General features: G+C 40.4%; 29 protein-coding genes, 2 long non-coding RNA genes, 1 other non-coding gene and 5 pseudogenes across 38 annotated transcripts; 11 read left to right on the forward strand and 26 right to left on the reverse strand.

Annotated features, from left to right (window-relative positions):
- The first annotated feature begins 5,121 nt into the window (after positions 1-5,121).
- LOC116207364 lies at positions 5,122-10,216 on the forward strand. The gene is made up of 3 exons (XM_031540273.1): positions 5,122-5,856; positions 7,993-8,160; positions 8,319-10,216. Exons 1-3 carry the CDS (start codon positions 5,320-5,322, stop codon positions 10,023-10,025), a joined length of 2,412 nt encoding a protein of 803 aa, XP_031396133.1. The 5' UTR covers positions 5,122-5,319; the 3' UTR covers positions 10,026-10,216.
- On the reverse strand, positions 7,659-8,473 carry LOC116207366. Its single transcript, XR_004156910.1, has 2 exons — positions 8,277-8,473; positions 7,659-8,136 (listed from the first exon to the last, which is right to left on the reverse strand). It is a non-coding gene; the product is annotated as an uncharacterized LOC116207366 (long non-coding RNA).
- On the reverse strand, positions 9,503-10,522 carry LOC116207367. Its single transcript, XR_004156911.1, has 3 exons — positions 10,232-10,522; positions 9,745-9,997; positions 9,503-9,641 (listed from the first exon to the last, which is right to left on the reverse strand). It is a non-coding gene; the product is annotated as an uncharacterized LOC116207367 (long non-coding RNA).
- Positions 10,498-10,569, reverse strand: TRNAH-GUG. Its single transcript has one exon. It is a non-coding gene; the product is annotated as a tRNA-His (tRNA).
- Positions 10,570-11,879: 1,310 nt separating this feature from the next.
- Positions 11,880-14,758, reverse strand: LOC116207365. Its single transcript, XM_031540274.1, has 2 exons — positions 14,355-14,758; positions 11,880-14,012 (listed from the first exon to the last, which is right to left on the reverse strand). Exon 2 carries the CDS (start codon positions 13,805-13,807, stop codon positions 12,284-12,286), a length of 1,524 nt encoding a protein of 507 aa, XP_031396134.1. The 5' UTR covers positions 13,808-14,012; positions 14,355-14,758; the 3' UTR covers positions 11,880-12,283.
- A 4,865-nt stretch (positions 14,759-19,623) lies between these two features.
- On the forward strand, positions 19,624-21,495 carry LOC116209692 (dof zinc finger protein DOF2.4-like). Its single transcript, XM_031543426.1, has 2 exons — positions 19,624-19,944; positions 20,149-21,495. Exons 1-2 carry the CDS (start codon positions 19,891-19,893, stop codon positions 21,115-21,117), a joined length of 1,023 nt encoding a protein of 340 aa, XP_031399286.1. The 5' UTR covers positions 19,624-19,890; the 3' UTR covers positions 21,118-21,495.
- Positions 21,496-26,990: 5,495 nt separating this feature from the next.
- Positions 26,991-30,177, forward strand: LOC116207428 (putative E3 ubiquitin-protein ligase XBAT31). Its single transcript, XM_031540355.1, has 8 exons — positions 26,991-27,273; positions 27,623-27,688; positions 27,778-27,849; positions 27,955-28,076; positions 28,156-28,296; positions 28,393-28,500; positions 28,841-29,105; positions 29,417-30,177. The coding sequence occupies exons 1-8, from the start codon at positions 27,094-27,096 to the stop codon at positions 29,813-29,815; spliced, it is 1,353 nt and encodes a 450-aa protein (XP_031396215.1). The 5' UTR covers positions 26,991-27,093; the 3' UTR covers positions 29,816-30,177.
- On the reverse strand, positions 29,971-31,909 carry LOC116207429. Of its 2 annotated transcripts, none has more exons than XM_031540358.1 (5): positions 31,152-31,909; positions 31,006-31,063; positions 30,813-30,930; positions 30,603-30,720; positions 29,971-30,425 (listed from the first exon to the last, which is right to left on the reverse strand). In XM_031540358.1, the coding sequence occupies exons 1-5, from the start codon at positions 31,710-31,712 to the stop codon at positions 30,378-30,380; spliced, it is 903 nt and encodes a 300-aa protein (XP_031396218.1). In that variant the 5' UTR covers positions 31,713-31,909; the 3' UTR covers positions 29,971-30,377. The 2 variants fall into 2 exon arrangements, with proteins under 2 accessions (XP_031396218.1, XP_031396216.1); XM_031540356.1 differs by having other exon boundaries at positions 30,518-30,720; positions 31,152-31,742.
- A 207-nt stretch (positions 31,910-32,116) lies between these two features.
- On the forward strand, positions 32,117-35,611 carry LOC116207427 (dol-P-Glc:Glc(2)Man(9)GlcNAc(2)-PP-Dol alpha-1,2-glucosyltransferase). Its single transcript, XM_031540354.1, has 8 exons — positions 32,117-32,389; positions 32,486-32,574; positions 33,006-33,339; positions 33,692-33,962; positions 34,170-34,307; positions 34,385-34,589; positions 34,865-35,007; positions 35,090-35,611. The coding sequence occupies exons 1-8, from the start codon at positions 32,300-32,302 to the stop codon at positions 35,347-35,349; spliced, it is 1,530 nt and encodes a 509-aa protein (XP_031396214.1). The 5' UTR covers positions 32,117-32,299; the 3' UTR covers positions 35,350-35,611.
- A 1,212-nt stretch (positions 35,612-36,823) lies between these two features.
- On the forward strand, positions 36,824-40,420 carry LOC116208338 (pectin acetylesterase 5-like). The gene is made up of 12 exons (XM_031541717.1): positions 36,824-37,112; positions 37,237-37,319; positions 37,572-37,701; positions 37,970-38,049; positions 38,223-38,309; positions 38,622-38,746; positions 39,080-39,140; positions 39,269-39,322; positions 39,439-39,516; positions 39,599-39,704; positions 39,792-39,937; positions 40,052-40,420. The coding sequence occupies exons 1-12, from the start codon at positions 36,902-36,904 to the stop codon at positions 40,157-40,159; spliced, it is 1,269 nt and encodes a 422-aa protein (XP_031397577.1). The 5' UTR covers positions 36,824-36,901; the 3' UTR covers positions 40,160-40,420.
- A 2,192-nt stretch (positions 40,421-42,612) lies between these two features.
- Positions 42,613-45,203, reverse strand: LOC116208337 (probable protein phosphatase 2C 23). Its single transcript, XM_031541716.1, has 4 exons — positions 43,740-45,203; positions 43,474-43,587; positions 43,048-43,312; positions 42,613-42,947 (listed from the first exon to the last, which is right to left on the reverse strand). Exons 1-4 carry the CDS (start codon positions 44,988-44,990, stop codon positions 42,832-42,834), a joined length of 1,746 nt encoding a protein of 581 aa, XP_031397576.1. The 5' UTR covers positions 44,991-45,203; the 3' UTR covers positions 42,613-42,831.
- A 3,917-nt stretch (positions 45,204-49,120) lies between these two features.
- On the forward strand, positions 49,121-52,881 carry LOC116207810. Its single transcript, XM_031540905.1, has 3 exons — positions 49,121-50,185; positions 50,354-50,442; positions 50,560-52,881. The coding sequence occupies exons 1-3, from the start codon at positions 50,026-50,028 to the stop codon at positions 52,732-52,734; spliced, it is 2,424 nt and encodes an 807-aa protein (XP_031396765.1). The 5' UTR covers positions 49,121-50,025; the 3' UTR covers positions 52,735-52,881.
- Positions 52,882-52,930: 49 nt separating this feature from the next.
- LOC116207807 (transcription factor AS1) lies at positions 52,931-56,772 on the reverse strand. 2 transcript variants are annotated; one of them, XM_031540902.1, is made up of 3 exons: positions 56,356-56,772; positions 53,818-54,948; positions 52,931-53,320 (listed from the first exon to the last, which is right to left on the reverse strand). In XM_031540902.1, exon 2 carries the CDS (start codon positions 54,886-54,888, stop codon positions 53,824-53,826), a length of 1,065 nt encoding a protein of 354 aa, XP_031396762.1. In that variant the 5' UTR covers positions 54,889-54,948; positions 56,356-56,772; the 3' UTR covers positions 52,931-53,320; positions 53,818-53,823. The 2 variants fall into 2 exon arrangements, with proteins under 2 accessions (XP_031396762.1, XP_031396760.1); XM_031540900.1 differs by having other exon boundaries at positions 53,818-54,944; positions 56,356-56,764.
- Positions 56,773-67,174: 10,402 nt separating this feature from the next.
- Positions 67,175-69,758, forward strand: LOC116207683 (probable serine/threonine-protein kinase PBL11). Its single transcript, XM_031540748.1, has 6 exons — positions 67,175-67,609; positions 67,839-68,155; positions 68,256-68,391; positions 68,481-68,623; positions 68,715-68,838; positions 69,152-69,758. Exons 1-6 carry the CDS (start codon positions 67,558-67,560, stop codon positions 69,601-69,603), a joined length of 1,224 nt encoding a protein of 407 aa, XP_031396608.1. The 5' UTR covers positions 67,175-67,557; the 3' UTR covers positions 69,604-69,758.
- Positions 69,759-69,867: 109 nt separating this feature from the next.
- On the reverse strand, positions 69,868-72,129 carry LOC116207682 (RHOMBOID-like protein 2). 4 transcript variants are annotated; one of them, XM_031540747.1, is made up of 6 exons: positions 71,600-72,129; positions 71,351-71,514; positions 71,084-71,247; positions 70,730-70,989; positions 70,483-70,609; positions 69,868-70,200 (listed from the first exon to the last, which is right to left on the reverse strand). In XM_031540747.1, the coding sequence occupies exons 1-6, from the start codon at positions 71,950-71,952 to the stop codon at positions 70,078-70,080; spliced, it is 1,191 nt and encodes a 396-aa protein (XP_031396607.1). In that variant the 5' UTR covers positions 71,953-72,129; the 3' UTR covers positions 69,868-70,077. The 4 variants fall into 4 exon arrangements, with proteins under 4 accessions (XP_031396607.1, XP_031396605.1, XP_031396604.1 ...); XM_031540745.1 differs by having other exon boundaries at positions 71,066-71,247; XM_031540744.1 differs by having other exon boundaries at positions 70,483-70,989.
- A 1,561-nt stretch (positions 72,130-73,690) lies between these two features.
- LOC116207684 (uncharacterized protein At5g02240-like) lies at positions 73,691-78,032 on the reverse strand. The gene is made up of 7 exons (XM_031540749.1): positions 77,605-78,032; positions 77,095-77,366; positions 76,973-77,009; positions 76,727-76,886; positions 76,454-76,577; positions 76,144-76,358; positions 73,691-74,107 (listed from the first exon to the last, which is right to left on the reverse strand). Exons 1-6 carry the CDS (start codon positions 77,822-77,824, stop codon positions 76,239-76,241), a joined length of 933 nt encoding a protein of 310 aa, XP_031396609.1. The 5' UTR covers positions 77,825-78,032; the 3' UTR covers positions 73,691-74,107; positions 76,144-76,238.
- On the forward strand, positions 73,795-76,098 carry LOC116207812 (scarecrow-like protein 9). The gene has a single exon (XM_031540907.1). The coding sequence runs from the start codon at positions 73,795-73,797 to the stop codon at positions 75,949-75,951; it is 2,157 nt and encodes a 718-aa protein (XP_031396767.1). The 3' UTR covers positions 75,952-76,098.
- Positions 78,033-79,028: 996 nt separating the features above from the next.
- On the reverse strand, positions 79,029-82,417 carry LOC116206587. The gene is made up of 9 exons (XM_031539351.1): positions 82,278-82,417; positions 81,076-81,132; positions 80,914-80,979; positions 80,721-80,818; positions 80,559-80,596; positions 80,358-80,445; positions 79,811-80,158; positions 79,648-79,713; positions 79,029-79,554 (listed from the first exon to the last, which is right to left on the reverse strand). The coding sequence occupies exons 2-9, from the start codon at positions 81,116-81,118 to the stop codon at positions 79,399-79,401; spliced, it is 903 nt and encodes a 300-aa protein (XP_031395211.1). The 5' UTR covers positions 81,119-81,132; positions 82,278-82,417; the 3' UTR covers positions 79,029-79,398.
- A 2,161-nt stretch (positions 82,418-84,578) lies between these two features.
- LOC116207102 (probable WRKY transcription factor 49) lies at positions 84,579-86,698 on the reverse strand. The gene is made up of 3 exons (XM_031539959.1): positions 86,184-86,698; positions 85,879-86,028; positions 84,579-85,364 (listed from the first exon to the last, which is right to left on the reverse strand). Exons 1-3 carry the CDS (start codon positions 86,429-86,431, stop codon positions 84,833-84,835), a joined length of 930 nt encoding a protein of 309 aa, XP_031395819.1. The 5' UTR covers positions 86,432-86,698; the 3' UTR covers positions 84,579-84,832.
- Positions 86,699-89,701: 3,003 nt separating this feature from the next.
- LOC116209339 lies at positions 89,702-90,946 on the forward strand. Its single transcript, XM_031542949.1, has one exon. It carries the CDS (start codon positions 89,969-89,971, stop codon positions 90,404-90,406), a length of 438 nt encoding a protein of 145 aa, XP_031398809.1. The 5' UTR covers positions 89,702-89,968; the 3' UTR covers positions 90,407-90,946.
- Positions 90,947-91,032: 86 nt separating this feature from the next.
- LOC116209338 (protein FAR-RED ELONGATED HYPOCOTYL 1) lies at positions 91,033-93,756 on the reverse strand. Of its 2 annotated transcripts, none has more exons than XM_031542948.1 (3): positions 93,523-93,756; positions 91,450-92,087; positions 91,033-91,294 (listed from the first exon to the last, which is right to left on the reverse strand). In XM_031542948.1, the coding sequence occupies exons 1-3, from the start codon at positions 93,558-93,560 to the stop codon at positions 91,221-91,223; spliced, it is 750 nt and encodes a 249-aa protein (XP_031398808.1). In that variant the 5' UTR covers positions 93,561-93,756; the 3' UTR covers positions 91,033-91,220. The 2 variants fall into 2 exon arrangements, with proteins under 2 accessions (XP_031398808.1, XP_031398807.1); XM_031542947.1 differs by having other exon boundaries at positions 91,408-92,087; positions 93,523-93,751.
- Positions 93,757-94,867: 1,111 nt separating this feature from the next.
- On the reverse strand, positions 94,868-97,672 carry LOC116206933 (laccase-17-like). The gene is made up of 6 exons (XM_031539770.1): positions 97,447-97,672; positions 97,034-97,185; positions 96,709-96,953; positions 96,383-96,511; positions 95,337-96,305; positions 94,868-95,245 (listed from the first exon to the last, which is right to left on the reverse strand). Exons 1-6 carry the CDS (start codon positions 97,582-97,584, stop codon positions 95,115-95,117), a joined length of 1,764 nt encoding a protein of 587 aa, XP_031395630.1. The 5' UTR covers positions 97,585-97,672; the 3' UTR covers positions 94,868-95,114.
- A 2,310-nt stretch (positions 97,673-99,982) lies between these two features.
- On the reverse strand, positions 99,983-101,760 carry LOC116208724 (aspartic proteinase PCS1). Its single transcript, XM_031542275.1, has one exon. The coding sequence runs from the start codon at positions 101,488-101,490 to the stop codon at positions 100,138-100,140; it is 1,353 nt and encodes a 450-aa protein (XP_031398135.1). The 5' UTR covers positions 101,491-101,760; the 3' UTR covers positions 99,983-100,137.
- A 330-nt stretch (positions 101,761-102,090) lies between these two features.
- On the reverse strand, positions 102,091-107,060 carry LOC116208723 (amino acid transporter AVT1D). Its single transcript, XM_031542274.1, has 12 exons — positions 106,385-107,060; positions 105,242-106,297; positions 104,598-104,893; positions 104,158-104,372; positions 104,049-104,072; positions 103,776-103,956; positions 103,467-103,686; positions 103,160-103,295; positions 102,901-103,066; positions 102,776-102,819; positions 102,626-102,688; positions 102,091-102,493 (listed from the first exon to the last, which is right to left on the reverse strand). Exons 2-12 carry the CDS (start codon positions 105,433-105,435, stop codon positions 102,398-102,400), a joined length of 1,635 nt encoding a protein of 544 aa, XP_031398134.1. The 5' UTR covers positions 105,436-106,297; positions 106,385-107,060; the 3' UTR covers positions 102,091-102,397.
- A 239-nt stretch (positions 107,061-107,299) lies between these two features.
- On the reverse strand, positions 107,300-108,291 carry LOC116208726. The gene is made up of 2 exons (XM_031542277.1): positions 107,936-108,291; positions 107,300-107,581 (listed from the first exon to the last, which is right to left on the reverse strand). The coding sequence occupies exons 1-2, from the start codon at positions 108,205-108,207 to the stop codon at positions 107,443-107,445; spliced, it is 411 nt and encodes a 136-aa protein (XP_031398137.1). The 5' UTR covers positions 108,208-108,291; the 3' UTR covers positions 107,300-107,442.
- Positions 108,292-108,867: 576 nt separating this feature from the next.
- On the reverse strand, positions 108,868-110,211 carry LOC116208725 (thaumatin-like protein). Its single transcript, XM_031542276.1, has 2 exons — positions 109,980-110,211; positions 108,868-109,878 (listed from the first exon to the last, which is right to left on the reverse strand). Exons 1-2 carry the CDS (start codon positions 110,053-110,055, stop codon positions 109,205-109,207), a joined length of 750 nt encoding a protein of 249 aa, XP_031398136.1. The 5' UTR covers positions 110,056-110,211; the 3' UTR covers positions 108,868-109,204.
- A 1,571-nt stretch (positions 110,212-111,782) lies between these two features.
- Positions 111,783-114,650, forward strand: LOC116208628. Its single transcript, XM_031542158.1, has 12 exons — positions 111,783-112,034; positions 112,136-112,262; positions 112,367-112,440; positions 112,542-112,588; positions 112,685-112,832; positions 112,917-112,961; positions 113,102-113,303; positions 113,566-113,627; positions 113,732-113,832; positions 113,968-114,022; positions 114,123-114,170; positions 114,245-114,650. Exons 1-12 carry the CDS (start codon positions 111,824-111,826, stop codon positions 114,421-114,423), a joined length of 1,299 nt encoding a protein of 432 aa, XP_031398018.1. The 5' UTR covers positions 111,783-111,823; the 3' UTR covers positions 114,424-114,650.
- On the reverse strand, positions 114,641-115,482 carry LOC116208629 (light-harvesting complex-like protein OHP1, chloroplastic). The gene is made up of 3 exons (XM_031542159.1): positions 115,258-115,482; positions 115,006-115,128; positions 114,641-114,877 (listed from the first exon to the last, which is right to left on the reverse strand). Exons 1-3 carry the CDS (start codon positions 115,426-115,428, stop codon positions 114,809-114,811), a joined length of 363 nt encoding a protein of 120 aa, XP_031398019.1. The 5' UTR covers positions 115,429-115,482; the 3' UTR covers positions 114,641-114,808.
- A 19-nt stretch (positions 115,483-115,501) lies between these two features.
- On the forward strand, positions 115,502-118,251 carry LOC116208627 (annotated as a pseudogene).
- A 1,064-nt stretch (positions 118,252-119,315) lies between these two features.
- On the reverse strand, positions 119,316-121,632 carry LOC116209633 (L-type lectin-domain containing receptor kinase IV.1-like). The gene has a single exon (XM_031543333.1). It carries the CDS (start codon positions 121,499-121,501, stop codon positions 119,474-119,476), a length of 2,028 nt encoding a protein of 675 aa, XP_031399193.1. The 5' UTR covers positions 121,502-121,632; the 3' UTR covers positions 119,316-119,473.
- Positions 121,633-124,452: 2,820 nt separating this feature from the next.
- Positions 124,453-127,197, reverse strand: LOC116206893 (L-type lectin-domain containing receptor kinase IV.1-like). The gene has a single exon (XM_031539727.1). The coding sequence runs from the start codon at positions 126,927-126,929 to the stop codon at positions 124,911-124,913; it is 2,019 nt and encodes a 672-aa protein (XP_031395587.1). The 5' UTR covers positions 126,930-127,197; the 3' UTR covers positions 124,453-124,910.
- Positions 127,198-132,009: 4,812 nt separating this feature from the next.
- LOC116207813 lies at positions 132,010-151,667 on the reverse strand (annotated as a pseudogene).
- Positions 151,668-157,224: 5,557 nt separating this feature from the next.
- Positions 157,225-159,688, reverse strand: LOC116209527 (L-type lectin-domain containing receptor kinase IV.1-like). Its single transcript, XM_031543183.1, has 2 exons — positions 158,754-159,688; positions 157,225-158,582 (listed from the first exon to the last, which is right to left on the reverse strand). Exons 1-2 carry the CDS (start codon positions 159,511-159,513, stop codon positions 157,465-157,467), a joined length of 1,878 nt encoding a protein of 625 aa, XP_031399043.1. The 5' UTR covers positions 159,514-159,688; the 3' UTR covers positions 157,225-157,464.
- A 12,719-nt stretch (positions 159,689-172,407) lies between these two features.
- LOC116207390 lies at positions 172,408-183,670 on the reverse strand (annotated as a pseudogene).
- A 5,300-nt stretch (positions 183,671-188,970) lies between these two features.
- On the reverse strand, positions 188,971-191,641 carry LOC116206752 (L-type lectin-domain containing receptor kinase IV.1-like). The gene has a single exon (XM_031539559.1). The coding sequence runs from the start codon at positions 191,257-191,259 to the stop codon at positions 189,211-189,213; it is 2,049 nt and encodes a 682-aa protein (XP_031395419.1). The 5' UTR covers positions 191,260-191,641; the 3' UTR covers positions 188,971-189,210.
- A 9,827-nt stretch (positions 191,642-201,468) lies between these two features.
- LOC116208706 lies at positions 201,469-205,421 on the reverse strand (annotated as a pseudogene).
- Positions 205,422-211,932: 6,511 nt separating this feature from the next.
- On the reverse strand, positions 211,933-214,424 carry LOC116209255 (annotated as a pseudogene).
- Positions 214,425-228,304: the final 13,880 nt, after the last annotated feature.

The following is a 228,304-nucleotide window of genomic DNA, read 5'->3' on the forward strand; positions in this document are numbered from 1 at the left end:
GACAATGGAGTTGCACTCAAATTTCTTATCACCCCATTGATGTGCCGATTTTTGTGATTGAAATCTGACTCAGGTTCCATCTGATCTTTTCTACTTTCCCCCTAAGGATAAACCGGCCCCTAATTGTATCTTATTTCCGCTTTGTCCCATGAAAAGAAAAATAATAATTCATGGCCTAATTAATCCTTGTAGCCAGGTCGCTCTCATGGAAACAAAACATGCAATACGATAGCATCCACTTCGTTCAACATCTACTCCCTTACGCCTTATTTCCCACTTCTCCCATATACTTTCTAATCCAATCATTGGTTGTCGAAAATTAGGTCAATCGTCGTATATATATTTTTTTCAAGGGTACGAGGGCCCCTCGGGCTTAACTCGCCGTACTCTGATATACAATTAATTAACATACGTTCGATCTAACAGACTTTGTATATATGTACTTGTTACATATACTAAGTAATGTCAAACGCATTAGTAGCTAGCTAGCTAGTCGTTCTTTTTATATTAGACAAAAAGTTGGCATTTCAATAGAGGAAAGAATTCATATCGTGTCAGGTCCGAGTCTATTTTACATACACCATATGTCATCTTGCGCGTACTCTTTTAAGTGGTGGGGCCCCCCCAGACCATATGTGCATGCGTGGTCGCAGGAAAAGATCCCAAATCACTTCCCATGCCAGAATATAAAAACACATAAACACCCAGACAATGCTATTGTATAGATACGTGAGATCACTGTGTGCAAGATGTTTCGTTATCTGAACGTCATTTAGGCTGTTTGGCTTTAGGTGGAGCATTCTTAAAGTTTAATTTGTGTGATGGTACGTAACACCATAAATAGAACACCTCTTTTCCACCACAAAATGGGACCAACATTTGAATAGCAATTCCATGCCGTCGCCGTGACACGCGTTGTATATCGGTGCTGTGCTAATCACTACCCTAGAAACCCTAGAAGAGTGAGAAGTAATCGGAAGAGAAAATGGACAAGGGTTAATGATGTGAAGATATAGTTGGAAAACAAGATATGTACCACCACCTCACCAAGAATTCTGTCACGTCAATAGAGCACGACGTTATGATTGTTATTATAATTATCGGTCTTTCTTCAGTGAAGAGCAACTTGGATATATAAGGGTCTGGATCACTAATTCTTGTCTACAGAATGATGTCCTATGTAATCTGCACCATGACTTCCATGTTGGGACCCAATCCTAAAATCCTAATATAGAACGAATTTCCGGTCCTACAAATTCCAAAATGATCGAGAAGGAGGGGTGTTCATGTTAACCCGGCCAGGGTCCAGGGGGACATGGCTCCGAGTCCGTGTTGACTTAGATACCACTGATGATATGATTTGTATGTGTGCAATGCTTTCTGGAATATATATATCTTCTCAAAGGAAGACCATACATGCATATTTCACTCTCAATCCTCGAGTAGTTCCACTGGCCAAGAAAACATCTTACGCGACACGAATACGATCCATTATTACATGTTGCATTCAGTTTGTCGAAGATGTATATCATCAATTCAGTTTTGAGCGAGCTAGCTAGCCCCTGGCCTTTCTTTCATTTTCTAGAAAATGTGTGCATGAGCTAGTATCTACTGATCATTCAAACAATTAATGTGCGAAGGGTAGAGCATCCATTAATTATTCAATTAGGAATGAAGGCAATAAAACTCGAAGTGTCGTGTCTAGGCGGTGGCCAGTGGTGGTCAGAAATTTTTAGGGTTTCTCTCTCAGGTGGGCATTAATATGTTTGTCCTCTTCGAATTCCCCCTACCCTAGGGCAAAGGCATGAATCTTCCACCATGATTTTGGTTCTGATCGAGCTGCCCAATCGGATAATTAAATAAATACCAAATAATAAGATCGACCGACCAGTGATCCATGCTTATCGTTTATATCAACTTTGCCACATCTGAAATATCACACCATATAGTCCTCCAATGGCCAGCCATCGGCAGCTAGCAAGCTCGGATATGTAGCTCTATGTCCAGAAAGAAAAAAGAAAAAGAAGTAGCTAGAATCCTTGCAGGTTTCTTCCTGCTTATCACTATAAGCTTAGATAAGCCAAAGTAATTAAATATGAAAAGCTGTTTTTTTTTTGGGGGGGGTGGGATAAAAAGCTAGTCAAAGTAATGATTTGTTAATCTATTAAACATTAATAGTATCCAGTATTTGCGAAGATATTAATTAATTATAATAATAAATAATTATGAGATATATTAAAGGAGGTCAACTTTATGATATTAGTTAATTTGTATCTTTTTCAACCATATGAATACCTAAAGAAGTATCTATCTATCTATTTATATCTATTTATAATATATAAAAAGCTGATGCGCGAAACATAAAAACTCCATTTGTTAACTCTTAGCTTGTGGTTGAGTGTAGCGCGAGTCAAAGGAGCTCCAATTGCTAACTCGTAGCTCATGTTTAAGTATCTTCTCGATTACTCAAATAATTAATCTTTTCGAAAAGAGATTCATCTATTTGAATATTTCAATTTTAATACAATCATAACAATTAATTTTATATTAAAAATTGTACATAAGTATTAAAAGTTTTCTATAAAACTATTTTTTATTTTCTAATAAATATTAAAAGTTCTTTTAATATAACTCGATCTCTAGAAAATAAATAATATCTCCATATATATATATATATATTACATATATCAAATAATTATATTTTATTAATTTCTCTAATGTTGCGTGGGACTATACCTAATAAATATATAATAATATCAGCGCTCAAATTGTCTCTTCCTCGCGCGTGGTTCTACACTCTAATAATTTACCTATTAAAATCCAACACTCACCTTATTTTCTCAGATATAATTGAGCTATTTTACAAATAAACAAATGCGATAAATATATATATATATATACATATATTATATAACCTCATATTAATTAGTCGGGATGCACAAGCATATACTGGCATGACATGCTAGAAATTGAATGGCTGCAGCAACTATCAGGGATATAAAAATATTCTGGAAAACTCAGGAGAATATATATAAGATCAAATAGTAAAAGAATTTCTTGACTTTTATTATATAAATTAATTAATTAAACAATGATAAATTGACATAAAACTAAAAACAGCACATGCTTAAAAGCAAATACCATTTGCACTGGGGGTTCCTCGTCAGGTCACTGTGCCTACCAGAGGAGACACTCCACGTATATGGAGAGAGAGCTTAAGTCCTGCATTCAGTAGCATCAGAATCTTACTTGAATTATGATTGCAGGACTTAAGTGGCATCAGAATTCAAGTAAAATTCTGAATGGGAATGTGATAAGACTTCAAATTTTATCTTGCTGATTTCAGTCCGATAATTTGTATATATAAGATAGTGGGAATATTACATGATATAAGATTTCAAATTACGTACTTTCAGATGTTAATGTTCTTCTAAACCAAGTTACCACTTTCTACCATTTTTTTTCTTTTTCTAATGAGGGGTATCCGAAGTTTACCTGATTAATCCCCTCAGTTCATGAACACCCCACAAATTCACGAAAAGAATAAACCAGCGGGAGGTCATGCAAATATACGCAAAGAGAATTTGAACTTGAATGGGAATGTAATAGACTATTCACATAATCCCTAAGCCAAACTCTCTGGGTTTTTTTGTCAGAACTTATCAATGAATCAATACCGACATTAATGATAAGAACGCGTACTTGCTTGATCGGAATGCATATATATAATAAAGAAATCAAGTGGTTAGCATATTCAGGGTGCTCCGGTTCACTAATAATTCTAGAAAAAAATCATCTTCAATGATCCACGTACATTGCAAGTGCACCCATTTGAGATCCAAATAATTAAATTAAAATAAATTAATATTGTGAGAAGTTTGGATGGGAAGGGAACTTATTCTCCCTCACACGTATAAGTGCTATCTCCAACTAACTCTCATTATTTGGGGATGGCCCCAACCCCCTCCATCGACAAATTCTCCATTCATTATAATTCAGTCCTATCGCTTAGCTGTACGTATGTGCAAATGCCAATTTCATGATTTATAAGCACATCGATATTTGTACACGTTCTTAAATGTCTCTTTTCGCATTTCGCTTCTCTGCTAGCTATATATATCATGTGAACTTTCCTAGGTGTCGGGTTTTGTCGAATGTAATTGATTTTTCATCACCCTAAAGGGCATAAAAAGTGCTATTATTCCAATTAACATGACACCATTTTTTGGCTATTATTAGTCCAAAACAAATCACAGTCGTATTGTCTTATGCCCATGCTGTAGTTTATATACGCAAATTTAATTGATTTTATTCGATCGAGACATATCTCATAGCACACATTCTTCAAATGTGGGAGTTAGAGGAAAACAAAGACCAAGATCAGATCAGAAAGATGCAAAGTCGAATATGATATGAAATTCTGAGACAATATTTAACCATTTCATTCTATTCACTTAGTAAAACTTGTCATTCTTTGATCGGAATTAGTATTTAGTTTGTTAGAAGTTCAGTAAACTTTTTTTTTTCGATTACAATAATTTCAGTAAACCTTAACCATAATGACCGGCCCCCTTTTAGTGGTAATAATAATATTAGTATTTATGCTCTCCCTAATTGGTCATATGAAAAATGTTCCAACTTTCTATTATCTTTTGGGCATTAATCATGTATTATTCATTGAAAAAAATCTCAATCTTTGTGCAATATCCTAAACACTAAAAAACTATGATATACGATTTTTCTTATATAATGCGTGTTTTATTATAAAATTTTGATCTAGTAATTTATATAAATATTAGGTTAATTGAATTTTCAGATAATATGGTGCATATAAAAATATATAGATCGGAAAAATCTCAAAAAAAAAATTATTCCCAATGTCGGCTCAATATCCACTTTTGGTGGGAGAATTTGAGTCAGGGACCTCTTTAAGTAATTACATCCCCACTAAAGGGGCTCATTTCTTTAGTAATCTAATTATCATATATGTATTTATTTATGCATTTTCTAGCAATAAAATATAATAATATAATGATAGGGACCCTTATATATATACATGTATATTTTGGAAATAACTTACTTATTTGTACTCTGTCTCTCTCTGTCTCTCTCTCTCTCTCCACTCACTTTATGTATACTTTTTGGACGAACTTCCTCTTTTATAGTGAGACGAATTGAGCCCTCTTCTCAAGTCTTCATTATAAATATGAGAAATTACATATATATAGCTTCGCATTCCATTTTTCTCCCTACATATATATACCAACACTTACACAGCCCAAAACTCTCTGTTTCTACCGTACAGCTCCTATATATAAAATGCAAACACTGAAGGAGCAAAACCGAATTGTGTGGCGGTCGCGCTTGAAAGCTGCGCTACGAACAGTCGTGGCTTGCTCAATCGTGGGCATAACAACCCTGTGCAGCCCGGGGCCTGTCCGGCATCTCCTAGCATACCCTGCATTCTCATACGTGACGACCATCCTGATCGTGTCGGAAGCGACACTGGGGGACACGTTCCAGGGTTTTTGGCATGTCTTGTATGCGACCGTCCAGGTCATGCTCTCCACGGTGCTGAGTCTCTGGCTGGTCGGTCCTGCCAGGTTCACCCCAGGCCTGGCGGCGGTCGCAGTCGCAATCACCTCATTCGTGGTGGCAATACCGGAGTCCACCCACCTCCTGTCAAAGAGGATCGCGTTCGGGCAGATTGTGATCGTGTATGTGGGCACGACCATACAAGGAGCCAGAACACCCATCGTCATGCACCCGCTTCATGTGGCTCTGAGCACTGGTCTTGGAGCCATTGCGTCCATCCTGGCCTTGTTGCTTCCCTACCCCCGCCTTGCTTGCTCTGAGGTAATTACACACATGACACGTGCACCTTGATATCTTTTTTTTTTTTTACATACCGAGGACGTTATTTCTCTCTCTCTCTCTCTCTCTCTACATATATATATAGCAATTCAGAAAACAGGAAAAAAAAATTCCATTCTTTGAAAAGTTTTCTATCAATGAGAATGCAATTTTTACTTCTATCACCTTCTTTTTTCCCTCAAAACTATAAAAAGAAAGTAATTGTAATTAAAGATGCCTTGAGGAAAACATTCTTACTTAATCAAGAGAGAGTATAAGATCAGTGACACACCTCTCGTCCGATAACCATAAGGTCCATTGTTCGATACTCAATGAGACTATTCGTATCTCTTTATTAAATATTTAAGATTTATATTCCAATGTACTAGACCTATGAACCTCCCTTGTATTCGGAAAAAAAAAATTCTTAGTTAATTTACCCAAAAAAATTCTTAATTACTAATAACCAACAATGATCGATCCAAGCGGTTTAACGCTTGTTCCCCATAAGTAAGGTATCGAGTTCTGAGTCTTGTGAATGTAGAAAATATTTAATTGGGAGAGTTTTATCTTTTAGTGAGCAGACCCGCTCGAATTGGATTAGTTGAAATCTACTGAGTTTCCGGATATCAAAGTGCACACAAAAAAAAAATTCTTACTATTTTCCTTTTCCAAAAAGAGAAAGGAAAATGAAACACCAACAAGCAATAAGAGGGTTTCATGTTCACGTAAAATATGTAGTTTCATTCACGCAAAATAGGCAATTTCATATTAGATTGTTCAGGGTCTAGCTGATGATCAACGTGCGTGCTAAATAATTGTACATTGTACAATAAATTAATTTCTGAACTTGAAGTTCGATTAGTCTACCTTAATTTGGAAAATTTTCAACCAAAGGAAAAGTGAAAGGGCACTATAAGAGGAGCTTGGAAATAATTCATGGATTCGAGTATTAGTCGCTTTGTCTTGATAAGCTGATTTTTTCTAATTTATTTATGTGTTTACAAGAAAGGGTTTTCCTCTTCAGTATCTTCTAGCTCACTGATTCGGTTCCCAGACCAGAACAAATACAAAAATAAATAAAAATCGATGGGAAAAAATACAAAAATAAAATAAAAAGTGGTAATCTTTTTATCCATTTGGCATAGAACCGTGTGTCAAGTATCTATTCATCAACTAATTTCAATTAATTAAGCTTATTATTCTCAATTTGTTCTCTAATCTCTTCTAATAGAGCGTACAACCGAACGGACATCATTTTTCCGTCCAATTTCCCAAATCCTACCTCAAGCTCACATATATATATAATACTGATTAAGTCTCTCACTGTCGTATATTATCATTTCTATGTTACGATTGATTTACACCGTCCAAGCTAAAAGGTAAATGACGAACTATGTATAATAGAAAAAAGAAATCACGTATATCACATCACATATATATTAACCAATTCTAGTGCGTCATAGTCCTCAAAAATCGATTTATTGAACCAATGAGGGTTAAGCCACTTTCCGTACTTTTTGGCCAACAAAGTTTGGCACAACAGTAGAGAGCAACCGCGTATGATTTGTACTTGTTCAAGGATTGGGATTCTTTCTACAATTTAAGCACTATTCTTTTTTTTTTTTAACCACGGTATTATTAGTCTATTAAATGAGGTTAATTCTCCATTTGCAATACAATTTAAACGTATTTAAAAATAAAGAATAAGAAGAAAATATTTGTAGCGGTTGATGGGCTTTGATTTTCGATCCATCATCGACAGTATTATGTTTATGTCAATATGGAAGAGTGACCCAGACAGCTTTGGGCAATTTGCATTAAGATAATGCTCGACAAGAATGATTCATGTCGAAAGATTTGGATAAAAGAACAATATAATTCTGCCTATAAACATCTCTCCACATTATTGGGAACATTCTTCGGAACAAAAGCGATAGTTGATGAGTTGTTCCGAACCTCATAAAATGTATCGGTTCTTTTTGCTTACGTGGTCCCCTGTCGCATGAAATCCAGGGGAGTCTGTCCTGATGCGATAAACGATATGCTTAGATTGTGATGCATTGTTTTGTTTGTTCGAGAATTTCTGGCTTTTTGCCAGTTACGACAGGATCGCTAATACCACTTTTGTGGTCACAGGTTCGGAAGAACTGCGGGATGTATGTTGAGAATGCTACGGAGAGGCTGGATTTCTACTTGGATGCCTTCTCTTCAGGAGATAGCGCAGCTGCATCGGATTTGATTGCCAAGGCCAAATTCTCTTCCAGAACAGGAGACAGACTTCTGCACAGCATGAAAGACAATGAGGTTACTGACTAAACTGAACTTCACACATCTGCAAGTAAAAATATCGAAACTCCAGCATCAACCTACATAGTAATTCCAGTGTTTCCTGAACCAAAACAGTACTGATTGTTTCTTACTTGGTTCGGTACGGCTAAAATGGGCTACTCCGTGTTGAACAGGAAGGAATGTTGTGGGAGAGACCAGACATCCGGTTCCTTCGACCTAATTACATGCATTTGGCGGAAAGATTCCAAGAAATGGAGCTCCCCCTGAGAGGCATGGAACTCGCCCTAAACTCATGCTCTTCTTTTCCGATTCCTGCGATCGACCGGGAGCTGAGAAGCTTTTTGCCTCATCAAAAGCTGGTCATCGGGCAAAAGCTCGAGCAAGCAAAGTCTTTCGCTCCTTGTGCTGCAATGACCACTCCAGATACCAAAGATGACTCCATCAAGAAGTCCTTGCGTGCCATAAGGACCGTGCCGGGGTCCCTTGAGGACCTGTCGGCTCTCTTCTTCTTGTTCTGCATGGAACTCCTCCAGTGTGACCTGCCCATGACCCTCACCAGAACTCTTTTGCCTGCAATGGATGAGAAGCAGAAATTCGACATAAAGCACGGGATAGTGAAATTAAAGCCGAGCAGCAAAAATCTGGTCTTCGCATTCAAGTGCTCGATCTCTCTTGGCCTCGCCGTGCTACTGGGCCTGATGTACAGCAGGGAGAACGGGTACTGGTCTGGCCTCACCATCGCAATCAGCTTCGTCACGGAGAGGCAGCCCACCTTTACAGTTGCAAATGCGCGCGGCCAAGGCACGGCAATGGGGTCTGTGTACGGGATCCTCTGTTTCTTCATTTTCGAGAGGTTCATGGACCTGAGGCTCTTGCCCCTCCTTCCTTGGATCGTGTTTGCAAGCTTCCTTCGGCATAGTAGGATGTACGGGCAGGCCGGAGGAATCTCAGCTGTGATCGGTGCGTTACTGATACTTGGCAGGAAGAACTACGGGGCCCCACCTGATTTCGCGATCACCCGTATTACGGAGGCCACCATTGGGCTGATCTGCTTCATCCTGGTTGAGATTTTGTTCGAGCCTGCAAGGGCGGCAACTCTAGCAAGGATCGAACTCTCCCGGAGCTTCGGAGAAGCAAGAGAATGCATCAAGTGCATAGTTCCGTGTCATAAAGAGAAGGACCTGCCAGGTTCGGCCTTCCAGGAATTTAGAGAAAGACTGATCCACCTGAAAGCCCGTGTCTCCAGGTATGAGACATATACCAGAGAAGCCGAAATCGAACCCAACTTCTGGTTCTGCCCTTTTCCTGCGTCGTGTTACCTCACACTGTTGGAGTCGTTCTCGAGAGCCACTGATCTCCTGCAATTCCTCGCTATCCAGATGGATACTCTCAAGCATCTATGCTGGAGCATCGGTTTCCCGTGGAAGGACATCGCAGACCTGTTAAAGGATGGCGTCGAGCCCTTCACAGAAAGAGTCGGATCCACTTTGGAGTGCCTTGAAAAGGTAACTTCTATCAAGAACCTTATTGAGATCGACAAGGAGTTGCAGAAGAAGACCAAAACCAAACTACATGACATCGAGATGGGGGCTCTATCACCTCCTTATTGTATAGCGAAGGAAGACGTCGATAAGATCTCCAATTCTTTTCTCCGCCAATTGAACGGAGCGATCCAATGTATCTATGCTGATGAAGGTGAGGAGGAGGTCAAGAGCCAGACGGCTCTGAGCCTCGGTGGCCTCGGGTTCTGCATCGACAGTTTGATGAAGGAGACAATTGTGATGAAGGACACAGTGAAAGAGCTCATCACGAGACAGAATCCATCGTGCCATGTGAATTTGTGCGAAATTTCCTGTAAGGTCGATGCTCTGAGAAGCTAAAACCGGGTAACCTTGAGATGACAAAACTCCAGATGTACCAATAAAAGGCCACATAGCATACCCGACCGACTGACAGGAGAACCACCATGAGACGTGGTCTAGCAAATTTTGTATATAAATACACCTTGATGCCTATTGTAAATCGGCAAGCTAAAGTATAACAGAGAATATGAAATTTATTTTGAGAATCAGAAATGAGACCTCACCGCTGATGGAAAACGAATGACCTCCTTAAGCCGGGTCTGCCGTCACAACCAAACCCAAGTTAATGCCAGGCCTTCTTGAACTGGAGACTGTGAGTCTGAGTTTCAAACCATGAGCCTCACTAACCTCGCTAATACGAGAAGTTGAAACTGAATAAGAAAAGGCGAAAAGTTTCCCCTGGCAAACAAGTTAGGAGGTTAAGAGTACCGAAAATCGGCCGGGTCGCACCCCCCCGGAACACTGCAAGAAGAAAAACCAAAAAATAATGTGTGGCTGCTGGGATTCGAGCCCAGGTCTCCACGGCCACAACGTGGAATTCTTACCACTAAACTACAGCCACTTAGTTGTCCTCATCCTGCAATAATTTTTTATCTACGAGTTGCACTGAAATGACACGTCTGTCCACGAGGAGAGCTCGATTCATCCATCAGTCGTGACTCGTAAACGATTTCCGGTTCTCAATTCTATAAATTGCTCGTATCCGAAACTAACAATTTTCGTCGAAGTTGACATTGAAAGTTATTGGAATCACGACGGAGATCCCACAGCTTATAGGTAGAACTTGGAAGGCAAACATGTTGTTTTCCCAGGATTGAATTGGTATTACGTTTTCCTGAAATTGTGTATACAGTAAGCTGTCTGGCTGACGGAGGGAAGGTGACCAAGTCAAAGGAGGAGAAGAATAAATGATAATATGGGATTGGAGGGAGGAATGAGTCGTTTTCTGAGTTTTCACAAGCCTCCACTCCCCACTCACACTAAAGAAAAAAGATGAAAACCCGAGCTGAGAAACCGATGATGACGATAATGATGTTGATGATGATGGGCCTCTCAACACAATCCACATGTCGAGTGGCCGTCGCAACCAACAAAATCTCCCAAGAAAAAGTCGATCGCCATTACCAATCACCGCAAGAAGTAGCCCGTCCCCATTTCAGCCCTGCGTTCCAATCGGGAAAAGGATAGTGCCCTTATTTCTCCTCCCCTTCCTCTTCGAACGCTACCCGAGACGCGTCCCTTGCACCTCGCCGTCACTTTAGACAAATATCTGATATCGACCGACAACCATATCTCTAAAGTTCAATGTTCTTATATTCGTATTAGTCTCCCGACCGGTAAGTACGCGTGTTTCCCGGAACAGAGAAGAATCGATGAATTCTTGAAACCGAGTTTAATATATGTCGTTGTTCCCTATCAATGAGCTGAAACATTGTTCATCCCGCTTATTGTTTATGTTTAAGTTTCTTCTTTTCCCTATAAGAACTTCATCTTATCCTACCCAATCTCATAGTATATGATCCTAAGAATCTGTGGTGGAATAGAGCCGCTGGCTAGCAAAGAGCGGTGGAAATGGATGCATTCTAAAGACGACAAACGGGACGAAGATTCTCATCTCAACTGTCATCATCTTCTTCCAACCTATGTGAGAAATTCAACGTTTTCCATGTCCTCCAGACATTTATTTTCTTTTGCATGTTCCATTTCACATGGCAAAGGATACGAATGGAGCAAGTACGATGGTTTGGCTTGAAACAACCACCCCCCCCCCCAATATCATCATCATCATCATCATCATCTCCCCCAAATTTCTTAGGGAGAGATGGTAAAAAACAGATAATGGTGATAAGCATTCAGAGGAGAATGGAGATGAATTAAAATGAAAAACCACTTGTGAATTATCATACAATAATAATTGTAATGTACATTTATGGGCCACCAACTATGACATGTTCCAGCAGAACTCCAACAACAGTATATGCTTGGGAATCAAATGAACTTCATTGTCAGAAAAATCACTACAATTCACAAGCTAACCTTGACATCAATTTGGCTTTAGAGAAACATCGCTAGCCCATAAATCCAAGATACTGAAGAAAGCAGGCCAGGATAACCATATATTCGAGACAAGCATCTCTTTCCCGTGAATAACACTGTTATACAATGTCAGCGGACCAAAAACCAAAAAAACTCGAAGGAGGAAAAAATGAGGCACCCACCATTAGCAATGGCTCTATCATCCATGCCCCCTATGGGTTGTGGCAGCTCCTCGGGACTCAAGTCAGCATGAGATCATTGACTCCAAGGTGAGGACGAAGGCAGACTCGGACCTCGTGCTCCTCAGGCCCCACATGGAGCTTGGGCACCATTATCTCGAGCACGGATCCGGGTCCATCGTAGTAGGCCTCGATGTTGGCATCCTCGGGGATCCGGGTCGACAGCGGGATTTCCCTCACAAACTCCCCCGGGGGGCAGTGCTCAGAGGACGGGTCTGTAAGCTTGAATGTCCGATCACGCCTCTTAATAAATGGCGCGCCCGACGTGCTCATGCAAGACACCTTGATGATCCCGTGTGTGATAGTATTCCTCCATGAGACCTTCACCCTCTGAAGGTCCACGAACGGCAGGCTAATGATAATCAAGAAGCCATCCTTATCCTCGTATATTGTTTTCGCGGCCGTGACCGGTCCACACATGTTCTTGATCATCACCCCACTAAAGTCATTCGCCCACTGGGGCTCGACATGCTGGCGGATCTCCACGTCATTGATCCGATCCGATGGCGGAGGATTTATGGGCAAATAACAATCCTCCTCGTTGCCGTGAGAGAAGAAATCTTTTCTCCTCTTGCTGCTGACAGGCGATAAGTCCATGCTATCCCCATTGCTGTGGGCAGGCGGATGAGTCGATAAGTTAAGGCCCGACCCATTAAGCTGCTTCTTGGATTGCAAGCTTGGGATGTTCTTTATTGGCGGGGGGAGCCTCTCAAGCTCGAAATCAGTGCTCGGTAAAGTCCGCCATGAGCTGAAATCGCTTGCTTCAGATGGAATCGAGAAATTCAAGTCACGGCCAGTGAGCTCCATCCACCGCTTATGGTCTTCCTCGTCAAGGCCCATGAGGTTTGGGGAAGGGACAAGTTCGACCCCATGTATGCACTGTGGATTTGAGAGTCCACGATAGTGCTTCCTTTGCATCCGGTGGGACCTGGTGAAGCCCTTATCCACGCTAAATGGGAAGGGCCGCTCACCCTGTCGGGAGTGCCCATTCATATAGCTCCGAAGCTGCATCTTCCCCAGAGCGTTCTCGGGCCTCTCCTTGAAGACCCACATGTACATGTTCTCCATGTCATGCTGGACCATGAAGACGTCAAGCTTTAGGTCGGACTTGTCAAAGCCCGAAAGACCAGTGCTGTCCCTCACTATCTTGGCCTTGGACTTCTCACTCAGGGCAGGCCTGAAGTAGAAGCTAAAGAAGAACCATGCGCCCCACACAGTATCGACTCGCTTGGCACATTTCCTCCCTGCACCGCTGCTGCCACTGCCCTTGGGGAGGCTGAGGGAACTCTCGGCCGTCGGCTTGTAGATTTGTGGACCAAGGCCCACATCAAGGATGTCTGCATCGGGATTCCAGGACTGCGGCTGCTGGAGCGGAGGAGGTGGGCTCCGCTCAGCAGACAAGGGCAGGTTGATGTCTGGTGGGCCCGAGAGGTTAACCTGGCGGCTCATCTCCAGGTCAAGGTCATCATGCGAGGAGGCGCTCGAGTCCATCGACAAGAGTGTGGAAGGGTGGTGATTCTCCATTCGATGTGGTAACGATTCTTGAAGAGGAGAGCTAAGGAAAAATTTCTCCTTTGTTTCAGATTAATTCAATCGTGAGTTTTCTTGATTTAGGGAAGATTTCCATGGCCACACAGAACAAATGAAGTAATCAACTAATTGAATAGAACCCCAAAAGTCTCCCCTGCGCAGAAATCAGTCCCCACAATAGTTCCCTTCCATTGAAGCCCTAGATTTCAACAAGCCAGAAATGAATCCTCAATCAGATCAAACAAATCCCAACCACAAGCACAAAATCAAATCAAAGCATCCTAGCATAGCACAGCAGATTCAAAACCAACAACATCCACCTAACAATTTGCCGGAACACGAAGAACTTATCCATCCCCTAGCCATAGAATCCCCAGAAACTCAGGCAACCCAGTGAGGGAAACCAATATCCACCAAGAAAAGATCCAATCTTTTTGGACTTTACAAAACACCCTCAAAGGGAAAGGCCCCGCTCTGAGACTGGCAAGGGTTGCAAAACCTAGACAGGCCGGTTACTGAGCTGAAATGAGGAGTAGCGTACCTTTTGGGATAAGCGTCGTGGAATCGAGAGACTGAGGAGAGACCAGCGAAGACCGTGAAGATTCTTATCTCCTCCATATCATCCTCAACCATAAGCATCAATCTTCAGTCACTTGTGCTGCGGCTGCTAGCTATGTTCATCTCATCTCCTTACAATAATTTCGGCTGAACAGCTAAAGGGAGCTGCTCCCCATCTCTGTTCTGTTCAGGAGAAACAGAAATAGAGAGGAAGAGGGGTAAAGGGTCGGTGGAAATTGTGTGAAGGAAAGAGGGAAGACGTGTTGCACCGTCTTGTTCTTGTCGTCTGAAGGGAAGGGGAGATTTTGTTGCGGTCGGACAGACAGAGCAGAAGGGAAGGAAGTGAAGAGAAGAACGAGGAAGAGGCCTTCACTAGATAAAGCCGCCGGGGTTGAAAAGGAGAAGGGTGGTGGAGAAGAACAGAGGAACGCCGTGCCGTCTGCTTAACGGCGAGAGGTGACGGTGACGGTGACGGTGCGCGTGTGAACGGGAACGCTGGACGGGATGGGTGAGGCGTCAACAGCTTAGCCTGGCGACTGAAAGAAAATTCAACGCCGAATTTTTTTTTTCTAAATTTATTATTCTTTTTGTATTATTTTAAAATAAATTTATGGGATAGGGAATGGCAGCTATTGTATAAGTCACCTCATCTTATCTCTTTGTGTTCCTTTTTCCTATCTCTGTTTTTCTTTCTCCTCTTTCTTTTTCTCAGTTCTTATAAACTCGAAATTCCATGTTTTATAAATATAAATATTACCTCCTCTCAAACTCAATATATATATATATATTTATATATACATATGCACAGGTCCGTGCAAGTGGTTCACATCTTTTTCTTAAAAACTTTTCGAAGCTACAACATGGAGTTTTATAAAGAAATATTTAGTTATCATATCTCACCGCTTAACGTAAAATGGAACTAGTTATAATACAGTAAATTCATAAATAGACCGTGAACTATTATTAATTGAATTATTCTATTAGTTCTTTTTCACAATATCATTTTTAAGTATGATTATTAAGAATTTCTCGAGTTTTATATTTTAATGGACTAATTTAATTCAAACTTGAATTAGTTATTTGAGATTTATAAATTTTTAAATATCAAGTGATATTGACAAGAAAAAAAAAGTAAACATAAATATGTGATTCAAGTATTTTTCTTTTTTCTTTATATAGTAAATTACGGAGGTGTATTTTTTTTTCTTCTACTTAACTCAAAAATAGATGGAGTAGATCTATATGCTTTTTTTTTTTTTTTGCTGAACAGATCTATATGTTTGTGTGAGATAGATGTGGTCGCTGCTACATGTGGCTCAGGTGTTTCTTTCTTTTCTTTGTTTTTGGTTTATAAGTAAGTAAATTAGAATAACTTCAGGTGTAATTTTTTTCAAGTTGTCTCCGACTAATCCGGTCAAATCAAATTGGCTCAATAAATGATTAAACTCTCCCAAACGTGAATTTTTTTCACTCACAAAATCCGAATTCAAAATTTTATTTAAAGAGAGCAAATATAACTTGAATCAACGTCTAATTTCTTTTACTTATTTTATTTTTTTATCTTTCTTGGAATTTGCTTTTTAAAAAAGAAAAAATATCAAGGCGTGGGGTTTCTTTGTGTTTGGGAAATAGCCGAGGAAGTCGAGGAGGAGACTCCACGTGTCCCTCTTAATTTGGTGCGGGAATGAGAGCCAATTTAGCTTAGCTCATGCATGAGCTTTGAACAGTAGATTTTGATTTGTGGCGCTCCAATTACTAATCATTTGCATTTGCATAGCTAATCAGGAAATTAGATAGAAGCATCCTCATATCACCGAAAATTTTCTCCATCAAAAGCAAAGTGCATGCATTTATTTTCACTCACCTCCCATCGGACGCGGATTTCACGGAGAATGGTGCTAGAATTAACTTATTATAAATATAACCAATCGATCAGCTTGTCCAATTTTATGATATTTACGGATGTGCAAAATCATGAGAAGTTAATATATGAATCACTCAATAAGATTAAATAAGGAACATGGTGAAGGTGTTGGATCTTATTATAATTGATCTTTGCTAATACATAATTGAGGGTAAACTTTTTATGGGAACTTACTTAATTAGAAGAGGGGTGGTGGTGTATCTGATGACAAGACACCCTTTGCTTTTGAAATAAAAACCAAAGCTCCATCTAATAATTGCATGCCCACATACACTAACCAATAGGTCCAACACAATACAAAGATCTCGACAGAGATTGCGATTATTGGTGGGTGGGTGCCATTATCATTGGGATCCGACTCGTACAATAATAATACATGAAAACAATAATATAAATCTAACAAAAAAAAAATCAACAAAAGGAGCAAAAAGTACATTGCATTTTTCATGTGGGAAGGCAAGCGACTTAATTAATACTGCCCGAGATTAATTTTATATAATTAATCAGATGTTGGAGCATATTTCTTATTTTTCTCCTAAGATGACAACAATAATGTTAGTAATCTAAACGGATGGACTGTATAGGTCAATCAAACGTCAATTAGTTACAAAAATCATAGTGGATTAGCCAAATCAATCATGTAATGATCAGCGTACCGTCGACACGTTTTGGTTCGTTGAAACTTCTGAGTGGTAGATTAGGTACTCGAGAAATTATTAAATTTGAATCCAACATTGCTAGGCTGCATAGCAAATTGCCTAGTACTTCAATTAGGTTAGCAAATTGCCTAGTACTTTCATGCATGGACAGACATGCATGCAGGGCGTAGACACCCTTATGCAGACCGTACAGGACAATACTACAGCCAAAGCGGGTCGTTTTGCCGCTTGCTGTTAGCCAACGGCGTCGTATACCCAGCGTTTTCCTATCAAATCTGCTGGTACACGTCCGTATTATCCACGTTTACATTTCTCCTACACTACATAATATATATATTCATAGCAATTACCAAAGTCTTTCATATATTTGAGCTTAATCAAATTATAATCTGCATGAAGTTGCGATATGTAGTGAATCCTCAAAATATTAAGCATTAAGCTCGATCAGAAGGTCGTGTAGATTACTATGGACGATCATCGTCCGGGAATAGATCTCAGCCCCCTCTTCATGGCGTTGCTTGGGATCTTGGCCGGGATGGTGGTGGTGGCAACCTATCAGTGCATCGCCTCCAACTGCTTCCAACGGGGTCAGGCTCCACTGCAAGACCCCGAACGTGGGCTTCAGAGCACAGCCCGCCTACATACTCGGTCCGGCCTAGCGGGAGAGATCTCCATGCCTGCAAATGGAATCACAAGCGAGCAATCAGCCAGTGGGTCATCGATCTTCAAGTACAAGAACAAGTTCGGGGAAGGCACCTGTGCTGTGTGCCTCTGCGAGTTCAGCGAAGATGAGGACATCCGGGTTCTACCGGAGTGTGCACATACTTTTCATGCGGGGTGCATCGACATGTGGTTGTTCTCACACTCTAATTGTCCCTTATGCCGTGCGGAAACGAGTATTTCAGGTAATGCCCTTTCTGCACCGCATTCAAGTGGCGCTGAGCTACATGGGGTGGCTGATTAAGACGGTTGATGTATAATAGCCCTCACCCATCGTCCCCTTACTGTTCAAATCAAATGGTGTGTGTAAAATCCTCATCCTAGATTTGAATTTCAGTTGGGATAAGATTGGTCTCAATGAGATCTAGCCTTTCAAAGAACTATCCATTACATCGCCTTGTTGGGCTCATGATGGGCCCAAAAATCTGGGTGGGCCTCCATGAGTTGTGATTGAAGTGATGGGCTTAGTCAATGTCATGAGCCCAGCCCAGGAGAACGCAATCAACGGCGGATTAGTCTTTTCTTTTTTCTTTTTTTTAGTGAAATGGAGGAATCATATTTAATTAATATAATTACATTTTCTTAATTTGTTTGACCCAAATAAAAGTTTTTTTACTATATATATATATATATATATATATGAATAACAATAATCTTAAAATTGGTATAAAACATAAAAATAAGTAATGGCGGTTTCAAAAACAAAAGTTACAAAAAATGTTGTTCTCAAAATAAAAGTAAAAGTTTTATCCGGAAAAGTGTAATATATTATTTCTTGATAAGGAAATCACTTAGGAACTGAATTCAATTAATCAATTTTTTAAAAACTAATGTTAATCAAATTTCAAAAACCATTCATTAATAAATATATTCGGTTAATAATGATATTAGCTTGGGACTAAAACAAATTCATATAGAATAATTTTGCTAATCACTTATATAATATAACAAGATCACTGTTTATACTTATCCTAACTAATAGATGATATTATGAAGTGTATCAAGTTGAAGGAGCGATTATTTGGCATAATTTTGTCAGGTTAACCAATACTTTGGTGTATGGAGAATAAGAAAATCCTACAAATTAAACCATATCAAGAATGAATACTTATTATATATATGCATGGTCCTAATAAATGTGAAGTTGAGAGCAATTAGTTTTAGCAGAATGAGAAAATCCATGTTATCGTGATTATTGATGTACACAATCACTACCATTATTTTTCCATTAGTTTATTATAATATATGTGATTTGATGCATATATTCTTAATTTTCAATTATTAGCGGGCGTCTTTAACTTTCATATGATATTAATTAATAATGCGTCAATGATTCATCAACATTTCTTATTCCATGCATGAAAATATGCATGTAACCATTAAAAAATTTCAATAAAAATGTGCGCTGTGATCCATTCCCAAAGTTCTCCACTAATTTTGTAGCTAGCTCGATCTGTCTTGATCTTTGGATATTGGTTGGTTTCTTAACTGAGTTGCTCTCAATGCTAGCTCTTTACTGATATATATATATATATGCGCATTAAAAACCAATTTGAATTGGTTGAGATATATTGTTCGACAATTATTTCCCTTAAACAAGTTATCCAATTCTACTTTTGTGAATAGAGAAAATTCATATTAAAAGAGTTTAAATCTTAATATACCGAATTAACTCTACCTGAATTAATCACGACTTATTAAAATTTCAGATACTGGAAAGTGCATGCCAAAAGATACAGGCATTAACATATTACTGCACTTGTCACTCTACTCAGCTTTTCTCATGCAAGCTGATGAGAGTCTTCTTTTTCTTTCTAAAGCACTAACACCACACGGAAAGAAAGCTTCTAGGTGAAGGAATATATATACATAATATATCTATGTATGTATATATGACCCCTCCCTTCTCAAAACCCTAGAAAAGCAAAGCAACAAAGAGAAAAATAAAGCAGCAGAACAAGAAGGACCAAACCCTTAAAATCATGTATATAATTTTTCCATGACGCATATACTCATATTCAAATAAAAGGAGAGACCCTCCTTTATCTTTAGTCCTCATTTGCCCGCACACTCTCGCGTCCCCGTCCTTCTCTCTCTCTCTCTCTCTGCAAGTCTCTCTCGTTATTTCGTCTTCACCATTCCCTGCTTGTATCCTTCTCCATATACAAAATCTTCGAGATCGTGAGAGCTAGGGTTTGCTTAAGATCACAACGAACATGGTGTTTTCTTCTATTCCAGCTTATAATCTCGATCCATCCAACTGGCAGCAGGTTAGGGTTCTGAAATCATTTTTATTTATTCCATTTGTTTTTGTCACGAAAGCGTAATTCCTTAGTAAAACAAATATATATCTATAGAAAAAACATGTTGTCAAGCATCATCAGCTTTTGCTAAATTAAATCTTCGTTGAATATACCCCGCGGGCATCTCATTTATTGGTTATCTCTTCTGTGATTTTGTTTCTCCTCTTGCAGCTACCAAACCACCAACTTGTGAACACCGGGTTGAACAACAATAGCCCCTCGCTTCCACCTCCAGCTCCACCGGCGGCCCTCCAGGCATATGGGTCAGGCGGCTCCATCAGGCCAGGCTCAATGACCGAGCGTGCCCGCCTCGCCAACATCCAGTTGCCTGAGGCAGCTCTCAAGTGCCCCCGGTGCGAATCGACCAACACCAAGTTCTGCTACTTCAACAACTACAGCCTCACACAGCCCCGCCACTTCTGCAAGACGTGCCGGAGGTACTGGACCCGGGGTGGGGCCCTGAGGAACGTCCCTGTAGGTGGAGGCTGCAGGAGGAACAACAAGAAGAGTAACAAGTCTAATAACAACAGATCGAAGTCCCCGGCAACTTGCGACCACCAGAGCGGCGGCGTAGGCTCCACAAACACCTGTACTGCCCCGTCAAGTGGTGGCTGCAGCGGCGGCTCAGCTGATGCACTGCTAGGCCTTTCAGGGCAGATGTCTGCACCACTCAGGTTTATGGCTCCAAATCTACTACACCATCTTGGTGATAATTTTGGTTTTGGCGGCGGAGAAATCAATGGCTTGAATAACTATGGAGAGGTTATTTCCCTGATGGGAGGAGCCGAAGACTCGAACTTTCACATGACTGGCCATTTGGGAAGTGGCTCTGGGATCTTTGGTGGCTCATCAGACCCTCATTCCATTGGCTTTTATCAATTCGGAGGAGGTTCCAGTAACGAGTCACTGGGTCTCAGTGGTGGAGCTAGTCGGGTCGGAGAAAAGATGTTTGGTCCTGGGGCGCTCTTGCACCTTGCTTCAGTGAAGTTGGAAGATAGCCAAGAGCTGAACTTGTCAAGGCGATTCTTGGGAATGCCGGGAAGCGGACAACACATGAATGGCGCCCTCGCCGGTAGTGCATGGACCAACAGAAGTGCAGGATTTAGCTCTTCTTCTACGACCAGCAACAATGCAATGTAGAGAGACCACGATTTGATTTTGGTCTACGAAAAGATCGTGGGTCTAGACGTATGGGAATTTCTTCGGTGTGTTTCCTGCAGCTAGTTAATCATCATGTGTAGGCGTTCCGGTTTCATAGCACGCTTCTATGGAGGAAGGATTTAGTATATTAACTAACAGACCAAAAGGGAATTGATAAGCACGAATTAATGAGAATTAGGGCTAAAAATGAGAGAGAGCTGCGCAATAATTGAGATGCCAGCTGCTCATGTACGTTCTTCTCGCTGTTTCAGCTTTGTAAGATATTTTGGTTAATCTCCATGTAGCTTGGGTGTTTGAATAGGAGTTTAATCGGGTGTTTTCATCAACTGAAATGATTTAATTTCCATGAGCTTATTTTGTGCTCGGCCCTGAAAATTTTTCCATATATAAGTTTACAATCCGCATTTTCCAGCTCTCCTTTTTTTCTTTCCTTTTAAGATAAAGATTTATTATAATGTATTGATCAACAACTATAATATAGTCTAGAGTTGTCATACGAAAGCTTGGTAACAAGTAAGACATCTTAAAGTACGTACGTACATCTAGAAAGACAATTGGCAAATGCGCCCACATAGTTTTGTAGATCTCATCATCTTAATTTTCTGTTGCACTTTTATCTATCTCAAAAATTTCCTCTTGCTATTGTTCCTCAATACTTACGTCTAAAAGACCAAACATAGTGTTCACAATTAATGCCGTACACATAGTTCAGAAGATAATATTAAAGGATCAATTAATCCTGTATCAACTTCTGTTTTTGCTTTCTCTTCTGCTTCCCTTCAAGCTTTGGCTGCGATTTGTACACCAGAAAAAAAAAAAGGATCAAATTAATCCCGGCACATATCTATGAGTGTCTTTACTTTTTTATACGAGATTTGGAGGAATTTTATGCTGATATACGAATGCATTTTGCAGAAATTGAGGCGTTAGTAGCTATGTTGAAGAAATGTAATGTTGGTTTTAATTTGTTTATGTAAAAATACATTTCGCAATAATGTAATCTATGCTATAGTTTTATCCCATGGACTTGCGTGATGTTCAAATGGATCGTGTAATTTGAGCCAAACTCAAAATCCCTCATTATAATATACATACATATATAAATGCGCGTATACATACATATATAAATGCGCGCGCGCGCGCGTGTGAGTTCATCTTATGAATTATCGAGACTTAATTAAGTGTAGAGCTGGCGAAGTCTTTCCGTAATAATCAAGATTTTCCCGCCAAACAAAAAATGAAGAGGAGACTTATTCATGGAAAGAAAAAAAATTGATAAAGAGGGAATTGCTACGTGATTTTGGCCTTTCCACAACTTCAGTTAATATATTTTTTTTCGGTGCAAACTTCTTCAGTTAATATTGATTAATGTGTATTTAGCTAACCTCACTTTGGCCAGGATATTCATGTGAATCCTAGCACTGGCTCACTCTAGTGAGTTATTCTCAAACTGCGACAGATTCGAGCCAAACATATGTATATATATGTATATATAATTGCTACATACAGATACGATCCCCACCTTGTAACTCAAATATAATATAGGTCAACAATTAAAATCAGCCATTCCATCATTCTAAGGTAAAAATTGAGGGAGACATCTTAATTAATCCATCGATGTTATGCATGGATTCTCATTGCTCATGGTATATATGGGATTATATAGAATATATGCCGGCGATTTGACGAGAGAGGGATATATATATATATATAGAGAGAGAGAGAGAGAGAGAGAGAGAGAGGATTCCATGACCGGCATAATTTCTTCTGATCAGTGAGTGAATCTCTTGCTACGACCACCGACTATATATCTCGAACTTTGATGTAGATATAACAATAAAACTGTTAACTGTCTTATTTATACCTAAATAGTCAAAGAAGATTACTGTCAGGTCTCCAGGGAGAGGGAATGTCTGTCTTTTAGAACTTTGACGCAATTTGGGTTTGCGTTCCTTCACGCTTCACAATGGCTTGACCTGACTGGCGTTAGGTCTTTTCATCAACTGGGACCTTCCGAAAATCCAATTAATCATTTCTTGTCGGTCTTAATTAAAGAAGGAAATTGAGAATACATATACATATATATATATATGTATTATATACAAATGATATATAGCCCTTGTTAATTTTTGGCTGGATTTATCATGATCTTCGAGGACGTGAGGAGAAGTTGTAGAGACTTATTATATATATATATATGGATAAAACTTATTATTCGCGATTCTTTCTTCTGTGCCGAAAATTTGTTTAGATGGAAGACTTTAGTTCGAGAATCTAAGATTCTCTTCCCAAGATTACGGTGTGATTCTCTCTCATTTGAAATTAAACTTTTTTAATTTCCAAGATGGTTGGTCGAATGTTCTCGAGGCAAGGACCCGATCAAATAATTTATTATACATTCCGAGAAAAATGGATATAGTGCAGTAATGCACGCTTTCGCCTAGCAATATAAAAATTACCGATTCAATTCTTGTGATAAAACTATGTGTTCTTTTTTACTATATGTTCTATTACCTTGCATTATGGGCCCTCTTCTGTAACCAGAATCACTGTTATTATTATTTTTTTTGTTACGAAAGAGGCACAAAACTTATTATAATGAAAGAGAAATCTTAACATAGCATTTAGTAATGAAGTTAAATTTAATTTAATTTGATTTAGTTTGATTTGAGGAAAGAAAAACATAAGTAGTTAACAAAAGTATATGAGAGAATTTGAAAAAGAAGATAAAAAAAAAAGCAATGATTAATTGTGTTATTAAATTGAGAAAAAATGTTGTATAGTTGAGAGAATTTAGTATTAAAGATTAATTGTAAAAATAAATAAGAAAAAATATGAGAGAAAATTTTAAAAAAGATAAAAAAATGTAATGATTATGTTGTTGAATTGATGGAAACAATTAAGTAAAATTAAACTTTGTTATCAAATAGGTGTCGAGCAAGCGATCTCTAAGTCAACGGGTGAGAATTTGCATTACATCCACTTTTAATAGACAGAATCACTATTATACCTTTTCATAATACATGAGTATCTTGTAATTGCTTAAATAATACAAAAGACATAATTTCTTTCTTGTTTCCGGATCATCGATCACGTAATAATAATTCCTTTTGTCTATACCTCTATATAGATATATTTATAAAGCTAGGTGACCCAAACTATAGCTAGGGTTTATATTCATACGTGAGGTGGGGTAAAAAAGAAAGTAAAGCAAGAGGGGAGACCAGGATTCCAAAGCTCTTTCGCGAGTCTTCACGTTTTCCCATGCATTCATGTTCCCAATCATAAATTTTGTGTCCACCAGTCCCATATTTAATCATACGGTAATGTTTCTCCTCTTATTTACATATATATATATATATATATATATATATGTATGTATGCATGCTATCAAACTTTTCTTTATAATTATCTATCGCAAGTCACATGGATCAAGATCCCAAAGAAAGAGCATAATATATGCTTTGGCTGCAGACTCCATTCGTGTATTACTAGAGGTGGCGTCCACATGATTCAATGTAGGTTAGGGCAAGTCGGGATAAGGAGGGCCCATTTCATGCATTATCTGATGCTGCCACTGTGTCCTGAGCCACAGTCCTTGGTAGGCCAGGCCAGGAGTCACAAGTGATTAGAATAGTTTATGTAATAGAGATTGTCGGTAAATGAAAGTCACGTCACATGTCTACGTATCTTCTAATAGCAAGCATATTTGATATAATTGCACATATGCTAGCTCGAAAGACGATCAGATAATGGAGGAGATAAGAACGCTAAGGCGGCATACATACACTGAATTGAAAGCGATTTAAATTGGGAAGGGGGGGCATTGTGCTGGCCTTGTCAAAATGAGCCCCATTCTTTGCAAAAGACAAGCGGGAAGGAGGGGGGAGGAGGTCCTCGGCATCTTTGTTACAATCTCTCTCTCTGCCTTTTGCTTTTTATGGACAACTCTGTAATCGATGTGAACCCTATCAAATCATCATTTTCCCTCTGCGACCTTTTCGAATTTCAGCAGAATCCAAAGGTGAAGATATTCATTTTTTTTTTAAAAAAGTGTAGTATAGTACAGTATATTTTTCCTCAGTAATAAAAATAAAAATTCAATTCGATACTCGTTATATGATTATTTAATGCTTTTTTATAAATATGACATTTCTTTGTAACTAAAAATAAGAGAGACGACTATTCATTATCATCCACACAACACTTCTATGATATGATCGAATTAAGTATTATAATCGCCACCCTGATTTCTAATCATGGAAGTGATTCGTTCCAAACAATGATACGATTTGGAAGAGTTAATCACATGATTACGTTGAACTGAGAAATCTCCATGTTGCTGAGCGATATGATATTAACTGTCGAGGTTGATACAGTTGACCCGGAATCTCTTCTAAACTGGAATAATGGATCGGTCCGTGGCCTGACTATATTTTCGGCCCGGAACAATTGGGTCCTTTGAGCCGCTAGCCCAGCCCAAGTAATACACGTGCTGAACCAGCGTTGGAAGTCTTGTTCTACTTCTTGGGCCAAAACGGAGGCCCATTGTAACTATAAAAAATGGGCTTACTATTCTTTTCCCATGATTACTATTTAGATTCTTTCTTAATATTATATTTATAGTTTTATTATCAAATATAATTTTTTCGATGAAAAGAGAGATCCAAAAATCTAATGTAATGAAATAGAAATCCAAATAGTTAATGAAGGGGTGTAAGTCTAACTACAAGCCCTTGATTGACATGTGAGGAGGCATGATACAGGGCTACACCCTCTCGACTTATCAAATTAAGTTTAATAGTCAAAACATTACGGAATCATAAGAAAACAACAATATCCTTGACCGAAACTCGTTTCCGCGTGAGATTGTGACACATTATAATCCATAGCAAGCATCGACAATAAATTAGGTATTTTTTCGAATTGATATGTCAACCCCTTCTCTCTCTCTCTCTCTCTCTCTCTCTCTTTTATGTATATTAATATAATAAGCTATGTACCTACTTAGTGCTTTGATATCTCCCTAATTTTAATCACAAAAGCCTTGAGAGGTGGACATTGTTGACAGTTCGATATTGCAAGCAAACAACAATGGAGGAAAAGGAGTGTCAAAAAGTCAAAAAGAGGATAACTTTTTAGCCCATAAAGTGCACTACATTACAATATTGCATGGAAAATAACAAAAATTCTATGAAATAAGAGCTACCCAAATATTGCACTGCCGTTCCTGTTCTGTAGGTATGGGAATCCCTATCTTCTCTGATCTCAAACTATCTCTTGCCCCCACCACAATATTCACATTTTATCATATCATTACCCGATTACCCGTTATCCACATGCTCGTTAAATTAGTTCGTCGGCATAAGAACCGCATATGCCAATAGATTTCTATAAGTATAGCACAATGACTTGGACAGGGTGTTATATGATATCGTGTTAAATTTTAGACAATATATATATTTTTTTTGTTATTTCCAATGTGGCACAACTTTGTTGACTGATTTCAGCCTAACATGAAAGTCAAAGGACGACAACCTTTTAGACAAAAAGAAGCCTACAACCGGGAAAGAAGACCCATTAACCATTACTATTACGCTCTATATTTTTTAATTAATGGAAATTAAAAAAGAAAAAAGAATTACTATAGAAGAAATGATTTCATCCGGATTGCGCGTAAGGTGAAAATATTGAAAAATTATGGGGGAAAAAAAAAAGGTTATCCGACAGCTCTGCCCGAACTCTGACCCAACCAGTACGGTACCACCAGTGTCACGTAATTGACACTGTCGGGCTGCCCGGAATCTGGGCGGGCAGGTCCGGACTCCGATTTCCCACTTCCCAAATATTACTACTGTGTCCACTTCTCTTCCCTCTCAGCTGCGACTTCCCCTCCTCTTGCCCACCACCGGGAGGATCACTGCCGCGAAAGGCAGCCACCCGCGGAGTGTGGCCATGGGGCAGGGCCTGAGCTGCGGAGAGAGGCGGGAGGGGCACCTGTTTAGAGCCGTCAAGAATGGGGACCTGGACACGGTGGAGTCCATGGTGAGGGACAACCCAGCAGTGCTGGAACAGGCCTGCGGAAGCGCCCGGTGGTCCGCCCTGCACGTCGCCGCCGCCGCTGGCCAGATCGAAGTGAGTTTGGCTCCAGTTCCCGCTTTGATTTGTTTGATCACTCGGAGGAAGCTCAGCTGCTGCTCTGTACATCGGGACCATGAACTACGAGCATTTAGAAGTGATTTCACTCGGATGATGAACATAAGCATGAAATGGAATACTCTGATCATCTGATGAGATAGAACTGATCTACATGATATGGCTTATTTAGTTGATCCCCATTTCTCTGTTCTTGTTCCGTTGTTTCTGAGGTTGATGTCAGTTGCTAGGATGTGTCGGATTACGTCTGAACTGTTTGATGAAAACTGAAAACTGAAATCTTTGATTTGATTGCTAGGAGTGAATCATGTGGTTAACATTGATGCAGGTCCTATCAATGCTATTGGATAGATTCAATAACCTTAACCCAGACATGTTGAATCGCCATAAGCGGGTACAGGTTCCGGTTCGTTTTATCTTGTTTTTGGTCGTTTCTGAAGCTTTTCAAGGCACTGTTTTGACACTTTGGTTTGTGATCCGAAGACTCCGCTGATGCTGGCCGCAATGCATGGCGAGATCTCTTGCGTGGAAAGGCTCATTGAAGCTGGGGCAAACGTAGGACGACGATGCCTTGTTTTTGTCTCTTTTCTTTCTCTTGTTTACTCTGAGAATTTAGCAGGGAAGAAACCTGATGGTTATGTTTTGAAACTTTTTGGTCAGATTCTGATGTTTGATTCAGCTCATGGTAGAACATGTTTACACCATGCTGCATTCTATGGCCATTCGAATTGCCTGCAAGCTATTCTTTCCGCTGCACATTCTTCACCAGTCGCAGATTCCTGGTCTTTGTCTCTCCCCTTTCTCTCTCTCAGAAAAGGATTCGATGAATTGTTTCTAGGAGCTAAGTTTTTATTATTGCAGGGGATTTGCAAGATTTGTAAATATAAGAGATGGAAATGGTGCGACCCCATTGCACTTAGCGGCCCGCCAAGGAAGGTCCGAGTGTGTTCATGTTCTCTTAGACAGGGGTGCTTTAGTTTGCGCTTCAACTGGTGGATATGGGTAAATGAAATTTATTTGACTTCAACGTCAAATGGACTATTGTGATTTGAGAAAGCCATTTTCTCTATGAGACTGACGATTGAGTGGTCCATGCAGCTACCCTGGGAGCACACCACTACATTTAGCTGCTCGTGGGGGTTCATTAGATTGTGTCCGAGAGTTGCTTGCTTGGGGAGCAGATAGACTTCAAAGAGATTCGTCAGGGTAAGCCCCATTGAGCAGTTCATTTCTGATTGCACCATGTCCTTTTGCTTCCCTTTTATCTAGGAAGACAGTAAGTTACACCTAGGTCGGCACCCCTGCTACATGTCTGGTTACGAGGTATCATTCTTATGTCTTCTGTGGGGTCAGCTAAAATTCCTCAACTCTTTTGAAAATCCATATATTTCACAAAACCAAGATTGGAAAATGGAAAAGGGTAGGTTCACAATTTAAACTGGTCTTATTTAATATGATTATTTCTATCGACCTTGTTTCAATTCTTCATATGAGATTTAAAACTAGAGCTTGGCCAGCTAAATTGGCTGCGATGTTTGCTCTGCAGAAGAATACCTTACATGGTTGCTCTGAAATACAAGCACGAATCTTGTGCTGCCTTATTAAACCCTTCAGCAGCGGAGCCGCTCGTGTGGCCATCGCCATTGAAATTTATCAGTGAGCTTAACCCGGAGGCCAAAGCACTCCTGGAGAATGCTTTAATCGAAGCTAACAAGGAGAGAGAGAAGGCTATTCTAAAGCAGACTACCAGCGATGATCCACCTTCGTCTCCCTTGCATTCTGATTCTGAAACAGATGACAATGCTTCAGAGGTACTGTTTCTATGGTTTAATTCTGCTTCTGAGACTGATGATATCGACATGATTGGGCACTATTTAAAGATAAATTAGTAATTTAAGACATTAATGAGAATATTGTCGGATTTCACATCATAAACATGAAAATGACATGGTAACACAAACTATCCCGCCTGGGTTAGGACAACCATAGTATCTGGGATTTGGAACGTAACTATAGCAGAAGATACTAGTGTGCATGCGTATAAATCGTGTACTTTCTTTGTTTTTATTGTCTTTTCGGTAGTATACCCCTTATTTTTGTTTGCTGAGATTTTCCTGGACAGGACGATGATGTTGAGCTGTGCTGCATATGTTTCGACCAACCATGCACAATTGAAGTGAGGCAATGCGGCCATCAAATGTGCGCCCACTGCATGCTTGCTCTCTGCTGCCACAAGAAGCCAAATCCCGCAACATCCTCAACAGCTGCTGCCCCTGCCTGCCCCTTCTGTAGAAGCAGCATCACCCAATTAGCCGTCGCAAAGTCGAAGTTCAGCGGCCACAATGATCCGGAAGTCGAAGTCAGCCCCTCAAGACCACGGAGATCTAGAAAGTCCTTTAACCTCAGCGAAGGAAGCAGCAGCTTCAAAGGGTTAACAGCTATAGGGTCATTTGGTAAAATAGGTGGGCGAAACTCGGGGAGGATCGCGGCTGAGTGCAGTGAAGAAGACGACAAGCCATAAATAGTGCTTCTTCGTATCTGCTCACATTTGAGAAATCTGGTTTCTATTTGAGTTGAATGCTCGGTAATTCTTTCAGAGTCATGGAAGTAAACTAAGTAGTCTGCTTCCGCTTCTCCTGGAAGAGAAGTCGGAGCGAATGCTGCAAGGAGTTTAAAAGCATGGAAGTTTCTTATTTGCATTGCAATATAAACTCTCTTACAGCAATTCTTGGTTTAAGGGTCGACTTGAATGTACTCATGAAACTAAACATATTACAATGGGGATTGAATCTGCCTAGAAACTGAGAGATTCAATTTCAGAGTCGTCCTGTGAAGAACTGACTGTAGGAACAAGAATGGAGGATCTCCATTTTACTCAAACAATCTAGAGAATGAACACGTTCTCCTTTCGTACACTTTAACCACACAAGTGAAGATGTGAAGATCTGATGCCCTTCATTTTGTTCATTATGTTACACAATATACTGTCTTCTGATGAACACTTGGGAGAAAGATTTGAAACTCCCTGTGGGGCTAAATAGAGATATTTTGTCGCCGACAACTGGGAGTTGGGACGCTCGTCATTATGAATGGCTTGCACCGGGGCGGTACTCTCCGATTCCGAGCAAGTCCTGCATATGGTTGACATTTCACTCTTGTTTTCAGCACCCAGCAGGGGAAAAGCAAAACTCTGATCACATTGAAAACTTCTTATGAAACTTACCTACTTACTAGTGGTGCAAAGACTTCTCATTGAGATGCATGAGACTGAAATATGTAACTGCTGATTTAGATATCAACACAAGTACCTGGCATGCTTTATTTTTGGCTCGAGTTTCTGCTGTACTGGGAATATCATGATTAGGTTTCAAGAATCTCTTCTCCCGACGGTCACACGAGCCCCATCCATCAGAAAACCGACCACCCCTGCAGACACAAAACAGAAGCTCAGACAAAACAGAAGCAATTTGAAGCAACTGGTAGTGCTACTAGGGGCAAGCTGTGCAATGGGAACATACTGCATGTATGCTCGCACCACGAACTCAGCACGTTGTACATCTCGGTTCTGGTCAAATTCGATGGACTTATCTTTGATCTCGAAGGACAGATTGAAGTAACATGATATCTTCCTCCACCCTATGAAAGGAAACAAAACCTATGTCATTCAGATCATTGTTCTGTGCTTGAAATAAATCGAATGTAACTGATTACCTGACTTTTTGATGAAGGGATGCCCCGAAATCATTGTGTAGTCAGTCGTCTCCAAAATCTGTCCATTGAAATGAAAGAAGCAGTACATGCCTACGTGCAATGGAAAAAAAAAGAGCAACTGCAGTAGCAGAAAGTTAAGATCTTACCGCCATGGCAGCATTCTGGTACTCCTTGAACAGAGAAACTGAAGGAAACTTTCCGGACAAGCTATGCCTCGGGGCCTCATTCTCTTCACTTTGCACATAGCATACTGGCGACCTCTTCAGATTACCACTTGACTGACCAATCTCCGGTGAGAGGTACGTCTCAGGCGTGGATCGCGCAGGGGTGGTCGGAGTCCGATGCACGCTCCTGACCAGAGCCAGAGGGCTGGTCTCACTCGCTTCCGGACTGCAGGTCCTGGCGAACTTCTGCGGCCGACTGTATGTCCACTGCTCCTGCTGCACCACCTCTCCATCTCTGAGAAACTTCATTTCGGGTTGGGGCGAGTACTGCATCGGCCTAGGGTTGTAGGCTTGACCGGACTTTGGCAGCGGTGGAGAATAGTACGAGGCTGGAGTCGAAGTTTGGTGATTCGAGTGCTTGATTTGGAGGGGCTTGCGAGATTTGGAGGAGATGGAAGCCGCGGCGGAGTCCATCAGAGCCCATAGCGTGGCGTCGTCGAGGTCCTTGTCGTCGATGGAGTATGGGACTGCCGGCGAGGCCATGTCACGGAGATCAGTGCTGGTCGAAGCTACAGCTATAAGCTCGGGAGGAAAGGGTTTCCGGAGCAATCCCCCGCCGTCGAAGCTTCCCTGAGCTCCAGCGAACGCAAAGGGGAAGGGACGAAGCTCTGGTCTGCTCCCTCTCTACTCGTCGATTTGAATTTTCCCGGTGGAGGGCCGACGAATGGTCGGATAAGAAGCCGTAAGGGGATGGGCGGGAGATTTTTGATGGCGTCGGCGGGAGGAAAGTGGGCCGGAAAGCCTGTCCGATGTTGGGTTTTGAGAACTGGGCCTGGGCCCTTCGAAGCGGTTCAGCCAGCATGCTTTTTCATGATCCGAACCGGACCAACCCGACCAAGAGCACTCATCTTCGTCTCTCTTCTCGGCCTACGCCTACCAGTTCAATGAAACACTTCGCAGACATCAGATCAGTGAACATCTCCGAAGGTAGCTTCCTGAATTAGCAGCTTCCTCCTCGATTGAGAAGACAAAAGGTGGATGAACTTGGGTTCCGTGCTCTTCTGATTAGTATTATAAGGGTCTGAACCATTTTTGGACTGCTGAGCTGAGAGAGAGAGAGAGAGAGAGAGATGGGCAGGGCAGCGGTTGCAGCAATTGTGAGCTTGTGGATCGTTCCCGTGTCCATTCTGGTGAATAGCATCGTTCAAGAACCTTACATGGTAAATGGGGTGGACAAAATATTGAATTTTTGTCATAAAGTGCTCTGCTTTCTTCATATTATGTGTGAAAATCGCATGCTTGTTATTTTCTTGCAGGATGAGATCTTCCACATTCCGCAAGCTCAGCAGTACTGCAGAGGCAATTTCAGAAGTTGGGATCCCATGATCACCACCCCACCTGGCCTGTACCTTTTCTTTCCTTTTAGCATCGTCTGTTGACTGGCTGACTGATTGGTGTTGCATTGCAATGGAAATTGATCGTTTGTGTTTTCTACCAGGAAATCATAATATTTAATGTCATTCTTTTTCTTTTTTTTTTTTGACTGCCATGCTTCAGCTTGTAGATCATGTTAAAGTTAAGAAGATAGACATCGGACAAGAACTATGCTCTATCTGAGTGATTTCTTTTAAACCTTGATTTTTTTCCCCAATATGATATACTTTTCAGTTACATCACTGCATAATGTAATTTTATCTCTTCTGCAATCATCCTGTGCTTGTCTCTCCTTTGTGCATCTCTTCAATCCTCATTGAATTTCTACTGTATAATGGATACGTGGGAAGACAATAAAACCTTGTCATATAGGTTGACCGTGCAAAATAAATTTTCCTGCAGGTACTTTCTTTCGCTTGTCCATGCATCAATTTTCTATCCAGTCTCATTCTCGGTTGGCCAAAAATCATCATTTCCTGAGGTATGTACCACAGTTATTCTTCGGTCCACAAACTGCGTCTTGGCAGTACTATGCAGTCTTCTCTTCTATGAAATATTTGCCATGTGGAGACCAGCAATTGATGACAGGAAAGCTACACTTTACTCGGTGATCCTGGCCCTTTATCCTCTGCAATGGTTCTTTACTTTCCTCTATTATACGGATGTTGCATCGGTGGCTGCTGTGCTCGGAATGTATCTTGCTTCTTTGAAGAAGAATTACTGCCTCAGTGCTCTGGTGAGGATTCTGACAGTTTCCAAATTTATTGCTTCCGTGGCGAAGTCTCCAATTATAAAATCTAAGCTGGTTTTAAGGATATGTCACCCCTTGGGTGATAGAATATCTCATGATCATGAGATGGAATTTTTATTTTCAAAAGAAAAAAAAGAATTGTGCTGATCCCGTAGTTCCTATAGATGGGTTGGTTCCTTGACGATGGAGAAAGAGATGGCTTACTTTGCTCGAGGATGTTTGCAATTGTCAATTTTGTGAATTGATTTTTCATTCTGATCTGAGAAACTTTTCATTTACTTACCAAAAAACGATTGTATCATGAATGAAAACTCAATGTGGTGATATCATGTTGCAGGTGGGGGCCTTTGCAGTAATTATGCGGCAAACTAATATTATATGGGTGCTTTTTGTTGCATGCACGGGAGTTCTTGATATAATTTTTACTCCTCAAAGAGATAAAGCAAATGTGAATTATATAGATGCACCTTTGGCGAAAGAATCTCAAGAAACTAGCAGTTATTATGCCAGTTCTGCCTCGAATTTGAGAAAACGAATAGTGACCAAGGCAGCGGATGATGTTGAACATTCTGTGCCTGGTGCAATTTTGGCTACAACCGAGATGCAAGGTAAATTGATGCTTAGTTGCTTTGTCTGGGCTTTTGCGGATTTTCTATTTTCCATCTTGATGAGAGACTCCTAGCAGGGCCCATATTACAGGCATTAGCCCACTCATGTGACCACTGCCTTGGAGTGTTAACTAAGGAAGATTGGCATTTCCCTGTGTCAGGTCAATCGTTTATTTGTTTAGTGAACGAATTCATAATCACTCGCAGGTTCGCTTGATGAGATTAAGGTCATTTTATCAAGAGCTTGGAGTAAGAAGCTGGAGCTGTTGGTGAACTTTAGTCCCTTTGTTATGGTTTTTGCTGCTTTTCTTGCATTCGTCCGGTGGAATGGCAGCATAGTTCTCGGTATTTCCCATCTTTCTATTCAAAATTAAAATCTAATGGCGCCATTTGCTTCTTACTCTGCCTTCCTCGTATTGCAGGGGCAAAAGAGGCTCACACAGTTTCTCTGCATTTTGCTCAGATAATGTACTTCAGTCTCGTTTCTGTGCTAGCAATGGCTCCTGTGCACTTCACAATGGGTCAAGCTGCAGATCTTTTCAAGTCCTTCTGGAAGAATAAGCCTCTAAGTTTCATCATTTGTATTGCTGCTCTTGTTGCTGGCTTTATCTCCGTGCACTTTTTCAGGTCAGGTCAGTCGACAATCTGCAATTCTAAGCATATTAATTAATTTAGGGATCTTGTACTGTTTTGGCTACATCTAATCTTGAGTTTAACTTTCTAGAGAACTGAAAGCTACAAAATTTTGTGCTTAACGTTTTGTGAGATATATATATAAAAGTCAAGACTCGTGACCTCTTGGTCACGTGGGATGGCTATTCTGTTCTATTTTTTCATCCCTGACATGAAGTGAGTTCATTTCTGAGAAAGCCTCATTTGTCTCACTTGTTTTGTATTTGCAGCATAGCTCATCCTTATCTTCTAGCTGACAATCGACACTATCCCTTTTACCTCTGGCGGAAGGTAATTATGGCCCATTGGTTGATGAAGTATCTTCTGGTTCCAGTCTACGCTTATTCATGGTTCTCCATCTTCAGTATATTGGGTGTGTATCTCCAAATCGCCTTTACAGTGTTTGAAATATTTTATCAGACTGACTAGCATTTTCCTGTATCTTCCTTTGGCAGGGAGAGTTCAGAGGAGGATCTGGATCTTAGTATATTTCCTGGCCACTGTTGCAGTTCTTGTTCCTGCTCCATTGATCGAGTTCAGATACTGCACCATCCCATTCTACTTCCTAGTGCTCAATTCACGAATTACCAATGATCGGAGTTGGCTTCTGATGGGACTCATGTACGTGCTTGTGAACGTATTCACAATGGGAATGTTCTTGTTTCGGCCATTCAAGTGGAATCACGAACCGGGGATTCAGAGGTTTATCTGGTAGCGGAGGCAAATATTATCAGCAAGTTTCTTTTCCTCTTTAACTGATGCTGTAGACATAGCCCTAGCAATCAACGGGACTAGATTAGGCCGTGGAGAATGGCTAATTGTTTTACATGTTAATTTTACGATGCCGTGCCTGTCAAGTTTTCTTATTTCCTTATCAGGAAAAAGAGATTTTGAGATTTTGTTTTTGCTTTTGCTTTTATTGTGTATAACTAAAAACTTACCGCTTATTTTGTAAATCTCAAGTTGCATTACGAAAATGCCGGGCATTCTAATTTCTACCATCCTCTTGGACGGGTTCAGATACTTAATGAGAGATCGAGGATGAATTTTGAATAAAAGTAAAAGTCGAGGAGGAAAACTGAAAAACAGCTAAACGTTCAGAACCACCTCAGTTTCGTATAATCGTCTTCACTCTGGTTGCGTTTGGTACATTATCATTTGAGATTATTGGTAATTTAAATTTGCATTGAGATAAATTCTTACTTTTTTATCATTTGAGATTATAAGTAATTTGGATTTGCATTGAGGTAAATTTTCACTTTTAAAATTATCGGTAATGTTTATTATCATGTTTGGGATGAATTAATAATATTATATATTATTGGTAATCTTGCTGGCAATACATAGACACCTCTTAGTCTTTGTTTATGAATAGAATGGAGTTTAACTCCACTCCATTCTGATTATAAATAATTATATTTATTTGGAATTATAATGATTATGTTGTTGAATTATGAGAAAAAGTGGGAAAAAGTGAAAAAAAAATAATGAATAGTTGAGAGAACGCAATGATTGTGTTATTGAATTGTGAAAAAAGCAATGAATAATTAAGAGAATTTAATATTAAAAATTGAATTAAATGGTAGTTAAGATAAAAAATTTGAAGAAAAATGAAAAAAGTAATAATTGTATTGTTGAATTAAAGATAACTGAAGTTAAGAGGAGTAGAGTAAAAAAAATTACTTCATTCTCAAATAAAGCCTAAATTACTAATTGAGTGGGAAAGTGAATTATTTTAACATTTAAATTATCAGTAATATACTTCAATTAAAATGTTAATCTAGTGGGCCCGGAGAATTTAAAATTGAATTCCTGGTAATCCATGTGAATTATTGACGTTTGGTATGTGGGAATTTATGTGAAATCTTAAAAAATTGATTTAAGATTGTAATGATTATGTTGTTAAATTATGAAGAAAAAAAGTGAAAAAATAATGAATATTTGAGAAAAAATAATGATTGTGTTGTTGAATTGTAAAAATAATAATAAAATAATTGAGAGAATTTAATATTAAAAATTAAATTAAATTGTATAAAAAATTAAAAAATTATTATTATTATTATTATTATTGAATCGAAGATTATTAAAGTTAGAAAATTAAAGTTAGAAGTGAAATAGAATTAAAAAAATTTTAATGCGACAAATAAGGCCTTAATTACAGATGCTTCGCTGACTCCGACCAATAAAGCTGCTTCCTTTGCTCATCAATGGATCCTCGTTGACCCTTTTATTTCTTCTCTGCAACTTCACCAGAAAGAGAGAAGGGAATGTTGAACCCCAGGGTTCGAGCTCTGATACGGTCAAGAAAGTGGGCGAAGAAGGACTGGGCGATCGCCGCCGTCGGGTTATCCATCATCCTCGTCGCTCTCTATTCACTCACCGGTTCTCTTCGCCGAGCTCCGTTGCCCTATGATCTCACCCCTACAGCTGCTCTGGTGGAGCTGACCTTGCTACGCAATGCCAGGGACTTGGGCGCACGTACTTCTCCCCTATCGCATCTCTCCCCACCATTGACACTTCTCTTTTGCCCTACTTACAGTGATGGAGGTTTGATTGTATTGCTGAAGAATGTCTCAAGCTATCATTTTTTCTGTGTTTGCAGTTTGTCTGGACGGAAGTGCCCCCGGATACCACTTTCAGAGGGGCTACGGATCTGGCTCCAGCAATTGGGTTATCCACATTGAGGTTAATCTGTGATTCCATATTGTTGTCAGATTGATTCGGTTGGAGCAAAAGAAATGCTCTGACTTGATAGTGTCTCTCTGCGATGGTGATCAAGCCTGGATTTTTAATGAACTAGTGTTAGTCTGTTGAAGAAATGTAGTCCTCCTGAGCTTAGAGGGAAGAACAGTAGCTGGGTTTTGCTTCGGATGCTATCTTGATTACTGACATGGTTATTCATATGCTTATGCATGGGGTGCTCCGTATATGTTATAGGGCGGTGGTTGGTGCGATAGCCTTTCCTCTTGCTCTTCCAGGGCAGGAACAGCATTAGGCTCTTCAAAGTACATGGACAAGCAAGTTCCTTTTTCTGGAATTTTGAGTAATCAACCCTCTGAAAATCCCGGTGCGTATCTTCTCCTCTTCTCAAATTACATTGTCAAAGCATTTTGTCTATGTTGGTAAGAAAAAATATTTGTGGCTAAATCTACAGAAGAAGAGCAGCTGTTCAGTCCGCTACAGCTAAAACTGTTACTAAAAGAATTTGAAAAGAATTTGGACTTTTTCCATTTATTGAGATTGTTAACATTGAACTGTTTGGTCAATTGAATCGAGGGTGTTATTCGTCCCATCTCGTTTATTGCTCCAATAACATCATAACTATAATTTTTCAGATTTCTTTAACTGGAACAGAGTCAAGATACGCTATTGTGATGGTGCATCTCTTGCTGGCCATCCTGAAAGTGAGCTGAAGGTAGGAAAACCCTTTGGTTATGTATGCGCTCTTCTTGACAGTGAAGAATTCTGGAAGTTCCTTCTCACTGCAGAGGGGGGGGGGGGGGGGGGGGGGGGGGGGGGGGGGGGGAGGGGGAGAGAGAGAGAGCAAACTAACCATCTTTTCATCTCTCCTCTAATACTCTTTCACAGGGACACAGACTCTTTTTCAGAGGCCAGCTCATCTGGAAAGCAATTATGGATGAACTCTTGTCAGCAGGCATGTCTGGTGCAAAACAGGTAACTTCCCAATATATCCTTAAATGGTGTTTATATTTTCTAGGGATGTCAATCAAGTTTTAATCAGGAAACACCTAAAGTTATAAGCTGGCATATTCTTGCTTTTAATTACCAGTACTGCAAATGGTTTGGAGCACCATTGTTTGTGGTAAAATGATTGTTTTACTCATGTGCTATGCCTTTAGAGCCATATTGGAGCATGATGTCTCTTAGTTGCCTGAACTCCTTACCATATAGTATTGCAGAAAGGAGACTCATGAATACATCATACCATGAATTATTGGTCCTTATCATAAATTCAATGACCTGCAGGCTCTTCTTTCAGGATGTTCTGCTGGAGGGTTAGCCACTCTTATTCATTGTGATGACTTTAGGGAACTACTTCCAAAGGTTACAACAGTCAAGTGTCTTGCTGATGCAGGTTTTTTTCTCGATGAGTATGTCCTTGCTATGCACTTCTTTCTTCACAGTACTTTAGCTTTGTCCCGCTACTCTCGGATATATCTGACATGGCATTATATCTTGCGGCCAGTTTCTCTTTTGTGAAGTGAGCTTGTAAAAGTCAACTCTAGCATCAACTCATGCTTATCAAACAGTAACTGGTCTAAATTAATGTTGAAGCAAATGCATGCTCAGTCCTAGTGAATCAGTTGTTTTGCTTGTCTGTTGATGATTAGTTGGCTTTTGTGCCTTCAGATAGTGACGCTGTCATTGTTATTGTCAGCTAACTTCTTTTTTCTGTGTCATTTTATTTTGTTTATCTATTTCAGGAAAGATATAAGTGGAAACAGAACTATGAGGTCTTTCTATCACAACGTTGTCCAACTTCAGGTTGGCATTGATGATATACGGTCCCTTGCTATCAATATGCAAGCTGATAAGATTTCTTGGTGGGGACCACCCTTCTCCTGGTTGAGAACATCTTTTCACTGATTTCTTATTATATCTTTTGCTTTCAGGGTGTAGCAAAAAGCCTGAACCAGGATTGTGTTACAAAGACGGAACCCTCTAAGGCAGGCTAGTTCTTTCTTGGCTATGTATATTGTGTCCCTTAGTGAATGCTTTCTCCCCTCCTATTGTTATGTTTCTTCACTAATGCTGATATTTCCTTTCCAAAATGCAATGCCAGTGTATGTTTCCTGAAGAAATTGTTAAACATATAAGAACCCCAGTTTTCCTCGTCAACCCAGCCTATGATTTTTGGCAGGTGATTTCTCTGACGAGATCGCAGCTGTTTACTGAAATTTTTGCACCCAACCCTGTGTTTAATAAGTGTCATAAATTTCCAGATACAACACATCTTGGTGCCACAAACTTCAGATCCTAATAGAAACTGGCAAGCCTGCAGACTGAATATACGTGCCTGCAGTCCTAGCCTACTGGAAGTTCTACAAGGTAATTTTGGTTTTTTGGCATTTGATCTGATTTTCTTCCTTTTCTTGTTTAGTATTTTTTGAGATCTTGTATGTTGTTCACGAGCAGGGTTCCGTGGTTCCCTGTTAAAGGCACTGAGTGAGCTTCAAGAAATTAAGGAATCGGGATTGTTCATAAATTCTTGTTTTATTCACTGCCAGACATGGCTTACTGAGACATGGCACTCACAAAATTCCCCGAGAATTAATACCAAGGCAAGTGCAAAGTTTGTGTATCATTTCATATTATGAAAGTGTTAATAAAATTCTTGACTACCATGCTTAGTGATGAGGCTTTCTGTGCGTGTGCTTTGAATTGCTTCGTTGCAGACAATTGCAGAGTCAGTTGGGGATTGGTACTTTAACCGGAAAGAAGTGAAGCGAATTGACTGTCCATATCCTTGCAATCCTTCTTGCTACAATATGGTTTTCGGTTGAAGGTTCTGGAGAACTCGAAATACTTGTCTCTCGGATTTTTCGGGCCATCAATCGGAACTCATTGCCAGAGAAGTGTGGTCACAGCACGTGAAAGGTCTTGATGTAATTTGTTCTATTGTCTTTCCTCTTGAATCCTGTGTTACTAGATCATAGGGAATTGTAGTGGAATGATTGATCGAAGTTCTGTATCTTACCCACTTGAACTCCATCAATGATCTTGAAATATATATAAAGAGATCTCAAGAGTCAATCTTCGCCGAACCTTGCAGCGTTTTATTCTCAGCTGTCTTCCCTTTTGATCTATTTTGAGTAGCTCGAGCATGCTGTCTTGCCCAATGTCATTTCACGATAGCTCAGCCTATCTGTACATGAAGGATAGTTTCTAGTTTCGGTCGAAAACAGCATCTTCCAAGGAGCAATCGCGTATTTACCAAGGAAACCAGGATGCTAAAGGAACAGCTCTGCAAAACCAAACACCATCCCAAGTCGATGTTGGTTGTATTTGAACCCACTCAAACCGACATTCAATATCGTTTCCTGCATCGGCCGTTAGTTTTTCGTGTAATACAAACATGGTTCCCCAACCCGGGGATACCGCATGAGCATTCCCAACTTAAATTTGAAGGTTAAGATGGAGGAAGAGAGCATCTCAGGTTTTTTTTAATTTTAAGTCGGAGTTAAAAATAAAAATTTTATCTTTATGATAATGTTAAAAAAGAAAGAAAATTGAATAGATTCTCAATATCATGGGAGATCCGTCCGTCAGGTGGGCTGCAGCCAATGAATCTTTTCACATTTCTTCTCTCACAACCGAACCATCACTGTCACCAACCCGTAACTTCTGTTCCCTGCCCCTCATAATTAAATTAATATAGGTCACGAGATACTACGGTAAACCTAAACCACCTCCTGTGGTCCCTAACTCCGCTTAGGCCGATCCTAATCATATCGGATAAATCTCATTCAATGCCCAAGTCTAGAGGATCTGATGACACTTGTATGGTGCCACGAAATATCCTAAACTTAGATAATAGAGTTCTCAGTTATGTGCATGGCTTGAGTTTATGTACACTGAACTTTTATAGCTCGTCGAGAATCCTTTTCGTACAAACCACGGGAAGATTGGACAGCCGAAATGCTAGACTGTATCTGCAGTTGTGATCAGAGGGTTCTGAGGGAGGGAGAGATTGCTTGGAACATTAGTAGTGGTGATGCGCCACGCATCATGCATGCGTCTCACTTTGAAAACTTCAGAAGCCAACAGTTTCATTAAATAGGGCTTCGCCTACACTACCCAAAAAAAAAAAGAAAAAAAAAAAAAAGGAAGATAGGGCCTGCCTAACCTTTTTTGTTTCTTTGCTGCCAATTTCCATAAAAGAAAGTAAAACCTTCTCCTTTCAGGAATAGAATTCCAATCTAATCCAAAACCTCAAACCCAACTCTACTTTTTTGTCGTCTTCCTCTCGTCATGATCCTTTCTTTTGGCGTGACCACTCAGTTTATTGGATAAGGTTAATTTTTACAAAGATATTAACTTAACTTGAATATTCTGAATTCCAACGCCACATATAAAATCTATTTGCATGAGTGTTTTTTTTTTTAAACTGCATTAAATCTCGAAGTTTATCAGTTTCTGCTTTTATTAATTTTTATATATTTTTATCTATATATTAAATTGGCAGAAGTAAAAAGAGATGACATTGCAGATCTTGTCAAGGACCCATCTGGAAATTTAGAATATCATTTGGGGGGCAAAGTCAGAAGGCTGACCCTTTTTTTTCTTTTTTTAATTCCTCTAAGTCCATAAAGCCTGTTTGAGATCTTATTAATAAAAAAAAAAAAAAAGGCTTTGGGAGGTCAAATAAAGCTATGGCCAGGATAAGAAGGTAAACCGAATTATAACCAAAAAACGCGTGCAAATGATGTTTTTGTTTGACTATCCCCATCACCCCATAATTATATTGATAATAATGCCTTTAGAGTCTTGTCGCACTGAGCGGCCGAAATTATCATGTCATTAGAATTTTAATCACCATCAATTTATATGTGACAGACACGATCAATGAGAATATGATAAATTAAGTTCTCGATACGACAGGTTTTGCTAGATATTACACTCACTGAAATCACGAGGAAATCATACATGTACATCTGTCCCGAGTATCTCTCCCGTAAGAACCATGCATATAGGCAAGAGGAGGAATCAAATTCGAATTGATAGGGGTAGAGCGTGGACTGTCCCTATTATACCGGATTTGGTAAGGTTCCTATACGAGACTGTGGGCGCAATGGTCCTCCTAGATGAAAAACATTGGAACATTTTGACTTTTATCTCATAGCAAGCCAATTTCAACACCAAATTGTGGAAAGATTCCTAATCTCATTTTCATCAGCTTAGTTGCATTCTGATGTTGATGGCCCTGTGTGTTTGCAAAGATCAAAATTCTGATTCCTAAAGGAATTTCCTAGAGAGGAATATGAGCATTTGACATTATGCGCTAAGATATCCGATACAAAAATCAATACCTGAAAATTACCGGAATAACCCGTGAAATCCTAACAGATACTTAAGCAAAATTGAATTTGAAGAGTTAAAAAAAGGGCATACTTTTTTTTTCCTTTTTTTTTTTGTGCCTTGTATTTACTTTCCACAATCAACCACATTTACACAATCACACCGAAGATCGCCATATTCGCCCCTCGAATGAAATTATGATGACTGATACATCGTCGTGGTACCTTCTCCGGTCGCCTTGAGGGATATCGAGCAGCTCGTGGAAGTCTATACCTGCATGACAAGAACAATATGAGCATTATTATATGTATGACTCGTTATTCATCTACATCATACTTATTCTGATTGCTTCACAATAGAAATATGTTCTTACCAGCCTTCTTCGCTGCTCGGAAGAGAACTGCCTCGATGAGATGCTGTGCCGGATCGCCCTCTGGAAATGAGTCTAGGAACGACTCAACTGCTGAGACGGCTTCCTGGTTGGTGAAGTATTGGTTTAGTCCATCTGACGAAAGGATCAAGAACTTGTCAGCAGGGCTGAGCCGACGGTGGCACAGGGACGGGAAGCAGGTGATGTACGGCGAGGTCCCTATGTAATTGATCCGGAACATCTCTAGAAGTGCATCATTCCATTTTGGCTGCATAATAACAATATGCAAATCAATCAGAAAAGTATCCTATTTGTTACCATAAAGTTTGGCATTTCAGAAAAGCACACTGAAACGATTGCCAACACGAGGAACACGAAGCTGATTGATCAGCAGATTAAGATTTCCAGTAATCTGATATTCGCAGCTACCTGTTTTAGAAAGCCGGCGCCGAAAGCACGAGTGACCTTCAAGTAACCCTTCACCCGATCATTGACTACCGCTGAAGCATCGTTTGGGTGTGCCTTCCTAATCCTCTGAACCTCCTGAGGACATTATTCACCGACAAATTGTATTAGTGTAAACATCAAATCATGGCGTGGAAGAACTTCCCCAGAGTTTTTCAGTTATCATCTCTTCTGGCATAACATGAAACCTGGAACCGGAACCATTAATTTGGGCGACCGCAGCGTTGTACCTCTCTGATATATGTGCTGTGATCTCTGGTGAGTTGGAGGGAAGTTAGAGTCGGCAACACATCGAAGTCGTCTTCATCACCATAAATCGGGCCAGTGTCAGGCTCAGGCTCGGGTTTCCGGGCTAAGATTGCTCGACTGTCCCCAACGTTCATCAGGTAAACATCTTCACCCTTCATCAGCATCACCAGGACACAAGATCCCATCAGAGCCAATTCGGGATTCTTCGTCACCATCTGATCGGCCGCCTCTAGGAAGGCCTCCTCGGTCTTCCTAAGGGCCATCGAAAGCGCCTTGAGAACACCCAAATGATCGACCCCGCGATCACCATCACGTCCTCCTTCCATGGGTTGATTGTTCCCCAGTAGCCCCTTGAGCTCCTCGTGGACAGTTGAATAGAGGTTAGAGATCAAGAAATCTGGAGCATCGGGCCCGTTGAACCCGTCATAGATCCCCACGAAGACCCAACTGCTGTCCTCCGAGATCACGACGTGCATCCTGTCCTCCCCTGCTCTCCCCTGCGCCCATTGGAGGCCATCAGCAACCTGAACAGAACCCACCGGAAATTCCCCGCTTTCGAAGCCTCCATCCCGGGATTCACTCTTCTTGCCAGGGCCTGGTTCTCTACTCCCACCACGGGCTAAAGTCCTCCGGATCGCCCTCCGGAAGAACCTGGCGAGGTTCCGCCTCTTCCGCCTCTGTGGGGTCATGACCTCATAGACTCCATGGGAGAGGCTCCTGTCGAGCATTACCTGATCGGGCACAGGCCTGTCAATAGAACCCGAGTAGATAACCCGCTCAATCGGTCCTGAGATGAACCCACGCTCGCCAGGGCTCGAGCTGGAGCCGGAATTGCGGGGTACAGGTTCAAGAGGGACGGAGAAGAACATGCTGGAGCTCTCGAAAGCAGAGGGGGCCTTATCGAAGGCGGCACTATAGGAGCTGTAGGAGTCGGTGAGGGAGGTGGAGAGGGGAGTGGAGGTGTTGGCGCTGATGGAGGCGCCGGAGATGGAGCTGAACGTCGTGGTGGACATCTGAGCAGAGGAAGACAAGGAGGAGGAGGAGGAGGGCTCCACAAGCCGGGGCTGATGGTCGGAGCGGATATAGCAGAAGGAATGGCCGTGGCCGAGGCCGAGGCCAAAACCGTTGGGGGGCGGGATCAAGATGACATCAGGGTGGCGGCGGGAGATCTCCCCGACGGCCTTGGAGCAGCAGTTGGCCAGGCCCAGATGCTTTGTTATGCCGTTTCCCATAATACCAAGTTTTCTTTTTTTTGTTTCTGGGAGCTTTCTCTCTCTCTCTCTCGAAGTCCTTATGAACTGGGAATTCTCATGTCTGAATTGATGCGATGAGTGGACTGGGAGAAGAAGAAGAAGAGGAAGAGGAAGAGGAAGAGAGAGAGAGAGAGAGAGAGAGAGAGGAGTTGACTTTTGTAAGTGGGATTTTGTTGTTTTATTTTTTATTTTAAATTTTTTTTGGGGTGGGTGTTGTAAAGGAAGGAAAGGTGGGGGAATATATGCGGGAGTTGACTCTGAGATGTTGTGTGGGGCAAAAATAAGAAAATATACAAAAGCATTTTTTTTTTGGCATAACTTATTGGTTAAATTGTGCCAAGATAAGCCATAGAATCGAAAGGTCAAAAGGTTCGAGATCCTTTTTCTCTACAAATTACACGAATATGTAATTCCACAAGTATACCACGGTGCTTTCATTGAGTGAATTTTATAATAATGTAAAAATGAGAAGCTAATTGGAAGTACCTTATAATTATGATCCAGGTTAAGATGATATTTACCAAATGATTTAAACATCTTGTGATTCCCCTATCCACCCTCGATAGGCATAGAGGAGTTCAAGTTCATCCATTTTCTTGAAGCCGTAAATTCGGATTTTAGATGCTATGAGAACGATATATGCGTGGTTACACTGCATAGAGTTGAAATATAAACACGAAAAACATCGAAAGCACATTTATGTCATGAGCAATCACATCTTTCATATGCCAAAACAAACGAGTATGGCTCAGCCATGAGATATATGCACGTGTTTTTTGGAGACGAATCTCAAATATTATTATAAATGTTAATATCAAATTTTCATTGGGCTTATAAGGATTTGAATTCATTTCTACTTAAAAACTCAAGCTGATAAGTGATGATACCAAAGTCATATATTAATCCATGTATTTTCCTTTGAGATTAATCCAATTTTACTCCTCAACACTCGCACTCACGTGCAACATTTAGTTTATTTTTGCCTACACGTTGTCACGTGTCCTTAAATACCCGTCCTCAATAATTGACCTTGAACCGGGCTCATCTTTCGTGCTGGGGTGAAGGATGGACTAATATGAGGCGCTCTTATGGTTGCTCTCAAACATACTGAGCTTGACGTGGTGTTGGTGTGCATGTGCGCGTGATCACGCATACGCATAACCTAGACTCTGATATCATATTAATTTTTCATTCGGCTCATACGGACTTTGGCTTATTTTTACTTAGAAACTCAAGCTGATAAGTGATGATATTCAAGTCATACATTAACTAATGGATTTTTGTTGAGGATCCTAGATCCCCCGTGAAAAATATGAAGGAGTACCCATAGGTTCATATAAAGCTTGGGTACCATCACTTATCAGCTTGAACTTTTAAGTAGAAATATGCCAGAGCCCGTATGAGCCCACAAAAATTCAATAGTTAAAGTCAAATTGAAGAATCTCTGACTATATATCATATGCAGATTTTGCTAACATGACTTCGTGTCATCATGATACGTTTAATACTTTCAGTTCGAGCGTTTAGTACTTAAATTCAAGTGTTTAGTATTTTTAGTAGTCGTGATTAGCATAAGTATTTTTTTACTTTTACTTACAATTTAAGTGTTTAGTATTAGGATTCAAGTGTTTAGTATTTTGTATAATCTATCACAAATAGCAAAAGTATTAAATAATTTAACTAAAATACTAAATATTTAAATTAAAGTACTAAACGTATCACGATAATACGGAATTATATTAAAATTTCGAATCAGATGCCCGTATACTGAGCTATCGAGGAAGTACATATCACTCCTACATGCACGACAGAAGCATCTTATATTTGTTGCCTTTGGCATCTTTCTCTTTTTTATGCCTTTACCGGGAATCGGTTGTTTCCGGAACAAATATAACATTTGTGTAGAGCGAGGGGACCAAATTAAATCAAGAGACTTCATCTCACATATATGTGTATATACATATATGTAGTTTTCTCATTTGACGATTGTGCAAGTCCACTTTGCTCCACCCTCCATTCCAATATGATGCGATATGCTCCCTTGGGAAATTTCCCACCGTACACTTAACTCTGCTTTTCTCTAGTTAATCTTATGCACGGACGGATTACACGCTGTCTACATGTGTTGACACATCTGATGAAACGCCCATATCTAAACAAATTTTATCTGTCGGACTAGTGATTCTGACGGCGCTTATAAATAATAGGAAAATAATATGAATAATTGCGCTCTATAACTTAACATTTGAAGGAATTTTTAATTCTAGTTTAAACTTTATTTTTTACATGAAATATTTCAATGTTGACGTGTTGATTTTATATCTATCTCGACGCTAATTTCTCGTTCAAAATTGACGGAATTGCACACTTGGCGCGTTAATTTTGCAACGTTGCTTACATATATTACAAAATTAACGTGTCACGTGTGCAATTCTGTCAATTTTGGACGGGAAATTAGCGTCGAGATAGATGTAAAAACAACATGTCAATGTTGGGATATCTCAGATAAAAAATTAAGTTTGGGTTAGAACTAAGAATTTATTCAAATGTTAGGTTATATGGTACAATTAATCCTAAATAATAAAAAGCTGAGGAAAAGATACATCCCATTTTAAAATTACACTCCTCAAGCGTATCATAATAAGTATTGCACATCTTCGTTTGATAATTAAGAGATTTTAAGTTTGATTTTCGTGATGAGACGATCCGTAATTATTTATTAATTATTAAAATATAATTTTTATTTTATTATGTTATATTCATTGGCATCACTTATAACTGATAAAATTTAAAAAAAAACACACACGCGCGCACATTTGTTTACATTCTATGATGAAGCATATAACATTATTCTTCCCAACTTGTTGAATGGAATTGCCAAGCCAAAATGGTTTCCTTTTCAGTAAAAGTCTAGTAAGGCGTACCATAGCCTGAGTTAACAAATCATATATAACTACTGCACAACAGAGTGGGGTTTGGGGTAAATTTACGAACTGCTTAAAATGCTTATGCTTATCGAGTTACTGGGCCAATGAGACCTATACCCTCGTTTTGAACCTGGCAAGGGTGGTCCTTATTCTTCGTCGCGATCCCCATTTTGTTATCTCCTCGTCACGTATTTTTCGGAGAACTCCTTTTGAGCTGAGTTCTTTGGATCTGCTATACAGTAATACTCATATTTTTCCTTCATTGCTACTGCTAATTGGGCTTTTCCCCCTCATTTTTCCACCAAGAAAAGGAGACCAGATTGAACCGACACATGTACGACCAATTACTTCCGTCATAAGAAGTGACAATTGAGTATGATCTTAATATGCGTTTAATAACATAAATTAACTGTTGAATTTAAATTTTCAGTACTTAATCTGATTCGGCCTGTTTGTTTGATAAAAAAATGACTTAATGCTCTAAATCAAAAAGGTACTTGATTATTTATTTTTTGCTAAATCAGCATGGTCTTAGGTGAAGTCGTCGGTGACCCCACAGGCTGCAACTGACCTCGCCTGAGATGGTGAGGGCTGGCCAGTGGCGACGGAGCCCTACCACTCCGATTTTCGAAGAGAGAGAAGAAAATTCCGAGTAGAGATGGCCTAAGGCAGGGCCACCACCATCCCCTTCCCTTCTCATATCTCGATCTTCTTCTCTTTTTTTTTTTTTCAAAAAAAAAGAAGAGTATAATTCAATTGCGACAAAAGTTAAAAAGAATATTTTGTAACCATCAATATAACTAGAATCTCAAATATTATTTAATATTTTTCCCACCAAACAAGATTAATTTAATCGAATACGGACTTATCTCATTTAGTATTTAAAAATTTGTTTTAATTTTCAGCATTGGTTAAGTTCAGACACACGCAAGCTAATTATCATATTTTGCTACATGCATGTGACGGCGTGACGGCGTGACATGTGGAGAGAGCGGAGGATTGGCGATTGCAAGGGAAGAGAGCGCCAAAGGGCAACGGGGATGGAACGAATCGAAATATATATATAAATGGAAACCGTTCAAGTTTGGAATACTTAATAATTTCCCAAGTCCGACAGCGACGAGGTCGAGCACTCCTATGTAATCACATAATCACATAAATTATAATGGTTATTGCCCATTCACCCCGAAAATAATAATAATAAAAATAACAATTGTTATTGCCCCAAACAAAACAACTCCCGAATTCCCCGCTATTCTTGGAACTCTGTACTCTCCCCTCAATTTTCTCTCCTTGGCTCATATTAAAGCTTGGCAAATTTCTTCACACCGGTCGCCGATCATCAATGCATCAGCTCCTTCCACTCGAATATCCCTTCCCGAATTGTACATTGTCCTCGCTTCAACTCGAATTGCATAGCTAAGAGGTCCGCCAACGATCGTTTCTCGATTCGGTTTGCGTTTGATCCTTCGCTCTCTCTGCATCGCTTCTTCACGAGTGCAATCATTCCCACTTTTGATTTGGTTCCGGAGAAAGGAACCACGGAGATGAGAGGGATTCCCCTGTTTCTTCCTGATTTTTCCTCTGTTTTCATTTTCCTTCGCCTTGCTGAATTAAAAGCGAAAAAGAGCTTTCCTCCTGTTCCCTGCCTCTCTTCTAATATTCTGTTGATTGTTTGGAAATAGCCATGTTAGATTTACGCGTCGATGCTATCATCTTATTCTCTCCAATGTTCCATGGCTTCTCTTGATCGTGATATTCCTGCTCGATTGATTCAGATTCTATTAATTCATTCCTGGACATGGATGTCCTGTCTTAAATTTCTATGTCGAGTACTAGCAACCCCTTGTCCGTTCATTCCACTCGTCACGTCTGTTTCCCTCAGGCGTATTTCTATATCATGATGCTTTAAGTAATGTGTATTAATCTTTTCTACCGGCTTAAGATACTGCCATCCAATGCATCAGAAGCGTTTTAACAATGCAAAGATTGAAAACATAACTCGATGTGAACTTGGAACGTTGTCAGGTACATGATCTGACAGACTATTTTGATTTATCGGCTTAGGTAAGTCTTTTCTACTGCTGATGAAGAAGCATGTGCGAAATAGATGCTCAACAATTCATCTCGAGAACAATCACCCGGGATGCATGTGGGGCATTCTTCACATTCTCAAATACCATCATTGGCACCATGTCAAGAAACGGCTCCCATACAGAAGGCATGGACGTGGAAGAAACTCTGCCGGTATCCATATGCACTCTTTAAACACCTTTTGCATTCGTCGACTGATGAAACTTTTTATCGCGCAAGTACAGTGCAAGGGCTTGTTTAGCCAGTTTATGTTCATAGTATGACCAAAAAAAAAATGATAAATGAAAAGCCTGTTGATAACGTTCTTTGGAAATTCCTCAGCAGTACGAAAGCCTGGAAACAGCAATCAGGCCAGAAATTCCGATGGATCGCGGGAAGAATATGACACTGCTCAGGAAGAAAATTCCCCGGTAAGTTTGTGTTCCTCCCCGATCAGGTTTACAGAATTTCAACTGCGGGGAATTGATGACATTGACCTTTCACTTGCTATGACTGAATCGACAATCCGCACTTTTGGAACTTGGCAGGTCCGTGAGAAGAAAACGAAGTTTGTTTCCACGAACATGAATTCTGTAAAAGCTCGATTGAAGGCATTTATTGCCGAAGAGAGGTCCAGGAGGAAAGGGCAGCATCACCGGAGTTCAACTTCCCCTGCTCACTTACAGTCAGTTCCCGCGGATTCGTCTCATCAGTCCAAATCGGAGGAAAAGAAATCTCATGATCAGACACAACTAAACGATGGAATAAGTCGAAGGATTCTTCACCAGAAAAGCGGAAGCTTCAGTGCTCCCCCTTACAAACCGAGTGCAAATTACAGAGTTGAAGATCACTCGGAGAGTTCAAATCGGCAGAACTTGCAGCAGGAAGGACTCTCAATAGATGTGCCCGTTTTCGCGGCTAAGGACTTTTCAGATACTCCTGGTTTAGCCAAAATAAATGAGGAATTATTACAGAAAATCTTGCACGACAAGAGGAAATTTTTGCCCCAGAGGTTCCACAGTCAAAAGCATTTCAGTACTAAGATTGGTCTACAAAGATCCGGGACTTTCCACGCACATGATTCATCGGGAGCTTCCAGGGCCAGCAATCTCCAGAGCATAGAGGACAATGCAAAAACCAATAAGGGGCCGGGCTCAGAAGATGTCCAGGATCATGAAGAGAGAGATGGTAACTCTAATATTACGTTTACCCCGGTCCACCTTCCACAATTGGAGGACCAAAGCGAAAACCCGGTGGCGACCAAACAGTTCAGGGATATGAAACAGAAGATAAAGCACATGATAAGAACGAACCAGAAGGAGAAGCAAAGGATCGTGATGGACGGGGTCCTCGATAAGATCCCCTTCGATCAGGGGCTTTCTAAGGAGAAAAAGGAGGAACTCATTCAGAAGTGGAGGGACTGCGTGATCAACAAAGATTACCACAAGATCTCTCGAAGCAAAGAAAACTACGAGCATAGGAGGCGGCACTTCAAGAGGACATCATCCTTGGACAACTCGATGGATAAGTACAGTCGGCTGTTCGAGACGAGTTTCAACAGGGAATCAAAAAACCACATATCAGAGAGGTTGAAGGTAGGGGAGCCAGAGGAGGCAGGTTCACAAGTTGAAAGAGAGAAGAAGTTGCTCGGCAGGATTCTTTCTCTGCCTGAACTCAAATCATATTCTTTCCCAAGTGAGGATTCCTCTTCAGATGCTGCTGCCTTGGAGGCTCCGAACAGGGCCGACTTGAGCAGAACCTCCAGCAGGGGAAGTAGCTTCGACAGTAGAAACTCCGAAGATCTACAGAACCAGTTAGATGAATATTTGGAAGGTGATCAAACCCGGGAGAAGAACGCCAGGAATGCCGAATCAGCAGCTGTTGTGAATTCCAGGGAGCTGGCAGAGATCGGCCCACCAAGTATTCATTCGGAGCGTGAGGCGGACATCGATCCCACAGCAAAGTCCTCTGCAGGAGCTGTGGGGCCAAGTCCTGTCCAAAAACTCGAAGTCGATTCTCAGGAGGTCACACCCTACTCACAATTACAAGACCTGCAAAGACCAGAGCTCGACACACTAGATTCTTCACCTATCGAGCAGCAAGATGATCCCAGCATTGACGAACCACTTGAGCCTGACCTCGAAACCGACCTTGAAGACACTGAACTCCATGAAGATGAACCACTGGAAGACTTCCTACGAATCCAAGTCAATGTAAAAGACATAGAACTGTTCAACTACGTGAGGGATGTCCTGGAGCTGTCGGGATTGAACGGGCCCGAGGCACTGGAGGTGTGGCACTCTGAAGACCAGCCCCTAGATCCCTCAGTGCTTGAGGAAATTGAGGGATGCCCGCTCATGGACCTGGAATGTTCAGGGAACGAAGAGAGCGAGGACTGTGATCACCTGATGCTGTTTGATATGATCAACGAGGTCCTTGTTGATATCTACCAGCAATCGGTCAGCTATTGGCCAATGCCACTGTCCAGGCATTGTCACATTCATCGGATGCCAGTGGGTCCTCATCTTCTCAAGGAGGTGTGGACTAATATTGGCACCTACTTGGCCTACCGGCCTGAGCTCGACCTGACACTAGACCATGCCTTTAGCTGGGACCTAGAGAAGCACGGTGGTTGGATGAATCTCCAGTTCGAGAGCGAGTGCACTGGGATAGAACTCGAGGACTTGATCTTTGATGATCTTTTGGAGGAACTAATCTTGTAACTTTCAGTTTTGTATCTTCATTTTTCTCTTTTATGTAGACACATCGAAGATAAACACTACTCATAGAGAATACTTTGTGTACAGAATCATGTGCATCAACGGTGAATGTACATATGGCGCAAAAAAGAAACGAGGAATTATCAGAAATTTGTCCTGTCCAGTTATTGTGATGTTCCTGGCCGTTTACAGAAAACCATGTAGCACAATGTTGCTGATTAGCTGAGTCCATCATATTGATGATTCATATCATACAATTTTCGATACTCTTATGAAATCATAAGGGAAGGTGAATAATGATGCTGCCAAAATAACAAAATATGAATTGCGGTGCGTATATCAACGTAGAAGGAAACATGGTTCCTTGCCATAAGAGTACTGTCTGGGCAATTATACCTTCTGAGCATATAAAGAGCCGACTTCTGCGGATTTTTCAAGGGGGCCATGGAAATGCTCTCAACCTCTTCCCTCCTTGATCTCTAGGCAGAAACCTCTTTGAGTTTAATGGAGCTTTTTCTTTGTTTGGAGCGCAAGGTAATTTCTCCATTTCAGCATGATTCATGAAGTTGCCTTCCGAAGTGGTCCCGGCCTAGAATTCAAGAGGAGAAACTATGAGATTGGATAAAGCAAACACATGGAGAAAGAATGATATGGAGCCAAAAACTGAGGGGACGCCCTCGATTTCGGCCTAGTGACAACCAATGTAGGATCACAGTAATCCGTGCTTGTGATTGACCAGGTCTAAAGGAATCTTATAAACACTCGCAAGGCAATGGCATCAGCAACACGACTCTGGATCAACAGTTATTACACTTATGCTTTTGGCTAGGAAAATAAACACTCCTATTATGTCTCATTGGAAGGGTGATTGAGTCAAATTTCTAAGATATAGAAGATCAATCTCTTTGCCACTGTCGGACAAAGACCTTATTAATATAAAATCTATAATTAGAATTCCACAAAGAGAATGGACACATGATCATCAAACAGAAGAGGCCTGCAAATTAACAATCAAAGTGGCTGAACCAGATGCAGGGTACCAGAAAATTTGAGATGTGCTATAGTGTAGATAGGGAGATTGCTTACTGTCCTCTAGGTTTCTGCAGGCCCGGATCGGGCCCCCATCTGCTCCACTAACTTATAGAGCTGCTGGTGTTTCATGGCCCACTGGTCTGCAAGCTTCATCTCCTTGGTTTCTGCATCACTCCTAAGCCCTGCTAACTGTTCCCGATGCTCCTCTTCGATTCTCTCCAATGTAGCCTTCTGCTCTTCCCTGAGAGCATTGATTTTTGACTCTATCTCCTCCATTTTCTCCTTCCGACGGGTCCCCTTCTCGGACTCTAGCTGCAATTCCAATCGCTTTAACCTCCACGCGGCTTCCTTCTTGTGGGCCACCCAGGCCCGGTGCCCTTCTTCCAGCTCCCTGCAGCACTCCACAAGCTCGGATAGGACCATCGCCTCTGCAGGAGCAGGGCCTGGCCCATGAGTTGGTAAACTGCCCAGAGAGAATGAGGTAGCCTCAAGACCTCTCTCAGGCTGGAGCCACGGGACAGGTGGAGAGGTTGAAACTGTAGAGGGCGAGAGACTTAAGGTGACAGATGGGGAAGGAGGCCGCAGAGTGGCGGTCCCATTAGAAGTAGAAAGCCATGGAGGCAGCAAAGAGGGCGAAACAGTGGGTGTATCAGCATGAAGGAACCCATTGTTGGAACCAGTAATGAGAAAGGCAGGTGCAGCTCGCTCCTTCACGATCTTCTCTGCAAAGGTCTCCAGAATCTGATCATACTTGCCTTCCTCAATCGGGTGCACTGTCCTATTGTTCTCCTTCTGTTCTCTCTGTTGCTTCTCCTTGAACACCTCCCACCACTTACCCAGCCTCTTGGCCGTTCGACCAGGGATTTCGGCTGCAATCTTCTTCCATTTGTTGCCGTGCTTTGCCTGGAGCTGAATCACAAGCCTCTGCTCCTCCTCAGTAAGAGAACCTTTCTTGATCCCGGGCTTCAGGTAGTTCTTCCACCGCTCTAAGCATGACTTGGCATCCCTATTGAGAGGGGTGTTCATTCGCTGGGAAACAAGGTGCCACTCCCTTGGCCCATATTGTTTCACGTAAGCACGTAACAAAGCGTCTTCTTCAGCTCTCCAGCGTTGCCTCTCCTTCATCTCCTGGTGCTGACACCACCTTCCATTGCCTTTGAGCTCAAATTCTCATGCTGCAGCTGCCCGAAAAAACAGGAAAGACAAGCACTGGATTAGAACAGCAATTGGAAGCAAACCCATTGAGCTACTTTTTCATATCATTTCAGGACCGTAAAAAGTAATGCCTCTATAGCTTATCATTTACTCTCCGAAATATAAGCAAGAAACATTGATGTAGACCAAAAAGCTGAAGATTGTCCAGCACTGTGAAGGCTTCGGCAGGTACTTGGTTGTTTAGAGTCCCACAACCTGAAATGGCTCCTTCAGAAGGAATTGCCTGATTTATTTAGCTTCATTCTTTCTTTCTTTCTTTTTTTTTCCTGGAAACACTGAAAATGAACAAGGTCCACAATGGCAAACAACTCATGGGCCTTGATGCTAATATAAGGGCGTGACCAATTAGACCATTTGCTGGAATAGCCAGCACTGTTATTCATGTTGAGCCTCTCAACCAAAAATTTCTAGACCATATTGCCACTATGTCATCACAGAATTGCATGCACTTTGACCAATTTGGAGCACTTCTCAGCCATAAATTCCACTTAAGAGCTCGTAACCTCTGTTTGATTCTTACAATGTCAGGTTTCGCGACAGTTTCTATGATTGCGAGTCTTCTACATTTGATAGTTCACGCAGATTCTCAGACTGCAACTTCCTTGGACTAAGCTAAGTACTTCCTATGTTAGCCAAAAAGTTGAAGCAACTACTAAAAACATTTGAATTGCCAAAAATTGGGACTAATAAGGAGAATCATGGATGCGGAATGGGAGAAAACAATCTAAGTGACAGTCAACTATGCGATGCCTGACAACCATCCTATTATCACGAGAGCAATAGCTAGCATTCACAGAAATCCCACGACCGACTGGATGCAAGATTCTCAGTTGATCCCTAATGGTGAAGAATAATCACTTGGATCAGATTGGCTACACTAATAGCCCACTGGGCACATCCTAAGAGAGGAATTGCAATTCCATAATATGACAATCGGATTGTCAGTCCATTAATATTCTGTAATACCGATGGGGCCGGAAGGCCTCAGCTCAGCAGAGGGGAACAGAATCAGGCTGTAATGTGTAAAGGTCTCAGCTTTACATGGAAAATTCGTTCCTTGTTGCATCCAATACATAAGGGTTCCACTCTGCAATTTCTATGCTATAGCAAGTAGCTCGAACTGATGATCGAATCTCTCACTCTCTCTCTCTCTAAATTGAAGAGCGGTGTCAGTTGCCATAGTAAATGCATAGAGACAAGCAACAGTATGAATGAGGCGAAATTAGAGAGAACACATGAGCAGCAACTGTTGAACACAAACTGCCCATAGGTATCAACGCACAACAAACAAGAGCAGACAGACAGAGCTAACCTTTATTTAAGAAAGGAAAAGGGAAAAGCTTGAAGATCAGGGGGGAGGGAAGGGGAGGGGCTTACTGTGATTTGAGTTGCTATAGGTGGAGGCGGAGAGGGAGATTCTTCTACTGGCCGGACGCATCTCTCGAGGACGACGGAGTAGGGAGGAAGGAGAAGATGCTTCAGTCAGGTCAGGGGTGGACGGCTGGTAGAAGGGTGGGGGTGGGGGGGGCTGCCTGGGCTTGCTTCGATGAAAACAAAGAGGAGAGGGGAGGAGTATGGGAGCTGGGGGGAATGGGAGGTAATGGTAAGATCTTTTCTTGCTAGTGATGCTATCTATCTATCTATCTATCTATCTATCTAGTGCTGTGTATCTGTCTGTCTCTAACCAAGGGAAAGGTCAAGCTAGAGAGAGAGAGAGAGAGGGGAAGTGACAAGAGAGCACAATGAGAGCTTTTTCAAGATAGGACGACAGAGAGAGAGAGAGAGAGAGAGAGAGAGAGAGAGAGGGGAACAGTGATTTGGTAGAGAGAGAGAGTGAGAAGGGGAAGTGGACTGAACAAAAAAAAAAAAGGCAGGGGATGGAACTTGGAAGGGAGCTGAGCTGAGGCACGCGAGTGAGTAGAAGAGAGAAAAAAAAAAAAGAGGAATAGGGGTGATAAGAAGGGAAGGGTAGGGAAAAACCAAGAATCAGATCAGAATCAGAAGAAAGAAGAAGAGCTAAAAAGAGCTGACGTTCTCGTTAGGGGGAATTTCCTCTTATTATTATTATTATTATTATTACTGTTAAAAGTCCATTTTCTTTTTTCTTTTTCCTTGCCAAAAATCGTATCGATTAAATTTCCGTGTCATCTGCAATTTTTAATTGGTGCTTGCTTTCCCTTGTCATGTGGAAAGATACTAACAACAATTGGGGTTAGAAAAGGTCCATTAGTAAGATATATTGATTATTGGGACCGCCTAATTTTTACAGGAAGTGATAACCAACACGTGTTTCTTTCTCGGCTTCATCCCATTATCCATGCATGTAAAACAAAAATTTCCCAAGGTCGTGGCTTCCGAGAGTCAAAAGAAACAACTCATCCCAATCATGGTCTCACGTTGGTTTCTTTAAGCAATCCAATCAATCGCAAGACTAGATGATCGAAGCGGTCTCAGTGTTGATCTACTAGCTCAGATGACCTATGAAAAAGACCATGGGGTAGCAATTATTTCCGGATTTTAAACATTGTTTTCCTTTCCCATGATAAATCTCAATGGAATTAAAAGGCATGATGAATTACTTACTGTGCATGACGTGGGGCCTGCCAGTACCGATGGTAGCATATGGGAAGAGGACAATGATAAAAAGAGGGGCAGAGAGAGAGAGAGAGAGTAGGCCAGCCAAGCCAAACCAAGCCCTAGTAAGATAACAAATACAAAAGGCAAGGGAAATTGATGAGGTTGGCATGGTACAGTGTCGTATGGCTTCATTCTGAGCCCTTCAACCACTCCCTCTCACTCACCCCTCACCCTCATCAGCTTTTTTTCCCTCCTCCCTTTAATTTTCACCCCCACAACACAAGCAAAACGGACCCGATTCAATTGTCAATTATTGACACACACACACACATGATACATATGTCTGTATATATGTCTATAATATATATATATATATATATATGTAACTGGAAGTACTCGAGGGGTCTTGCTGAGCTGATAGTGATAGTGATGGTGTGGTTCTTTTAGATCTCGCAATATGCAAATGTATGCAGCCATGCATTACTATCCAGTCCATATCCAAAGCCCAGTCAGTGCCTGTTAGGAATTAGTTGTGGTCGAAAACGAAAGAGATGAGATCAGACCCTGCCTGCCTCTGGGCGAAATAAGGCATATATATATGGCCCCGCCCCCTGGTTCTTCTTCTTCTTGCACAGTTAATTATTGAAGGCTGGCTGGCCGGTTGCCATACACATCATGGCCCCATTATTGCTTTACTGTGCCCCTTGTAGGTACTTAGCTAAAGAAGCATTATCTCCATACCATTTATATATACACGTGCACGCATATCAGACACATTACCTGGACAAAATAACAACATAAAAATAAGGTCCCAGCTCCATCGGTTTGGATACACACGTACGTTGTCAATGCATATGGAAAATACATGGTTGCGGATGAACCATTCTTGCTTTGTATATGAATGCTTTCATGCCCTGGTCATGCTTTCGAAGCCGTTCGATCATGTTTCTTATGAATTTCATGCGTACTTTGACTTTGATTAACACTGGCACTGGTCAAAAATATTATATATTGGGGGTTAAAGATCATACTAGATCATCTACCTAAAAAAAAAAAAAGGATCATACTAGATCTCCTTGTTTTACGATTAGAATCTTCAGAAAATGGAAATTTGGTGGGGACTCGACTCCACTCCATGAAAAAGAGATCGGATTTGGATGGCACCAATACTTGCGTCAATGCAAATGCATGACCCTATCCATCCATCCATCTATCTATACATTCTATCGCCCATCTAACAACCATTGCAGGTACTATAAAAGGAGAGTTGCTTCTCTTCGTTTTCGGGAAAGAAAGAAAACAATTTCTACATGTAATTACAAGTCTCTCCTAATGTGATCTTAGGGCAATTAATTTGTTCTGTTAGGAGACTGCATTTTATGGGCTGCTAGTTGCTACCCCTCACTTTTGCATTAGTTAATTTCACTGCTGGCTCTGGTCTGTAGTTCGCCGATAAAACTATTATTTCGATATGCATAAGGTGATAACGGTTGCACACATGCATTGAAATACAACCCGTATGTACCCAGCATCCATTGATCGATCCAGGAATTGGAGTTCATTTAGATCAGAATATTGGATCGTAATTATGCCAAATCACTATAGATAGAAGATGCAATAAGAACCCAAAATCATTCAAGATTCCGACACGCGTCAATTTTACGTGCTCTACAATATATCTATGCAATTGGTGGTATATAATACTATATATATATATCATACATTCAATATCTCAGTAACTGTTCTTATAAAAAATATATGTATATCTGAATAATTGATTTTTTTAAAAAAAATTTACCTTCACGGTGATCTTTTTCGATGATCATAAAACTGTTATATTTTAGATTTTCACTTTTTGAAATTTCGAGATCGAATCTGAACCATTGAATACGCACTTATGTACCGTACATACATTTAAAACAAATTGAGGTATCATGCTCACCGGAAAAGAGAAGAAAAGAAAAGAAAAACAAATGTACAATAGATACCTATGAAACATTTGATGCTTTGGGGGGCATCGATGCCCCGTTAACTTACCCAAAAAAAAATGTATATATATATATATATATGTATGTATGACGCTTTAGGACGACCTAATTAATTAACTAAAAAATAGTTCATCGATTATATATATATAAGTCGTGAGGTCCGTGCATTGCACGGGATTGTTCCATTAATGTGAAAAGAAATGATAATTAAAAATTAAAAAGAAAAATTCTTTCGAGAATCAAAAGCGTAACAAAAAGCATAAAATAAATATTCAGTAGTAGACAATCTTACTTTCTGAGAGTTTGCGTATAAAGATAACAACACCCTTTTAGAAATGAAACTCACATCACTAATATTGAAAAAAATACGAGGAAAAATAAAAGATAGAGAAAAATAAAATAAAAATAATAAAAATAATCTAATCAACTCATAGGGATAGACATATATTTTGAGAGCTCGATTTAATTGTAAATATATTTTTTGATAGTTGAATAAGCCCATGTTTATGTATATGACAATTCTTATTTATAATTATCATACATAATTTAGATAAAATATAATCTGTTTTATCTTCCTTTTTCAATGAACAAAATTGATTTTTTTATGAAAAGAAAATATAATTTATATGTATCTATAAAATATTATCTAATCTATTTTTTAAAAATGAATTTCTATAATAACATATAATTCATACATACTTTTTCTTACTATATATATATACTAAAAATTGTCCACGTAACCATACATTAATATATTTGTTATTATGTATTTATATATACTTATTTTGATGTTATTATTTATGTATGAAATATTAATTATTATTTTAGAAATTCAAGATTATTAAATCTTCTAATTTATTTCAAATACATTCTATTATGTAGACTCTAAAAATTAAATAAATAAAGAAATAGGATTTTATCATGAGATTTTTTTTAAAAAAAAGTTTATTAAATATAATTCCGAAAATAAAAAAAATAAAAAACCTAAAAGATTTCATTAGAAAATTCATATTTCCTTCAATTGGAGATTACTGTAGTATAAAAAAATATATTGTTTTTTTATTTTTAAGTGGAATATTTTAATCAAAAATAATTTCAGAAGATTTTGTTACTAATTTTATAATTGAAAATAATTTTAAATTTTAAAAACTCAAAAAAATTGAGAAATTATTTTTATTATATATAATTCCGAAAATAAAAAAAAATCTTAAATAATTTCAAATTTTAAAAACTAAAAACCGATAAATTTTTTTATTAAAAATTAATCTGAAAATAAAAATATAAAAAACTAAAAAAATTACGTTTAGAAAATTCATATTGCCTTCAATTGAATATTACTGTGATATCCAAAAGATTTGATGGTATTTTTAATCTTTTTAAAATGGAATATTGTAATGGAAAAATAATTTCTCCAGGTTTTATTGCTAATTTTATAATAAAATATTATTTTAAATTTTAAAACTTAAAAAAAAATCCATTAAAATTCCATTAGCAAAGCTGCTTCATGAATGCACGCAGTGCAGCGGCACAACAACGTAAATAGGATGACAAACCAACGGAAGGGAATGGCATAATTAGTGACAAACTGAACAAGTAATGTGCAACCACACTAGAAATCTCTCCAGGTTTAACCTATAATAAGTTGCATCGAAGAAGACACGTATATATAGAAGAAGAACAGGAAGGAGAAGGAAGAACAATATAAGCCACCATCGAACATCATCGCAAAGAGATAAGAAGCCAAGAGTCTTATTAGCGATCGACTACGTCATGGGAGCTTATTCTGCGAATGCGAATAAGACCACAGATTTTGTCGTTGCTGAGCTTAGCTTCTTCGATGGACGGCTTTCCTACTGCCCTAACTGCTGAAGTCCTATTCCTCCAAGCTCTTTCTCGATCGTTTTCCGTTGGATAATTATATATATATATATATATAATGGGTTTAATTTGGACTTGAATCCATCAATCCAAAAACTTAAGTCAATAAGCTGCCGAACCTTTGTCACATATAAACTACTTACTTTTCTTTTTCTCGATCAATATAGGACATTCTTTGTCCTCTCGCACCTCCCATTTTCCCGCTGTCACGTAGTATCATGTCATGTTATACGTTTCACGTGATCTAAATCACTTAACAGGACTCGAGTCTCATATAAATTTGTATTTTTTTTTTCCTCAATTGTTCATTGTGGAGCAACATATTCAGCATTTTCGCATTCGCATGGAAAGAAAGCAAAGCTCGAGTGTGTCATGTAGGAGGAAGATTTCTATCCGATCTGAGCTGAGCTGAGCTGAGCTAGCAAGCCTTGGGCGGAAGATACGTGGCAGAGCATGATGGGTTGGGTGAGCCAGCTCAGTGATCCACGTGGTGGTCCGGGAGCACTGAATAATATTTGTTATAATTTGTCGAGTTGAATGCTAGGAGTTTGGGACGGGTGGAGGAATGGTGAGGTTGAGGGTGAGGGAGTGGGAGTCCGCGTTTCGCGGCAAAAGGAGACGGAGTGAGGGGTTGGGGCTGGGGGGGTCTGATGGGGACGGGACCTTGTCAGACACATTGTCAGATACCTGTCAGTGACAAGTTACGTCAGTCAGCCCCTTCCCTTCCCTTCCCTTCCCTTCCCCCCTCTTTTCTTTTCGTTTAACTTTGCTTTTTCCTTTTTTTTTTAAAAGGACAAAAAAAAAAAACCAAATTACTAACCATACTCTAAGTACGATAAAATAAGAATTTTAATAATTAATAGAAGGGTAAAAATAATTTTATCGCAAGAATTACATCTAAATTATCTTTGTTATCGAGTATAATTGCCCACTCAGTTCCACCATCTTCCTCGGGCTCTAACCTCCCATTTTAGTTTTCTCTCTCCCTTCCTATTGATTGACTCTGTCTTTTTCCTCTCCCACTTTTTTTCTTTAGGATCCTCTCTCACTTTTTCGGTATCATTACAAAAACTATTTCTACACGATAATTATGATTTCATTTTATAATTTCTATACTAAATTCTAGGAAATATAACAGTGCGATACATGCATATATATATATAGTACTGTGTGTGTGTGTGTCCGTGTGCGCGCCCGTGTAATTTAAGGAATAAAGGAAAAAAAATACATAGTACTGTGCAAACAATTTAAATATTGAACTTATATTGTTTGATGCCGTTTTCATTGTAAGTGACACTAATAAAACAATATGGGATCATAGTTTACACCCACTGACTTAAGGATCTTGGATCCGCCCCTGCTCCAATCATATTTACCATTTCCATCACCATACAACTACTTACCAAACAAGGGCAGATTTATCAATAGCAAGTTCGAGGTCATACCACTCGCTTCGATGCAGTTCGATTGGAGCGGACATGAAACCGGGAAAATCGAGAACTCTGCATGGCAACATCAGAGTGAACGAGTCATGCCAACGATCACGATTGATAGTCCGGTAATTGTTTACCCTTGAGTGGAGTAGAAGCAATTGATTGCTGCACGGGCGAAAGGGGATTGTGAAGCCCAATTTACATTGTAAGCAGATTCTTTTAGGTCTTGTAACAGGAGCAGCTCTTCTGGGTACGGGCCGGGCCTCTACTTTCTTGGGTAAAATCATAGGCCCATAGCAGGCCCACTTTCATGTAGTTGTGGCCCGTAAATGTTCGACGAGAACATTAAAAAAAGAAAAAAGAGAGGTTATTGGTCATCTTTGGTACTTTTGAGTAGAGTAGACCGACTGACCTTCCCATTAGTATTTGATTCAATCCTCAGTCAATTACCTCAATTAATCAAATCATTTTAGGCTCATTGAGGTTTCATTTTCCACATACCTGGTTGATATACATTTAGTGTCGTGTTAGAAAATTCCTCAATGAATATATATAATTTCAACACTTGGATGGTTAACCATGTAACATATACAAGTCATCATCAGTCACTTTTTGTAATATTTGATTTAATTCCACGTTATCCATTGACTTATAAAATGCAAAAAAGGATAATCGCACAAGTAAATTAAATTATTAATAGATGATTATCACGAGTAGATTCAAATAATTTGGCGTTTCTTTTCCCTGAACAATGTATCATGTACAGGTCTTGTAAAAATCCATATTAAAGAGAGTTTTATCTCCTTATTAGGCTAATCTGGCCCTAACTGCAATATTCGAGACTCATTATGCTTCTAAATATCAATATACATACTGAAAAAAAAAATTGCGATGATGAGTATGAAATTGATTGAATTACTTAAAATTTACTCTCTTTTTTTATTATCGACCCCATCTTGAGATGGAGGATTTTTTTTTTGAGTGAAATCTTGAGATGGAGATTGATAGAACGAAAAGAGGAAATAAGAGCAGAGGCACAGTGTTGAACGTACGATTACTCGTAACCATCATCTGACGGTCCGTGTTCGTGACTTTGAGGGTATGGATGGCAGTAGGTTTAAGTAAATGGGTATTTTACCCGTCTCAGACCCTAATGGGTCATTAAAGGGTTCTACCTGTTGGGTCGTGGTAAGGGTTTAGGATTTTTTGGTGGAAACCATGTGGGGTTTAGGAAGGGTTTAGGATTTTATGTTAAAACCCATCCCAAACCCGTTAAGCAATCAAATTACTAAAATGCCATTCATATTTATCCATATTTACAAAGAAACCTTCTCGTCAACATAGGTTTGCAATGTTTGCTCATCTCAATTGATTACTCTATATCCTTCTAGTCAAGGTCCATGTTGGATATGCCGCATTTCGTTTTTAGCTTCTATTATTGCTATGTGACTTGCTTTAAATGACAAACTGTATTATTAAAAGAATTTTATATCTCGACGATTCTATTTCATGTCTACCATTCTGAGCAGTAAACATACTTATTGATATTTTAGACTATTTTATATAAGTACAATGTTATGATAAGTTTGTACAATAATTTTTTTCTTTTATAATTTTTATTAGCGGGCGACAAACGGATATCCAATGGGAACACGTTAAAATAGCAGGAAGGGTTTGGAAATTTTCCTTCAAAATACTAACTGATTTGAGAAGAATTTAAGATTATTTTTTCTTAATGGGTATGAGTATAGGATGCACGTGATCATCCCAAATCCTTCCCAATGCCATCCGTGCTGAGGAGCTGGCACTGTGACGTCATAGGCTGTCTAATATTACACGCCATCACATGTTTTTTCTTTTTATTTTTTTTTCCATTATAATGATAAAGGAAGGTAACAAGCAATCACATGGGGCGGGGGACATATTCTCCCCTAAGATATTCCAATTTGGGATTATTTATATCTTTGTTTTGACTAATCATCGGGGATCTAGATGAAAAGCTAATATATAAATTATCCACTAAATTGTTTTGCTTAGATAAATCTTCTATCATTTTGTCAACAAGTTTCGACGATTAACAAATTTTTTAATTGTAATAATGATGGCCAAGGCAGAAACTTTACTGCTATGATCGGTTAGCAATTCCGATGGATGGATTAAACATGGTTTCTGCCGTTTATATTTTCTATGGGAAATTATTTTATGCACGTGGACGATGAAATGAATATGAATATGTGTTTTTGAACATAGACATTTAATTTCTTTTAAAATTAATAAAAAAACCAATTTTTTCGCATTTTAATGTACGAACTTTCAATCTGATAATAATTCTAACATGACGTTAAATTTTCCATTAATTTAGACGGAATCAAGGCCATTGAAGTCTCCGGCGATGCCAATTGGGGGAGAGCGCCAGCAACTCAATTGGGGTGGTGGTGGCCGGAATTGAGGCTCCCATCCTCCAGATCGGGAGAACCCTCAATTGGGAATTCTCCGGATTTCAATGGGTGGAGCTACAGCCTCGGCCATCACCTCCTCAATTGGGGTCTCTGGCATCCTATGTGGCATCAATTCCATCTAAATTAATGAAAAATGCGACGCCGTGTTAAAATTATTATCAAATAGAAAATTTATGTTAAAAAAAATTCGTACTATAATAGTTAAAATGTAAAAATTGTGTTTTTTTTGTTGTTATTAACCATTTCCCTTTTACATTAAGTTCTATAATCTTTTGTATATGAGTTTGTACTTTCTTAGTAACTTCTTAAATAGAAATTATTAGATAAAGAAAGAAAGAAAGAAACAACATGTTACGCAAGATCATCTAAATGGAGATGATTTTAGATATTTTCTTCTATATTTGGTGGAAGGCCTAGTCTCGGGGTCTGCAGTAAGGGGCTCTTAAAATTATTTTTCAGAATTATTTCAGAATTTTACTCTTTTTTTTTTCAGTGTATATCATGATATTCAAAACCAAATAAAATTTGATTAATCCATTCTGCTTCCCAATAAGTGCTTCCCGGGATTCCAATTTTGCTTTTAAATCTATGAACATATTAGTCAACGCAAAACTCATGTTTCCATCATGTCATTACTTCCACAGTTATTGCCTGCCATAGACTAATACTGACAACTCCTTCCAAAATTTGCCAATGCACGACTTTAAAGAATCCATCAAAGAATTTAGGTACAAGTGGTCAGTTTTCCAAACGAATTATATTCAGAATTTCCTGATAATGAAAGGAGGTAAAACAATACCGAATTAATCTATCAAAAAAGATAATATATTGAATCGAATTCTATTTTTGAAATCATGATAATTTTAATTTTTTTATATGTACTATGATATCTGAAAATTCAACGGATCTAACTAATTTAGTTCGGATCAAGTCAACTTACTATGAGATAAAATTTTTCTAATCAATGATTTTCTATATTTATAAGACTCGAATCCAAGATCATATTAAGAAAACAAACGTCGAAATGCTTAGACAAACTCTTGCTGGTTATGGTAATTTAAGTTTAGCGGAAATGGAAGCTAAAAGTGTTGAATTTTGTTTAAACGATGTGGCCCAACACTTGTATGTATTATGTGCTATCCTATCAATAGTCCCATATTGAGTGATCTAATAAAGTTAAAGATAATGGGCTTTCTCAATATCTCGGTAGAATATGGGATTAATGTGCAGATACCAAAATGGTAATTACTAATTTTACGATGGACGGAATCAGAATTACATAAATCTTTCGCACTAAAGTGCAATTTGAAAGGTTATGGTAATCGTGTCGTACGTAGAGCAATATACCGATGCCCCATTACTCAAAGAATCGAACAGCCCACGCTTTTAATGTACCGGCTTGGAGGATCACGAACTCGACACAACCTCACGCTATGAATTTAGGTACGCTTTCGACCGATCAATTTCTTGACAGATTCATCATGTGTAATTTTAAGGATTCAGTAATTCGCTTCCAACAAAAAAGAGTTAGGTGAGAAAAGTATGGTCTAACTCTAGATGGAAAGTCGGAAAGCAAGCTATGTTCTTGATACTTACCAAAATTAAACCAAAGACAACACATGTGGTCTTATTAATTTATTAATTCCCCCCATTTGTGAAGTAACATATATACATATATACGCACACAAACATATATATAAAGTCTTATTAATTTATTAATTCCGCCCATTTGTGAAGTAATATATCGCGCGCGTATATATATATATATATAAAGGGTGGGCAATGTGGCTGTCTTTCTTTGTCAGGACTTGGACTTGGGGGTAGTAAATGACAAAGAAGGCTCAGCGGAGCTAGTCAACCTTCCAAATGGTTGGCCATGGCCTAAGAAAAGCCGCCTACTCGCTATCACACTGTCCGACTAGACCATCTTGTCACTCCCAGGTCCCATCCTTCGCTCTTCCTTTCCTTTCCTTCCTTCCTTCCTTCCTTCCCAATCTTCACCCAACAACCTTGAATCCAATCTGAAATCCAAAAGAAACCAACCCAGGTAGAAGAAAGAAACAACAATCCCATTCCTCCCTTTTGATCCATGTGAACTTTTGGTTTTCCCATCGTGTCTGTTGTTCTTGTCTTGACCCTTTTCGGATGTACTTAGGATATAATCCAGTTAGAACACCAGGAGATCTGTCTGTTTCTGTTCTTTGATCAGCTTCTTGAAGAGTTTGCCTCACGGGTTCTGCTTCAATGGGAGCTTGCTGGAGCAACAAAATCAAGGCGGAGACTCCGTCTCAAACAGGTGAGATCAACAAACTCCTATGGATTGATTGAACAGAGCATCCTCTGTTTTCTTTGCCTTAGGCTTGTTCTCGTTTCTTATGGCCTAGCTTAAGATAACCAGAGCTACTATGGAATCCTCAGCATATTCGTGAAGTCCGATAAGGCCAGACATAAGTGTATACATAGAAATTGTTTGTTTCACTCGCCAATGTATTAGAGTTGATCCTGGAAACGTATTGAGTGCATAGGTGTGAACTCAAAGAGTGCCGGTGAAGACGACCCGAGCGGCTCGAGTGCTAGCAAGATCTCGTCGGGGCCTACTACTCCCCGAAGCGAGACCGAGATCTTGCAGTCTTCCAATCTAAAGAGCTTCAGCTTCAGCGAGCTGAAGGCCGCCACAAGGAACTTCCGCCCGGACACCGTACTTGGGGGTGGTGGCTTCGGCTCGGTGTTCAAGGGTTGGATTGACGAGCAGTCGTTCGGGCCTACTAAGCCTGGGATGGGCATGATGGTCGCAGTGAAGAAACTTAACCAGGAGGGGTTGCAAGGCCACAGGGAATGGCTGGTGAGTCCTATATATATGTAACCTCTATCTAGTCCTGGCTAGTAATAATTGATATGTAACATCTACAATACCGTTGATCAACTGTATATCGACATTTTAGGCGGAAATCAACTACCTCGGACAGCTTCACCATCCTAATCTGGTGAGGCTGATCGGATTCTGTCTTGAGGACGAGCAGCGCCTCTTGGTCTACGAGTTTATGACACGGGGAAGCGCCGAGAATCATCTATTCAGGCGTAAGTGTTTCTTTTCAGGTTGCTGAGGGGATAAGTCACTTCTTTCAATGCTCTTACGGAAAAATCCATGGGATGTTTCCATGGAACAGGTGGATCCTACTTCCAGCCCCTTTCCTGGAGTCTCCGAGTCAAAGTCGCTCTAGGGGCTGCAAGGGGACTTGCATTTCTACACGACTCTGAACCCAAAGTTATCTATCGAGACTTCAAGACTTCAAACATTTTGCTCGACTCTGTATGCTACTCTTGAATTCTGCTGGATCTTCTTGCTTCTACATGTGACATGTTGACATGGGTATTCATTACTCTTTGGTTTCCATCGGCAGAATTACAATGCAAAACTTTCCGATTTCGGTTTGGCCCGGGATGGACCAACTGGTGAGAAGAGCCATGTCTCTACTCGGGTTATGGGAACCTATGGATATGCCGCTCCGGAGTATCTTGCCACTGGTAATATTTGTTTTAGTAATATCATCAATTAAATGGTACTCTGTTTTCTACTTGTTTGCCATGGGGATCTAGCGGGGCAAATTTCAAGTTCAGTAAAACCCCATAAGCTCATGGATCCAGCTACAATCTATATGCATAGATCGACCTCGGTGGTGACATTATGTCAAAAGATCCCTAGATCGACTGCCTGGGAATTTGAATGATTTGTTTCAGTTAAAAAACGCCTTTCAATCATTTCTCTTTCCATGCACTTTCACGCCATGGAGCCGTAGAATCTGTTCTAATGACTGATAATCACACTTCTTTTTCCAAGGTCGATTAACTGCCAAGAATGACGTCTACAGCTTTGGGGTCGTCCTCCTGGAGATGCTGTCAGGCAGACGGGTGATCGATAAGAATAGGCCTCCAGGACAGCACGACCTCGTGGAGTGGGCCAAGCCCTACCTCACAAACAAAAGGAGGGTCCTCCATGTAATGGACACCCGTCTCCAAGGACAGTACTCTCTCAATCAAGCCCAGAGGGCAGCCAATCTAGCCCTCCATTGCTTAGCTCCCGAAGGCAAGCTCAGGCCTAGCATGGATGATGTAGTAAGGGAACTGGAGCAGCTAAGCACCTTCAACGACCATAACAGTCACCATCACCAACCAAATGGTCGCCAAAGCTCATGTTCAAGATCTCAGAAGGATGCTAAACCAGGGTTGCTTGCTTATCCTAGGCCTTCTGCTTCCCCACTTTTTGCCTCGTCTGGAATTACCAGAATGTAGCTGTAGACATTTTATGGATTGAGTGATCGTTGAATTTTTCCTACATCGAATTGTATAGCTCCTCGTTTGGTCAAGACCTGCTGCAATTTCAGCCCAAAGTCTTGCTCAGATGGTTTATACTTATGCTAGAAACTGCGTTTCGGTATTTTTCACGTGATCCGAGACTTGACAGTTCTATTTCATAAATTCCCAACTGTTTCAGGTTAAAAGATCTATTTAAACATCTAAACAATGAGCTTAGCTTAAAAGACATGCGAACACTCGTCCAAGAAATATCTTTCCTTTCATTCCTGGCCTTTCTCGAACTCCAAATCAACAATGAGCGAGCAAAGGTCGATGGTGGTGAATTCACCAAGAAATAGAACAATATTCTTTACAAGAGCAAGAAGCATCTTCCAATAAGTCCAAGTGAATCTCACAGGAGCAGTGGCAGCTGAAAAACTTATTGCAGACGATCAGACTGCAGGGAGACCATCAACTGCAAACCTCGGAGCACAGCCCCTCAATCTGAGAATTGGTAGCACCACGCAATGTGTATACGTGGGATTTTCCACTGTCCGAGCATGTCAAGTTGAACTGGTTTCCTGATTGGCTTGTCTGCAAAGTTTGAAGGTAATTAATACAAACGAAACGACCTCCGGCACTTGCTATCACATTCTTCTAATGCAACCAGTTACTAAATCCTGATTAACACATACTTTTCTCTTCTTTTAATGACAGCATTGATTTCTTGTAGTGTCGGCCAAAATGGTCGAGATTTTCATCCATCTAAATCTAATCATATAATTCCTCCATATTCTGTCAAGAAGCAGCCAAAGTCCCAAAATTTCGCCGGCAGATAATTTTGAGAGAAACAGAGAGAGGGGAAGTATCCATTACAATGCAGAATGAAGGGCTTGTCTTGCAGCTCCATCTCGAAGTTGGGACACAGGACAAATAGTGGCACCAGGAACAATAATTGTTTGCGTTGACGCCTCGGAGGAGCATGATCAATCCCAGAGTAAACCTATCGTGAATCAAACAAATACATGTTTCAAAGCCAAACCCATGATTAGAAGTCCTATATACACAACAATACGGTAGTTGTAAATAGAGAACAAAGGTGCAGAGTATCGGCATGAAATACCCAGTGACCAAGACAATCAGAGAAACCACCCACAGCGTGCGCTGATACATTTTAAATTTAGGCCTAGCAGTAGATGATGTAAACCCGGGAGGAGTGTATTTCTGGGTGATCCAACTATATTGTGGACGGATCAAAATGATGAAACCAAGAAAGAATCCCGAAAGAAATCCTCCGATGTGAGCAAAGTTATCAACGTGTGGGAGAATTCCCACTGCCAAGTTGATTGCGATGACCACCAGCAGGGTCACAGATGTTGCTACCTGAACATAGATGTAGGACAGCATGTGATGGTTGCTGGGAATGGAATGGACAATCATGTGAAATCTGTGTACGCACTAGAAATCGGTGGAGTACTTTGTTAGAGTAGATTGTCCAATTAGTAATGAGCTCAGAGAGCATCCCACCAAGTAAACCGAAAAGTGCCCCGGAAGCACCAACAGAGATGTTTGACTGGATGAAAAGAGCCGACATCAGGCTTCCACCGAGACCTGAGATTATGTATAGCATCCCAATCCTCACTGGAACAGAACAACAAGAAGATTCATGAAGTTGTGAGCATTCGAAAGCTTATGCCATATCAATAGTTGTTTATCTCGACGTAAAGCCATTCGAGATACATACCGAACCCGAATTCTTGCTCAAGCCCAATACCGATAATTAAGAGAGACAGCATATTTGCCAGTAAATGGAGAAGTCCTCCGTGCAACCAAATGCAAGTTATCAGGAGCCAAACCTGGCGTCTGTCAACCACCTTGCTAACATCTAGAGCGCCCATCTTCAGAAGCCTAACACGACCGGCTTACATGAGACTTACAGCGGTTCAGTAAAAGGGGATACGACGATCAAGTAAACATCAATTTAACGTCTTACGTGGAAGAGGAAGGACCGAGAAGAGGGTTCTCCTTGAAGGGCTGAAAGGAGAGCCTCCCGAGGAACTTCGCGATGCAATGGACCGAGTTCTTGGGGCAGGCGTTCACATACATGGTGATCACGAACACCGTGGTGTTTGCGGCGACAAAGCAGGGGACCAGCCAAGGAGCCCACTTCTTGAAGTGCTTGACCTCCCGGTAGACGACTGGAGTGGGGGAGGGCGTGGCGACGGCAGAGGGAGGCGGGGTGTCGATATCCACTGGGTGGATGATGTTGTTGCTGTGTATCCTCCACGAGCTCGTCCTCACCTGTTGGATTTCGCCGGACGAGGAAGAAGGAACGTCTCCAGCCATTTCAAGAGGAAGAACAGCTTTAGCTTAGCTGCTATGGAGTTGAGTTGGGATCATAATCCAACAGAGTGAAGTGTGGGAGAAGGAAGGAGCTGGAAGGGTTGAGTGGGTCAACAGTTTTGCGGGAAGCTTTTGGAGTCGTTGGTGGATGAATTGGCGGGTACACTGATGCCCGTCGCTGCCGACAATTTGCCGCTAAAAGCGGTTATATTTTATTTTATATATAATAATAAACAAGTCCTTCATTTTTGCCCCTCCGGTGGGCTGCCGTTGCCACCGGCGGTGGCCATGCAGACACGTGGAGTTTCACTCGGTCGTCTGATCCCCATGAACTTCCCGAACAAACTCATAAGAATCAATTAAATCATCAATGTCATTAATTAATAAATATATTGACAAGGACGACATTTTGCCTTTTCTCGTTTTTCTTTTTTATACTATATATGCATCAGGACAAGCACAATAATCCATTGGCAGTTAAAATCGACAGCGGTTCTTGTCCGCATACAGAGGTAAACTATAAGTGTTACGCATTCATCAGCTAATATGAAGTTATCGGCCCCATCATTCATGCGAAGTAAACGTGATGATTTATCGCAATACGACCAGTCTGGATTCGGCACTGAATAAGTTTTTGAAAGTCCATTAACTTACATCATATGGCTTCAGTTGCGCGTTACAAAACATTAATCCGACCGACCAATTAGGTTCGAGCATGTGTCTTAAGAGATGTTAAGTGCAGAGTCATGGGGTCAATGGTTTTCACGAGGAAGGCAAGAAATGCCAATATGAGAAGCGTGCTTGGTGCTTGGGGGACTGTTCTATGAAATCTCTAAGGGCTTGAGAGTTTGGCTTTTGAGTTCATAGTTGCTCCTTGTATTGCTCTCACATTGGGCTGTGTCTGTTCATGGCCTGCGTGCGTTCTTTTTTCTCATTTGACCTGTGTACCTACTCCGGCCTGTGACCCTCGTTTATTCGGCCTGTGAGCCTCATTTATTTGGCCTACGAGCTCATTCTTGTCATAGTAGCCCATGTGTAATGAACTTATAAGTATTTTGATCGAATATAAGAGCAATACTTGCGAATAAAAAACGGAAAAAAATCCGACCAACCAATCAACATGTAACCTGGTGCCATCATGATCGCGTATCTTTATTCCTCGTACCTTTTACCGAAAAGCAAACAAAACATGACCCGGATATTTTTATTTTTTATTTTTGTGACGTGTGTCCGTGTGTGATTGGGGAAACATTTTATAAGAGAGTTTATGACCGTTGCGGGTGGAGTACATGTGATCATGGAATAAACAAATGTCCTAAGTAAATGAGAAATAATTGGTGCGGGAGACCAATTTTCTATTCCATTAGTCCATAAGATGATGCTCCCCAGAACCATCTCCATCAGGGTGAGAACTGAGAAGAAGACGAGCTCAGTCAACAGCTGCAACTTCTTACTTGCCGGGTCATCCTGCACCGTCGATGTGCAGTTGGTTTTATCACGAGGTACGCTCAATGCCGGTGGATATAGTAGCTTTCACTTGTCTGTCTTTTGAGTTTGATTCTAGCCATTATGGCTTGCTGAGTACTTTCAATTGAGGCTCGATCGGTCATCCTGTCAAGGCAAGAGATCAAATGCAAAGATCTTGATTGAGTACCGAGACGTAGGAGAGAACCGATGGCATTGTTTTTGTTTGTTTGGGGGATTGAGTGATGGTGATCTGATAATTCTAAATAGAAGCAAATGAATTAAACTGCTTGTAGATTTGAGACTAGCAATCTGATTGGGTTGCATGATTATATGGATTGTCCCCAAACTGGAGCATTTCCGATAGTCGGTGACGGATCCATGTCTGTCAACATGAAGAGAATTGGCACCGGACAGAGTTTCAGTACATTCGAGGCTGATGGCAGCTGCAGAGAACTCCAACATATTCCACAGAAGCCAACCTCAGACAATTCGATGCAATGGTCAAGTCAGGTACACAAGCAACATTGTTCAGAAGACAGCGATTTCCCGGACGCTGTCCTCAGATACATTAATCAGATCCTCATGGAAGAGGACATAGATGAGGAATCACATATGCTCCAAGACTCCCTGGATCTTCAGATGGCCGAGAAATCTCTGTACGAGGTTCTGGCACAAAAACATCCTCCTGCACCTGAAAAGAGCCAAACTTTCAACATTAGTCAAAATGGAAAATATCCAGATGACAATTTCATATTGCAGCAAGATACAGGATGCGTAAGCATTAGCGTCAATAGTTTGGGTCAGAGCTCAAACAATTGCAGCGCAGTATGTGGTGTTACTGTTTTGAGCACATCTCAGTTGTCTCACAGCTCTTCCAATAGTAGTCTACTTTCTACAGTCAGTAGCATATTGGACTATCAAGGTTGTTTTCAACCAGTGCAGTTTCCCCGGCAGTACAACTGGGGGACAAATGAGGTTGGTGATGGTGACTTCATTGCGAATAACAATGATGAGCACTGTACTGATCCACAAATAACTAAGCAATTAACTCAGGGCAAAAATGGAGCAACGAGTATGGAATTCCTTGAACAAGAAAAGCAGAGCTCAGAGGAGAACCTCTGCAGTGGAGTAGGAAGAAGGAAGTCCCATGGAAGAGAAGAAGAAATGGGAGGAGAGGAAGAAGAGAGAAGTAGAAAACAAGCTGCAGTTTATGCAGACTCTGAATTACGCTCGGAAGCATTCGACGCCGTGTTGCTCAGTAGTGGTGGGGAAAATCTAGCCCGTCTCCTGAGTCTCCGTGCATCCCTGAAGGATGGAGTAAGCAAGAATTTGCATTCAGTAGAACAGCCCAAGGGATCCAATGCCCGAAGAGGCCGTCGGAAGAAACAGAAGGAACAGGAGTTGATGGATGTAAGAGCTCTTCTTATCCAATGTGCACAAGCAGTTGCCAGTAACGATATTAGAAGCACGAATTCACTGCTAGGAAAGATCAGGAAGTATGCCTCTCCTTTCGGTGATGGGACCCAGAGACTGGCTCACTTTTTTGCTGATGGGCTCGAGGCTCGTTTGGCAGGCACAGGGAGTGATATATGCAGAGGGCTTATTCGTAAAAGAAGAGTGGCTTCGGAAACGCTGAAAGCATACCAGCTTTACCTTGCAGCTAGTCCATTCCAGAGAATCTCAAACATAGTCTCCAACAAGACTATACTGAAAATAGCGGCCGATGCAAAGACGCTCCATGTCATAGATTTTGGCATTCTTTATGGTTTCCAGTGGCCCACCCTCATCCATCACCTCTCTCGGTGGCCTGGTGGGCCACCAAAACTTCGGATCACTGGGATAGACCTGCCACAGACCGGGTTCCGCCCAGCTGAGCGGGTAGAGGAGACAGGCCGTCGACTGGGAAAATATGCTGAGGGCTTTAATGTGCCATTTGAGTACAATGCTATTGCAAAGAAATGGGAGTCCATCGAAGTGGAGGAACTTAAGATAGACAAGGAAGAGGTTACTATAGTCAACTGCATGTACCGATTCAAGAACTTGTACGATGAAACAGTCATGGAGAACAGTTCGAGGGACATTGTTCTCAATCTTATCAGAAAAATCAATCCCACTTTATTCATCCATGGCATCGTTAACGGAACCCACAATGCCCCTTTCTTTGTAACCAGATTTCGAGAAGCACTGTTTCACTTCTCTGCTCTGTTTGATATGCTTGACATAATTGTTCCCCGAATAAACCAAGAGAGGATGCTAATTGAGAGGGATATGTTTGGGTGGGAAGCTTTGAATTCTGTTGCTTGTGAGGGATGGGAGAGAGTTGAGAGACCAGAGACATACAAGCAGTGGCAAGTCCGTAACTTAAGGGCAGGGTTTGAGCAGGTTCCCTTGGACAAGAAAATCGTAACATTTTTAACCGACCGGGTCATGACAAGCTACCATAAGGATTTTGTGATGGATGAAGTTAGCAAGTGGCTTCTGCAGGGATGGAAGGGTCGATTTCTGTATGCCCTTTCTACTTGGAAACCAGCTTAGGGAACTGCGAGGAAACGCTTTACTACTTTGAGTAGGCCTTTCTTTTGCAGCCTCTCACTGGAACATTATGATAACCAGGATACTTGAGGGCTAACAGTAAAATGTTTTAGATAAGCCAGTCTTTCCCAAGCTCATGATGCGGTTCAGACTAGGAAGTACTGACATGTATGAAAAGATTGATAGTTTTATTACCTTTTTCTGATTTATGCAGAAAACCCAGCTCTCTAGTTGTAGTGAGGAGTTTTACTACTCTCTACTGGTTGATCACCGATGCTTCACACTCAAATTCAAAATCGGGCTGTTACTTTGGAAAAGAGGGCTTTGAAATCCTTCGTTGGAGTACCATCACCTTCAGGTTTTGAGGCCAAATCAAGTGCCTTAAATTTTGCCTCCTCAAACAGCAGAGCCTATCCAAATGAATACATATTGAATGTCCCATCATTAGTACGACAAAATTTTTGGGAAGAATTAGAACATGCATGACAAAGGAGAAATTCATCACCTGAATACAAACTTCTGCCACATCAGCCCGGGCAATGGTTCTTGTTTGTGTTTGAAGAAGTTCATCGTCTTTTCCCACAAGCAACTCACGGATTCCCCCGACTGTATCTTGCAAGCCTCCTGCCCTGGATCAGGAATGTAGGATAATGTCAATTCACAGGTCATTGAAGGAACATATAGAAAAGAAAGAGATAGCATATGTACATGATCTTTTGCCTAGGGATAAGTCCGAAATGGAGGGCCTAAATTAGTCATTATCCTGGTCAGTTTTTACCTTATAATTGTGTAAGGAATGCCAGAATCAGACAAGTACTGCTCAGCCTTCCGCTTCCAAACCAGTATATTCCCATTGCCTATGTTGTTCAAAGGGTTTTTAATATCTGTTCCACCCATGGAGCCGACCAACACGATTTGCTTCACCCCAACAGATTTAGCTGTACATATCCTTCACATATATGAGCAAAACCAGACAAAAGAATAACACAAAGAGACACAGAACCTAAGAATAATGGAATATGACCTGCATCAATTTGATTCTTCTGCCCTATCCAGTCCACCTAAAAGCCAAAGAATACCCATCAGCAAAAGAGAACATAACTCTTAGGCCTTCTTGACAGACCAGCATCGGGAAACATATGTAACCTGCTCAGGAAAGGCTCCTTCTTCGAAGTAAAACTCGGGCCTTTCACCTTTGCTCGGATCAAACCCAGGTTTCATCTTGGGAACCGCACTAGTTAGGATTATGAGAGCATCAATGCCTTGGAATGCCAGAACAATACTGCCAGCATCCCTTATGTCTCCAACATGGAGATCGTCAGCATTCCCGATTTTCTCCTTGCTCTCTTGTGTTCTTACTAGACCTCTTGCGGTGAACTGGCCCGATCTCTCCTTTAATTTCTCGTAAACTATTTGACCTGCACAAGTTATGAGCAATAAACAAGTTTAGAAGCTCAAGTCTTCCATCTCGAAATGCCGAAATCTCCGCACTCTAAAGCAGATATTTTTACAGTAGTCAGCAGCTAATCAAGAACTGCAGAAAGTTTGTAACTTTGAAATGCAAAAGCGCTCTCCTCTCCTGGTTCGTGAAATTCAATTCCAACGAAGGAGCAGTCAACTCCAGAGGCAGTAAGCAGGATAATTAACACAGCTCACCGGTTCGGCCGCCGGCGCCGGTGACGAGGACTGTGCTCGGAGGGGAATCCGCCGCTGCAGCGGAGACGGATACCGCGAGCTTCTGGAAGCCCTTCCTCCTTTCAGATTCCCACGAAGTGAAACCAAATGAGACGGTTGAATACCCTCCGAACCTTCTAAAACTGCAAGCGGAGGACGGAGCAGAGGAGAAGACCGACGGGACACGTACTGACGACGCCATGGCAACTACAGCTCAGTAGCACGAAGCTGCTAACATCCGTCGGCCTAGCCGTCAATCGGAGGTTTTTCCGTTATGTTGGATTTTTGCCTTATCCAGTACGATGCTGTGTCACCTTATCCCCTCCGGTCTCCCGCCACTCGCCGCGAGACTGTCACGTGCCGGTGCGCTCGTCCGCGGTTGTGTTCGTGTACAATGTTCCGGTCCTCATGCGGACACTCGAGTCTCGCGTCAATTGTATTGATTGATATTAAAATTTTTTACCATGATTAGTAATTAATGATTAGGTATAAGTTGTCGTGTGGTAGATTAGAAAATCCACTTATACGCAATTATATCGAGTTGGCTCCTTTTCGCGTGATGGCATATTGTCCTAGAGTGATCGTAGGTAATGTTAGGCAATGTAATACGAATTACAACTTGTTCCGTTGATGATCAGTTTCAAATATCCACATTGCCATTGGTCTTGACATCATATATATATATATATAAAAGTATGATTTGAATTCTATATTCTCGCGACTGTGATTCGTTTCGTTATTTTTTATTATATTTTTAATAAATTCATTTTATTCATAATATATTATATTCAACTTTTGATAAATAAACGAACGAAAATAATAAGTGTGTTCACATTACTATTAACATTTATATTACTTAACGATGAAGTAAATAATATTAATATGTATGTTTATTTTTCTATAACTTTTATAACAAATTAATTTTCATGAATTTAGTTGTAAAATTGATTGGTAGCATACTCGATCAAGCGGATGATTTTTTCGCGTACTACGTACTCCATTCTACCATTTTGAGGCAAATATTTGGATCTATTATAGCATAGTCTTTTAGAATTTAGGGTATTATGGGTACATGCGGATTTTATATTAACCATACTTACATTTTTTTATATATATTTTAATTGAAAATTAATAAACTTTAATTGATTTTGTCATATTTACTTAGTTGAAAGTTAAGTAATGTATAAATTTCAAATTACTTTCTATAAATTATAAAAATGTATTGTTTTTTGCTGCTTACCAAGCACGTCTTAACTTTGACATAGTTCAAGAAGAAGGATTACTAGCTTCATTAATTGCTTCAGTTTAATTTTCACGAACTACATAACATTAATTATCCTATTAACTTAAAAACGATTAATGTCACATAATTTTTTCCCATTAACTATTCTATATTAGCTTAAATGTCGCAATAAAAAAATTTCATAATAACATTATTAATGACTGTGCGTAGCACGGGCCATCACCCTAGTGACAATATATAAGTTGAGAATGATGTAATGCCACGTTAAGGGGTTAGACCTGACTATTGCCTGAACTAGACCGGGCTTGGCCACAGTGAAGCTGGACCAGACGAACTCGAAATGGAAATGGCCCAGGGATGGGCCTGAGCTGCTTACCTGGCTGACGTTTTGATTTCATATTCTTGGAAACTTAGGACGGCAATTTACTAATCTGTATGTAAATGATATATATATATATATATACACATTTATATTATTGCTTATGGCGAGATTATACAATAGCCCGTACATAGAAAAAGTTGCAGGAAGCTGCTTAAGCCGAGACAAAGGTCTCGATGACAGCTTTGCCAGCGTAACCGGCTTTCGGTGCCTTTACTCCAGCCTCCCAGAGCTCCGGCAATGCCTCCTTAAGGTTGTGGATGCTCTCAAGCGCGTGATCGGCCCCTTTCACCCTGTGGGATGTGCCCACCTGCACGGATTCGAGAAAGCCACACAGTTAATTTCAAAATCAATCTTTTTGCTGCATTGAAATGTTACTTGGATTAAGACAGTGATGACTGACCAGAACGGTGTGAAGACCGACTCTTTTCCCGGACTGTATGTTGCGGACACTATCGTCAAAGAAAATCTGGAATGCCAATTAACTATTAGTTCAGTTGCTTGCACTTGATATAAATGCGCATGTTTTCTCTTTCCAATTAAAACACGAAAGATTGATCTATCACCGTTCTCTGAGGGTTGATGTTGGCAGCCTCCAGGGCCCTCTCAATGGCAGCCTCCGACGGCTTGCAGACAACTGGAGTCCTTGGCAGTCCCAAACTGGCCGGCCTGGGGCCGGAGAAATGGCTGACTATGTCGAAAATCCCAGGGCTGCTGCTCCTGTCAGCGGTCGTCACAGGGGTGGTTCTTGCTGATGACCCCGTGAATTTGAGATCATCATCATCATCATCGGAGACGGCGTGCTTGTGGCTGGGGTTCAGTGTCTCGAAGCAGGTGATCCCCTCAAAGCAATCTTCCAACCCGAGCCTGCTCAGTACTTTTGCAGCGTGAACCTTGTCCGCGTTTGTGAATATCTGAGAGTAAAATTTACAGTCAAGTTATGGACTGTGCCATGGAACAGAACTCCTGCATTCTACCATGTACATACTAATGGAAACGGTATGAGCCAGTTATGGATTGTAGACAACTAAAGTTGCAGCAAATTAACCGATATTTTTATGGAAAACCAGGGAGGAGAAATTATAGTTCGAAATAAACTTTTAGGTGACTCACAATCTTCCGATGCGGTAGGCTAAGCAGAAGGCTTCTCAGCACAGGATCTGGTTTCAAGTTCTCATATGGCAGTCTTCCGTGAACGAAACTGCGAAGCAGGCAATTAGAAGAAACTTCAGATTCAATTTTCATAGCTGAATGCAGGTGAGAAATGCCTCAATCAGCTTATCTATCTTTCTCAGCAAAAGATAGTTCCCGTACCTGTGGTACTCGTCGTAGTCGAAGTCGTAGCCGATTGCCTGACCATGGAAAACCAATATTATCAGGCCATATCAACTTGCCATACAGTAATATATTAATTTACAAGGGAGGGGAAGAGGACTGAGGGAGACCGACTAGCAGAAAAGAAAGCCAAGAACATACCCGTAGACCGGCCATTGTTGTCCCGTAATTCTTGTACAGCAGGTAGCACAAATCATCTAGTTTACTCCTCTCGATTCCCAGTTTTTCGATCAAATAATCTAAACAAAGAACTCTCCGTTTTAATACATCCGCAAAGTTTAAATGAGTTTTAGATGAATATGAAATACTCTTCACATGTAGGCGATGGGCATACCCTGAATGTTCTTGAGGCACTCCTTGGCAATCCCGGCACTGAGAGGGTAAAGGGTGTCATCTAAGTCTGCAAACAGATGAATTAATTAGTCGAACATCGGTAGGTTGTTTCGATGAAAGTGAAATAGTTTTTACTGTATGGAAAACGAACTAATATACGCACCAAAGAGGAGGCAGTCATACTTCGATCTACCGGAGAACTCCATTGGGATCAATGAACCTTCCACAGGAAATGCAGAGGAGTGAGCCATACTATATATATGTTCCATGAGAGCTTATGGGGAAGAAACCCAAACAAATTATAAGTTTGTTTGCGGACTCAGTTCAAAGCCCAAAAGTAGCAAGCAAAAGGTCCAAATTAATAAGCATTTTCCATGGTGGCAGTGAGTCCATGCTTCTGCTCATAAATTGTCAACTTCACAGTGCCACATGCACGTCGAAATAAAATCAGATAATTTTTCCGCATCGTGTGTACGCTATCCATCGATCCATAAAATGCAGGCACATTGTTGGTGTACAGACTGTTTTGAGACCACAAACTGTGACTGGATTTATTGTGATAGCTGGAACAATGTCCTCCATGAAACTTATCGACTCTTATTTTGTAAACAAGAATAGGCAAAAAGCTACAACTAAATATGCCAATCAATTCTACAGAAAAAAACGACAATCGATAGCGAAGTGTGTTGGTTCAAGTAATTCGGCATTTGTTCCGCTTAAGCAAGGTCTCGGGTTTAAGTCATTGTGAATACAGAAAATCAATGCTCGAAGAGCTTTATCCCTTAGTAGACCGATCCGGTTCGACTTGATTAATTGAGGCGTAATTGGGTTTCTGGATACAAGGGTTCATACTGAAAAAAAAAATGATTAGGCGGCCTTCAACTCTAATTGATAATTAGGCCCTTAATCCTCCTTCCTTTTTATTTATTGAATTTAGCTGGCAGATTAATTTATTAATTAAACAGAAAATAAACCAATTTTTTCCTTCTTAATTTACTCTCCGGCCATATTTGTAAGCTTCTAACGATAACCAGCATATAATTTGTAGTATCGAGAGGATACAGCATGGTGCTGAAAGATGTGTTAAATATGCAGCAAGACGAAATGAAGAACTTGTTCAATATCAGTCGGATTGAAAATTGCTTAATTCCTCCGGTTTATTTAACGGGTTTTTATAATTAAACTAAAATTCCAAAAAATGGTTGAATTTTGGCTTTTTTTAAGAAAGAAATCAGAATAAAAGGAGGACCAACATCGATCGGATATGATTAAACTACTAGCATTCAAAACCGATTTTGGGAATTTGCAAATCAAATGAAACCGACCAGGTACTAATTCAATTAGGAAAATATATATATAGCATACCGGACTTAACATCGATGAACAATGCTGAAATTGTTGCAAAGAACAGATAAGTGCTCAGAAGAAGAAGGAGGAGGAAAAGAGGGGGAAGGGGGGGAAGAAGACGGTGGGGTGCGAGGGTTTAAATAGGCAGCACATCCTAATACGACATGCATGCATCGTTTTCATTAGTCAATGTCGTGTGAAGTATTTATAAACTATGCATAGGATTAGTTTAAGTTGATCACGTTTGATTGATCTTTTGGAACAAGCAACAGACAAGCATGAAAACGGCCCCTTCATCCACAAAATCAAAATATTCCAAGGTTTGAACCTACTAATGGAGTCTTGGTCTCCATCTGATTGAGTTTCACAAACTATTTTGAACATTGAAGTACACACACCTAATATGCCACGGAACCGCGTAGGGAGGTTGACGCACCTAGAAACAGCGTAAAATAGCCACGACACTCTCATAACATCGGAATTGTGACAACCAGTCAAACATATGCCAATGCCATGAAATTACTAGCGTCCATATGAAAATTTTGCTGAAATTTTAAATTTAAAGCAAAGGGGGCTTCTTAAATGGCAAAATGTAAGATACCAAATGTGTGTTGTGCACTGAAATATAATAGGAAGAGTGGACACCTATGGCGACTCCTTTTCCTAGTGCAATCCAGTTTGATCCAACTAATATGTGTGTGTAGGGATGTATGTATGTATGTACGTGATGTGTTGTTTTTAAGGAATTATCATTAATCTTATCAAACTAGAAAAGTCTATTCTTTCTCCCTTTTCTCTTTTTTTGGTGAAAAGAAAAGTCTATACAGTTTACTCTGATATATATCGACATAGATGGGCTTGCTGATTTATTGTTTTTGGATTAAAGCGAATTCTAAAGAAGATGCGTGTTTATGTCGAATTTTGTACGTGGGAGTGCGAAAACAAAAGTATATGGCGATCCTTCCATACACAGGAGCTCGGAAAAGGTATATTATCCTTGTATCGAATTGATTGATTGCAAATTTGGCCCCATTGGAGTCCAGCAAAATTCAGTTCATTTCTTATGCTAATTATTGGCATTTTTTTCCACGTCATGCAAAATCAATTATTAGGGTTTCTCGGTCAAACTAATGAAATGAGACGTATGCGCTTCTACTAAATATTCTGCGGTGTAAGTACATGACCGTTTCCAAAGCTTTGATTGCATAACGACGTACACATATCCTGTAATAAAAGAATTGTACCATTAAACTATATAATACTTCCTTTTTTTTTTTGCTGGGTAATATAATACTTCCTTTTGATAATGAGATCAATAGCACCGAGGGTAATTATACAATACTTCCTTTTAATAGGTGATTTCGTGTACCTGATCGATTTACATTTCCCGGCATGCATTCAGAATATATATATATATATATATATATATATACGTGCTGGTGCTCTAATTATGAGCTAGCTAGTGAACGCCGAAAATGGTGTCTTGATCAATTGCGACAAGTCTTTGGTGTTGTGTTATCTAATGGATGCCCACCACCGGCTCCCACCATAGCTAACGTGTGACCTCCATTTTGCTTGCAGTTGCACACTTCTTGCCAAATGAAAGGGACCGACCTAGCATGAAGACCGTGAAGGAAGTCGAATGTCAAAAAGGAAAAAATGAAACATATTTTAATATTTGTTCAAATAGGGAAATAGCCCGCTGGACTCTCAAGAATTGATATTTAATTACATATAAATAGTACACGAAATTACATTATATATATGAGAAATAAAGCAAAACTGGGATGGAAGAAGTTGGCCTTCATTTTTCTTGTTTTAGTTTTCGATTAGGAAAAAAAAGACATTTCCAAATATGTTACTATAAACTATATATCTCTTAGACAAATCTTTGCCATTCACACCATGACGGTGGCTAGAGATATGTATATCTTTCACAAAAGATCAATTCATGAATATATTTATAATATTTGGAATATCTTATTTATATATTAAATGCCTATGTGCCAATTAAAAATCAGTAATAATTGTGGGTTTTATTAGATTTAGATGGCTTTAAGTTCCGTTAGGTGAGGTAGGGTTCTTCTTCTGGTCATTGGAAAGCAACAGCAACGGTGATTTTCAATAGCGAATGTGTGTGGAAAGCATCTTCAAAGTAATTTTTTTTTATTAATACCATATTTAAAGCACAAACGAGAGCGAGAAGGGATTATTAATTCAGACATAGATATATTCAAGCAATTTGCACATATATATGCAGTTTAATTATTATTTCCCTCGATTGATAACCCGTCGAAATATACGATATATATTTGGGTTTTAGACTCTGCTGTTTGTGTTCTTACTCCAACCGCATCTCATGATCTCAAGCTCATTAAGCCATAAAATATATTAATAATCAATAACATATATATTATATGGTGGGATGACACTACGCAGTATTTTATCAATATTATACAATCAATTATGACAGCTAGCTCTAGCATATATCCTACCCCATGAACACCCGTTGTCCTTACACATTTATGAGTTTATTGAAACTCTAATTCCAACTACTTAAACTAATGATGAAACTATATAATGCTTTTCTCGATTAACTCGTTTAGTGCCATATTTATACCGATGTCGTAAAACTGATCGGTCGGATAATCTGGAGACCAAGAGACGGAAGAAGGCGAAGTCGGAGGTGAAACTGAAGGCCGATGAGATGATGCAAATGTACTGTTGCTGGTCCTCCTGGGGCACCTTATCATCCAAGGCACCACGTCTTCAAGCAAGCCCATCCCTTCTTCCTGGGCCGGGCTTTCCGGTCTTTCCTCCGGCAGGGTGGGGTTCGGTCCGTCTTGGACGGGGCTGGGCGGTCCATGGGCCTCTTCCACTTGCAGATGGGCTTTGGGGGCCTGATCTGTTCCAGTTTGTGGGCTGGTCTTCTTGGGCTTCTTTACGGGAGGGTCGACTGGTTGGTTCGGGCCGAGGAGGAAAAAGGGGTAAGCGAAATGAAGGTGGAGCCCTTCGTAGGTGATGATGAGGGTGTCGGGGTCCTCGCTGCACCTCTCGACCTGTTTCTTCGCGCTACACCTTGGGTTCGTGCACTTATAGTAGCTCCTGTTTCGAATTACGGCACAGAAACTTTATGAGCTGAGTCAATTCGATTGCATCTGTATCTGATATTACTTATGACTGCAACAATTTTAAGTATATATATTAGCTCATGATAACCTTCTCCGTGTCCTCCTATATTCACTATGCAGCCCCTAACCTAGTGACGGGAGGCATGGCATATAATGCGAATTTGACAACATGAACGGACAATTATTCCATGAGAACTATAGCTTGGGAGGATGTATGGGTAACTAAATACATGTTGTAAGATAATTAAGAAGATACACTTTTTTCACCGAGATAGTGTCAATATCAGCAAATTACAGAGATAAGAATTTACTTTCGGACCCTAAATTGATGAAGTAGAAAACTGTAGATTGAGAAGCTGACTTTGCGAGCGCTCGCTATACATATAGGTACTAAATTATGTTCCGAAAGTACTGCTGTATATAAACCCTACTTATACTCCAATTGGGGTTTGAGAGCTCCATATGATTACGTATATGAGTTATAGTACCTCGGGTTAGGGCTGTTCTTAATGGATTTCTGCCCATATTTTCTCCATTTATAACCGTCGTCCGTCATCCCGTTACTGCCACAGCTCTTAATCCTCAGCGTATACTTGTTCTCAACCCTATTCATTCCCCTCTGGCCGAACCATGCACCTCTACGGAAATAGTAAACAAATACAAAAATTACATTTGGTATATACATATACTTGACATAATTATTAAGAAAAGAAAATGCAGATAACTCACAGCCAGCTCTATATAACATATAAAATTATGGAGGTGGAAAACGGAATTTGACTGACAAAATTACCTGGGCTGCTGCGAAAAGGAGTGATCTTCATTGTGATGTTTATTTTGGGAGCTGAAGAATAGAGCATTCTCTATATCCTGGATTGTCGGCCCGGAGTAGACAGTGGAAATGAGCCTCTTGATGGTCTCGTCATCGGATGGGACAGACTGGGATTGATGACCTTGCAACTCCAGGGGAGCGAAGAGCGGAGAATCATCGTGGAGGAGCTCCCTCACGAGATCGTCCTCAGAGTACTCCCCAAAGCTCATGTCTTCACTTTCCTTTAATTAGTTCTAATTATCGATCAACGACCACTGGCTGTGTATTGACCTAATTATAAATCATACCATGCACGATCAATTTATGGGAATATGCATTGAATGGTGAAGTGGGGATAGGTGGATTATAATTGGATTTGAAGCTTGGGGATAAGAAGATAGGAGGAGTGAGAGGGGAAGAGGTTTAAAGGGATGAGAAGGGGATGAGTGGGAGGATCGATCAGTGGAGCAGATATGAAGAAGAATAAGAAGAAGAGGAGGAGATCGAATAGAAGTTGTGACGTCTACGGGTTCGTTGTGTCCTATTCTATATTGACTTTTTTTTAAGAAAAATTATTTATTTATTTTTTATTTTTTAAAGGTTGGAAAAAGCATTTTGCATTTACATGAGACATGTTTTGGCTGTCGAGAGAGATAAGGTTTTGTATGTATTCCATTTTGACTTCCACGAGAATTCCAAGCCCTGTCAACTGCTGCTGTGTGTTGTTAGTGTTTGTGTCTTCATGCGTGTGTGTGGGATCAATCCATCACGTTCCTGACTTCTCCTTGCAATCAGAAGGCAGTAAAAAATTCATTGTGCCTCTCTGTTACCTCCCAAGAAAGGGCAAAAAAAAAGAGTTTGATGTAGATCAGATTGAGAAATTACCGAGAGGAGAGAAGACGATCGAACTAAAGCAATAAGACATGCCAAATTCATCTTCTTTTTTTTTTTAGAGATCATCAGAATATTACAAGTTCTACTTATTTTATTATCTTTCATCAGGCCGGGAAAAGAATTTATTTTGGTACTTTTTCTTTAAGATTTCAGAATTAATACAACTAATGTAGTATTCAAAATTTTCTTTTTTTCTTTTTTATATACTTTTGATGGGAATAGCATCAAATGTATATAAGGTGGACCAACCCTAATACATCGATTGGACCCATATTTCAACTTAAGGGAAGAGTCAACCACTAAAGTAATATTAATTTTCCAGAAAGAGGAGTTATATATTAATATATACATACAAGCATACAAGTATACATATTCACTCATGCCATCATCCTCTTGTCCTGACTACACTGAAATTTGTTCCAGAATAATCAATTAGATATACGGTTTATTAGTAGACCACCCGCATAGAAATTAATACAAAAGCTATAGAAAAGTTATGTATTGATAACTTTGGGAATAATAGAAAAACTAAATTTGTGTATGAAAATGGCAAAAGAACCCTAGCTAGATGTATCCAAAAAAGGAAAAAGAAGAAGGAATATATTAGTGTGGGAATAATATTTATTGTTACTTCAGATTATGATTCGTACCATTTATAAGTGAGGAAGGAAACCATAGTCCGGAATTTAAGATTCTAAAATTTCTTTAAGTTGTAATTAAGAGATAATGGCGGACGTGTGCTTAGCATCGTCATAGCCTAGCTAATTATATTTACTTGCCCGACACTCACTCCACGGCCGATGCATTTCCTACGCGCACCCTTGCAATGTCACATGACGATGAATCAACACGTTTACGAATATATATGTGTATATTCTGCATTTATATACATACACTTATAATTAAAGAGGAAAGAACTATTTACTTCACACATATCTAATTTGAACAGAATCAATTGTGTTACGTGATAAGATCACATGATATACAAACTAAACTCACATTAGTGTAGTACTGGCTATAATTGTTATATGTACGTTCTTCGTGTAAAAAAAAAGTGCTGAGGCATCGATGATATGAGCGAAAGATTTAGGACGACTAATATGCTAATTAGTATTAGAGGAAGTATTTCAAGATCGACAAAATGCAAAGTGGCTTGGATAAATCGAACTATCTTTTAACTCCGTACGGTTATTCCTCATGGGGAGATTAAATGCAACATAACCCAAAGTGCCAATGAACCTTAATTGCAAGCATGAAATTGAATCCATGTTTGGATAGGTAACAGCCAAGATCTAGTCATCCTTCCCCAGCTAGCTAATAATAATTAATTATGGTATTAATCTGCTCTGGCACACATTATTGTACGAGAGAGTGAAGTACAACCACTCCTCCAATTTGCACAAAAAATTTTCATCTCCATCATCAACCGAAAAGTAACCGAAGCAGTTAGCTTCGCAGCGAGGGAACCTCCTGGCATGTAGTGCCTTTGACTTTCGATAGAATCCAACCGACGTGGGGGCAAAAAAAAAAAAAAGACAGGGGGGGAAGGGGAGTTGACTGTCAGAGTGGGCTTAGGTTCAGCTACAGCGTCGTCGTTTTGCGGGGGGGGAGAGTGGGTAGTGGGCGCCGCCGTCGAGCATCCTGTGAACCTGAAACCGCTGTACGATTGTGACGAAAGTCAACCATTTATTAAACGGGGCCACCTGGCCCATGGTTGCCCGACACGTGTGTTGATTGCCCCGGCCCCACCACCCCGTGGGCCCCTCTGCGTCCTTCCGGCTGGCATGGATCACGAGGTTGAAGTGCACTGGGCGGGACTGCGCCCGACCCGAGGCCGACGGAACTGTCACCAGAGGGCCAATTCAGCTGGGCCGAATAAGATGGGCCGAATGTAGCTTCTTGAGGGCCAATATGCGTATTTTTTTCGAGGAGGGGCGCCGCTCTATGGGTTCAATACTAATCTGAACGCATCCATTCGCGAGCCCGCGGACGCAAGTTATACTCCCGAGCTAGCGGGCAATGCATGCGTGACGTCGTTGAGAGCTATGCTAGCTGATGAAATTAAATTTGTAATATGTGACCCGACGGACTTTCCTACTAGGCAACATGTGTGTACAATAGGTCGATAAAGAATTTTTGACTTCTTGCTCTTTGCTTGTTTAGTATAAATGGATAAAATGATAAAGGAATCTTACCTTGCGCGTATGTGCATATATAGTAACACACTGTTTGGTTTTGTAATCAAGATTTTAAAATTTAACTCTAACTTTAACTCTATTCACTATATAATAAAAATTAACAACACAATTATTACATTTTCATTTTTCTTCATTTTTTTAACTATTCAATTTATTTTTTAATACTAAATTCTCTCGATTATCAATTATTTTTTCTAAAATTCAACAACACAATCATTACTTTATCTCAACTGTTCATTACTTTTTAAACACTTTTTCTCATAATTCAACAATACAATCATTAAAATCCAATTAAAATCAAAATTCAACTCTAAAACCAAACACACCATAAGTATGCAGGGAGATTCATTAATTAATCCCGCTCTTACCATAAATAACAATTTCTTTGTCGATTTATTAATCCTTTCTTTGGCTTATTAATCACTTAATTTAGCATGGATCATTCATTAATTTGTGAGATTAGTGCAGTGGGGCCCACAACGGATCGATTCAATTGAGCTCGGATTCAAAAGGGCAGGTTTTCCCGCGCAAACACCGACCCCCAGCGAAGGTGATTTAATTAGCGCCGCAGATTTGAAAGGTGGGGATCAGTTATTACGCGGAGAGAACGTGGGGCCATTCCCCCCGCACGTATGACCAACCGACCATTCACTGACAGACACGTCGGCAACGGCCATGCTTGATTGGCTGTCACCTGCCTCGCACGACGGGTCGGTCCATCACCCCCCTACCTCCCACCTCCCACCTCCCCCGCGATGCAAACATCCCCCCAGACCCAATACCATGTCGTGTTTTCAAGCAAGTTTCTACTTTTCTTCCATAGAATTGGTGTATGTTCAGAGCAAACCCATCAAGCCGCTTCTGAATTCCCACTCATCGTGTCGGGGAGAGACGGAAACGATGGGAGTCGAAGAGACCGCGGCAGAGGAAGACTGTGTTACTCCGAAGCGCGGGGATTGCCGGATTCCTGAGAATTCGTGTTGTCCACCGCCTCCTCCGAGGAAGAAGCCGGTTCAAGCAATAAAGCAGGGCCCGCCGAAAAATGGGTACTTCCGGCCGGACGATCTTGACGCTTTGTTTTCTGTTAAGCCCAGCAAGGAAGGATTCTTGTAGCTGTTTGGTTCATGTTTAGCTTCCCTTCATAGGCGACTGTCCATCGTCGTAGGCTTTGTACAGAAGTTCTGTTTAGTCATCGTAGCCAGGGGAAATTCATTCATGCATGTTTTAACATTAGACAAACTCATTCGTTATATTCCGTGTGGATCTTCTCCGCATGGCGACTTCCTCCAAAACTCAATAAACAATTTTCACCATATCGCTGCTGGAACTCGTGTAGCCATCCTCGAGTCTTTGAAGATAGACGATGCTGGAAACTTCTTGAACTCTGGTCATCCTCAAGTCTTCAAAGATAGATGATGCGACAAGCGCAGGATATTTGCAGCTCAGAAGGTCAAAGACGATATAATTTCCATTTCCCGGGGCACGCTTAAGCCAGGTCTGAGAGGTCCAGATCAACTCTTAGCAGTGAAGCTAAGTCCATGGTCTTACCCAACCCCGATGGCTCCGTTTTTTCATTAAGATCCATGCAGATATCCCTTTCTTGCAATGAAGGGCTCAATGCGAAGAAAAATAGAGAAACAGCGTGCGCGAGAAGTTGGCCAAAACACCGCTCACCCTGGAACAAATCATTACATTCTGCAATAGTTATTTTGATCAGCACCGGGTCTTCTGGTGATACATGACCAGAAAATTAAAGCTTTAATGACATTTCAAAATTACATCATTTTCATATCTGAATCTCTGAAGGAAAACATCGGACATTAGGATAGTTAAAGAAGAAGTGAGCTTTCTAGTTTCCCTACACAACTAGGATCTGCCATACAATTCACACATATATACAAAGAACAATCAGCTTCACTGGGAAAAGCTACATCATAAGCGAGGAGAAGTACTCCTCGAATTCTTGATCAATGGTTGGTTTTCTAGGAGCACTCTGCGTCTCTGCACATTGAAGATAGAAATTACAAAATCGTCAAATTGTGACTAAAATTAATGGAGGGAGAAAAAGATCACAACGATGACGAGTAAAACGGCTTTTGTAGAGGGGAAGTTACCTTCATTCATGCTCAATTGCCCCGAAGAGAGAACATAATTACCTCGAATTAGCCCGAAAAATTCATCTTCCTCCTTAGCTGCACATTGCTGTGAGCAGTCATTTCCATACTCTGAGCAAGTGTATCCTAAATGACACCCGAATTCTAAGAGGTGTTCCTCGAGTGTCTCAGAGAATTGGGGTTCCTCATCAATATATTCAGATCTATGCTCTTCTATTCCAACAATCGATTTTCCTTTATCTTCACCATGATGACTAACAGTCAAACCATCCAAGTGGTTCTTATTATCCTGTGAAACAGGAAATTCCTGATTCGCAGATGACGTGGAAGGCCTATCATTGAACTTCTCATACTTAGTTTCCAAACTAGTTTCATCATGCACAGACATCTCAGAGTCGGCATCTTCAGTGAAGCTGTTGCTACCTTTTGCTGATTCAAACTGGGATTCAGGTTCTTCATAGCTGCTTCTCTTATCCCTCTTCTCGAAAAATTTGTTTCTAGGTAAGTCCACTGATTCTATTTCTGGAGTCTTATTCTCACAGGGGGCTAATACCGGGGTACTACAGCCTTGGTCCCAACACTTGTGCTTCGCTGAAGGCAAGTCCAACTGCTCAACTTCCAATTTCCTTTTCTTGTTTAAGTCACTAATGTTGCCGTAGAGGGCTTTAATGGCTTGAAAGCTGGAATTAGATGAAAAAAGTATTTTACTTTAGGCAAAGAGATATTACAGGCTGAAATTCTATTTCATGGTCGTCATTTTTAACTTTTTGACGATTCAGTTCAGGAGCAGTATAGAAGTTAAGTGTGAAGATAGAACCAATGAAATGGGTCCAAGGAAAATCTAATAGTAACGAGGCATTTTTCCTCCTAGTTTTCAACTTCAATCATGCTGACCATACCCAGCAGTTCTTTTCTTTTCTCCTCGCTAAGTAAACAAGCAGTTCTGGGAAGAGAAGTGAACTTATATTTGTCAGTGTAGAGGTTAGAGACAGATGTACTGAAAGTATGAGTAAGCAATTCTGGTGAGAACGTTTCGAACATTTCCTGCTATTAGAAGTGTTGTCAGGTTAGAAAGTACTTTGTTCATTTGGAGTAGGACTACAAACACAAATAACATCCAGTCAAATTTCTCATATGTCCAAAGTCTTATGTTATGACAACAAAACCAACATAGTTGAAGCCACCTTCAACACATTACGTAAGAATCTTGTTCCCCACCCACCAAACTGCGCTTCGCGCTTCTAATGATGAATTTTGAGATGAAAAAACATATTAGCGAGAGACAGAGAAGGATACGAGGAGTGAAGCATGAGGGTGCCTAAACCCTGAAGCTGAACCATTACGGGCAAAGCAATTTATCACCGAGGACGGAGAATAGTTAACCGTGTGATGTTGTCCTGCACACTAATCGACAATTTCTCATATTACCAGTTTAACAATTCAAAAAGGATTAACATCTAGCATTGAGTGATTTGTGATAGTATCAGATCCTGCAGTCTAAATCTCCCGCATTCAACAGCCTTACATTTATCTAATCCGAAAAAATATCAGATCATTTTATGGAGTACCACCACGCATCCGCTTCATCTATGAATTCAAGCTTTGACATTGATTAACATTAGAAATGATTTTGGCAGTGACAAAGCGATATCCCAGTGAAGTTTTCCGAGATGGGAAGCTAAAAACAGCCCAGTTCGGTTTCGTAGTCTCTCATATGTACTGGGTTAATGGCCTCTGATGTAATTACTTCTGATTAATGAAAGTTTGCCATTCATCCAAAAAAAAAAAAAAAAACAGCCCAGTTCCAAAATTTTCCCCCACTCCCAGGACATGAGAATCAAGAAAAACCTCGTCACAGAACAATTCCCCCGGAAAAGTAAAGCTGGAAACTTTGGTAAAGCGCCAGACCTACTTTTTTCCCAGCAAAAGCAAATACAACGAACTCAACTGGATCAACAGCCTCAAACTGGGACCATTCCAATCGTCGCAAGATTTAACCTTCTTTGCTCAAGAACGAGGAACAACTTACCAAGGAATCCGAAATGAAGAAAATCCTAATCAAATCAGAGAAGCTCCAACGCCTCCGAAGACTGAAACACTATTAGATAAGCTAACCTGCTCATCTCTGGTGGGCTGCTGGCATCTTCATCCATTACGAGTGGGAACAAAGCAGACCCCAGAAAACAAGAATTAGATTCACCGAGCAAAATACGAGGAAAAGACGATGAATGGATCCCTCTCTCTTTTTGCCGGTCTCCGTCTTTGTGTTGCTCTGTCTTGGCTCTGTTGCTTCGTGGGGCACGATCGAAACGATGAAGCGAGTGAAAACCACCCCCGGTTTTCCATTTCTTTTTGGGGAAAGTAACATCGACGTTTTATTTACTTATCGTAAAATTAAATGATGTTAAGAAGGATTCGTGGCATTATCTCAAGAGAATACTCAACTTATTGAGTTATACACAATAAATAAAATTACCTTATAAGGTATATAAATATCCAACATGAATTTAATTAGGTCATTATTATATACATAAAAGAAAATACTATAAGTTTGAGTGAATAATTTATATCAATCTGGAAAATAATAAACTACATGAGACCAAATCATTTCGGCATGTCTTGAATTCTAAATATTATGCACATGACCATCAATTTAACAAAAAATCAGCTCCAATTCATATTGTTAATTAATTAAAGGGTTTTATTAATGGGACGTAGAAGAAGAGAACGAGCGCGTCGTTGCATTTCCTCGAGAAACGCGTGGGCTATTGGGATATGCGTGGGTCCCGGGCTTTATCCTTATTTTATTGCATTCAATTTTGTCTCTTGTCCATTTTATTTTTCCAATGTGATCAGTCTTTTATTAATTCCTTTTCTTATTCAATATTATGGGAAAACGACAAAAACTCACTTATAATTTGGGCTCGGGACAAATCGAATCATATTTTTTTATTTGAGATAATTAATCCATGTATTTATTCCGTTAGACATAGAGGATTACGATGTTAATTTTTTTTTCTATTTTCAGTCTTCAATCTTTAACTTTTTAATCATTTTGATTCTAAATCTTTTTCTTTTATCATTCATATCCTAAACTTTACATTTTATTTCATTTTAGTTCTAAAAGAAAATCGAAAGGGAAGGAGGGGTTGCCGGTACCCACGGAGGACGCCGACGACCTCGGTGGAGGGGTCGGGGTCGCCGATTGGCAACCCAGACCCCTCTTTCCCTTTCGATTTTCTTTTAAGGATTAAAATGAAATAAAATAGAAAGTTTAGGATATGAATGATAAAAGAAACAGATTTAGAATCAAAATGATTAAAAGGCTTAAGATTGAGAATTGAAAAAAAAAAAAAATTAATGCCGTAAAAAGATTTAAAAAAATTGTCTAAAGAATAAACTACAAGGGGGTTAATTGTTTCAAACAAAAGAACATGGTGCGATTTATCTCGATTTCAAATTACAATGGAATTTTTTTTGTCTTTTTTCCTTGAATTAATTCGAGAAGAAATCCCCCTACCCAAAATAATACCTTCCCACCATGAAAATTATGTTAAGACCATGAAGGGCGGCTAACTAAACGATTCTGAACTTTAATAGTGTCTGAGCCTAATCAATTTCAATACAAAATTGTTTACACAAAAAATTCCAGAGAAAATAAAGAATCAACCAAGCACAAAAAATGAACATTTTTATGAAGCCAGTCGTCAGCACTTGGGAAGATCGGAGGGCGGGGGAGGAAGTCTTTGCTTCCGGCCCTTTCCGTCCATCACCACCCATGCCATCTTCAGTCCCCAGCTCGTGTGCACCTCCAGGTGACAGTGCATGAACCATACTCCTATCAAGATATTGAAGAAAAAGAATCGTCAAAGTAAATATCGGAAACGCTAACAAAAGTTTTTACCGTAACTGTTAGTTCTTATACTTACCGGGATTGTCTGCTAGGAAGCGGATGACAACCCAACCCCCAGAAGGCACCCCGATCGTATTCCTCTCTGCCGGGTCCACCACGTTGAACTTAGCACTATCCTTCTTCGGGTCGAAGTTCCCGATCCCCTGGGCCATTATAAAGAAATTGAACCCATGGAGGTGAAGCGGGTGGCTCTCCGCCCCGATTATGCTTGTGTCCTGCATCACCAGCTCGACGCTCGTGTTGAACGGCAGCACCACCACCTTGGTGCCACTTGTCACCATGATGTTTTGGGGGGGCGTGCCCGTGTAGTTGAATTTGATTGGCGGGTTCGATGGGAAGTCGGTAGTGTACACCCCCTTTGATTTGTTGAAGAAGTGGGCCTGAAGGAGGGCCTTGTTGGGCATGACGAAGGACACATTGTTCACTGAGGCTGCCAGCTTTGTGTTATTGGGCCCTATGCAGGTCTGCTTCCCATGGCATGGGCTTAGGCCCAGGCCCACTGAGAAGAAGAACCTCCTGTCCACTTTTTGCGGCACTTTTGCCGGGAACTTCGCATTGGCTAGGCTGCGGATTTTGCGGTTGAACTTCATTGAATATGCCGTGTCGTTGAACTTTGGGAGCTTGGGCCTGAGGAGAGGGAGCTTCGGGCTCTTGGCCTTCGGGTTGGAGGATTTTGGGTGCTCGTACTTGAGGAATCCAGTGACGGTCGTGTTGTCAAAGGCGGCTGGGCCTGTGGCGTATGGCTGGGCTGCCATCACAAAGGTGGCGTTGGGGGCGTGTGGCATGGCCTTAAGGAGGACGTTGGTGGTCTGCCCCGGGGTGATCAGCACTGTGTCGGTTTTAAAGGGCTTCACGTAGACTGCATCGGTCTCGACCACGGTGAGGGAGTGGTTTGCAATGCGGAAGAAGAGCTCGTCATTGAGAGCAGCATTGATGAGACGGAGGAGGTACCTCTTGCCGGGCTTTACCCTGAGCTTGAACACATCTGTGTAAAATGTGACACAGTTTAACTATTCACCTCAAGCATCCCGATCGAAGGAATTTAACGGTCGTATTAATTACCTTTGGCTGAGCAGTTGTGGAGGGGTCCAGGGAGGCCATTCATGGTGTAAGCATCAGAGATGTTTGGGGCTCCTCCACTCTGTAGTGCTTGGTTTATTATTTTCTCTGTGTCTGCTTTCCACCATTCCCCTGCAACATTCAATTCATTTACGCGAATAAGCCTCGCGTTAGGTGCCAAAAGAAACTGTTGTAACTCGACTCGTTTTGCTTGCTTTTTTTTTTTGTTCATTGTACCGAAATGTTATGTCAGCAAACAAGAGCCTCTGGATTTCCGGGATTAATGAAAAAGGAATTCTTGTACTGTCATAAGCGGAAGCTTGACTTACCGAAGACTATGGGGACTTCCTTGAAGGGTTGAGGAAATGGGTATGGGACATGTTTCTTCGGGAGGATCACGATGGGTCCGTAGAGAGTTGCTCTTAACCATGAAATGTGAGCGTGCCAGAACAGCGTCCCTCTCTGCCCGGAAACTGTAAAGTTGTAGAGGTAGGATTGGCCAGTCTGGATCGGGCACTGCGTTATGTATGCTGGCCCATCAGCCCATCCGCTCCTCAGCTGCCTGATTCCGTGCCTGTCATGATTTGATGAAGCTCGAGATCAGCTTCAACTATATGTACGAGATCATAACAGATTTCTTTGCTTGTTTCATACCAGTGGATGGTGAGGTTGTGTTGGACATGGTTAACCACTTTGATGAGGAGCCTGTCACCTTCCCGTGCTATGATGCGGGGCCCCGGAAATTCGCCATTGACGGTCACAATGCTCTTGGTTTGGCACAATCTCGTCACATTTTGAAGCTTAATCTGCGATTACAGGAGTTCAAAATCACACGATGAGAGTTCACATGCGGCAAAAGTGCTTCTCAATATGAAAAAAAGTATCTATGTTACGGTGTATTCATGTAATGGAATATGGCACGACACGGAAATAAAGTAGATAGGGAAACATATTAATGGTAATGAATTTGTAGAAAAGTGGGCCTAAATGAGAAATAAAACAAGAAAGCCCGGAGAACTCTGTTTATAAATGCGGACCGCGCCCGGTCTAAAAGTTCAATTGCTTACATCAAACTTGTAATGCCTGGTGACCCCTGCATGCTTTGAAAGAACCTGGTAGGGCAGACCAGCCCACAAGGCGCACAATGCAAAGAAAAGGAAGGCTCGGGATATAAGCGCCGGTGATTGGAGAATGATGGAACCCATTCCGTCGTTCTATTCGTGAAGAGCTGTACGAGTTAGGCGGTCGTAACCAGTTAAATTTGATGGAGGTTTTTTTTTTTATATTGCTGGGTGAATTGGAAAAGGACCGAGTCATGAGGTTATATATAGTGATGATGAGAAGGGTGGGAAGATTAAGCAAATGGTGGTTAATTGGTCAATATTTAGGGTTGTTGATGGCTCCATAGAGCAAGCGTACTTCTACTAGCTTAGCTAAATCCTCGATCCAGTGGGTGAAAGATAATCGTTGCTGGTCAAGCTTCTACTAATAATGGTTAGCTGCAGCTGCGACCGCTCCCCACTAAAGGACAATGAAGGTGGCATAACGTGTCGGCGCGGTCTGCCATTGCCTCCAACAACCTCATGTAGGTTTACCGTTGGATGGATCTGTATATTGTATGCCTATATTATGTCGATTTTGAAAAAAATAACTTCTAATCAGTGTCTTTAGAGAAAAGAGGTCCTGTAATTAGTAGAGTGACTTTCAAGCTTTCTAATTCCAACTTTGTGTTAATTTTTAATTCTGATAAAACGAAGCCATGATCGTCTTCTACATCGTTATAGTTCATCTAACGGAATTATGGGTGGTGAGTCAGAAACTGAGCTTTCAGTTAAGAGCTCCAGAAAAAAAAAATGATAAAGTTTAATTGTTTGTGTTAATTAAGTTCTTTTTACTCGGAAGAAAATGATGCATCCATGTCGAATGTTTGACTGATTTGTCATGTTGCTTTCTTTCTTAAAATCATCACTCGGGATGAATATCTGTCAAGGCTGAATTTAACTTCATTTAGAAACATCCACAATCCACATGCTCCAGTCGAAGTTTCTACGTGAAACATCTAATATTGTCATCAACATATATATATGATAAATAGTGCATCCTGAATTCCTAATGCGTTCGAGATTTCACGTAGCTTACGCTCACCATTGCAAGCGTGCCTAAGGAGAAACTATCAGTTGCACTAGCAGCGTCTCTTCTCTTTCTCTGTCTCTCACGTGCGACGGCCGGTAATGTGAGCGCGTGCAAAGGGCTAGCTAGGATGCAAACTACCTCGGTTGCAACTTCAACATATATCTCTTGATTATTGCTTAGATTTGTGCATAATAAATTAAATGAGGCTATAGAGAAAATCAAATTACAGGGTCGTGGTTATGCGGTAAACTTCATTCAACCTCCCCCCTCTAACAAAGTTGTTGCTTATAAACTAAGCCATATAAACATAAATGTTATAAATCATTAATATTAGACGGGCAGAGAGAGAGAGAAAGAAAGAGAGAGAGAGAGAGAGAGAGAGAGAGAGAGAGAGAGAGAGAGGAAAAACGTGGGTGTTGGACCATCTAATTAAGCTAGCCGCGCGCGGTACTTTTGTCGGTCGTTATTCCGTCCAGATAAGCACCAACTTAATTAACAGAATTTGATGTTTGCTTGTCTCCGATCAATCTCATCTTTGGGCTAATTTGGGTTTAAGCCTGTGTTTGATGTTGGGCCGAGATGAGCCTTGGAAAGTGTCTGGTCTATTGAAATAAACACTGCACTACAGCCCAGCCCAACATCACATTCGCCATCGAACCACGATTAAAGTCTATAGTACACCATATAAATAAAGATGATGTTCCTGCAAATAAAAAAATAAAATAAATAAAGATGATGAGTTAGAGATGTTATGACATTAGATGTCATGGTCCTTGACTAAGTACGACTATATTGAATGTTTCCATGGTACCATCCATACCAGGTTAACTCTAGGTAGAGTACGCATAATAAATGAGAGTTGAGCCACACAAAGATGGCTCGGTCATTTTTCGTTATATAGTCCTCCAATCTGGATCTTTATATTGCATTACTAGTAATAGAAATTGGATGGGGCCGCAGTGCATACGGACTATACATGGATTGCAGACCACCTTCTGAAATTAGATATCAAGGGTCCGTGATGCTGGCATTCTGGACTTTCCATCCAAGGCATTAGCTAACGCACATTTCGAGGGAAAAAAAAAAAGAAAAAAAACGTGCGATGACTTAAAATATCACTATGATTAAAGCGTCTTCGAGTATGCTATGCTTCGGTTACATCTCGTGATAGGCAAAAGCTTACATTATTCTGTCAGAAAAAGATGTGCGAAATTGCCCCTACTATTTTAAACATGGGATGGGAAGAGATGGATCCATAAAGATAATACCTAAAGCAGTCCTATGCGGTGGAAAGTGAAGCAGCACATGATGTGGGCTCACTAGGAGATTTATTATGGAATTCTCCGTTGGTTCCATAGGAATGGAAAATATGAAAATTCCATTTCTTTTTTTTGGGAAAAAAGGAGCGGGGTGTGGTGTGGGGGGCGCAGAAGAAACACTTATTTGAAATAAGTGAGATGGGCAATTCGATGCTTCAAACCATATTATATGAATATATTTGATTTACCTAATCTGATATCTAATTTGATACATAAAAACAATGTATTAGATATAGGACTAAAAGCACGGCAAGGCCTTGGAGAAAATAGTTCAACACGATACTCTAATTTCTGTCTCTGCCAATATCATCCTCGATTTCGGTTTGATTGAGGCCCGATACCGAAGTTCTGGCTGGCTGAATCGCACTGTACATGTGCCGGCCCGATCCTGGAATTTTGGAGATCGTATTCCATCCAGACATTCTGTTGGTGGTGATGGCCAATCACGAATGCTTCCACTCCAAGCAGGTCGGAGTTCCCAAAAGACAAGCAGTCCACTGAATCAGTTCCCCTCACTTGATCTGGCACACGGTACAGAGCCCGGTCTCCTGGAACAGTCATCTCGGCCCCCTGGAACACAAGGCTCACTGATGGTAAGGGAGGCAGGGATTTTTGATCGGTCTGGACTAAGTAACATAGATCCATAGCACCCTGGAACACGAAGTTCGGGTCCTCCAGGACCCTTAACACTCCTGTTGTTTGCTTAAGGAACTCTGCCCTCAGGGCATTATAGACGGGCCCTAGCAGGAATGTGAATTGGGTTCCGGAGTCCACCATAGTCTGGCCTGCCCCGGTGTGGTCCGGTTCGAAAATGGACTTTGGCAGGGAAAGTAATGTGTCCGAGACCTTGATCCCCACGAGCTGGACTGTGTAGGCGACCCGATCGAAGTACGGTAATGGGGTGGACATTTGGATCAATGGGGTGTAGTTCAAGGGCAGGGACCATGAGAAGTTCCCGTCCCCGAGCAGGAGAAGCCCTGAGAAGTCTGAGCTGGAAATGCAGTATGAGAACTTTGGGAACCCCATCTGGGACACAAACGAGAGGGATCCGCGATTCATGCCCATCAGCCCGGTATTCCGGGAGTCCTCCTCGGAGTTGGAACTGTAGGCTGAGTCCATGCACCCGAAAACCAGACCGGAGATCCGGCCCGGCCCGATGAAGAACGTGTCCGAGGCAAGGTTGCCTTCACTGGTGGATGCGTCGGCATAGGAGAGCATCGCATGGCAGAGCTGGTTCGGGTCACAGGAAGCAGGTATTGGAAAGTCCCGAGTCCCGCTGGTGCAGGTGGGAGAGGTGCAGGAAACGGGCGAGTAGGACTGAGATCGGGCTGGATCGAAGGATGTCGGGTAGCTCTGGGCCTGGGCCGTCTTGTTGCAGCGGAGCCACGAGAGCTCGCTCCCAGTGTCGATCACCATGGTCACATTCTGGGGCGGTGTCCCTGCCATAAGGGACACGGTGAGGCTGACATTGTGGCGGAAGGGGAGCTTGCTCGGGGGCCTGGGGACCGAATCGTAGCTGACTTCTCGGGTCTCAAGCGGCAGAGCTAGAGGTTGTAACTGCGGCTGAAACTGACCGGTGAAGCGTAGCTGGGCCAGAAATAAAATGACAGTGATGAACCTAATCGTTAGGAGGAGTTTGAACTTGAAAGGTTCAGTCATGGTGGTCGGTGGAACAAGAATCCTGTGCAGAGAATGTATTCCTGGGACGTAGGATTTGGAGACATAAAAATGTGGAGGAAGCTAATGAAAACGAAAGAACAAAGTGGTAGAATGAAAACTATGAAGCCGTAGGATTCTTTTGAGATAGATTGTGAGGAAGAGGACGCTTCTTTTGTGCTGAATCTGCTGCAAAACAAAATCTTGACATTCAGTTGAGTGAGATCTGAATACACAAACGTCACCGTTTTCAGCTCTCTCTGGGGGGTGCCCCAGTTCTGATTCTCGAGTCAGAGGGTGACGAGCATTTAAAGGCCCCTGTCCTGTCCTATTAGTTTTCTTATTCCTAAATAAAACTGTCCTGTCTATTCAGTTAGTTGTCGGTTAAGATAAGATTTCACTCCATCCGAATAGTAGTTTTTAAATGCATCCAGCGGCCGGCCATCTGAATCACGTTCGGTTTCATGGAGTTTATCTATCGCGTGAGGTGAAGCGATTCACCATTGCCGGTAAGGCTGAACTTATTTGAAACGTACTTTAGGAATTGGAACAAGGCATGAGATGTTTTCTTCGAAACAGATATCTATGGATTGGAACCGCAGATACTATAAAGGAGGGTAGCACATGGAGATGTTGAATTCCTTAGGAGCAGAGGATGATTCGGGTCCATCCCTTTTACAATAGCATTTTCACCTTGTCCCCTTTATTTTAGACAGGACAAATTCAGTTTGATTTGGAACTACTTGTTCATGCTCCAAATCTCGAGCTAAACCGCGTAAACTGTAGGATTCCATGAACATATTCATCTGCAACTAGAATCCTGTCCCTATTGGCAAAATGTGCATTGCAAATGAACTCTACTGTATATGTTACACTCATCTCGGGAAAGGCAGCTGACTAATCTGAATAGCTAGCCCCTCTCATTGGCTAATTCGCCGATTGCTGAATATGTCCCAATAATCGAACAGAATATGCCGAGAACTATTGTGAACCAGCAAGCTCCAATCTGTTGAGGAAAAAGAGAAAAACACGAGCAAAAGTTGATTAAATCAACTTTAGAACAGAAATCGATATTGCTTTGAATAGATAGGACTAGAATATCATCACGAGCAGTAGCTACCATGGACAGGGAAATTACCTCCAGCTTACTCAATCGACCGTTGAGTAGTCTAAGATAAGATGCGCAGGGGAAGATGAGAGCCTGCTCGAGAGAAGCAATACTTTAGCCTGCGGAAGATGCATAGGTTTTGCATTTGCAGCTAATATGCAAATCCGAGGAGTAACTTACCATTAACATTGCAAGGAGTGATCCCATCAAAGCCATCACAAAACCTGCGATCCGAGTAATGTTGTGGTTAACTTTTATTTGTTTTAAACAAAACCAATGACTTTAAGACCATATAGTTTCCATACCGAAAAATGGAATAGTCAATGCCACAACTAATGTCGAGAGAGTTAAAACCGTTCTGATGACAATGGCTATGCTATAAGATGTACGCTTGGATGAAGGCAGAAGCTCTTCCAGACACAGGGAGACAGGCATAATCGTCAATGCATACTTTGTCATTGGGTTCACCACCTTATACCCGCAAAATTTCAATGTCCAAAATTAGAATATGATTACGAATTTATCAGGTTCACGAAGAATTATCAAAAAAATTCGTGAACTTACTGTTGTCCAAACCGCAATTTTAGTAGCCATGAACTTTGTGGGCATGTTTAGAGTGAATTGGGATTTGATTGAGTCCCCGAACATCATAAACCCACTCACCGCTGTCCCAGCATATATAGAAAAGCAAAAGACGAAGCTGCACAATAGTGGCAAGAAGTCAGGCTTCTCACGGCTCAATTTCGTCACATGAAGTGTGGCTGTGTTTGCCGTTGGTTACGGGGAATGAAGTGCGATTTCCATGCAAAATAATCCATATTTGTGAATCCCTTTCTGTTTTATAAGCGGCATCGGAAACGTTGCGCATTACCTGGCTATTATAACTGCTGGAAACTTTGATGGCTCTTTCATGGAGGAGTAGATGTTCGGAAAAACAGAGTGGCCCGAGTAGCAGAAGCCAAAGATGCCAATCGTGAAGGGCAGATTTACAAGGTTGATTGCTGTGCCAGTCGCATGGAAACCGACTTCATCCACTGTTCCCACCCACAACAAGCATAGCACAACTAAGATTGATGCCACAACCCCTCCAACTGCCCAAAAAAAGGAAGATTTTCAGGATTTATAAGGTTCCATAGTTCAAAATTAATCCTGGAGAAGCTTGGTGATTGAAGAAGTGGACCTGAAAGATAGGCAAGCAGACCCAGATTCCGAAGCCAAACTGTCGGAAGAACTATGAGGGTAGAGGCGACCGCAAATATTTGATGAGAACTGAGATGGAAACCAGAGATATAGGCTTCGGCATGTGGGAATAGGGAGGCCAGGTTATCGCTCATCATAATTATGTACTCTACACAGGAAGCCTAAAGCCAGGTCTTATTAGTCCACATTTACTGCAAATCAATCACAAGCATTATTCCGTGCACAAGAAGGATTTTGGTTTCATTGCACTTACATATAAGTCGACGTATAGTGCTATCTGCCACAAGACAAGAGCCGAGCATGAGTAGGATTTAGTCAGATTCTATGAAGATTGTATTCAGGGAGTTTGAGGTCGAACTTACAGCAATTGCTAAGCGGCCATATACGCCGAAGGCAGCTTGCCCAATGTCCGGGTAAGTTTTGAGTCCCGGAGAGCTTTCTAAACATCGCTTCAGCAAGATGCCTGTGTAAGCTGAAACTACACTAATGAGAAAGAGCAGTATAAGACTCGACCACCCTCCTTGATGTATCGCATATGGAACTGTAAGTATTCCAATGCCGCATAGGACATTGATTCCTGCAACGATTAAATATATAAGGGTTAAGTGATTGACGTTCCGTAAAAGCAATCTGATATGGACTTTCATGAATTGTATAAGTTGAACATCTGCAGAGTCACACCACTGACACCTACAAACTAGAACATAGAAGAAGACAGGGCAGATTGATGGGAAGGTGAACTCGTAATATGTGTCCAGCATGGCTTGATGAAGACAATATGATTTAGCGAAGCGCAACTTACCATTAACTATTGCTTGTATAAACGAGCACTCTTCTTTTAGCGGTAATTCACTGACGGAGAATTTCGTGCAGGAAGATTTGGGCGTCTGAGCCTGAAACTTCTCAGAGGGAGGCCTATCTTTTTCATCGACACTTGGTAATGAAATGAGGGATTGGTTGAGTGAATAATCGTGCTCCGAAGATTGATGAGGTCTTTTGTATACTGTGGTCAGAGAACTGCTAATATGCGTTGAACTCGTTCCCTTCAAGAAGCTCAGAGAGGGAGGCGTGAAACTGGTAAGCATGTCAATTGACCGCCTGCAATATTATCATCTGTCAAGGCTAGAACCAGCAGAATAAATATGAATGTCCCGTGATACTTAAGTCTGCAGTTTCTGATGTAATATTGCTTTGCAGCGGACACATAGTTATGACCCAAAAGTTCGTATTTGTAAAATTATATCTTGCATTTGAAATCAAAAAGTGGCTAATGCGTTCTTAATGTTCCTTGAGAGGGTCAAAATGTGACAATCTCTTCTGAGCGAAAATTTTCCTTCCACAAATTTGTAGAAAATGAGACCAAGCATTAGCCAGAAATATGTAACAATTGCGACAGACGCGTAAAAATAATTAATAGAGATATTGTAGAATGAATCAAATGGAGACCTGTAACTCTGAGGCCATAGAATGGCGTTTGTATCATTGTCATTCCCCGAATGGTTCCGAGATGGATGATCAGATTGGCTATCTGTGTCATCGTCCTGGAAGTCCTCCTTGCACACCCTCTGCGCCTGATTTTCTTCATCGTCGGTCTGGAACTCCTCCTCCCGATCAGGCCCCAGGTCCTCGTCAAGCTTCATCTTCTTATATGTCCTCTGCAGAACTAAATTTCATGACCTTCTTCCTCTTCTCTTTTTTCTTGCTAATTTTCCATTTTCCGGCTCCGAATTAGCTCGGAGAGGCTATTTTTACGTAATGGAATGGTGAGGATTGTCGATGTTACGATGAGAATTATGGAATGATCTTCAACCCGACAAAGGATGTGCTCTGGCAAATTCTTTTGTTTTTTTTTGAGTGAATCTCTGCTCTGGCAATTTGAATTGGAAGATAATAATAGGGAGAGAGCTTCAGCTATTATTTCTCTCAACTTGAATGAATACAGCCTTAAAAACGCATATTGACTTCACAGATACATTTTGACCGTAGATTTTCTTTGTATGGACAAATGTTCCAAATTTGGTAATACGGTTCTACTAGGAAAAATATCAAACCGTCAAGATTGGGCGCATCCCTTATTAAGAGAAAACTATCAAAATGGTCATTGAAAGAATTTAAAACTAACAAATTACTACTTGAAAGATTTTTTTAAACAAAATGATCATTGAAAGACCAGTATCCATAATATTTTAATACCACCGTTAAAATTCCATAAGTGACGTTACGGAAATATGACATAGAAGCTTATGTGGCATCTAGTAGAAAAACAGTCCCGATTAACGTTGCACTTTATTGCGTACGACGTCGATTTTGTCCTCCCGTTTATAAAAAAAAAAAGATCTGGCAGATGCAGAAGCACCATTGCTGAAGCACAGGGAAGATTGCTAGAACTATGAAGGGAGAAGTGGCAGATGCAGATGCAAAGAAAGGGTTGATTTGGCTTAAGAGACTGGAGATGAGCTCGTCTGGATTGCAAGCAAGGCTGCATATGAACTTCAGCTAGGGCTGTAGGAAACCACAAATTGGACTTAGGGCTAGCAAATCGGATTTCAATCGGACAATCTATAGTCGAGAGAGACTTCCGAGACTTACCAATTAGCTCTAATAGCTCATATGATAAAATACACCTCCTTGAGACCATCGGAGACGGAGACTCGATACAGAGTCAGAGCTGGTAAAGTCGATCTCAAGCTCGACGAGTCCTTGTGTCCACGACCTGCCAACGACTCTTCTGATGGGGGGCCACGTCGGGTTCGTCTGGTCTGAGTCCATCAGTTTGTCAGTCGTCGTGTGTGTCCTATCCGCTTCTATGTTCTGTGTTCTCTGTTTTGTATGGAAGAAGATGATTAGAGGATAGCTTGCCTGAATTTTGATTGCAGATGGGGGAGTGAGGGGATGGTGGTGACGACGTCGTTCGATGGGGGGAGGGGATAGGAAGGATGACGTCGTTCGGTTGGGGGAGGGGACAGATAGGAACGATGGCGTTATTTGGGCCAGATCTTTTTTATTTTAATAAACGTGAGGACAAAAACGACGTCGTATGTGATGAAGTGCAACATTTATCGGGGTCGTTTGTCTACTGGATGTCACATAAGCGTCCATGTCATTTTTCCGTAATGACATTTACGGAATTTTGATAGTGGTACCAAAATGTTATGGATACTGGTATTTCAATGATCATTTTATTTTAAAAAATCTTTTAAGTAGTAATTTGTTAGTTTTTAAATTTTTCAGAAAAACCATTTTGATAGTTGTCTTCCTTATTAATCTGTAAAAAAGAGGTTAAAATAAAAAGGTTCGTCCCTTTCTTTTTTTTTTTTTTTTTTTTAAATTCTTTTTGGTCTTGAAGGTTTGTCCGCTCTGATTGATCGAAAAGAAACATCAATTTTCATATACTATCTCATGGTAAAATAGAAATTTCGAATTGCATTGTGAGGCTGATTGTCACATATACATTTATCAGGAAGTACGAGCTAAATTCATGATAAGCATGTTGACTTCCCAGAATGAGAAAGGCATATATCGAAGGATGGGCATGTTTCAAACTATATTACGTGTTGCTCTTGTACAATTGAAAATATAGAGAACTGTCATGACGGGATGGGATTAGAAGCCATAGACATCACACTAAAGGTATAAGAAAGAGGGATTTATTTGTCAATTTGGTCGAGCTTGCCAAGTCCATTGCAACGAGGACAGACGATCTGAGCCTGGTCCTTCCTTGCCGCATTTGCTCTCAGAGTCACGCCAGATTTGCGGATGAAACCTGCTCCATCACAATCAGGGCACCTACAATGACGGAGGAAGTTAAGTTACAAATATAAATTATAGCAATTGATAGCACCAGAAGTTACCATCAAGAGGTTTTCCTAGATAGCAGAAATTCATTAATCATTGGACTTTGCTTGGCTTGATGTACAAGGTACATCCACGAGAATCATAAGGAAATTAAACCAAGATTGGCTATAGACAAATGAATGAAGATGGAACAGAAGGCGGTGGTTATTTGGAAAAGCCTCGTTCATAAGGAAATTCCGCTCCTCGATACGAACTTCAGAATCAGATGGAGGAGTCAGGAATTATATATCGCGTACTGCAAGTATGAACTGCAAATCAATTAAAAGTAGTGCAGTTCGAAGTTACAAGTCCTTGCGGGAGAAGAGGATTGGGAAGGCAGTTCCAAGGAGAGCCACGGTGGCAGCACCGGCGAACAGGTAGGTCGTTCCATCAGCTGATACGTCTCCGAAGGCTGCAACCACCGTCAGAGGCCTCTTCTGCTTCATGCCGTAGCTACTTTGGCCAGCCCTCCATTCCGGACCTGGAACAAGCCGTCTTGTAGACATTGAACCTGGGCTGTGATTGCAAGTCGACTGCCTTGCCAGAAAGAGAGTCTGTGAAGGGGATAGTAAAGCCATTGTATCAGATCTTGTTCAACTCGTTTTCGAAATATGGATCCGAAACCGAGAGGGTGAGCTTGTTTTGTATGGAATGCAAGCAAAGATGACTGTTCTTTCTTATGGATTATAATGGTTGTTGGTGGATAAGGCCACGTCAGAGGTCTTAGATTCTGGTTTCTTAGTGGATAAGGCCCTGGTCCCCTCTTTCCCACGCCGCTTTCACTCGTTGCTGCAGATTCGATGATAAGGCAATTTTATTTTTTTATTTTTTTTTCTTTCCAGAATACGGCCATCGTCGACTTTTGGATTAGAGATCTGTCTCAACAGATGCTCAAAGTAGATACATTGACATAAAGAATTAGTGAACGGGAACTGGCTCGAAATTTGGCATGAAATGAGACAGATGAGAAAGAGACCGCACACTGTTGAACTTTACACGCCTTAACCCTGCAAGTTAACATCAGCAACGCTGGTTTCCATGTGATCATCAGCTTTTTTTCCAAAGACCCAGCAAAAGAAAAGAAAAGAAAATAAAAATCAGCTTTTCAAAGGGCCGGGGGTTGATTCGGGTTTCTTACTGGCCCAGGCCGGGGTCATGAGATATTCCTGTGTGGTGTGGAAGTTTAACTAGTAAATAAAGAAAAGAGAATATGCAATTGCAAGTTTGCGCTTTGACAGTTCGGATAATTCATCATCTAGTTGTGTAAACGCATATTGCAATCCAATTGTTCTTCCTTCGGCAACTGGATTTCCGGCAGATACATAAATTTAATGATCCTAGAGCTGATGAAAGCTTAAGCTTCTGATAAATGCATAACAGTTCAGCGGCGGTGGATCCAAAATCATCCCATAACTTCCTAACAGATCATAACAAGTAAGAACCAAATTAACCCAACATTCTAATGGAAGATGGATCAAAATGAAAAAGGAATTAAATAAAGCGCTAGAAGTTCCAACTTCTTTATCCCCCCCGCTAAGACCAACCTGAACTATCAGTATGATCCAAATCCAGTCTTCATTTGGGAGGGCAGAAAGTGATCACGTAACGCGAAGCCCTGCACTTGTTGAGGCTCGACGAGTCATCGAACGCGTAGCTGTACGCCCTTGGGCAGATCGCTTTGAAGAGATTTGCGAAAAGGGTTGGCTTGCAAGCCTTTGGGTTGGCATAGCTCCCCGTGCAGCAGTACTTGGCGGACTGCATTGCGAGGCATGCGCTCTTGCACCCGACGATCTTCCCTCCCTTTCTTACCTCCAATGCCGAGGGACAGCAAACATTGAGGTCGACCTCGCAGGAGGCGACCCCACACCCGACACCGCCCCCTACAGGCTTCATCGACACAGGGAGGTTGAACCCATCCACGAGGCTCACGTCATAGAAGTGCAGCGGGGAGGCGGAGGAGCCAAGGGTCATCTCAACCACAGTGGCAGGCGGGGTCCCGCCAGTGCCCTGGCATCGGAGGAGGCCGTTGCAGTCGCCAGTTTCACAGGATCCCTTCCCAGTGGAGTCGAAGGAGCAGCCCTGGCGGCCCCACACCCTGCCGGACCACTTCTGAGGGAGATCGATCACGACCTCCTGGCCACTCGTGAGGAGGAAGCCGCCAGCATTCGGGGTGGGGTGGCCCGCTCCGCCCAGCATTCCTGGCCATATGCTCTCATTGCAATTGTTCACTAAAATCAGCTGCTCCCCATCTGCAGCAGACAAACACATTACTTATAGAATCCATAACACAGAAACCACCAAGCCAAAACCAAACAATATGGACGAACTACATGTACATAGAGACACATACAGCCTGAGATCATCACGGAGAAGGAGGAGAGGAGGCAGAGGAGGAGGAAGAAGGAGGATGAAGATGAAGCGGGCATTGTTGCAGCAGGTTTCAGTTTGTTTGACACTGTAATGTGCAGAAAATGGTGGACTGATATATGGAGGAGGAGGAAGTTGAGTTGAGTTGAGTTGAGTTGAGTTGAGTTGAGGTGAGGTGAGTGAGGTGGGAGTAGTGGGAAGTTTTTGTTCCTTCAAATACTTCGCCAAAAAGATACGCTCTCTCCGTCTTTGTCAAGCGTTATCTATTAATTTAATCATTAATTAAAATTAATCCATAATAAACTAACAAACAAGTGGGAAGGAAAGAAGGGAAAGAAACCGTTCATGGGAGTGAGAAAGCTTCAATCCATAACCATAGGATTCGCACACAGCTCTGTTTATTATAGCATGGTACTCACCTTTGTAAAAAGCAAAAGAGATACTAGCTAGAGCTTCCCCGTCTGATTCCGCATTCGTTGTTTATATTGCCTATCTATGATTAGTGCGACATGGGAGGGTGCAGTGAGCTTATTTGTTCCAATGGAAAGATTAAAATGATAATCTTGTTTGATGCCGACGGGACGTTTAGAATAACTTGTGCAATTCATTTTGCGTCAAAGGGAGTTTCTTACCATTTATAGATAAAGACTGACGAAGAACGTGAAGATGAATAGGTTAGCTAGCTAAGGAATGGCTCTTAATTGCTCTTTTGAAAAAACAAAAGAGGGGTTTATAATGTGTTTTCTTTAATTTGGCTTTACTATACTTAAATTGTGAGTTCCCCCCCTTTATGGCTTTGAAGAGAGAATGGGGGCATATATCCATTGCTTGGTGCTTGGTCTTTCCTCCAACAGAAAAAAAGACAATCCATAATCAGATCTAAAAAGACATATATTCATTAAGCAACACCAAGTGGAAAAAGGAGGAGGGATGAGGCAATGATAAGATCCAATGAAGCAACTGATCCCCCAAAACAAAAAAGGATTAGTAACCTTAGCTAGCTTCGTCTACAACCGATGGAAAAGTGATCTTCCTATCTTAATTAGTTTCTCAGTCCGTCATTGGTTGATCTGTTCCACTGTCCAACATTCTCAATTGGACTCAGACAAGGCTAAAAGCTCAGTGGCAGCAACAGTATAATTTTCTGTTTTAACTTTCGTGAAATCCTTATCGAAATGGTTCAGTCACATATTTCGATATAACCCGATAAGAAAGATAATCAAATTGACAATGCTATCGGTTTCGTGTTTAAGTACTCATTTATCGTAATCTTGGAACGGCTAACACCCGAAGGAAAGCTATAGTTTTCCTTTCTAGGGGGTCCTTTTTCTTTCGGCACATAAAATAGTGAGAGGGCGGCCAAAATGATCGTTTTAGAGAAAATGTTTGTATATGATCAATTAACATGATTATGTCCTCCACTCCCTCTTGTCCCTATAAAATAAAAAAGACAGCGCACAAGCAAGAATTCATATCAGTTGTTAGGACGATAACAACTCGTAATCTCACTCGAAAAGAAATTAGAAAATCAACAAGGGCTGAAAAATGAACAAGACTTACTCAGCTCAATCCTGCATAGATCGCGGTCTATTGGGCTTTCCAATATCGGGCAGTGCACATCGAAAAAATGAGGAGATAGAGAAGGCTTTGAAGAGAAATGTCACGAGGCATTCTAATGGGCTTCAGCCCATAATTCATTGGGCCGAGAATATGGGTAATCGGTCTAAAATTAAATTTACAACATTGCCCTCCCATAAACCCTTCTCATCTGTAATCTGGGTTTAGATTCTTGGACAATCAAATCACCGGCGGGACCAGAGTCCAGAGATGTTCGGCGTCGGAGCGAAGTTGCTCAGGTCGGCAACCACCGTCTCGCGTGCGGCGAGAGCGGCCACTGCCCGTCAATTACCGTCCCCTCTTTTCCCGTCCTCACCGTCTCGATTAGTTCATGGTGATAAAATTAATGTACCGGATGCAAACCCTGTCGCTCTTCAGATGATCAATTACGCCCTCTCCCATGCCCGGTCCCAAAAATCAGGTTTTGTTCAACCTCCCAGCTTCAGGACTCTAGTTTTATCGGGAAAGAGTCCACCATTTGATATCATTTTTCTGAGGAAAGTTGTGATTTTTGCTGCGTAGACGATTCATACTCCCAGGGGATGCTTGTGCTGGAGCAGTGTCTGTCGAATCAGCTGAGTGAAGGCCGAGATGCAGAAAACTCGAGGGGATTAGTCTTGCTTGCCATGTCTACTATATTATCTGAGAGGTCCTTTTGTGTTTACTGAAGTGTATTTGGTCCGTTTGAAGCTCAGTTGATGTTTCTTTTGGGCCAGCAGTTAGCTCAGATTCTGGTGGCGTTTGATTTTTCAGGGGGGATTTTGATGGAGCAATGGAGAAGCTGCGTGTGATTGAGGGCTTGAAGAATTCTTCTTTGGGAGTTAGAGGTGAATTTTGATTTGCCTTGCATCTTTTACCTGTTGGAATTCATGTACTCTGGGTTGATTTTGATGTTATCCAACTCTCTTCTCTATTCACTTTGCTGCAGTTGCTGCTATCGAAGCTCTCATCGGACTAAACTTGGAGCTGGGGCAAGTAAGTGATCTAGAATTGGTCATGATATCGGTTTTATTTTATTTTATTTTTCCCCGTAAGATTTGAATTTATCTGGAGAATGTTCTCCCTATATAGGATGATGCTTCATCAGTGCTCGCAGATAAATGCTTAGAGCTATTGGCTGAGGAACCAATAGAAAGTGGAAGTGCAGGATCTATGATAAGTGCTCGTGCAAAAGCAGTGAAAGGGCTGGTTGAGTTAGTTCATGGTGATCTCGATTCTGGTAGAGCTATGCTTGCTTTTGTTATTACATTCCTTTTTTGAACTTGTCTTTTACGTTGCTGACAGCTTACCTGCTCTTGTGCAGCTGGATCATATTTTCAAGGGAGTGATGGAGACAAATATTCCACTGGTTAGATTTGCTTTATTAAGTGCATATATGTTTTCCTGCATTAATTTATCATTGGGTTATACCTGAGTCAATCTGGAGTAATTGATTAACCGTTCCTCCACATGTAATAATTTAGAATCAATTTTGATGTCTTTATGTAGGCAGTGTTGCCCTATCTTACGGGCAATTTTTGCATTCCACAATGAACTTTTTATTGGCAAAGGAGATATACCAGAAGGTCATTCAAGGAACATCTGAGAATGAGGGCTTGGCCGACGCTCATTTGGCAGCTTGTAATATGATTCCAGAGGAAGTCGCGTTGGGTGCAACATGTGCTTTGGGACAGCTTGAATCGCACTTGGGGTAGGCTTGTCGTTTCTCCCTCGCTGCTTCTTTATCAACCTCCATGGAATTTTCATTTGTTCAGAATTTAATACTTTAAACCATCTTCATCTCCAAGACTAGTGTTAGAGTCAGGCAATTCTGTGAAAGGCCCTTAGTGCCGCAAGTAGCTCTTGCCTTGATATATAGGGTTCACTAAATTTCTAGTGGGTTACATAATGAGAATGTTATGTCGATGTTTCTTATGTCTGTTCTTCATATACGCTTTCCTTGTGCCATCCAGGAACTTTGGTGATGCAGAGGAGATACTGACAAAGGCTTTAACCAAAACGGAGGAATATTTTGGTGTGTTATATTAGCATTATAAATCACCCAGAAAGCTAAATTTATGTCAGGGAATGTCGTGCTTATATTTTCATGGCCAATTTATTGGTTAATCAAATTTACAGGATCTTATCATCCAAAGGTTGGGGTTGTCTTAACTTGCATAGCTCTCATGTTTCGGTGGAAAGCGATGAAAGATCGCTCAAGTTCTCTTTTAGTTCAGGAGGTTAGAAACATCCACTCTTGGGACTTGGCAAATATCAAACTTCCTTTTCTTGGCATCTTACACATCGCGAAACCAGCTATGTGATTGATATAACCATACATAATTCTCCACTTTTGATATTGCAATAATCAACAGGGACTGTTCAGAAGGGCCACTGATCTACTGAAAGCTCCTGCATTGGATAGCAAAGGTAGTGATGGTGTCTGTGTGGGGGTTTGTATAATGCAGCCACCGCTATTCCATCTAATATTCAATTTCACCTCATGCGAGAGTTGTTTCTGCTGAAACAGGAACAGAGACAAAGGCTGGTAGAAGAGATGTCATAGCCTTGGCAAGAGGTTTGGCATGTTCGTTTCCCACCATCCCAAATTGTCAGTCACATATATATACTGATCGAGTGTATGGAATATAGGTGGTTATGCAGAAGCACTTTGTGTCCAGCAAAACAGAAACGCTGAAGGGGAGAAACTGAAGAGCTGGGCTGAGTCCGCATGGAAAAACCATCGCCTCTCGCTGTCAGAGGCACTAGATTGGCCAGGTCCTTCTTCCCACTTGCCGATCATAGATTCCCGAACGAGCCGTGTACTGTAAATGTGTTCCCGCTTCAGCGGAACTTGTATAATGCAATCGAAGATTGATGCAGTTGTATGAACTCTGTATCTGTTTCTCCTCCTATGTTAAACCGTGAATATGTAGCATTTGAGAAACTAATAATGGCTGAGATCATGTAAAATCCCTTTGTGCTGTTATGCATCTTAAGAGGGGGAACAAAGATGTATCTATATTGTCAACAGTTGGTGGAGCTTTCTTTTCAGTCATGGAGCAGGGCCACAGTTCATGATGAGAAATGGAGCACATTGTTGATTCTTAGCACAACAGAAGGTATGAGAAAGCCAGAGAAAGATACATGAACAGCTATATATATATATATATATAGAGCGATAAATTTATGCTGTCAGTCTGTTGTGCGGTGTCTCTAGAGAGGAAGATTGAGTCCTTTGCCCACCTCCACTCCAATCACTTGGAGTATTCCTCTGTTTATTATCTGGTGAGCACATTCAACCAGAAAAAAAGAGCCGACTTATCAAAAGGAATCTACCAAAGGATTGTATTATGAGAATCGCATTATGTTATCAGGAAAGAATTGACTACAAAGAAGAAGTTGGGGCAGACCAGTTCGACGATGAAAGTCCCTACGAGCCCAATCATGCAAGCCCTAGAGTTCCATGTCTCAGCTGTCCTGGTAAATCCCACGAAAGGTGCTTGAAATTTCGGTTGCGCTTTAGGCAACTCTACCTGCAAGCAATATCCGGAGTTCGTTTTTGTGACGATTCCATTCCATGCTGTTCTGCTTAAACTTCCTCATGTTTTGGGGGGGGGGGGGGGGGGGGGGGGGGGGGGGGGGGGGGGAGAGAGAGGACGTACCCCGGAAGGAAGCTTTGCGGCTCGGACTCGGAATGAGGGTCTGCGCCCGGAGAGTTTGTTGCCATGGTCCCGGTGAAGATTGATGGAGGACTGCCGCTGGTTCCCACTAGGGAGAGGGAGAGCCCTCGTGGGGATGAGAGAGGAAGCTGAGATGTTAACCGAAGCAGCCATTGTTTTCCTTGGTTGTAACAATCATTCATGGCCGCTGGTTCCTCCACAGAACACACTTTTATCTGCTCTTCCAGAATGTGGGGACCACAGGAAATCTTGTCTGTGGAGACTAGAGATTCCACGTATAAATTTTGCAATTCCTTTGGCTTTTTGGCGAAAGAAAGGGGTTTGAACTTTGATTTAATGGGCTGGTCACTCCTTTGAGCTCCGGTAACTCTGATTAGGATTACATTTCAATCTCGTGTTTACAGTTTTTCTCAAATAAAAATCAAATGTTCAAAACGTGTCATACCGATGCTTTGTGAATTTTATTCGATGTAGGAGATGTTCTGACCCGGCTATGTTGAACGAGTTGCAACAGAAAGGAGGGCACTGCAGTCGACTTTTCATTCAGGAGTAAGGTCGATGAGTCAATTTGTAGGAAAAGGGACCTATGTATGTACCAATAATGCGGTTCTTCATAATCCACGGCTTCAATAGAAATAGATGGCTTTTCTCGTGTATGCTGCTCCCTCGCCATTGCAGGTCTTGAGATATCTTTGGCCATGGGTATCAAGCAAGCAGTCCTGTTGTTTCTCCTAGCAAGTTCGGGATCAGCTAAGGAAGGTTTCACGTACAATGGCTTCCAGTCGGCTGACCTAGCCCTTGACTTTGCCGCCAGATACACTCCGGATGGCCTCCTGGCGCTTTCCACAAACCACCAACAGAAGGTGGGCCGTGCCTTTTACCCAGAACCGGTGACCTTCAAGAACTCGTCATCTAATGGCACGGTAATCTCCTTGTCCACTACATTCATGTTTGCGATCATCCCTGGAGACCCAATCGTGAGTGGCCATGGGATGACCTTTGTGGGCGTGCCTGAACGAGGGGTCCCTGGGGCTCTCCCGAGTCAGTATATAGGCCTCTTTAATGGCGTCAACATAGGGAATCCAGCAAATCATATATTTGCTATTGAGCTCGGCATGATACTAAACTTGGAGTTCGAGGACGTCAACAACAATCATGTCGGGATAGACTTCAATGGGCTTTTCTCAACCGTGTCTGCTCCAGCTGGCTACTATCCTGACGGTCATCCTGAAAGCCTTGTGAACTTGAGTTTGATCAGTGGTGAAGCGATGCACGTGTGGGTGGAGTATGATGGAATTGAAAAGCAAATCAATGTCACTTCAGCTCCTAGCGGCATTGTAAAACCGAGAACTCCACTTTTGTCTCTGTTGTTTGATCTCTTAGCAGTATTCAAGAACATGTATGTTGGGTTCTTTGCCTCAGCAGGTTCGCATATTTCTTCTCATTATCTTTTAAGCTGGAGTTTTCAAGATGAATGGACAAGCCGAGAAACTCTCTCTGCCGTTGCCTCCTCAGGTTTCCCCCAGCGTATTCAATTCAAGGCTTCCCTGTAAGCCAACATCCAAACTGCTGACGATTGGAATCGCTGTGATGTCCTTGTGTTTCATCTTATTTGGTGTCTTGGTGGTACTTTATCTCATTAGGAAGAGAAAGTTCATGGAGGTTCTTGAAGACTGGATTATGGGCCTCACCGGTTCAAATACAAAGATCTCCACATCGCTACTGAGGGATTTAGAGACCAGGAGTCACTGGGGAGCGGCGGCTTTGGGAAGGTCTATAAGGGGATACTACCGACCTCTAAGATGGAAATTGCAGTGAAGAGTGTCTCTCATGAATCAAGACAAGGGATCTGAGAATTCGTTGCAGAAATTGTCAGTGTCGACCTGCTCCATCACCGGAATCTAGTTACACTCTTGGGCTACTGCCTGCGAAAAAGTGAGCTCCTGTTGGTCTCTGAGTACGTGCCTAATGGAAGTCTCAGTAAGTACCTCTATAATCAACAGAAACTCACTCTGAATTTGAGCCAGAACACTACAAATCATAAAAGGAGTAGCATCGGGGCTCTTATATCTTCATGAAGAGTGGGAACTGGTTATAATTCGTCGAGACATTAAGCCCAGCAACATCCTGCTAGATACCGATTTGAATGGACGACTAGGTGATTTTGGCATCATGAGGTTGTACAACCACAGTACTGAACCGCAGACTACCAATGTGGCAGGAACTATTTGGGTATCTTGCCCCCGAGCACATTCAGACTGGGAAGGCCACGAAAAACATCAGTATGTATGCCTTTGGGATTTTCTCCCTTGAGGTTGCCAGCGGGAGGAGGCCTATTTAGGTGAGGCAGATAGAAGAAGATGTGGCTCTGGTTGATTGGGTACTGTCCTGCTGGAGCAGAGGGGAGATCCTTGAGGCGAGAGATCGGAAACTGGGGACAGAGTTTGTGGCAGAAGAAGTGGAGTTGGTCCTGAAACTCGGGCTGTTGTGCATGCATTCAGAACCGAGAGCAACGCCGAGCATGCGCCAGGTGGTTCAGTACTTGGAAGGAGGTATAGCGCTACAGGTAGTATCATCCTCTTTGGTTCTCTCCGCAAGTGGATTAATCTTTGCACGTCATGAAGGGTTTGATGAACATCCCATGTCCTCTCTGCCAGCAGAGGACAAGGAATTCTCATCTCATCACAAGTCCTGGATTCGCTTCTTTCAGCCGGAAGATGATGAGTGTTTCGAGTATCAAAGTTGTTCTAATCTATTCAGGACCCCTTCCCCATTTCTTTCTATTTTCCTAAGTAGCCGGTAAACTAAAGACTTTGATTTTGAGGAAGGAGTCTTGGCGTAGTGACGGAACCAAGATATCTTAGTTTAATCATCATCAAAGGAACTTATATGCCCTTTTATTTCCTTTTATTTCTTATCATTGTACTAGGCCTTGGGCCTCTTTTACGACTGGAAAAAAAAAAAACTTTGATTTTATTTGAGCTACGGTTACATATCTGTGAAAATGGTGAAATGGACATAGGAAGTTTTGATTACTGAATGGTATGCAAATCGTAAATGGCGATGGTGCTTTGACATTGAGCTCGGCACGTATTGTCTTAATGGTGCTATAATTATTAAAATTTCAACGCAAAAGTCGATTTCTTTATTGAGCAACCTTCTTTGAAAACGAGGTTAACATGCTCAGTATGAACTGTCCGTCTCTTCATAACTGAAACTTCTCTGTTCTTCACTAACATTAACTGGTGGAGTCGACCATGGAGCGTTTCTCTTCTCGGATAGTCAGAGGCGATCGTTTGCACAGTTTCAAGCCGGAAATCTCGTGTTTCTTCTCTGAAGCATCAGAGATGGTTTGTAGGATTGTAGCAACAATATTTTTATCAGCTTCTCTTAAAGTCCTAACGGAATCACTGAATAAATAGTCAACAGTGCATCACTAGATCAACCATGGTACCATGAGATGATAACGTCCCTCATTCATCAACTGAACATGAAACCATTTCAATAATCGGCCTGGGACTTTTTGATACGTGTAAATCTTCTTTGAGAATCAATCTTCCAAAAAATTACCTCCGCCATCAATTATTCTAGCCCGCAATCCTCCAATATTGTTTGCCCTTCCGGTATACTTGCTACGAAAAATTATTCTAGGATTATAGTCCTGTACAGAAAATAAGCTGTTGGATATTGTCTCAGGACTATTGTTATTTGTGTCATTTAGTCTTTGTTTGTTATGTTGTGTTAATTTGCAATTTAGTCCTTAGGGTGCAGTTATCTTTACAGTTACTTTATTAGCATATTTCAAGGGATATGGGACAGTTGTGCAGAGGTAATTTTCTGCAATATATTTGCCCGTTTGTTCAGTTTGTTAGTGAGTTGAGTCATTTTGTTCTTGTACTCCATAGACTCTATTCTACAGAGGTTTGAATGAGCTAATTTCTTTCTCCTCTCCCTCTGTTCAGTTTTTGGAACTGCAGATTCTTTGTGCTGCAGACGTGTGTGAGTGATTGAGAGAAACACAAAGTGAGAGTTTGAGAGAATTAACATAAGCAAACCGACATGCAATATTATTGTTGCTAACATGAGACATTAGCTATTCAGCTGCACGAGAAAATCATGCAAATCTTCGGAGTGCACAGTAGCTATTGTATAGACAAACCCAAAAACCTTCACATAAAATAAATATATCGAAGGCCAATCATCTTCCACCTGAGAGAAGTGAACCTGAAACAGTGGACGAGATCGAGAATGCCTTGTCCATTGAAGTCGGGTAGGACATAGCAAAATCATCAAACCCCTCTCGATGAGCGAACCTTAATCCGCTTGAAGAGATGCTAAGGGACGAGGATAGGTCCTCTATCAGCATGTCACCATCCAAGTAGTGTACCACTTGCCGCATCGTCGGCCTGCCCTGGGGATCTGAGTGTGAACACATCAGGCCCAGCTTCAGTACCAGTTCAACTTCCTTGGCCACGAACTCTCCGCCCAAGTTTGGGTCCCTTGCCTCGAGAATCTCCCCTCCTCTGTTCCAGCAGGAGAACACCCAGTCGACCAAGATCACGTCCTCGGTTCCACGTGCCTCAATCGGCCTCCTACCAGTTGCCACCTCAAGGAGGAAAGCCCCGAAAGCAAAGACATCGGTGGCCTTGGTGGCCTTGCCTGTCCTGGTATGTTCAGGAGCGAGGTATCCAAGGGTCCCCACCACACGGGTAGTCTGAGGATCGGTCCCGTGGTCATACAGCCTTGCGAGCCCGAAATCTCCCAACCTCCCATTCATTTCAGCGTCGAGAAGGACATTATTTGCCTTAATGTCGCGGTGGATCACGACTTGTTCCCACCCTTCATGGAGGTACAAGAGCCCAGCGGCCACACCTTTTATGACCCTAAACCTTTGGGCCCAGTTGAGGGTGACTTTAGGCTGATTGAAGAGGTACTTTTCGAGGCTCCCGTTTGGCATGTAATCATATACCAAGAGGAGCTCGCCCTTCCTCCGGCAGTAACCAAGGAGGGTGACTATGTTCCGGTGCCGGAGCCGACCAATGCTAACGATCTCCGCCACGAATTCCCTGATTCCTTGCCTTGAATCATGAGACACCCTCTTCACGGCGATCTCCATCTTTGAAGTGGGCAATATCCCTCTATAGACCCTCCCAAAACCACCAGACCCAAGCAGTTCCTGGTCCCGAAACCCCCTTGTGGCGATGTAGAGATCCTTGTACTTGAACCGGTGTGGCCCGTAATCAAGCTCCCAGTCTTCGAGAACCTCTGCATACTTCCTTTTCCTTCTAACATAATAAACCAATCCTGAGATTAACGCTGACACGAAAAATAAGCATAAAGCGGGCACTCCGATGGTCAGCAGCTTAGAGGTCGGCTTCTTTCCTATTCGGGGAAGCTTAGGAAGCTTAGACAGGGAAAGCCCCTGTGCCTGTCCATTCATCTGGAAGCTCCAGCCAAGAATGTAATGGGAAGTTAAGACTGAGCCTGTCGAGGACGAGAATCCCACGTACATGGTCTTGTTCACGATCGGTGAGAGATCGCGTGACAAGGACAGGAGTGGAGTGCTCGGTCTTGCAGCCTTGAAGGGTGCTAAAGTTACATCAATTTGCTTATTTGTCCCATCATAGTCTACCCAAACTTGCATAGCTCGGCCACTGATCAGAGTCAAGTTCTCAAATTTTCCAGCACCACCATCGGGGTAATACCCTGCCGGAGTAGCATTAGCCGAGGTCAGCCCATTGATGTCGATTCCAACATGGTTATCATTGATGTCCTGGAACTCGGTGCTCTGTATCGTGTCGAGCTCGACCGCAAACACGTGGTTTGTGTCGTTGCCATCATTGGTCCCATTAAAGAGACCAAGATACTGGCTCGGTAAGGCCCCTGGAAGGCCCCTCTGTGGGGCGGCCACGAAGGCAATCCCATGGCCACTCAGCCTCGGGAACTCCGAGATGATTGCGAACACGAATGTGGTGGAGAAGGAGAAGGCGGAACCTTCACTTGAGTTCTTGAAGGGTATGGGGTCTGGATAAAATGCATGGCCGGCCTTCTGCTTTGTATCGTTGGTCAGCCTAAGCAGTCCACTTGGGGTGAACTCCGCAATCCCATCGAGATCCAAGTTAACCGACCGGAAGCCGTTGAACGTGAACCCGAACCCAGCTCCCACTTGGAGAACAACCATCGCAAGGAGGAGTTTGGAAATCAAGGCAAGTGCAAGGAAATCCATGGAAGATATGATTCAATATTCAAGAAATGATTCTTTTGGGCTTGGCTTATGCTTAAGCAAGAAGAATATAATAAGGAGACCAGTGGATCGTGAAAGGGGTTGTTGCTGGCAGCACAACTCCACCTAATCAAAGGTTTTTTTTTTTTTTTTTCGGTTACAAGGGAGGCCTTAATACATTAAAATAAAAATTCTAAATATCTAATAAAGGGACATGAGTAGTCTACTGGATATCGAATCTGAGATCTTTTAATCACCAGGCGAGAGATGCACTACTGTAATATTTCCTCCCTTATACATAATCAAAGGTTTGACAAAACTGAGGATGTTCCTAAGGGAAGTTACCATGTGAAGAATCAATCAATGAATCCTTGCTAATTTGTCTCCGTATAAAATGATTTCCGTCAACTTTGGGCACTCGTTGTCGTGTTCTTTATAATAATTAATGCGATGTATTGTGAATGGAATGATTTTATTTTCAAATAAAATCTTTTTAATTAACGGCTGCTATGGCTAGAGGGAAGGAAGAGTTGAAGAACGGTCAAATATGGTCCCTATCTCTAGTTTCCTTGTCTCGTACGAGTCACATTAAAGGAGACTAGACTAGTACTGGTCCATAAACATAGATAGATGATATCTTTAGGAAGAAGCGTCATGATCCACGAGATTTTTCTGAGGATTTTATCTTTGCAAAATTGACAAGGAGAGTTGATGAGAGCAAATCAACGCCCAGATCCACCACTGTCTCAAGAGGTAAGTCATTTTTCCACCAGCCTGATGTATCCCGTCATTAAGGAAGTTGCTTCCGAGCCATTGCGCATGATAATGGAATAGAACCTTTTTTGTTTTTCCGGTAGAAAATAGGACAGAAGTTTGAGTTTTGATGAGTACAGCCAAGCTTTTGTCGTAGTAGATACGTGCTTGTATATTACGATGGTTCAAGAAGTTATTTAATTTATGTAATTTCTTAATTATTTTTAGAGAACTTTTAGTATTGTTTCGCGGTCGAAAAAACCCTTCATTTTATAAATTTTAAAGTTTATTTTGTGAGTTTTAATATAATATTAAATATCATAAATTTGTGAAGAATAAGAACCAATAAAATATCTAGCGTATTGACTGATTTTTTTTTGTTATTTTTATGGGTTTAAATAGTTAATATGCCTACTAAATGACATAGGAATGAAAGATTTAATCGTGATAATTAAATCATACAAAAGAAGATGATTGAAATATATAATATTATTCTGAAATGAAAAGGAAAAATTATTCAACAACTATAAGGAGAAGTAACTAGATTTTTATGAGGTTATTATTGTCATAAAACAGTAAAGATAAAAACTATTATACTAGAAAATATCTCATATACACATAATAACATGAATAAAAGGTATACATAATAGTGATACTCATAATTAAAATTTAAAATACATAAGAGCATACCGATCGTGAGAGAAGCATGTCATAGTAAGGTGCGCAGGGAGAAATAAGAGTAAAAAGAAGATAGCGTAGAACATGAATTTTTCAGTGTCCTATTAAATTATAGGATCTTTAGTACATTAACCTAAGGAAAATATTATTTCATGTTCTGTTTTTGTCTTCTAAACAAGAGTTCATGTTAGGTATATATACAGCCAACAAACATGTGCACAATTTTTACTTATTTTATGGGAAGAAAAGGAATGGTTTAATTGAGGATAAGCATCGGTTTTCCATATTGCAATATTATATTACATATATATTTTTGCCTCTGAATGTGAAGGTTTGATTAATTTAGTATATCCTATTTGATATGTGGTAGGTAGTTGCTTTGAAAGTTCTGTGAGATAGAAGGACCCAAAACAAAAAATTGTTAATTGACATAAAACCCCAACCTGCTAGGGGTTGACCATTTATTGTCATAGGACAGAGACTGCCACCAGTGAATTATGACAAAGGGGGGGTTCACTTAAGGTAGAAGAGAACCCGATAAGTTTGAAATGAAGAGCAGGAGAAAAGAATATGAAAATTTTGTAATTTTTCTTTGGAAGAAAAGAATATGGAAGAAGCGGCTGGAAATCGACATAAAGATATTATTATGCAAGGGAATCTTTCCAATCTCTGCATATTTTTAATGGCATGAATTTCCTAGAATTAGCCCGATTTGTCAAATTTGGCTGTGCTGAATTTCTTCGGGAATCTGACTCATTTCACGTTTCCAATTGTTCAAACATAGTCATCCATAGGATGCTTGCAGAGAGAAAAAGAACATAGTAATAGAAAATTGGCAAGTTGCAGGGTTTTCCAGAAGCTCCATATATTTATTTTTGGATGTGTTCTAGAAGGTCCATATCGTGCAAGCATCTTTCAGTGAATACGAATTTTGCCCCTAATTCACCTTCTCGGACTATATGCGGACTGGGTTCGACCTTTTGTGTATGGGCTGAATTCCGATATTGGGTTCAAAACTGTCATTGCTGCTCTCAGCTTACCCATGTCATCTTGATATGAGGAGGAAACTTATTGCGAGGATGTGAATTCCGGCTTCCGAGCATTCAGCTCTTTAAGTCAGTTGGAGTTTCCAGTAAATGCTTCATTGGCTGCCTGCTGCCCCTCCATGACCTCATATGGCTATTGCCAAAAGAAGGTTGAAAGGTCGCCAGTGGAATTAGCTAGGACGATGTGCCACGTCCAGCAACCTACTATTGACTAAGGCCTCCAATTTCGGGTATTACGGCAACCTGTGTTAATGGGTGACAATGATCTCTTGTCACTTTGGATATGCTAATTTGCTAACATCCACCATAATCACAAAGATGATCAATCGCCATACTCAGAATCTCAGGTAGAGATGGAAATTAACTACTTCTACTTCTGATATATAGACTTTCCCTAAAAAGAGCAAGTTAAGGAGAAAAATGGAGCCTTCAGTTATAACATCCTTGCTTTAATGATTTATGTATGTATATATAGAGTAATCTTTGGAAGTGTGTTGTAGCTTTGATGTATAGATTGATAGTTACATGCCCTAACGTTCATTGCAAAGTTAGGGTCTTGGCTCTGCAACCTTAGAACTAGAATCAGTATAATGATGTACACCAACCCGTTTGCCTAATGGAAGTATCAGCCAGGTACCTCTATAACGAACAAAAACTTACACTAAAATGAAGCCAGACGCTAGCCATAAAGGGAGTAGCCTCGGGGCTACTATATCCTATCCATTCTGGCAAGGAGCTCAATTTATGTCAGAGTAAATGGTATGTTGAGATGTTAGCTACTCTGATATATCCGTAAAAAAGTTAAATCAGTTCAATTGTCTCCTGGCTCGGGACTGTTTGGTATGTGTTAATCTTCGCAGTGGAACACTAGAAGCAAAAAGTATAAACAAAAAAACTCAAAAATCTTCACAGACCCTCAATGGGAGATATATCAATCATCTTCCACCTGAGAGAAGTGAGTCTGCAACAGAGGAAGAAACTGCGAATGCTTGGTCCATTGAAGAAGGGTACGACATAACAAAGTCGTCAAACGCCTCTTGATGTGCGAACCTTACCCCAGGCGAAGGGATGCTTAGGGAGGAGGATAAGTCCTGTATTGGCAGGTCTCCTTCCAAGTACTGCAACGCTTGCCGCATTGTCGGTCTCGCCCTGGGCTCCGAGTGGGAGCACACCAGGCCCAGCTTCAGCACCAGCTCAACTTCCTCAGCTACGAGGTCTCCACCCAAGTTCGGGTCCCTCGCCTCAAGAATCCCACCTCCTCCGCTCCAGCAGGAGAACACCCAGTCGACCAAGATCACGTCCTCAGTCCCTCGTTGCTCGATCGGCCTCCTTCCAGTTGCCATCTCAAGGAGGAAAGCCCCAAAACTGAAGACATCAGTGGCCTTCGTGGCCTTACCAGTCCTGGTATGTTCGGGAGCAAGGTATCCTAGAGTCCCCACAACCTGTGTGCTTTGAGGATCGGTCCCGCGGTCATACAGCCTTGCAAGCCCGAAATCTGCTAATCTCCCATTCAATTCAGCATCAAGAAGGATGTTGCTCGCCTTAATGTCGCGGTGGATCACAACCTGGTCCCACCCTTCGTGGAGATACAAGAGCCCTGAGGCGACCCCCTTTATGACCCTAAACCTTTGGGTCCAATTGAGAGTCACTTTGGGCTGGTTGAAGAGGTACTTGTCGAGGCTTCCATTTGGCATGTAATCATACACCAAAAGGAGCTCACCCTTCCTCCGGCAGTACCCAAGGAGTGTGACTAGGTTACGGTGCCGGAGCCGACCAATGCTGACAATCTCTGCCACGAATTCCCGCATACCTTGCCTGGAATCATGAGAAATCCTCTTCACAGCAATCTCGATATTTGAAGTGCGCAGCACCCCTCGATAGACCCTCCCAAAACCACCTACACCCAACAGCTCCTCGTCCCGGAATTCCCTCGTGGCTATGTAGAGATCCTTGTACTTGAACCGGTGGGGCCCATACCGGAGTTCCCAGTCCTCAAGAACCTCCGCACACTTCCTCTTCAACCTAATGTAATAAACCAGTCCTGAGATCAACACGGACACGGAAAATAAGCATATTATGGGAACTCCAACTGTTAGCAGCTTAGGAGTCGGCTTCTTTCCTATTCGGGGAAGGTTGGGAAGCTTAGACAGGGCAAGCTCCTCTAATTGTCCATTCATCTGGAAGCTCCAGCCGAGAATGTAATGGGAAGTTAAGAGTGAACCGGTCGAGGATGAGAACCCAACAAACATGGTCTCCTTGACAATTGGCGAGAGATCGAGCGATTGGGACAGGAGTGGAGTGCTTGGTCTAGCAACGCTGAAGGGCGCTAAAGTTACATTAATTCTCTTCTCAGTCCCGTCATAGTCCACCCAGACTTGCATAGGTCGGCCGCTGATAAGGGTCAGGTTTTCAAATTTTCCAGCACCACCATCGGGGTAGTACCCTGCCGGAGCAGCGTGGGTAGAGGCCAGGCTGTTGATGTCGATCCCGACATGATTATTATTGATGTCCTGGAACTCAGTGCTCTCTATCGTGTCGAGCTCGATGGCAAACACATGGCTGGTGGTGTTCCCATTACTGGTTGCATTAAAGAGTCCGAGGTACTGGCTCGGGAGGGTCCCGGGGAGGCCCATCTGGGGGGCAGCCACAAAGGCGATCCCATGGCCACCCACTTCTGGCTGATTGGAGATGATTGCAAACACGAACGTGGTGGAGAAAGAGAAGACGGAGCCTTCCATTGAGTTCTTGAAGGATACTGGGCGGGGATAGAATGCATGGCTCGTTCTCTGCATTGATTCATTGGTCAGCCGGAGCAGGCCATTGGAAGTGATCTGTGCAATCCCATCGAGGTGTAAGTCAACTGGTCGGAAGCCGTCGAAGGTGAACCCGAACCCTTGGCCTGAACTCAGTCCAGCTCGGAGGAAAATGAGAGCAAGGAAGAGCTTGGAAATCATGGCCCGCGCCGGAAAATCCAGGGAAGGAAGTAGACTGCAGCGTCTCTCTATTTAGTAGTTGCCTCTTTAAGGTCTCAATTTCTGCCTCATGCCTGAGGCAATACGCTGCAGCTGATACGTCTGCATCATGTGACTTTTGACCTTGTATAAGCAAGAATGAGGTTACTGAACCCTGAAAATGCTAGTTTCATTTCTCGTGGTCCAGCTTGACCTAACCAAAGGTATTAAAATAATTAATGTATTATAGCCGATTCGTCTGAAATAAAATAGTTTCGGTCAACTTTGAGCACCCATGCTTGTTATCGTGTTAAATTAACCGCAACGCATGACTTGATTTATGTTGAAATATATGTATTTTGCCTGCGGCTTGTGCTGTTAGAGGAGGGAAGAGTTTGAGGACTGGTCAATATGGCCCATTTATTCTCCAGCTTCCTTGGATTTTTCTTCTTCTTTTTTTTTCGGTAGTTAGCTTCCTTGGATTTTTCCAAAGTACACATAGAATTTTTTTTTTTTTTGGGGGGGGGGGGGGGGGGGGTGGGGTGGGGTGGGGGTTGGGGTGAGGACAAAAATTTCATTGGGCATTAATTAATATAAGGGAGAGCAAATCAACGGTTAGATCTTAGAGCTAAAGCGTCTTTGTCCTTTTGAGACTTCATATCATAGGGCACATATAATTATAAAGTCAACGACGTACCATGTGCATCTCATTTCACTAATATCGGGGCATGGGAGACGATAGCTGGAATCAAGGATAAGCATTAGCTTCTTGTATAATTTATCCAATTTGATATATGTGTAGGTCGTTGCTTTGAAAGTTCAGTTTGTAAAGGATCCATAATATGAAATTGTTAAGCCAGTGGTAGGAGATAACCCTGCTTTTAAAAGGACAAGCAACCTCAATTTCACATCTGATTAATCATTAGCGTAAATTGGAGAAAGTTGGCAGATAGATAGAGAATCATTTATAGAATCTTTTGTAATAGCATTTATAACATTTTAATGGGTTAGCTATGTATCTGTATTAGTACTATCAAGGACAAGGACTCTATTTATTAGATGAAAGATGATCTTATTGAAATTTCATTCGGCTTGAACTCAAATAGTTAGAACCCGTTGGGGTTTCGAACACCAGAGTGCACACCAATATACCTAAGACCATTTTAAACTAATAATTTCAAAAGAAAGATAAAAGAAAAGGGAAAAATTGTGCCAATTTCCATACAAGGAAGATGGAATGATCCGTTGTAAATCGAATCACTGCTTTTAAGCAAATTAGTCTTTTCCTATCACTAGTATATTGAAGAAGAAACAACATAATGAAAAATGGAGTTCAGCACAGTAACACTTGCCTTCAACCTGTGATTAGGAGGGAGGTTACCGTCTCGATATTCCACATTGGGACTTCCCATATCTTACACCTTCCTTGTAGATTAGCTCGACGGAATGGATTTGGAAATTGCAAATCCTGGGCAACCACTGGTTCTTGTTGTGACTCGCAATTCATCTTCCCGGACTATATGTGGACCCGAGGTCGACCTTTGTCAAGTGGGCTGAGTCCTCATAATGGGCTCAAACTGTATGAAAAGATGTTTGTGGGCCTTGTCTTTTCCCCCGAACCTTGAAGGACTCTCCATCTCACTGTCTTTGATTCTGGAAATCAAAAAGCAATCAATATAATCAAATATATAAAAATTGAAAAGCACGAGCAGAAATTGACATGTACGCTCAAAATGCAAATTCCGAACTCATTGTTTCTTTAAATATTTTATTCTCCAAATAATTTATAACTTTTTGAGAATGTAAAAGGATATTCAAGATTTTAAAAACTTTAACAATTCCTATGCTGATGTTAAATACAATTTTCAAAAAATATCATTATCGATATGAGATTGATAACTGTTTTCCATTTAATAATATTACTAGCATATGTATCCATAAAAAGTTTAAAATAAAAACAATTGTCCCTTAGTGAATTGTGAAATTAAAAGTAAGTTCCTTACTAAATTTAAAATTATGGCACTCTAAACTCACAGAGTAAGATTACATTTCATTTTATAAATTTTACTCTCAACCACTACAAAAAAAAAAAACTGCCATTTACTGATGGCTATTTTCCATCAGTAAAAATCGAAAAATCCTTCAGTAACCACCTTTGAGCCTATACTGACGGAATAGTGGACTTTACCTATGGTTTTTTAACCCGTTAATATAAGTTCGTGGCTATACACATATACTGACAGCATTACGATTAATATTTCCAAGTTCTTTATGAACGAAAGTTCCCGCTGCAAATTGCAAATCTGTTAGTACATTACCAGATTTGTCGACAGATATTCCATCGGTTTAAGTCATTTTCTAAGTCATATCCACTCTCTCGTATAACTTATACCGACAATTTCTCATCACTGTAGCCGCAAGTTTAGTGATGGACTATCCATCGGTAAATGACTTTTTTGTTTTACATCTATACTAACAGCATACTCATCACTACTTGCCTATCGAAGACATAGTATGAATAGCAAAAACCCATTGACAATGTGGTTATCAAAACAATTTGAATATTCAAGACATTTAATTTTGCATAATATTTGATGTAATTATAAGCCACCCAAAAGTTCAAATAAAGCATAATCAATCATAGGAAAAGGTGTCTAGGCATCAAAACTGCATCTACTAATCAACAAGAGAAAACTGCCCATGGGGATTGGAAATTACACTTGGGATTTAATTTTTAGGTAAATTGCAAGAGAGCCCTCATGTCTTCCATTTCCGATTTTTCCTGAGTCCCCAACACGTGTCGGGCTTGCCCTTGATGAATTTTATGACCGTTTGAACTGTGAAATAATCAAAAATATTTTCCTTAAAAGCCCATGAAATGACCATTTTGCCCCTTGTTATCGTGGTCATGCCGGATCGTCGGTTTCAAGTCCAATTGAGTTCAAAATCGACTCCGGGTCAAAATCGTGTGTCTACATATATATAGTCAACCTTGAACTTTCTAATTTATAATTTTTAATATAATATTATTCAACAATGTAAAAAGTGTAAAAAATTTAACTTTTTAAATTTGAAAATATTTTACTAAAGTTAAAGTAATAGATAATATATTTTTAATTTAGATAATTGATAAATGTATAAATTTATCTTTTCTCTACTTTTTCATTAATTTGGTTTTTCTCTTACCCTATTTATGAAATTTAATTATGAGTAGTCCTATATTTTTAATACTATAATTATATTCTTTCAACTCGTGATGGATCATCATTTAGAGTCTTTAATCATTATTAATACACACACACATATATATATATAAATATTAAGTTTTATATATTCCAAACATTACTATTATAGCTATACCTAACAAAATAAGAATAAGATAACAAAAACTAATCAGTCATTGTCGGTACAAGATAAAGTCGATGCAAAATACTTTTCACAATTATACCAAAAACATGATCTCGAGAGGGGAAAAAACGAAAAACAAAATCAAAATCCATGAAATTACGATATACTGATGGAGATACACATCAGTAAATGTCAAATAAAATACCAACAGCCACTTGTGCGATGCGATAGACGTTTTTTAGTTTTAGACATCAGTAAAGTACCTAGCTACGGTGATGGCACTATGGTTTGTCAGCAAAAAGGGGTATACTGACGGATTTCAAATTTTCGTCAGTAAAAACTAACTCCAGTGATGGCACTATTGTCTGCAACAATGATATATATTGACGGATTTCAATGTCGCCAGTAAAAACTAACTGATAGTGATGGGAATTCCATCAGTAGAAAAACTTTCACTAGATGGCAATTAGTTTGCAGTGAATTTCAAAGTGAAAATCATAAACACTTCTCTCTTTAGAAATTATTAGAAACAATAGTACAGAAAATCTGTTCTATTATGAAAATTTTTAAAGAATAGGTTTTCAAATTTGATATATATATATAAGGAAGTAATATTTTTTGAAATCAATAAATATAAATATATAAAAGGCTATAGACAGAGTTTTTGCTTTGAATTTTACTTCTCAATTTTAAAGTAAAAAGTATAAACACTCGACTATTTAAAAGTAATTTAAAAACATCAGTAATTAAAATCTAACCAAATAATAACATTTAAAGAAATGGAGTTTCAAATTTTATATATGTGTAAATAAAATAAAATATTTGTTATAAAAAAAGGCATTGTTAGCATCTGCGCAAGATAAATTTATTATTGAAAGTATTACGCATATGGAAATATTGAATTTCGAGAAATATGTAATTTTTTTCGGTTACAAGAGAGACCTATAGATAGTTTCATTGGGTATCGAACCTGATACCTCTTGATTACCAGGCGAGAGGTGCGTCACTGCGCTATATCCTCTCTCGATGAAATATGTAATTTCAAACGTACTATACTCAACCAGTGACAAAATTCAGTTTGCTTTCCAGTTCTAATGCTTGAGTGGAAAAGGTCATGTTATTTCACTATGAGATTCAACAAATATTGCATATATATACATATTTAAATTTTCGAAATTAATGGATAATATCATATATAAATTTTGAATTGCGGTACGATGTCGGAACTCTATGCGCTTTAATTCTTTGAATTTTCTTTTTAATTTCATCTTAATAAAATTATTACACTTATTGTCATATTGTCATTCTTGGATCAACGTGTAGTGACATGGCTGTTAATTGCTTGCCATGTCTGTTTCTCCTTATTTAAAAAAAACAGAGAGAGACAGAGAGAAGAAAACGTTTGATATAGAAGATAGATAAGAAATTTCTTGGAGAGCCTTTTTTTTTTGGATGAATGGTAAAAATTATTGTTCTTGGCGAGCTTATTATCTAACAGGCTCATCTATTCTGAGAAGAAACTCAACTTGTGTGAAAATAAAACGGCATGTAAATATATATGTTATAAGCTGCTCTGATAATTAATATCGGCCTAAAATGAAATCAATTTAGTTATCTGCTAGCTATGTACTGCTTTATTATGAGTTAATCTTCACAGTGGCATAAAATTAGGAGCATACAAAAGTATGAACAAACCCAGATATCTTCACAATTTCTTTATTATGGAAGCTCAATGTTATCTCTCACTAAAGAGAAGTGAATCTGCAATAGAGGAAGAAACTGAGAATGCCTTTTCTGTTGAACAAGGTTGCGACCTAACAAAATCATTGAACGCCTCTTTATGTTCGAACCTTACCCTACTCGAATGAAAACTGATCAGGGAGGATGATAAGTCCTGTATTGGCAGGTCTGCTTCAAAGTACTCTACCACTTGACGCAACGTAGGCCTCGCCCCAGGCTCCGAGTGTGAGCATACCAGGCCCAGCTTCTGCGCCAGCTCAACTTCCTCGGCCACAAAGTCTTCACCCAAGTTCGGGTCCCTCACCTCTAGAATCTCTCATCCTCTGCTCCAGCAGTAGAACACCCAGTCGACCAAGATCATGTCCTCAGTTCGGCTTGGCTCTATTGGCCTCCTTCCAGTAGCCATCTCAAGGAGGAAAGCCCCAGAACTGAAAACATCGGTGGCCATCGTGGCCTTGCCGGTCCTGGTATGTTCACGAGCAAGGTACCCTAGAGTCCCCATGACTTGGGTGCTCTGAGGATCGGTCCCGTGGTCATACAACCCTGCAAGCCCGAAATCTGCTAATCTCCCGTTCAATTTAGCATCAAGAAGAATGTTGCTCGCCTTAATGTCCCGGTGGATCACGGCTTGGTCTCACCCTTCGTGGAGGTACTGTTAGAAAACCGAGCACTTGCCTAGCGGAAAAGTTAATAACGGTAAAAATCAAAATTTTATCGCGTGCTCGTTTAATCGAAAACTTCAAGATCATATCATTGACATAAGAATCGCCTTCTAAATGAATAGACAACATCACATATCGAATCTACAAGAAAAGTTTAAACTTTTATACTAACCTTGTTGATTCGAGTCGATCAAACTAACCGTCCAAGTGTCCGGTCTCTAGTTCGTCCACACGAGCACGTCTCCACCGAGATTAGACTCCTCTCGACCCGTACACTCCAAACTAGGTCACCGATCTCGAACGGAATCGTCACGGAATGAAAGGATCTCTTAAAGGACGTCAAAGACAATACCCAAACGCCGAACCAGAATCGAAAAGAACTCCGATTAGCCTTGGGATTTGTGCGGTTGAGTTGTTTGTTGATTGCCTCAGTCGAAACCTTATCTCTTTCTCTCTAATATCGGTTGATGATCGATTGCATTATGGGTTATCTGTAAGAACATATCTATATATATCTTTACCCTAGGGACTAAAATGTAATTATTAATTAATCCACATTAATTAATAAATCACAAATGAGTCCTCACAAGTAAGTCATCCAATGACTTGTCCTTGTTGTAAGAAAGAAAGATCAAACGAGTCATTGACACGAGTTTCCATCAATAGACAATCTATTTATAGAAACTCTGCAAATAAGGAAACTATCGTATTTCCTTAATTAGATTTATCATTGATATTGAACTCGGCTTCAGGATGTGCTAGCACCCTTGCAACCACATTGCAAGCCTCGTTCGATAATTAATTCCTAATTAACTTCGTTAATTAGAATTAATTCTTTTCTCGATTTAAACACGCTCAATGTGTGTGACTAACTAGGTTCATCATCAAATGGCAATGGGATTATAGTATCAACTCATTTGACACTACTAGAAACTCTTTTTATAACCAAAATCATAATTCTCAAAATGCCATTGGTTCCCAAAGTTCACGAGTGACACCTAGAAGCGTATCGTGACAATCCAAATGATGACGAATCTATAATTGAAACATTCTGATGAACCTCTGATCGTATATGCCATGCATTGAATCCCTTCACTACAAGATCCCGATCTAGCCAGAGTTACGGTAAATGTCAAACTCTATAGCCGATTATATGGACTCTCTAATTTCATTCTTAGATCTGTAATACTTGAACATAAACTGTTTTCTATTTGAATCTATCTACCCCGGCCGAGGATTTCTCGATCCAGAACAAAACTCATATCCATAGGATCTTTTCCCTGTTTACTCAGGTTAGTGAATCCCGTCTTGATCGGACACCTAACTCCAAGTATAACTAACTAGGACCACTATTTGCCGAATACTCATGCTAAGCACAAATATATTAGCAGTAGCAAATCCTAATCACCTATACTTGAGATAGCGTTTCATCTCAGGTCTAAGGATTATATGCACTAATATGATCCATATAACATTCATTGACATTAGTAAATTACTGTATGAATATTATCTGCACATCACGTTCGACTACTTATCATATAAGTATCCACATATCTGTCACGATAACAGTTATCATATAGCATGAGACTTACTACTCTATCTTCATTAGTATCTATATAGTAATCATGGAAACAGACAGAGGTGATGATCTATCTGGAGAAATAATGTCCAGTTAAGTCTCCTACGATCATGAACAGTTTAAAGATATTCTTACTGAATTATTTTGTCACTCATATTCTCAACTCTTAAGAATGAAGTATTCAAAATATCTTAAGGACTTTATTATAATAAACATAGACAATATACGAATAATAGAATAAACTTTATTTCCATAAAAGGAATTATCCAAATCATGGTTCTTAGAATCATGATTCGAATCGTAGAATCGTACGATTCTACGATTCAAGGGGGGTCGTGTGATTCCGATACTATGGGCTGAATCGGAAACTGTTGAATCGGGCCTGAATCGGGCCTTGAATAGCTGAATCGCAGAATCGGCCTGATTCTGCGATTCCGGATTCGGCCCAGACTCGGGCGAAGGCTAGGCCTACTTTGGGCCCTCGGGCCGAAGCCCAGCCCATTTGCCATGAGCCCGACAGTTTTTTTCCCCTTCCTTCTCCCTTTCTTCTCCGGCGCTGAACCTTTCTCCCCGATCTCCCCGACATTTCTGTGCCCTAACCCTAATCCACTGGACCTGACCTCCTCTTCGTGTTCTTCAGTCTTCACAGATCCGACTTCCGCAATTCCAAGGTCCAACTTCCGCGATTTCTTCCACCGTGCCGAGTTCCGACTTCTGCGATTTCTTTTGCAGTTTCGAGCTTCAATTCGTCCGAGACTCCGAGTTGATCTGCCCGAGCTTCGACCTCCCAAGCAACTGCCGAGGACAGCTCATCAGCGAGAGTGGCCACAGTCATCAGCGAGCGCTGCGAGCTGCGAGTCTCTTCGATCTAATTCCTTGGGTAATTCGCCGAGGGGACGACCAACTTATCCCAGATCCCAGCAGGCAGCACCTCGACCTCAGTAGTCAGCTCGACGCTCTTGAAATTCCCTGGAAACTGAGTGCAATAAACATTTTGTTCTCTTACCTTGTCCTCAGGCAACACACTCGCCGATCCTTCTCTGTACGTATACCCTGTTCTGAATCTTCTGATGTCTTTCTATGTCTTTTCCATCTCGAATCTTAAACCAAGATGAAATTGGTAGCTGGATTATGTGTGTATGTGATTATGTGTGTGACTGTATACTAGCAAGTAGCACCTGATGGCTGATGCGGTAACTGGAAGTCTGGAACATTAGAATCAGTTTAATTGAATCTTCCTGTGATGGCTGATGCGGTAACTGGAACATTAGAATCAATTTAATTGAATCTTCCTGTGATGGCTGATGCGGTAACTGGAAGTTTGGAACAATCAGTTTAATTGAATCTTCCTGTGATGGCTGATGCAGTAACTGGACATCTGGAACATTAGAATCAGTTTAATTGAATCTTCCTGTGATGGCTGAACGTGACAAGTAATTAATGGTATAAAAGTATGCACCTTCCTGTGATGTCAAGCCTAATTGAATCAGTTTGATGCAATTATTGTGCAATTTGTTGTGCAAATTGCTGTGCTGATAGGTTTTAATGAGTCTGTGCTGATTGTGATGTAATTTCTGATGAGTCTGTAGTCTGTACTGATTGTGTTGTAATTTTCAATTCTGCTGGACTATTTTTTTTTAATTTTCTATTAGATTTGTTGAGTGAGTGATTATTGAGTTTGGGTTGAACAGATATGGCTTCTGCAAGTGGATCTGGGAGTGCATCGGCTAGTAATACCGGGGCAGTAACCAAATCTAGAAAAAATGCAACTGAAGTTAGAGATGATCCGGCATGGGCACACGGTTATGAAGTTCCAGGAGAAAGGTTAAAAATTAAATGTAAATATTGTGATAAGGTAGTTTCTGGAGGTCCTTATAGATTGAAGCATCACTTAGGATGTACCAAGATTAACGTGGCACATTGTCATGCTGTTCCTGATGATGTTAAGAATACTATGCTCAGTATTTGTATGCGTTTAGAGGATATTTCAATGAAGAAAAAATAAGCTAGTAGTTGTGGTTTGGAGGATGATGATGATGTTGTAAACGTTGATAATGATGCTGAAGATGTAGGGGTTGGTACAAAGAGAAGGGGAAAGGAAACAACTGAAATTTCTAGTTTCTTTAAGAAGAGAAGTTTGAACATTGAAAGCAAGCAGAAACAACCAACAATTAATCAGATGATGAAGAAAGATTTAAGAGAGGATGTTTGCATGCAGATTGCCCGTTTTTTCTATACAAGTGCAATTCCATTTAATTGTGTGAAGAATCCTGAGTTTGAGAAGATGTGTCATTTGATTGGAAAGTATGGTATTGGATCGAAACCGCTGTCTTATCATGAGATTAGTGATAAATATTTGAGAAAAGAGGTTGATAATACTATGTCATTGCTTGAGGAGCATAAAGCTATGTGGAGAAAGTCGGGGTGTTCTATAATGTCAGATGGTTGGACTGATAAGAAGAAGAGGTCCATATGCAATTTCCTTGTGAATAGCCCTAAGGGAACAATTTTTTTGACTTCTACTGACACATCAGACATTTCCAAGACTGCAGTGAAAGTATTTGAGATGATAGATGATATAGTGGAGCAAGTTGGGGAAGAGAACGTTGTTCAAATTGTCACGGATAATGCTGCCAATTATAAGGCGGCAGGTGAGATGTTAATGGAGAAACGGAAGAAGTTATTTTAGACTCCTTGTGCAGCTCATTGCATAGATCTTATGCTAGAGGATTTGGAGAAGAAGATTAAGGTACATGAGTTGACGATAATGAAGGGTAGAAAGATTACGACCTTCATTTACTCGAGAACGCTCCTCGTCACGATGCTGAAGCATTTCACTAAGGGCAAAGATTTGATTAGACCGGCCGTAACTCGCTTTGCCACTGCTTATCTAACTTTGGGATGCCTCTTCGACAATAGAAACGTTCTACGGACTATGTTTGCATCCAGGCAATGGAAAGGGAGTCGATTTGCGAAGTTAGAAGGTGGAAAGTATGCGGAGGGTACTGTTATGGATAATAGATTTTGGAATAATGTTAATACATGTTTGAAGGCTGCATATCCTCTCATTAAGGTGCTCCGCATGGTGGATTCGGATGAAAAGCCCGCGATGGGTTTATTTATAATGAGATGGAGAAAGCAAAACAGAAAATCAAAGCAAACTTCAAGGATGATCGAAAGAGGTAAATTTATTTATAAGCTGTTATATGCTTAGTCTTTAATTACTTATGCATCATTATAATTTATATTAGAAATTTGATTATTTGAAAGTATCTAATAAATGCTTGTTTCGTGCTTTTAGCTATGATCCCATTTGGAAGGTTATTGATGAGAGATGGGAGGTTCAACTTCATAGGCCTTTGCATGCTGCTGCTTATTACCTGAATCCTCAGTTGCATTTCTCTTCTGAATTTAGAGCTGATAGGGAAGTCATGCGTGGATTATATAAGGTTATGGATAAGATGCTAGACAATGAAGAGAGGGATAAGGTTGATCTGCAGCTAGAGGAATTCAAACATGAGAGAGGGCTCTTTGGATTTTCATCTGCAAAGTCTATGAGGTTCAAAAAGACACCAGCAGATTGGTGGGAGTCATATGGTGCTGATACCCCAGAGTTGCAAAGATTTAGTATAAGGATATTGAGTTTGACTTGTAGCTCTTCGGGATGTGAGCGTAATTGGAGTGCTTTTGAAATGGTATTCTGTGGATTTCTTTTTTTTTGTACCATGTTTGACCTTATCAGAATTCGTTTTAATATATCTACTAATTGTTTTTTGGTTTTTCCTAGGTACACACAAAGAGAAGAAATCGGTTGCATCAAAAGAAGATGAATGATTTAGTATTTGTGATGTACAATTTGAAGTTGAAAGATAAGAAGATCAGGAAGCAAGTTGATCTTCAAGTGGAGGACATTTCTTCCGATGATGAATGGATTGCCGAAGGGGAGACAGAGAACACTGCAACCTCGAGGCATAATTTTAACTTGCGTGTTCTTGGTTGTGGGGATGATGGTGATGAAGAAAGTAGAGGGAGTCAAATTGGCGATGAAGATGCAGAGAATACGCGCACCCAACAACATGCCACGGTTGATGACTTGGAGCTTCCTGAAGAAGATGAATTTGATATTTTGTATGATGATGATGATATTGGTAACGATGAAGATTTGGATGAGATTTGACATTCTATGTTATGACTTATGTTGTTAACTGTTTATTTTGAGAGTTTGGGTTATGATTTGGACTTTAAATTTCGATAATTTATAACAATGTTTTGTGCTTTTGACTTATTGTTGGTTTGATCATTGATGGTTTTTGGTCCTTTTTTGAATATAAGGAATCAAGGATTTATTTTTTTTTCTCAGAAAAGTATAATATATATAATATATATATATATATATTATTTTTTTAATTACAGGTAGAATCTTACGATTCACGATACGATTCTACGATTTACAATTCTACGACCCTCAACCGATTCTAGGTAGAATCGCGATTCTGAAAACCTTGATCCAAATACATAAATCAGGCTCTAGGGCATATCACTAACAATCTCCCACTTGCACTAGAGCCACTTAGTACGGTATCTAAGACCCATCTTCTCAAGATGTTTATCTAGTTGCTGCTGCGTCATGGCCTTCTTGAGTGGATCAGCCACATTGTCCGCTGAAGCTACTTTCTGCACAGCTACATCGCCTCTCCCGATAATCTCCATGATAATATGATATCTCCACTCAATGTGTTTGGACTTCTGATTTGACCTCGGTTCCTTTGCCTGAGCAATCGCTCCAGTATTGTCACAGTACAGCTCTACTGGTGACAATATGGAGGGAACAACACCGAGTTCTGTCACAAACTTCCGAATCCAAACTGCCTCCTTCGCTATATCAGATGCAGTAATATATTCTGCCTCTGCAGTGGAATCTGCAGTCGTCTCTTGCTTAGAACTCTTCCAGCTAACTGCACCTCCATTACAGGTGAATATATAACCGGAGATAGACTTTCTATTATCCACATCTGATTGAAAATTAGAATTTGTAAACTTGTCCAGTCTCAACTCACCTCCTCCATATACCAAAACCATATTCTTAGTCCTTCTCAAGTACTTAAGGATGTTTTTGACAGCAGTCCAATGATCAGGTCCTGGGTTGGATTGATACCTGCTAGTCACACTAACAGCATGCGCGATATCCGGCCTAGTACACAGCATAACATACATTATGCTACCTATGGCTGAAGCATAAGGCACTTGTGCCATCTTCTCTCTGTTCTCAGGAGTCTTAGGAGACATCCCTTTAGAGAGATGGATACCGTGTCTCACAAGAAGCAATCCTCTTCTGGAATCTTGCATGTTGAACCTCTTCAACACCTTATCCATATACAGGGCTTGGGACAAACCTATTAATCTTTTCGATCTATCTCTATAGCAAGGTTTTCAGAATCGCGATTCTACCTAGAATCGGTTGCGGGTCGTAGAATCGTGAATCGTAGAATCGTATCGTGAATCGTAAGATTCTACCTGTAATTAAAAAAATAATATATATATATATATTATACTTTTCTGAGAAAAAAAAATTAAATCCTTGATTCCTTATATTCAAAAAAGGACCAAAAACCATCAATGATCAAACCAACAATAAGTCATAAAAGCACAAAACATTGTTATAAATTATCGAAATTTAGAGTCCAAATCATAACCCAAACTCTCAAAATAAACAGTTAACAACATAAGTCATAACATAGAATGTCAAATCTCATCCAAATCTTCATCGTTACCAATATCATCATCATCATACAAAATATCAAATTCATCTTCTTCAGGAAGCTCCAAGTCATCAACCGTGGCATGTTGTTGGGTGCGCGTATTCTCTGCATCTTCATCGCCAATTTGACTCCCTCCACTTTCTCCATCACCATCATCCCCACAACCAAGAACACGCAAGTTAAAATTATGCCTCGAGGTTGCAGTGTTCTCTGTCTCCCCTTCGGCAATCCATTCATCATCGGAAGAAACGTCCTCCACTTGAAGATCAACTTGCTTCCTGATCTTCTTATCTTTCAACTTCAAATTGTACATCACAAATACTAAATCATTCATCTTCTTTTGATGCAACCGATTTCTTCTCTTTGTGTGTACCTAGGAAAAACCAAAAAATAATTAGTAGATATATTAAAACGAATTCTGATAAGGTCAAACATGGTAAAAAAAAAAAAGAAATCCACAGAATACCATTTCAAAAGCATTCCAATTACGCTCACATCCCGAAGAGCTACAAGTCAAACTCAATATCCTTATACTAAATCTTTGCAACTCTGGGGTATCAGCACCATATGACTCCCACCAATCTGCTGGTGTCTTTTTGAACCTCATAGACTTTGCAGATGAAAATCCAAAGAGCCCTCTCTCATGTTTGAATTCCTCTGGTTGCAGATCAACCTTATCCCTCTCTTCATCGTCTAGCATCCTATCCATAACCTTATATAATCCACGCATGACTTCCCTATCAGCTCTAAATTCAGAAGAGAAATGCAACTGAGGATTCAGGTAATAAGCAGCGGCATGCAAAGGCCTATGAAGTTGAACCTCCCATCTCTCATCAATAACCTTCCAAATGGGATCATAGCTAAAAGCACGAAACAAGCATTTATTAGATACTTTCAAATAATCAAATTTCTAATATAAATTATAATGATGCATAAGTAATTAAAGACTAAGCATATAACAGCTTATAAATAAATTTACCTCTTTCGATCATCCTTGAAGTTTGCTTTGATTTTCTGTTTTGCTTTCTCCATCTCATTATAAATAAAACCCATTGCGGGCTTTTCATCCGAATTCACCATGCGGAGCACCTTAATGAGAGGATATGCAGCATTCAAACATGTATTAACATTATTCCAAAATCTATTATCCATAACAGTACGCTCCGCATACTTTCCACCTTCTAACTTCGCAAATCGACTCCCTTACCATTGCCTGGATGCAAACATAGTCCGTAGAGCGTTTCTATTGTCGAAGAGGCATCCCAAAGTTAGATAAGCAGTGGCAAAGCGAGTCACGGCCGGTCTAATCAAATCTTTGCCCTTAGTGAAATGCTTCAGCATCGTGATGAGGAGCGTTCTCGAGTAAATGAAGGTCGTAATCTTTCTACCCTTCATTATCGTCAACTCATGTACCTTAATCTTCTTCTCCAAATCCTCTAGCATAAGATCTATGCAATGAGCTGCACAAGGAGTCCAAAATAACTTCTTCCGTTTCTCCATTAACATCTCACCTGCCGCCTTATAATTGGCAGCATTATCCGTGACAATTTGAACAACGTTCTCTTCCCCAACTTGCTCCACTATATCATCTATCATCTCAAATACTTTCACTGCAGTCTTGGAAATGTCTGATGTTCCCTTAGGGCTATTCACAAGGAAATTGCATATGGACCTCTTCTTCTTATCAGTCCAACCATCTGACATTATAGAACACCCCGACTTTCTCCACATAGCTTTATGCTCCTCAAGCAATGACATAGTATTATCAACCTCTTTTCTCAAACATTTATCACTAATCTCATGATAAGACAGCGGTTTCGATCCAATACCATACTTTCCAATCAAATGACACATCTTCTCAAACTCAGGATTCTTCACACAATTAAATGGAATTGCACTTGTATAGAAAAAACGGGCAATCTGCATGCAAACATCCTCTCTTAAATCTTTCTTCATCATCTGATTAATTGTTGGTTGTTTCTGCTTGCTTTCAATGTTCAAACTTCTCTTCTTAAAGAAACTAGAAATTTCAGTTGTTTCCTTTCCCCTTCTCTTTGTACCAACCCCTACATCTTCAGCATCATTATCAACGTTTACAACATCATCATCATCCTCCAAACCACAACTACTAGCTTATGTTTTCTTCATTGAAATATCCTCTAAACGCATACAAATACTGAGCATAGTATTCTTAACATCATCAGGAACAGCATGACAAGGTGCCACGTTAATCTTGGTACATCCTAAGTGATGCTTCAATCTATAATGACCTCCAGAAACTACCTTATCACAATATTTACATTTAATTTTTAACCTTTCTCCTGGAACTTCATAACCGTGTGCCCATGCCGGATCATCTCTAACTTCAGTTGCATTTTTTCTAGATTTGGCTACTGCCCCGGTATTACTAGCCGATGCACTCCCAGATCCACTTGTAGAAGCCATCTCTGTTCAACCCAAACTCAATAATCACTCACTCAACAAATCTAATAGAAAATTAAAAAAAATAGTCCAGCAGAATTGAAAATTACAACACAATCAGTACAGACTACAGACTCATCAGAAATTACAGCACAATCAGCACAGACTCATTAAAACCTATCAGCACAGCAATTTGCACAACAAATTGCACAATAATTGCATCAAACTGATTCAATTAGGCTTGACATCATAGGAAGGTGCATACTTTTATACCATTAATTACTTGTCACGTTCAGCCATCACAGGAAGATTCAATTAAACTGATTCTAATGTTCCAGATGTCCAGTTACTGCATCAGCCATCACAGGAAGATTCAATTAAACTGATTGTTCCAAACTTCCAGTTACCGCATCAGCCATCACAGGAAGATTCAATTAAATTGATTCTAATGTTCCAGTTACAGCATCAGCCATCACAGGAAGATTCAATTAAACTGATTCTAATGTTCCAGACTTCCAGTTACCGCATCAGCCATCAGGTGCTACTTGCTAGTATACAGTCACACACATAATCACATACACACATAATCCAGCTACCAATTTCATCTTGGTTTAAGATTCGAGATGGAAAAGACATAGAAAGACATCAGAAGATTCAGAACAGGGTATACGTACAGAGAAGGATTGGCGAGTGTGTTGCCTGAGGACAAGGTAAGAGAACAAAATGTTTATTGCACTCAGTTTCCAGGGAATTTCAAGAGTGTCAAGCTGACTACTGAGGTCGAGGTGCTGCCTGCTGGGATCTAGGATAAGTTGGTCGTCCCCTCGGCGAATTACCCAAGGAATTAGATCGAAAAGACTCGCAGCTCGTAGCGCTCGCTGATGACTGTGGCCACTCTCACTGATGAGCTGTCCTAGGCAGTTGCTTGGGAGGTCGAAGCTCGGGCAGATCAACTCGGAGTCTCGGACGAATTGAAGCTCGAAACTGCGAAAGAAATCGCAGAAGTCGGAACTCGGCACGGCGGAAGAAATCGCGGAAGTTGGACCTTGGAATTGCGGAAGTCGGATCTGTGAAGACTGAAGAACACGAAGAGGAGGTCAGGTCCAGTGGATTAGGGTTAGGGCATAGAAATGTCGGGGAGATCGGGGGGAAAGGTTCGACGCAGAAGAAGAAAGGGAGAAGGAAGGGGAAAAAAACTGTCGGGCTCATGGCAAATGGGCTGGGCTTCGGCCCGAGGGCCCAAAGTAGGCCTGGCCTTCGCCCGAGTCTGGGCCGAATCCGGAATCGCAGAATCGGCCCGATTCTGCGATTCAGCGATTCAAGGCCCGATTCAGGCCCGATTCAACAGTTTCCGATTCAGCCCATAGTATCGGAATCGCACGACCCCCCTTGAATCGTAGAATCGTACGATTCTACGATTCGAATCATGATTCTAAGAACCATGCTCTATAGATTCAAATACCTAAAATATAGGTGGCTTCTCCCAAATCCTTCATGGAGAAAATATTAGACAACCAGACCTTTACAGAAGTGAGCATACCAACATCATTACCTATTAGTAGAATGTCATCCACGTATAATACAAGAAAGGCAATCATGCTCCCACTAGCCTTCTTATACACACATGGCTCATCTTTATTCTTGATGAAATCAAAGGACTTTACAGCCTAATCAAAACGTCGATTCCAACTCCTCGAAGCCTGCTTAAGACCATAAATGGATCTCTTAAGTTTGCACACCTTAGACTTATCCTTGGATTCAAAACCCCTGGGTTGGTCCATAAATATGTCTCCCTCAATGTATCCATTAAGGAAGGCGGTCTTGACATCCATCTGCCAAACCTCATAATCATAGTGCGCGGCAATGCTAGCATTATCCTGATGGACTTCAGCATAGCTACAGGCGAGAAAGTCTCCTCATAGTCGACTCCCTGCCTCTGGCGATAACCCTTCGCCACTAGCATAGCTTTATAGGTCTCTACCTTCCCATCAGCACCAATCTTCCTCTTGAAGACCCATTTGTTCCTTATTGGTACTATACCTTCAGGAGGGTTAACAAGATCCCATACTTGGTTCTCGCTCATGGAGTTTATCTCGAACTTCATGGCCTCTAGCCATTTAAAAGAATCTATATCTGATATAGCTTCTTCATAAGTGGAAAGATCATCCCTATGATCATTATCTCCATAAACAAACAACTCTTGTACGTTCTCATGAAGATTAAGGTATCTCGCGGGAGTACGAGTTACCCTACTAGACCTTCGAGGTTCTGTGACATTTTCAACCTGAGTAGGTGTCTCGACTGGTTTATTAGTGTCCACCGAAATGGGCGCTTGATTGGTCTATGGCATTGATGACTCCTCATCAAGTACTATCTGCCTTCCTATACCACCTTCCTGGACAAACTGTTTCTCCAAAAAGATCGCATCTCTACTGATAACAACTCTTTGCTCAGTAGGGAAATAAAAATAGTATCATAGGCTGTCTCTTGGATAACCAACAAACCTGCCTTTCTCGAACCAGGTTTCCAACTTATCGGTCTTCTCCTTCTTAATGAATGCAGGACAACCCAAAATCTTAACGTGCTTAAGACTAGGTGTCCTACCATTCCATATCTCATATGGAGTGGTAGAGACTGACTTGCTCGGAATCCTATTAAGCAAGTAACATGCGGTCTGCAGCGCATATCTCCACATTGAAATTGAGAGATCTGTATAGCTCATCATCGACCGAACCATGTCCAACAGGGTATGGTTATTCCTCTCAGAAACTCCATTCAATTGTGGTGTTCCTAGTGGAGTAAATTAAGAAACAATACTGTGTTCCTTTAGGAAATCACCAAATTCAGTACTCATGTACTCTCCTCCTCGATCTGATCGAAGAGTCTTGATGCTCTTCTCTTTCTGCTTTTCTGCTTCAGCTTTGAATTCCTTGAACTTTTCAAAAGATTCATGTTTATACTTCATAAGATAAACATACCCAAAACGAGAATAATCATTAGTAAAGGTGATGAAGTAGGAATATCCACCCCGAGCCACTTCATTAAATGGACCACATACATCACTATGTATGAGTTCTAAAACTTCTTCAGCCCTCTTCATTTGTCCTACAAATGGAGTCCTAGTCATTTTGCCTTGAAGACAAGACTCGCAAGTTGGATTGGGTTCTGAACCCAATGGAACTATAAGTCCCATCTTCTCCAACTTACTTATCATATCATCTGCAACATGCCCTAGTTTAAGGTGCCAAAGTTGCTTTAGACTCGGAGTTGATTCGGACACGGTATTAATCTCAATCGTATTCGAAAGCATTTCATTTCTAGCTCTAAGATAATAAAGGCCATCGTGTAAATAACCAACGCCAATAATTTTATTACCATAATAAATGTCGCAAACATCATGCTTGAAATCAAACAAATATTCTCTCCTAGTCAAACTAGAAACATAAATAATGTTCCGATAGGCATTTGGTAAAACTAAAACACGATCTAGAAATAAAACATGTCCATCTAGATGTAACAAAGTCGATCCCACAGCTTTGGCCGCAACACTTGCTCCATTGCCGATCTTCAGGCAAACCTCGTTCCTTCCGAGGACTCTACTGCTTGTTAGTTCCTGCATAGATGTACAAACGTGTGAGCTCGCACCAGTATCAAGAACCCAAGCTGTAGATGAACTATATGAACCATTGGAACTAACATAACAAGAGATAGACATACCTTCTGAAGGTTTCTTTCCTTTGTTTGCCTTCTACTGAGAACAGTTCTTCTTTCAATGTCCATCCTTACCGCAGTGGAAACAAGTTCCATTATCCGCAGCAACCTTTGCCTTGCCCTTTTTCTTGGTCACCCCTGCTGACTGCTGAGGAACAAAGCCTTTCTTGGACTTCTTTTTCTTCTTCCTAGTCTTACTGGAAGAAGTACCAGCCACAAGAATGAATTCCTTATCCTTCCTTTTGTTGTTCATTGCATTCTGTGCAGTGACCAACATATTTAGCAGCTCAGACAACGAACATGATAACTTGTTCATGTGAAAATTCACAATGAACCCTGAGAAAGAATCTGGGAGAGACTGAAGAACTAGATCCACAGGGAGTTTTTTATCCATCTGGAACTCAAGTTTCTCAAGCTGCTGAATCAGCCTGATCATCTTCTACACATGAGCTGCGACTTCAGTTCCCTCCTGCATTCTCCCACGGAACAATTCCTTCGATATCTCATATCGTGCGGTCCTGCTATTCTCCCCATATAGCTCCCTGAGATTCTTCAAGATCTCACGAGAACTCTTCATGTTCTCATGCTGCTTCTGCAACTCATTGCTCTTGGAAGCAAGCATATAGCAGCGGACCTTCGTGTCATTAACAGACCACTGATCATATGCGTCCTGCTGATCACTCATAGCATCCCCGCCAGGGAGTTCAATCTCCTGAGTCTCCAGGATGTATCCCAGAGCCTCCATGTTCAGGACAATGTTAAGGTTACGGAGCCAGTCCGAAAAGTTAAGCCCAGTGAGCCTATTATCACTCAGTATGCAATAGAGAATATTCATAGATTTCATATTTATCATGACTGCAGAAAATAACAAGATTAAATTAATGAATTTATGTATATATCACCATAATGACCATGGACTTTCAATCAAAATGGTCTCCCACTATCCTTTCGAAACCTATACTTCTAAAATAGGAAACAAGAATCCTAATCGGGAAAGATTTCTAGCGGGTGATTGAATTATCATAAAATGCTAATTCCCTCAGGTACCTGCCGTTATTGGAAACAAGCACTCTACAAGCGAACAACTCTTTGTTCAGTACATCTTCTATGTATGGCTCAATCAATTCGGCACCTAGTACTCTGGACCTCAGGTGCCTGCCGTTATCGGTCCATCATACATATTTAAGTTGGACCCACCAAGCCCTAGATGTCAGCTACCTCAGGTGCCTGCCGTTATTGGCAACCGACAATCTAAAACATCACATGCTTCATCATTCATGCAAAAAGATCTCTTAGTGTGTCTCATGCCCCCGTGTGTCCACGACCGACAACGAAACGAGCTAAAACTCTCTTGGAGAACGCTTTGGTGGAGAGCCATGACAGAGGTTCGCAACCTCGTGCCATTCCCGACTTAATATTTTAATTTGGAAGATTTTCTATTTTGGTGACGTAATTACTATTTGGTTTCACTTTGCACATTATCCGTATTCACGCATCATATGCATGAATATATATTTGGAATCGATAAAAGCATGATCATGCTCGAAATTTATGAAAGGAAACTAATAGCATAAAAGGAAAATAAATCGTGCCAATTTTGTAACTCTTTACAAAATATCCAAATATCAAATATTAGGAAATTTCCAATTTTGAAAAAATATAAGATATCGTATATCTAGTGTATCTTCCAAAATCTCTTTTGATATCAAATATCAAATCTCTAATCTCATTAGAATAGGATATCAAATATCCAATTTCATAAAATCAAATTTTACGAAAAACAATTTTTGGTAATTAATTATTTCGAAAATATTATTTCCGAAAATATCGAAATTTACTCGTTACGCGACGAGCGCTGGTTCTGGACAGCCATGTCCAGTCTCGCGCTTCACAGTCGCGTCCAATCGCGAACAGTCGCGTCCCTTCGCAACAATCGCTTCCCGTCGCGAACAGTCCCGTCCAGTCGCGAACAATCGCGCCAGGACATCAGCGATTACTGCAACCTTTTCAGCCTCTATGGCCGTCCAACAGCCACCTGCTGTGGCTGTTCCTGGCCACGTAAAGGGCTTCTCGCGACTGACCTATTAGCCGAGAGAGATCACCGGTTCGGTGATCTAAACTCGGTTACAAGAAACGATTTCTCGTACCTGATCCGATACCGATTTATCAAACACTTTAATAAATCATAATCAACCACCAAATTAGGCACAAAACATGTATCTAATCGATTAGAAGGGTAGCTCTGATACCACTATTAGAAAGCCGAGCACTTGCGTAGCGGAAAAGTTAATAACGGTAAAAATCAAAATTTCATCGCGTGCTCGTTTAATCGAAAACTTCAAGATCATATCTTGACATAATAATCGCCTTCTAAACGAATAGACAACATCACATATCGAATCTACAAGAAAAGTTTAGACTTTTATACTAACCTTGTTCATTCAAGTCGATCAAACTAATCGTCCAAGTGTCCGGTCTCTAGTTCGTCCATAAGAGCACGTCTCCACCGAGATTAGACTTCTCTCGACCCGTACACTCCGATCTAGGTCACCGATCTCGAACGGAATCATCACGGAATGAAAGAATCTCTTCAAGGACGTCAAAGACAATACCCAAGCGCTGAATCGGAATCGAAAGAACTCCGATCAGCCTTGGGATTTGTGCAGTTGAGTTGCTTGTTGATTGCCTCAGTCGAAACCTTCTCTCTTTCTCTCTAATATCGGTTGACATTCGATTGCGTTATGGGTTATCTGTAAGAACATATCTATATATATCTTTATCCTAGGGATTAAAATGCAAATATTAATTAATCTACATTAATTAATAAATCACAAATGAGTCCTAACACTTAAGTCATCCAATGACTTGTCCTTGTTGTAAGAAAGAAAGATCAAACAAGTCCTTGACACGAGTTTCCATCAATAGACAATCTATTTATAAAAACTCTCCAAATAAGGAAACTATTGTATTTCCTTAATTAGATTTATCCTTGATATTGAACTCGGATTCAGGATGTGCTAGCACCCTTGCAACCACATTGCAAGCCTCGTTCGATAATTAATTCCTAATTAATTTCGTTAATTAGAATTAATTCTTTTCTCGGTTTAAACACGCTCAATGTGTGTGACTATCTAGGTTCATCATCAAATGACAATGGGATTATAGTATCAACTCATTTGACACTACCAGAAACTCTTTATGTAACCAAAAGCATAATTCCCAAAATGCCCTTGGTTCCCAAAGTTTACGAGTGACACCTAGCAGCATATCGTGACGATCCAAATGATGACGAATGTATAATTGAAACATTTTGATGAACCTCTGATCGTATATGCCATGCATTGAATCCCTTCACTACAAGATCCCGATCTAGCCAGAGCTACGGTAAATATCAAACTCTATAGCCGATTATATGGACTCTTTAATTTCATTCTTAGATCTGTAGTACTTGAATAAAAACTCTTTTCTATTCGAGTCTATCTACCCCGGCCGAGGATTTCTCGATCCAGAACAAAACTCATATCCATAGGACCTTTTCCCTGTTTACTCAGGTTAGTGAATCCCGTCTTGATCGGACACCTAACTCCAAGTATAACTAACTAGGACTACTATCTGCCGAATACTCATGCTAAGCACAAATATATTAGCAGTAGCAAATCCTAATCACCTATACTTGAGATAGCATTCCATCTCAGGTCTAAGGATTATATACACTAATACGATCCAGATAACATTAATTGACATTAGTAAATTACCGTATGAATATTATCTGCACGTCACGTTCGACTACTTATCATATAAGTATCCACATATCTGTCACGATAACATTTATCAGATAGCATGAGACTCACTACTCCATCTTCATTAGTATCTGTATACTAATCGTGGAAACATACAGAGGTGACGATCTATCTGGAGAAATAATGTCCAGTTAAGTCTCTTACGATCGTGAACAGTTTAAAGATATTCTTACCGAATTACTTAATCACTCATATTCTTAACTCTTAAGAATGAAGTATTCAAAATATCATGAGGACTTTATTATAATAAACATAGACAATATACGAATAATAGAATAAACTTTATTGCCATAAAAAGAATTATCCAAATACATAAATCAAGCTCTAGGGCATATCACTAACAGGTACAGGAGTCCTGAGGCCACACCCTTTATGACTCGAAACCTTTGGGTCCAATTGAGGGTGACTTTTGGCTGGTTGAAGAGGTACTTGTCAAGGCTCCTATTCGGCATGCAATCGTACACCAAAAGGAGCTCACCCTTCCTCCGGCAGTATCCATGAAGTGCAACTAGGTTCCGGTGCCGGAGTCGACCAATGCTGACTATCTCCGTGACAAATTCCCGCATCCCTTGCCTGGAATCATGAGAGATCCTCTTCACAGCGACCTCGATATTTGAAGTGGGCAGCACCCCTCGGTAGACCCTCCCAAAACCACCTGCACCCAACAACCCCTGGTCCCCGAATCCCCTCGTGGCGATGTACAGATCCTTGTACTTGAACCGGTAGGGCCCATACTTGAGTTCCCAGTCTTCAAGAACCTCTGCAAACTTCCTCTTTCTCCTAATGTAAGAGACCAGTCCCCATATTAACACGGAAATGGAAAATAAGCATATTACGAGAACTGCAATTGTCAGCAGCTTAGAAGTCGGCTTCTTTCCTATTCGGGGAAGGTTAGGCAGCACAGACAAAGCAAGCCCGTCTAACTGCCCATTCATCTGGAAGCTCCAGCCGAGAATGTAATGGGTACTTGTGTATGAACCCGTCGATGTTGAGAACCCAACAAACATGGTCTCCTTGACGATTGGTGAGAGATCTAATGATAGGGACAGGAGAAGAATGCTCGGTCTAGCAGCGTTAAAGGGCGCTAAAGTTACATTGATTCTCTTCTCAGTCCCGTCCTATTCCACCCAGACTTGCATAGGTCGGCCACTGATAAAAGTCAGGCTTTCAAATTTTCCAGCACCACCATCAGGGTAGTACCCTGCCGGAGCAGCGTGGGCAGAGACCAGGCTGTTGATGTCGATGCCGACATAATTATTATTGATGTCCTGGAACTCAGTGCTCTCTATCGTGTCAAGCTTGACGGCAAACACATGGTTGGTAGTGCTCCCATTATTGATCGCATTAAAGAGTCCAAGGTCCTGGCTTGGAAGGCTCCCGGGAAGGCCCATCTGGGGGGCAGCCAAGAAGGCGATCCCCTGGCCACGGTTTGGGTACTCGGAGATGAGAGCAAACACAAACGTGGTAGAGAAGGAGAAGACCGAGCCTTCCATCCAGTTCTTGAAGGTTATTGGGTGGGGATAAAATGCATGGCTAGTACTTTGGTCTGATTCATTTGTCAGTCTGAGCAGGCCATTGGGAGTGATCTCTGCAATCCCATCGAGTTCTAGGTCAACTGGCCGGAAACCGTTGAACGTGAATCCGAACCCTTGGCCTGATCCAAGTCCAGCTCGGAGAAGAACCAGCGCAAGGAGGAGCTGGGAAAGCATGGCGTAAGCCATGGAAGAGAGTAGAATGGGTGTCCTTATTAATTTTTTTTTTGATAAAAGGATGATAACTTCTATTAAAATTTAAAAAGCATCGAGAAGGTGCAAATATACATGTACAAAAGGTTAAAATAACCAAATGTACAATAACAAAACCAAAGTCAGAGGGTAGCCGAATGAACATTTACATCAACGAGTAGGCTACCGTTCAATCAGAATGGGTCTCTTTATTGAGTTCCCTCTTCGAGGATCAGTTTCAGAATCTCACCTGAACTATATGGTGGAGCTGCTAGATATGCTTCTGGTTAGGCATGAAGAAGAAAGTATATATGTTTTTAGTATCTATTTATATAGTGGATCATGAAAATTTAATTTCAGTGAAACAATCTCCCTTATAACGAAAAAAAAAGTCAAAGAAACAAAAAATTTTAAAAGATCATATCACATTCAGTGAGGTTCCGGGTTCGAATCCTGTGAATAAAAAAAATTTACAGTGGTAAAGCTTTACCATTCAGTGGGTCGATCCGACTACAACTTGATTAATCAAAACTCATTTGGCTTTCGGATACCAGTGTGCACAAAAAAAAAAAGGCTTGTTATGTGTTGAAGCAAGAATGTGACTACTGGTAATTGAATTGAGAAATGTTTCCACATTTATCTAGCCAAAGGTTTAACGTATGGAGAATGCTCCAATATTTGTGAAAAATCAATTGGTTTATTGCCAACTTGGTCAATATGGCCCATTCTCTGGCTTCCTTTATTTCTTTCAAAAAGTTGACACGTTTCTGTTACTTGTAAGAAAATTTTATTTAGGAAATTATTGACGGAGTTGATAAGGACACATATATATAGTCAGAACATGTGCATTTTACTAATTTTGATGCAAGGAGAACAATAATAGTAAGCATTAGTTTTATTTTTTTCGTTGGACACCATTTAATATCTAAAAGTCTAATAGATCCCAACTAATTCAGAATAAAGCTAGGTCGGCTCACTAACTATGTGTTTGGATTGAGGGGAAAAGGAGGGGAAAGGAATAGAAGGAAAGGGAAAAGAATATTTCACCTTGTTTGGATATAAGAATTTAATGGAGGGTAAGGGAAATGAAGGTTAAACTTTCACCTCCTTTCACCTTCTTTCACCTCATTTTCTTTCAACCCCGATTTAGCGTTGAATGGAGGTGAAATGTTATTAAAAAAATTCGGATTTATTGAAAAGACTAAATTATCCATCTTCTTTTTGCTAATAAACCCATATAGAGGGACAATATTGTCATTTAATTTAAATTTCTCTCCTTTCCCCTCCATTTTCTTTATTAACATACTAGTCGTGGAGTCCGTGCGTTGCACGGGATAATATACCAATCTGAGAAAAAATTAAAATTAAGAATTAAAAAGAAATATTCTTTTGAGAGTTAAAACTGAAACAAAAATAATAAAATAAACAAATAACATTATTTACGTTTAGTGACAGACGAACTTACTTTCTGAGAGCTCGCGTAGAGAGGTAGACTTTCGAGAGATGAAAGGTACATCACTAATCTTGAGAAAGAATATGAGGAAAAAATAAAAAAAATGAAAAATTACAATAAAAATGGGAGAAAAAATCAAAGTATAAATTTAATCAACTCACTCGGATCTAGGGATAGACATACGTCTCGAGAGCCCGCGTCAGGTTGTAGATGTATTGTTTGAAAGTTGAATAGGCTATGAGTATGATGATTCATATATATAACTATCATATAGAATCTAGATAAAATATAATCTGATTCGTTTTTCTTTTATGATTAACAAATCTGATTTGTTTTTTTGAAAATAAAATATAATTCACATATATCTATATAATATTATCTAATCTATTTTTTACAAATAGATATCTATAAAAACATACAATTTATTTATACGTTTTCTTCCTATATATACTGAAGGTTGTCCACGTAACCTTATATTAAGTATATTTATATTATGTATAAATAAATATATATACTAATATATACTTATTTTTATGTTAATATTGATGTGATGAAATATTAATTTTTATTTTAAAAAATTCAAGATTATTAAATAATATCTATACATACACATAATAAAATCTTCTCATTTATTTTAAATACATTATGTTATATAAATTATAAAAAACTAAAGAAATCGAGAAATCAAATTTTATGATAAGATATCTTAAAAAAATAAAAAAATTCCGAAAATATAAATAAATAAATAAATAAAAACCTAGAAAATCCTTTTAGAAAATATATATGCTAATATATACTTATTTTGATGTTAATATTGATGTGATGAAATTTTAATTTTAATTTTAAAAAATTCAAGATTATTAAATAATGTCTACACATATAATACAATCTTCTCATATATTTCAAATACATTATGTTATATAAATTATAAAGAATAAAGAAATCAAGAAATTGTATTTTATGATGATATATCTTTAAAAATTATTTTTTATTAAAAATAATTCCAAAAACAAATAAATGAATAAAGAGATAGAAAATTACTATCAGAAAATATATACTAATAGGTAGTTTTGTTGGATAAATGGCACTTGATGTAAATCCATTTTGTTTAATGAAAGTCTCTACCATTTATCCAAAAAGAAAATATAAACTAATATATTTTTATTAAATTCCACTCAGAAACCGAGCGTTCTGAGGCAATCGATTAATATATTTATATTATGTATGGATATATAATTATTTTGATGTTAATATTTATGTGATGAGATATTAACTTTTATTTTTTAAAAAAATCAAGATTATTAAATAATATCTATACATATTATAAAATCCTCTCATTTAAAAAATAAAAATTAGAAATTAAGGAAATCAAGAAATCAAATTTTATGATGAGATGTCTTTATAATAAATAATTTCGAAAATAAAAAATAAAAATCAATATAATTCCATTCAAAAAATTCATATTGCCTTCATTAGATATCACTATAATATCCAAAAGATTTTATGATATTTTCGGTCTTTTTTAAATTGAATATTATAACCGAAAATAATTTCGAAAGATTTTGTTGCTAATTTCATTTTAAAATATAATTTAAAATTTTAAAAAACTCAAAAAACAAAGAAATTCAAAACGGAGTGTTCTAAGGCCATTTAGCCGGGCCAACCTCGTATCCGGCTTTCATATGTATATAGATATCTGAACAAGGTTAAAATTTCCCCTCCATTCCCTTCCCTTCCCCTTACTAAGTATATCCAAACAAGTTTAAAATTTTATGTCCCCTCCCTTCCCTTCCCTTCCCTTCCTTTTCCTTTTCTTTCCCTTTCCCCTCCATTCCCCCTAATGAAATTTATTCAAACAAAGTATAAGTGGTAAAATTGTCTCTGCGTGAATTTTTTTCATTCACAAAACTCGAACTCGTGATTTTATTTAAGAGGGAATAAGCGCTAAACAACTTGAACCAACCTAGGTTGATAAGCATTGGTTTTATTTAGAGCTTGTTCGATAACCAAAATGAAGCGCTGAAATTAATTTTTCAACACTTACTTAGATTCAGCTTGTTTGGTAATGCAACTTAAAATGACTTAATTGATTAAGTTAAGTAAAAAGTACTCTGAATGATGACTAAATCAATTAAGTAAAAAAATTCTACTTATTTGTAACTTAATTCACACAACTGAAGGGGCTTTTTTCATTTATTGCACCGGTGCCCTCAAACTTTTTCGAGTTTGCAGATTAGTCCATCATTTCCTTCCCACACGAGAGAGAGAGAGAGGGGGAGAGAGAGAGAGAGAGGCCCCATCGTCTATCACCGCCCCTCCGGTGAGGTCGCCTAGGTCCTGCAACCTAGCGCGGAGGGGTGGTGGCTGGCGACGAGGCTACCATTGCTAGGAATTTTCCCGAATCTCCTCCCTTCGAAGAGAGAGGGGGGAAGGAGATCGCAGCTGCGATGGCTCGTCGCTGGCCATTACAGCCCATGCAACGTCGTCAACACCATCAGTGGTCTCCCCCAACGCCGCCTCGGTTGCGACGGCCGGCGACGAGCCACCGCAACCCATATCTCGTTTCCTCTCTCTCTCTCTCTCTTTCTCTCTCTCTGACGAGAGACAGGGAACGAGATCTGGCCCGCGGTGGCTTGTCGCGGGCCGCTGCAGCCCAAGCGAAGTCGTTGGCGATCGTTAATGGCGTCGGCGACGTCGCTTGTGAAGCTGGTGGCCGGTGTGGTGGCCGCCACCATCCCCCTCACCATTTCCGATCCGAAATGATCGGTTCCTTTTTTAAAAAATTTTAAATTTTAAATTTTTTTTTAAAATTATATATTTAGGGTCAAATGTTGAAATGCAAAAGCTTTGGGGCATTAATGATAGATAATATAAAATATGCTAAAAGTAATTCACCATTTTGCAATCAAATGACTTATTCTATTAAGCACTAATTCCATTAAGTATTTAAAATTTCAGCACTTAATTTTTAGTCCAAATAAACATACATTTAGCATGTGTTTATTTCAACTTAATCAAATAAGTGCTTAAAAGTTAGTGAGAAGAGAAAAAATGAATGGGAAAAAGAAGCAAATATGATTTATGAGAGTCTAAACTACTAATCATTAAGTCAAAAATCACTTATTGAGTAAGTAAAAAAAACTTGACTTAATGAAATAAGTTTTTTTTCACTTATTAATACTCTCTTTTTCTTGGCTGATAGTTGTGAGTCTTGTGACTCACAATTAATTCATCTTCCAGGACTATATGTGGACTTTGGAGTATGGGCCGACTCCTGATAATGGGCTCAAACTAGTGACCTTCAAGAACCCGTCATCTATTGGTTGCATAGCGTAGAGCGTATCATTCACATTCATGCATTTGATTCGAGTAAAAATTTACTGTACAATTTTCAATTTTGTGATTTTGGAAAGTTGAAATCCTCCCATTTTATAACAATCCCGGAGATGGAAAGTTGGAGGGCATGAAAACCTGACAGACGTCATGGATAAATATCACGAAGAAAGAGAATATGGTGATTTTTTTTTTCGGTAGGAAAATGAGGTAGAAGCCCAAACAACTAAACAGTACAAAGACGAGGTGTAGCAACCCCTACAAGATCCCCTAACAATACGGAATCAAAACCATTAGGAATAAAACAAAGAAAATGCAAATCAAGAGGCCGAAGGATAGAACGTCGAGTAAGCAAATCGCACGATTGTTTCCCTCTCGAAATATATTATGAATTTGGACATCCCAATCCTTTGAGAGTAACCCCTTAATATCATGAACCAGCGAACGATGACTAGGAGCACAGGATGCAACCCCGAGGAAATTGTTTCTATCTGTATGCTTACTGTCGTCCCTGGATTCGAGGGATAAATGGATGCTTCCAAGGTATAATACATTTTTTTTTTTGCAAAATAAAAGGCTGAGAGAGGGAGACTAACGTAGCAACCCCCTCTGCGGAGACTAGATAAGCTGCTTAGCCGCCATGGAATGTTCCATTCACTTGATTGGGTAAAGGGCTCGGTGAGACATCATGCTACCTAAGTCATCCCGACCCCATCAAAGCGCACAGTCGATCAGAAGAGCTTCCATAAGATATAGGACAAAGGTCTATTAACGCAAACGCTTTCGTGTTTAAGTTGAGATTCGACCCCTTGACCTTCCCTTTGGAAGACAAAGCCCGTTCCACTGGGCTACCACCTTGGTGGTTCCAAGGCATAATGCATAGATTCCAAAGGAAAACTATCCTATGATACATGACACATAGTAAAACCCTGTGAATTTCAGAGTGGCACACAGGAAGTATTTAGTACAGACAATTCCAACGCGAAACCGCAGTGGGAGATATATTAATCATCTTCCACCTGACAGAAGTGAGTCTGCCACAGTGGACGAGGTCGAGAATCCATTGTCCATTGAGGAAGGGTGCGGCATAGCAAAATCATCAAATCCCTCTCCAAGTTTGATCCTTAATCCACTCGAATAGGTGTCAAGGGAAGAGGATAAGTGCTGTATTGGCGCGTCTCCTTCCAAGTATTGCACTACTTGCCGCATAGTTGGCCTCGCCCCAGGCTCTGGGTGCGAGCACACCAGGCCCAGCTTCAGCACCAGCTCAACTTCCTCGGCCACGAACTCTTCACTCAGGTTTGGGTCCCTTGCCTCAAGAATCTCCCCTCCTCTGCTCCAGCAGTAGAAGACCCAGTCAACCAATATCAGATCCTCAGTTCCTCGTGCCTCGATCGGCCTCCTTCCAGTTGCCACCTCAAGCAGGAAAGCCCCGAATGCAAAGACATCTGTAGCCTTCGTGGCCCTGCCTGTCCTGGTATGCTCCGGAGCAAGGTACCCGAAAGTCCCTGCCACGTGGGTGGTCTGTGGATAGGTGCCGTGGTCATACAGCCTTGCAAGCCCGAAATCTCCTAATCTCCCATTCAATTCGGCATCGAGAAGGACGTTACTCGACTTAATATCTCGGTGAATCACAACCCGGTCCCACCCTTCATGGAGGTACAAGAGCCCTGAGGCCACACCCCTTATGACCCTAAACCTTTGGGTCCAATTGAGAGTGACTTTGGGTTGGTTGAAGAGGTACTTGTCGAGACTCCCATTCGGCATATAATCGTACACCAAAAGGAGCTCGCCCTTCCTCCGGCAGTACCCAAGGAGTGTGACTAGGTTGCGGTGCCGGAGCCGGCCGATGCTAACGATCTCTGCCACAAATTCCCGGATCCCTTGCTTGGAATTATGAGAGATCCTCTTCACAGCGATCTCAAACTTTGAAGTGGGTAGTATCCCTCTGTAGACACTCCCAAAACCACCAGTCCCCAACAGCTCCTGGTCCCGGAATCCCCTCGTGGCGATATAGAGATCCTTGTACTTGAACCGATGCGGCCCATAACATAACTCCCAGTCTTCGAGAACCTCTGCATACTTCCTCTTTCTTCTAACGTAATAGAACAATCCCAAGATTAACACTGAGACAGAAAATAAGCATATTGAAGGCACTCCGATTGTTAGCAGCTTAGAAATTGGCTTCTTTCCTAGTCGGGGAAGGTTAGGAAGCTTTGACAGCTCAAGCCCCTGTACCTGTCCATTCATCTGGAAACTCCAGCCGAGAATGTAACTCTGGGAGGTTGAGTATGAACCTGTCGAGGATGAGAACCCAACAAACATGGTCTCCTTGACGATTGTCGAGAGATCAAGCGACAGGGAGAGGAGTGGAGTGCTTGGTCTCACAGCCTTGAAGGGTGCTAAAGTTACCTCGATTCTCTTCTTGATCCCATCATAGTCCACCCAGACTTGCATAGGTCGGCCGCTGACCAGGGTCAGGTTCTCAAATTTTCCAGCACCACCATCAGGATAGTACCCTGCCGAAGCAGATACGGCTGAGACCAGCCCGTTGATGTCAATCCCGAGATGATTATTATCGATGTCCTTAAAATCAGCAGTCTGCACCGCGTCAAGCTCAATGGCAAATACGTGATTAGTGGGGTCCCCGTTATTTGTCTTATTAAAGAGTCCAAGGTACATGTTTGGAAATGCGCCGGGAAGGCCCCTTTGGGGGGCGGCCACGAAGGCAATCCCCGGTCCACCCACAGCTGGGTCCTTGGAGATGATTGCAAACACGAACGTGGTGGAGAAGGAGAAGACAGAGCCCTCACTTGAGTTCTTGAAGGGCACTGGGTCGGGATAAAACGCATGGGCCATCATCTCCCTTGTTTCGTTTGTCAGCCTGAGGAGGCCATTGTTGGTGAATTCTGCAAACCCATCCAGCTCCAACTTAACCGATCGGAAACCGTTGAAAGTGAACCCGATCCCTTGATCTGACCCTGCTCCTGCTCCTGCTTGGGGAAAGACCAACATGAGAAGGAACTCAGAAATTGTGGCCAGTGCAACAAAATCCATGTCTCTTTAGGTTGCAGATAAGACGGTTTTATTTCGAAACAAGTCTCTTTAGCCTACATAAATAAATCTATATTTAGAATCTTTATATGTAACAGCAAATATTTATGACTTTTTAACGACTTAGATGTATCAATAAGACGGAAGACTCTATTATTTGTTAGAGATGACAGATGACGGATGACTCGGTACCATAAACTGCAACATCCGATCTTTATTTGATGTCATAGCTGGGTCGTCCCAGGACTGGCACAAGTAAATTATGACTAAGTCACTCATTGTACTAGGATGTAACAGAAAAAATTTATGACTAAGTCAAGAGATGGTTGTCCAACTTGAATGGCCGTTGTTTTCTCTGACACCGTTCCAATTAGTTACCCTGGAATCTAATATGCTGAAAAAAAAAGAGCAGTGAATTTAACAAGTCAAACACAGGCTCCGAAATATTTCCCCTCCAAACATTAATTGACTCTTCGTGTCAAAATGAACTGAGTAGTCATGAAAATGTTTCTGCGGACCACAAACCACTCCGATCCCTTTCTCAAGACAAATGAGACCTGGGGTAACAGTGAGAACACTTGGACTCGTCTGGTTCAGAGGACAATGTTCAATAGTGATGGAGCATTAATCAGTGGGGACAACGACGTTGACGAGTTTTGTTTACGTTGCCAATGTCTAAGGGAGAGGATATCAACGGTTAGATCTTAGAGCTAAAGCGTTTTTGTCCTTTTGAGGCTTCATATCATTGGGCACATATAATTATAAAGTCAACAAAGTACCATGTGCATTTCATTTCACTAATATCGGGGCATGGAAAACGATAACTGGAATCAAGGATAAGCATTTAGGCCCTATTTGAATTTTCAAACATTTAATTTTAATTTTAATTTTAATTTTAACTCAACACACTACACAATAAAAATACACATTTTCCAAGTGAAAAATTTTAACTTTAACTTTAACTCAACACATTACACAACAAAAACACACGTTTTCCAAGTCAAATTTATAATTACATCTCATTTGTCCTTTTCCACAATCAAAATCAAAATCCAAATTAAAGTTACTTTAACTCTGAATCCAAATGCACCCTTAGCTTCTTGTATAATTTATGTGTAGGTCGTTGCTTTGAAAGTTCAGTGAGTAATCTACCTAAAAAAAAAAAAGTTCAGTGAGTAAAGGATCCATAATATGAAATTGTTAAGCCAGTGCTGGGAGATACCCTGCTTTAAAAGGATAAGCAACCTCAATTTCACTTCTTCTTTTTTTTTTTCGGTAGAACAGGGGCCATCGGCCAATAAGAAAACAAAAATTACATGAAACATAAGCGGGTTAAGGAGGCTCTAGAAAGATCGCACAGAAGGAGCGGTAGAACGCCACTTGGGTGGGCATAGAAATGAGATCCCGATGAGAGACGAGTCGCCGACTGGCCCATCCAATCTGCACACGCATTGCCCTCCTTATATGTATGACAGATTTGTACCTGCCAATCCCGTTCAAGTAACTCCCAGATGTCGTCCACTAAGAGCTCGGTAGAAGCTGCAGTCGGAGACGGGCGAGTGATCATCAGCTTCACGACCTCCGAATTCACCTCCAATATAATCCGCCGAAGTCCTAGATCCCAAGCGTATTGAAGGCCTATGAGAGCCCCCCATAATTTGGCGATGACTGAAGTCGCGAATCCGACATTGTGCGCAAAACCTCCAATCCATTGCCCATCCTCCCCACGTATAACTCTACCAGCACCTGCAAGCCTCGGATTTCCTCTGGATGAGCCATCGGTGTTAACCTTGACCCACCCCTGCTGTGGCCGAGCCCACCGAATCCACTTCCACACTTTTGGATTTCGGAGTATGGTCTCCGTTCGACTAAAACTTGCAGTCATCTTTCTAGCAACCATAGCACCATCTGAAGGCCGAGAAAAATTCTCGTCAAAAATTTCTTGATTCCGCCACCCCAAATAAGCCAACATGCTATTCCAAATAGGCAACTCCAGCCTCCAGCCGAATTCATCAAGTTATTCAACATCCAATCCCGTAAAGGCATCGAGAAAAATAATGGATGATTCGCTATCGGAACTAGCCGAATCCAGGTGTTACGGGCTCGAGGGCAGTCTCGTATGGCATGAAGTGTCGTCTCCATAAAATTAGCACAGCTTCCACATGCACTTGATACTGCAATATGCCTACGCATACGGTGTTCATTTGTGAGCAAACGGTCGTAGCCCATCAACTATAGAAACTATCGAACACGCTGAGGACCGTGCCATCGCCATGTAAGCTTCCACAGGATATCTTCCGCATCCCAATCTTCTTCTGCCATGAACTGGTAGGCCGATGAGGTTTTGAATCGGCCCGTAGTTTCCATTGTCCAGTAGATACTATCTTCTCCTCTATCCAAGCTAGGTGGTCTTTGAGCCGCAACTCTGAGCATAGTTGTGCTATCAAGGAGGTCCTAGATCAAACCCCAATTCCACGATCCACTCGGTTGAGCAAACTCCGCAACCTTCCGGTTGAGAATGGCCTCATCAGGCGTTCTTATGATGTGCTGCAACAACGGTCCACAACCAGTGACCCACCTATCTGTTGGGAATTGATGTATGCCCTAGAGGCAATCTATAATCAGTTTTGTAATATGATATTTATTTCATTATAAAACGAGGCATTTCTGTTATTGTGTAGATTGCGCTAAATATGATTTTACACAATAATGTCCTTGGAATAGTAGGTTCAATAGGCATCAAGTGTGACTTGATTGTGAGATCCTATAATTACTGAACATTATTCTTAAATGTCTCTAGTCAAAGTATTATCGTTAATTAGGACAACGATAATACGGTTAGACTAGTGTGGGTGTTGATTGATGACTAAATCTCATAGGTCATGGATATGGAGATATCAAATCACACCACATGTATACATTAAGAGTAATGTATATTGGACTGACCCGCCATGAGATTGCTACATGGGTTGTTACGTGACTGTCATTAGCGTATCTCAAAGTGACTATAGTGTAATGATCCTTTGACTTGAGGTCACCATGAATTCCTACATGTAATGTCATATACTTTGATACTGTCAAACGCTACCGTAACAGGATGGTTATAAAGACAGTTATTGGGTATACCACAGAGCATGGAGAGGAATGTGAGTGATCAAGATAGAATTTGTCCCTCCTACATAATGGGAGTGATATCTCACGGCCACTTGGTGGTTAAGTCTAAAAGTGTATGCATACCCAAATGAGTCGATATAGCGATATCGAATTCATTTGTTCTGATAGACTTACCCGGTAAACCAAGAAAGAGAGATATTGAGCCATACAAGGATGTCATCGACCATGCCTTGGGCTCAATAGAGATATAGAGGACAAATGGATTATATTACACGGTAATATAGGTCACAAGATTCGTTGAGAAATTAACTTTCCGATTACTTGAGTAATAGTGATGCATTGCTAGATGCCGCTCGCTGTTTGTAATATTAAAAATAGAGATTTCGATATTACTATCAACGTAATTGGGAACCTACAGGGTCACACACTACGACTAAATTGACGAGATATTTTGAAACAAATAAAATCGTCTAATAGAGATTAGATGATTTAGGTGCGACCAATTAATCGGATATTTAATGAGATTAAATTTACCGATTAATTAGACCCGATTTATTTGATTTAATGGTGTGCTAAGTGGCTATTTTTTATTGAACCACTTGGAGTCTATTATATGGTAACACATGGGCCAATTGTATAATGACACTTAGCCATGCACTTGGCTCTTGAAATTCTTAATTTCTCTTATCCCACATCGGTGGGACAAGCAAATTGCCCCATTCTCAAGCCTATATATATGTGTATATATATGGCAGTAAGTATGGGTAACAGGGGTATACATATATATGTGATATATATGTATGCATAAGTATATATATAGATATATATAAAACGCACTCATATAAGTGCTCAGATATATATAGTGCGTGCATATGTGTATGTATATAATAATTTGGGTTGAATTGTTCAATCCAAATTAGGTCCATTAGTCTGAAAAATTTCGGGTGTCGCATTAGTGTTTTCTTTCGAGTGTTGGTCGCTAGCACCGCCGATCTCGAAGACTCGTCGACAAAGTCGGTGTGGATTCCAGTAGAGGCGTCACGCGTGGGACGCTCGGTCGACAACTTTAAATATTCCAAGTACGTTTTTATTTACTCTTATTCTTCTAGTAGGTCTTGGAATTAGTTTCACGGGTAGGAAATTTTGAATTTCTGTTCCTTTTTCGCTTCCGCTGCACCCCGTGGAACTAGCAATTGGAATTAGTTTCACGGGTAGGAAATTTTGAATTTCTGTTCCTTTTTCGCTTCCGCTGCACCCCGTGGAACTAGCACTATCTTCCCAGAAAATTTCACGCTGTCCATTTCGGACTGTCCAGGCTGCTCTTGCTGCAGCTCTATTCCAGGCCCGAGCTATGCCCCTCCATTGCCAAGAATCCGAACTGCAGATCTTTAGTTGAAAGGAAGGTTCCAATCGGTTTATATACTTACCTTTAAGCACTCGAACCCATAGAGCCGAGGGATTCGTGATTACTCCCCATCCCAACTTTGCCAGAAGAGCATCATTGAAAAGATTGAGGTCCTGTAGCCCCAATCCCCCACGAGCCAAGGGCTGCATTATAGTTCACCAATTTACTAGGTGGATCTTCCGTGAATCCGATGAGTGACCCCAAATGAAGTCACAACAGTGTCTATGGAGCTGTTCACATACATTTGCCGGAAGTCTCATAACCTGCATTGTGAATGAGGGAATAGCTTGTATCATAGATTTCGCCAACGTGATCCGACCAGCCATGGAAAGAGTCCGTGCCGTCCACCCATTGATCTTATCCTGGACACGAGAGACAACCTGCTCAAAATGTTCCCGACGGAGACGCCCATGGACTATTGGCACTCCCAGATAGCGTCCTAACGTGCTGGACATCCCGAAAGAGCTGATGGTACAAATGCGCTCTCGTAGATCGGCTTCCACGTTCTGAGAGAAATATATTACCGTCTTCGAAGCACTCACCTTCTCCCTTGACACTGCACAAAACCGGTCAAGGATGGCACAAACAGTGGCGATTTGGTTCTCCGAGGCTTTCGCAAATAGTAATATATCATCAGCGAACATCAAATGAGAAATCCACAGTCCATTCTGGCCTACGCGCATTGGTTGCCACACTTTCGCTTCTACCGACTCCCTGATTAAATGTGATAAGCGCTCGACAGATAAAACAAACAAGTACGGTGAGAGCGGACAACCTTGTCTTATGCCTCGTCCCGGTTTGAATCCTTCAGTAAGGCTGCCATTCCAGAGAACATTCATGCCCACCGACGAGATGCAATCCCTGATGATGACCCGCAACTTCTCTAGAACCCCACCGCCACCAGAGTATCAACAATGAAGTTTCAGTTTAGTCGGTCATAGGCCTTCTCTAAATCCACTTTAATTGCCATAAAATTCTTCCGACCTCTCATTCGATGCATTGAATGGACTAGCTCCTGAGCAATCACAATGTTATCCTGAATGTACCGCCCCGGAACAAAACTTACTTGATTCGGGGAGACTAGTTCGGCCATGTATCCTTGAAGTCTGTTCACAATCACCTTCGTTATCAATTTATAGGACACGTTGCATATGTTAATCGGCCTAAACTGATGTATCGACTCCGGGAGCTCTACTTTCGGGATAAGAACTAGCAGAGTATCATTTACATTGGACACAGACATACCTTTGTCAATCACAAATAAAACAAATTCCATTATAGAGGGCTCAACCACCGTCCAGTGAGCTTGAAAGAAAATTGAAGGGAAGTCGTCGGGTACGGGAGCTTTGTAGGGACCCAATGCAAGCAGGGCGGAACGAACCTCCTCACTCGATGCAAGTCGAACAAGCGCTTGGAAGTCAGAGATCGCTTCTCGACTAAAATAGTTGGGCAGCCCCAAGTTTGGACTAACTGATTCCTCTGTGAATAATCCACGAAAATGATCAATAGCATGGCGACTAAGCTGCTCATCCTCAGTGATCCAGTCGTCGTTCGAGTTCTTCAAAGCCTCTATTTGAATGCGCTTTCTATTCACCACTATTTTAGCATGACAATATTTTGTGTTTCTTTCCCCTGATTGCACCCATTCTGCATGAGACTTTGGGAACCAAAGTAATTCCTCTTGTGCAAGCGTTTCATCAATCTCGGCTGTCAGTGTTGCCTCCAATTCCATGAGATGTCTATTGGGTCGGACTTGTAATGCTCTTTGCACTCCATTAAGCCTCCTGAGAGCACGATTTTTTCTCCATATAATGTTCCCAAAGACCTCTTTATTCCATTTATTGATTTTCTCCTTGAAGCCAGCCAAAGATTCGAGAAGTCGTGATCTATTGTCCCATGCTGTCTCCAGAACTTGGTTAAAGTCTGGGTGTGAACGCCGGGCATCAATGTAGCGGAATGGCTGGATTCCATGTCTTCTCCCCTGGTTGCTCTGTAAATTCAGCCACAGCGGGTGGTGGTCCGACTTTACACGTGGTAATACATGTATTGTCACCTCCGGAAAAAGAATATGCCACTCTGTATTGCAGACAGCACGATCCAATCTTTTGAAAACCCGGTCGTAGCCTTGGAAGAGAGGACCCCTCCATGTGAAAAGTGCCCCAGTGCTTCCCAAATCCATAAGTCCCGCATGGTCCAGCGCTTCTTGGAAACTTATGGTCGGGTTTGGATCGAATGGAGCTCCTCCCATCTTTTCAGTTGCCTCAAGAATTTCATTGAAATCACCTATAACCATCCACGGCCCTTGGATACGGGAAGAAAGATCTCGAAGTAATTGCCATAAGTCTCTGCGGGACGATTCAGTCGGACTTGCGTAGACCATGGTGAGTGCCCATGTGCTTCCATCCTGCTGCACTTGAGCATGGAAGGCTTGAGTGTGGCATTCAAGGATATAGACTCATAATTCGGGTGCCTTCCACCATAACCATATACTTCCAGAGAATCTCTGGGCTTCTATTCGTTCACTCTTGAAATCCGAGAATTTGCGGCGGACCTTATCAGCCTTCGCTCTACTAATCCGAGGTTTAGCGATCATGACCATTGCCGGTTTTTCCACTATGATATACTCCTTCATAGACCGAACAAATTTTGGCCCACCAGCCCCTCTACAATTCCAAAATAAAAAACACATAAAATTATTTTGAAAAAAGGAAGAAACACAACAGCATTTCTGGCTGACCGATTTAGCAGTCTGCTTTTAGGAGTGGCGAGGCATCTCCTCTTCCATCTCCTAGTTGCATCGGAACAACAACCCTTGAGTCTCGCATATCCCTTACGGTGGAAGCCTCCATCAGTCCGGGCGGGTTAGACTCCTGATGTGTAGCAACCTCGACACTTGGTCGATGGACCACCAAAATAATGCTTGAGGTTCCCGTAGGATCAGGGGCACGACCAGGTTTGGATGGCGTTTGCTCCATCCCCTTAACAGCCCTCTCTGCTTGGGGGGATTTCTGTGCATTATTAGTGGGCTTTGGAGCAGGATCTTGTTTGTGGTCCGCCGATAAATGGGTCGCAGTAGTCGATTTTTGTTGAACAATCGGCAATATAGTTTCGCTGGCCTTGGAACGAGCTTGGGTTTTCTTCTTTGATGGGGCCGGGCCAGTGGGCCTAGAGCTACTTGGACTTGCTGTGGATCTTCCCACATTCTTAATAGGTTGGGCCTGAAAAATCCAATTACCTGGGCCTGTTTGACTGGAACGGTTATCCTTAGGTTTAACATGGGATGAGGTTAATTTGGAAACCCCTCCATCTATGCTAGTAACAACTGGCTGCTTTCCAGAAGAATTAAGATCCTCCTCTAGTAATACCGCAAATCTCAATCCATTTCCTGATTCTCTTCCCCTGATTGTTGGCTCCACGTTTGGCGTAATCGCTGGCTTTTCGATCTCCTGCCGTGATTTGCGAGACTTTCCCTGAACATGCATCCATGGCCCAAATCCCGTAACCACCTCCGGCATTAATGAGCAGGGGATTAAGCCGAGTGTTCTCCGGATCCTTCCTCTTCGACGTCTATAGTCGCCTTATTCCGAGCAAGTTCTTCCAGGCAAGACTCCTTTCGGTGTCCCTCACGGCCACACGAAAAACAGATCTGATGCGTGCCCTCATATTCCACTTGATAGGTACCTCCTACCACCTCTATTGTTGGTTTGAGTGGTTTGGTGAGGTCGACCTCCACACATATCTGTGCGAAGTTACCTCGCACCATGTCTTGGGTCTTACGATCTAGCCGCACAGGTTTCCCAAGACCAATCCCCACCCTACGCAGGATAGTCGTATTCTGAAATTGAATTGGCAAGTGAAGGATGCGAGCCCATATGGTCGCTTTGTCAATTGTAGATCCCCAAGGGTTGAACTCCGGCGTCCATTCCCGCATGATGAGGTGATGACCCTGGATGAACCACGGTCCGCTAGTGAGTACCCATTCACGAGCCTCAACCACAACAAACCTTGCAATAAAGTAATCATTCGGCAGGTCAATGAGGTGAAAAGATCCATTTGGCCCCCAAAGTTGCTGCAATCGCTTCTTCAAGATCTCATAGCCAACCCTTTTCCCCATCACTTTCAAAACTAGAGATCCCCGCCATAGACCGTTTATAGCATTTAGCTCCGCCTCCGTGGCCATAACCTTCGGGCATAGCTCGTTCGAAAGGTCGACCATCTCCTTGTCATCCACCACCGGTCCAGTCATCTCACAGTCCTGACTCTGGCCAGGGCCTTTCTTCTAACCGGTGAGCGCATCTGCGAAGGAACCAGCCCGAACCCCATTGGATTGCTTGGCGTCTTTCCATCTGTCAACCCGTAATTCAAGTTTCTTCGCCCGTTTTTGGTTACGGTCAATCAGGTCGATATCCTCCCCAGTCGGAGGGCCCGTGTTATTCACTGGAGGGTCAGGATTCTTCGAGGCACCAGTGGTCTCAGAGATCTTAGAGGACAAAGACTCTATTTTTTAGGTGAAAGATGATTTTATTAAAATTTCATTCGGCTCGAACTGGAATAGTTAGAACCCGTTTGGGTTTCGAACACCAGAGTGCACACCAATATACCTAAGACCATCTTAAACTAATAATTTCAAAAGAAAGATAAAAGAATAGGGAAAAATTGTGCCAATTTCCATACAGGGAAGATGGAATGATCGGTTGTAAATCGAATCACTGCTTTCAAGCAAATTGGTCTTTTTCTATTACAAGTATATTGAAGAAGAAACAACATAATGAAAAATGGAGTTCATCGCAGTAACACTTGCCTACGACCTGTGATTAAGAGGGAGGTTACCGTATCGATATTCCACACTGGGACTTCCCATATCTTATACCTTCCTTGTAGATTAGCTCGACGGAATGGATTTGGAAATTGCAAATTCTGGGCAACCGCTGGTTCTAGTTGTGACTCGCAATTCATCTTCCCGGACTATATGTGGACCCGAGTTCGACCTTTGTCAAGTGGGCTGAGTCCTGATAATGGGCTCAAACTGTATGAAAAGATGTTTGTGGGCCTTGTCTTTTCCCCGAACCTTGAAGGACTCTCCATCTTATTGTCTTTGATTCTGGAAATCAAAAATCAATCAATATAATCAAATATATAAAAATTGAAAAGCACGAGGAGAAATTGACATGTACGCTCAAAACGCAAATTCCTAACTCATTGTTTCTTTAAATATTTTATTCTCCAAATAATTTATAACTTTTTGAGAATGTAAAAGGATAGTCTAGATTTTAAAAACTTTAACAATTCCTATGCTGATGTTAAATACAATTTTCAAAAAATATCATTATCGATATGAGATTGATAACTGTTTTCCATTTAATAATATTACTAGCATATGTATCCATAAAAAGTTTAAAATAAAAAAAAAATTGTCCCTTAGTGAATTGTGAAATTAAAAGTAAGTTCCTTACTAAATTTAAAATTATGGCACTCTAAACTCACAGAGTAAGATTACATTTCATTTTATAAATTTTACTCTCAACCACTACAAAAAAAAACTGCCATTTACTGATGGCTATTTTCCATCAGTAAAAATCGAAATATCCTTCAGTAACCGCCTTTGAGCCTATACTGATGGAATAATGGCCTTTACCTATGGTTTATTTGGCCGTTAGTATAAGTTCTTGGCTATACAACTATACTGACAGCATTACGATTAGTATTTCCAAGTTGTTTATGGACGAAAGTTCCCGCTGCAATTTGCAAATCTGTTAGTACATTACCAGATTTGTCGACAGATATTCCATTGGTTTAAGTCATTTTCTAAGTCATATCCACTCTCTCGTATAACTAATACCGACAATTTCTCATCTCTATAGCCGCAAGTTTAGTGATGGACTATCCATCGGTAAATGACTTTTTTGTTTTACATCTATACTAACAGCATACTCATCACTACTTGCCTATCGAAAACACAGTATAAATAGCAAAAACCCACTGACAATGTGATCATCAAACAATTTGAATATTCAAGACATTTAATTTTGCATAATATTTGATGTAATTATAAGCCACCCAAAAGTTCGAATAAAGCATAATCAATCATAGGAAAAGGTGTCTGGGCATCAAAACTGCCCCATGGGGATTGGAAATTACACTTGGGATCTAATTTTTAGGTAAATTGCAAGAGAGCCCTCATGTCTTCCATTTCCGATTTCTCCTAAGTCCCCAACACATGTCGGGCTTGCCCTTGATGAATTTTATGACCGTTTGAAACTGTGAAATAATCAAAAATATTTTCCTTAAAAGCCCATGAAATGACCATTTTGCCCCTTGTTATCGTGGTCATGCCGGATCGTCGGCTTCAAGTCCAATTGAGTTCAAAATCGACTCCGGGTCAAAATCGTGTGTCTACATATATATAGTCAACCTTGAACTTTCTAATTTATAATTTTTAATATAATGTTATTCAACAATGTAAAAATTGTAAAAAATTTAACTTTTAAAATTTGAAAATATTTTACTAAAGTTAAAGTAATAGATAATATATTTTTAATTTAGATAATTGATAAATGTATAAATTTATCTTTTCTCTACTTTTTCATTAATTTGGTTTTTCTCTTACCCTATTTATGAAATTTAATTATGAGTAGTCCTATATATTTAATACTATAATTATATTTTTTTCAACTTGTGATGGATCATCATTTAGAGTCCTTAATCATTATTAACACACACACACACGCATATATATAAATATTAAGTTTTTTATATTCCAAACATTACTATTATAGCTATACTTAACAAAATAAGAATAAGATAACAAAAACTAATCAGTCATTATCAGTGCAAGATAAAGTCGATGCAAAATACTTTTCACAATTATACCAAAAACATGATCTCGAGAGGGGAAAAAACGAAAAACAAGATCAAAATCCATGAAAGTACGATATACTGATGGAGATACATATCAGTAAATGTCAAATAAAATACCGACAGCCACTTGTGCCATGCGATAGATGGTTTTTAGTTTTAGACATCAACCTAGCTACGGTGACGGCACTATTGTTTGTCAGCAAAAAAGGCTATACTGACGGATTTCAAATTTCGTCAGTAAAAACTAACTCCCAGTGACGGCACTATTGTCTGCAGCAATGATATATATTGACGGATTTCAAATGTCGCCGGTAAAAACTAACTGATAGTGATGGGAACTTCCATCAGTAGAAAAACGTTCACTAGATGGCAATTAGTTTGTAGTGAATTTCAAAGTGAAAATCATAAACACTTGTCTCTTTATAAATTATTAGAAACAATAGTACAGAAAATCTGTTCCATTATCAAAATTTTTAAAGAATAGGTTTTCAAATTTGATATATATATATGAGGAAGTAATATTTTTTTAAATCAATAAATATAAATATATAAAAGGTTATAGACAGAGTTTTTGTTATGAATTTTACTTCTCAATTTTAAAGTAAAAAGTATAAACACTCGACTATTTAAAAGTAATTTAAAAACATCAGTAATTAAAATCTAAGCAAATAATAACATTTAAAGAAATGGAGTTTCAAATTTTATATATGTGTAAATAAAATAAAATATTTGTTATAAAAAAAAGACATTGCTACAAGATAAATTTATTATTGAAAGTATTATGCATATGGAAATATTGAATTTCGAGAAATATGTAATTTTTTTAGGTTACAAGAGACCCATGGATAGTTTCATTGGGTATCAAACCTGAGACTTCTTAATTACCAGGCGAGAAGTGCATCACTACGCTATACCATCTCTTGATGAAATATGTAATTTCAAACGTACTAGACAAAATTCAGTTTGCTTTCCAGTTCTAATGCTTGAGTGGAAAATGTTATTTTATTTCACTATGAGATTCAACAAATATTGCAAATATATACATATTTAAATTATCGAAATTAATGGATAATATCATATATAAATTTTGAGTTGCGCTACGATGTCGGAACTCTATGCGCTTTAATTCTTTGAATTTTCTTTTTAATTTCATCTTAATAAAATTATTACACTTATTGTCATATTGTCATTCTTGGATCAACGTGTAGTGACACGGCTGTTAATCGCTTGCCATGTCTGTTTCTCCATATTTAAACAAAAGAGAGAGAGAGAGAGAGACAGAGAAGAAAACGTCTCATACAGAAGATAGATGAGAAATTTCTTGGAGAGCCTTTTTTCTTTTTTTGGATGAATGGTAAAAATTATTGTTCTGGGAGAGCTTATTATCTAACAGGCTCATCTATTCTGAGTAGAAACTCAACTTGTGTGAAAATAAAACGGCATGTATAAATATATGTTATAAGCTGCTCTGATAATTAATATCGTCCTAAAATGAAATCAATTTAGTTATCTGCTAGCTATGTACTGCTTTATTATGAGTTAATCTTCACAGTGGCATAAAATTAGGAGCATACAAAAGTATGAACAAACCCAGATATCTTCACAATACCTTTATTATGGAAGCTCAATATTATCTCTCACTAAAGAGAAGTGAATCTGCAATAGAGGAAGAAACTGAGAATGCCTTTTCTGTTGAACAAGGTTGCGACCTAACAAAATCATCGGACGCCTCTTTATGTTCGAACCTTACCCTACTCGAATGAAAACTGATCAGGGAGGATGATAAGTCCTGTATTGGCAGGTCTGCTTCAAAGTACTCTACCACTTGATGCATCGTAGGCCTCGCCCCAGGCTCTGAGTGAGAGCATACCAGGCCCAGCTTCAGCGCCTGCTCAACTTCCTTGGCCACAAAGTCTTCGCCCAAGTTTGGGTCCCTCGCCTCTAGAATCGCTCTTCCTCTGCTTCAGCAGTAGAACACCCAGTCGACCAAGATCATGTCCTCAGTTCAGCTTGGCTCTATTGGCCTCCTTCCAGTAGCCATCTCAAGGAGGAAAGCCCCAGAACTGAAGACATCGGTGGCCATCGTGGCCTTGCCGGTCCTGGTATGTTCAGGAGCAAGGTACCCTAGAGTCCCCATTACTTGGGTGCTCTGAGGATCGGTCCCGTGGTCATACAACCTTGCAAGCCCGAAATCTGCTAATCTCCCGGTCAATTTAGCATCAAGAAGAATGTTGCTCGCCTTAATGTCCCGGTGGATCACGACCTGGTCTCACCCTTCGTGGAGGTACTGTTTGAAAACCGAGCACTTGCGCAGTGGAAAAGTTAATAACGGTAAAAATCAAAATTTTATCGCGTGCTCGTTTAATCGAAAACTTCAAGATCATATCTTGACATAAGAATCGCCTTCTAAACGAATAAACAATATCACATATCAAATCTACAAGAAAAGTTTAGACTTTTATACTAACCTTATTGATTCGAGTCGATCAAACTAACCGTCCAAGTGTCCGGTCTCTAGTTTGTCCACACGAGCACGTCTCCACCGAGATTAGACTCCTCTCGACCCGTACACTCCGATCTAGGTCACCGATCTCGAACGAAATCGTCACGGAATGAAAGGATCTCTTCAAGGACGTCAAAGACAATACCCAAGTGCCGAACCGGAATCGAAAAGAACTCCGATCAGCCTTGGGATTTGTGCGGTTGAGTTGCTTGTTGATTGCCTCAGTCGAAACCTTCTCTCTTTCTCTCTAATATCAGTTGATGATCGATTGCGTTATGGGGTATCTGTAAGAACATATCTATATATATCTTTACCCTAGGGACTAAAATGTTATTATTAATTAATTCGCATTAATTAATAAATCACAAATGAGTCCTCACACTTAAGTCATCCAATGACTTGTCCTTGTTGTAAGAAAGAAAGATCAAACAAGTCATTGATACGAGTTTCCATCAGTAGATAATCTATGTATAGAAACTCTCCAAATAAGGAAACTATCGTATTTCCTTAATTAGATTTATCATTGATATTGAACTCGGCTTCAGGATGTGCCAGCACCCTTGCAACCACATTGCAAGCCTCGTTCGATAATTAATTCCTAATTAACTTCCTTAATTAGAATTAATTCTTTTTTTCGGTTTAAACACGCTCAATGTGTGTGACTAACTAGGTTCATCATCAAATGGCAATGGGATTATAGTATCAACTCATTTGACACTACCAGAAACTCTTTCTGTAACAAAAAATATAATTCTCAAAATGCCATTGGTTTCCAAAGTTCACGAGTGACACCTAGCAGCATATCGTGACAATCCAAATGATGACGAATGTATAATTGAAACATTCTGATGAACCTCTGATCGTATATGCCATGCATTCAATCCCGTCACTACAAGTTCCCGATCTAGCCAGAGCTACGGTAAATGTCAAACTCTATAGCCGATTATGTGGACTCTCTAATTTCATTCTTAGATCTGTAGTACTTGAACAGAAACTATTTTCTATTCGAGTCTATCTACTCCGGCCGAGGATTTCTCGATCCAGAACAAAACTCATATCCATAGGACCTTTTCCCTATTTACTCAGGTTAGTGAATCCCGTTTTAATCGGACACCTAACTCCAAGTATACCTAACTAGAACCACTATTTGCCGAATACTCATGCTAAGCACAAATATATTAGCAGTAGCAAATGCTAATCACCTATACTTGAGATAGCATTCCATCTCAGGTCTAAGAATTATATGCACTAATATGATCCAGATAACATTCATTGACATTAGTAAATTACCGTATGAATATTATCTGCACGTCACGTTCGACTACTTATCATATAAGTATCAACATATCTGTCACGATAACAGTTATCAGATAACATGAGACTTACTACTCCATCTTCATTAGTATCTGTATACTAATCATGGAAACAGACAGAGGTGACGATCTATCTTGAGAAATAATGTCCAGTTAAGTCTCCTACGATCGTGAACAGTTTAAAGATATTCTTACTGAATTATTTCGTCACAAATATTTTTAACTCTTAAGAATGAAGCATTCAAAATATCTTAAGGACTTTATTCTAATAAACATAGAGAATATACGAATAATAGAATAAACTTTATTGTCATAAAATGAATTATCCAAATACATAAATCAGGCTCTATGGCATATCACTAACAATCTCCCACTTGCACTAGAGCCACTCAGTACAGTATCTAAGACCCATCTTCTCAAGATGTTTATCTAACTGCCGCTGCGTCATGGCCTTCGTGAGTGGATCAACGATATTGTCCGCTGAAGCTACTTTCGGCACAGCTACATCGCCTCTCTCGATAATCTCCCTGATAATATGATATCTCCTTTCAATGTGTTTGGACTTTTGATGTGACTTCGGTTCCTTTGCCTGAGCAATCGCTCCAGTATTGTCACAGTACAGCTCTACTGGTGACGATATGGAGGGAACAACACCGAGTTCTGTCACAAACTTCCGAATCCAAGCTGTCTCCTTCGCTGCATCAAATGTAGCAATATATTCAGCCTCTGTAGTGGAATCTGCAGTCGTCTCTTGCTTAGAACTCTTCCAGCTAACTGTACCTTCATTACAGGTGAATATATAACCGGAGATAGACTTTCTATTATCCACATTTGATTGAAAATTAGAATTTGTAAACCCGTCTAGTCTCAACTCACCTCCTCCATATGCCAGAACCATATCCTTAGTCCTTCTCAAGTACTTAAGGATATTTTTGACAGCAGTCCAATGATCAAGTCCTGGGTTGGATTGATACATGCTAGTCACACTAATAGCATACGCGATATCCGGCCTAGTACACAGCATAACATACATTAGGCTACCTATGGCCGAAGCATACGACACTTGTGCCATCTTCTCTCTGTCCTCAGGAGTCTTAGGAGACATCCCTTTAGAGAGATGGATACCGTGTCTCACAAGAAGCAATCCTCTTCTGGAATCTTGCATGTTGAACCTCTTCAACACCTTATTTAGATACAGGGCTTGAGTCAGACCTATTAATCTTTTCGGTCTATCTCTATAGATTCGAATACGTAGAATATAGGTGGCTTCTCCCAAATCCTTCATGGAGAAAATATTAGACAACCAGACCTTTACAGAAGTGAGCATACCAACATTATTACCTATTAGTAGAAAGTCATTCACGTATAATACAAGAAAGGCAATCATGCTCCTAGTAGCCTTCTTATACACACATGGCTCATCTTCATTCTTGATGATATCAAAGGACTTTACAGCCTCATCAAAACGTCGATTCCAACTCCTCGAAGCCTGCTTAAGACCATAAATGGATCTCTTAAGTTTGCACACTTTGGACTTATCCTTGGATTCAAAAGCCCTGAGTTGGTCCATCAATATGTCTTCCTCAATGTATCCATTAAGGAAGGCAGTCTTGACATCCATTTGCCAAACCTCATAATCATAGTGCGCGGCAATGGCTAGCATTATCCTGATGGACTTCAACATAACTACAGGCGAGAAAGTCTCCTCATAGTCGACTCCCTGCCTCTGGCGATAACCCTTCGCCACTAACCTAGTTTTATAGGTTTCTACCTTCCCATCAGCACCAATCTTCCTCTTGAAGATCCACTTGTTCCCTATTGGTACTATACCTTCAGGAGGGTCAACAAGATCCCAGACTTGGTTCTCGCTCATGGAGTCTATCTCGGACTTCATGGCCTCTAGCCATTTAAAAGAATCTATATCTAATATAGCTTCTTCATAAGTGGAAGAATCATCCCTATGATCATTATCTCCATAAACAAACAACTCTTGTACGTTCTCATGAAGATTAAGGTATCTCGCGGGAGTACGAGTTACCCTACCAGATCTTCGAGGTTATGTGACATTTTCAACCTGAGTAGATGTCTCAACTGGTTTATTAGTGTCCACCGAAATGGGTGCCTGATTGGTCTGTGGCATTGATGACTCCTCATCAAGTACTATCTGCCTTCCTATACCACATTCCTGGACAAACTGTTTCTCCAAAAAGATCGCATCTCTACTGATAACAACCCTTTGCTTAGTAGGGAAATAAAAATAGTATCCAAGGTTGTCTCTTGGATAACCAATAAACCTGCCTTTCTCGGACCAGGTTTCCAACTTATCGGTCTTCTGCTTCTTAATGAATGCATGACAACCCCAAATCTTAACGTGCTTAAGACTAGGTGTCCTACCATTCCATATCTCATATGGAGTGGTAGAGACTGACTTGCTCGGAATTCTATTAAGCAAGTAACATGCGGTCTGCAGAGCATATCCCCACATTGAAATTGGGAGATCTGTATAGCTCATCATCGATCGAACCATGTCCAATAGGGTACGGTTCCTCCTCTCAGAAACTCCATTCAACTATAGTGTTCCTGGTGGAGTAAATTGAGAAACAATACCATGTTCCTTTAGGAAATCACCAAATTCAGTACTCATGTACTTTTCTCCTCGATTTGATCGAAGAGTCTTGATGCTCTTCCCTTTCTGCTTTTCTGCTTCAGCTTTGAATTCCTTGAACTTTTCAAAAGATTCATGTTTATACTTCATAAGATAAACATACCCAAAACGAGAATAATCATCAGTAAAGGTGATGAAGTAGGAATATCCACCCCGAGCCACTTCATTAAATGGACCACATACATCACTATGTATGAGTTCTAAAACTTCTTCAGCCCTCTTCATTTGTCCTACAAATGGAGTCCTAGTCATTTTGCCTTGAATACAAGACTCGCAAGTTGGATTGGGTTCTGAACCCAATGGAACTATAAATCCCATCTTCTCCAACTTACTGATCATATCATCCACAACATGCCCTAGTTTAAGGTGCCAAAGTTGCTTTATACTTGGAGTAGATTCGGACACGGTATTAATCTCAATCGTATTCGAAAGCGTTTCATTTCAAGCTCTAAGATAATAAAGGCCATCGTGTAAATAACTAACGCCAATAAGTTTAGTACCATAATAAATGTCGCAAACATCATGCTTGAAATCAAACAAATATTCACTCCTAGTCAAACTAGAAACAAAAATAATGTTCCGATAAGCGTTTGGTAAAACTAAAACACGATCTAGAAATAAAACATATCCATCTAGATGTGACGAAGTCGACCCCACAGCTTTGGCCGCAACACTTGCACCATTGACGATCTTCGGGCAAACCTCGTTCTTTCCAAGGACTCTACTGCTTGCTAGTTCCTGCATAGAGGTACAAACGTGTGAGCTCGCACCAGTATCAAGAACCCAAGCTGTAGATGAACTATATGAACCATTGGAACTAACATAACAAGAGATATACATACCTTCTGAAGGTTTCTTTCCTTTGTTTGCCTTCAACAAGGCGAGGTACTGAGAACAGTTCCTCTTCCAATGTCCATCCTTATCGCAGTGGAAACAAGTTCCCTTATCCGCAGCAACCTTTGCCTTGCCCTTTATCTTGGTCACCCCTACTGACTGCTAAGGAACAGAGCCTTTCTTGGACTTCTTTTTCTTCTTTCTAGTCTTACTGGAAGAAGTACCAGCCATAATAATGAATTCCTTATCCTTCCTTTTGTTGTTCATTGCATTCTATGCAGTGACCAACATATTCAGCAGCTCAGACAACGAACATGATAACTTGTTCATGTGAAAATTCACAATGAACCCCGAGAAAGAATCTGGGAGAGACTGAAAAACTAAATCCACAGGGAGTTCTTTATCCATCTGGAACTCAAGTTTCTCAAGCTGCTGAATCAGCCTGATCATCTTCTGCACATGAGCTGCGACTTCAGTTCCCTCATGCATTCTCGCACGGAACAATTTCTTCGATATCTCATATCGCGCGGTCCTGCTATTCTCCCCATATAGCTCCCTGAGACTCTTCAAGATCTCACGAGAACTCTTCATGTTCTCATGCTGCTTCTGCAACTCATTACTCATGGAAGCAAGCAAATAGCAACAAACCTTCGTGTCATCAACAGACCACTGATCATATGCGTCCTGCTGATCACTCGTAGCATCCCCGCCAGGGAGTTCAATCTCCTGAGTCTCCAGGATGTATCCTAGACCCTTCATGTTCAGGACAATGTTCAGGTTACGGAGCCAATCCGAAAAGTTAGGCCTAGTGAGCCTATTATCACTCAGTATGCACGAGAGAAGATTCATAGATTTCATATTTATCATGACTGTAGAAAATAACAAGATTAAATTAATGAATTTATGTATATATCACCATAATGACCATGGACTTTCAATCAAAATGGTCTCCCACTATCATTTCGAAACCTACACTTCTAAAATAGGAAACAAGAATCCTAATGAAAAAGATTCATAGCGGGTGATTGAATTATTATAAAATGATAATTCCCTCAGGTACCTGCCGTTATTGGAAACAAGCACTCTACAAGCGAACAACTCTTTGTTTAGTACATCTTCTATGTATGGCTCAATCAATTCGGCTCCTAGTACTCTGGACCTCAGGTGCCTGCCGTTATTGGTCCATCATACATAGTTAAGTCTGACCCACCAAGCCCTAAATGTCAGCTACCTCAGGTGCCTGCCGTTATTGGCAACCAACAATCTAAAACATCACATGCTTCATCATTCATGCAAAAAGATCTCTTAGTGTGTCTCATGCCCCCGTGTGTTCACGATCGACAACGAAACGAACTAAAACTCTCTTGGAGAGCGCTTTGGTGGAGAGCCACGACAGAGGTTCGCAACCTCGTGCCATTTTCGACTTAATATTTTACTTTGTAAGATTTTCTATTTTGGTGACGTAATTACTATTTGGTTTCACTTTGCACATTATCCGTATTCACGCATCATATGCATAAATATATATTCGGAATCGATAAAAGCATGATCATGCTCAAAATTTATGAAAGGAAACTAATAGCATAAAAGGAAAATAAATTGTGCCAATTTTGTAACTCTTTACAAAATATCCAAATATCAAATATTAGGAAATTTCCAATTTTGAAAAAATATAAGATATCGTATATCTAGTGTATCTTCCAAAATCTCTTTTGATATCAAATATCAAATCTCTAATCTCATTAGAATAGGATATCAAATATCCAATTTCATAAAATCAAATTTTACGAAATACAATTTTTGGTAATTAATTGTTTCGAAAATCTTATTTCCGAAAATATCGAAATTTACTTGTTACGCGACGAGCACCGATTCTGAACAGCCATGTCCAGTCTTGCACTTCTTAGTCGAGTCCAGTCCCGAACAGTCCCGTCCAGTCGCGTCCCTTCGCGAACAGTCCCGTCCAGTCGCGTCCCTTCGTTCCCAGTCGCGTCCAATCGCGAACAGTCGCGCTAGGACCTTATCGATTACTGTAACCTTTTCAGCCTCTGTGGCCGTCCAACAGCCACCTACTGTGGCTGTTCCTGGCCACGTAAAGGCCATCTCGCGGTTGACCTATCAACCGAAAGAGATCACCGGTTCGGTGATCTAAACCTGGTTACAAAAATCGATTTCTTGTACCCGATCCAATACCAATTTATCAAACACTTTAATAAATCACAATCAACCACCAAATTAGGCACAAAACATGTATCTAATCGTTTAGAAGGGTGGCTCTGATACCACTGTTAGAAAATCGAGCATTTGCGGAGCGGAAAAGTTAATAACGGTAAAAATCAAAATTTTATCGCATGTTCGATTAATCGAAAACTTCAAGATCATATCTTGACATAAGAATCGCTTTCTAAACGAATAAACAACATCACATATCGAATCTACAAGAAAATTTTAGACTTTTATACTAACCTTGTTGATTCGAGTCAATCAAACTGACCGTCCAAGTGTCCGGTCTCTAGTTCGTCCACACGAGCACGTCTCCACCGAGATTAGACTCCTCTCAACCCGTACACTTCAATCTAGGTCACCTATCTCGAATGGAATCGTCACGGAATGAAAGGATCTTTTCAAGGACGTCAAAGACAATACCCAAGCGCCGAACCGGAACCGAAAAGAACTCCGATCAGCCTTGGGATTTGTGCGGTTGAGTTGCTTGTTGATTGCCTCAGTCGAAACCTTCTCTCTTTCTCTCTAATATCGATTGATGATCGATTGCGTTATGGGTTATCTGTAAGAACATATCTATATATATCTTTACCCTAGGGACTAAAATGCAATTATTAATTAATTCACATTAATTAATAAATCACAAATGAGTCCTCACACTTAAGTCATCTAATGACTTGTCCTTATTGTAAGAAAGAAAGATCAAACAAGTTATTGACACGAGTTTTCATCAATAGACAATCTATTTATAGAAACTCTTCAAATAAGAAAACTATCGTATTTCCTTAATTAGATTTATCCTTGATATTGAACTCGGCTTCAGGATGTGCTAGCACCCTTGCAACCACATTGCAAGTCTAGTTTGATAATTAATTTCTAATTAACTTCCTTAATTAGAATTAATTCTTTTCTCGGTTTAAACACGCTCAATGTGTGTGACTAACTAGGTTCATCATCAAATGGCAATTGGATTATAGTATCAACTCATTTGACACTATCAGAAACTCTTTCTGTAACAAAAAACAGAATTCTCAAAATGCCATTGGTTCCCAAAGTTCACGAGTGACACCTAGTAGCATATCATGACAATCCAAATGATGACGAATGTATAATTGAAACATTCCGATGAACCTCTGATCGTATATGCCATGCATTGAATCCCGTCACTACAAGATCCCGATCTAGCCAGAGCTACGGTAAATGTCAAACTCTATAACCGATTATATGGACTCTCTAATTTCATTATTAGATCTGTAGTACTTGAACATAAACTCTTTTCTATTCGAGTCTATCTACCCCGGCCGATGATTTCTCGATCTAGAACAAAACTCATATCCATAGAACCTTTTCTCTATTTACTCAGGTTAGTGAATTCCGTCTTGATCGGACACCTAACTCCAAGTATAACTAACTAGGACCACTATCTGCCGAATACTCATGCTAAGCACAAATCCTAATCACCTATACTTGAAATAGCGTTCCATCTCAGGTCTAAGGATTATATGCACTAATACGATCCAGATAACATTCATTGACATTAGTAAATTACTGTATGAATATTATCTGCACGTCACGTTCGACTACTTATCATATAAGTATCCACATATCTGTCACGATAACAGTTATCAGATAGCATGAGACTTACTACTCCATCTTCATTAGTATATGTATGCAAATCATGGAAACAGACAGAGGTGACAATCTATCTGGAGAAATAATGACCAATTAAGTCTCCTACGATCGTGAACAGTTTAAAGATATTTTTACCGAATTACTTCGTCGTTCATATTATTAACTCTTAAGAGTGAAGCATTCAAAATATCTTAAGGACTTTATTATAATAAATATAGACAATATACGAATAATAGAATAAACTTTATTGCCATAAAAGGAATTATCCAAATATATAAATCATGCTCTAGGGCATATCACTAACAGGTACATGAGTCTTGAGGCCACACCCTTTATGACCCTAAACCTTTGGGTCCAATTGAGGGTGACTTTTGGCTGGTTGAAGAGGTACTTGTCAAGGCTCCCATTCGGCATGCAATCGTACACCAAAAGGAACTCACCCTTCCTCCGGCAATATCCAAGAAGTGCAACTAGGTTCCGGTGCCGGAGGCGACCAATGCTGACTATCTCCGTGACAAATTCCCGCATCCCTTGCCTAGAATCATGAGAGATCCTCTTCACAGCGACCTCGATATTTGAAGTGGGAAGCACCCCTCGGTAGACCCTCCTAAAACCACCTGCACCCAACAACCCCTGGTCCCCGAATCCCCTCTTGGCGATGTACAAATCCTTGTACTTGAACCGATAAGGCCCATACTTGAGTTCCCAGTCTTCAAGAACCTCTGCAAACTTCCTCTTTCTCCTAATGTAAGAGACCAGTCCCCAGATTAACACGGAAATGGAAAATAAGCATTTTATGGGAACTGCAATTGTCAGCAGCTTAGAAGTCGGCTTCTTTCCTATTCGGGGAAGGTTAGGAAGCACAGACAAAGAAAGCCCGTCTAACTGCCCATTCATCTGGAAGCTCCAGCCGAGAATGTAATGGGTACTTGTGTATGAACCCGTCGATGTTGAGAACCCAACAAACATGGTCTCCTTGACGATTTGTGAGAGATCTAATGATAGGGACAGGAGAGGAATGCTCGGTCTAGCAGCGTTAAAGGGCGCTAAAGTTACATTGATTCTCTTCTCAGTCCCGTCCTAGTCCACCCAGACTTGCATAGGTCGGCCACTGATAGGAGTCAGGTTTTCAAATTTTCCAGCACCGCCATCAAGGTAGTACCCTGCCGAAGCAGCGTGGGTAGAGACCAGGCTATTGATGTGGATCCCGCCATAATTATTATTGATGTCCTGGAACTCAGTGCTCTCTATCGTGTCAAGCTCGACGGCAAACACATGTTGGTAGTGCTCCCATTACCGGTCGCATTAAAGAGTCCAAGGTACTGGCTTGGAAGGCTCCCGAGAAGGCCCATCTGGGGGGCAGCCAAGAAGGCGATCCCCTGGCCAAGGTTTGGGTACTCAGAGATGAGAGCAAACACAAACGTGCTAGTACTTTGGTCTGATTCATTTGTCAGTCTGAGCAGGCCATTGGGAGTGATCTCTGCAGTCCCATCGAGTTCTTGGTCAACTGGCTGGAAACCGTTGAACGTGAATCCGAACCCTTGGCCTGATCCAAGTCCTGCTCGGAGAAAAACCAGCGCAAGGAGGAGCTGGGAAAGCATGGCGTAAGCCATGGAAGAGAGCAGAATGGGTGTCTTTATTAAAATTTTTTTTTGATAAAAGGATGATAACTTCTATTAAAATTAAAAAAGCATCAAGAAGGTGCAAATATATATGTACAAAAGGTTAAAATAACCAAATGTACAATAACAAAACCAAAGTCAGAGGGTAGCCGAATGAACATTTACATCAACGAGTAGGCTACCGTTCAATCAGAATGGGTCTCTTTATTGAGTTCCCTCTTCGAGGATCAGTTTCAGAATCTCACCTGAACTATATGGTGGAGCTGCTAGATATGCTTCTGGTTAGGCATGAAGAAGAAAGTATATATGTTTCTAGTATCTATTTATCTAGTGGATCATGAAAATTTAATTTCAGCGAAACAATCTCCCTTAAAAGATCATATCACATTCAGTGTGGTTCCGGGTTCGAATCCTGTGAATAAAAAAATTTTATAGTGGTAAAGGTTTACCATTTAGTGGGTCGACCCGACTACAACTTTATTAATCAAAACTCATTTGGCTTTCAGATACCAGTGTACGCAAAAAAAAAAAAAAAAAGCTTGTTATGTGTTGAAGCAAGAATGTGATTACTGGTAATTGAATTGAGAAATGTTTCCACATTTATCTAGTCAAAGGTTTAACGTATGGAGAATGCTCCAATATTTGTGAAAAATCAATTGGTTTATTGCCAACTTGGTCAATATGGCCCATTCTCTGGCTTCCTTTATTTCTTTCAAAAAGTCGACACGTTTCTGTTACTTGTAAGAAAATTTTATTTTGGAAATTATTGACGGAGTTGCTAAGGACACATATCTATAGTCAGAACATGTGCATTTTACTAATTTTGGTGCAAGGAGAACAATAACAGTAAGCATTAGTTTAATTTTTTTCGTTGGACACCATTTGATATCTAAAAGTCTAATAGATCCCAACTAATTCAGAATAAAGTTAGGTCGGCTCACTAACTATGTGGTTGGTTTGAGGGGAAAAGGAAGGGAAAGGAATAGAAGGAAAGGGAAAATAATATTTCGCCTTGTTTAGATATAAGAATTTAATGGAGGGTAAGGGAAATGAAGGTTAAACTTTCACCTCCAACACCTCATTTTCTTTCAACCCCAATTTAGCGTTGAATGGAGGTGAAATGTTATTAAAAAAATTCGGATTTATTGAAAAGACTAAATTATCCATCTTCTTTTTGCTAATAAACCCATATAGAGGGACAATATTGTCATTTAATTTAAATTTCTCTCCTTTCCCCTCCATTTTCTTTATTAACATACTAGTCGTGGAGTCCATGCGGTGCATAGGATAATATACCAATATGAGAAAAAATTAAAATTAAGAATTAAAAAGAAAAATTCTTTTGAGAGTTAAAACTGAAACAAAAATAATAAAATAAACAAATAACATTCTTCACGTTTAGTGACAGACGAGCTTACTTTCTGAGAGTTTGCGTAGAGAGGTAGCCTTTCGAGAGATGAAAGTTACATCACTAATCTTGAGAAAGAATATGAGGAAAAAATAAAAAAAATGAAAAATTACAATAAAAATGAGAGAAAAAATCAAAATATAAATTTAATCAACTCACTCGGATCTAGGGATAGACATACGTCTCGAGAGCCCGCGTCTAGTTGTAGATGTATTGTTTGAAAGTTGAATAGGCTATGAGAATGATGATTTATATTTATAACTATCATATAGAATCTAGATAAAATATAATCTGCTTCGTTTTTCTTTTATGATTGACAAATCTGATTTGTTTTTTGAAAAGAAAATATAATTAACATATATGTATATAATATTATCTAATCTATTTTTTAAAAATAGATATCTATAAGAACACACAATTTATTTATACGTTTTCTTCCTATATATACTGAATGTTGTCCACGTAACCTTATATTAAGTATATTTATATTATGTATAAATAAATATATATACTAATATATACTTATTTTTATGTTAATATTGATGTGATGAAATATTAATTTTTATTTTAAAAAATTTAAGATTATTAAATAATATCTATACGTATACATAATAAAATCTTCTCATTTATTTTAAATACATTATGTTATATAAATTATAAAAACTAAAGAAATCAAGATATCAAATTTTATGATAAGATATCTTAAAAAAATAAAAAATTAATTCCGAAAATATAAATAAATAAAAACCTAGAAAATCCTTTTAGAAAATATATATGCTAATATATACTTATTTTGATGTTAATATTGATGTGATGAAATTTTAATTTTAATTTTAAAAAAATTCAAGATTATTAAATAATGTCTACACATATAATACAATCTTCTCATTTATTTCAAATACATTATGTTATACAAATTATAAAGAATAAATAAATCAAGAAATCGTATTTTATGATGATATATCTTTAAAAATTATTTTTTATTAAAAATAATTCCAAAAACAAATAAACGAATAAAGATCTAGAAAATTCCTATCAGAAAATATATACTAATATATTTTTATTAAATTCCACTCAGAAACCGAGCATTCTGCGGCAATCGATTAATATATTTATATTATGTATGAATATATACTTATTTTGATGTTAATATTTATGTGATGAGATATTAACTTTTATTTTTAAAAAATAAAGATTATTAAATAATATCTATACATATTATAAAATCCTCTCATTTAAAAAATAAAAATTGGAAATTAAGGAAATCGAGAAATCGAATTTTATGATGAGATGTCTTTATAATAAATAATTTCGAAAATAAAAAATAAAAATCAATATAATTCCATTCAAAAAATTCATATTGCCTTAATATCCAAAAGATTTTATGATATTTTCGGTCTTTTAAATTGAATATTATAACCGAAAATACTTTTGAAAGATTTTGTTGCTAATTTCATTTTAAAAGATAACCACCTCGTATCCGGCTTTCATATGTATATAGATATCTGAACAAGGTTAAAATTTCTCCTCCATTCCCTTGCCTTCCCCTTACTAAGTATATCCAAACAAGGTTAAAATTTTATGTCCCTTCCCTTCCCTTCCCTTCCTTTTCCTTTTCTTTCCCTTTCCCCTCCATTCCCCTTAATGAAATTTATTCAAACAAAGTATAAGTGGTAAAATTGTCTCTGCGTGAATTTAATTCATTCACAAAACTCGAACTCGTGACTTTATTTAAGAGGGAATAAGCGCTAAACAACTTGAACCAACCTAAGTTGATAAGCATTGGTTTTATTTAGAGCTTGTTTGATAACCAAAATGAAGCGCTGAAATTAATTTTTCAACACTTAATTAGATTCAGCTTGTTTGGTAATGCAACTTAAAATGACTTAATTGATTAAATTAAGTAAAAAGTACTATGAATGATTACTGAATCAACTAAGTAAAAAAATTCTACTTATTTGTAACTTAATTCACACAACTGAAGGGGCCTTTTTCATTTATTGCACTATTGCCCTCAAACTTTTTTCAGTTTGCAAATTAGTCCATCATTTCCTTCCCACATCCGAGAGAGAGAGAGAGAGAGAGTGGCCCCATCGTCGGTCACCACCCCTCCGGTGAGGTCGCCTGGGTCCTACAACCTAGCGCGAAGGGGTGGTGGCTGGCGACGAGGCTACCATTGCCAGGAATTTTCCCGAATCTCCTCCCTTCGAAGAGAGAGGGGGGAAGGAGATCGCAGCTGCGATGGCTCGTCGCGGCCACTACAACCCATGTGACGTCGTCGACACCATCAGTGGTCTCCCCTAATGCCGCCTCGGTTGCGACGGCCGGCAACGAGCCACCGCAACCCATATCTCGTTTCCTCTTTCTCTCTCTTCGAAGAGAGACAGGGAACGAGATCTGGCCCGCGGTGGCTTGTCGCGGGCCGCTGTAGCCCAAGCGAAGTCGTTGGCGATCACTAATGGCGTCGGCGACGTCGCTTGTGAAGCTGGTGGTCGGTGTGGTGGCCACCACCGTCCCCCTCACCATTTTCGATCCGAAACGATCGGTTCCTTTTTAAAACAATTTTAATTTTTAATTTTTTTTAAAAAAATTATATATTTAGGGTCAAATGTTGAAATGCAAAAGCTTTGGGGCATTAATGATAGATAATATAAAATATGCTAAAAGTAATTCACCATTTTGTAATCAAATGACTTATTCTATTAAGTACTTATTCCATTAAGTATTTAAAATTTCAGCCCTTAATTTTTAATCCAAATAAACATACATTTAGCATGTGTTTATTTCAATTTAAGCAAATAAGTGCTTAAAAGTTAATGAGAAGAGAAAAAATAAATGGGAAAAAGAAGCAAATATGATAGATGAGAGTCTAAACTACTAATTATTAAGTCGAAAATCACTTATTGAGTAAGTAAAAAAAACTTGACTTAATGAAATAAGTCATTTTTCACTTATTAATACTCTCTTTTTCTTGGCTGATAGTTGTTAGTCTTGTGACTCACAATTAATTCATCTTTCAGGACTATGTGTGGACTTTGGAGTATGGGCCTGACTCCTGATAATGGGCTCAAACTAGTGACCTTCAAGAACCCGTCATCTATTGGTTGCATAGCGTAGTGCGTATCATTCACATTCATACATTTGATTCGAGTAAAAATTTACTGTACAATTTTCAATGTTTGTGATTTTGGAAAGTTGAAATCCTCCCATTTTATAACAATCCCGGAGATGGAAAGTTGGAGGGCATGAAAACCTGACAGACGTCATGGATAAATATCAGAAAGAAAGAGAATATGGTGATATTTTTTTTTCGGCAGGAAAATAAGGCAGAAGTCCAAACAACTAAACAGTACAAAGACGAGGTGTAGCAATCCCTACAAGATCGCCTAACAGTACGGAACCGAAACCATTAGGAACAGAACAAAGAAAATGCAAACCAAGAGGCCGAAGGATAGAACGTCGAGTAAGCAAATCGCACGATTGTTTCCCTCTCGAAATATATTATGAATTTGGACATCCCAATCCTTTGAGAGTAATCCCTTAATATCATGAACCAGCGAACGATGACTAGGAGCACAGGATGCAACCCCGAGGAAATTGTTTCTATCTGTATGCTTACTGTCGTCCCTGGATTCGAGGGATAAATGGATGCTTCCAAGGTATAATACATTTTTTCTTTCTTTGCAAAATAAAAGGCTGAGAGAGGGAGACTAACGTAGCAACCTTACGGAGACCAGAGAAGCTGCTTAGCCGCCATGGAATGTTCCATTCACCTGATTGGGTAAAGAGCTCAGTGAGATATCAGGCTACCTAAGTCACCCTGATCCTATCAAAACGCATAGTCGATCAGAGCAGCTTCCATAAGGTATATGACAATGGTCTATTAACACAAGCGCTTTCGTGTTTAAGTTGAAGTTCGACCCCTAGACCTTCCCTTTGGAAGACAAAGCCCGTTCCATTGGGCTACCAACTTGGTGGTTCCAAGGTATAATACATAGATTCCAAAGAGAAACTATCCTATGATACATGACACATAGTAAAACCCTGTGAATTTCAGAGTGGCACACAGGAAGCATTTAGTACAGACAATTCCAACGCGAAACCGCAGTGGGAGATATATTAATCATCTTCCACCTGACAGAAGTGAGTCTGCCACAGTGGACGAAGTCGAGAATCCATTGTCCATTGAGGAAGGGTGCGGCATAGCAAAATCATCAAATCCCTCTCCAAGTTTGATCCTTAATCCACTCGAATAGGTGTCAAGGGAGGAGGATAAGTGCTGTATTGGCGCGTCTCCTTCCAAGTATTGCACTACTTGCCGCATAGTTGGCCTCGCCCCAGGCTCTGGGTGCGAGCACACCAGGCCCAGCTTCAGCACCAGCTCAACTTCCTCGGCCACGAACTCTTCACTCAGGTTTGGGTCCCTTGCCTCAAGAATCTCTCCTCCTTTGCTCCAGCAGTAGAAGACCCAGTCAACCAATATCAGATCCTCAGTTCCTCGTGTCCCGATCGGCCTCCTTCCAGTTGCCACCTCAAGCAGGAAAGCCCCGAATGCAAAGACATCTGTAGCCTTCGTGGCCCTGCCTGTCCTGGTATGCTCTGGAGCAAGGTACCCGAAAGTCCCCGCCACGTGGGTGGTCTGTGGATAGGTGCCGTGGTCATACAGCCTTGCAAGCCCGAAATCTCCTAATCTCCCATTCAATTCGGCATCGAGAAGGACGTTACTCGACTTAATATCTCGGTGAATCACAATCTGGTCCCACCCTTCATGGAGGTACAAGAGCCCTGAGGCCACACCCCTTATGACCCTAAACCTTTGGGTCCAATTGAGGGTGACTTTGGGTTGGTTGAAGAGGTACTTGTCGAGGCTCCCATTCGGCATATAATCGTACACCAAAAGGAGCTCGCCCTTCCTCCGGCAGTACCCAAGGAGTTTGACTAGGTTGCGGTGCCGGAGCCGGCCTATGCTAACGATCTCCGCCACAAATTCCCGTATCCCTTGCTTTGAATTATGAGAGATCCTCTTCACAGCGATCTCAAGCTTTGAAGTGGGTAGTATCCCTCTGTAGACACCCCCAAAACCACCAGTCCCCAACAGCTCCTTGTCCTGGAATCCCCTCGTGGCGATATAGAGATCCTTGTACTTGAACCGATGAGGCCCATAACCAAACTCCCAGTCTTCGAGAACCTCTGCATACTTCATCTTTCTTCTAACGTAATAGAACAATCCCAATATTAACACTGAGACAGAAAATAAGCATATTGCAGGCACTCCGATTGTTAGCAGCTTAGAAGTTGGCTTCTTTCCTAGTCGGGGAAGGTTAGGAAGCTTTGACAGCTCAAGCCCCTGTACCTGTCCATTCATCTGGAAACTCCAGCCGAGAATGTAACTCTGGGAGGTTGAGTATGAACCTGTCGAGGATGAGAACCCAACAAACATGGTCTCCTTGACGATTGTCGAGAGATCAAGCGACAGGGAGAGGAGTGGAGTGCTTGGTTTCACAGCCTTGAAGGGTGCTAAAGTTACCTCGATTCTTTTCTTGATCCCATCATAGTCCACCCAGACTTGCATAGGTCGGCCGCTGACCAGAGTCAGGTTCTCAAATTTTCCAGCACCACCATCAGGATAGTACCCTGCCGAAGCAGATACGGCAGAGACCGGCCCGTTGATGTCAATCCCGAGATGATTATCATCGATGTCCTTAACATCAGCGCTGTGCACCGCGTCAAGCTCAATGGCAAATACGTGATTAGTGAGGTCCCCGTAATTTGTCTTATTAAAGAGTCCAAGGTACATGTTTGGAAATGCGCCGGGAAGGCCCCTTTGGGGGGCGGCCACGAAGGCAATCCCCGGTCCACCTACAGCTCGGTTTTTGGAGATGATTGCAAACACGAACGTGGTGGAGAAGGAGAAGACAGAGCCCTCACTTGAGTTCTTGAAGGGCACTGGGTCGGGATAAAAAGCATGGGCCATCATCTCCCTTGTTTCGTTTGTCAGCCTGAGGAGGCCATTGTTGGTGAATTCTGCAAACCCATCCAGCTCCAACTTAACCGATCGGAAACCGTTGAAAGTGAACCCGATCCCTTGATCTGACCCTGCTCCTGCTCCTGCTTGGAGAAAGACCAACATGAGAAGGAACTCAGAAATGGTGGCCAGTGCAACAAAATCCATGTCTCTTTAGGTTGCAGAAAAGACGGTTCTATTTCGAAACAAGTCTCTTTGGCCTACATAAATAAATCTGTATTTAGAATCTTTATATGTAACAGGAAATATTTATGACATTTTAACGAGTTAGATGTATCAATAAGATGGAAGAGACTCTGGGCTGGGCTTCGCCCGAGTCTGGGTTGAATCCGGAATCGCAGAATCGGCCCGATTCCGCGATTTACGCCACGATTCACCAGCGATTTTACAAAAACCGACTTAGCCCATTGAATCGGAATCATATACCCCCTCCGAATCGTAGAATCGTACGATTTTACGATTCGAATCACGATTCTGACAGCCTCGGTTGAGACCCATTTATTGAAAGGGGATAATGGTGGCAAGACTTGGAAAAAATGGACTTGGAAGATCCAATCTTCTGCAGAGAAGCGGGATTGAAGAGCGACTCGACTGCTAATTGGCCATTCTATTGGCCTTCCAGGAAAATGCAAACGACCTTTTCAACATTAGGGCCAGTATCGATTCGACTTCTCGTGAATTTGGCTGTCAAGAGATGGTTGTCCGACTTGAATGGCCGTTGTTTTCTCTGACACCGTTCCAATTAGTTACCCTGGAATCTAATATGCTGAAAAAAAAAATAGCAGTGAATTTAACTAGTCAAACACAGGCTCCGAAATATTTACCCACCAAAAAATAAGATGTCTAACAACCAGATTAAGCCAAGAAGACTTACATTAATTGACTCTTTGTGTCAAAATGAACTGAGCAGTCATGAAAATGTTTCTACGGACCACAAACCACTCCGGTCCCTTTCTCAAGACAACTAAGACCGGGGGGTAACGGTAAGAAGACTTGGACTCGTCTGGTTCAGAGGACAATGTTCAACATTGATGGAGCATTAATCAGTGGGGACGACGACATTGACGAGTTTTGTCTACGCTGCCAATGTCTATTCTATTTGAGACTAGCCTGTCCTAACCCTGTGAACACTGTCGTCTCTTTAATAACTTTTGTATTTGGCTTGCTTGCTGCCCCTCTACTTTGTTCCCCAATTCAATCAGGTCCTCTTCTCTAGGATATTTCATTTCAGTTTTCTTTTGGGTTAATAAAAAAGAAAAACACAAACTTTTCACATGTTAACAATTCTAGCACGAACTTTTTCTTTAACCTAAAAATGCACAAACTTTCGATTTGATAATAATTCTAGTATGGCGTCAAATTTTTCGTTAATTTGGACGAAATCGATGCCACAAAGGGCGCCGGCGACCCCAATCGGGATGGGGCGTGGTTGGGGTCTTGGCTCAACACCCAAAATCGAGAGAATACCCAATGTGAGGGTTCTCTCGATTCTAAGGGGTGGGGCCCTCGATTCCGACCATCACCCCTCGATTGGGGTCGCTGGCGCCCTCTCTCCGATTGGGATCGTCGGCGCCTCTGTGACCAAATGAACATTTACATCAACGAGTAGGCTACCATTCAATCAGAATGGGTCTTTTATTGAGTTCCCTCTTCGAGGATCAGTTTCAGAATATCACCTGAACCATATGGTGGAGCTACTAGATATGCTTCTGGTTAGGCATGAAGAGGAAAGTATATATGATTTTAGTATCTATTTATGTAGTGGATCATGAAATTTTAATTTCAGTGAAAAAAATCTCCCTTATAATGAAAAAAAAAGTCAAAGAACCAAAAAAATTTTAAAATCATTTCACATTCAGTGAGGTTCCGGGTTCGAATCTTATGAATAAAAAAAATTATAGCGAAAAAGTTTTACCATTCAGTGGGTCGACCGGACTACAACTAAATTAGTTGAAGCTCATTTGGTTTATGAATATCAGTGTGCGCATCAAAAAAAAATCTTGTCATGTATTGAAGCAAGAATGGGATTACTGGTGATTGAATTGAGAAATGTCTCCTCATTTATCTAGTCAAAGGTTTAACGTATGGAGAAATGCTCCAATATTTGTGAAAAATCAATTGGTTTATTGCCAACTTGGTCAATATGGCCCATTCTCTGGCTTCCTTTATTTCTTTCAAAAAGTCAACACGTGTCTTTTACTTGTAAGAAAATTCTATTTAGGAAATTATTGACGGAGTTGATAAGGACACTCACATATAGTCAGAACATGTGCATTTTACTAATTTGGTGCAAGGAGAACAATAATAGTAAGCATTAGTTTTATTTTTTTCGTTGTACACCACCTGGTATCTAGAAGTCTAATAGATCCCAACTTAGGTCGACTCACTAACTATGTGTTTGGATTGAGGGGAAAAGGGGGGGAAAGGAATAGAAGGAAAGGGAAGAGAATATTTTACCTTATTTGAATATAAGAATTATCCATCTTCTTTTTGCTAAAACCCATATAGAGGGAAAATATTGTCATTTAATTTAAATTTCTCTCCTTTCCCCTCCATTTTCTTTATTAACAAGTCGTGGAGCCCGTGCGTTGCGCAAAATAATATACCAATCTAGGCAAAAATTATAATTAAGAATTAAAAAGAAAAATTCTTTCGAGAGTCAAAAGTGAAACAAAAATAATAAAATAAACAACACAGCTTCTTCACGTTTAGTGGCGAACGAACTTACTTTCTGAGAGCTTGCGTATAGGGGTAGCATTTCAAAAGATGAAAGTTATATCGCCAATCTTGAGAAAGAATATGAGGAAAAAAATTTTAAAAATGAAAAATTACAATAAAAATGACAGAGAAAATCAAAACATAAATTTAATCAATTCACTTGTATCTAGGGATAGACATACGTTTCGAGAGTCCGTGTCTAGTTGTAGACGTATTGTTTGAGAGCTGAATAGGCTATGAGTATGATGATTCATATTTATAACTATCATATCGAATCTAGATAAAATATAATTTGATTCGTTTTTCTTTTATGGTAAACAAATCTGATTTGTTTTTTGAAAAGAAAATATAATTCATATATATCTATATAATATTATCTAATCTATTTTTTAAAAATAGATATCTATAAAAACATACAATTTATTAACACTTTTTCTTCCTATATCTATTGAAGGTTGTTCACGTAAACATATATTAAATATATTTATATTATGTACATACATATATATAGATATACTTATTTTTATGTTAATATTAATGTGATGAAATATTAATTTTTATTTTGAAAATTCATGATAATCAAATAATATCTATATGTAAATATAATAAAATCATCTCATTTATTTCAAATACATGATGTTATATAAAGTATAAAAATTAAATAAATCAATAAATCAATTTTTATGATGAGATATCTTTAAAAAATATTTTTTAAAAATAATTCCAAAAATATAAATAAATAAATAAATAAATAAAAACCTAGAAAATCCTTTTAGAAAATATATATGCTAATCTATACTTATTTCGATGTTAATATTGACGTGATGAAATATTAATTTTAATTTTTAAAATTCAAGATAATTAAATAATGTCTACACATATAATAAAATCTTCTCATTTATTTCAAATACATTATGTTATATAAATTATAAAGAATAAAGAAATCAAGAAATCAAATTTTATGATGAAATATCTTCAAAAATTATTTTTTATTAAAAACAATTCTGAAAATAAAGATCTAGAAAATTCCTTTAATAAAATATAGGGCAAATTACCCAAAAAAAAACTAAGTCTTGTAAAAAGTATTAGTTTTGTCCTAAATTTTGTTTTGTAATAGAAAAAACCATAAGTTTTCTAAATTATCTCAAAAATGTCATCCATTAAAAATTCTTTCAATTTTGCATATGTGAACTGTTAACTTCAGACCCATTTTTTGACAAATAACCATTATAAGGTATGTTCAATTTGTGTGTGCTTTGATTATTCGATACAGAGATGTTGAAATCGTTGACATGTGACATTTTAAACGTTTATAAACAACACTCATAAAACCTTAATTAATAAACAAATAAGATATGTTAAATAAAAAAATTCAAATTTTCAAAAAAGTTTCAATTTCATCATAAATTTGGCATGTAATGAAAAAAAACAATATGTTTTGTAAATTATCTTGGAAATAACCTCTCTTCTCGTCTGGGTCTCCTTGCAGTGCTCCTAAAGTCGGCCCCGGCTAGCATCTCCTCTCATGGATCATTTCTGAGAAATTTTTAAAATATGTATTTTTTTTAAATTACAAATCAAAATTTGGAGCAAAATTGAGACTTTTCTAAAAATTTAGGTTATTTTTATAAAGAAAAGAGAAGATGATCAAATGATGTGTAAACTTTGTGGGTTCCGTAAAGTCCACGTAGGCAAATAGACGAAAAACTTAACAGAATGGTAATAAGATGTCAAATCTAAGACGATTATCAAAACATGTGAATTTTTTGTTACAAGACAAAATTTAGGACAAAACTGAAACGTTTTACAAAACTTAAGTTTTTTTTGTGTAATTTGCTCTAAAATATATACTAATATGTACTTATGAAATTTCAATCAGAAACCGAGCGTTTTGAGACCATTTATTAACATATTTATATTATTATGAATATATACCTATTTTGATGTTAATATTTATGTGATGAGATGTTAATTTTTATTTTAAAAAATTCAAGATTATTAAATAATATCTATACATATTATAAAATCCTCTCATTTAAAAAAATTATAAATTAAATAAATCAAGAAATCGGATTTTATGATGAGATATCTTTATAAAATATTTTTTATTTAAAATAATTTCTAAAAAAATCTAGAAAATTTCATTCATAAAATTCATATTGCCTTCATTAGATATCACTATAGTATCCAAAAAAATTTATGATATTTTCAGTCTTTTTTAAATGAAATATTGTAACCGAAAAATAATTTCGAAAGATTTTGTTGCTAATCTCAGTTTAAAATATAATTTAAAATTTTAAAAACTCAAAAAATAAAGAAAAATTCATTCATAAAAAAGAGTGTTCTAAGGCCATTTGGTCGGGCCCACCTCACTTTCATACATATATATATATATATGAACAAGGTTAAAATTTTCCCTCCGTACCCTTCCCTTCCCCTTACTAAGTATATCCAAACAAGGTTAAAATTTTTTGTCCCGTCCCCTCCCATCCCTTCCTTTCCCTTCCCTTTCCATTTCTTTTCCTTTCCCTCCATTGCCCTTAATGAGATTTATCCAAATAAAGTATAAGTGGTAAAACTGTCTCAGCGTGAATTTTTTTCATTCACAAAATTCGAACTTAATACCTTATTTAAGAAGGAATAAGCGCCAAGCAACTTGAACAAACCTAGGTTGATAAGCATTGTTTTTATTTAGAGCTTGTTTGATAATCAAAATTAACCGCTGTCAGCACCCCATTTTGATCCACCCGAACAAAAGGATGACATTTTTTATTTATTTAATTTGAAAAAAAAAATTTGGGCTGGGGGTCAGATCGGCATCAGACCAGTCTGACGCCCTCAGAATTTCTGACGCGGGTCAGAAGTTTCTGATCGTTTCATTTTCGCCCCTGCTCTTTCTTTCTTTCCACTTCGCCCCTCTTCTTTTCTTCCTCTTCCTTTCCGCCCCCGCCGTTCTTTCCTTCTCTTTTCTTCTCCCCCCTCTTCTTCTCCTCCTCTTTCACTGACGTCCCTCTACCATCTCCGACACGCCGCGGTTGCCCACCAACCGCGGCCGCCTGCCACTGCTGACACGTTCACCCGACACGCCACCGCTCGCTTCCCCGGCACGCTCCCTTGCCGCTTTCCCGCTCTCTCCGGCTCGATTTTCGCACAAAACCCTACGGCCCTCGCTCGAGAGCCGGGGGGGGATCTCTTTCAAAATCGACGTCAATCTCGCCCTCTCGCTCTCAGTTTTTCTCCCCAATCGATCCGCGACATTTCCCCTCACAAAACCCCTCCATTTCGTCCTCTCAATTCCCCCGATTTCCGGTGATTAAACTCGAAATCGCTCGTCGGAAAACTTGAAACCTCGCCGCCAAAAAAACTCGAAATTCCCCTCAATCCGAACCGGCCCGAGCCTCGTAACGCTCATCTCGAGCACAACGCAGCTCAAGCGGTGTTCGCCGCTGCCTCCCGCGCCTTCCTGAACCCGTCGCCGCGGCGCCCAGAGGTGGGAACCGCTGTTCTCGGCCGTTGGAACCCCCCTCTCCGCCCATCTTCGTCTTCTCCGGCGTCCTCCTTCTCACGGGCTCGGCCCATCTTTTTGGTTTGTGCAAGTCTAGCCCAGCCCGCTCTGCCTAGTCTAGCCGAGACGATCCGACCCGTTCCACCTCGCCTCGGGTTTCGACCCTGAATGAGCGACCCGTTTCGCCCGCAGATTCGGCCCAGCTCCAGCGCCCGGCCCAGCACGCCCTTCTGCGACCCAACTCTCGCGCGTTCGGCCCAACCCACGCGTGTGGCCCAGACATCCGAACGCCCGGCCCAACTCGCAGGCCCAGCGCCCCCTTGCAGCCGATCCGCACTGTTCAGACTGCTCGGTCCGGTCTGAACGCCTGGTTTTCTGATTTAAACCGAAATTAGGTATATTATTCCGACTTAGTGACATGCGTAGGTCTTAATTCGTGAATAAATTTGATGATTGTGATGATAAATTTTGTGATTGTCGTGTCGAAAATTTGAATAAAAAAATTAAAAATAAAGAAAAGAATGAAAAAAAATAAAATTATTGTTGTTTTAATTAAACCAACAAAAACACGAATTGGAATATTTTAATTACTCGACATTAAAACCGGTTGTTTGAAGCGAGAACGAATACACACGAATCAATCTCACGTTCACTCGGCATTAAGGGAATTAAATCAATTAAACATACCAAAATTGGTTTAATTAATTATTCGGACTTAAAAATTGACAAAATTAAATTCCGTCGTGACTAATTTTGCTTATTCATGTGCACATGTGAATAATTGGATATGTTTTGATCGAAATCCTGCACGAATCGGCTAACCACGTAAACACGACATTAAAAGACACAACTCTCTTGCGTTCACACGTTCATCGGATTCATTTACTTTGTTTGCTTTCGCTGTTTTTTCTGTTTTCTTGTTTATTTATTGCGGGTTGAGCCCGAATTCCTAGGATACGATATACACGGGGTCCAACACCCTCTTTTGTCAATCACGAGGTCCAACGCCCCTACACACCTAGCTTGTGCAACCCGAGTGCGAAATCGGGTCCTGTTTCGACTTACTGCTTCGCTCCTAGTAGTATCTATGTGGAATACGACTCGGATCGAGTAAGTAAGTCACGGCCGGACATGACCCCGGAGCTCAACCGATCCTATGGCTATCGAGAGAGTCACATGATTCTTTCACCATTCGTTGGTTCGGTTGGACCCGACCCCCGGCTCTCTGAGCCCGCGATGCTTTAATTTCGATTTCGGTCACTCAAACCACACGGTGAGCCACGAGTGGAATAATAACCGAACGCGAACTGACCGGGATTCAGTTGTTGTAATTTGTATTTTATTTATTTGAGGGAACAATGTAAGGGTTTATGTTATACATTTATTCATGTAAGAATCCCGGTCGGAGAGTGGACGGTCGGAGTAATTCTTCGAATTTACGGTGTCAAAACGTGTAAGATGTGTGGAACTCAATTAAGCGGTAATTAAATTAAAATGGCAAGCCTAGACAAGTTAGAGTACCGATAGGGCGTGCGAGATATAGACTCGCATGTAACAGAACCCCCGAATTCTGAACTTCGGGTTTCGCAGACCATATGCTTTAACAATTTCTCATCTCTATAGCCGCAAGTTTAGTGATGGACTATCCATCGGTAAATGACTTTTTTGTTTTACATCTATACTAACAGCATACTCATCACTACTTGCCTATCGAAAACACAGTATAAATAGCAAAAACCCACTGACAATGTGATCATCAAAACAATTTGAATATTCAAGACATTTAATTTTGCATAATATTTGATGTAATTATAAGCCACCCAAAAGTTCAAATAAAGCATAATCAATCATAGGAAAAGGTGTCTGGGCATCAAAACTGCCCCATGGGGATTGGAAATTACACTTGGGATCTAATTTTTAGGTAAATTGCAAGAGAGCCCTCATGTCTTCCATTTCCGATTTCTCCTAAGTCCCCAACACATGTCGGGCTTGCCCTTGATGAATTTTATGACCGTTTGAAACTGTGAAATAATCAAAAATATTTTCCTTAAAAGCCCATGAAATGACCATTTTGCCCCTTGTTATCGTGGTCATGCTGGATCGTCTGCTTCAAGTCCAATTGAGTTCAAAATCGACTCCAGGTCAAAATCGTGCATCTACATATATATAGTCAACCTTGAACTTTCTAATTTATAATTTTTAATATAATGTTATTCAACAATGTAAAAATTGTAAAAAATTTAACTTTTAAAATTTGAAAATATTTTACTAAAGTTAAAGTAATAGATAATATATTTTTAATTTAGATAATTGATAAATGTATAAATTTATCTTTTCTCTACTTTTTCATTAATTTGGTTTTTCTCTTACCCTATTTATGAAATTTAATTATGAGTAGTCCTATATATTTAATACTATAATTATATTTTTTCAACTTGTGATGGATCATCATTTAGAGTCCTTAATCATTATTAACACACACACACATATATATAAATATTAAGTTTTTTATATTCCAAACATTACTATTATAGCTATACTTAACAAAATAAGAATAAGATAACAAAAACTAATCAGTCATTATCAGTGCAAGATAAAGTCGATGCAAAATACTTTTCACAATTATACGAAAAACATGATCTCGAGAGGGGAAAAAACGAAAAACAAGATCAAAATCCATGAAAGTACGATATACTGATGGAGATACATATCAGTAAATGTCAAATAAAATACCGACAGCCACTTGTGCCATGCGATAGATGGTTTTTAGTTTTAGACATCAACCTAGCTACGGTGACGGCACTATTGTTTGTCAGCAAAAAAGGCTATACTGACGGATTTCAAATTTCGTCAGTAAAAACTAACTCCCAGTGACGGCACTATTGTCTGCAGCAATGATATATATTGACGGATTTCAAATGTCGCCGGTAAAAACTAACTGATAGTGATGGGAACTTCCATCAGTGGAAAAACGTTCACTAGATGGCAATTAGTTTGTAGTGAATTTCAAAGTGAAAATCATAAACACTTGTCTCTTTATAAATTATTAGAAACAATAGTACAGAAAATCTGTTCCATTATCAAAATTTTTAAAGAATAGGTTTTCAAATTTGATATATATATATGAGGAAGTAATATTTTTTTAAATCAATAAATATAAATATATAAAAGGTTATAGACAGAGTTTTTGTTATGAATTTTAATTCTCAATTTTAAAGTAAAAAGTATAAACACTCGACTATTTAAAAGTAATTTAAAAACATCAGTAATTAAAATCTAAGCAAATAATAACATTTAAAGAACTGGAGTTTCAAATTTTATATATGTGTAAATAAAATAAAATATTTGTTATAAAAAAAGACATTGCTACAAGATAAATTTATTATTGAAAGTATTATGCATATGGAAATATTGAATTTCGAGAAATATGTAATTTTTTTAGGTTACAAGAGACCCATGGATAGTTTCATTGGGTATCAAACCTGAGACTTCTTAATTACCAGGCGAGAAGTGCATCACTACGCTATACCATCTCTTGATGAAATATGTAATTTCAAACGTACTAGACAAAATTCAGTTTGCTTTCCAGTTCTAATGCTTGAGTGGAAAATGTTATTTTATTTCACTATGAGATTCAACAAATATTGCAAATATATACATATTTAAATTATCGAAATTAATGGATAATATCATATATAAATTTTGAGTTGCGCTACGATGTCGGAACTCTATGCGCTTTAATTCTTTGAATTTTCTTTTTAATTTCATCTTAATAAAATTATTACACTTATTGTCATATTGTCATTCTTGGATCAACGTGTAGTGACACGGCTGTTAATCGCTTGCCATGTCTGTTTCTCCATATTTAAACAAAAGAGAGAGAGAGAGAGAGACAGAGAAGAAAACGTCTCATACAGAAGATAGATGAGAAATTTCTTGGAGAGCCTTTTTTCTTTTTTTGGATGAATGGTAAAAATTATTGTTCTGGGAGAGCTTATTATCTAACAGGCTCATCTATTCTGAGTAGAAACTCAACTTGTGTGAAAATAAAACGGCATGTAAATATATATGTTATAAGCTGCTCTGATAATTAATATCGTCCTAAAATGAAATCAATTTAGTTATCTGCTAGCTATGTACTGCTTTATTATGAGTTAATCTTCACAGTGGCATAAAATTAGGAGCATACAAAAGTATGAACAAACCCAGATATCTTCACAATACCTTTATTATGGAAGCTCAATATTATCTCTCACTAAAGAGAAGTGAATCTGCAATAGAGGAAGAAACTGAGAATGCCTTTTCTGTTGAACAAGGTTGCGACCTAACAAAATCATCGGACGCCTCTTTATGTTCGAACCTTACCCTACTCGAATGAAAACTGATCAGGGAGGATGATAAGTCCTGTATTGGCAGGTCTGCTTCAAAGTACTCTACCACTTGATGCATCGTAGGCCTCGGCCCAGGCTCTGAGTGAGAGCATACCAGGCCCAGCTTCAGCGCCTGCTCAACTTCCTCGGCCACAAAGTCTTCGCCCAAGTTTGGGTCCCTCGCCTCTAGAATCTCTCTTCCTCTGCTTCAGCAGTAGGAACACCCAGTCGACCAAGATCATGTCCTCAGTTCAGCTTGGCTCTATTGGCCTCCTTCCAGTAGCCATCTCAAGGAGGAAAGCCCCAGAACTGAAGACATCGGTGGCCATCGTGGCCTTGCCGGTCCTGGTATGTTCAGGAGCAAGGGACCCTAGAGTCCCCATGACTTGGGTGCTCTGAGGATCGGTCCTGTGGTCATACAACCTTGCAAGCCCGAAATCTGCTAATCTCCCGGTCAATTTAGCATCAAGAAGAATGTTGCTCGCCTTAATGTCCCGGTGGATCACGACCTGGTCTCACCCTTCGTGGAGGTACTATTTGAAAACCGAGCACTTGCGCAGTGGAAAAGTTAATAACGGTAAAAATCAAAATTTTATCGCGTGCTCGTTTAATCGAAAACTTCAAGATCATATCTTGACATAAGAATCGCCTTCTAAACGAATAAACAATATCACATATCAAATCTACAAGAAAAGTTTAGACTTTTATACTAACCTTATTGATTCGAGTCGATCAAACTAACCGTCCAAGTGTCCGGTCTCTAGTTTGTCCACACGAGCACGTCTCCACCGAGATTAGACTCCTCTCGACCCGTACACTCCGATCTAGGTCACCGATCTCGAACGAAATCGTCACGGAATGAAAGGATCTCTTCAAGGACGTCAAAGACAATACCCAAGTGCCGAACCGGAATCGAAAAGAACTCTGATCAGCCTTGGGATTTGTGCGGTTGAGTTGCTTGTTGATTGCCTCAGTCGAAACCTTCTCTCTTTCTCTCTAATATCAGTTGATGATCGATTGCGTTATGGGGTATCTGTAAGAACATATCTATATATATCTTTACCCTAGGGACTAAAATGTTATTATTAATTAATTCGCATTAATTAATAAATCACAAATGAGTCCTCACACTTAAGTCATCCAATGACTTGTCCTTGTTGTAAGAAAGAAAGATCAAACAAGTCATTGATACGAGTTTCCATCAGTAGACAATCTATTTATAGAAACTCTCCAAATAAGGAAACTATCGTATTTCTTTAATTAGATTTATCATTGATATTGAACTCGGCTTCAGGATGTGCCAGCACCCTTGCAACCACATTGCAAGTCTAGTTCGATAATTAATTTCTAATTAACTTCCTTAATTAGAATTAATTCTTTTCTCGGTTTAAACACGCTCAATGTGTGTGACTAACTAGGTTCATCATCAAATGGCAATTGGATTATAGTATCAACTCATTTGACACTACCAGAAACTCTTTCTGTAACAAAAAACATAATTCTCAAAATGCCATTGGTTCCCAAAGTTCACGAGTGACACCTAGTAGCATATCATGACAATCCAAATGATGACGAATGTATAATTGAAACATTCCAATGAACCTCTGATCGTATATGCCATGCATTGAATCTCGTCACTACAAGATCCCGATCTAGCCAGAGCTACGGTAAATGTCAAACTCTATAGCCGATTATATGGACACTCTAATTTCATTCTTAGATCTGTAGTACTTGAACATAAACTCTTTTCTATTCGAGTCTATCTACCCCGGCCGAGGATTTCTCGATCTAGAACAAAACTCATATCCATAGAATCTTTTCTCTATTTACTCAGGTTAGTGAATCCCGTCTTGATCGGACACCTAACTCCAAGTATAACTAACTAGGACCACTATCTGCCGAATACTCATGCTAAGCACAAATCCTAATTACCTATACTTAAAATAGCGTTCCATCTCAGGTCTAAGGATTATATGCACTAATACGATCCAGATAACATTCATTGACATTAGTAAATTACCGTATGAATATTATCTGCACGTCACGTTCGACTACTTATCATATAAGTATCCACATATCTGTCACGATAACAGTTATCCGTTAGCATGAGACTTACTACTCCATCTTCATTAGTATATGTATGCAAATCATGGAAACAGACAGAGGTGACAATCTATCTGGAGAAATAATGACCAATTAAGTCTCCTACGATCGTGAACAGTTTAAAGATATTTTTACCGAATTACTTCGTCGTTCATATTATTAACTCTTAAGAGTGAAGCATTCAAAATATCTTAAGGACTTTATTATAATAAACATAGACAATATACGAATAATAGAATAAACTTTATTGCCATAAAAGGAATTATCCAAATATATAAATCATGCTCTAGGGCATATCACTAACAGGTACATGAGTCTTGAGGCCACACCCTTTATGACCCTAAACCTTTGGGTCCAATTGAGGGTGACTTTTGGCTGGTTGAAGAGGTACTTGTCAAGGCTCCCATTCGGCATGCAATCGTACACCAAAAGGAGCTCACCCTTCCTCCGGCAATATCCAAGAAGTGCAACTAGGTTCCGGTGCCGGAGGCGACCAATGCTGACTATCTCCGTGACAAATTCCCGCATCCCTTGCCTGGAATCATGAGAGATCCTCTTCACAGCGACCTCGATATTTGAAGTGGGAAGCACCCCTCGGTAGACCCTCCTAAAACCACCTGCACCCAACAACCCCTGGTCCCCGAATCCCCTCGTGGCGATGTACAAATCCTTGTACTTGAACCGATAAGGCCCATACTTGAGTTCCCAGTCTTCAAGAACCTCTGCAAACTTCCTCTTTCTCCTAATGTAAGAGACCAGTCCCCAGATTAACACGGAAATGGAAAATAAGCATATTATGGGAACTGCAATTGTCAGCAGCTTAGAAGTCGGCTTCTTTCCTATTCGGGGAAGGTTAGGAAGCACAGACAAAGAAAGCCCGTCTAACTGCCCATTCATCTGGAAGCTCCAGCCGAGAATGTAATGGGTACTTGTGTATGAACCCGTCGATGTTGAGAACCCAACAAACATGGTCTCCTTGACGATTTGTGAGAGATCTAATGATAGGGACAGGAGAGGAATGCTCGGTCTAGCAGCGTTAAAGGGCGCTAAAGTTACATTGATTCTCTTCTCAGTCCCGTCCTAGTCCACCCAGACTTGCATAGGTCGGCCACTGATAGGAGTCAGGTTTTCAAATTTTCCAGCACCACCATCAAGGTAGTACCCTGCCGAAGCAGCGTGGGTAGAGACCAGGCTATTGATGTGGATCCCGCCATAATTATTATTGATGTCCTGGAACTCAGTGCTCTCTATCGTGTCAAGCTCGACGGCAAACACATGTTGGTAGTGCTCCCATTACTGGTCGCATTAAAGAGTCCAAGGTACTGGCTTGGAAGGCTCCCGAGAAGGCCCATCTGGGGGGCAGCCAAGAAGGCGATCCCCTGGCCAAGGTTTGGGTACTCAGAGATGAGAGCAAACACAAACGTGCTAGTACTTTGGTCTGATTCATTTGTCAGTCTGAGCAGGCCATTGGGAGTGATCTCTGCAGTCCCATCGAGTTCTTGGTCAACTGGCTGGAAACCGTTGAACGTGAATCCGAACCCTTGGCCTGATCCAAGTCCTGCTCGGAGAAAAACCAGCGCAAGGAGGAGCTGGGAAAGCATGGCGTAAGCCATGGAAGAGAGCAGAATGGGTGTCTTTATTAAATTTTTTTTTTGATAAAAGGATGATAACTTCTATTAAAATTAAAAAAGCATCAAGAAGGTGCAAATATATATGTACAAAAGGTTAAAATAACCAAATGTACAATTACAAAACCAAAGTCAGAGGGTAGCCGAATGAACATTTACATCAACGAGTAGGCTACCGTTCAATCAGAATGGGTCTCTTTATTGAGTTCCCTCTTCGAGGATCAGTTTCAGAATCTCACCTGAACTATATGGTGGAGCTGCTAGATATGCTTCTGGTTAGGCATGAAGAAGAAAGTATACATGTTTCTAGTATCTATTTATATAGTGGATCATGAAAATTTAATTTCAGCGAAACAATCTCCCTTAAAAGATCATATCACATTCAGTGTGGTTCCGGGTTCGAATCCTGCGAATAAAAAAATTTTATAGTGGTAAAGGTTTACCATTTAGTGGGTCGACCCGACTACAACTTTATTAATCAAAACTCATTTGGCTTTCAGATACCAGTGTACGCAAAAAAAAAAAAAAGCTTGTTATGTGTTGAAGCAAGAATGTGATTACTGGTAATTGAATTGAGAAATGTTTCCACATTTATCTAGTCAAAGGTTTAACGTATGGAGAATGCTCCAATATTTGTGAAAAATCAATTGGTTTATTGCCAACTTGGTCAATATGGCCCATTCTCTGGCTTCCTTTATTTCTTTCAAAAAGTCGACACGTTTCTGTTACTTGTAAGAAAATTTTATTTTGGAAATTATTGACGGAGTTGATAAGGACACATATCTATAGTCAGAACATGTGCATTTTACTAATTTTGGTGCGAGGAGAATAATAACAGTAAGCATTAGTTTAATTTTTTTCGTTGGACACCATTTGATATCTAAAAGTCTAATAGATCCCAACTAATTCAGAATAAAGTTAGGTCGGCTCACTAACTATGTGGTTGGATTGAGGGGAAAAGGATGGGAAAGGAATAGAAGGAAAGGGAAAATAATATTTCACCTTGTTTAGATATAAGAATTTAATGGAGGGTAAGGGAAATGAAGGTTAAACTTTCACCTCCAACACCTCATTTTCTTTCAACCCCAATTTAGCGTTGAATGGAGGTGAAATGTTATTAAAAAAATTCGGATTTATTGAAAAGACTAAATTATCCATCTTCTTTTTGCTAATAAACCCATATAGAGGGACAATATTGTCATTTAATTTAAATTTCTCTCCTTTCCCCTCCATTTTCTTTATTAACATACTAGTCGTGGAGTCCATGCGGTGCATAGAATAATATACCAATATGAGAAAAAATTAAAATTAAGAATTAAAAAGAAAAATTCTTTTGAGAGTTAAAACTGAAACAAAAATAATAAAATAAACAAATAACATTCTTCACGTTTAGTGACAGACGAGCTTACTTTCTGAGAGTTTGCGTAGAGAGGTAGCCTTTCGAGAGATGAAAGTTACATCACTAATCTTGAGAAAGAATATGAGGAAAAAATAAAAAAAATGAAAAATTACAATAAAAATGAGAGAAAAAATCAAAATATAAATTTAATCAACTCACTCGGATCTAGGGATAGACATACGTCTCGAGAGCCCGCGTCTAGTTGTAGATGTATTATTTGAAAGTTGAATAGGCTATGAGTATGATGATTTATATTTATAACTATCATATAGAATCTTGATAAAATATAATCTGCTTCGTTTTTCTTTTATGATTGACAAATCTGATTTGTTTTTTGAAAAGAAAATATAATTAACATATATGTATATAATATTATCTAATCTATTTTTTAAAAATAGATATCTATAAGAACACACAATTTATTTATACGTTTTCTTCCTATATATACTGAATGTTGTCCACGTAACCTTATACTAAGTATATTTATATTATGTATAAATAAATATATATACTAATATATACTTATTTTTATGTTAATATTGATGTGATGAAATATTAATTTTTATTTTAAAAAATTCAAGATTATTAAATAATATCTATACGTATACATAATAAAATCTTCTCATTTATTTTAAATACATTATGTTATATAAATTATAAAAACTAAAGAAATCAAGAAATCAAATTTTATGATAAGATATCTTAAAAAAAAAAATAAATAAATAAAAACCTAGAAAATCCTTTTAGAAAATATATATGCTAATATATACTTATTTTGATGTTAATATTGATGTGATGAAATTTTAATTTTAATTTTAAAAAAATTCAAGATTATTAAATAATGTCTACACATATAATACAATCTTCTCATTTATTTCAAATACATTATGTTATATAAATTATAAAGAATAAATAAATCAAGAAATCGTATTTTATGATGATATATCTTTAAAAATTATTTTTTATTAAAAATAATTCCAAAAACAAATAAACGAATAAAGATCTAGAAAATTCCTATCAGAAAATATATACTAATATATTTTTATTAAATTCCACTCAGAAACCGAATAAGTAAGTCACGGCCGGACATGACCCCGGAGCTCGACCGATCCTATGGCTATCGAGAGAGTCACATGATTCTTTCACCATTCGTTGGTTCGGTTGGACCCGACCCCCGGCTCTCTGAGCCCGCGTTGCTTTAATTTCGATTTCGGTCACTCAAACCACACGGTGAGCCACGAGTGGAATAATAACCGAACGCGAACTGACCAGGAATCAGTTGTTGTAATTTGTATTTTATTTATTTGAGGGAACAATGTAAGGGTTTATGTTATACATTTATTCATGTAAGAATCTCGGTCGGAGAGTGGACGGTCGGAGTAATTCTTCGAATTTAAGGTGTCAAAACGTGTAAGATCTGTGGAACTCAATTAAGCGGTAATTAAATTAAAATGGCAAGTCTAGACAAGTTAGAGAACCGATAGGGCGTGCGAGATATAGGCTCGCATGTAACAGAACCCCCGAATTCTGAACTTCGAGTTTCGCAGACCATATGCTTTAGCAATTAGGTGTACCCCGTACCCCTAGACCCGGGTAACTTGCCGGCCCTCGACCTTCGGGTCGTAAAATGGCAAGTGGCGATTTCTTCTCACGTGCGTCCGTCGCGCATCCTTGGGAAGGTGGACACTCCTAAGCCGCGTAGCATTAAGCGCACGCATGCGTGCCCCGACGAGACGAAATTCGGGAACGCACAGCTTGACGACTCCACTGGGGACATCTTAGAGGGTTCTGGCTCGTTCTTGCTTGCTTGTTTATTTACCGCTTTTTGCAATTTTTTTCGCTTATTTACTTTGCGCACTTTCATTTTTCGCACATGCATTGCATATCATACTAGCTTCTAGGTACCTATGGGTTGCGTCCCACAACCGGTAATAGGAGCATAGGTTAGATAAGGGTTCCGAGTAAAGGTACGTCGCACGGTTGGACCCTCGATTAGGCCTCCAAAGATCCCCACTTGATTTTAAGGAATTGACACCCTTGAGTCGGGAGCCCCCCATCCTCACGTAGCACAGTCTCTGTAGTACCGAAACCATGCATCGTGCTATGCCTCCATGTCATCCTCCAACCCGACAACAGTCCATCGAGTCGGCCTGCGTGCCAATTTGAATCTTTTTCTGTTTCAAGAGCGATGTACATATACCTTGTAACATGAATTAAGCCGTCGGTATTTACATTTTCGCAAACATGTATCATGTAAATTTTCAAAATTAGGATGCCATTCGCATTGATGAGTCTTAAGTCGATTTTCTTTTCATCTTGGTAAGGGATGCCGCACTCGGTCTCTTGATTCGCGTCTCGACAAAGTCCGTCAGCACACGAGGATCCCACCGAGTCTTTGCAAACCAAGATCGACACACTTGCCAGGACATCCCTCACTCCAGGCACAGCCATCTTGGTATTTTCACCAACAGCAGAATCGATCACCTTCACCGATAAGCTGCTGAGAAAGATGAGGAACTCACCGACTAACCGTGACTTTCGGAGGGAGCTCTCCCGGACCCGCACCAAACTACAGAGACACGATCAAGAGCTCGCTTGAGCGAACACCTCCCTGGAGATGTCTAGGAAGAGGGCTCGTGAAGGCCTTCACATGCGCCTTGGGATAGACATCTTCATTAGGCCCTTGCCTGGAACCGGTACTTTCCATGGCGGTGGTCGCTCGAGCCCCAAGCGCGGTGGAAGATCGATTGAAATTAATTTTTAAGCACTTAATTAGATTCAGCTTGTTTGGTAAATACAAGTTAAAATGACTTCATTGATTAAGTTAAGTAAAAAATCCTATGAATGATGACTGAATAATTAAGTAAAAAATTTCTACTTATTTGTGAATTAATTCACACAGCTGAGGAGGCCATTTTCATTTATTGCACCAATGCCCTCAAACTTTTTTTCCAGTTTGCAGATTAGTCCATCCTTTCCATCCCACACGAGAGAGAGAGAGAGAGAGAGAGAGAAAGAGGCCCCATCACCGGTCACCACCCTTATGGCGAGGTCGCTTGGGTCCTACGACCTAGCGCGGAAGGGTGGTGGCTGGCGACGGGGCCACCATCGCATGGAATTTTCCCGAATCTCCTCCCCTCGAAGAGAGAGGGGGAAGGAGATCGCAGGTGCGATGGCTCGTCGCTTGTCACCGTAGCCCAGGCGACGTCGCCGAAACCATCAATGGTCGACCGCAACGTCGCGTCAGTTGCAACGGCCGACGACGAGCCACCGCCACCTATATCTTGTTTCCTCTCTCTCTCTCTCTCTCTCTCTCTCTCTCTTCGAAGAGAGACAAGGAAAGAGATCTGGCTCGCGGTGGTTCATCGCCGACCGCTGCAGCCCAGCTACGTCGTTGGCGACCACTGATGGCATCAGCGACGTCGCCTGTGAAGGTGGTGGTCGGTGTGGTAGCCACCATTGTCCCCCTCACCATCTCCGATCTGAAACGATCGGTTCTTTTTTTTAAAATTTAATATTTTCCTTTTTTAAAAATTTTATATATTTAGGGTCAAATATTGAAATTCAAAAAGTAATTCTCCTTTTTTGTAATCAAACAAGATTAACTTATTCTATTAAGCACTTATTCCATTAAATACTTAAAATTTCAGCACTTAATTTTAACTCCAAACAAACACACATTTAGCATGCGTTTATTTCAACTTAATTAAATAAGTGCTTAAAGTTAGTTATAAGAGAAAAAATGAATGTGAGAAAGAAGAAAATATGATATATGAGGGTCTAAACTACTAATCATTAAGTCGAAAATCACTTAATGAGTAAATAAAAAAAAACTTGACTTAATGAAATAAGTCATTTTTCATTTATTGATACTCTCTTTCCCTCACAAAACATTTTCTCATCTTTATCATTCATTTCATATTCTATATATTTTTTTTCTTTAACTAATTAAGCATTTATTTTATTAAACACCACCTCAGTTTATTCATTACGATACATGGAATTGTTGTAATCGATGTAAGCATGTCCCTCCCCTCTAGAAAGACAATATATTGATTAGTCATTTGCGCACATCGGAGAGGTTAACACATAAAAAGAAACCATATGGAATATTTGTACGTAAAAGCATTAATTACATTTTAAGATGTAAAATGTATATCGGTACTATCAAGGATTCTATTAAAGTAAGACTGATGATGGACGACCTGGGAGTAACAAAAACTCCATCATGCATTAGCATTGATATTTAATCATCATCAATGATTGTCGTGATGATTGTCACCTGTGAATTCTAACCAAGTCGAATAGGATCACTTGAAGGTAGATAAGAACCCAATTGTTCACGAAGATATGAAGAAAGAAGAACAAATTGAGCCAATATCCTCATAGGGGAGATGGAAAAAAAACTGCTGCAAGTCGAACCCCAGCTGTTATTGAATAGGATTCTTTCCCTGTCACGCAGACTAAAGAATGAACAATATTATTATGAGAAATGGGGCTCGGTACATTTGCGCCTGCCGTACGTCGACCTGGAAATAAGCAGTTATGGATTCAAAAATTGAACAGTTGGACTTTCCATGTACCTTGCAATTTAGCTGGATGAAATAAATGATGTTCTACCTCCGGACACGGAGATCTGGAAATTGCGAATTCTCTGGGCTGGTAGTTGTGAGTCTTGTGACTCACAATTAATTCATATTCCAGGACTATATGTGGACTTTGGAAAATGGGCCGACTCCTGATAATGGGCTCAAACTAGTGGCCTTTTAAGAACCCGTCATCTATTGGTTGCATAGCGTAGTGCATATCATTCACATTCTTGCATTTTGCTTCGAGTAAAAATTTATTGTACAATTTTCAATGTTTATGATTTTGAAAGTTGAAATCCTCCCATTTTATAACAATCCCGGAGATGGAAAGTTGGAGGGCATGAAAACGTCATGGATAAATATCACGAAGAAAGAGAATATGGTGATTTTTTTTTTCTGTAGGAAAAAGGGGTAGAAGGCCAAACAACTAAACAAGACGGGGTGTAACAATTCCTACAAGATTCCCTAACAATGCAGAACCAAGACCATTAGGAACAGACAAAGAAAATGCAAACCAAAAGGTCAAAGGATAGAACGTCGAGCAAGCCAATCAACACAATTGTTTCCTTCTTGAAACACATTATGAATTGGACATCCCAATCCTTTGAGAGTAGCCCCTTAATATCATGAACCAGGGAATGATGACCAGGACCACAGGATGCAACCAAGAGGAAATTGTTTCTATCTGTAAGCTTACCGTCGTCCCTGGATTCGAGGGATAAATGGATGCTTCCGAGGTATAATACATAGATTCCAAAGAAAAACTATCCTATGATACATGACACAGTAAAACCCTGTGTATTAGTACAGACAATTCCAACACGAAACCTCAATGGGAGATATATCAATCATCTTCCACCTGACAGAAGTGAGTCTGCCACAGTGGACGAGGTCGAGAATCCATTGTCCATTGAGGAAGGGCGCGGCATAGCAAAATCATCAAATCCCTCTCCAAGTTTGAGCCTTGATCCCCTCGAATAGGTGTCAAGGGAGGAGGATAAGTGCTGTATTGGCGCGTCTCCTTCCAAGTATTGCACTACTTGTCGCATAGTTGGCCTCGTCCCAAGCTCCGGGTGTGAGCACACCAGGCCCAGCTTCAGCACCAGCTCAACTTCCTCGGCCACGAACTCTTCACTCAGGTTTGGGTCCCTTGCCTCAAGAATCTCCCCTCCTTTGCTCCAGCAGTAGAAGACCCAGTCAACCAATATCAGATCCTCAGTTCCTCGTGCCTCGATCGGCCTCCTTCCAGTTGCCACCTCAAGCAGGAAAGCCCCGAATGCAAAGACATCTGTAGCCTTCGTGGCCCTGCCTGTCCTGGTATGCTCCGGAGCAAGGTACCCGAAAGTCCCCGCCACGTGGGTGGTCTGTGGATAGGTGCCGTGGTCATACAGCCTTGCAAGCCCGAAATCTCCTAATCTCCCATTCAATTCGGCATCGAGAAGGACGTTACTCGACTTAATATCTCGGTGAATCACAACCTGGTCCCACCCTTCATGGAGGTACAAGAGCCCTGAGGCCACACCCCTTATGACCCTAAACCTTTGGGTCCAATTGAGAGTGACTTTGGGTTGGTTGAAGAGGTACTTGTCGAGACTCCCATTCGGCATATAATCGTACACCAAAAGGAGCTCGCCTTTCCTCCGGCAGTACCCAAGGAGTGTGACTAGGTTGCGGTGCCGGAGCCGGCCGATGCTAACAATCTCTGCCACAAATTCCCGGATCCCTTGCTTGGAATTATGAGAGATCCTCTTCACAGCGATCTCAAACTTTGAAGTGGGTAGTATCCCTCTGTAGACACTCCCAAAACCACCAGTCCCCAACAGCTCCTGGTCCCGGAATCCCCTCGTGGCAATATAGAGATCCTTGTACTTGAACCGATGTGGCCCATAACATAACTCCCAGTCTTCGAGAACCTCTGCATACTTCCTCTTTCTTCTAACGTAATAGAACAATCCCAAGATTAACACTGAGACAGAAAATAAGCATATTGAAGGCACTCCGATTGTTAGCATCTTAGAAATTGGCTTCTTTCCTAGTCGGGGAAGGTTAGGAAGCTTTGACAGCTCAAGCCCCTGTACCTGTCCATTCATCTGGAAACTCCAGCCGAGAATGTAACTCTGGGAGGTTGAGTATGAACCTGTCGAGGATGAGAACCCAACAAACATGGTCTCCTTGACGATTGTCGAGAGATCAAGCGACAGGGAGAGGAGTGGAGTGCTTGGTCTCACAGCCTTGAAGGGTGCTAAAGTTACCTCGATTCTCTTCTTGATCCCGTCATAGTCCACCCAGACTTGCATAGGTCGGCCGCTGACCAGGGTCAGGTTCTCAAATTTTCCAGCACCACCATCAGGATAGTACCGTGCCGAAGCAGATACGGCGAGACCAGCCCGTTGATGTCAATCCCGAGATGATTATTATCGATGTCCTTGAAATCAGCAGTCTGCACCGCGTCAAGCTCAATGGCAAATACGTGATTAGTGGGGTCCCCGTTATTTGTCTTATTAAAGAGTCCAAGGTACATGTTTGGAAATGCGCCGGGAAGGCCCCTTTGGGGGCGGCCACGAAGGCAATCCCCGGTCCACCCACAGCTGGGTCCTTGGAGATGATTGCAAACACGAACGTGATGGAGAAGGAGAAGACAGAGCCCTCACTTGAGTTCTTGAAGGGCACTGGGTCGGGATAAAACGCATGGCCCATCATCTCCCCTGTTTCGTTTGTCAGCCTGAGGAGGCCATTGTTGGTGAATTCTGCAAACCAATCCAGCTCCAACTTAACCGATCGGAAACCGTTGAAAGTGAACCCGATCCCTTGATCTGACCCTGCTCCTGCTCCTGCTTGGAGAAAGACCAACATGAGAAGGAACTCAGAAATTGTGGCCAGTGCAACAAAATCCATGTCTCTTTAGGTTGCAGATAAGACGGTTTTATTTCGAAACAAGTCTCTTTAGCCTACATAAATAAATCTATATTTAGAATCTTTATATGTTACAGCAAATATTTATGACTTTTTAACGACTTAGATGTATCAATAAGACGGAAGACTCTATTATTTGTTAGAGATGACAGATGACGGATGACTCAGTACCATAAACTGCAACATCCGATCTTTATTTGATGTCATAGCTGGGTCGTCCCAGGACTGGCACAAGTAAATTATGACTAAGTCACTCATTGTACTAGGATGTAACAGAAAAAATTTATGACTAAGTCAAGAGATGGTTGTCCAACTTGAATGGCCGTTGTTTTCTCTGACACCGTTCCAATTAGTTACCCTGGAATCTAATATGCTGAAAAAAAAAGAGCAGTGAATTTAACAAGTCAAACACAGGCTCCGAAATATTTCCCCTCCAAACATTAATTGACTCTTCGTGTCAAAATGAACTGAGTAGTCATGAAAATGTTTCTGCGGACCACAAACCACTCCGATCCCTTTCTCAAGACAAATGAGACCTGGGGTAACAGTGAGAACACTTGGATTCGTCTGGTTCAGAGGACAATGTTCAATAGTGATGGAGCATTAATCAGTGGGGACAACGACGTTGACGAGTTTTGTTTACGTTGCCAATGTCTAAGGGAGAGGATATCAACGGTTAGATCTTAGAGCTAAAGCGTTTTTGTCCTTTTGAGGCTTCATATCATTGGGCACATATAATTATAAAGTCAACAAAGTACCATGTGCATTTCATTTCACTAATATCGGGGCATGGAAAACGATAACTGGAATCAAGGATAAGCATTTAGCTTCTTGTATAGTTTATGTGTAGGTCGTTGCTTTGAAAGTTCAGTGAGTAATCTACCTAAAAAAAAAATTCAGTGAGTAAAGGATCCATAATATGAAATTGTTAAGCCTGGGAGATACCCTGCTTTTAAAAGGACAAGCAACCTCAATTTCACTTTTTTTTTTGGTAGAATAGGGGCCATCGGCCAATAAGAAAACAAAAATTACATGAAACATAAACGGGGTAAGGAGGCCCCAGAAAGATCGCACAGAAGGAGCGGTAGAACACCACTTGGTGGGTGGGCATAGAAATGAGATCCCGGTGAGAGACGAGTCGCTGACCGGCCCATCCAATCCGTACACGCATTGCCCTCCTTATATGTATGACAGATTTGGACCTGCCAATCCCGTTCAAGTAACTCCCGGATGTCGTCCACTAAGAGCTCGGTAGAAGCTGCAGTTGGAGACGGGCGAGTGATCATCAGCTTCACGACCTCCGAATCCACCTCCAATATAATCTGCCGAAGTCCTAGATCCCAAGCGTATTGAAGGTCTATCAGAGCCCCCCATAATTTGGCGATGACTGAAGTCGCGAATCCGACATTGTGCGCAAAACCTCCAATCCATTACCCATCCTCCCCACGTATAACTCCACCAGCACCTACAAGCCCCGGATTTCCTCTGGATGAGCCATTGGTGTTAACCTTGACCCACCCCTGCTATGGCCGAGCCCACCGAATCCACTTCCACACTTTTGGATTTCGGAGTATGGTTCGTATGGTCTCCGTTCGACTAAAACTTGCAGTCATCTTTCCAGCAACCATGCACCATCTGAAGGCCGAGAAAAATTCTCGTAAAAAATTTCTTGATTCCGCCACCCCAAATAAGCCAACATGCTATTCCAAATAGGCAACTCCAGCCTCCAGCCGAATTCATCAAGTTATTCAACATCCAATCCCGTAAAGGCATCGAGAAAAATAATGGATGATTCGCTATCGGAACTAGCCGAATCCAGGTGTTACGGGCTCGAGGGCAGTCTCGTATAGCATGAAGTGTCGTCTCCATAAAATTAGCACAGCTTCCACATGCACCCAATACTGCAATATGCCTGCACATACGGTGTTCATTTGTGAGCAAACGGTCGTGGCCCATCAACCATAGAAACTATCGAACACGCTGAGGACCGTGCCATTGCCATATAAGCTTCCACAGGATATCTTCCGCATGCCAATCTTCTTCTGCCATGAACTGGTAGGCCGATGAGGTTTTGAATCGGCCCGTAGTTTCCATTGTCCAGTAGATACTATCTTCTCATCTATCCAAGCTAGGTGGTCTTTGAGCCGCAACTCTGAGCATATTTGTGCTATCAAGGAGGTCCTGGATCAAACCCCAATTCCACGATCCACTCGGTTGAGCAAACTCCGCAACCTTCCGGTTGAGAATGGCCTCATCAAGCGTTCTTATGATGTGCTGTAACAACGGTCCACAACCAGTGACCCACCTATCTTCCCAGAACATCACACACTGTCCATTTCGGACTGTCCAAGCTGCTCCTGCTGGAGCTCGATTCCAGGCCCGAGCTATGCCCCTCCATTGCCAAGAATTCGAACTGCAGATCTTTAGTTGAATGGAAGGTTCCAATCGGTTTATATACTTACCTTTAAGCACTCGAACCCATAGAGCCGAGGGATTCGTGATTACTCCCCATCCCAACTTTGCCAGAAGAGCATCATTGAAAAGATTGAGGTCCTGTAGCCCCAATCCCCCACGAGCCAAGGGCTGCGTCATAGTTCACCAATTTACTAGGTGGATCTTCCGTGAATCCGATGAGTGACCCCAAATGAAGTCACGATAGTGTCTATGGAGCTGTTCACATACATTTGCCGGAGGTCTCATAACCTGCATTGTGAACGAGGGAATAGCTTGTATCACAGATTTCGCCAACGTGTTCCGACCAGCCATGGAAAGAGTCTGTGCTATCCACCCATTGATCCTATCCTGGACACGAGAGACAACCTGCTCAAAATGTTCCCGATGGAGATGCCCATGGACTATTGGCACTCCCAGATAGCGTCCTAACGTGCTGGACATCCCGAAAGAGCTGATGGTACAAATGCGCTCTCGTAGATCGACTTCCACGTTCCGAGAGAAATATATTACCGTCTTCGAAGCACTCACCTTCTCCCTTGACACTGTGCAAAACCGGTCAAGGATGGCACAAACAGTGGCGATTTGGTTCTCCGAGGCTTTCGCAAATAGTAATATATCATCAGCGAACATCAAATAAGAAATCCACTGTCCATTCCGGCCTACGCGTATTGGTTGCCACACTTCCGCTTCTACCGACTCCCTGATAAAATGTGATAAGCGCTCGACACATAAAACAAACAAGTACGGTGAGAGCGGACAACCTTGTCTTATGCCTCGTCCCGGTTTGAATCCTTCAGTAAGGCTGCCATTCCAGAGAACATTCATGCCCACCGACGAGATGCAATCCTTGATGATGACCCGCAACTTCTTTAGAACCCCAGCCGCCACAAGAGTATCAACAATGAAGTTCCAGTTTAGTCGGTCATAGGCCTTCTCTAAATCCACTTTAATTGCCATAAACTTCTTCCGACCTCTCATTCGATGCATTGAATGGACTAGCTCCTGAGCAATCACAATGTTATCCTGAATGTACCGCCCTGGAACAAAACTTACTTGATTCGGGGAGACTAGTTCGGCCATGTATCCTTGAAGTCTGTTCACAATCACCTTCGTTATCAATTTATAGGACACATTGCATAGGCTAATCGGCCTAAACTGATGTCTCGACTCCGGGAGCTCTACTTTCGGGATAAGAACTAGCAGAGTATCATTTACATTGGACACAGACATACCTTTGTCAATCACAGATCGAACAAATTCCATTATAGAGGGCTCAACCACCGTCCAGTGAGCTTGAAAGAAAATTACAGGGAAGTCGTCGGGTCCGGGAGCTTTGTAGGGACCTATTGCGAACAGGGCGGAACGAACCTCCTCACTCGATGCAGGTCGAACAAGCGTCTGGAAGTCAGAGATCGCTTCTAGACTAAAATAGTTGGGCAGCCCCAAGTTTGGACTGACTGATTCCTCCGTAAATAATCCACGGAAATGATCAATAGCATGGCGACTAAGCTGCTCATCCTCAGTGATCCAGTCGCCGTTCGAGTTCTTCAAAGCCTCTATTTGAATGCGCTTTCTATTCACCATTGTTTTAGCGTGAAAATATTTTGTGTTTCTGTCCCCTGATTGCACCCATTCCGCACGAGACTTTGGGAACCAAAGTAATTCCTCTTGTGTAAGCGTTTCATCGATCTCAGCTGTCAGTGTTGCCTCCAATTCCATGAGATGTCTATTGGGTCGGACTTGTAATGCTCTTTGCACTCCATTAAGCCTCATGAGAGCACGATTTTTTCTCCATATAATGTTCCCAAAGACCTCTTTATTCCATTTATTGATTTTCTCCTTGAAGCCAGCCAAAGATTCGGGAAGTCGTGATCTATTGTCCCATGCCGTCTCCAAAACTTGGTTAAAGTCTGGGTGTGAACGCCAGGCATCAATGTAGCGGAATGGCTGGATTCCACGTCTTCTCCCCTGGTTGCTCTGTAAATTCAGCTGCAGCGGGTGGTGGTCCGACTTTACACGTGGTAATACATGTATTGTCGCCTCCGGAAAAAGAACACGTCACTCCGTATTGCAGACAACGCGATCCAATCTTTTGAAAACCCGGTCGTAGCCTTGGAAGAGAGGACCCCTCCACGTGAAAAGTGCCCCCGTGCTTCCCAAATCCATAAGTCCCGCATGGTCCAGCACTTCTCGGAAACTTATGGTCGGGTTTGGATTGAATGGAGCTCCTCCCATCTTTTCAGTTGCCTCGAGAATTTCATTGAAATCACCTATAACCATCCACGGCCCTTGGATACGGGAAGAAAGATCTCAAAGTAATTGCCATAAGTCTCTGCGGGACAATTCGGTGGGACTTGCGTAGACCACGGTGAGTGCCCATGTGCTTCCATCCTGTTGCACTTGAGCATGGAAGGCTTGAGTGTGGCGTTCAAGGATAGAGACTCGTAATTCGGATGCCTTCCACCATAACCATATACCTCCAGAGAATCCCTGGGCTTCTATTCGTTCACTCCTGAACTCCGAGAATTTGCGGCGGACCTTATCAGCCTTCGCTCTACTAATCCGATGTTTAGCGATCATGACCATTGCCGGTTTTTCCACTATAATATACTCCTTCATAGACCGAACAAATTTTGGCCCACCAGCCCCTCTACAATTCCAAAATAAAAAACACATAAAATTATTTTGAAAAAAGGAAGAAACACAATAGCATTTCCGGCTGACCGATTTAGCAGTCTGCTTTCGAGAATGGCGAGGCATCTCCTCCTCCATCTCCAAGTTGTATCGGAACAACAACCCCTAAGTCTCGCATATCCCTTACGGTGGAAGCCTCCATCAGTCCGAGCGGGTTAGACTCCTGATGTGTAGCAACCTCGACACTTGGTCGGTTGACCACCAAAATAATGCCTGAGGTTCCCGTAGGATCGGGGGCACAACCTAGTTTGGATGGCATTTGCTCCATCCCCTTAACAGCCCTCTCTGCTTGGGGGGATTTATGTGCATTATTAGTGGGCTTTAGAGCAGGATCTTGTCTGTGGTCCGTCGATAAATGGGTCGCAGTAGTCGATTTTTGTTGAACAACCGGCAATATAGTTTCGCTGGCCTTGGAACGGGCTTGGGTTTTCTTCTTTGATGGGGCCGAGCCAGTGGGCCTAGAGCTACTTGGACTCGCTGTGGATCTTCCCACATTCTTAATAGGTTGGGCTTGAAAAATCCAATTACCTAGGCCTATTTGACTGGAACGGTTATCCTTAGGTTTAACATGGGATGAGGTCAATTTGGAAACCTCTCCATCTATGCTGGTAACAACTGGCTGCTTTCCAGAAGAATTAAGATCCTCTTCTTGTAATACCGTAAATCTCGATCCATTTCCTGATTCTCTTCCCCTGATTGTTGGCTCCACGTTTGGCGTAATCGCTGGCTTTTCGATCACCTGCCGTGATTTGCGAGACTTTCCCTGAACATGCATCCATGGCCCAAATTTCGTAACCACCTCCGGCGCTGACCTCGCCATGGCGGCGGTTTTGTGGTCGCCCAATTCCGCCTGAGCAGGGGATTCAACCGAGTGTTCTCCGGATCCTTCCTCTTCAGCGTCCATAGTCGCCTTATTCCGAGCAAGTTCTTCCAGGCAAGACTCCTTTCGGTGTCCCACACGGCCACACGAAAAACAGATCTGATGCATGCCCTCATATTCCACTTGATAAGTACCTCCTACCACCTCTATTGTCGGTTTGAGTGGTTTGGTGAGGTCGACCACACATATCTGTGCGAAGTTACCTCGCACCATGTCTTGGGTCTTACGATCTAGCCGCACAGGTTTCCCAAGACCAATCCCCACCCTACGCAGGATAGTCGTATTCTGAAATTGAATCGGCAAGTGAAGGATGCGAGCCCATTTTTTTGCTTTGTCAATTGTAGATCCCCAAGGGTTGAACTCCGGCGTCCATTCCCGCATGATGAGGTGATGACCCTGGATGAACCACGGTCCGCTAGCGAGTACCCATTCACGAGCCTCAATCATAACAAACCTTGTAATAAAGTAATCATTCGGCAGGTCAATGAGGTGAAAAGATCCATTTGGCCCCTAAAGTTGCTGCAATCGCTTCTTCAAGATCTCATAGCCAACCCTTTTCCCCATCACTTTCAAAACTAGAGATCCCCGCCAGAGACCGTTTATAGCATTTAGCTCCGCCTTTGTGGCCATAACCTTCGGGCATAGCTCGTTCGAAAGGTCGACCATCTCCTTGTCATCCACCACCGATCCAGTCATCTCACAGTCCTAACTCTGGCCAGGGCCTTTCTTCTGACCGGTGAGCACATCTGCGAAGGAACCAGCCCGAACCCCATTGGATTGCTTGGCATCTTTCCATCTGTCAACCCGTGATTCAAGTTTCTTCGCCCGTTTCTGGTTACGGTCAATCAGGTCGGTATCCTCCCCAGTCGGAGGGCCCGTGTCATTCACTGGAGGGTCAGGATTCTCCGAGGCACCGGTGGTCTCAGAGATCTCAGAGGACAAAGACTCTATTTCTTAGATGAAAGATGATCTTATTGAAATTTCATTCGGCTCAAACTGGAATAGTTAGAACCCGTTGGGGTTTCGAACACCAGAGTGCACACCAATATACCTAAAACCATCTTAAACTAATAATTTGAAAAGAAAGATAAAAGAATAGGGAAAAATTGTGCCAATTTCCATACAAGGAAGATGGAATGATCGGTTGTAAATCGAATCACTGCTTTCAAGCAAATTGGTCTTTTCCTATTACAAGTATATTGAAGAAGAAACAACATAATGAAAAATGGAGTTCATCGCAGTAACACTTGCCTACGACCTGTGATTAAGAGGGAGGTTACTGTATCGATATTCCACACTGGGACTTCCCATATCTTATACCTTCCTTGTAGATTAGCTCGACGGAATGGATTTGGAAATTGCAAATTCTGGGCAACCGCTGGTTCTAGTTGTGACTCGCAATTCATCTTCCCGGACTATATGTGGACCCGAGTTCGACCTTTGTCAAGTGGGCTGAGTCCTGATAATGGGCTCAAACTGTATGAAAAGATGTTTGTGGGCCTTGTCTTTTCCCCGAACCTTGAAGGACTCTCCATCTTATTGTCTTTGATTCTGGAAATCAAAAATCAATCAATATAATCAAATATATAAAAATTGAAAAGCACGAGGAGAAATTGACATGTACGCTCAAAACGCAAATTCCTAACTCATTGTTTCTTTAAATATTTTATTCTCCAAATAATTTATAACTTTTTGAGAATGTAAAAGGATAGTCTAGATTTTAAAAACTTTAACAATTCCTATGCTGATGTTAAATACAATTTTCAAAAAATATCATTATCGATATGAGATTGATAACTGTTTTCCATTTAATAATATTACTAGCATATGTATCCATAAAAAGTTTAAAATAAAAACAATTGTCCCTTAGTGAATTGTGAAATTAAAAGTAAGTTCCTTACTAAATTTAAAATTATGGCACTCTAAACTCACAGAGTAAGACTACATTTCATTTTATAAATTTTACTCTCAACCACTACAAGAAAAAAAAAACTGCCATTTACTGATGGCTCTTTTCTATCAGTAAAAATCGAAAAATCCTTCAGTAACCACCTTTGAGCCTATACTGACGGAATAATGGACTTTACCTATGGTTTATTTACCCGTTAGTATAAGTTCGTGGCTATACACCTAAATTGACAGCATTACGATTAGTATTTCCAAGTTCTTTATGGACGAAAGTTCCTGCTGCAAATTGCAAATCTGTTCGTACATTACCAGATTTGTTGACAGATATTCCATCGGTTTATGTCATTTTTTAAGTCATATCCACTCTCTCGTATAACTTATACCGATAATTTCTCATCACTGGAGCCGCAAGTTTAGTGATGGACTATCCATCGGTAAATGACTTTTTTGTTTTACATCTATACTAACAGCATACTCATCACAACTTGCCTATCGAAGACATAGTGTAAATAGCAAAAATCCACTGACAATGTGGTCATCAAAACAATTTGAATATTCAAGACATTTAATTTTGCATAATATTTGATGTAATTATAAGCCACCCAAAAGTTCAAATAAAGCATAATCAATCATAGGAAAAGATGTCTGGGCATCAAAACTGCATCTACTAATCAACAAGAGAAAACTGCACCATGGGGATTGGAAATTACACTTGGGATCTAATTTTTAGGTAAATTGCAAGAGAGCCCTCATGTCTTCCATTTCCGATTTTTCCTGAGTCCCCAACACGTGTCGGGCTTGCCCTTGATGAATTTTATGACCGTTTAAAACTGTGAAATAATCAAAAATATTTTCCTTAAAATCCCATGAAATGACCATTTTGCCCCTTGTTATTGTGGTCATGCCGGATCGTCGGCTTCAAGTCCAATTGAGTTCAAAATCGACTCCGGGTCAAAATCGTGTGTCTACATATATATAGTCAACCTTGAACTTTGTAATTTATAATTTTTAATATAATATTATTCAACAATGTAATATATAACTTTTAAAATTTGAAAATATTTTACCAAAGTTAAAGTAATAGATAATATATTTTTAATTTAGATAATTGATAAATGTATAAATTTATCTTTTCTCTACTTTTTCATTAATTTGGTTTTTCTCTTACCCTATTTATGAAATTTAATTATTAGTAGTCCTATATATTTAATACTATAATTATATTTTTTCAACTCGTGATGGATCATCATTTAGAGTCCTTAATCATTATTAACACACACACACACATATATATAAATATTAAGTTTTTTATATTCCAAACATTACTATTATAGCTATACTTAACAAAATAAGAATAAGATAACTGTTGGGATTTGGTGTATGCCCTAGATGCAATCTATCATCAGTTCTGTAATATGACATGTATTTCATTATATTACGAGGCATATCTGTTATTGTGTAGATTGCGCTAAATATGATTTTACACAATAATGTCCTTGGAATAGTAGGTTCAATAGGCATCAAGTGTGACTTGATTGTGAGATCCTATAATTACTGAACATTATTCCTAAATGTCCATAGTCAAAGTATTATCGTTAATTAGGACAACGATAATACGGTTAGATTAGTGTAAGTGTTGATTGATGATCAAATCTCATAGGTCATGGATATGGAGATATCAAATCACACCACATGTATACATTAAGAGTAATGTGTATAGGACTGATCCGCCATGAGATTGCTACATGGGTTGTTACGTGACTGTCATTAGCATATCTCAAAGTGACTATAGTGTAATGGCCCTTTGACTTGAGGTCACCATAGATTCCTACATGTAATGTCATATACTTTGATACTGTCAAACGCCACTGTAACAGGATGGTTATAAAGACAGTTATTGGGTATACCACAGAGCATGGAGAGGAATGTGAGTGATCAAGATAGGATTTGTCCCTCCTACGAAACGGGAGCGATATCTCACGGCCACTTGGTGGTTAAGTCTAAAAGTGTATGCATACCCAAATGAGTCGATATAATGATATCGAGCTCATTTGTTCTGATAGACTTACCCGGTAAACCAAGAAAGAGAGATATTGAGCCATACAAGGATGTCATCGACCATGCCTTGGGCTCAATAGAGATATAGAGGACAATGGATTATATTACACGGTAATATAGGTCACGAGGTTCGTCGAGAAATTGACTTTTAGATTACTTGAGTAACAGTGATGCATTGCTAGATGCCGCTCACTGTTTGTAATATTGAAATAGAGATTTTGATATTACTGTCAACGTAATTGGGAACCTACAGGGTCACACACGACGACTAAATTGACGAGATATTTTGAAACAAATAAAATCGTCTAATAGAGATTAGATGATTTAGGTGCGACCAATTAATCGGATATTTAATGAGATTAAATTTACCGATTAATTAGACCCGATTTATTTGATTTAATGGTGTGCTAAGTGGCTATTTTTATTGAACCACTTGGAGTCTATTATATGGTAACACATGGGCCAATTGTATAATGACACTTAGCCATGCACTTGGCTCTTGAAATTCTTAATTTCTCTTATCCCACATCGGTGGGACAAGCAAATTGCCCCATCCTCAAGCCTATATATATGTGTATATATATGGCAGTAAGTATGGGTAACAGGGTATGCATATATATGTGATATATATGTATGCATAAGTATATATATAGATATATATAAAACGCACTCATATAAGTGCTCAGATATAGATAGTGCGTGCATATGTGTATGTATATAATAATTTGGGTTGAATTGTTCAATCCAAATTAGGTCCATTAGTCTGAAAAATTTCGGGTGTCGCATTAGTGTTTCTTTCGAGTGTTGGTCGCTAGCACCGCCGATCTCGAAGACTCGTCGACAAAGTCGGTGTGGACACCGGTAGAGGCGTCACGCGTGGGACGCTTGGTCGACAATTTTAAATATTCCAGGTACGCTTTTATTTACTCTTATTCTTCTAGTAGGTCTTGGAATTAGTTTCACGGGTAGGAAATTTTGAATTTCTGTTCCTTTTTCGCTTCCGTTGCGCCCCGTGGAACTAGCAATTGGTATCAGAGCCTAGCTAGTTAGAATCTGAGTAGATAATAGCATAAAATATGATTTTATGCTTGGTACTGGTATGATTATGTTTGATATTTGCGGTGCATGACTGTTAGACATGGACTATGTCCTAGTTGTGTTAGTATAATAGTTATACGTGTGGACTATTATGTAATAGTTACATAATAGTGTATAGTGAGATCGATTAAATGTTAATCAAATCCCTCAAAATATTAAGTCCATATCCTTCCACCGTGTAACGCTCGTCAAGACCAAGATCGATGAGTGTGTAGACCTTGCCTTCGCAGGATGCCTTTATCTATCCTAGTAAGACGTGGTGTTTACCAATGGGTCGGACTTAACTGAGCAAGCCTAATAGGATTAGGAGTTCAGAGGCATGTAGTTGGGCATCGATCTACAAGATAAATTTGAATAAGGAGTTATTCACCCAACTAATCAAGAGTTGCATGTGATGCAATTGGGAAAGTGAGTTCCCTACCTAAATAGCCAGTTCTGGGTGAATCAGCCCTCGCTGACTCAGAGCTTGGTGAGATATGGATCTTGAGCTACTATGAGAATGATATTCTCTGAATCAATGGTGAGGGTCATTGATTTGATATAAATAGTGGGAGCAATATTTAATAAAGTCCTCATTAAATATTGTTGTGTCGTAATACTTATTTTGCATATTTCTGTGGTAGTTACCATGGCAGGGAGCACTTCTAGTATTTTCTGTTTGCGATCCGTCCTTGATAAGGACAAACTGTCAGGGAATAATTTCCTTGGTTGGTATCGAAACTTGAGAATTGTTCTCACCCAAGAAAAGAAACTATATGTCTTAGAGCAACCTCTTCTTGAGTCACCACCTGACGATGCCCCCCAAGCTGAGAAAGATGCTTATAGTAAGCATCATGATGATGCCGTAAACGTCGGATGTCTCATGTTAGTCACCATGGACTCGGAGCTTCAGAAGCAACACGAGAACATGATGGCGTACGATATGATCGTGCATCTCAGGCAACTCTATCAAGAGCAAGCCCGACATGAGAGATTCGAGATCTCTAAAGCACTTTTTCAGGCAAGGTTGACTGAGGGTAGCCCAGTGGGTCTTCATGTACTCAAGATGATTGGGTACGTCGAGACTCTGGGAAGACTGGGATTTCCTCTGGGTCAAGAGTTGGCCACAGATTTAGTCCTACAGTCACTGCCCAGCAGTTATAGTCAGTTCATTATGAGCTATAATATGAATGACTATAATAAACCATTACCTGAATTGCTTAACATGTTGAGAACAGCTGAGCATGATATCAGTAAGGGGATGTCCGTTCTAATGGTCCAGGGGACCAAAAGAAAGGGCAAGGGCAAGAGTAAAGGCAAGAGGGCTAAAGGTGCATCCAAGTATGACTTGGGTACGTTGAAGCCTAAAGCCAAGGTGGCGAGGAATGATTACTGCTTCCATTGTGGCAACACTGGACATTGGAAGCGGAATTGTAAGGTATACCTAGAGGAGTTGAAGAAGAAGAAGGGAAGTGAGACTTCTACTTCAGGTATCCATGTTATAGAGATCAATGTATCTACTACTTCTACATCTTGGGTATTAGATACCGGGTGTGGTGCTCATATTTGTGGAAATATGCAGGACCTAAAGAACAGTAGATCGTTGGCAAAGGGCGAGGTGGACCTACGAGTTGGAAATGGAGCAAGAGTTGCAACATTAACTGTAGGGACTTATCACCTAGTTTTGCCTACTGGGCTTGTATTAGATCTTAACGACTGTTATTATGTACCTGCTATTAGTAGAAACATAATATCTGTTTCTTGTTTGGACAAGAAGGGATTTTGTTTCACTATCAAGAACAAGTGTTGTTCTATGTACATGAATGATGTATATTATGGCAGTGCACATTTAAGTAATGGTCTGTATGTTCTTGATCTAGATACGCCTATTTATAATGTGGAAACCAAACGGCTCAAATCTAATGATTCGAACCCGACTTACCTCTGGCATTGTCGTTTAGGCCATATTAGCGAGAATCGCATCTCTAGACTCCATAAAGATGGATTACTGGACTCGTTTGATTTAGAATCGATCGAGACATGCGAACCTTGCTTAATGGGGAAAATGACTAAGGCCCCTTTTACCGAAAAAGGTGAGCGAGCTAGTGATCATCTGGCTCTCATACATACTGATGTATGTGGACCAGTGAACAAGCTTGCTAGAGGTGGGTATCTCTACTTCATTACATTTACTGATGATTTCAGTAGATTTGGATATGTGTATTTGATGAAACACAAATCTGAATCCTTTGAAAAGTTCAAAGAATTTAAGAATGAAGTGGAGAATCAGTTGGGTAAGAGCATTAAAGTTCTTCGATCAGATCGAGGAGGTGAATATTTGAGCTATGAGTTCGCTGACTATCTTAAACAGTGTGGGATTTTATCTCAACTGACTCCACCTGGAACACCACAATGGAATGGTGTAGCTGAGAGGAGGAATCGAACTTTATTAGATATGGTTCGATCTTTGATGAGTCATGCAAACTTATCTGACTCCTTCTGGGGATATGCTCTACAGACAGCTGCTCTCATATTAAACAATGCTCCGTCGAAATCAGTTGAAAGGACACCATATGAGATGTGGTATGGGAAACGTCCCAAGATGTCTTTTCTAAAGATATGGGGTTGCGAAGCTTATGTAAAGAGATTGTCTTCGGATAAGTTTGGCCCTAAATCGGACAAATGTTACTTCGTGGGGTATCCTAAGGAAACTCGAGGATACTATTTCTATAATCCTATCGAGGGCAAAGTGTTTGTCGCTCGAACTGCGGTATTCCTTGAGAAAGAGTTTCTCTCCAAAGGAACTAGTGGGAGGAAATTAGAACTTGGGGAAGTTCTACCACAAAATGACATTGACCAATCGACGGGCGATGTTTCAGAACAAGTACCACAAGTT

This window comes from Punica granatum, chromosome 5 (genome assembly GCF_007655135.1).
Source record: "Punica granatum isolate Tunisia-2019 chromosome 5, ASM765513v2, whole genome shotgun sequence".
NCBI classification, from domain to species: domain Eukaryota; kingdom Viridiplantae; phylum Streptophyta; class Magnoliopsida; order Myrtales; family Lythraceae; genus Punica; species Punica granatum.

Coding starts and splice junctions, on each gene's coding strand:
- LOC116209339 (XM_031542949.1), top strand. CDS start 89,969: ATGCTTGATTGGCTGTCACCTGCCTCGCACGACGGGTCGGTCCATCAC.
- LOC116207807 (XM_031540902.1), bottom strand. CDS start 54,888: ATGAAGGAGAGGCAACGCTGGAGAGCTGAAGAAGACGCTTTGTTACGT.
- LOC116206933 (XM_031539770.1), bottom strand. CDS start 97,584: ATGGGTTCCATCATTCTCCAATCACCGGCGCTTATATCCCGAGCCTTC. Junction 96,512..96,708: donor GGAAGTCCCCATAGTCTTCG/GTAAGTCAAGCT, acceptor TGAATGTTGCAG/GGGAATGGTGGAAAGCAGAC. Junction 95,246..95,336: donor CTTCCTAGCAGACAATCCCG/GTAAGTATAAGA, acceptor ATATCTTGATAG/GAGTATGGTTCATGCACTGT.
- LOC116208338 (XM_031541717.1), top strand. CDS start 36,902: ATGTTGAACCCCAGGGTTCGAGCTCTGATACGGTCAAGAAAGTGGGCG. Junction 39,517..39,598: donor CAGCCTATGATTTTTGGCAG/GTGATTTCTCTG, acceptor ATAAATTTCCAG/ATACAACACATCTTGGTGCC. Junction 39,938..40,051: donor CCCCGAGAATTAATACCAAG/GCAAGTGCAAAG, acceptor GCTTCGTTGCAG/ACAATTGCAGAGTCAGTTGG.
- LOC116207365 (XM_031540274.1), bottom strand. CDS start 13,807: ATGGAGAATCACCACCCTTCCACACTCTTGTCGATGGACTCGAGCGCC.
- LOC116208724 (XM_031542275.1), bottom strand. CDS start 101,490: ATGACTGAACCTTTCAAGTTCAAACTCCTCCTAACGATTAGGTTCATC.
- LOC116206752 (XM_031539559.1), bottom strand. CDS start 191,259: ATGGATTTTGTTGCACTGGCCACCATTTCTGAGTTCCTTCTCATGTTG.
- LOC116207683 (XM_031540748.1), top strand. CDS start 67,558: ATGGGAGCTTGCTGGAGCAACAAAATCAAGGCGGAGACTCCGTCTCAA. Junction 67,610..67,838: donor GGAGACTCCGTCTCAAACAG/GTGAGATCAACA, acceptor TTGAGTGCATAG/GTGTGAACTCAAAGAGTGCC. Junction 68,839..69,151: donor TCCGGAGTATCTTGCCACTG/GTAATATTTGTT, acceptor TCTTTTTCCAAG/GTCGATTAACTGCCAAGAAT.
- LOC116208629 (XM_031542159.1), bottom strand. CDS start 115,428: ATGGCTGCTTCGGTTAACATCTCAGCTTCCTCTCTCATCCCCACGAGG. Junction 115,129..115,257: donor CCGCAAAGCTTCCTTCCGGG/GTACGTCCTCTC, acceptor TATTGCTTGCAG/GTAGAGTTGCCTAAAGCGCA. Junction 114,878..115,005: donor GGACTTTCATCGTCGAACTG/GTCTGCCCCAAC, acceptor TGTGCTCACCAG/ATAATAAACAGAGGAATACT.
- LOC116208725 (XM_031542276.1), bottom strand. CDS start 110,055: ATGCCCGCTTCATCTTCATCCTCCTTCTTCCTCCTCCTCTGCCTCCTC. Junction 109,879..109,979: donor CTCCGTGATGATCTCAGGCT/GTATGTGTCTCT, acceptor TGTCTGCTGCAG/ATGGGGAGCAGCTGATTTTA.
- LOC116208628 (XM_031542158.1), top strand. CDS start 111,824: ATGTTCGGCGTCGGAGCGAAGTTGCTCAGGTCGGCAACCACCGTCTCG. Junction 112,962..113,101: donor TGGAGACAAATATTCCACTG/GTTAGATTTGCT, acceptor GTCTTTATGTAG/GCAGTGTTGCCCTATCTTAC. Junction 114,171..114,244: donor TGTCATAGCCTTGGCAAGAG/GTTTGGCATGTT, acceptor TATGGAATATAG/GTGGTTATGCAGAAGCACTT.
- LOC116206893 (XM_031539727.1), bottom strand. CDS start 126,929: ATGATTTCCAAGCTCTTCCTTGCTCTCATTTTCCTCCGAGCTGGACTG.
- LOC116206587 (XM_031539351.1), bottom strand. CDS start 81,118: ATGGAGTTCTCCGGTAGATCGAAGTATGACTGCCTCCTCTTTG. Junction 80,597..80,720: donor CAACAATGGCCGGTCTACGG/GTATGTTCTTGG, acceptor TTCCATGGTCAG/GCAATCGGCTACGACTTCGA. Junction 79,714..79,810: donor ACATCAACCCTCAGAGAACG/GTGATAGATCAA, acceptor TTGGCATTCCAG/ATTTTCTTTGACGATAGTGT.
- LOC116207429 (XM_031540356.1), bottom strand. CDS start 31,712: ATGGCCTCGCCGGCAGTCCCATACTCCATCGACGACAAGGACCTCGAC. Junction 31,064..31,151: donor ACCAGAATGCTGCCATGGCG/GTAAGATCTTAA, acceptor TTCAATGGACAG/ATTTTGGAGACGACTGACTA. Junction 30,721..30,812: donor GTGGTGCGAGCATACATGCA/GTATGTTCCCAT, acceptor TTGTGTCTGCAG/GGGTGGTCGGTTTTCTGATG.
- LOC116209527 (XM_031543183.1), bottom strand. CDS start 159,513: ATGGATTTTGTTGCACTGGCCACAATTTCTGAGTTCCTTCTCATGTTG. Junction 158,583..158,753: donor TGGGTTCTCATCCTCGACAG/GTTCATACTCAA, acceptor TTTCTGTCTCAG/TGTTAATCTTGGGATTGTTC.
- LOC116208726 (XM_031542277.1), bottom strand. CDS start 108,207: ATGGCTTTACTATCCCCTTCACAGACTCTCTTTCTGGCAAGGCAGTCG. Junction 107,582..107,935: donor CTCTTCTCCCGCAAGGACTT/GTAACTTCGAAC, acceptor CCGTCATTGTAG/GTGCCCTGATTGTGATGGAG.
- LOC116207812 (XM_031540907.1), top strand. CDS start 73,795: ATGTCTGTCAACATGAAGAGAATTGGCACCGGACAGAGTTTCAGTACA.
- LOC116207364 (XM_031540273.1), top strand. CDS start 5,320: ATGCAAACACTGAAGGAGCAAAACCGAATTGTGTGGCGGTCGCGCTTG. Junction 5,857..7,992: donor CCCGCCTTGCTTGCTCTGAG/GTAATTACACAC, acceptor TTGTGGTCACAG/GTTCGGAAGAACTGCGGGAT. Junction 8,161..8,318: donor ACAGCATGAAAGACAATGAG/GTTACTGACTAA, acceptor CGTGTTGAACAG/GAAGGAATGTTGTGGGAGAG.
- LOC116207682 (XM_031540743.1), bottom strand. CDS start 71,952: ATGGCTGGAGACGTTCCTTCTTCCTCGTCCGGCGAAATCCAACAGGTG. Junction 71,515..71,599: donor CTCGGTCCTTCCTCTTCCAC/GTAAGACGTTAA, acceptor CGGTCGTGTTAG/GCTTCTGAAGATGGGCGCTC. Junction 70,990..71,065: donor AAGTACTCCACCGATTTCTA/GTGCGTACACAG, acceptor ATCTATGTTCAG/GTAGCAACATCTGTGACCCT.
- LOC116209633 (XM_031543333.1), bottom strand. CDS start 121,501: ATGGATTTCCTTGCACTTGCCTTGATTTCCAAACTCCTCCTTGCGATG.
- LOC116207427 (XM_031540354.1), top strand. CDS start 32,300: ATGGGCAGGGCAGCGGTTGCAGCAATTGTGAGCTTGTGGATCGTTCCC. Junction 32,390..32,485: donor TCGTTCAAGAACCTTACATG/GTAAATGGGGTG, acceptor ATTTTCTTGCAG/GATGAGATCTTCCACATTCC. Junction 32,575..33,005: donor ATCACCACCCCACCTGGCCT/GTACCTTTTCTT, acceptor ATTTTCCTGCAG/GTACTTTCTTTCGCTTGTCC.
- LOC116208723 (XM_031542274.1), bottom strand. CDS start 105,435: ATGAAGCTTGACGAGGACCTGGGGCCTGATCGGGAGGAGGAGTTCCAG. Junction 104,894..105,241: donor CTATGGCCTCAGAGTTACAG/GTCTCCATTTGA, acceptor ATAATATTGCAG/GCGGTCAATTGACATGCTTA. Junction 102,689..102,775: donor CACTCCTTGCAATGTTAATG/GTAAGTTACTCC, acceptor TCTCTCGAGCAG/GCTCTCATCTTCCCCTGCGC.
- LOC116207684 (XM_031540749.1), bottom strand. CDS start 77,824: ATGGCGTCGTCAGTACGTGTCCCGTCGGTCTTCTCCTCTGCTCCGTCC. Junction 76,887..76,972: donor GAAGAATCAAATTGATGCAG/GTCATATTCCAT, acceptor GGATATGTACAG/CTAAATCTGTTGGGGTGAAG. Junction 76,359..76,453: donor TGGCAGAAGTTTGTATTCAG/GTGATGAATTTC, acceptor TCATTTGGATAG/GCTCTGCTGTTTGAGGAGGC.
- LOC116207810 (XM_031540905.1), top strand. CDS start 50,026: ATGAAGAAGCATGTGCGAAATAGATGCTCAACAATTCATCTCGAGAAC. Junction 50,186..50,353: donor ACGTGGAAGAAACTCTGCCG/GTATCCATATGC, acceptor GAAATTCCTCAG/CAGTACGAAAGCCTGGAAAC. Junction 50,443..50,559: donor CTCAGGAAGAAAATTCCCCG/GTAAGTTTGTGT, acceptor GGAACTTGGCAG/GTCCGTGAGAAGAAAACGAA.
- LOC116208337 (XM_031541716.1), bottom strand. CDS start 44,990: ATGGGAAACGGCATAACAAAGCATCTGGGCCTGGCCAACTGCTGCTCC. Junction 43,588..43,739: donor ACAGCACATATATCAGAGAG/GTACAACGCTGC, acceptor TAATGTCCTCAG/GAGGTTCAGAGGATTAGGAA. Junction 42,948..43,047: donor CCGAGCAGCGAAGAAGGCTG/GTAAGAACATAT, acceptor CTTGTCATGCAG/GTATAGACTTCCACGAGCTG.
- LOC116207428 (XM_031540355.1), top strand. CDS start 27,094: ATGGGGCAGGGCCTGAGCTGCGGAGAGAGGCGGGAGGGGCACCTGTTT. Junction 28,297..28,392: donor GCTTCAACTGGTGGATATGG/GTAAATGAAATT, acceptor TGGTCCATGCAG/CTACCCTGGGAGCACACCAC. Junction 28,501..28,840: donor CTTCAAAGAGATTCGTCAGG/GTAAGCCCCATT, acceptor TTTGCTCTGCAG/AAGAATACCTTACATGGTTG.
- LOC116207102 (XM_031539959.1), bottom strand. CDS start 86,431: ATGAGCTTTGGGGAGTACTCTGAGGACGATCTCGTGAGGGAGCTCCTC. Junction 86,029..86,183: donor TCCTTTTCGCAGCAGCCCAG/GTAATTTTGTCA, acceptor CTATTTCCGTAG/AGGTGCATGGTTCGGCCAGA. Junction 85,365..85,878: donor AAGAACAGCCCTAACCCGAG/GTACTATAACTC, acceptor AATTCGAAACAG/GAGCTACTATAAGTGCACGA.
- LOC116209338 (XM_031542947.1), bottom strand. CDS start 93,560: ATGGATGAAGATGCCAGCAGCCCACCAGAGATGAGCAG. Junction 92,088..93,522: donor AGCCCACCAGAGATGAGCAG/GTTAGCTTATCT, acceptor ATCTAATTCCAG/CTTTCAAGCCATTAAAGCCC. Junction 91,295..91,407: donor GCAATTGAGCATGAATGAAG/GTAACTTCCCCT, acceptor TTCAATGTGCAG/AGACGCAGAGTGCTCCTAGA.
- LOC116209692 (XM_031543426.1), top strand. CDS start 19,891: ATGGTGTTTTCTTCTATTCCAGCTTATAATCTCGATCCATCCAACTGG. Junction 19,945..20,148: donor ATCCATCCAACTGGCAGCAG/GTTAGGGTTCTG, acceptor CTCCTCTTGCAG/CTACCAAACCACCAACTTGT.